Source organism: Sylvia atricapilla, chromosome 20, assembly GCF_009819655.1.
Source record: "Sylvia atricapilla isolate bSylAtr1 chromosome 20, bSylAtr1.pri, whole genome shotgun sequence".
NCBI classification, from domain to species: domain Eukaryota; kingdom Metazoa; phylum Chordata; class Aves; order Passeriformes; family Sylviidae; genus Sylvia; species Sylvia atricapilla.
Window position 1 is genome coordinate 7,185,293 of NC_089159.1, and position 236,615 is coordinate 7,421,907.

Consider the following 236,615-nt stretch of genomic DNA (forward strand, 5'->3'; position numbering starts at 1 on the left):
CTGGGACCAAGAATCGTCTTGGGCATCAAATGACAACAATACATATGATAATCAGAAAGTGCTCTAAACGTCAAACAGCAAATTCTGCCAGGAGTATGTATCAACCCATAGGTTCCATTTAAGCACATGGCTGATGCTGCTTTGATCTGTTCCTCAGGCTGACAGCACTTCTTCCTTGTAAATTTAAGAACTGGAGATGCCAAATGGTCTGTCTTTTGGTTATTCCCCAGTTAAAATATAATGATCAAGGAGGCTCCTGTAGCTGGGCTTGGCTGCAAGGGAGTAGTCAGGCTCGCTAATGGGGCATTTTGCCTCCTGGTGGACAGGTGAGGATGGAGAATAGGCTCCCTAAACTGGACTAAACCGAGTTTACAGAGTGGGCTACACAGCCAGCCACGGTCTTGAACATACAAATAAAGGGCTGCTTTCAGGTCCATAATTCATGTCTGCATTGATAGACAGGATTGCTAGAAGACTAAAGTTCTCAGAGTACTGTAGCAGTTCCCTCACCTGAGACTGCTGTTTCATTCTGGATTTCGATCAAGTCATGCAGGGATTACTGTCAAGAAATGATTATTTAAAGCAGATTACAAAGCATTCTTTTGTGTAATTTTCATATACCATCTAGATCTTCCAGGTATTTGAACAGCAAACACTTTTAAAAAATATTTACCACAGGTAAACAATGGAGTTGCTGTCTACAGTTCTCTAAAAGTCCAACATATCAGTTATTAGCTACAACAACCACAAATTGTGATAGTTCTCCAGCCTCTAGAAAGGTGTAATTTGCATGTGCAGTGTTTTTTAAGCAGCAGAATTTGAACGTGGAGGAGGAAGCTATAAGGCAGATGTATTGGGATTGAAAAGAGCAATTAGAGGGCAGGCTGTGGTCACAGCATCAGGGTTGGTACAAAAAACAGACTGGAAGCCTGTGGCCTTGTTCTTTCCTGTGCTGGCAGCACTGTGGTCAGCACCTGCTGCTTCAGCCCAGAGTAGCATTTAAAAGAAGTGGAGCTGTACATGGGCTGGTTTTGTACACATTTCCAAAACTGACTATTTAATACACTGCAAACATTTCCCTGGCTAACACAACTTATTATTACTACATGTTAGGGCTTTTATTGCATAATCTTGGCATCAGCTGCGAAAGACAACAGAGGGCTCCCAAAATGTATCTTACATGGAAAAACAAAAAAAAGATAGAAGAGGCAATTCCAGCAAAACATCTGTGATGACATATTCAGCCCATTATTTTGTCAACAGTGCAAGTATTTGGTGGCATAATAAAAAGGATACACTTTGCTTAGCAAAAACACTAAGGGATAACAGCCAAGTTAGATAGGGTACAATTAAAGGTTTGCTTAGCCCACGGGATTCCACTTCCAGAAAAATAAAAATAGAGCTGTTTTGATCCATCCTTCTAAATTCTAATTGTATATTCTTGTTTGGGGGTTGAAAAAAAACCACCTTTTTTTTTAAATTTATGTTTCATTCTCAAAAAGTTTTGTAAGTTAATCATAATAGCAACAGAATTCTGAATTGCAAAGGGGAAAAACCAAGCCCACCTGGGAGAAGAGATAACAGGAATTAATCATGTGCAAACTGCTCTGAGGAAAAAGTGCACAATCCACTTTAAAGCCTCATTTTAAATTACTCCTGTGCACTAATTTTCTGCTTCATTTTGTTAACATAATTGATGGTAGACTTCAACACATCTTGGAAATGCACTGCAATGAGCATATTTCCTTCTGATACATTTCTTCAAATAAATAGCAAAGAAATGACAGTTTATTACAGTGTATTTTTCACATGAAAGTTGACCTCCTCTATTTCAAGGTTTCCTACAGGCTATCCCATGAAATGGAGACTAAGAGAGGGCAGAGCACCTTGCAGCTGTTCCAATGACATATACCATAGATAAACTCTCAGTTCAGTTTTCCTGCAGGTAGGCAATCCCAAGGTTTTGCCATTTCCAGCATAAAATACAAAGAAAGAAACAGCATTGGATAAACCTCATTTCCTGGCAGAAATTGCTATAAGTTTCTCAGTTGGAAGTCATGCCTAACCCAAGGGAATTGCTGAACAGGCACCTGATTTACATTCGTGTAAATGAGTGCAGAACGCCTGTCGTAGATGTGTTTGTCATTTGCCTTCTCCTTCCCCCATCATATTATTCTTCAAAGAATGTAGGAGAGATTATGAAAGAGGATTCATCAAATTCTTTTGGATTCAGGTTTTAAAGCAGTCTGAGAAAATGGCACCGTGCACTCCCTGCTCATTAGTGCTTGTGTGCCTTTCCTGCAAAGCTGCTTCAAAGCAGCACAAGAAAGAAAGCCTGAAAATGTTTAAATTGAGTTTGTAATTAATTTCTTTTTATGTCTGAGATCCTCACATCTGGGTAACACAATCCTCCCTTCAGCTGGTAATGGACTTGAGACAATTCTGGACTTTGTGAACCCTGAATCTGAAGGTAACCTGTCATTGGCACCTGTGGATTCTCTCTCTATTTGTGCTCTTAATGTTCTCTATTGCTATTCATAGTCCTTTTCATTTTATTTTATTTTCAGTCATGTGATGCAATGTTCTAAGTTCAGTACAGAAGAGTCTGTTGGGCTGTGCCAAAGCCAAAAAGACAACCTACAGCAATTCTGATTGTGGAAAGACATAGCAACCTTTGGGATTATTGCTTAGCAACTGCAAACACACAGAGGAGTAAAACTCACAGCCCAGCTCCACAGCAGGTCTGAGAAATCCCTAATTCACTTCAAGATTTTTAATGGTTGAGAACAGATGGGCATATATTAAATCCCTGTTGGTTTGCAAAGCCACTTTGAATGCAGGAGGACTAAGATCTATTTTGATACCTGCTCCTAAGGTAAGAAAAACAATTCTTCAAAGCATCAGAAAGCCAAAAAGAAAATGTTTTTAAATTTTAATTGTATTGAAAAGATCTTGCATGAAAAGGGTATTGGGCTTTTTGTGATTGATGAGTTAAATATGCTATGAAACTCAGTAGGGAAAGGCAAAATTATTTCTGAGCAAGAGAAAGTCAAAGAGATTGGACTTTATTTTTGAAAGGACTTTTATAAGGCAACATCTCCAAAATATTTGCCTAAACAAACTTAAGTCCTGCCTTGCTTTATCCCACCCATCAAAATTCTCTAACAGAATTACAATGAAACCATAAGAATATTATTTATGAGCAGATTTGGGTTTTGTACAGAAAACACAGTGATAATCTTTTTGTACCTGCAGGTACAAAAGAAGGTCCAGCAAGAGTATTTTTCTCACAGCAAAAGAGCCAGGAAAGTGGCATCCTACTAAATAATGGAAAGCTTATCTTGCCTTCAGCTTGAACAAAGGCTTACAGGAAACTTTATATCACACTTCGAATTTCCTGGGTGTTTCTAGAGCTTGCCTCTGTGCTCCATGCTTGCTGTTATCTGGCTCCATTTGGGAATGCCACAGGCCCTGAGAGCTCTCAATATTATTGTAAAATCATGCTAATAGAATCATTAAGTTTGGAAAAGACCCCCAAGATCACTGAATCAAACATTTGACCAAACACCACGTTGTTAATGTGACCATGGCACTGACTGCCTCATCCAGTTGTTTCCTGAACACTTGCAGGGATGGTGTGACTCCATCCCTTCCAAAGCCTGGCCACCCTTTCAGTGGAGAAATTCTTCCTTATGGGCCAAATTCTCAACTAATGAAAATCAGCACTGAAGGTTCTGAGCCAATGGAGTCTTACCCATTGTGCATCTCTGTAATCCTCCACAAATCCCAAGTTTCATGTCCTGATTGTAGCATTCCTTTGTTGTTTATTTTTTTGTTTGTCCTTCCATACCCTCTTAGTCTTCTTCATCTGTACTGCATTAAAGCACTGGGCACAGTTCTCCATGCTCTGCTTCCATTCCTGGAGTTACGTGGATGCCATGGAATTGAGACAGAACAGTCACACTGGTTGTTTCATGTTTTGTTTTGGTCAGAGACATGGAGATCCTTTATAAACATTTACTAATCCTCAAAACCATCCTAACAAAAGGTTGAGAGCAGTGTAGAAAACATATTCATCATCTTTCAGAATCAGCCACCTCATAAAGCAGAGTGGAGTTGTCACTTTAACATTGCCCAGAAACTGCAGAAAGTTTCATAAAAGAAGTCTAAAAAAATAACATAAGTATTTAAAACTACAAGAACAGTTTATTTTGGCACCACAAAACCAGCTGATTTGGAATGTGACCAGAACATTTGGTTAACACCCTGCTTTGAACCAAGGAGTCTGGTTTTACAGCTTATTGAAAGGAACTCACCTAAGCAAGGAACAATTCCACAGGGTGGACAGGTTTCCTTTTCTACCACTGTAAATCCAGATCCTTCCCAGCTCATGTCCTTTGGTGGCAAAACCAACTACCAACCTAAAACCTTCTCTGTGGATCAGGTAGGTGCAGCTTGAGCCAGAAATCCATCCCATTCCCAACTGGAATGGACCTTTGGAAAAAATTTACTAGAAGATCCCAACAAGCCCACTGAGAAAACAAACCTAGAAATTTAATGCTGTGAAGCATCCCACCATTCAGGCAGTATTTGTACTCCAACAGTGTTAATGAACCAGAAGGTCAACATATTCATATTTAAATTTTTGTGCCAGGAGGGCTGTAGATCACATTTATGCATTTCCTGGAAGGCTGAACAGCTTCAGAACAGCTACAAATACTTAAACAGGAAGACCAATACATATCAAAAGCAGTGCTATTGCTATGGATACTGAAAGGCCTCAGTGAAAAGCACTTTTAAATAAAAACTTGAAGAGGGTAGTGTGGCAAAAAGTTCATAGTGGAGTTTCATCTCTAATTTGGAAGGATATTAGATTATTTTTAATATCATCCATCCCTTGCTGTTGTTTAACACTGAGCTGGGAGATTTGCAGCATGCTGCTGACTTTTTCATGCTTTGAATCAAGCAGTAGCTAGTCTTCTGCTCCATTCTGTGTGTGTAAATCCCATTCCGGATGCAGACAGTTATGCCTGGAGACATATAGGAACATTTTTCAAATTGTGCCTTGTGAGCACCTCAGTTTCTTCCTGACATTTCACAGAATGAACATTTAGAGCAGTGAAGTTCTTGAAATTGTAAAATCCTTTTACAGAGTGATCTACAACATAAAGTGCTTGAGAACAACTTAATCACAGAATTCATGGTATAGGTTTCTCCTTTCTGTAGAAACTGTTCTGACCCATGCATCTGTGTCCTGGTTTCTTTAACAAAATGTCCAGAGCAAAAAATAGTTGCCACAGTTGAAGTTAAGCAGTTTGTGGGACAAGTTCCCTCACTGTTCTTCACAGCCTCAGAAAAGCTGAAGCAGAGGAAGCATGTAGAGGAATCTTGCTCCTGGGTATCTGGAAATTTCCATTACTTGCTTCCTTTGTCTCATATCCACTGGATTTCCTGCAGGCAGGGAATGGACCTAAACAGAAATAATGTGCTGGGGGTAAGAACATTCCACTGGTTGGAACTGGGGGACAAGTTCCAAACACTGTTCACTGCTTGGTTTCTGAGTCTCTAAGTGACCTGGAATTAATCATTCCCCTTTTGTGTCTCAGTTTCTTCTGCCCTACGAAAGGAACACACTAATTTAGTTGCTCTGTCTCCAAGGGCCGTTGTGATACATAATTAATCTTTATAAATCATTTATTGATCTTTGAAGTAAAGGGTCTGTATATTTAAGAGTACAAAGCAGCGGTAACAGAATAAAAAAGGAACATAGAAAAAATATTAGTTAATGCCTAACAATATTCCTGTGTCACCTATTAGGGAACTGCAGCATCTTTTGGCATTATATAACAGATGATTTTTTTTTTTTTTCTGTGTCACAGTGATTGAGGTATGGCTGCTCAGCCAGAAGAATCAGCCCAATCTGCAGATCTGCAAGATCCTGAACTTGGACATAAGGATAGGACTGCAACAGAGATGGAAAGCAATCAGGGGGCTGATGAACTGCCATGTCCTAGTAATTACACTTCTTGGCAAGAGTGTTTTCATGAAAAGGTACAACAAAGGTGTCTGAGTCTGCAGGAGAAAAAGGTGAGGTTGGTTCGAGCACAAAAGGCAGAAGAAGCAAAGGTGAGGAGGAGAGAACCCGGGGACTCTCTGGCCAGAGAGTGGTACAGTGAGGAGCAGGAGACACTCAGCACTCGCATCTATCTGCTCGACAACCTCCTGCCTACATTGGTCCCAGGAGTAGAGAATTTGTTAATGGAAGTGGAAAGAGACCATGTGCTTGTATCAGACCAAGAACCAGCCAGATTTAACCCCATTAATTATCTTGGAGAATACCTGATGAGGCATAACCCTCAGTATAGTGTTCCTACAAAACCAGGCCCATACCTGAGAGAAATGAAAGTGGTTTCGGAGGAGCTCAAATCTTTGCAGCAAGGTACAACATCACAGAGGTGAGAGCACTGAGAGTGTGACTGGTCATAAGGCCAGAGCTGGTGTCTTAGTCTCTGTTTTACAAAAGGAATGGTGTCCCTGCAGCCTGGCTGGCAGAATCTTAGGCAAAACACACCTTGTAGAATGCAGTGCCAGGGATGGTGTTTGTCTCATAAAAACTTGAGGAGCAGGACAAATGCCAGAACATGGCACACAAAATGAAACACTAGTTATTCCTGTTTAAGGCAATATTCTGCCCTTCACAAGGACGTAATTCCTCCTTAGACTCTATCTTAATTACACATGAGCAATGCAAACTACTTCCAAACCGGTCTAGCTTAGTGACAGCAGCTCTTTGGGACAGGTGTTAGTATCAAAGCTCTGGAGACTCTTCAGATCATTTTTTCTCTAGTCTTCCAAACTTAATAAAAACATCACCTGTTTTCCTCCTTCAGGATGATTTCTCTTGAGCAAGCCAACCACATTGTCCTGGCACATTGTAGAAACTCCTTCTCCTGAGATTTTTATTTAGGCTTTCCTTTTATATTCTATTTTTCCTTTTAAAGTAGAAACTGTTTTTTTTATTTTTATTTCTAGGCTGTTTGCTTTAGTATAATACTTAATGATTTTTGGAATGGGGGTCCATGGCACCTTACAAAATGCTATGGTTAGAATGTGAGAGCATTAGATGAACAATAATGTTTTATTTTCATTGCTCTGTTCAGGAAAATGTAGATGTGAACTTTTCAGTTCACAGATGATCCAGAGGTGATTGTGATTAATGTCAAAATTACTCATTCACTACTAGATCACTTTATTCTCTAGCTGTGTTTGTAGAATAATGACTTCTGTTTGAATGACTCTCTATTTGCATAAATAGTGCATACTCCTTGAAAATTGGTTTCAGTGTCAGGAATTAGGGAAGTAAAATGTTGACATGTCTTATGCATAAACCTTAAGTGAAGATAATTGAAGTTCCCAGTATCATAATGCTTAAAAGGATATGTTAAGTCTCTCTATCTGAGGCTTCTGTCTCCACATTTCCATTAAACACACTGCTGAAGTTTGTAGGAACATGTCTGATGTGAATACAACAAAGGAATGTGAGAAGTGAATTTTATACAGCCACTGGTAAAAGAATTTCAGTTTTATTTTCTGTTGTTTAAATGTTGGTCCACTGAAACAAATGAGCTGGAGAAATATGTCTTGAGTGAGTTTTCACTCAAGGCTGTTCTGGGGGGATGTTTAGGACGTCAGCCTTGCCACAGCTTTGCTTTGGCAACAGTTTTATCATTTCTGTTGTTTTACAGAGGGCACCTGGACACATGACCATATCTCAGCTTTATTTTGAAAAAATAATTGAACTAAAATACATAAAAATTCCTGGTTGTTTTTTTTTTTTTTTTTTTTTTTTTTTTTTTTTTTTTTTAATTGGGGTTTCATTTGGTTCTGTGTTATGGGCTTATTTTCCCCTCCTAACATACTTTTGGCTTTCATTGTGAATTAGAGCTTGTTTGTGGAGAGGACAGATTTTCCTGTTGAATGCAAAGTGTTGGCTACCCATGACCTGTTATACTGACCTTGGCTGTTAAGCCCATCTTTACATTTGGAGACAGGTTCTCAATTTGTAGCTCTCAGAGCTGAGTCAAAGGAAGTGACTATCAAGACTTACAGAAATAAATATCTCCATAGACAGCATTGCCAGGGGGGTTCTGTAATCATGGCTATAGCAGGTTTTGCATATCCACTGGCAGTAGTATCATGGGATTTGCATTCACAGCAGCTCAGGATTTACATATTTGTGATGGCTGCATTGTGGGATTTGCATGGGATTCTTAAATCACCGCAACACGGGATTTTAACAACACCACACAGCAGTGAGACTACTCATGTGAGTCACTGGATTTCAAACAGGCCAGAATTGTTACAAGAGCAGTGCCAGTCTGTGCTCAACACCTCTGACATAAGTACCAGAAAGGTGAGGAAGAAATTCTGGCCCAAATGAAGGTCCTGGGAGCCTTGGCATTACCTTCAGGCAAAGCAGAATTCACCATATGTTCACATCTAACACTTACCTATCCTCAGTAAGCTCTCGGATTTCCTCCAGTTTCTCCTTAACTGCCACCTGACTGGGAGTCAAGGCAGGAGGGAGAACAGATGAGTGAAATTCTCTGTGCACGTGGACTCATACCTGCAACAGAGCCTTTGTCCAGGGCTGGGAGTCCTTCTGGCTGAGTCACCCATCCCTGTGTGGGAGGCAGGCAGCTCTGTTCCTGAGGAAACATGTTTGGTTCTGCAGGGAGAAGTCACCTCGCTGCCATCTCATCTTTTCTGGAAATGTCTGATCTGAAACAAGCTCACTTTGCAATGGGTGCCTGATGCTGTTATTCCTGTTTTGCCATTATTGTCTGAGGGACACCAGGCAGAGGATGCAGCTGCTCAGTTTTAGGACCCTAGAAATGAACACAAAACTGCAGCCCAGTGCAGGTGCAGCATAGAATGTATCTTGTGCTGGAAACTGCCCAAATTAATCACCAAAGCACCTTGGCAGCTCTAGGCACAGCCCAGGCTCTGCTTCCAGTTTGCAGACAGTTCCAGAGGAGGAGTTATCTCTACAAATGATCTGGTTTTATCTTTCTGCTGCAGCATACATTGGAGAAAAATCTGTTTGTCCACTTGGGTTGGTACCTGCTTCATTCCTTCTCTTCTCTGGCTCTGGGAAGGAGTCAGAAGATGGGAAAATATTTTACCCTTCCCCTGCTATCAAAGTGCCCGAGGCTGAGCTTCCTCAGCAGCACTTGTGCAACGCCCACCAATGATTAAGAAACCAAATGATTCGTTAAGAAACCTCTGTGATAAATGGCCATGAAGAGCAATGACTTTGTGATAAAACTGACTGTGATCAAAGTGTATTGCTGTGACATGTAAAACAGGTCTTTCTGTTCATTAAAGAACATATTCATGGGTTATAATTTGTAGGATGACCCCAAAGGAATGGAAGAGAGCAGGGACAGGATCAGCACATTTCACAGCATGTGAAACACAAGGGGAAGAAGGGAGCAGGAATCACTAGCTAAAATATAGTTTTTTGAGTTCTCAGGTACAAAAGAGGAGCAATTCTGCTTTCTCTGAGTAGCTACAGAGGGTGTGAAGGTCACGAGCAGCTGCCTCAGTGCAGAGAGATTCCAGCAGCCTCCACGAACAGGAGCTGTTCTCTCCATATGAACTGACCATTTGGCTTTAAGCATTTTGGCCTTCTGAAAGGAGATTTTTCCCATTTCATAAATTAACCAAGTCAAAATCAAAGCAGCTGACTTCAGGATCAATTTTATTCACTTCTTTTGTTGTGTGAAATGGAGCATTGGGAAAAACATGGCAGGGTGTTTAGAGAAGCAAAGAGAACAAAGGCAGGAAGAAAAGGAGCTGACTGGCAGTCCAAACCTGCAAACTCTATGTGTTTAAAATGATGGAAAGGCTGAGGTATTATCCCTGTCCTAAGGCAGTGAGGGCTCTGTTGTGTGAGGCTGCTTCAGAAATTTCATTGAACAGTGTTCTTTGCCAGTGAAGTGCTTGTGTGAAAAGGTACTTAGGTTTGGAGACAATGAAGACTGATGCAATTTTGTTGGTAAATCAACTGTAGCAAAATTATGCACCTGTCTCCCTGCTAGAACTGAAAGGAAATTGAAGGACATCTACACAATAAATGATTAATGTCATTATAAATGTGAAGGTAAAATGTGTTGCTGTTGAAATGACACACAAAACTAGGGGAGCTGCACAGATGATTTTCCATTAAACGTCCTCCATGTAGACAGGAATTTCAGCAAACAGTTGCCTCCTTTTGTTTTGTTCTTCAGGATAGGCTTATTCAATTTTAAGTATAAGTATGATGATATCTTTCTAATCCCTGTTGCCATGTTCTACAGGCTGGCCCAGTTGAAGGCTGAGGCAAAGAACAAACGTGAGGAAAGGGAGGAGATGGAAAGACAAAAGGCTGAGGAGACAGCAAGGAGAAAGGAGATGTTGGCAGCTCTGTTCAAGGAGTGGACAGTGGATGACATTGACAGGATCCCAGCAGCACTGGTAACTAGGGGAGGTCCTGCTGTGGGTGTTGCAGACAGGACAAAAAGGACATTTGTGCTAGTGCCATGTGCCCTGGTATGGCAGCACAGGGCACAAGATGGGTGATGGCTCTGCCACCACAGGATCAGGGGACACGGCGTTGTCCACAAATCTGACCTGTGTGTGAGACCCATGACTGGCCCATATGTCTGATTATTCTGGGTGATTTATTTTAGTAATTGTCTACTCTTGTCTCCATGACACAAGCCTTTGACCATTACCTTGGTTTCTAGGTTCAGAGTGCCTTGAGGTCTTTTCCAGATGTCACTGATTCTATTCCTGAAGATATGAGAAAAGGCAAGTTTTCAATGTGTCTCCCTCTAGTTTTATCGCTGTGATCTGAATTCTGATGTGAACTGTGAGCAAACAGCAAATGGATTTGATAACAGAGAAAGAATCTCCAAGGGTAGTTACATCAGGATATGAACCAGAAATCTTCAGATAGATTGGAAAGAGACTGAACCACCATGTGATTCATTAATATGAATTGAAAAGTGTGGAAAAAATGTTTAAAAAATCTTTCAGGAGATAGAAAGACCAGATGCAAACCTTTTCTACTTGCATCCCTTATTAGCCAGACATTGCCATGTGCTTATTGCTATTTTTAAAAGTCCCTGTACCAACCTCCTCCTTTTTGTGTTTGTCTCATGGGAGGTCTTGGAAATACTCCATGCTGGGAGATATGGAACAAAGGTGGGATCAGCAAAATTAAAGTCTGACAGTGTTGTTACCTGTTATAGTTTCAGGGGAATTGCTGAGGTTTACCTAATGCTCCACCCAAAAGCCCATCTCATCAAGCCATTCCCTTGGCCAGTCCCAGGCATCCAGTGACACACAACCATGGGCCTCTGTACCAGAGCACTCAGCTCAGAAAGATTTCCATAATTCCTGTCCACTTTATATAGCTCCCACTTGACCTCCCCAGATGACGATAATTGAATAGAACCAGGAACACTGAAGTGGCAACATAAGCCTGCTGCCAGCCCTTTGCATCGAGAGCCTGTAATGATCGTAAGTGATAACAAATGTGTCTTTGCTGATTTGGGATGATAAACAGGGCACTCCAGAGAGTGTTTCTGTTGCTGCTGGAGTCACCTCTGCCTGGAGCTCACCCTTGCTCGGCCCTGTGTGAATTGCAGAATTGTTCTTGTGAGTAATCATCCAATATTGGTAGGACGTTGTGTGACTGCCAAACACAGCCCCTGTGCTCCTGCTGTGGAGCTGTGGTTCCCCACTGCAAACAGACCCTGGGACATGAGATTGTGAAGGAATTTCCTGCTCAGATATTTGCTCTCTGGATTCTGGGGGTGCTTTCTGTACTATTTCCCTATTAGGCTCCAGTTCTTAATTTAATTCACTTAATAGCATTCAATGTACATTAACAGAACATTACAATCTGCTTTATAGTTTAATAAAGATAATGTACAGTTTAGGAACATATTAACCAACAAGAGATAAATGCATTCTATGATGAATTTTCTCATTATTCCTGATATATTTAGAAGAAAGAACAGAAAAATAATGCAAATAGAAATGTATGTTCTCAAAGAACTCATTCAGAGACTTATATAGATGTTTGATATCTCTTCTCAGTTCCATTATAGCAGCCCAGAAGCTGACCAAAACATACTTTTGAATATCATCATCAGTAAAAATATTCCCATATTCTTGAGAAAATTACTATGATTTTCAGATTCCTCTCTTGCAAAGCAAAATCCATGTCTCCAGAGTTCTAAGGCAGTTTTATCTGTTTGTTAAATCAAAAATCATTTCCTCCCTCACATAATTAGTTGTAAGTACTGTTAAAATCATCGCAATTTGCACCAACTTATGTCAAGAATAAACATGACTCTACAATTCTGAATAGCTAAATGGAGATTCTCAGCAAGAGAAATGCAAGCAGATTTAGATGGGTCTCTGTACAGTCACATGCTTCAGCTACTGTGGGATAACCTCAAATGAATGTCATCCAACATAAGAAGAAAGTTAATGTAACAGCACAATGTGCAAAAATATGTGTACAATATGCAAAATCACAACTGTTGCTTTCTCAACCAATATCCCTTAATTTTTTTACCAGCAATCTATGACAGAAGGCTGAAAATCATGAACACATTGGACAAAACAGTAAGCCTAGCTGAGATCACAAAGGTGAGAAATGAAATAAGAGCATTTGGTTCAGAATGTGGTGCCTATCACGAAGTGTCAGCATTTCCCTGGGGACAGCCCAGAGGAGTAAGTCAAGGGCTTTCCTTCTCCAACAGGTAATGGGCTGTATCTGGACATTTCACATTCCATCTCCATCCTCTGCTCTCACAACACTTCCATTCTGGCCAGCTGGAGGGAACTCTTCTGCTTTCCTCAGAGCTGCAGCCTGTGCTGCTCTTCGGGAAGTTACTCCTGGAGCAGTGGTTTTTAGGACACCCCTCGCTGTTCCTTTCTAGAATGTCAAAGCCCTGAATCACTTGTGAATTCAGACTTTGCTCGGCTGCTCACAGGAGATTTGGTGTCCCACTACTACCATTAGCCTGGGGTAATTAGTAACATCCTCACAATATTGTTATTTCTGACTAAGTTCCATTAACCAGGATGAACCAAACCGTGAAGCCCTGGGATGAGAAGCATTTGTCCTGAACTGTCACTGGTCTGAACCATAAACAAACTGCAACAAGTCTCATAAATATTCACAAAGCATAACCAAGTAGTTTTAAACTCAAAAGCTGTCAGTGGGAAACACCAGAAGTGTGGTTTTAACTCATCAAAATCATAAATGTAGTTGGAAGTTTCACCCCATTACTCTGCTGTTCCTCAAGCTGAAAACAACCAAACTGGTTCAAACTGTATTTATTGAAAGCTGTCCAGGCCAAGGCTTTGCCAGCAGTTTCTACCTGCGACAGAGCCAGATTTTATGGCTGGGTAATTAAACCTGTAAAAAGGAGTGTTTAGAATAGGAATAATGGCAGACCCTCATTGCAGCAGTGCTAGTGGGTGCTGTTATAATAATTAAAACCAGAGTATAAAGCAGCTGTGCAGAGACTAATTCCAAGCAACCACATGTGATTTTTTTTGTGCCTTCCTCCCTCTCAGGAGACTCACATGTTTGGTATTTTGCACAGAGATGCATTTTTATGGTAACTTGTTGAAGGTTTTTTTAAGCATGAAATGAGATATTTTTGAATTTAACCTCAGAATTATTGCATCTAATTAAGAAGACTATTGTGGATAATGAGAGCCCAGAGAATTGCTTTTGTCACTGCAATGAAGCATCAGTCCGTAACCCCTATGGTACATATATATAATCACTGAATGAATTCATGCTCCATTAGCATTAGAAAACTATTTAAAATATACTTTGTGTACTCTTTATTTTAACTCAATTAAAGATATGACAATCGAGCTCAGAAGCACAAAAGACATTGTCAGGCTGTCTGATTTGCCAGGAATGTTCTCTCAGAACACATTCTCTGATGCTTTTTCCAGTCCGGTTTTAATTGAATCAAACGATGAGGCTTTCATCCCTTCCCTTGGGAATGGTTCCATCATCAGGACAGGGCTGCTTCTAATCCTCAGCTACAATTTACCTTTGTTCACCCCTTTCCATCATCCACCAACCCCAGAAAAAGATGATCTTCCTCCATGCTGGTCATGGCCCTTTTCCATGTGGAAAGCATTGCTTTTAATGGACCTTAAAATTAAATAGCACTTTTTTTTTTTTTTTTTTTTTTTTCCCCTTCCTTGAATTCAGTGCAGCTTTGGGTTACTTAAAGCCTGTTAGAAACTCAGTGGAGAGACCTCACACATCATTGTTTTTCGGGTTTGGAGGTTTTTTCAGAAATGCAGAAGAGTGGCTGTTGTATTTTTTCATCCTTCATGACAACCTCATGGGGTCTGGTATATGAAAAGCATTTAAATCCCAGAGACCAGCCCTTAATAGTTTATTTCACAAGCCTTGTGCTCTAATACACAGAACCCCCAGCAGCCTGGCACAAAGCTATTGACACCAAGGGAAATTCTCACATTGCCTTTGCAGGGTCAGAATCAGGCTTTAAAGGTGAGATTATTTTCCATGATTGCATGTGGCTTTCTCCATTTCTAGAGAGATGAGTAGGAACAAGAAGAACAAATCTATTGTTTTTATGATAATGTGGTCACAAACTACACCAAGGTCTCTAGGTAGCAAGAAGGAGGCGTGCCAGCTTTCTTTGGAGAGGTGTCAAAATCTGTAGGTTAATAACAAATAAACGTATGTTAATTATGTGTACAGTAATTTACACATCAGCTAAGAAAGACTTAAGCCTGTGATGATGCCTCCTGCCCACATGGTGCTTGTAAACAGTGTCCTGTGAAGCTGTTAGACACAGTATTAGTGCAGGAGCCTTTGGATGTGTCATCAAGGTGACATCCAAAATAACAAGCTGCTTGTCCAACCTGCCTGATCCCAACAGCCTCACCTTTTAAGATTCCTCTGTCACAGAGCTCTGGGTTCCAATAACCCCAAGAAGCTGGTGGATACCCATAGCCCCAACTGTGCCACCTTCTCTTCAACCTACATCCTCTTTTAATGCTGAAATGAAGAAAAAACCCACGTTGCATTAGGAGCTCTTTTTTCCTACCAGCCACCCCTCAGGCCATTGGTTTTTTCTGATCTTCCTCTCTTTTCCACTTGTCCCATATATTTGGAAATTATGCAATATAGACATGAATAATAATAACATATATTAATATTTCAGCTGGTTATTGCCTGTGTGGCATTTCAACAAGTCCAGGATATTTTAGCACTTATGTCAGGTATCCATACTCTTAAAATGGGGTAATGGGAAACGTTCTGTGCTTTGGAAATTCCTCCTTTTAACTGTCTGGGTTTCCCTGTTAGTGAGGCTGGCTCCAGAAACCTGCTATAATAATTCAGCCCAGGCTCTGGGATTGTGGTTTGTTCTGATGGCCATTATTATTTATGTCATGCACACCACATTTTTAGAACCATATTGCTTTTGCTCATAAAAGCCACATGGCTATAAATCCAAAATGTTAAAGTGTCTCCAAGGTTGGAACGTAAAATCAATCTCAAGTCAGTAGTATTCCCAGTGACAGAGGAAGGGTGACAGCAGGCTCATTTTCAGAAGGATCTTCCATTTTTTGATTGTATCCAACTGCTCCTCTAAACACTGAAATTGTAGGCAATGCTCCTTTTGTGGCATTTGAGAGTTGAGTGACTGTCACTCCTGCAGAATGTAATGGCTCAAAATGCCTCCTTGGGAGTGAAGTCAAGAATAGTAAATGCTGCAGAAAACCATGGAGAACTTAAATCCTCCACAAGAAAATCGAGCTTAAATTGCAACACTTCACAGGAGGGATCTGATCCAGCATCTCTGCTTGGGCTTGATAAGTGACCTCTGGACCAGGAAGGGAACTGTTCAGGACACATTTCTGCAGTATCCCAGGCTTGTTTGGAGAATATTGTTTCTTCTGAAGGGGAGAATGAAGAGGGCACCAAGTCTGTGTTGTGTTGGCAGATTAAATTACAAAATGCTAAATATTTGATTGCACGCAACAGATTTTTAGGAGTTCAACTAAAGGTGAAAATGCTTGAAGAAAGCTAACTACATGCACTGCTGCTTTCTCTCCATAGCTTGTCCATTCCTACATTGAATATGTTTCAAGTGACAAGTTCCAAGAAATCATGGAATATCTCCATAAGTGTGCTGAGGACTTCCAAGAAGCAACAAAGCATGATACACGGAGGCAAATTTTTGTTGACCTCTTCCACACTTGTCATTATAGAAAGGTAAGCAAAGCAGCTCTCAGCCTAATTTCAATGTGGGCATGCTCCCAGTTTGGTATTTCTCTGGGTCACTGCTTGCTTTTTCTTTTTCTCAACTCTAGATTCTCTCTTTGTGCTTACTCAGCAGTATTTTAGAGAACAATAGCTGCTGCACTGTTGTCAAATTCATACTTCTTAGACACAGAAACATCCAATAGCCTATTAACTGATGGCTAATTAGAAACTGAATTACGTAAACTGATGACTTGGGACTGAAGTTTGGTGGTTCTGGAGAAGAAATTAACCATGGCCTTTAATTTTAAAAAATTACCTGCTTCAACAGCATGTTCAGAATACTTGAGTGTTAATTTATCTATTCAGCCACATTTCAGCAAAGCTAATCTGATGTAGATTGACTTTAACAAATGTGCACATTACTTCAATAATTACATATATTGCATTAATTATGTTGCATTACTCTGTAGATCTGAAGGGCTTCTATCAATAAATCTCATAGTTAAAATTTAAAATGCAAAATAATCCACCTTTACAGCCTCTCTGAGAACAGTACTGTGAACTTCAGCCACAGTTTATGGACAGGAAATTAAAATACAGTAAGTCAGTTACAGAGCTGGAAATGAAACTCAAAAGCCATAATTTGGTTTTCAGCAGCTTTAAACTCTATCTATCATTCTCTCAGTACACCTGCATCCCCATTAAAAAGCAAACAAAAAATGTGCTAGGCTCATTAGAAAACCAGTAAATAGTAAGAACTGAAGAATCAATGGCATAAAGTATTACTAAAAACTTGGGCTTCATCCAAAAAGTGTGGTACTTGTTATGAGTACCCTCAGTTTGACAGTTGCTGGCTAGTACAGAGCAAGCAGTTGCCCTAACCTTAGTTTTCTCCCCTACATAAATTTTATATTCCACCCAGCACTCCTCCAGCTATGCTTGCAGCGCCTACCCAAAGTGAACTGCGCTCTACAATGTCATGCTAATAATGTCATTACCGCCAAGAGAAAGGAATTACAGGGCTCGTTTCGACACCAATAGTGTGTTTTAGAGAATAGCAGGCAAGCTGCTCTTTCAGCGATAAAGGAAGAAATGTGTCTGCTTCCCAGCTAGGAGACATTTCACTTTCCTATGACTCTGTCAAGAAGGGCTGTGATGGATTCTCCTGGCTACAGGGATATATAAACCTGAGTCCTGGCTTTGCCACAGATTTCTGAAGGATCCCTTCTTTCTTGTAATGTTCTAAAGTGACTTTCTTCCTATTATTTCTGTGGCAGTAATCACCATCTCCATGCTGCTAATCCCAGTGGAATCTCAGAGGCAAAGAGCCAAAAATACTAACACAACAGGAGTGAGCAGCTATCAGCAATGACGCCACTGCTGCGGAAAAAAACCTGATCAGAGCAGAGAGTTGTTGTTTCCAGGCTCCGAGGTAGCCCTGCCCTGCAAATTGAGTTCACTTAAGTGTCATGTGGGCCACGCAGCTCTTTTAAACCTGGCCTGGTTTATTTTGTAAAGTTCTACTGTACCCACAGGGGAGATAAAAATGCAAAGTAACCCAAGGACTTCTACCACTTGAATGTGATCCATTACCTGTACAGCCCATTCTGCAAAGCACAGCAAAGCAGTTGTTTTAGTTCCTAATTTCCATTTGTTTGGTAGCAGGCAGTTATTCCAGTCTGCATGGTGAGTGTGGCTGGCTGCCTCAATGAGCTGCAATTAGGGCCAGGGAGCTGAGAAAGCAGTGTTTAAATTACAGTCAAATTAGAAGGTATCCACATGATCATTATTATGATTTCAAATGCATGCATCCAGAAGGATGGCAGCTCAGCAAGGACAGCCTGGACGATCCACTGCAGCAGAAACGTCCCAAGAGAATCTCAGAACACCCTCGGATCACTGCTATAATACCCCAAAAGGCAATGGCTCTGTGAATTTTTACCTTTTGTCTCTGTGCTCACTTCTATCAGTTTCTTTTATAACTATGCATTAATTTCCAGGGATGTTTTAAACATGAGATTTTTAAATGAAATTTAATTTAGTCAGAGATTAGTTTTCAAGCTAATGAAGTTTGAGACACTCCTGATTATCCTTCTTGCAGTACAGCAACAACAAAGTCTGCTTTCTCATGACCTTTTCTAAATGTCTGTTCTCCCCTCTTGCTCACTAACAAGCTCATTGTAGGGTTCAGGATACACACATCACATTTCCAGAAAAACAATCAAGTGGTTAAACACTGACCTATCCCTGATTAAATGGCAAGTCTGGTTTAGTCTGTGTTGCCAAAGGAATTACTCACAGGTCACAGAACATTGCTGAAAACAGCTGAGAATCATCACCTGCCAATATCTAGGTGACAAAAAAATTAGGTCAACATGTTTCAACTCCCGGGGCACTAAAGCTGCCCCGAGTTTTGGGCAGCTGTACAAACACAGATGGTTTTCTGTTGTGGAGAGGAGAGGCTGTACCTGTCCTGCTCACAAGGTGCTGCACGAAGGGCAGGTGGGCAGGAATCTGTCATCAGCCTCCGTAGTCACACACCAAGTGCAAAAAAAAGTCACCTTTTCTACTAAATTTGGAACTGGGAAAAATAGCACAGCTGGGGAGCGGAGTTGGAAACGGTTTCTTGTTGTAGTTCTCTCTTCTGTAGATGGCTGTACTGTGACATGTTCCTCCCAGGGTAAGTTGTAAGGAAAAGTGTCCTGAAATAACAGCAACGCCTGCTAAAATGGCAAATCTGTGTAAATTGGAAATGTTTAAATAAGTAAATAAACCCCTATTAATATTTTACAATTTCAGCTATTTTATCTATTTTTATATAAAAATAAAATTATTTGATCCAAATAACAAAAAAATCTTCAGGAATTTGAGTTATCTAAATCCTCCAATTACATTATTTTAATATGACAAAAAGGTACCCGAATCCCAAAACAACATCCTTATTCTCTTTTTAATAATACTTCATTCATCTAGTCCCATTTTAATGAAGTAAAATTATGCATTAGTACTGCAAAGTTCAGGGCAACCAGCAGATGATTGTGACACATAACAGCTGAGGAAATTTGAATGGAAAATTAAGTGTATGTAATGGAAATAACTGAATGGATGATCCACATATTCCACAGTGATCCAGGAACACCTTCAGAAATGTTGTGTGTTTGTGCATCTCCTAAACAGATCAGAGCACAATCTGATATATTCAACTGAAAGACAAATAACAAGAAGAAAGGTTTGCACAGGGGTGTGCAAGGTATCTATATGTTAATGTCAGAAAATACTGGGAATCAGGACCTACCAGAATTCTGTGATGACATTTGTTGTTCCAAACCCACCCATAGCTGAAATTCAACCCTGACTTCCAGCATTTTTTTACTAGAAGGAATTAAATTACCAGAGTCTGAAGCACTAAAATTGGACCAGATGGCTTCTTACATTTCAGTTCTGATCCTTTCTGCAGAACTGGCAAAACCCTTTTCCCTGTAGAGGAAGGTGCTGCAGTACCAGCAAATGTGATGTGTTCACTAAGTTCTAGCATTAACTTCACCAGTAGGTGAGATGTATATCTCTGGGTTGTTTCCATATCCTCTGTTTTTAACTATTGGTGCCAATAATTACAGTTTCAGGTTATAAACAATGCAGTCATCTTGAGATAATTGCCAGAAAAGAACAGCAAATTCTTCCTTTATTTCTTTAGTCAAAGGGCAGGCAAAGTTCACAAGGAATTAAAAGCCTGGTGAATTTTACATTTTGCAGTTTTTAATCTAAGAACAAAATGTGAAAAGGAAATCAATAATTCAGATGGAAAGCTATTCACTACAAATAATGAACTTAAGTAAATCTGTTTCCTAATTAACTACTTTATTTCATTAGTCGGAGGGAGATTACAGAGGTGGCAGGACTTAAATAATGACAACAGGAATACATCATAAAATGGAAAACTTGCAATCATTTAGGTTTGCTTTACTTTTTAAACCCCACAATTTCCTGATTGGAAATGACCCATTTCATTGCCTTTTCCTGGGTTTATCGTCTGTGTACACTCACCCTGAGCAACAAGGATTTAATAAACTCTGCACCTTCCTCTGCACTGGAACTGCTGATACCTCTCTCACCTCTGTGGTCAAATGTCTATGAATTTTTAAAGGAAATTAGGGAGGTTGTCATAATAGCTCAGATTTTTGGACTAATTATGTTTCCAGGCCAATACATCACACTTCAAAGGAGATGACAGGGCACAAAACCAAACTACAATGTGCAGTCACTAAGGTAACACAGCACAGCCCATAATATATGAAAATTCTTCCACGGTACTGTCAGGCAATCAATATCTGTCCTGAGAGTATGAAATGTTGAAGCTTTGATCTTCACATGAAGAACTCCTTTGGCAGAACAGTTACAATTATCTCACTGTAATTTGTCAAGGACATGGAAGAGGAAGAGCCTGCAAAGTAATATGTGTGGGGAGTTCCAGCTCAGCCCAGAAGAAAATTTTCCCTCTGTGAAATAAATTAACTTCTTTGAATTTGTAGTGATGTTCTGGTAATGGATAATTATCAGTCACAGGTAATTCTTGGCTAATGGTGCCTTTGTAGTACTGCAAATGTTGATGTAAGTCACAAGAACCACAGAAAAAATCCAATAATTGTAATCTTTTTGTCCAGGTTGGTGTCTTGGATAGACAAAAGATACTGGTCCTGCTGAGAGGTTTCTATGACAGGATCCCCAAGACTGATGCATTTTGGAACCCCAGAGAATGTGAGCACATGGGATATTTCAGTTGTGGTTAAAACATTGAGAGTCCACACAAGGCTGGATGGTTCAGATATGTTTTATAAGTGTGACTAGAAATGAACAAAGCCCAAAAAAAGGACCCAAATGAGTGTTGTGACCTACACACTATGATTTGCAAGCAAGTTTTGCAAACTGTGATGCAATGTTCAGAAGTGCTCCACCATCCAAAAGTTTTCCTTCCTACAAAATTCTGCAGTACTTTTTGGGAAATAGAATTAAAGAAAGACTCTTCCTGAAACAATTAGAAAGAAATATTAGAAGTTAATTTTGGTTTGCACTAAAATACCTCCAGAAAGAAAAAGAAAAAAAAATGCAGAGAATCATCTGCATAGAAGTAAAATATTTTAAAGATATTGGACATTAATTAATTGCTGAGATCAAATGCAAGGCAAATTACATCTCTTCTTCTTAGCGTAGAGAATGATGAAATATTTATTTCCAAGGAAAAGTGGTGTAATTCGTAGCCAGAAATGCAGATCTCTGTAGGCAAAGACATTATTCCAAAGTTTTGGGTTCCTGAGATGTGTCTTTGCAGAAGATACTTTCTGGTAGTTTGTATTTACTTGGCATTACCTTTTTTCTTTATATTTTCTTATGCAATATTTGACAACATAAAACCAGTGCAAACTATCAGCTTACACATATTTTTTTTCTGTTTTAGGGCCAATAATTGAGCTGCAAGATATTCATCTTATGGATTTCTGGGGAAGCCTTGGTGACCAGGAAGTTTGTGAGGAACTCAGTGAAAATGTGGTCTTGTCTCAAACAGAAATTTCTGAGGGAGAGATTTTAGGAAATGAACCTGTAGAGGATGATAAGCAAGGGACTGACAAAATAAGTACCAGTGCTACAGAAGGAGTTGTTGAAGAAATGGACATGAGTGAAGCTGAGACTGGAGGAATTTCCAAGGAGGAAAATGAAGCAGCAGAGCCAAGTGGTGCTGAAGTGAGCAAGGAAGGTGAGGATGCTGTGTCAGCAGTGAAAAGCACTGGCCTTGCAGCTACTGATTTGGAGGGAGATACCATCCACAGTGAGAAATCCACCTCCCATGAAGACACCAAAACTGAGAGGGAAGCTGAGCCTGGAACTGTAGACAGACAGGATGGAGCTCTCCCAGAATCAGCCTCTGTTGCAAACAGTCTCAGTACAGATGGAGAACCTGGATCTGGAAAGCCAGAGGAATCTGTCCTGGGTGGAGAGCCTGAGACAGAAACAAAACCAGAAGGAGATCATACCTCAGCTAGAGAAGCTGGATCAGAAGGGCAAGTTAGTCAAGAGGACAGTGGAGTTACAGCACCTGAAGCTACAAGCACAGCCCCAGGAGGCAGAGCCATGACAGACACGGATGTCACTGATTCCCAACAGGATGCTCCAGGTGCAGAGGCTGTGCAAGAAACCCCTGCAAGCAACGAGAGCCACTCTGACCAACAGACAAGCTCAGACACAAGACTGCAGGGTGAGGACCTTCTGCATGACCAGGGTAAAGTGTTCTCCTTTTTTTCTGACGGACCTGAATAATTTTTAATGTATATATTTGAATTGGTTTAACTATAGGGTGTTTTAAATCAATTTCAAAACTGTGTGAGTGATTTCTGAGTAGAGGAGACCATAAGCATCTTCTCAGCATGGTGTTTTCTGCCAAGGTTTCAGAGCTTATTCCTCTCACAGGATGGCAGGTGAGTCACTTTGCTGGTGATCTGTATTCAAGGCACTGAGCAGACACTTTAATTCGAGTAGGGGCTTTGTGAAGCAGCAGCATTTTTATAATAAGGAGAAACTTTATGTTCTGTTTCACTCTGTAATATTACTACAGCAAGACAGGAACCTGAGCACATTAATCTAGAAATTACTTAAATAACTTTTAGACTGTGACTGCCTATAGGGAGATGTGCTATGAGATCATCGACCAGGAACCTTTTATTTTAATCTCTCACTGTGTTTCCAAATGATGATCCTACTTCATTGTCTACAAAGGCCTTTCTTCTAGGAAGGCTGTGATCAGACAACTGTGTTTCAAAGAGGTATTTTCTTAAACATCCTAGAAGGGCCAACCTCCTTGCTAAGCACTCTGTGAACCCACTTGTGTCTCACAGTTTAGAACACTGCAAGAACTAGGTCTACATTGTCTGAGCAATCCAGTGACAGATTCATTATGTCAAGGGTTGTAAAGCTGATGGTACAGCCCTCTGATACCTACAGCTTTCTGTGGTAACTTCCAGTGCACAGCACTACCCTGTCCTTCAGTCAGTCCTTGGATGTGCATCCTGTTTGTCTGGGACAGCAGTCTCTCAATGAGGTCTTTGTCTCAGACAGCCCCCTGCTGAGTAACTGCAATTCCAGCTCACCTGTAGTCAGGGTTTGACCTGGCTCTAGGATGGCATCCATGCCAGACTGGATCTGCAGAGCTACTATTAGAACAGTATAAGCAGATTAAGGCCTTTACTCAGCATGGAGTCAGTCTGTATTCAGCCATAATTTCCCTGGATAGGAAGTGCAGGATTGAGGGCTGTGTTGATAGCTGCCACATGGTTGGCTTTAGGGCAGCATTTGGCTTCCTGTGACACACTGTGCTTTCTGCCTTTCAGACTCAGGTCCCAGCGTGGCAGAGATTCAGGATTCTTGTACTAAGAGTTCCTTTGCTGCAAGCTGCCTCACTCTGCCACAGTTTGTACAGCTCATGGACAATTTTGTTGGTGAAGACACTTCTCTGCCTGTTGTGAAGAGGCTTACTGCATTTATCAAAGGAGAATACAAACAGACAGAAGAGGAGAAAATGGAACAACTAGAAAAAGTAAATATTGATAAGTTTTGCTGATCCCATGTCCAAACAAAAACCAAGCAAATGCCCATAGACACTCAGCAAAGTGAGCTGTTAATCTGACGCTGGCAGAGCTGTCCACTTGCAGCCTTGCATCCTCTGTTCCTGCAGGAGACCTTTTACCCCTTTGTTTTCATACAGATGCTCCCTCCCTAGCCCTCAGCTCTGGAAGTGATGACAGACTCATCCTGTAAGAGGTTGTCTGTCTGTCCTAGAGCTGGACTCATTGAGACAACAGTTGATAGTTAATTGTGAAAGATCCCAAAACATTCCATTCTGCTTATTCACCTTCATAATAGCCAAGAACCTGATCTCTGACCTACTGCACTGGCATGTACATAGGAGATTGTGGATGTTTGGGGAGGATTTTAAAACAAGTGTCTTTGGGTTTGCTTTGTGCATGGCTGGACGTGAATGTGCACAGGCTTCTTTGTGTTTAAGTTACAAGGTGCTCTTGCCATGTGCTGAAAAAAAAATAATTCCCCTTCCTCATGCCCAGCATCAGGGTGCCTCATATCACTTCAGATCTGTTTTATGGTGCATTTCTCTAGCTGTGTTTTCCTCAGACCTCTTTCTGGTTTCCCTCTGTGCTGCTGACCTAATTTGAATGAGATATTGGATCTGACGGCTCCACAGTCCTCACTGAACACAGAACACACTGCCAGTATTTTGGCCTTTGAGAGAATTCCACTCCAGCCAGTTATCCCTCTATGCTGGGTTTAGAGGACAAATGGTAACATGTATTTGCTTGGAGCTCACACACTTCAGGGCAGCACCAGCAAAATAACAGTGTACAGAAATATGAACTGTCACATCTCAGGGTGTCACTGACAAGGCTGTGGTTAGCTCTTGCTGGGGAGACATTTGTGTTCTGGGGAACTTGCACTTACCTGAGCTGACCTCACCTTAAATCCAGCACAGGCTTCATTTGTCTACTGTGACATAACTCTCTGAAGTGCTGGTCCTGCCTGGTAAACTGAACTGTCACCTGTGTTTAGAGTTTCTAAGTTATCTCCCAGGTTTAACGATTCATCTCTAGGCCTGAGCCATGTATGTACAGAGTCAGCCCATAGGAATGATGTGATTGGTACAACCCCTGCAGAGTGTGTCCACACTCGTGTAGTGTCCCCATTTGTGTAGTGTCCAGCATCAGTATCCAGGAGTTACCAAACACCAACTGTTCCTCTGCTGCAGGTTCACCACATGTCTCACGTGGCTCAAAGGAAACAGCTTTTGGAGGCACTTTTTGAAAAGTGGGACAGCAATGCATGTGGGTCTCTGGAGCTGGAAGAGGTGGTTGCTGTTCTGAGCACATTTGAGGGAGGCATGGGAAAAGAGGCCCTGATGAATGGTAAGGAAAATTCTCTGTTCTGTGGGAGCAACACAGGAGGCTTTCAACCACAGGGCTAATGAGGTTGTTGCAAGTACCAGTTTGGTTTTGCAAGCAGTCATAAGCATACACAGTATGAGTGTAAAATGGAAAGGAACAGCTACCTAGACCTATTTGTTAATGCATTGCTACATCCTCTCCTCCTGTGCAAGATTCCCAGGCAGAGAAGTAGCCCAATGTTTAAATGACACTGGGATAAGTTGAAAAACTATTTCAGCTGTAACATGCAATGTATACATGTGATATGGCAGTGAAAAAACACGCACAAAGCCTGAGGACATGTTTGCACTTTCAGTCCAGTCCATCTGTGTTATCCAGTTATTTTTAACAGATATATTTTACTGTGTTTCCAGTAGGAATGTAACCTCACAGGAGAGAACAGCTTTCCTTATGGATCTCAAATAGCCTGTAGTTATCCACACTGTCACACAGCTCTCATGAATTACAGAGCAGCTTCGAGTATCACGTCTCTGTTGGTTCTTTCACTGCATAAACTTAGCAAATTTGGTTCTTCATAGAAAAGACTTGGGTCCTGCAGTAGTGCTGCAGGTTCACCTGAACCTGTCTGGCAGCCTCATGCATATTAACATGTGGGCATAAGGTGCTCTGAAACACTACTTTAGCAATTAAGAACATGTCTGCATGTGTGCTTGGGTGGAAAGGACTGGTTTTTTCATCTCCATGCTCATTTCCATGCTGCTTCATCTGCTGCAAATCACTAAAAGTGGCTCACTTTGGCAACCATCAAAATCTCTTTATCCTTTAGCTCACTGGAGGCAGCTGGTGGGGTGGGGAGCACACCAGCATTTCACAGTTAATCATCTCCAGGCTGTCCAGCCAGCAGAAACTGGCAGTTCACTGCTCTCTTGTATTCGAAGCATGCCAGAACATACCATGGAAATATGGAAGGACACAGTCCCATGAAGGGCTCATAAACTAAAGGACAAATAAATAGAAAGGGAGCATAGAAAAATCAATACCACCTACCAGCAAACATGAACTATTTCTAGCAGCCTCAAGCTGATCTCTCAAGGATGTGGAACAAGTAGGTTTGAGGGAAGGGTTCACAGACATTGCACTTCTCCTGGATGCTAACACAGAGTAAAAAGTAAATATAATTATTTGACTGTCCTTGCAAGTGAAAAGTGAGATAACATGAGATATAAAGGGGGAAATAATTCCTTTTGCTGTGACTCAGTAGTGAAGGAAGTGATCATACCACATTCAACTTCATGTGTATTTTTTTCTGCATCCCTTTCTTCAAAGTGAGGAGAAAGTGGAGGTAAAAATCGAAATATTTTATATGATCAAAAAATTCTCCATCCTAGTTCTGTCAAAAAATCTGAAATTAAATTAGAATAGTGAATGTTCCTTAGATGATGGGCTGGATAAGACAGCATTGAGCATCATGGCCCCACCACGACTGGGGCCAAATCACTACTCACTACTTCTTCAGCTAAAATCTGTGATAATGATGATAAAATGGTTTGGATTGGAAGAAATATGTAAAGATCATCTAGTCCAACACCCTGCCATGAACAAGGACATCTTCGAGTCCAACAGGAAAACAGGATGAAGAAAAACAGTGAAAACAGGATGCAGAAAAAATGATGGAAGCATCAGTGACAGACGCCGTGAAGCTCGGGCTCCCTGAGCCCGGCAGCGCCTGCACGTTCCTCAGGCTGTGCAAGAGCACCCCCGTGAGCCCAGAGCCGGGCTCGGCAGAGCCCGCGCCGCGCTGGGACAGCTCTGACGGACCGGCTGCGGAGTTCAGCAGCGCCAGGAGAGAAACCAGGGCTGTGCGGGATTCTTTTTCATGGGAGGGAACAGAGAGGCATCTAGAGAAAAGGATGCGTCCAGTCTGGAAACTGGAGATTACCTGCCAGTCACCACTTACATATAGGTGCTGAAAGAAACCTAGAAGGATGGGCTGGATGGACTCCACCCAAAGCCTGTTTAGGTCTTGATTCATGTTTTGCAAAACTGATTAATCAATTTTCCTTGTTTTATTTTCTTTTTTTTTTTTTTTTTTTTTTCCTACCAGCAAAGGAACAGCTTTGCTCCCAATACCCACACCTCAGTAGAGTGGGGAAATTATCCCCAAAGGCATTCCAGACTTTCCTTGAGTTAATTGCTTCCAAGTTCACTGGCAATGAGGATGAAGCTATTGATAACTTGGTGAGATTCCTGACCACAAGTGTGGAACAAAGTCACACCGAGAACTTGCAAAGCTCAGCCAGGAGGAAATGGCTGCAGGATATCCAGCAAGCAGCTGAGACCAGCGGAACAAGCATAGAGCCAGTGTACAAAGCAGTGATTAGGGCCCTGTCCCAGGTAGGCATCCTTGCTCTGCCAGTCTCACTTATGGAAGAACTGACTCAGGTCAGATCTGGAAATCCATAGCTGTAGTTTTGGAGCCTCTGAAATGAAACACACCAGAGTCAGTTTGGGACAAAGATGGTTAATTTGTAGTGGAAATAGTTTCATTTTTAATTCACTCACCATTAAAGTCCTCCTCAAATCCAAACTTTTTTCAGTGTAGCTGAAGTATCTTTGCAGTATTGTCTAGGTTTGTAAATGTGGCAACTCTGGCACTTGTTTGTTTTTCCCTAAAGGAATCTCCTATTGGAGAAGAAATCCATAGGACCTTTTCTTAGGCACAGATTATAGTTAGGGATTGCTTTTCTATTTACTTGCAACAGGAAAAAGGAAATCAGTTTCCCTTGCCAATCAAAAAATACCAAGTGTTTGTGCTTGTCACAGGGTGCACTGGGCAGACACGGCCACGTCATGGTGTTGGTGACACACAAACTCAGTGACCCAGAGCTGCATCTCAGCAAAAATTAAACAAGTGCTAAGTCCATTAAGTAAGTGCCAGTGGCTAATGTACAGAGTGTAATGGGGAACATTTGGTTGCTAGGACATGGAAGCCCATGGGGATAACAAGAGGATCAGTGCATATATTGCCCTTCTGGAAGAGAACTGGCTCTCCCCAGAGCAGGGACAGGTTTGCCTGCGATATGTGGCCTGTACTGCAGAAGATGCTCCCCATGTCCTAAACCAAGTGCTGCACAGAGACATGAAAGGAGTCAGGTAAGAAAAGCTGCAAATACCTGTTCTTTTTCCTCTAGACCGTTTAGAATGTATGGGGCAGTGTCTGGGATGTGCTGGAAAGTGAGGTTGATGGAGTATTCCAGAGAGGAAATCTCCCAAGAGACTGTTTTGGAATGATCCAATATCCTATACATGTCCTTATACTCCACATGGTCTGCTTAGAACTGCTCTGTTTCCTTGGGGAGATTAGCTCACAGTCTAATAAATCTCATCCTTTAGCAAATGTCTGTGGCATTGAGTCTACATTTTCTTCTTTAAAAGTTAATTCTGTTATGCCAGTTTATATCCACAGGATATTTCTGAGAACAATGCCTTTCCTTCCCTAGTGTTTATGGTATAAACAGCTTTCATGCTTCTTCACTTGCCATTTCCAAAAGCCAGATACATTTGTCTCTTTAAACATTGCTGCCTCTAACCTATTAAATGTAACTGCTGCTTGTTTCTGTATTCCTTCTCATTCCATTCATTAGCTGATGTTTTTAAAATGGCCTAAGGATGAAAAGTGCCTCTCTATTACCACTGCCTTTGGGATGCAAGTGGTAAATGTGGTATTGCTGAGTGTGGTCAGGGTATGGAGTTCACACCTTCCTTCTCTGATGCCAAAAAACAGGGAGAGATCAAAGCTGCAGTATTTACTGTTTCACTAAAGGTTTTCTGCTTCTCCTGACAAACCTCCTCATAAATTTTTATTTCAGCTTTGCAGTTATTGACCAGGGAAAGCCAATCTATGTTCCAAAAGTTCAGCTCCACGGAAACATTCACTTCTGGAACTCTGATCGCCCTGAGGAGGAGAGGGAAGGTTCACTGCTGGTGCTGCCCCTGTATGATGCTCATTGGAGAGTTTTTGGCATTCTAGGACTTGACACTCTTCGGGACCAGTGTCAGAAATCCATCTTCCTGACCCATGAGATCAGTTTCTACGAGGTGGGCACCATCATAAAGCAGTTTGTTACACCAACTTGCAAAAAACTTGTCAATTTTACATGTTTGTTCTGAGTAAATGTCAGATGTACAACTAAAAAAATATCTGTGGGTCCTCTTCTGCAGTATATGGTGAAAGTGGTGTAAGGAGTGCACCTTATCAGTATCATGCTGATTAGCATCTTATCTGAAATTTATTACAAGGTATCGCTTCATCAATAATTTATTTAATCTTCTCCTGGCTAGGATGTTAATTGACCCGGTGCAAAGTCCAAATGTAGCAGCTTTTATTTCCTGAAGCTCTCAATCTCATGTTTGAAACTGTTCATTTCTATAAAATGACATGAAACTTTACTTTTTACGTGGTGGAATTGTAATTGACAGCTGTCTGGATTGGGATCAGCCTCACTGTGGATGCATCATCTGGGCAGCAGGGAGCGCAGCAAGCCAGCCTTACCACCCCATATGGCTATTTCCAGTAAAAATCAGCTCTGTCTGGTTAAGGACTTGGCTGTGACCGAGTACTTCAGGGCATTATTTGATAAGGAACATTTCACAGTCACTTTTCCGCTTCACAGATTCTGATTAAAGCAATTTGTTAAAACATGAACATTTCCCCAGCTTTTTTTTTCTCCCAAATTGTGTGGAATTGTCTGACTCACTTGAGGGTTCTGCTTTCACAGGGAGTTTGCCATGCATTCAGCAAAGCCTACCACCACATCTGCATGCGGGAAAATGTCCTGCAAGTGGCTGTCACTGCTCTGGACTGGTTGTGTCCCAGGACACCCAGCATCCACGCTGTCACAACCTACCTGGTGGCACCTGACAAAGACAAGGTACTGCAAAGAAAAGGTCTGTAATCATTAGGGACTGAAAGGCTGCTTTAGAGAGGAAGTGCCATCTCCAGCTGCCTGTGTTTTTCCAGTGGTTTTATCATTAAAGCTGAAGTCTGCACAAGATTCATGTGCTTGCTTGTGCAACAAAAGGGCTACAAGTGCAGAGAGGGAAGATTCCCTCTGTAAAGGAGACCCCTCTTCATTGTTTTCATCCTCCCACAATTCAAGAGCACTGCTAGTATAACCCTTTCTCCATGTGAAAAGGACTATTCTCCTTACTTCAGTGCTCACTGCTGCATAGCAACCAACAGAGCAGAACCCCACATCCATCCATCCACAGCTTTGCTGTCTGGGACTTCCACTAAGGGAAATGCTTCTCTTTGGAGATCCTCTGCATGTCAAAATTATGGTATTTTATAGGGACAAGAGAATGTATCAGCTAATTTATTAGCTCTTTGTCCTGAACTTATGTCAGCAGCCAAGATGTAAATACAGCTCAGGAAGTGACTGGTTCCCAATTAGCCAGCTTGTAAAGGCAGCGCCGCTCCGTGCAGGTCATAGTCCAGTTTTTCAGCAGGGACTCAGGCCATGGGAAGTTTGTCACTTCATGTACCAGTGAGTTGAGAACACAAAAAGTATATGCAATATTTAGGACTGATCCTATGTCATCCCGAAGTCTGTATGATATCTGCTGCAGTCATAATTCAGCTGCTTCCTCTGATAAGCATGGTTTATGTTGGCAGTGTTCTGTTGTCATTTCAGGCTCAGCACTGTTCCCTTGTTAGCTGCCTGATAGCCAGGTCACTCACTCCCCTCTCAGCTTTCCATGTGTCAAGATACACTGACACAAACATGACATGAGAAAGGACTGCAAGAGGATGGGAAAAAGAATGGAAACCTCTAGGCCTGTGGGTGTTCCTCAGTGTGGAGCCTGGGTTGGATTAAATAGTCTGGCTGAGGGAGGTCCAGGGCACATTCTTCACCCATCTCTGGGAATAAAACTGAGCAGTGTTGGGAGATGTCTTTAAACAATCCTATTGCTCTTGAATGTACATGGGAGTTTCCTATAGGAAACCATTTCCTTCCTCTCCAAGCCTCAAAATATCCATTTCTTGGATGCAGCTAAGCCTTTCTTTTCTCTCTGGCAGAACCATGCACTGTACAAGGTGATCACTACAGATAACACAGGACAAAAAGAAATCCACAGCTCTCCTGTTGTTCTCCTCAGAGAGGAAAACATCCTCAGGTAGGCTCCAGCACCTGCAATGGGACTTGTCCCCTCTGCTCCTTGACTCTACCTGCATCAGACTCACCCCTGAGAGTCTCTGCAGCTCTCTCACTATCAAGGCTTCTGGTGTGTATGCACATGGCACTGAACTGTGAAGGGCTGAGGAGTATCTTCTCTTTGATTTTAGGCTGCAAAAAACTTTTGATTTAATGCTTACCAGCTGAACTGCCAAGGTTTGCAAGATTACGGCCTACACGGAACCATTTTGCTCTTTAGAATAATTTGTATTTTTTCCTGGCCGTATTAGTCTCATTTCCTTCAATTCTCTGTTTCCTTCCACTGCCAAGATCCTTGCAGGCTTGTCTTTTAAGCATATCATCCTTGTTGTCAAAGCTGCTTGAACAGCTATTTGCTGTTCCAGCAGCTGTTTTTACTTTTTATAAAACTGTCTGCAACAAACGTCAATGCAGTTAGAAACAGCAAACTGCTTTTAAAGCAAGATTTGTTAAATTCTCATGATTTTCAGCAATCACCTCAGCTAAGCAATATTGTGTTCCCAATGTCTTTTTTCCTTTGTGTTCATGCCTTGAATGATACTTAGAGCTGTGCAAATTTCAGTTCAAGGAAACAGACTATGATTTAGCAATGTAATACCTTTATTTTAACAAGAGATGAGTGGCATCTTAAATACACTAAGTAAATCACCAAAACAAACCAGGATGGTAAACCCTAGCACATTTCATTTCAGAGATTACCTGTTCAAGTGCAAAGACAGTTCAGAGGTCACTCTCATTTCTGTCTATGGAGAACACCACATTGCAGTACCTCTCCATGACCTATCAAGACAAACTCTCAGCATATTTGATATCAGCATCGGACAGCACAAGAAATTACCACCTCAGGAACAGAAAGACCTGCAGAAAATGCTAAAGATGGCCCAAGCTGCCTGCTCAGAGATCCTGCAGAGGTGTCTAGAGGAAACACAACCAACACAAGTGCTGGGTATTGTGCATGCAGATGTGAGATAGTTTTTTGGGGTGAAATTAGGAATCTCAGTAAAACTATACCGAAAGTATCATTCCTACAAGTATGGAAAGACAAATACAAATCCTTGTTATATATAAACTACTCCCGAGCAAGTCTCAGAGCTTAGCAGTGTAGAGTTAAATGGAATGGGCAGATTTTAACTCTGGCTCACAGGGTACTTGGTGCTGAAATCAAAGGTGTGAAGCAGAGACCTTGTTGCCCTCAGAAATCTAGCACATAGACTGTCAGTCAGTATGCAAGTCCTGAGTAGCAGATGTTTCTGAGCAGCTTCTTGAGAGGTTTGTTTTTGATTGCAGAGGCAGAACCTGTGACAAACATGAGGCATGCAGGGATTCTGTTCCACCGGTTCATGCTGCAGGAGCTGCGTGAGTGTGTCCAGAAACTCAGCACTGAGAGCTTTGCTGGAATAAAGAGCTGTGAAGAACCCCCAGCTCTGGTACACAACGTAGTTAAGGCTGTGCTGCTGCTTTTGCATCCAGACTGGAAAGGCTCAGAGGAGGTTGAGAGCTGGAGTCAGTGTAAACTGGTGAGAATTCAAACTGTTGAGAGTTTGTTTCCTATTCTTCCTCCTCCAAGAAGACGCAGTGGAATTTGCCAAGGGGGAAATGGCAGTGAAATAATTCATTGCCTATAGATTTCCTATATGTTTCTCATCTATCTTTCATTCTGTAAGCTTTTTACAAGCACCCTTTTTGTTCTCTGCATTGCAGAAACTTGATGACAATTTGATTCAGGAAATTTATTGCTTTGATCCAACTGCTTCATCTGTGCAAGGTCAAGCAGAGCTGCTGCTGGACCTCATCACTGGTAAATATTATAATCTCACTGTGAGGTTACCAGACACAGTTCAAAAATGAAACCATGTCAATGGCAGTGTTCAGCTGAGTGCTTTTAAGGGCCTTACTTCAGAAATTAACTTTGATTTCACAGTAAGTGAAACAACAGATAATGGGTCCTAAATATCTGCAGTCTTTTTTGGTCAATAGAAATTAACCTGTTAAATTTAGAGTCAAAATTCACTCCCTTCAGGAAAGGGGAGCAGATCAGCTTTGAAACCTTCCAGAACAAGTGATCTCATTGTAAACCTGATAAGTGTGAAGAATGAGGGTTCTTCTGGCAAGTAATATGTAAAGAGTTATGAAGAATGATGGCTCTTTTGGCAAGCAAATTTGCTCCAGGCCTCTGTGCCCTGCCCTAGGGACTGACCCAACTCCAAACAGGAACACACAGGGTGAGCCCTCCTCCTCGTAAACACCATCTGCCAAGTGCTTAATGTACTCACGGGCCATAGACAGGAGCTGTTTGTCAGTCTGTTTTTCTCTCTTTCAATGAACGTGAGCTTTTTTTGGTGCCAGAGCAGTCAAGAGGCTGTTATTATTATTTGCAATATCTCTGCAAGAGAAATTACTTGTTCTCATTGAGATCTCTCTTTTCAGGATCTAATACCAGTCTGAGAGGCCTGTTTAAAGCCAAACGTGGACAAGAGTTATTACTTTAGCTGGGGATATTTATCAACAGTACTCTGCCTGCTGATAAAGAGTAAACACTTGAGGCAGTCATAGTTCCTTTTCATGTGTTCTCCTCATATATATTAAACTAATTCACTGGAAAGAACAAAACAGGCCTAGAGCATCCAGCTTTCCTACAGCTAGGGACGCTGATGTAATTAGATTAAAGAATGTAGCTTTGGAAACTGCAGGTATGCTAGGAAAGGTTGGTTTCCCAGGATGGAACCTATTCTGAGAGACCAGTGTCAGATCAGGGGTGTGAATGCAGGTATAACTCACAGCTATGGGAATTCCGTTAAAATGACCATCAGGTCATGTCCATATGTTCATATAAAAGTGCTGGTTTAGCATTAAAATACAGCAGAGCTCTTTGTACAACAGGGCACTCACCATAAAATAAGATAAATTGTAGTGGACAGTCAGCACTTGATAGGTCACTGTCACAAGATAGCTGTGTGCTTTTCAAAGCATCACCATTCCTGGAATTACTGGATTCAGGGTACACTCTGCACACTGCTTACAGTTTTGACTTTCCCTGTTGTATTTACAGGTGGTTTTTTGTTCCAGGTGTCCCTCAAGCAGCAGTGTGGCAGCAGGACTCTGCTCCAGCCGAATACCTGCACCAGTGGCTTCACACCTGCCTGGCACTCATGGAGATCACAAAGAGCCAACACACTGAACAAAACCATCCTTAGCCCCTTTTGCCATCCAGTGTGCCTCCAATTAAATCTCTTAATTTCTCATCTAACCCTCGTGATTCTGGTGTTTCACATCTTTTATTAAATTAACTGCTGATTTTCTATTTTTTATGCATAGGCACTAGTATTGTTAAAATGGCTTAAATCTGTTCAGGATATTAGTTAAGATGATAGGGAGTCTGTTAAGGATTATCAAGAAAAAGCAATAGCAACATTAAAGGGAAGAATTTTGCCGGTATAGCTACTGAATTTGAAAGGCTTAATCCAAGTTTTACAGGTTTTTAAAACTAATTCTGATGGGAAAATGAGAGGCAGGGACATCTTTATGGTTCCCAAGTTACAATGCTCATAAATGATACAGCATTAATTTTCAAGGTCCAGTCTCTCTATAGGACCTTTTAGGAATAATTTTAAATAAGGATTGTTAATCAGCATTTTGTAACATTCTTCTGAACACGTTTCAGAAAAACCCAACACTATTAATATAACACAAAAAGCTTCCTATTGGGATAAAGCTTGAGATTACAACAACTGCACTGTCTGCGGTGAGATTTCATCTTTCCAATAACGTCCCTTTTGGCAGAATCACCTCTTTTAATAACATTTTGGGAAATTAAACTCCTCTTTCAGTCTTTAACGGCAAACAAGTGACAGGTCGGTGATGGCTCAGGGGGGACGAGCGTGGCTCCTCAGCGCCGGCCCGGGGAGCGGCGACCACCGGCGGCCCGGGGCGTCTCCATCTCAGGGCTTCTCCATCTCGGGGCTTCTCCCCCTCGGGGCTTCTCCCCCTCGGGGCTTCTCCATCTCAGGGCTTCTCCCCCTCAGGGCTTCTCCCTCTCAGGGGCCTTGCCCGCCATTGCCCCGAGGCGCTCCCGGCTGCTGGCGCTGCTCCCCTCACGGAGCGCCCGCCATCGCCTTTCCCTGATCGGCACTTTCGCCGCTCGACAACGAGCCGTTAAAAAAATCCCCCGCCGCCTCCAGCGCCCTCCTGCCGCCCTCCGCTTCCCTCCCGGAGCGGGACCGCGCCGCGGGGCGAGGGGTGACCGGGGCGGGCGGGGAAAGTGAGCGGGGAGGACTCGGCCGCGAGGAATCTGCGGACGGGGAGCGGCAGCGGCGGGCGGACAAGATGGCGGCGCTGGGCAAGCAGTGAGTGCCGGCAGGGCCGGGGCGGGCGGGGGAAATCGGGCCCGGTGCTGAGGGCAGGGGCGAGCGCTGGGAAACTCCTTCCCCGGGACTCGCTTGTCCCAGGTGTCCGCCGCGCGGCCTCGCTGTGTTGGCCTGACCTTAAAACTGTGTTTATTAAAAACGAGCAGAACTCAAACAGCGAGCTGGCGCTTAAGACTGCGGCGGTGTTTCCCCGGGGTGTTTTTCACTCTTACGGAGGAGAATCTCCTCAGTGTTCCCTCACACTTCCCACCCTCGAGTTCGGGCCCCGGCAGCCGGGGCTCCGGGTCGGCCTCCGCGGCCGCGTCAGGCGGAGCTGAGGGCGGGTTCGGGGCTCAGGGAAGCGAATAGTGGTCACTGGGGTGGTGTGGTACCCCCAGAACGGGGGTCACAGGGACAGTGTGGTACCCCCAGAATGGGGGTCAAAAGGGTGGTGTGGTACCCCCAGAACGGGGGTCACAAGGGTGGTGTGGTACCGCCCGAATGAGGGTCACAGGGGTGGTGTGGTACCCCCAGAATGAGGGTCACAGAGATGGTGTGTGGTACCCCCAGAATGCGGGACTGCCCCAGTCAGTTTTGCCATACACACTGTGCCGAGCTATTGGCTCGGTGATGGACCCAGGGAAAGGCAGGTGAGCAAGAAATCCCCGATTTAGAAGTTGCTCAGCACCAAAAGGAAGTGGGTTTCGCACAGAAATGGACTTTTGTCAGCAGAAGAGTTCTTTGTGTGTGGTTAGTCCATCTCAGCTCGACATAATCTGACTGTAAATCTTGTCCTTTGCTGTAGCATTTGTGGTTACGTTACCAGCAAAGCATGAAATTACAGCACTGCAAACGTAACCATGGAATAGTGCCTGGTATAGACTAAGATTAAATCTCTTGAGATGAAACAGTAATTTCTTACCTCTCTGAGAGAGAAAAATAAATTACTTGGAGAACACTGGACAAGAGGGACTTGTGTCCTGATTTTAGAAAATCATTACATCCAGAAACTTTGCATGGCAAAAGACAGCAATAGCTCTGGGAGAAGCTGGCAGGTGTGCTCTGCTGCAAAGGCTCACATATAACTTGGATACATTATGTTGATGCTAACTTTTCACTTCTCAAATGGTAAATGGCAGATTTTTGGTTTGGAACGTGCTATGTTGTAAGTGATGCTGAAGGTAACTTTTTTTTTCTTTTCTCTTCTAGATATGGGCTTATTATGCCCAAAAAGTTGCCGCAGAAAAATCTTGTTTCAAAGAAGCTCTCAGTGTTTGCAGATGAGTCAGATGAAGAGGTCAGTTCAACAATTTTCGTCTGAAATTTGCCCCGTATTCTGCAAATTTATTTGTGTCCAACCCTTAATGGCTGCATCAGGTTTTGGCAGTGTCATTAGGATATGTGTCATCATTTTGGATTTGGGTGCGAAATATGATCTGTATTTTCTTTAGTACACATTACATGGACGTGGTGTTTTTTTGTTACTTTCTGTCAACTCTTCCAGAAGTTCAGCACATGTGACAACCAGTTTGCCAGAGTTAACTGTAGCTTGGAAAGAGATTTGTTGGCTGTCATGGGTGAATGCCTGCAAATAGACCAGTAGTAATCAACAGGAGTCACTCAAATACTAACTTTAAAGTGTGGTAGTTATGTGTGTTTCATCCTTTAGTGAGCTAATTTCCACCCAAATTGATTTTATGGTGTTCACACTGGGAACAAAAGCAAAGCTGTACAACACAGAAGTTCTAAAGCAAGAGAAGATGTATGCTATTGCGTGAGAGTGTTCTTTTCTATAATTTTTAATTTCTTTTAAAGTAGTAGGTTCAAAATACTCGCTCTGTACCTGCCCCAGTAGAGGGCACTGTGTGCTGTGTAAATCCCACCTGGATGTGCTGCTGGAAGGACGGGAAGTGTCCAGGAACGGGCTGGGATATGGGCTGGAGCCCTTATAGAACCCTCAGCTACAAATATATTCTTTCCTCCCTGGAGCTTCACTCCATGCTTGCTTTTCTGTGTGGTCGAGAAAAAGAATGCTAATAAAACATCAAATAATTTTGGTCGGTTTCTGACTCACCAAAAAATTTACTCTTAAAATCTATTTTTATTTTGATGAACCAGCAGTTGTTAATTTTATGTCACAGAAAGCCTGAATTTAGCAATTTCCAGCCCCTGTGTACCTGGTTCCATTAAAAAATCTGGAATGTTGCTGTTGAAGGTGTGTGAGCTCCAGTTTTACAGGGCAGGAAAAGGCTGAGGACCTTTCTAGTGATGTCCACTCAACCCTCAACATGAAACTGCCTCAGTGCAGCTCACAGGAAACAGGACAGGAATGTGTTTTAAATCCCATCTCTGTCCTCACTTAGCTGTGATCCTCAGAGGTGCATCCCTCCACTGTGGCTGTACTGAGGGGTTTTCCTTTAGGTGCCACTGCTGGAGATGGTAATGGAGCCTTTCCCTGGTTAGATGGGATTTGGTGTCTTTCTCTGCATTAAGGGTCTGACCCCACATTTTCCAGATCCCAGGAATAAACCTCATTTAATCTGTTGTCATTAAATGTTACGTGGTAAATCTGGGAACCTTCCTTGGGGCTGCCTTGTATTTTTTCACATCCTCATTTTCTCTGAATATCTAAACATTAAAACAGAAGAATGCATGCTAATAATTCTAGTAAAAAATAATATATGATGCTGTCTGCCAACTTTGAGCTTAACAGCTCAAGTATCCTCCCTTTTGGAAGAGCTGACAGATTCACTGTCAGAGTCTGTTATAAAAGCTCTTAAAAGTTGTTGTGCTCGTCAGTATGGTACATACCCAGCAAAAAGTAATAATCTCATAACTGCCTTTATCAAAGAAGATTGTTTTTTTAAAAAAAAATCAGAATTACTTTATTAGTTCAGTAATGATTTCAGAGCTTTTCACGATAAGGAGCAGCATTTGGGAGGGGTTTCATTTCCTGTCTGCTGCCTTATCAGTCAGAACTACATCTCAAATGTCTGGAGATTATGTATTTTTAACTGAACTTTATTAAAGTTTGTGCTGGGAAATCAGCACACCTGACTTGTCTATGATTATATATTAGATATCAAACTTTTGCTCCCCTTTTTTTTAAACATTACTATGCATTTTTCACGCAGATTTTGCCTCTACCCTTGCTGAAGGAATTTGGATTATTTTCCTTGTGGTTAAGTACATTAATGGCTGTTAGTTGCTGACAATGGTCTTTGTGTTAGTTCATAAGAAACAGAGCATCTGGGATGGAAATTTTCTGGAAATACAATGTTGACTAGGAAAAAGTGGCTTGTCAGTCTGTGTGATGTTCATTCTTCCTTTTTGCCTTTAGTGTTTAGTTGAAATTATCTCTGTGGTACAGCAGATAAAATTTCTGTTTTGTGATTGCACCAGAATTACCCAGTGTATATTCCTGTACTGTACCAGTCTTTCAAAACTGATTTGTTAATACAGGATAAAAAAAATAACTGTACACAGACCTCAGTAGGTGCTGAACTCGGGAGGGAGATTGTGGAGCCAGCATGAACAGTTCTGTGAATGTACCAACTGGATTTGGTGGGTTTTTTAGTGACCACTTGAAAGATAAATGGAGTGTTTAAACAGGCAGAAGCTGAAAATAAGCAACAAACTCTTACCTTCGTGTAGGCTCAGATTTTTGGTTTTGCTTATGCATCTTTTCATTCCCTTTGCAACTTTTCAAAGGAAGAGCCTGAGTAAAAGGATTTGCTGAGTAATTGAGCTGGTGCTGACCAGAGTTTATGCAACAGTTTTCATGCAAAGTAAAAGTGTAAGTGTAGAGTAAAGGGGCTCCTAGAAAAGAGTTTTCTGAGAAGGAGGACGCAGAAAAGAGTAGCTCAAGATGATGTATGTAAATCAAGAATAATTGAGAGAAGTAAGGTGATGATGCTATTTCTCATAATATGAGCAGTAGGTTCCATTATAGAATTACCAAATAACTGGTTTAATCTAAACAAAAGGAAGTTGTGTAGTTGAGGTGTGGAACTCCTTGCCACAGGATACTGTGGCATAGCTAGGAATATAAATGGATTCAGAAATGGATTGTAAATTAAGGGATGCTCTTGATTTCAAACAATGGTTCAGGTGCATCCTCTGGTTCAGGAAGTCCTTGATTTGGTTTCTGGAAACTAGGATGGAGTGCTGAGAAAAGCTGATTCTGTGTACATGACTTGTTTTTCATGTTTATTCTCTTGATCTTCTGCTAGTAGCCATGACTCATATTGCGTGTGAACCAAGAGGAATCTGTTGCCTGATGTGATTTCTGGTTTTTTTTAGCTCCATGAGGACTGGCGTCTCATGTGCAGGTTGTACTTGGATTGTACAGTTCTCTGTGAGGGTGGGCCATAAGGATTCACTCCTAAATCCATGTACCTGAGGGTGCAAGTAGCTAATTTTAGAGTGAGAAGGAACTAAGAAATTGAGAGAACCATGAGAAATGTTAGCAGATTGGGGTAATTAATTGCCCTTTTTTTTTTTTTTTTTTTTTTTTTTTTTTTTTTTTTTTTTTTTAATAAACCTTTTAGTTGTGTACAAGCTGTCTTCCATGGTCTGGTAGCAGTGATAGACTGGAGAGCCTCATTTCTCAGAGTTCCTTGATTTGCATGGATTCTGTGTCCCTTCACAGCATAGGGTTAAAAGGTTTTCTCTCCTTCCAGAAAATATTGAATTATAAGCTTTGTGCTTCAGAAGAATGGCTTGACTGGAGGGAGGGAAAAAGTATGAGACAGATTGCTAAGCTTATAGGGTCTTTAATAAATGGACAGTTGATAAGTAAAACAATACAAAGGGACGGAAAGTTCTCATCTATCAGAGCTCACAGCACAACAGGAAATTGTCCACCATAAACCACTGGGGACGGTGTTTGTTTTCTGTAAACTCACTGCCAGTGTGGAGAAATGGCAGATGGACCTCTTTACCATCATATGTCCAATAATAATGAGGGTTATGTATTAATTTAGTGTTTACCTGATCTTTGTAGATCAATGCATTTATTCCATGTACACAGACAAGGAAAACATTCTAAATAGAGTTTCAAATATTTCAGTGGGATAGAGCTTATTCTTTGCAGAATCTGTTTTGTTTTCTCTCTGGAATAGTGCAAGGGAGATTCTTCTTTGTTGAGGTGCCCTTCTGTTAAACCAGTGTAAAAGTTTCCCACAGAGGAAACCTTCAGGGTGACCCTCAATATGTCAAACAAAGGACCATCTTCTTTCCCAAGAACCAGGAGGAAATTGAGGTTTTCTATGTAATGCTGATTGTGTGTTCTATGCTAATTTAAAATGGCTGCTTATGGTTTATACTGACTCATTTATGGCCTTTTCAAAAGAAGATGTACGTCATAAAATTAGGTACAGAGTGCTGTAAACTATTTCAGAACATCGGTTCTTCAGAACTTTAGAGTTCTTCAGTGTTGAAGGCAGAGGTAAACTCAAAACTAATGAAGCCAGGTTCTTGTAGATTTTAAACTAAATAATCCACTATCTGCTTCCCCCAGTCAATCAACCAACCAACCAGCTACCTAAATAAATAAGAGACTGTATCCAGTTCTAGTGCAAATAATCAGCAAGCTGCAGCAGACAGGGTGTAGACCCTGATAGCACAGTCAGCTCTGTGCATTGCTCATGTCTGCCAGGCTCAGCTCCTTAAAGCCTGGGCTTTAAAGCTCCTTAAAGCTCCTTACCTGGTTGTCTGCACCTGGGTTATAGAAAGCAGCTGCTTTTCAGTGGTGGGCACAGAAGATAGAGGTGATCACTGTCTGTACGTGTTCCTTAGTCCCATCCTGGGTGGGTGACAGAGGCCCCAAAGATACCAGCTGTTCCTGTGCTCTTGGTGAAAATGCCAGCTGGGTAAAGGGACAGAAATGGATGAGAGTTTGTGATTTTAGTCTTTCCCAGTGCCCAGGAGGAGCTGGGTGCTCAGCACAGGGCCAGTGTCTGCTCACACAGCACTGCCCACGGGCCAAATCAAGCAGGAACCTCTGAGGAGGGAAGAGAGACAGAGTGCACAGAGTCACGTATCATTAAACTCCATCCCTGCACAACTTCCCTGTTTCTGAAATTAACCAGTGAAAAAAAAATATTTGCACTATTTACAGTCTGTCCTGTAGAAAATTGTGGAAAAGCACTTGGTGTTTTTCCTTGTTGACACATCTGTTAAAGTTTTAATAGGATAATAAAGAGGGGTCACAGCATGTTATTTTATTTTAAACATCAAATGAATTTAAAAGCCTTCATGTTCAGGGGATCTGTTTGAATTTAGATAGTGCTAATTCTGTTTGATTTCAGAAGATCTTAGTTCCTGCTGCAAAGCTCCCTGCTACTTGGTTTTCATTTTTTAATTTTATTAAGAACAAATTACAGAATCTCTTTGCCTTTTAAGATGCGCCACAGAGCGTGTATTAGTCAAAGTTGCAAAACTTGACAAGCTGCCAAAATGCAAAAGGTTTTTTCCTTCCTATTTCTTCTTTTTAAGATTAAGAGATATTTAATTACATAAACAAGGATACAAGTCCTGCCATTATAGTGGATCTGTTTAATAAACACTATTATCTGTTGGTTGAGAAAAGATAGATATGTAGTTTAGGTCAAAACTAATTAAAAGAAGAAAAGTAAATAAAATGCAAAGCTTTTTTGTAAGAGACAGTATGATTAGAAAACATTTTCAGTAGGGATCTGTTTCTTCTTAGGAAAGACTAGTATTGCTATTTTCTAGCATGTTAATCTTGAGAAATTAAACAGTAACATTTGAAGTACATGCTGTTTAGCTGTGTTCTAATTTTTGAAAATACACAACTAATGATACAAGTGAGACTTGAAATAAATACCAAATTCTTACAGATTTTTGTATTTAACTATGAATACAGTTTTTCTTTTTTCATGTGATTTTCAGTATCTCTGCTTGTGACTGGTACATCTCTGATGGATGTGCAGGAAGAATTCAGTATTTTCTGAATCACACCTGTCTGTAATTGGACTACTATATGGTTGTTTGGTAGAATGATAGAAAAATAATATTATCTGTGTCAATGTAATTAATTTTGTTTCTGCAATGTGTCCTTTTTACAGCCAACTGTTGGGGAAAGTCTTCAAAAAGAAGCATTGAAAAAGCAAGCAATGAAACAGGTAAGGGACTATTTTTAATTTACTCTCTGTGTTCTGACGGGTAATTTATACCATAGATCTGTTTAAATTACAACATAGGAATCAAATATTTGAAAATAGTAAAGATTTCATTATTATTATTATTTTGATATCTTTTCTTCTCCTTCCTGTTTTTGTTTTAGACTAAATTGGAGATTCAGAAGGCTTTAGAAGAAGATGCTACAGTATATGAATATGACAGTATTTATGATGAAATGCAGCAGAAGAAGAAAGAAAGCAGTGCCAGAATGTTAGCTGGAAATGGTGACAAAAGGGTCAGTACCTGAGAATGTATCCTGTCTGTCCAACTCTGTCTGCTTGGGGTAACTGTGACTGGTAAACTTGTAAACTTCAAACCACTGCTGAATTACCCTGACAAATGATACTTTCCTTGTTACTTATTCTAGTTCCTTTGAAGGCTCTGGTCAGGTTCTGGGGATGAAAGGAAGCCTCCCACTCCTGAAAAGAAGGGCAAGGCTGTTAAAGTTAGGAAGACACAGGGATGAAAATCAAAAAACCATTCATTTTCATTTAGAGTAAAAATCCTCCTAGTCAAAGATGGGATGACTGTTTTGATTAAATACAGCAACCTCTCTTGGTACTGGGAAATGTGCTGTGCTAGGGGTCTGAAAGGAATGGCAGTTTGTTTTGGGTAGCTATCAGTCAGAGAGAGAGCACATTAGAGCAGCTCCTGACAATTTTCTTCCATTACCAACTTAATTCAACGTCTCCATCAATCCCAATTTGTGTTTTCTCAGCCACCACAATTACCTCTCAGCATGGTAACTTTCTTCCCTTCTACCTCAGCCCAGATACATCCACAACATCCTCAAAGCAGCTGAGATTAGAAAGAAGGAACAGGAAAGGCGAATGGAGAGAAAAATTCAGAAAGAGCGTGAAATGGAAGGAGGAGAGTTTGCAGACAAAGAGGCTTTTGTGACTTCAGCCTATAAGAAGAAGCTGCAAGAAAGAGCTGAGGAGGAGGAGAGAGAAAGAAGAGAATCAGCTCTCGAGGGTGAGATTCATAGTGAAACAATGGTCCTGAAAAAAAAGTAGGACCTTGTACATGATTCACAATATATTTGTCTGGTGGTCTCTATGTGAGGCTTGAGATAATTAAAATCAAAGAGGACCAGATTAGCAGATCCTGCATCAGATCAACCTTGGTCTTTTATACTTTCCTTTGCATGTGTTACACAGACGGAACAGAGGACGTTCCTCTGGTTGTGTGTCAGTACTATTTGGGTTGATACTTTAATTTTTGAGGGAGGATCAGTTGTTGAAGGAAGACTTGTAAGCCTGGGGTACAGTGATGTTTCCAGTCCTTACCACAGACATTCTGGTCAGGATCAGGAGCAGATGTAAAGCACAGAATGTAGGATCATTAGATGAATTGGGCTGGAGTGGACCTGTGAAGGTCACCTGTTCCAGGCATCTGCTCCAAGTGTGGTCTGCTGTGAGGCCAGATCTGGTTACTCTAAGCTTTTTCCACTTTGGATTTGAAAACCTCCAGGATGGAAATTGCAGTTTTGGTGGCGTGTACTGGTTTTGAGTTGTGCGTGGTGAGTATTTGTGGCACAGTAAATCCAACCTCCCTTTCTTTCTCTCAGCATACCTGGATGTGACCAAACAGAGGGATCTCAGTGGATTCTACAGACATCTTTTAAACCAGCGTGTGGGGGAAGAAGAGATGCCTAAATGCAGCTTCCGTGAAGCCAGGTAGGATGTGATTCCAACAGAGTTTCAGGTCTAAAATCCAGCATCTGGCTTTTTGTGATTCCATACTCACTGGAAGATTAGACAAAGAGCACTAATGCAGTGGTAAGGCAAACTGGTAATTTCATACAGCTGATGAACTGAATTATTTGGTAAATAACTAATGATCATCAGTGACACAGAAAATGAAACAAGCAGGACAGGGATGCTGTCTGAAAAGTATCAAGAGGACAGTTATGATTGTAATCCTGCTTGGTATTATTCTGACCTACGTTTTCTTTGGTTTACATAATATTTAGCAATCTGTATTAAGTTACACATTTTGAATCACGAGGAAGACCAGAGGTAAAATAGTGAGCATAGCAGTAAGTCATGGGAAATGAATATGCTATGAATTTCCTATAAAGAATGTGAGTCTCTTTATTTCATACTTACTCCACATTTAGTTGCATAAAAACTAAATTGTGTGTTAATGCTGTGGTAGAAGGAAATGAATCAAATATATAGGAAATCCAGTGGGAGTATTTTGAAATCTGAATATGTGAACATTCCAAAGCAATGAGACGAGACTGAATTATTTAGGTGTTTAAAATGGTAACATTCTGCCATATGGATAAATGTGATGAAGGGGATATTTCTTGTATGCAGCAATTGATCATTTGAGACAATTAATTTAGGTTAAACCTCATTTGATAGAGGTTTAAAGCATGGATATCACTGATTAAGTGTTTGCTATCACAAAGAAAATGCAGCTTTCATCAAGAGATCTTCTAGATCTGAGATTGGATTGTTAGAAAGTAAATTCTTAGCCTAAGTGAAGAAAGTGATCACTGAAGTTACTCAGCTACCTGAAGTAAGAGAGTTCTCCATGAAGTCTTCAGGGTGATGTGATTTTGTACTTTGTAAAGAGCATTTGAAATGATGATTTTTTTAATCTTGCAAATTAAGGAACTTTGCTTTAGTGGCACATAAAATTAATTCAGGGGAAACAAATTGTCCTGTAGATAGTGTTCCCAGCAAGGCATTCAAATAATCTCAGGTGTATATTTTAGTTTTATTCTTTTTCATGGTGATGCAGCAGGATGCAGAGAAAAAAGCTCCATTTTTAGATCTCAGAAGTGTCCCTAAAGTGTTCCACCTTTGAGTTGGATTACTAAGTAAATTACCAAACTTTTCAATTTAATTTTTAGTTGTTGTTCATAGGCTATCCATGCCTTCAGGCATTTAGCAGACATAAAATCTCACTGGTGGTGTCCTGACTCAGGAGATTGCCCCACAGGCTGTTCCTGGAGCTTGGTGATTAAATGCAACAGACATGGTTTGTGTGAGTGAACAGGGATTTCCTCATCAGCCAGAAGAGAATGACAAAGCATAACCCCTCCATGAGTCAGCATTTTGCATTTAAGAATATTTGAGCTGTTAAAAGTTACTACTTTCTGTCTAGTCACAAGTGAGATCTTCAGAAATACTGGATCAAAACAAACCAAACATGTTCTCTGTCAACAAAACTCACAACCTGCTTCTTCTCTGGATAATTATTTGATGTGAATAGAGGACCAAACACATAAGAAAACCTGTAACTTGCCAGCAGGCTCACACAGGAACACAAATCAATGGTTTTTTTTCCTTAGATGGAGGCTGCACATACTTTACCATAGTCATCTTTTAGATAAATTCCTCAGCTCACATTCACCAGTGAACCAGATGTGGATACTTTGTGTGCTGGATTCCTGGAACCTGAGCCACAGACAGATTTGCTTTCTAAGACTTCTCAGCAGCATCTTTTGCCTAAGTACTGACCAGAAGACAGTTTACAGAAAAGTCCAAGATTTCAGGATTTTTAATGTTGTTTCTCTTTTCTAATGTAAAAAATGTAGGATAAAGGAAGAAAAACCTGACAGTCAGGATGAACCCAACGAAAGGAACAAATCTCCATTGGAAAGACAAAGAGAGAAGCCGTCTAAGAAAGAAAATAATCCAGATGCTGATACCGACCTAGGAACTGATAGTAGTGATGATGACAAGAGACACAAGCATAGTAAAGTAAATTTGAAAAAGAAGAAAAGAAGGGAGAACTCAGTGAGCAGTGAAGAGGAGGTTAAACATCACAAAAGCCAGAGGCATTCCAGGTCACCAAGCTCATCCAGTGTGGAGGAAGAGCCACGCAACAAAGCCCAATCAAGCCATCAGAGAGGAGAGAGCAGGCCGAGCAAAAGGGGAGGTGATGAACAGTACAGGGAAAAGGATTATGAGAGAAGTAGGACCCACGAAAAGGATCACCAGAGGGACAGGGAAGAGCGACACAGGCATGGGGATCACACTAGTAGAGATCACTACAGAAGGAGGGAAGATCAAGATGATAAACAAAGGGGGAAGGAAAGAAAAGAGAGGGAGGGACATGGCAGAGAATGGAAGAGGGCAAAGGAGAGAGAGGAGAAGGGCTCAGAGAAGGAACGAGAGAAAGAAAGAACAAGAAATGATAAAGACAGATATAATGACAGAGAGAAAGACAGAGGAGAGAAATACAGAGAAAGGGAAGATCATGCAAAGGACAGGAGAGAGAAATATGGCAGTGATGAAAAGAAATACCGAGAGAGGAGGGAAAGTACTCCTACATCTTTAGAAAAAGATGGAGAGAGTGGTCTAGGAAAAGAGAGAAAGGGAAAAGACAGAGAGGTGGATGAGAAGGGAAGCTCCAGCTCTGGAATGTCTGAGCAGAAACGTAAAGCTGGAGAAGGGGAGAAAGATGAGAAAGAAAAAGCACAGAAAGCACCTGAGAGCCTGAGCAAATTTGCCAAAAGGAGCAACGAGGAGACGGTGATGTCAGCACGGGACCGGTACCTGGCCCGGCAGATGGCCCGGGTCAGCACCAAACCTTACATCGAGAAAGAGGAGGACTGATGGCCCTGGCATGGGCACAAACGCCTGGGCTGGCAGCTAGGAGGAAAGGCCACTGCTGTGCAGGCTCTTGGACAGGAAAGATTATCCTACCTGTTAATTCCTGGCTTTCCTTTGAGAAGTTGTGTGTCCCTTAAGAGAATAACTTTTGGAATGGCTCAGTGGGTCTCTTGACACGCACCTTTAGTCTGTCTGTACAGCTGAAATGTTCAATGTGGCTGACTGTCCTGCCCTTCAGTACCATGTCCTTGGTACCTGAAGATTTTGGGCAGGCCTGGGAGTGTTAGACAATGTAAGGTGAGAATGCATCCCTCTGCTCCTTTCAGCAGCCAAAACAGTGAGCTCTGCTGAAACAAAGGTGTTCTCAGCCCATAGGAGGACTCACTGTCCACTACTGCTCTCAAAAATGGGAAGCAAACCTGTAAAAGTGGGTGAAAAGGCAAGAAAACCAGCCTGAATGATGACCTAGGAGGTTTCTGTATGTAGAGTGGAGTTTTGTAAAGATATATGCATATTGAGGTATGGATTTTGTATTATGTGTGGGTTCTGATGTACAGAAACAGTTAATAAAGTGTAAGATAAGTATGTGTGGGGGTTTTTTCATGTGTAGGTTATTTTACTACGTCTTTTTTGCATGGAATAAGGTAGATGAGTCTGTTTTCATGTATTGCAGTTGTATCTGCTTGTTAATTGATATTTTAGATTTGTCAGTCTTCTGTTCAAAGGTTCATAGTCAAGAAAAAATTATCTTTCAACTTGGTAAGTAGGATATCTGACAGTGGTCATAGCTTTTAGAATATATTTTCAACACTTTTTAAATTGTTTCTTTCACTTTGTTTTTGTTCAGAGTTTATCATTTTTATGTTAGAGTAAGGAGAACTTATATATTTAAAAAAAGGTTTTGAGATTGGTGTTTTCCTGATAATTTGTTCAGCAGACTGAGCAATGGGACAAAGCCTGAGTAAAATTAAATGCAAGTGCTGCCACTTTTTAAAGGCTTGGAATGAGTTTTATGTCAGCTAATCAAGTAGTTAAGCACATCCTCCAGTGTGGAGCAGTTTGGTTTTGCTATTCTGTGTAAACAACTGTAATGAGCTTTGGTTCTTCTGTTGGAATGGAACGAAAATGTTTAGCAGTGGGCCAGGGTTCAAGCACTGAAGGAAATCCTCTGCTCTTTGTCAGAGGCCTTGTTGGCATTGTAAGATGGACTAGATATTCTGCTGTTCCTTAGAATTGAGATTTTTATCTTTGCTCTTCCTAGAAGAGAGAGGCATAAGAGACATCTGCAGATGGTTTATGAATATTAAATTTATTACAGTAACAGTTTACAGTACAAGGCACATACTGATGACTTACAATCAGCTTGCAACACTTGTAACTAAACAGCTGCATAAATTAATACAAGTGCATCATGTACAAGTTGGAGGGAATACTTAGTTCTGTACAGCTAAAACTCCAGTTAATTCTCTTTAAAAGGCAAAGATAGTCCTAATTTACCTGTTCATTACTTCCTTTTCACTGCTCAGAACAGAGGGTAGGATATACTCATGGTAGATGAATGGAAGGTGAGCTGAAGAGAAGGATTTTTTTTGCCTCAAAACACTGTATCTGCAGTGCAGCTCATTTGGTATCAATATAAGTAGTTTTTATACAAAACCAGTGTTTAAGGTATGGCTACTTGCTGAGCTACCTGATAAATATTTGTTACTTTACTTGTTTTCAGATGGGTATGTAAAAGGAAAAAAAACCCTACTTGTATAAATAAATCAAATTCTCAGTATTTCATCCACTCAGCTAAATAGAAATACTAAAAAATGAACTTACCATAGTAAGATATTCAAACTAGTACACCATGTAACAAAAAAGTAATGAGGACTAAACTGCCTTTCAAGTTCAGCATTTATAGAATGAAAACATGGATGTATTTTATCTTTGTATTATTCAGGAATAATAATTTTTAATCTACATTGCTTTTTGTATCTTCAAATAATTCTCAGAGTTTTCATTCTCTCTCAGTATCTCAGGAGTCAGCGCACATTGTTCTTATGTTTCAGCTGTTGCAGAGCTTGTGTTACTGTCAGGGCTTCCTGGCTGACTTAATTCACTAGAAAATGTGATATTTCTTGGGAGATCTCTCTGAAACCTGCCAGGGAGCCAATGTCTGTCCTATGTCAGTGTCTTAAAAATTGCAGGGTTTTTTTTTGTTGTTGGCTGAACACCTGTCTGAAGAGGGAGGAAATGGAGTAGGGTTTCTCCATTATTTCCCACTCTTTGCTGTTGGATACACACAAATACCTCATTCATCTTTCTTTGATATTTCATGTGTATTTTTTTTTTGGTTAATGAACTCAGAAAATTAAGTTTTTGGAAGTAGGTTTCAAATACACTTGAGGCATTAGCTACAAAACTTTCCCATGAGTAACTGTCCAGTAAGACAGATCTATTATGTTTTTCTAGTGGCAGTTAAAGAACGTATTCCCTTTTCAAAAATAGTTCAGGAGTCTAGTTCTGAAAGAACAGTCCTTGTCCCTCTTAAACGATTTCCTCATTGGAAACTGGGATTGGGATTTAGATGAACTCAAAAGTCATTATACAGAGTGGAAGTGGAAGAGGCCTTTCTCCAGGTCCACAAAGGGGGAACACTGATGGAAATGTTTTCAGAAGGCAAACAGAGCATCCCTGCTTTCCTCTCACCTGGCAATGGCTTCATACCCAGGTGAACTCCAACAGGTTCCTTAATGCCCCTTGCTCTGGCTGCACAGGCAACCTTGGCAACTTTAGCAAAGGGACACAAAAGAGACTTTTATCCTCTTATTTTATTTTACTTTGATAATAATCTATGTGCCAGAGTAAAAGTACAATGCAAGTTGGTACATGAATGATGCCTGCTTGTGTTTGCACTTCCACTGCAGCAGAACTCGTGTGCTCCAAGGGCCAGGGCAGGTACATTTGGGGAGCACGTGTGTGCAGGTCATGTCAAGAGCTTAGTATGGACATGGGGGTTAATCAGTGTGCCAGTGCCTTGAAATTTAATATAGATTGTTCTCATGAGAATCAATCCTGCTGAACTCTACTCAGCTTCCTGCTAAGAAAAAAAAATTCCTCCCTTTTCTGCTTCAGCTTGAAACCCAATTCAGTCCCATTAGAATATGAACTGCTAAGCTTTCAAAGTAGGTTTGGATGGTTGTAAATGTACCTTTGTCAGCCAGCCAAAAGGATTAGTCTAAAGTTTACCTCTGTACTTGGAAAGAGGAGGAAATACCCAGAGGCTCCAGCAAATTTTAGGTGTGAAATTAACTGTAAAAAAATGGAAGTGAAGCAGAGAAAGAGATCTTTAAGCTTGCACGTTTTGGCATCAGAACTCAGAAAGATTCACTGTTGGTCTGTAGTTTCTGTAGGTCTGCCAGGATAATGATTGGTTATGGAAACAGTACAGTAGGTACTGGCAACTTAAGTGCTTGTCAAGTAACTCATGATGAGTTTTTGTGGCTTGATTGGGTCTAAAGGAAAGTGAAGCCTCAAACACCACAAAAAAAGTTTTTGTAAATTTTTTTTTTTATGCAAGAAACATTAGAAATTGTTACCACCTACAAACCAGAGGAAATTAAAAGAAGGCCAACGCTACCAGCTGTGTGTGCTGCTCAGCATTTTTCCTCTCCCTCTGTCTTCTACTCCACCACAAACCTAAGGAACTTCCTTTTTTCGTTTTCCTAGTTTATACAAACCCCTGCGTTACTCGAGTAATGTATGGCTATCAGAAATATTTGTGCATTTTCCCATGTAGTTGAAGCAAGTAGAGAACCTTAGAAGCGAATACGACATTGCCCGGGTACGAACGATCACACGGAGGGAGGAGATACGGGAGCACTGCCACACACTGGGGGTCTACACCTAATCCTGCCTTGCCTTGCTCGTCCTGGAGGGGCTGCTGCAGGCCCTCGGTGCCACTCCCGGAGCAGGGATGTTCCCTCGTGTTCCAGAGTGAGCGCTCGGTTCAGCCTGCTTGGAAGTGCACAGTAGATGTCATTGGATTGCTTGGATAAACGTGCTGGAGGCGTCACCTCTCCAATGGTGCCTCCGTGGAAAACTCCGTTGGTTGTCTCAGCTGGAAAGGCGGTTCTTCGGGGGGAGAGGGTGGGGAAAGTGACATTTGGGGCTCCTCTTCCCTCCCCCAGAACCAGGTCAGCTTATATTGCGTTCATGCGGATGTCTCCAAAGGGAATTTCTGTAGCTGTTTCTGGAGTAATGCTTTTCAGAATACGCTGTTGGAAGGAAATCAGTATTAGAAATTGATTGATTTTAGAGGCAATACACAGCATGCCAGCCATTTAGAAAGAGATTAATAATAAAGTATGACTTTGAGCTACACCTCTTGAACTACTTAAGAGTGTTTCTGGCCTCTTAGCACAATGAAAATGGAAAGTGCTATAGAAGTACACAGCAGGATTTTAAAAATTATTTATAACATAATTGAAATTAAAGATGGGCAGATGTCATATTAATGCTTTAGGACTTTGCAGTTTACTTGGATACATTGAGCCAACTAAACATATTCTTTATGAACTGATACTCATTTGAACTTAAAAGAAATTTCAGTATTGTCATTATAGATTTATGGTAGAGACATCTTACTAAATGTGTGAGAGAAAAACAAGCTTTTCTTACAGATACACACAAGGAAACCAGCCTTGCACTGCCTTATTTGCTTGGCTGGGGCATTTTGAGTGTCTGGAGTGAATTTTAGGAAGACTCTCTAGTTCATCAGAGCTTAAAAAAATACTTGATATATTTTATAAGAATTTTTCGGCAGCCTCAATAAGAACTGGGGAGATTTGTGAGAATGGGAAGGAGACAATTCAGGAACAGAACAGCCAGTCATGATATTTTTAGGAACCACCTCCTTCCTAACAGTCAAACAGAAGCAACAGAGCATCAAAGATACCTCCTTCAGTGTCCCTGGGGTGATGACCAGGCGATAGACCATGTAGATGGGAATGAAGATGATGGAGGAGGTTCCTATGCAGTAACCCACAACTGTGGTCCAGTAAGGATAATCATAATCAAAAAGCCTCAGCTCAGGAGGGTGGGACAGAAAGCTGCAAGTGACAAACTGAAAGAGAAAAAGGGGAAAGTGTGAATATGTGGATTTTGATGGCATACACTTTGGAAAACTGTGTTCCAGCATAGCAGAGAAATGAATAGAAAATGAGTAGGACTCAAGATTAAAAATATGTTGACACTGAAAACAATCCTAAATTACATGAGTGGAGATTTAAAACAAATCAACAACATATCACAAAACAAAGACCAAAAGGATCCTTCCCAAAGCAGATGCTCTCCACACTACACTGCTCTCTGTCAGAACACGAAAAAGAAAAAACATCAGCTCAGTTACTGCTGTTGGATCATGTTCCTGAGCATCATTCATGACTGAAAAATTCCTTAGGAAACAACAAATACTTTTAGTTGAATATGGAATAATATTTGTGACTGTCCTGGGAAGGATCTCTGACTGTTTGTTCCAGAGTATCATCAGAAACTCAGGATTAACCAGCAAAACTTCTGTACAGAAATGACATCCTACATCCTGAGCTTTCCTTATTTTAGGTGAGTTTCCTCAGGGAATGCAAATAGCTCTGCCTGGTAACCACATGCCCAGAGCTCTGTGCTTCTCTGATTATTTTGCTGGTTTAGGATTACAAAGAGGACAGGGGTATAAAAATTACTGTGCTGTGACATTTTTATTCATAGACTTCTCTTTCTAGGGGTAATAAAATGAAAGTCGGTTAATTATACCTTGATCATTACAAGAGTTTTGGATTCACACTGTAGTTTTGGATTCACTTAAATCTAGATTCTGTGCTTCATAAACTCCTTCTTGACCTGCTCTGCTCCCACTAAGGCCAGCCAGAATAAAAGGTAGCATGAACTAATTTTGAATCAGGAAATGAACACTTTATGTTCAAATGCTATTAATAATGCTGCCAAGCCAAACATTGGGACAGTATTTCCAATTCTGAATAATAGATTTATAATGGTTGTAATTAACTGCTATAAATTTTAAGTGGAATATTCTGAAGTTGTCCATCAGCAGTTGCTGAGACAGTGTATTTACTTATCTTGGTTTTCCTCCTCTGACAGTATTTTTCATCAACTTTTATTGCTTCATTTTGCTGAGGTAAACATAAATCACCAAAACAAAGTAAATTTGTTTAGCAGAGGACAGGGGGAGAGTTATTCAGAACCCAGACTTATTCAGCTAATTCAACTACAAAAAACCTTAAAACTGTGATTTAGTAACAAGATCTTGCAGCACTGTATTGAGTTTCTCACTAATTGAGCCTTTTTGGTTTAACAAAAATTGTTACTAAAGAACTTCACAAGAGAATTCTGAGTTCAGCTTTTAGAAATCTAAGGAGCTGCATTGTTCAGTGGTGATTTTCTTGTGCTGGAGAGAAAAAGCTCTAAAGAAAACTCACCAGAAGGAAGAGGGGACTAATTGCAACCCAGCAAACTCTCCAGTACCAGCCTGGGGCAGAGCCCAGCATTTCTTTCACATCATTGCAAAACTGGGTGATGCCTGTGGAGACAAGTGAGAGGACAGGGAGGATGGCAGATTAAGTTTTTCTTAGATACTCCACACATTTTTATGCCCAGCAAATAAATTCAGAATCTATCCCAGAAGACCATTTTGTTCCTGTAACTGTTAATTTCACTAAATCCTTAATTATTCTGAATTACACCTCCTGTTACTTTTAGATGCCTGTGTACTTCTGTCAAAGAGCAATTAATACTAATTCTCACTGCTTTTAGTTGTCAGTGAGTTTGTAAAAAGCTTCTGTAAACTCTTTTCTGCAGACATGGTTGGTCTTGTCTGCAGAGTCTCAGGCAATGCTGAGCTGCAGGAGCTCAGGAGCTTGGGTCAGGGGTGTTTGGAGGTACCACAGACTCAGGACTGAGGCAATGCTGAGCTGCAGGAGCTCAGGAGCTTGGGTCAGGGGTGTTTGGAGGTACCATAGAACCAGGACACAGCCACTGCCTCCAGGAACACGACGGTCAGGACAGCTGGACCCGTGGCGTATTCTTCAAACAGCTTCACCACATACGCTCCTCCCTGGAAAGGAGATCAAACTGTCAGTGTCCCCAGGATCCAGAGATGGCAACCCTGCCCTGCTGTGCTTGGTGCTGCCTGTGGCTGGAGCAGAACCTTCACAAGTGGGAAATTCACCCATTCCTGTCACTTTGGGGCTGTTTCTGCCAGGGAAACCTCAGTGAGCTGCTCACTCTCTGTGGACACCCCTCACCTTAGGGGCTGCCAGGCAGAGAAGTTAAAATCTGCTGGCATTTCTGGCTGGATTTTAGTGAACAAAGGGGATTTTACAGGATGGCTTTTTGCATGCCCTCTTCTTTCTCCGCCAGGGATCATAGCTGCTGCATAGAAAATAAGTAAAGCATTCCTTTGCTTTCTTTCCATTTGGGATCTAGAACCATGAAAGAGGCGACCTCTTGTAGAGGAACTCGGCATCCTTTTACAGCAAACACTTCACATAAGAAGGAAGTTACACATAAATGAGCAGGTGGAGTGAAACATGACAGGAAAGCCAAGTATTTCTTTCTTTTTCCCTTATGATCATTACACTCATTATTCAAAAATCGCTCGTTGTGAGAATGAAATCTACAAGCCCCATGGGAACTATTTGATGTGACTAATGATGATTTCTGCCTTGAAACAATGAGGAAGATCCAGGAAATCCATTACTAGAATATTTTTTTAATTCAGAATACTTTTTACACATTGTGAAGATTATAATAACTATTCATGTTATTTTTAAACATGGAGCTTTTGGGAACAAGAAACAAACCACATAAAAAATGTGGCTGGTTGTCTGATGACTGATGAGCAGCATCATTTATGATGTGTAGCACATCATGAGTTGCAGTAGGATCATTTTGCAACATATTTCCTTATGAAATACCATTCACATTTATTCCAAGTAATAGATTTCTAATGCATAAAGAAAACAGGCTGGAGGTTCAATCTGATTTCTTGAAACTCTCTTCAAAAAATTACTACCCTCTCCAAGGTGTCATTGGCAGGAAAGTGCCAGCAAGGGAGGCTGGAGGTGGCAGAAATACTCACAAATGTCAGGGTTGCCAGAGACCCCAAAAAGCAAACAATGGTCAGACCAAGGACAAACAATTCCCTGCGTTTGCCCCAGACATGTGGGAATTCATCCAGGACTCCAGTAATCACTCCCTCCAGTCCTGCAAACTGAAAAGCATGGAAAAATCACTGGAAAATAGAGGGCAGTGTTACCTCCTCAAAAGTATGTTTGAGTGCTTAAAGGAGCATTACAGCATTGAAATGTTGGGGCTCTGTTCTGCTGTGGAGTTGGGGTTTTTAGACAAGTCTTTCCTCCTAATTTCTTTTAACTCTTTAGGGTGGGTATTTAGTGTTCAAGTATCTGTGGGAATGCACTGTCATCCAAAGGCAGTCCTGTGCAGGCACCAGGATGTGGAGAAATGAGAGGTGGTTCAGTAGGACCAAGACTGAAATCAGCTGAGTTCAGTGCTGCTGGAAGGAGCTGGTTCTCCACCTGTAAAACCAGACTCACATGACAATTTTTTAGTGTATCTCCAGTTCCCACCTTTTAAATCCAATTTGTGTGAAAAAAACCTCCAGATTTTCATAATTGTTTTGTAAGTTTACAAGCAAGAAACGAACCTGGAAGGCTGCATTCAACCAGGAGTGTAGAAATCAAGTGCTTTGCTTATATTTCAAGGTCTTATTAATTGTCACAGCATGACAGTGACACATCACTTGATTATATTTAAACCTATTCAGATAAAAATTGGAGTATCTGTCTTACAGAAGGTGCTGCAAACCCCTCAGTGCCAGTGCAGTGTCTGTAATTCTGTTTCTGTGGAGCCTGAGGGGGTCAGGCTGTGCCCCGAGGGTCTCCCCTACTGGCTACTCACCGTGCTGTCCAACCCCAGCGTGAGCAGCATCAGGAAGAAGATGATGGCAAAGAAGGTGGAAGCTGGCATGTTTGCAATGGCCTCTGCGTAGGTGATGAAGAGCAGGCTGGGTCCTGGAGCAGAGAGTTGGCATCACTGTTAGCCAGTGCTGCTGAGGGAAGGGCAGGCTGTGCACAGCATCTCCCAGGGGAAAATTCCTCCCCCCAGGCTGCTGTGCCATGTGCAGTGACCACCACATCTGTGAAACTGCAATTCTGGCTTTTATTTGTAGTGTTTATGGGCTAGATTTTTTAGCTGCACTGTATAACAGTGCCCAATAAAGTCAGCATCCTGAATAATATACAAAATATTTCTCGTCACTTGGGCTGCTCTCGATCTAGAAGTACATATACAAATATATTCTATCTTAGAAGCAGTTTGAGATGTGTATGAAATGTTAACCTACCAGTGTCTTTGGCAACCTCTGACACGTCTTCATTCCTCATCTCAGCCATGTATCCCAGCACGGTGAAGATGACAAACCCAGACACGAAGCTGGTCAGGCAGTTCACAGTGCTGGTGACCAGAGCATCTCTGCAACAAAAGACCTAACTCTCATCAGGGAATCTGCACCTGCTAGAAAGGCTTTAAACCTCTTGGTCTACAATCTACACAATCCTAGAAAAGCCAGGGGAGTACAAGGGGGAAAAAAAAGCAGCAGATATGAAAGGAAGGGTAAAAAACCCCAATAACCCATGACTACTTTTTTTCTCAAACCCGTACAGATGCCGTAACATCAGTCTGCCGCTGGATTGAATACTGACATCTTGATGTTTTAAAAGAATAGGAATTACTACGTGAATATTAAAGAATTGAGACTTTTATTTTAGAAGTTAGAAATAGAATTTTTTTTCAGGTAACAAGTAAAAACCATAAATTACCTTCCTGTTCAAGACTATGAAGTTATTCTCTAACTAACTACAGAGATTAAATAACTACAATGTGATGGTTTGGCAGAGGTTTAGTCCATTTTGTTGTGGCAGGTTGCTGCATTTTAGACCTCTTGCTGTAATTAGTAAAAATCATCTTACTTTAAGCTAGGCAACAGAGGAGAAATGCTTTAGATTGCAGGTCCTCTGTTACACTTACTTCTGGTTTCTATGTACACAGGTCTGACAATTTAGTGCCTTTCACCCTGTTTCTTTCTCATATATATACCCACAGTTATATTTTTTAACTCGATTTTACTTATAGAATAAGGTAGAACTCACTGGTAGCAATTGTTGTGGAATTTGTTGTAGCTGGCATAAGCCAACAGCACCCCAAAACCTGGTCCCAGGGAGAAAAAAATCTGAGCTGCTGCATCTACCCAAACCTGAAAAATATTGAAAGCAAGAAAAACATTACATCAAACAGATTGAATGAGTTTGGCACATTCAGAATATCACTTAGGTCTACAAAAGAGTCTTTAATTGGTCTGCCTATGTCCTAGTCCTGGTCTAACAGACGCTCTGTTGAGAGAGATGTTGAAACATGAATGTTTGTTGTAGAACTGTTGTGGCTGTTGCACTTCTGACAGCATCTTCGATTAATTCAGTGAATTGTCTGTAATCAATTTAAAACAAGTTTTGCAGTGTACAGAGAACTTTCTACCCATGCTTTTGAAGTCTTCCAAATCTTCCTCCAAACTCTGTGTGCTGTAGAATAGTCCTGTGTTTGGCAATGTGTCCTCCAGGCTATGTGGACTTCTCCTGGATTTATGGATATCCATTTGACTGTGTGGATGCAGTTCTGGTTCTTGGGGCTCAATTCAGCTTTGTTGTGACAGATGCAAGTGTGATGATCTTGCTGTGAAAAGCGTGTTGTACTTGAAAAGTGGCCTCAGCCCTAATGAGTAATGTTCTAAAGTACAATATCAGCTCTCTTTCTGAAGGTGAAAGTCCTCATTCATTTATTCTCTTTTGATTGAAACATGGAGTTCATTACAACTCATTTCTAATATTCTCTCCCATCGTGTGAGGCCATCCTGTATCACCCAGACAGAGCTCTGTCATCACCCAGCACACAGATTGCAATCTGCTGTCCTCACTCCAGATACATCCAATACAATATCAATGGCCTTTATTGCTTTTTCAGAAGATGTGGTTCCTTATTGGAGATGCTGCTTTATCAGAGACTGGTGTCTTTTCATTTCCTCTTCATTCAAAACTCTCCATATCAGCTGGGCAGCAGCAGACTTGCAAACACTGGAATTTTTTAATCTTCTTGTTTGTAGCATTTATTGCTTTGGGGTTTTTTCCATCACCCTCCTCACCAGACACTTTCATAGGCAGTGAAGTGAGCACAGCCTTGAGCTTGATGGATTCGTTGTCATCCACAGAGTTCAAGGCTGGATCAGATACTGGAGGGCCTGGGGTTTGTTGGTTAGCTCAGTTTGTCCTCATTCCTGCTTTCCTTTCAGATTTTGGTGGTGTATGCAGGCCTGACTGATCTATTCCTCCTCCACAGGCACTTGCATGAGTTTACTGGGTTTAGTTGATGTCCGTGGGCTCATCTGCCAAAGCTTGTTACAGGATGGAGATAGAGGTTTCTGCTCCAGTAACCTGCACTATTTAAAGAGAGGCAGCTGTGGACATTGGAGGGCTGTACTCATCCCCTTAAGCCAAAAAACTGCAGCTGTACCACTTGTTAGGTTTAATAAATTCAGTTTGCTCAGTGTGACTCTCACAGGAGAAGGATTTTTTTCCAGTGTTGGAGCACTCACAGCTTCTCACTCAGTGTCAGTCCTGGTGGAAAAATGTTTGGTCACTTGTTTTCTTCTAATCACATCACTCATTCTGTTCAACCACTGTATGGGAGCTCTGCCTTTAGTTCAAGCTAAATTGAGGGTGGACTCTAATCTTTAAAATTCTTTATAATTATGGACAGGATGTTGACTCAGGCTCTCAAATCCATGCTAAAACATCTATTCAGTCATGCTTTATGTATCTGTGGTGATACACACATGGATAGGCTGAAAGCAAATCTCTAATAATCTTTTACAAAGTTTTTTACCTCAGTGGCCAGGAGTTTCTGCCAGTCAGGTTTCAAGTAGTAGAGGACACCTCTCCAAGCCCCAGGCAAAGTTGCACCTCTCACGAGCAGGATGAAGAGGATGATGTAAGGGAACGTGGCAGTCACCCAAACCACCTGTGAGGGAACATGGTGAGAGCGTTTGCCACGGGTAGAAAGTTAACAGGGATAATAAGAATTAGTTAATCATATTATATCTCTTAGCATTTATAGCATCTTCACATGAGCTTCTCTGCAGATCTGTAAACAGGCAGTTTGCACATCTGTCCCCTGTCTCTGACAGGGTTGTTCCTGCCCAGAGAACAGTGGTGTCGCTTACTTTTGTTCTTTATTTCTCGGATAAGAGTAGCAGTCACTGTACAGCGAGTGCTCCCCAAATACATCAGCCCAAAATCCCTGTCATGGCAACAACCTGAGCTGATCCCCTGACAGTTAATTGGCTCAGGCAGAACTGCCTCAAGACAAGTTGACGTGTGCTGCTTTTGCATTCACCTTGCCAGATGTTTTGACCCCTTTCCAGATGCTGAAGTACACGATGGTGAAGATTAACAACAAGCAGAGAGTCAGTTGCCAGCTAATGCCCCCCAGGTCATCCAGCCCATTGGACCTGTGCACCTGCAGAACCTGACGACTGCAAGAGGAAAGAAAAACACAGTAGAGATGCTTTTTAAACAAATGCTTATATTAAACATGCATTTAACAGTCCCATAGTGTGGTCTGAGCTTTACAAGGAATCTTGAGATCTCGATAAGCAGCCTTCAAAGTCATGACATTTAGGATTCATTTTATTTTAATTAAAAGTTCTATTAATGGTACGCCAGTGGAGATAAGTGACAGCAGACATTAACTGGGAAGCTGCTAAAAAACAAAGCACTCCTCATACACCCTCAGCTTACAGCCCACCTACAAGAATCCAGTGATTTGAAGAGGGTGCCATCCACAATCAGCCCTGCTGCCCTCCCAGGAGAATCTTGCTGGTGTCCCAGCAGTCTGGGGCTACCACCACCATCCTCACTTACATGCACTTACGTATAAAATTCTTCTGCAGGAGAAATGGAGTGCAGGGACCAGCTGACATTGTCCTTGCTGAAGTAGTTGGTGCAGTTTCCTGTGTTCCAGGGATTTGTGCAGCTGGTCCAGGGCAGCTCCGCCGTGAAGGAGGAGATGAGGTAGTAGAAAGCCCAAGCCATGATGGTGTTGTAGTAGGAGGCTACGTAGAGATCTATGATACAGATGGCAAAGCCAATTCCTGGAGAGGCAGGAAATAATTGCATTCAATCAGTGTGAATTTCAGGCAAAAAAAAAGAGAAAGGGAATTGGTTATCACATCAGCTACCATTAGTAACTGTCTTAGGCAGCTCTGCAGGGGGAACACACTTCCTCCCAAGTGTTTAGAACACTGGCATTTCTTGTGACTTCAGGAATACTCTGATTCCAGCAAAACATCCTTAATGAAGACAGAATATGCTTATAAAGAGATATTTTCTATGCGTCCCTAAATTTCTGCAATTCATTAGCCTCTCTCTAAGGAATTTGAGTTGCATACTGTATGTGTATACACACACGTGCAGGTGTACCTGGAGTTTTAGGAAAGCTTTCTTTGTAAAGCCAAAATCTTGTGTAGAACAAGTCTTACTTCCATTTATGAGATTTTCTTTCCCCTGAAATATCACCTTTATAGCAAAATTTCCCAGTTATTCAGAAAGTTCCATTTCTCTTGGTTACCTTTGAATATAGGACATATTTTTCTCCAAATGGAAATACAGCCATTCCTGTGGTACTGTCCTAGTGCTAATTCCATATAGAAGAGAGGAATCCCTCCAAAGATGGCCATGATTGTGTAAGGAATGAGGAATGCTCCTGCAAGAGAGAAAGCAGATGATTGTAACTCTCAACAGACCTCTCCTCCAACAGTACCAGCATTCCATAAACAGGAGTTCTTTTTATCCCACAGGGAAAATGCATATCCCCTCCCTGGCCAACACACCACTGAATTACTGTGGGATTTCTCTTAAGTGTAACTAGTCAGCAGTGTGAACAAGAATAAGCACTCAGGCCAAACTCCTCACATTTTTGCAACACTGGATTCACCAAGACTCCACTGACTCTCATAGCTGTGAGATAGGTTACAGATAAAATTAGTAATTTCTCCAATAAAATGCCTTTGTTACATCAGAGAGGCAAAAGTCCTTTCTAAGATCTCCTCGATTAGATTTTAGATTTATATTTTGTCTCTTATGTCAGTGAGTCAAAGACCCAGCTTTCCTCATGAGTTGGTTTAGACATGTTGGTTTATCAGATTTTAAAATGCTCTTTGGGAAAGGGAAAGGTGTTGGAGTGGGTCTGCACCTACCTGGTTCTCACCTTCTAGTTGTGCTGTGCTAAACAGGCTTTCTGTCATTATCTTATCCCAATATTTAGGTTTTTCAGTGAATGAGTTCTCCTTGGTCATTTGTTATACATGATATTTTAAAAGCCCCTAAATCATCCATTTCTAAACCAAGAAATTCAGCATTAAGGAACAATGAACAGGAGTGGGCACTGACCTCCTCCATTTTGATAGCAGATATAAGGAAATCTCCACACATTTCCCAGATCCACTGCATATCCAATGACGGAGAGGAGAAAGTCAATTTTTTTACTCCAGGTCTCTCTGTCCTCCAGCTCCATCAGCTGCTGCTGAGCTTCAGCCCCACAGGTGGTGGATGTGGTGGTGGTGGTGGTGGTGGTGGCTGCTGGGGCTGTGCCCTGGGCATCCTCCACCTCTCCATTGCAGGGAACTGAGCTCTGGACCCCTGAATAACCATTGGAGATCTGAGCTGCCTCCCCTTTGTCCCCCTGGCTGGGGTGGACTTTGTTGCCATCCTCCACCAGCCGCAGGGCAGATTTAGGGGTCCTGACCAGAAGTCCATTCTCTTTACAATCTTCTCCTTTGCTACAGTCTGAGACATCCTTCTTGGAAGTCAGGGGCTCTGTCTCATTGCTTGTGGCCTTTTTTTCCATTTTTTTCTGAGATTTGTTCCAGTCACTGGCAGACAGGCAGCACCACAGGGTCCCTTCGGGGTTTGTCTTCCCACACCTTTATTCCCAGCACTTTTAGAATTCCTCTTCCATACTTAAATCCATCAGATTGAGGGCACAAGCACCATCTAAGACACCAAAAAGAGTTGAAAATCCATTACAAGCCTTACTGGTGCTGGTAATTTTCAAGTTACAGCCAGCAGATTCTGTGATTAAAATACAGAGGTAATTAACCATCACAGCATGCAACGTGAATCACGGAGCAGATAATCTAGGATTTTGTCCAGAGAAAAGCAGGAAGAAATCATCCTCTGGCAGCAGAACCTGGTGTACCTGGATCACGCCCTCTCAGGAGGATCTGCTGGACTTTGTGCATTGCTGGACACCTCACACCCAGTCCCAGTCCTGCTGCTATCACCTTCTGCTCTGCACACTGCTGGACTCCCAGTTTGCAAACTGAGGGCAGAGCTTAGTGGCACTTTTATTTTCATTTTCCTAAGTTCATCCTGCGGCTCATCCACTCATCTTGTGGCAATTTCTAGATTCACCAGGTATGAAGGGAAAAGAATTCATTAAATAAATATGAGATAACCATGGATTTAAAAATCATGTTTCATGATCACCTTTCTTCAGAAATCCCACAGTGTCTGGTCTGTTTAGCAGCAGATGTAGAAGGCTTAAATGAAACTTCAGAAAAATATTTAAATCTCAGTGGTTTTGCATCAACCTACTTTTGATGCTCAGTCAACACTAGTAACAAGGAGAAGAGGTCATAAACTTCAATTTGATTCCTCTCATTAAGAGATAACCTGTGAGTCTAAAGGACAGAATTTGTCCCTGGCTTTATCTGACTCCCTGGGCAAATAAAAGCATCTTCCATTCTGTTTGGATCTGCTGACACCACGGCTCCAGCCCTGAGAAGGGTGGTGGGCACTACTCCTGTGCTCCTGCCCACTGCCATCAAAAAAATCCAGGCCCTGGGGAGATCCCTGGCCCGTCTGCCCTCTTCGTATGTGCTAAAAACAGAATAAAAGGGAAATAAACCATCCTGAAATAAAGTATAACACAATTAACTTTTCCTGCAGAACAATGATAACAGAGAAGGAGCTGTGATTCTGTGAGCAGGTCATGTTTTGTCTCCTGCTGATCTGCTCAGGTAATGTCAACACCCAGCTGCCTTTAGCCAGCAAAACCTTGGAACAGGAGCTGATGTCCTCTGCTGTAAATTCCCCAGGGCAGTAACCCTGTTTTATTGCTAGCAAAGAGTCACACAATCTACAGCATGCCAAGATTAAATTATTACAATTACACCTGATTTTTCATTTTCAAAACATTTTATCATGGTAGTAACTGTTCTAGTCACATCCTACCAGAAAAAATAAGCCTTATTTCATTTTTGACTGCAGGAAAAACTAAAGCAGAGAAGGGATATGATTTGCTTATTTCTAGAATTTGCTGATTATCAGAGCTATTAAAATTGAAGTTTTTCCCAGCTTTCCACCTTTTGCAAAGACAGTTTGTTAAACCTTTTCTAAACATTTCTCAGTGCAAGCAGAAAGAGAAGCAAAGTTATTGAGCTGCAGAACAAACAGGAGGATGGTTTTGAGATAAAAGTCACTTGAAAATGTTGCTTATAACTTTCAGAAATCTTTAGATCTCCAGGCTTACATTCTGCCTCTACCCAAATAATCTCTTTTTTCTCATACAGCATGCAGTGCATCATTAATGTGAATTCTTACATGAGCAAGGGCTTCGCTGCCGTTAATTAAACGTCCACAAATATCAAAATATCTTCAGAGTTCCAGAGAAAAACACCAGGGCAAAGAACAGGAGGTTCTCTTTTACCTGCAGGACTATAAAATCTGAATGCCTTTGGAGTCCAAACCCTTCCAAATGTCCCAAAAGAGGTTGTGGAGATGGAAGCAGCCCTGGTGGCCACACAGAAATCCAAGGGAAGGCCACAGCCAATCCTCCCCTTGTATAGGGCATGGTAAATACCAGGTGGGAATATGGCAAAGTAACCTGAGCCCTTCTGGACTTTACACCTCTCACCCATAAATGGGAACGCAGTAAAGGATGTTGGTTTTACTGCATTGTCTCATGGGACTGATTTTTCCATACCTGAGCCTTAAACTCTCACTGTGTTTGTAGAATACTTTATTTCTGCACATTTTTCAGTGCTCTCTTTACTGGGGGGAGGTCAAAGAGTGTATTGTTGATTTCCAAAATCTATGACAACCAGAATCATTGTCCATCCAGACCTAAACTCCTCCTGTTCTTCTGCATACCACAGAACAAAAAAAAACCAAAAAAACCCACTTATAAAAAATCACATTATTTGAAATACTTTGGTAGAATTTTCAGTAGTTTGAGCCTCAAATATGCAAAATTACATGTGAATTTTCAGGGGCTTCAGCTGAAATCTGAACAGTTTCTTTCTGAACAAGAATTACAGCTCGTCAGCCATCCTGGGAAACCTCTGGAATGATGAAGTCCACGGTTACACAGTGGAGTTCACAGGGGCATAGTTGGCACATGCAAACAAAACAGTTCCAGATTATTTCATTACACCATAAAAAAAAAAACAAACTTTGAGAGAACGTACATTTTTCTTTGCTTTGCTACAAATCAAGAAAAAAAATAAAAATTGAAGGCACTGTGAGCACTACAAAAATTATAAAGAGCTGCAGAGAGAGCTCTTGGGGTTGGGAAATTTGCTGGGACACCAGGGAAGATATCTAGGGGAAAATGACCCCAATAGTGAAGAATTTTGCCTACCTCAGCCTCCACTTCTTCTCTGCACAGATTCCTAAATTCAGGTGCCTGAATGCTGACAGCAGTGATCTCAGAAATAACACTTTATTACCTGTTTTCAATGCGGGCTGTCACAAAGGTTGCTGTTACATAACTGCACCTTGGCTCCTTATCACCCCTAATTAGCTGCCAGGAGAAAAAGGGGGAGATAAAAAAGGGAAGGAGACAGAGGCTCTGTGCTTTGGTTTCCTTTTGATCTGTGTTTGGCAGACGTGACTTTGCTCCTCTGGGAGGCCCTGGTGCCCTGAGCTGGGGCTGTTCTGCAGGGCAGCTCCATCCAGGAGCACGTGGAAGGTGCCAGCCCTGGGAATGTCACCCTCCCTGAGCAAAGGGTGACTAAAGAGGAGTGACCCTGGACTCCTCCACAGCTATTCCAGCTTGGTTGAAAACATTTGGATGGATAATTGAAGCCATGTGTTTCCACACGCTTGGCCGCAGCCACCAACGCGGTTCACATCAGCCAAACATTAATTAAATTCTATTTATCTATCTCCCACACGGAGATGGAACTCGAACCAACACTGCAGATGTAAAATCCCCGCATATTCCTTGATGCACAGATCCGGCTCTTTCGCCTGTTGCCGAGCAATCCTCGAGGAGCATCCCTGGCCCGGAGCCCCATTCCTCCCGCTCCAGTGATGGAGCAGCTCCCGTTCATTCCTGGAGGCTCGCAGTGACCTCTCCTGGCAGTGCGGGAATCCCTCGCCTTTCCTCTGCCACGGAGTAAACAGCTCTTCCCAGCACCACCACAACGGGGTTTTCTTGCTCTCGGCACTTTTTAGAGGAGGGATGCTGCCAGGGAGGCGAATCCCGAGTCAAGGGAGACTGCTGAGTTTGAGGTGGGGCTGCAGCGCCTTCCCCACCCCCGGTGCCTCCCGTCTGAACTCTCACAGTCACAGAATTTGTAGGTGTGTATAAATTCCACCTCACACAGACGATGCTCTTATTCCACGCGCTAACTCCGTGGAAGTGGGGATGCAGCACTCGCTGGGCTGCAGGAAAACTCGGGTCCCACCTCCCATCCCACCGCTCCTCCATCCCCCTGCCTCCAGCCCGGCACATGCCGCCACTTGCAGGGAAGTTGAACCCCAAGGAGAAGACTCGGCCCAGGGTGTTGGCAAACAGAATCAAACGCTGGGATGACTCCTGTTAACTTGACCTAAATCTCACATTTATCACCAAGAATTTAAGATGGCTAAAGTTACAGCTGCCTGACTCACAGGACACCTTGCAGCTCACCCAGGCAGTTTGTGCATAAATGGAAGGAGTCCAAGGACATTACTTTTATCTCGAATATCAAAGTGAGACGTTTGTATGACAAGATAGGACTCACTCACCCCGGGCAGGACAGGGCTGGACCTGTTCTCACCTCTGAGCCACAAATGAACCAGAGAGGTTTCATTATTTTCCTCTGAGTTTGCAGAGCTCAGGAGCAACCCTTAAATCAAAGTATCACAGAAGAGATGTCCCCATACCGTGAGGACTTGTTAAAAAAGAAAGATTTTAGCCAATTAAATCGCATTGCTCTCAATTACAATGAATTTTACCTGCTGTGTGTATCATGCACAAGTCATATTTAGGTTCATAATGCTAAAAATAGTTAGTGCATTTTGATGTTGAATGTGTTAATTTTTTACTGACTTGTTTGAAAAATGAGGACCCAGAATGTCCTTTCCTGTTAGCTCATTAGCAAGTGTGACAGTTTGTATTTCAGATTTCAAAACCTGATAATCATAAATACTTGGGAGCCACAGATTTGGGACATTAGGTGTAAAGCAGATCTAAACTGATATCTAGATCATCCCTCCACAACAGAAAATTAATTTATTCAGGAGATTTTTTAAAGAAATTCTTTTCTAGTTGAAGAGAATCAAAAAATTTGATTTTGAAAAAGAGTGGTCAAACCCCAGTGAAATTAATGGTCCAGTGAATCGTAACAGGTTTGATCCCAGTGCCAGTGATTTTAAATGTTACAAAAGCTGGGTACAGCACTGTGACCTGGGAGTATTTTAAGAGGAAACTTTGAGCATGCAGGTGACAAAATGGACCCTTTGTGTGGATGTTTGTGGGGCTCCAAGGGCACCCTCAGATTCCTGCTAAAGCAGAGTGAACGCAGTGAGTCCTGCTGGTGGGACAGTGGCACTCCTGGGAGAGTCAAAGGCTGCTTCCCAAAGAGTGGCACAAGGAGAGGTTAACTCCTGTATTCCCAGGTAAGGCTAAACATGGGTGAGATGGGAAAAGAGTGAGCAGTGTGGGGGAAATAGAAACCTGCACTGGGAGCTTTATGTCACATCCCTGTCCATGTCTCAGTCTGAAATTAAAAAGGCATCAGGAAAGAGAAAATTTTACCTTTATAATTCTGTTGAGACATCAGCCACTGTAGTGTAGTGAGAGTGCCAAACTGGTGTCAGTCATTTAAAGATCAGGGAGGAAGGGAAATGCATTTTTTTAGCTCAGAGTGTCTGTGTGTAGTGCAAGGAAACAGATAAGCCTGGAGGGGATGATATTGCTTTTGTATTCTTCCTCCAGTTATTTATATAAACTTGAAGGAAGGGTCATAACACAGCAAACATCACTAAATAAATGGAGCATCATCCCTGGGTAACAGATTATGTTTCTCTGAAGGGGATTTGTTAATGACTATCTCCAAATTACAGCCCTGAATTCAGGCTCCAAGTTCTGCTCAAGTTCTTTATGAAACATTTATCCCACAGGCAGGGCTCATTGTATTTTTATCAGTTCTACAAGATCCAGAGCTGCAAACACATAGGTTGGGAAAAGAGTTCAAACATGAGCATCAGGAAGGAGATCAGGACACAGAATTAGTATTTCTTTAGGTTGTTACTAATGAAAACTCAGTAATTTATATTTCCATGAAGGAAAGCAGGAAAGAACTTAAACACACTGCACATTTCCATGTCTGGGAATAATTTTGGGTTGTTATTACATTCTACTTTTGGGACGGTTTTTCTTAATTTAACCATCTGAAATTCATCATGCCCTGTCCAATTAGAAAATGGTCACAACAGTCACTTGCTATATGAGAAGTTTGCAATGTATTCTCCAAGAAAATTACGGTAAATTCATCATCAAAATCACCAGAAGATGCAGCCCAAGTGTTTGCGCCCTTCCTTGGTAAATGTCTGACAAACCACATTAAAAAAATGCCACAACATTTTCAAGAATCCAAATCCATTAAATGCCTGATCTCTTTTCCCCCCAGGCTTTCTTAACATACCAAAACATGTTTTCCTTGCCTATTTATATATTCAGTTGCATTGCATTCCTTAATTAAACTCTATATTTCTTAGCAAACTAACCCAGCAAACCAGTTGGTTTCAGTAAACATGATTGATTATAAATACATAGGACATGCTCTTCAGATTTATTACTTGCAATAAATCTGTCCCATTGAGTTCAATAATTTACTGTGCTGGAACCATTTACCTTTTAAAATATAATTTAATATGGTTAACAAAGCTCACTTCACCCTTTCAAAATAAATAACAGCCAAAATTGTGTAATTTTTTTTCTTATTTTTCCTTTGGATTCTGCTGCTTTCCTTCATTTTCCCTTATAGTTTAATGCTTTTTTTTTTTTTTTTTTTTTTAAGCTTTAAATAACTTTACATCTGTAATGCAGTTACGTGGGCTGCCAAAACTCTTTAAGTTTAGATTGTCAGAACATGTTCTGCTGCAGGCATTTGACTCCCGACATTCATAACTGCTGGACAAGTGCCTGAACGTGACAGAGCAGAGCATGGAACAGCAGGAAAGAAATAAAAGGCACAAAAAGTTTTACAAACCCGAGGAAAACTAGAACTAAATTCAATGTATCTTTTTTTGCCCCCAAAGCTTTGCTAGATGGACAATGTTTTAGAAATTGTCAAAGACCTTAAATCTGATTTAAAAACAAACAAAACCCGGAGCAGAGATTTTTAGCCTGTCATTCTCATTTCAGATTTTAGAACCGAAGTGGAAAGAGGCAACGAGGAGGGAAAGTTAATGAAACTCCCAGCATTTGCTGCTGTAGGGGGGCAGCTCTGAGGAGCAGCTGTCTCTGTGTCTGTCTGAATTTCATAAAAGTGCTTCAGACACCGCTGTGCAAAAACAAAATTATAAAGTACCTGTGTTTGGGGTCGGTCCGAAGCGCTGCCCTTGGAGAGATCCACGCTCGAGTCCCCTTCACCCACATTTACCTCAGCCTGGGGAGCTCAGCCTCTGGGCAGCTCAGCATCCTGGGCAGCTTTTTGTACACCAGTCCCCCTCACATGGTCTGATTTCCAGATAATCTGCTGCCAAAGAGCTCTTTAAGAATTTTTGCGTCACTTTAGGTCGAATAAACTTTGTGTTTCACCAGGGCTGCAGCTCAGTTTTCCTCCTAGAGGTGGGTGGCTACATTTGCCTGCTCTGATCTGTCCGGGCGAGCAGGATCCAATGAAGGCAGAGGCAGAAGGAAGAGGAGCTTCCCTGGGAAGGGACAGCTTTGCTGGATGTTGTGATAAATACAGACAACAGGATGGGGATGAGGATGGACACAACGAAGTTTTGAGGGAGTCACTGAATTATGTATTTATAGGTGACTCTGTATCTCCTGTACAGGAGGATAGGAAGGAGTGGGATATTATCACAAGAAAAGGGCTTGAAAAGAATCATTTCATGGCAATAATGCTGAATAGTTGCATTATTTTAATAAAGAAATGAGGTTTAGTTTTGTTCTAAAGCTTGAAGCAGAAATTCTTGACAAGCGTTTTGCTGCTTCAATAAACTCAACAAGTAATTTCCTTTCTTCCTACCACTACAAATACCTCACTCCACTTGGAACACGTGTTTTTTTTTTTTTTCTCCAGTGTTTTTCATCCACGATTTCTTCATTCCTGCACTTCACAACTTGTTTATAAAAAGTTCATAAATCACAGGTCAATGCCATAGTTTAGGTGGCAGATTTGGGGAAAAAAAAAAGTGGAAAAGCAGAATAGGGACAAGTAAGAGTAGCTGATTGTTGGAGCAGCAGCTGTGAGCAGTTGCCAGTTTTCAGAGACTCCTTCCAAACAACTGAAAAGAAAATAAACTGGAAACTGAAGAGCTGTAATTTGCATTTTCCTCTGCTGTCCCTGGTCCCGGGCAGAGCCGCAGCCGGGCAGGGCGAGGCACCTGCACCATCTCAAGGAGAGCTCCGGCATTGCAGTTACACACGCGGGGGACAGACACGTCCTGAAATCGCTTTCGTTTCCCATTAACTCCCCCGGGCACTGTGTTAAGGCTGTTTTGTCAAGGCTTTTTTTCCTTCACTTGCTTTAGAAATTCATGGATCTTTTAAGCGCAAATAGCAATATCCACCTCCTATTTGCCGGGCTGGATTTCCCTCCTGTGCCCTGCTTTCTGAAATAATCGGGATTGGACGTGCTCACCTCCACTTGGCTGCAGGCAGAAAAACCCCCACCAGTTTGTGATACTCCTCCAGAGCCTTCCCTCTGTTTTGTCCCGTCCCAGACGGTTTGTAAGGCCAAATCCTGCCAAGCCTCCCCCACTAAACCTTTCTGGAGGTCACAGCACAGTGTTTTAGTGTGCAAATATCCAGCTGTGGATCAGACCCTGTGCTCTGGAGAGCATTTTTCCTTTCCGGGGAGAATGGATGGCACGAGGAATCTTTTACTTCCCAAACAGATTTCCAGCTCATTACTTCTGGGAGTATTGGGACAGACAGAGACACTCTGAGCTAAATAAATTCTCCCAATTCTGGGAGACTGGAAGGGGTTTTCCAACATCTTTTTCTATTCTGTTACAAGAAAAAAAAATTCTCTACTGAGAGCTTCTCTGCTCATTACATAATTATATCTTGGGTTTTAAAAGATTTTAGAGGGATTGTGACTTTTTTCTGAGGTTTTTCTCCATCTCAGTCTGCTTAGATTAGGTTCTTTTATGCCTTATCCAGACCTTTTGGTTCAGGTGTTTTTTTCATCATCTCCTGCAGCAGTTACTGGGTTTTGGTTTTCTTGTGTTGGGGTGTTTTTTTTGTTTTCAATTTCTTGCCAAACAGTCTGGAGCCTTTGGGACATAATGGAAATAACAAACTGGAGATTTCAGGCAAAACCCCTTAACCTTCGTAAGTGAAAATCTTTCAAGGGCTGTACTGAGCCAGCTCCAGAATCTCATGAAATCTGGGCATTGGTGGGTGAAATTCTCATGATTTAGGGAAAGTTTGAAGAAAAGAGAAAGAAAGTGGACTTTACACAAGACACACAGATAAAGCAGCTGCAGATTCCAGCACAAGGATGGGAACCATCACTCAAATGACCTCACAAAAGTAGTACCAACTGTACTGTGATATCAGTGATGGCTCTGCAAGTGCCTCTGATTCACTGCCAATAAAATGATTGCAACAATTTTACAAATAACACAAACCAAACAAATCCTGCAATATTTGTTTGTCCCCGTCTTCCCTTAGTTAGCAATCAGACTACATTTAGAAGCTATTACAATTGGCTTTGGGATAAAAGAAATTCTGATTGCCCTTCCCTGCTATTTTCCACCCTGTGCTGGGATGCACATCTGGGAGTTGGATGACTTTTGGAGAGGTTTTTTTATTTCCACTCCAACTGTTTTAAGAGCACATTCCAATGGGGAAATCTGATTCCTAGAATCCACGCTCCACCACTACACATAACCTCTCCTCAGTTCCAATTCATTAGGAATTGTTGTTATTTTCTGCCACTTGAGTAAATCTGAGAGAGTTGACTTTCATAATATCATCTGTCAATATTTGGCACCTGTCAAGGGAACTCTCTTTGAATTCTCACATGAAAACTGCACGGTTTTGTTGACAAACTGGAAAAGGAAACTATTCAGTCAGCTGGTTCCCCAGCAGTCTAAAGGTAAGGCTTGTTTTTTATTCTAACCAACTAATCTTTTTAGCAGCTGTATGTTATTTTTTCCATAGTCTGGATTTACAGTTCATGGAGCTTTCTTTGCTGAGTGACAACAAAGCAGCAAGCCAGGCTTATTCCCACATTATTTACATTCCATCCCTTGGAAAATATAGTTTTTTTATCATCTCTGAAGCACTTCCTGCGAACTGACAGGGGTTAAGTGGCTTGTTCCTCCAGCACACACTCTGGAGAAGTGCTGGAACAGTTCATTGGGACAATCCCTGGCTGTGAAATGTCTCCCACACACCTGGGGAGAGGCTGAGGCTCTCCTTGGACCCAGATGTGGCTTGTGCAGTGCAGGACCCTGAGAACTTCCTCAGGCTCAGGAGGGAGCACATGGCAGCTCCATCATCATTCCTGTCCTTATCCCAGGGCTGCTGATCTCATCAGTGAGCTTTCCCTCAGGACAGAAGGGCAGAGTGACCCAGTAAAAGTGACCTCAGCAGGGAATCAGTTCATGGGGCATCATTGCATCCACAGATTTTACCCACATCTCAAACTGTAAGGTGTTTATGGATAAGAAGAGCCCGCAGGTACCAATCCTTACCAATGTTTCCATGGCTGTTCTCCCACAGGCAGAGGAACAGGCTTCACTTGGCACCAGCACAAACCTCAGGACACTTTATTCAGCTGCCCCCAGAGGAAAAACCACAGCTCTCACCTTGGCATCTGCATGCCTCCCCTCCCCTTCCCAATTCCACCTTGGAAAGAACTTTAAAAATTGCAGGGCATGAAGGCAGAAGGGCTGCTGCCAGATTGGCTTCATTCCCCTGAACGTGTTTCAGCCATGTGGATTTTCTGCGCTTAGTTGAAGGAAAGGGAAAAAAAAAAACCCACAATACTATTGTATAAAGTGTACAGGGAAATATCTGGGCAAGAACTGGGGAGATAAGCACAGGCTGGACAATACTTTAAAATACTGAAACCAGCAAAAACTGGCTTGGAATCAGTTTTGAGTTTATCCTCATGAGTGCTACCACCAGCAACAAAAATGTTAGTTAAACTCTAGAGGAAAAGTTAATTCTCCTTGGCTGATGTAATATTCATAGATAGGACAGAGGAAACAGAAGAACTGGTGTTAAAGTCATAAGTAGAAAGATCTTGAAGGACTAAAATTACTGATCTTTTGGAAGAGGAAAAAGCCCCCAAAACAACACATGCATTAGTCATAATGAAAATATTGTGCATAGCACAGCTTTCCAAGAGATCTGGCTGCGTGTCAGAGCCACCAAGGACTACAAGAACTGTTTCCTTGCCTTCACTCAAGTGACACCACGAAGTGGAGGCTGTGCACGAGACCCCAAAAGGGTCCCTGGAGAATCATCTGCTCCATCCCCCTGCCCAAAGGAGGATCAGCTCCTCCAGTGCCATTTCTGTACCCATTTCTGTTAAAAGTCTGTGATGGAAGCTCCACACCCTCAGTGCAGCTCACCAACATCTTCCCATTCCACCAGCTCCACGCACCTCTTTAAAAAAAAAAAGAAACCAGAATTGTCCCAGTCACTTGAGAAAGTGTTTATTCAAAAGCTTCATAGCACCATCTTGTTTTTGAAAACAACCAAATAAAATGCAGCAATTAAAACGTTGGTTTTTCTGTTGAGCATGACACTAACTCCACCTGTGAACATATTTATGGTTGTTCTTGCTAAAATAACTGAAAAATAGCGCTCCTGTGCACACAGACATAGCACTGGCCCTTGGGGGGGTTATCCAGTCCCAGCTCAATAATGGAAGAGTAAAACCAAGTGGAACTGGATACCTCAAGGAAACCATTTCCCTTCCCCATTTCTGCTGGAAGAGAAAAGTTTCCAAAGGTCATTTTTAGCAGTTCCAATTCATACGTCCCCTCCAAAACTTCAGCAAAACTAAAAATGTAAATATATAAAATACTTTTGGGGGAGTTGTTTTATGGGACAAGTAAGACCATAATTGCTTAATTATCTCAATATGTTTACTCTAACTATCACCTAACTATTAATTAACTAAAGGGCCTTTAATACCCATTTTTTCCTAGGGAAAACACCAGTCAAGATAATTTCACTACATTACTACGCTGATTCGCATTAAAAATTTAAAGTAAAATCAAACTGGCGTGGACAGCACTCGTCACCTGCTTTCATTTTGAGGTTTTGGTTTTTTTTTTCCTTTTCCCTTTTGGGTTTTGGAGCAGCCTGTCTGAGAGCTTGGATCAGTGGAGCGCTATTTCCCAAGGATCCTTAACTTACATTTCAGGAATAGGGACCGAGGGCTCGGTCTCATTGTTTGGCTATGGCTTCCGACCACTGGAATTCTCTATTGCAGCTACTTCTGATGGCCACGAGGAGGCAAATGCTCCGTGTTTCACTTGGCCAAAGCCCCCATGGGGTCCCAGGCTGGCAGGACAATGGGCTCCTGCTGCATCACGGCCAGGATCTCCTCGGGCACGTGCTTCTTGTCCACCACCACCTCGTACACGTACTCGGAGAACCAGTCATCGGTCATGATCAGGTAACCTGGGGGGGAAAACAGCATCACAGCATTGCAGGAGAGCAGCCACAGACAAGCCTCACCCAGGAATGATGCACTCAACAGGGCCTGGGCATGCTGGTTATCTCTTCAAACACACCAAAAAATATCTCGAGGAAGTTAACATACAGGATGTACTTTGTGTGCATTGAAAGGTCAGCCAAGAAGCCCACCAGGAAAAACAAGAGCCAGAATATCCATAGTTTATGTTTGCTCTGTTAAAATGGGCATTGGTAATACTCAAGGGAATTACAAAGCCTTTAATAAGGCAGAATGTAAAATTATTTGAATCGATTTGAGGCTTTAGAAGTTTTCAGGTGAATATCAACCTGTTCTAGGAAAACTTGCTTGGTTTAGTTTCTGCAGTAAGAGGCAGCCACTGCTTTCCTCAAAGCCATTTAAATCACACTTAGGCTGAGGCAAATCCTCATTGTCTCCCTTAATGTGAAAATGTCAGTGAACACCCTTTGAACTGGGAGTGAGGGAAGTCACTCTAGAGGTTTTAGCAGAGAGCTACTGCTGGAAACAAGCAATTCCAAGTGAACTGGGAAGAAGAGTGGCTGTGAAAAAGGAAGCATTTAGGAGACAGATGAAAAGGCTTTATGTAATAAAGTTCCATGCATCCTTATATTGTATCATCACACAATCAAATGAAACAAGAAAATGCCCAAAGAATATGGACAATAAATGCATCTATCTCCCCCATCTTGTTTCTAAAGCAAGAGATCAGATAATCCCATAAATTAAAACCCCTATCAACTGTAACCCGAGCTAGAAGCCATTTTGGAAACACTGCCAAAGGGAGCTGCCTTGATTATCCTCTCCTCAGGATATGAGTTCTTGGGACACACAAAAACCTCTCCCTCCCAAGAGCCAAGGAGTAATTGCACCCTGGGAGGATTAATGAACTCTGCCTCTGACATCCTGTCCCTCGTGGCCGATTGGGATCGCGGCGTCTGAGCGCGGAGGAAGCGCCGAGCACGACTCCAGGACATGCAAATAACTCTGGTTTGGGGAGGCCTGGGCAGGACACACACGTCCTACACACACCTGGGAAGCCCCTGAGAGGCCCCAAAGGGCCCTGGAGAGACCACATTGTGCTTGTGCTGTAAGCCCTGCCCGGGGAGAGCAGATGAACAGAGCCTCAGTCACAGGGCACTTCTGGGATGAGGGATGCACAGAGTGCCTGCAGTTAAATCCCTGAAATGCCTTCTGCAGCAGAGCAACAGCCAATACAAGACATGAAAAGCCCAAAGGGAGCTGACTTCTAGCTGGAGATGCATCCTAAAAAAAGCTCCTTTCATGCCAAAACAAGCAGATGGATCCCTCTGCACAGTGTGATTTAGTATTCCCCTCTTCCTTGCTTTTAAAAAAAGATATCCGATGGGATAAGCTGGGTTCAAAGTTAGGTGATAACGTCCTGTGTGTCTCCAGAACAAAAGACTACTCAGAATAATTTAACTTGCCTGTGTGGCTGAAAAACAGTCAATAAAACAGAAAGGAAATATTTGATTGGGAAGTGACTTTTTTACCCCAGAAAACAAACAATGTTTGTCAGCAGCTGTGTTCATTCCTTGAAGAAAACCACACAGGGTTCCAGAAACACTTATACAACAGATATAAATGTAATTACTAAATATTGAGGAGAGGAAAAGCTGGGCTGGTTCACAGGGGTTCCCTTTCTCTAGGACAAGCAATACCACAAGATTTCAGTTCTGTCCACTCTGGAGTGTGAACATATAACTGACTCCATCCCATAATTCCCAAACCTGGACTCCCAATCTTTCACCATTCCTGTCAGGGGAAACAGGTGGTACCCTGGACTGTACTTGGAAAAACAGGGAACCCCACATGACAAAAGACTGCTCTTTCCTCACAAAAAAAAAAATCATTTGTTTGCTCATTATTTAATGACTCAAGTCCAGTCCCTGGGGTTTTGTTACTGGGGGCTGGACCCTCAATCCCCTGTCCAAGAAATCCTGGGAGTTGGGGTTACTCGTGTTCCCCACACCCAGCTGGGCTGTGCCAAGTTCAGCATCATTCTTGGCTGACTCTGCACTGATGTGGACTCTGGTTTCTTGTGCTGGACTTACCCAAGCACAGCTTCCCAATTCCTTAACAAGGCAGATAAGATAAAAATCTTAAATCTTATCACAGTGAGAGACAGACTCAGTGGCACTGCAAGACAGCTCAGACAAACTCTGAGTCCTCATCCTCCTACACTGGACACTGAAGAGTGGAAAATCAAGGCAGGAAGGAGAAGAAACCCCACCAAGTTGAATCACAGTCCCTGAAGGGATTTAAATGATGTGTAGAAGTGACATTTGGACGCATGGTTCAGTGGGGACTTGGCAGTGCTGGGTGAACAGTTGGACCTTAAAAGGGCTTTTCCAACCAAAATGGTTCTGTGACTCTCAGTCACTTCTCCCAGTGTTTGGGAAGGAGCCCTGGAGGATGTGCCCAATTGCCTTTTTGCTCCAGAGCAGCTCATTTGGTCATACCCAAGAAAATCATTCAGGGATTCAGCTCCCTGAAAAAACTCAGTCTGAAATAGAGTCAAGCTTCCTGCTTCTGGTGGGATTTTCTCTCAAGGCACTTTTCCAGGCAACTCCCTGAGCAAAAGCATAGTCAGGGAGCAAGAGTTTCCAGAGGCCATGGTGTCCCCCAGTAAAAAGCAGATAAGGGACAGTGACTCACCCTGCAAAGTCCACACATGCTATAGGAACAAAACAGGGTAGAGTTTATTCAAGTTGCTCTGGGCTCCCATTTTATTTCAAAGGAGCAACCAGCTCCTCTTACAGGCTCTAGAACTAACTCCTGAGAAGTGAGCAGGGATTTGGATTTGGGCCCAGCCCAGCAAGCACCACTTGTAGCAGTGTCAGGGCTTAGCTGCTGCCCTGTGCCTTTGATGTTACCTCAAGTATTGATTTGGCTTCTTTACTTAATCCAACATCCCAAAGAAGATTTCACTACTGTCATATTGCTGAGCCTTGAAGGCTGAATGTCAACAGTTTCCTTGTTTTGTCAACTGTGAAGATTTTTATTGGAATACTTTGCTGTGAATGGATACAGTTAACTCGGAACAGAAACAACAAGACCAAGAGGCCACGACATTAAGACACTTTTCCAAGAGTATTCTGTGTTTTCCTCTAAGTTGTTCATGTTATTGAAAAGCTTATAAATAAGACCACATCCTAAAACAGAGTTCTCCAAAAATAAGTCTATTCCCAGAAGAAAACCAAGACATCCTGGGAAAGTTCTGTCACACCAAATCTTACAAGCACAACATTTGGGATTAATGTGCAGGAGAAAAATGTGGCCAGCAGTGACTCTTATTCCTGAGGACACAGAGTCTGGCCTGGCACAGTCACCACTGAGGCTGTGCCCACATCTGGCCTGTCTCACTCAGGAGATGACAAAAACCATGGAATTCTCCTCCACCCCACATAAGAAAAGCTGCCTGGCCTTGGCAGGGCAAAGCAGAGATGCTCTCACACCTCCAGCCTCACTCACCAAGGGCTGGGGAACTCAGAGCTGCCCATGAGACCAGCAGAGAAACACCCAGTGCTCATTGCCAGTTTCCATGAGCAGGGAAGCCACTGGAACAATTTCCTAAACCAGCTCTGAGCCGTGATTCAGGGTTGTGTTCACACTGCTGCTGCCAGGCGCCACACCAGGCTGGCACGGGGCCCTGGCACAGCCCTCAGAGCCTCCCCAAAGTGTCCCAGGAGGGCAGCAGGGACAGCAACAACAGGAAAACAAGTTCATGGAGAACCCTCAGCACAGGCAGAAGCACAGTGAGGACTGGATTTTGTGTCCCAGTGCCTGTCACACCAGGGAGGAGCACAGGAGAGGGGCTGCATGTCACAGCTTTGGCACAGCTTCCAAAAGGCAACCAGAATTATGATTTTTAAATTTTTCTTTTCCCAGCCAGCTGTTGGTGTTCAAACAGTTTGCACTGTGTTTTTCAGCACAAACTGGGACCAGCCATGCCCTCACTTCCTCATCTACAAAATCAGCAAGAAAAGCCTTGCAGTGACTGATAAACAGTACTTGAAGAGAAAACAAAACCCACTTCAGTTTCACACATGGCTCAGGAAGGTTTTTCAGTACCACCAGCCACAGGCAGCATGAGCCCCGTGTGCAGTGCACAGATTAAAGCTTGGCTGTTACCAAATGCTTTAGCACATTTAAAACCAGCACTGAAGCAGTTATTTCTCCTTTTGTACTAGAAAGAAAAATAATTCCTCTACAGTTCAGTCCTTGGAAGTGATCCTAATTCATTGATACAGCCAAACTTTTATCCATGGTCCCTTTCTGAACAGACTGCTTCCAGACCCACAGGACTTCCTGGTGTCTCACAGGACAAGTGCCACCACGTTTTTGGACTCATGCTACCAGATTTTCCACACTTGTGTCCTGCAGCAAAGGATCATGAGCAACAAAACAGCCAAGGTTCTGACCAGTGTGACAGAGGGAGAGCAAACTCCTGCAGCTGCTGGGGTTTTTGGCAGGGATAATAGCTGGGAATTTACTTGGGATCAACAGCAAACTGATATCAAGGCTTAAGAGTATCAGCAGCCTCCCTGCAATAAACTGAACAACCTTAACAAAAACTGATAAGGCAGGAATAAAGTTTGATAAAATATGACCTTTTGATGAAGTCTATCAGTATCTTCCCATGCCTTCATACACAAACCAGTCTGGTTATTGGATTGTCCCTCCCACATCTTTATTTCCAAACATTCAGTTTTCTGCTCTCATGACTATAAATTACCTTTATTGCCACGGTCTTCACCCCAGGAGTTTTCCACTCTCCATTTTTCAAATGCATCTTCTTGCCCATCCTGTGCCAAAACAAGCCCATGACATTCGGTGGTGAAGGAGAGGCCACATCTGAGCTGGCAACCCCCTCCCCATCCAAATTCAGCACCAGAAAAACAGAATTCCACTCCTGAGTCCCAATGATTTCTTGCTAATGGCTGGAGAAATGCCATTTTATAAAATATTCATCTACCTACTTAGATAAAATATGAGGAAATGTGTTGAAGAAGAGTCTGCAATCAATATTTATCAGGAAGCTGAAATTTAACTAAATTCTAGTTTGGACTTAACTGATTGACAGGATTTAAGCTGCTGTCCCTGTCCCCCATCAAGGTGTGGAGGAAATTAAATACAGGATGCACAGTTTGCCTGAACTGGGAATCAGGGAAAAGGAACTGTCAGAATTCAGAACAGCATTGGCAAGAGTAAACCCTTGAAGAATCCATCTGAAGGACACAGCTTCAAGTCTGGTGCTGTGCAATTAAAATATTTTAATACAAAAAACTACCCTGAAAAGCAGTCCATTTTTAATATTGAATGGAATATTGTTGTAATGCTTCTGTTCTCCCTTGAAAAGAGAGAACAGTCCTTAAGATGGGACACTCAGGAGCTCCCAGACCAAGGATGTCAACTCTGGATGCTCTCAGAAACTGGGAGGAGCACATTCACATACAGTTACTTTTTAACCAAAAGGTGCACATCTATTTTTCATGTGGTAAAACTGTAATATGATTTAAAAAAAGAAAATCTTCAAAGCCATTTTATAACAAAGTAAGTAAATCCAAAATATTGCATTTTACAACACAGTTTCTCAAAACCCCTTCAGATTAAGGTTTTTAAGAAGTACCAGCTACAAAGTTTTCCTTGGTTTTTAGATTTATTATTTAGATTTATTATTATTTAGATTTATTTCCTTGGTTTTTAGATATTTAGAGAAGTGTTTGTGCAGTCTGATACACGACAGAAGCGTTAAAAGCTCAGAATGCAGAAAACAGGAAAAAATTATATTGAGTTGTAAAAAGTAACTTGGAACATTCGTATGACTCAGCAGTTCCATCTCAAGTCTCAAAACTCCACAGCTCAGGCAAACTTGTTCAGTGCTGTGCAAGCTGTTATTTCTCAAGCCAAGGTCAAGCTGGACAGGAAGAGATCACTTCAAAGGAACTTTAATAATGACAACTTCTGGAAATAAATGGAAACATCAACTTTGCAGATAACCCCGAGTTGTAAGTTTTGCATGCTTCTTTTTACTTCATTATGTGCTTTGTTATGGTGCCAGGAGCAGATCTGGCTGTGGATTCACCTCATCTCTGCTGTTTGCCACAGAGCTATGCTGGACACCATTTCCCTTCCCTAATTAGAGGTCAGGGAGATCACAAGCCAGGGAGGTTAATTTTGCTGCAAAGTGCCTCCTACCAGCATTTTAATAGGATGGCCCTTTTCAGGCTCTAAACCAGACTGGACTAACCATGCAGTGGTTGTCCAATCCAAGTTTGTGGGTAAAAAGGAAAAGTCCCTTGATGTGTCTAAAATTCTTCCCTCCTTGTTAAATATTTATAGCTCTGAACACTCAGACACAAACAACACAAAGAGAATAAACAACCAGGGGGTTGTGGCACACTCTGAGTGAGCCCAGGACACAAAGAGGCTGCCAGGATATTCCAGCACATCCCTGTCAGCACCAGAACTCCAGGAGGGAGACTCTACCTTCTCAGTGACAGCAGTCAGGACCATGGCATGGGTCATCAGGGACTCCCCAAAGATCAGTCGTTCTGCTTTGTTCATGTTCTTGATGGAGACACCAAACACCAGCTCATGATTAAATCTAGCAGAAAGGCAAATGAGCCACATGAGAAAGTCAGAACTCTCCCTGCATCCTCAGTCAGGGAATCAGGAGACTGCCCTGTGCCAGGAGCCACTGCACGGGCATACGAGTTCAACCAATTTTAATGTCAGAATAAATGCAAAACCTGATCCCTTTAGGAGTTTCTCTCACCATATATTAGACATTTAAATACGAATATTTAACAACTACTCATACTGCATCTTTAAAGGATTCAGATTAAACTAACAAGAAAAAAAAATTCTGCTGCTGCTGAATTACTAAAATATACTCTTTGGGGGTATATATCCAAAGTATGTACTAATCAGTTCAATGAGCAGCTAAAGGGCTGTTCGTGTTCTCACTGAGTATCCCAGATGACATTCTGGTTTGATTCTCTACTCACATATTCAGGTCGTTGATTCCCAGCTTGCTATAAAAGTGCTTTGCCACATCACAGCCAAACCACACAGCCTGCAAAGAGAAGGAAGGGTCATGTCTGGGCCAAATCCCAGGAGTTTGACATGGCACAGGCTGCACTGTGCCATCCATGAAGAGAAACCAAACCCACCTCGCCATCCTTAATTGATGCTGCAGCCAATTTCTTCAGGACCTCCACAGGCTGGTTGTTGTAGAGAGTTTTCCTCCCTCCAGCCATGTTGCCCAGGTACTCCACAGTGTAGAGCCTGTTGTAGGGATTCTGGGGTCGAGGATCGTTCACTAGACAAATCTGCCAAAAACCAAGATGTCATAAAATAAGGCGCAACACAAGTGAAATCCTTGAAGATTGAATCTAGAAGGATTTCAGGGAATAGCTTCTGACCCAGCCAGCTGTCTGCCCGATTAGCAAACAAGCCACTTGGCTGAAATAAGAGGTTTTTTAAGGTTGTGTTTGTTGGGGTTTTTTTTGTTTTGTTTCACAAGTTTGCCTCGTAACTGTGACAGAGCAGCTCTGTGCGTTACTCCTTCTCTAATGTCTGCCTTATGACATATTACAACTGATTAGATCATTGCATATTTTATCATTACAAAACCATCGTGGACTGCAACACGAGATCCCAGATAATTGAAGGGTAGAGCACAAACAGCACAGCAGGGAGAATAAACACACTGACTTGGGCAAGCAGTGCCCATCCCTGGTGCTGCACCTACAGGAGGGTCAGACACTGGCAACAGTGCAAAATAAATGGTTTAGCACCAAAAAAAAAAAAAGGGGCCTTGGGAAGTTTTCAGCATCCCCAACCTTGTCCTCCATGTTGAAGTAAGGCTTGACATGCTCGTTGTAGAACTGCACCGGGGTCATGGGGCCATACTTGTGGTAGTTCTTCTCCTTGTCCCGGAACTCCCAGCAGAAAGTCTCCGGAGGGCTGCCCAGGCAAGTGCTCACTATTCTGAATACCTGCCCAAAGAAACAAACAGCTCTGAGCCTGCTGGAACATGCAGTTGGGCCTCTCCTACACCAGCAATGCCACTGGAGCATGGATTTCCCCACATGAAAACCAGATGGAGAAATGGGATCTTAACGGTCACTTCTGAACACGTGAATAGACACACACACGCACATCACTGATCTGCATTCAGCTCCTGAAATCTCCGTGTTTCAGCAGTTCAAAACCAATCTGAAAGGCCTCAGGAAAATCAACAGAGCTTCTTTCACCACTCTCACGCTCCAGGTTCTCAGGTAAACCACCAGACAAAAGAGAAGCTTACAAATTCCAGGTTTTCCTAGGAATGCAGCAGCCCAAAGCAAAAAACAGGACACTCCCCAGCCTCGTTAAAACACTTTTTAAGTAATTCTGAAGCTCCTCCAACACTGCCAGAGAAACTTTATCAAATTGATTCTCAAAAAGCTTGATCATTCAGCATCACCTGTTCCACCAGGTGGTTTTCCCCATGCAGAGATAAACCAGACCCTTCAACATGGGCATTTTAACCCAGTGTTTCCCCTATACTAATTCATTTTCAACTGTAATGTTCGTTTGGCTTTAAAAGATGGGCCTTTGCTTACTTTCAAAACCCCAGAGAATAATCTTCACATCTGTTTTAATACATTTAACAACATCTCTGTTCATGGCTGAGCTGGGAGGTTATGCAATTTAATTCCAGCTCCCTGCCTGCTGCCTGTGACATGCTTTGCAGCTGGCAGCTATCTTTGGATTTTTAGCACAAAAACTTGACCAGATTTCAAGCCATCAGCCTCCCTGTAAATCAGAACATAGAGCTGCATCTCAGAACCACTACTGTACTTCCTCACAGGGCTTATCAGAAAATGTGCCAACACTGGCAGTGTAACCACATGAGTGTCTGTAGAGATACAGAGCAGGACCTGCCACAGGTACTCTGGGGACGGGGAATTTAATCACAGTTAATCACGTTTGAATCTGTTTTATTTCAGCTGACATTGATCTTCAGCTCTGTCCATTGTCCTGAGCACAAGTTTCTTCCTCGCAAGGAACCATCAGGTTATTTAAAATGAGAGGAGAGGGAGTCAAATCTCAGCCACACCTTCTGCAGTGGGATCCAGCTCCTGTGGTCTGTGCCAGCTTTCCCAGCCTGGCAGTCTTCACACTTACACAGCAGAGTAGACACAATACCTTCCCCAAAGCTGACTGAACTCTTTCTGGAGCTGGTGCTAAGGTTCCATAAGAACTGGTTTTATGTTAATGTGCTCTTTGTGCTGGCAGCAAAATGCTCCTGCTAAATAAAGGTGTTCTTGCTCCAAGCAATTTAAGAAAACAAGTGAAAAGATTAATTACAGGTTGAAACAAGGGTGTGGGCATAAGGCTTCTACTGCAGGAACTCACACATTTCTCAGTAAATATGGTAAAGAGCAAATATAAACCCCTGAACTACTATAAATATTTAATTTTGCACAGACTGCACAAAAGGTACCATTTGCTGTGGCTACACCCACATTACCTCAGATAACCACAAGAGCTGAGAGATGAGGCCATGAACACAAAATAAGCAAGAAAAATGCCTAAAAGGAGAGCAGCAACTAAATGGGCTCCAGCCAGAGGAAGGAAAAAAGATGGAGAGAGATTTCTCCATCATTTCTCTTTCTCCAGAGGCACTGAAGCCTGAAATGACCTCCCTCAATTGTTTTGCCACCACACCCAACATAGGCCCTCTTTTCATATCTCACAAGCTTCCCCTGCCAATAAATAAAATAAGCCTATTTAAACTAAAAGGTGACTTACATTCCCCTAGTGACAACTAGAAGCAAGATATGGCTAAGACAGAGTGGCTTGTGCTAAGCCCCAAAATGAATGAGGAGGGGAAAAGGAGGACACTCCTGATAAGGAAGAGTCTACAAAGGAGAAGAGTAAAGGAAGAAAAATTCTGTCTCGTGAACTGCACTGATTTCAGCTTCTGACCTGCTGTGCACTGGTTTGATAAGAATGTTTATACAGTTCTGGAGTGAATATTTAATCCTGTGTTCCACAACAATTGCCCCATTTCAGCTGAAGTGCTGCTCCCAGTGGGAGCAAACCAAGATTTGCTATGCAAATAGAACCTCCCAGAACAAAACCAAGCTCTGCTTTGCCACAGAAATGCAGAGACAATACCCCTCATACACATCTCAACACATGCAAACCACATTTATTACTGCAGGGGAAAAATGCTGTGTTAGCCTCAGATAATTAAGCACAACCTTTTACAAAACAGACAAAACTGCAATCTGCTAAGAACCTTTCATGTCAGTTCCAGGATCTCTTGTCAGAGGGCAAGAGGCTCTAAATAAATGAAGAAACATTTAGCAGTGAACTGTGTGTCCCTGCCCTAAGAATGACCATCTCTAGGAAGCTTTTGATGTCTGCTGCAGAATCCCCCAAGGGCTTTTGGACACTCACTGAATGTAAATTACATTAATTCATCTTTGAACCAAGAGTAGATTGGCAACATTCTGGGGTAGGCTCAAAGCACAGCATTCTTAAGGCATGAATTTCACAACAGTTTTGATGAAACCCAAGAACACAAGTCAGTTTTCTTCTTTTAACCTAACCTTAAAATCAGATAAAAAGAAGCTACAGAATTTTACATGAAGTGCAAAGATGAATTTCCAAAAGCCCAAACACATTAATCAATATGGAACAAATGCAGAGATAGCCCAAGGTAGGTTCTGCCTAACAGGGATGTTCAGTGGATTGCAGAAAAAGCTAACACACACCACCAAAACATTTAATTTCTTGACTAATCTAAAGATATACATTGGGTCACTTGGCATTGTATGTTTGAGAAATAAATTAAATACACTTTTTTTTAAAGTGCATGGACTCAGTCTAAAACACTGAAACAGCCTCAAGTTTAAGTTATTTTTGGCAGTTTAAGAATCAAGTATGAGCGGCACAGAATGAGAAAAATGATGTGGGTTGTGTGAGCAGGAGGAGGTTCAGGCACTGCAGTGATGGAGTCAATTCAGAGCCAAAACCGTGCTGCAGCTCATTCCTCTGCTGCCCCCAGGATCAGCTCTCAGCTGGACTCAGCCCTGTGCAGACACCTCCCTTTTGTGGTTCTTTTCTGCTCTCTTGTGGGGAAACCTTGCACAACACTTGTGCTACAAGATTTGCATTCAAAGCCATCAGAATGCAAATTTCAACCTCTCCTGGCTTTTTTAAGAGCCTGACAGGCCACTGTTTTGATCTCTCAAGAGAAAAATGCTGCTTTTCCTACAGCAAGGGGCAGATGTTTGTAAAATATCGTTATTCTGAAACCTCTGAATTCAAAATATTTGTCTGGAAGGATTAGAAAAATTCAGAGTGAGGTAAGCAACGAGCCACTGCAAAACCAATTCACTTGAACAGCTCCAAGAACACTTTGTTAATCAACAAGAGGCACTTCTTTTGGCTGATCCAACAGCTGCACAACAAAAGTAAGGAATCTCATCCATTCCAGCCCTGTGTTCCAAGATTCATGTCACACCAGTTTATTTACCTCTTCTATCATCATGTCCATGGCAGCACAAATTTCTCCTTTGCTTCCTCCACTTTCCACCATGTTTCTTAGCCTCAAACAGTATTCTCTCATCTGTTTAAAGAGAAAGTTACTTTGTTATCAAGGGTAGGAAAGGTGTCACCTGATTATTTTCAGGACTTCCTATCTGCTTGTTTCAAGCACCTATTTTACTCTTCATAACGTTTTCAAAACGGAAATACACTTCAGAAGCTTCATTAGAGACTGATTAATTTAAAAATAACAAGATAATTGAATGCAGTTAGAGTAAAACATCACCAAAGAATTAACAAATAGTCACAGTTCAATCACCATTTCCAACCACTGGTGTGATGCTTGCAGCCATTAAGTTTGATTTCTCTCAGTCCCATAAGTGATGCCACAACATCCACACACATCAGCACCTCTGTGACTCACAGAACACACTTTCCTCATACTGTCACATTCATTTTGCAACTCTAATGCATAATTGATCTCCTGGCTGATGAAAAGAAAGGGGCATTTCCCCACTGCATGCACAGCTGCACTCAGAGCAGCACAAGCTTCCCATTAGTGTCACCATCCATAAGGCCAGGAATGGTGATGGGGATCCCTCAGGACCAGCTGCTTTGCCATGCTCAGGATTAGAACAACATTAACAACATTTAAAATGTCCAAGCTCATTCCACCACGTATTTTGCATTTTTTATGTGGATTTCAGCAGTTTTCCCTGAGCATGCAGCATGCAAACTGTAAAAAATGTAGCAAACTGTAAAAAATGTTTTAATTGACTTTTTCATCTAGCTACCTACACCAGCATCTTCCCAGGCTAATCCATTTCTGCAGTTCAGGGAGTGAGTTAACACCTTCCTTCAGACAAAGCTGTGCACTTGTACACTGAAAGCTGATTTTTAGCATGCAGTGTTTTTAAAATACTTTTTTTCCCCTCCATCTTTTTCACCACATTTGGCAGTCATCTCTAGAAACCTTGGCACAGAGGGAGATGAGATACTGAAAGGGTGGAAAAGAGACACCCAGACACCATCTGCTGGTTTTGCAGAAACAGATTTAAGCAGCCACATCAAGAAATCTTTGGAAATCTAAGGATTAGGAATAACTGCTACTAAAACCACAAAAGGTACTTTTAAGCCACTTGAAACCTGACAATGAACATCTCCCATGATCTCACCTTCCTGCTCCATGTTTCAAGATAAACATCAGAACTGCTGAGACTTTAGGCTGCTGGTTGGTAAATAATTTTAAGTTGCTGAGATGTACTTAACACTTTGGTCAATAAGGATAAGGTGGTTAGGAACATTTGGAGCAGGTTCATGCCCATCCCCTCCCCTAAGTTTTATCATCTAAATCAGTTTTACCTTATGATTCAAGATCTCATTCATCCTTCTGGTAGCCTCTGTGGTGTGAGACTCTGGGAAGTATTTCTTGGGGACAACACCATACTTCTCTAAAAGAAATAAAACTACAGGTTAACAATTGGCTTTCTCACATAATAGATGCTCCTACTGCTCATACCCATATGAAAGATAAAGAGAGTTTGGGTTTGTGCAGAGATTATAAGAGAAAGGCTCTTATTTAAAGGTTACAAGTACTCAAAAGTTTACATTTTAATTTGTGACTGAATGTTGACCTCTGATCTGCATTCCACAGGGATCCCAGAATGTGGAATCCCTGAACTACTCAGTATTATTTAACTCAGCATTTGAAAGTTCTGAATTAATTAGTGCTTTAGGAAGTCCTGGTCGCCAGGAAAAAAAAAAAAAACAAAACTAAAAGCTTGATTACTTGAAAATTAATCTCCTGAAATACTTTCTAAAGAACTGGGCCTCCCATGAATCACTCCATGTAAATTATCTAAGGTTAAAACTGACTTCCCAGTCTCCTTTCCTCCTCAACATTTATTATAAAACACCAGCAGCAGCAGCTCAGTGGCTTCCTACATTACAGTACCACTCACAGATCTCACCATGCAAGGCTCTGGATGTAACAGCAGCAGCCAAAATCTCTGCCCTGATTAAGTATTTATAGCACTGGGTTGAGGAAAAAAGGAACCCCCAGGCTTCAAAGAAACAAATTCCTTTTGTGATTCTAAATTTGTATTATTGGCTTGTTGATGTACAAAGCTGTCACATTGTTTCACAACACAAATGCGAGCAAGTGCTGGTGTAATTAAGTATCTCCATCAGGGTAGGATCCTGTTCCTGCTGGAGCACTGTAAGACCAGCACTGCCACATTCCACATCAATTCCTTCTCACTGATCTTTATACCAACTTCAGGCTGCAATTCCAAGTAGTTCTGCTCCTGCTTTGCAGACACACCTCGGTCCAGTAGGGGCTTTTTCCTTAACATGGGTCCTAAAGATTGTAGACATGGCTATAAATAAATGAGGTTAGGTTGATGACTGGAGGAAAAGGGGATTGAACCTTTTTATTAAATGTAAAGTCATGGCTATCTAATTTTTTGTTGATCTTTTGAATTTTTATCATCAACAGGACTAAGCAAAAGTGATGCCAGACAAGATTTAAGCCAAATATTTACAATCTGGCCCAAAAAAAGTCTTTGATTAACGAAAAAATAAATACAGTGGTTAATGGCATTGTGTGCCTTAGCCAATTCCCAGGTCTCAAGCTCAATTTCTTATTCTATTCCATTCCCCATTTCTCAAACCAGGCTGCAGTTCCAGAAGGACTCCTTGTGACCACTTCTCTCACCAATGATGTTGACCAGCATATCCCACTGTCCACCATCATTTGTGGGGTTGGAGAGCAGGAATTGCACCAGCCTTCCTTCCACTGGCTCCTTTTTCTGAGCTGTTTCCACAAAGGCATTTAAAAAGTAGTAACAACGCTCAACCTGAAACACACAGATAAAAAAACCCCTTCTAAGTCTGACATATTATGCATTAATTAATTGTTGAGTATTCAGTTCTTTGCAAGTAGAGAAGAGATGAAGCAGCTTTCTGCTCATCCAATGACATCCTCATTTTCCCCTCCAGCATTCCAGGGGCTACCCTATAAAATTCTTTGTTAGGCCAAATATTTAGGAGTGACTTCAGACAGAGCTTGAGGGTAGAGGAACAGGAAATGGGAAGCAGAAGTTATGCAATGAAGCCTGGCCCAAACTAGTACTAGATTTGCTTAATTTCCCTTTAGGGGGAGAAGCAGGCACACAGCTCACCCATCAGGTCACAAGCACAACTGAAACCTCAGAGCTACAAGTAACTTCTGAAATATATAGAACTCTTGAAAAAACCTCAAAACTTCTACTATTCCAAAACTTCAACATCTTGACAACTTTCTTCTCAAGCTCAAAGTCCCACTTTGCTTGACCCCCTGCACTTAAAACATATTTTTATAGAACTTTTGAAGTTTCTTCTCATGCACACTAAAACAATGGAGCCTAAAAGAAGCTCTGTCCCAACACTAACAGCTGATTGCATAAGCAACCCTACAACAACCTACACGACTGTACCTTATCCCAGAAAAAGAGATAGGACTGGCTGAACTCAAACTCTTCAATGTTGTATTTCTTCATGAAAGGAAGACGCATTGCGTTGAGGCAGGAAAAGATCCAGCATCTCCCTGAGAGATCAAAGGAACACGAATTAAACTGGAACGCCTGTGCTCAAGAGCTGCACAACAATTCCTTTTACCACGAGATTCATGACACAGTTCTGCCTCGAGCCTTTGGCTGGGCGTCCACACCACCAAAAAGCTCTGAAGGTGTTCTGAAATCTTTTATTGCAAGCACATCTCTCAATTACACCACGCAGAAGGGAAAAGAGGCAAACGCTGCAAGTCTAACGTCTGCTATTAACTCAGGAGGATGCTGCAGGAATTCGACTTTGCTCCGAAGCACGGACAAAGGGCTCTGGAGCAGCGGCGGCTCCCAGGAGCACAATCAGTGTGACGAGTCAGCCCCCAAACACCGTCCCCGGCCCCTTACCGGAGTTCTTCTGGTTGGTGACGGGCTTGCCCTCGGCGGGCACGGCGTGCTGGAACACCTGCACCGTGTCCTGCACCACCTGCCGCTGCAGGCACACCTCCAGCGGGTCGTTGCATGTCGCCACGTTCTGGGCCAGCAGGAACTGCGGCTCGGCCCGCAGCCGCCGAGTGAAGGCGACGGCCTTCTCCGTGCTCAGCCCTGCGGGACAGCGGGACAGCGGGGCACGGTCACCGCCGGGCCAGGGTCACCTCAGCATCCCCCCAGCGCCCCGGTAACACACAGCCCCCATCCCATCCACCGCGGAGGTAACGGTGAGCCTCCCGTCACTGCCTACAATGGGCACCTTATCCCTGCCCATAGCCCCGGTAATTCCCCTCCGCCCAACCTATTGCAGAGGTAACCATGAGTCTCCTACCCCCCGGTCTACACACCCCCGGTAATGGCCGGTAACCCCCTCTCTACCCGGTAATTTCCGCCCCCCCGACCCGCTGCTAAGATACCGATGAACACCCCCCCAACCCTCCACGGACAAGAGCCCCCCTTCCCCATTTCCCTTCCCCGGTCACCGCCGCCCCATCGCTGAGGTACCGCTGTACCCCCTCCGCCCGTGCCCGCCCCTCACGGACGGGCCCCCTCACCGCGGGCGTTCATGGCGGCACCGGCAGCACGATCCCGGCGCGGGCCCGAGGCGGAAGCGGCTCTTATAGCGCCGGCACCGGAAGCCGGAAGAGGGGCCCGGGGCCGCGGCCGGGGGCGAGGGGGGGAGCGGCGACGGCGGGGCGGACGGCGAGTGGCGAAGGACACGTTTAGTGCGGGGGCGGCCCCTCACAGAGACCCCTCACACTGGCGCCTCACACCGATCCCTGACAGCGACCCCCCTCACACAGACCCCTCACAGCGACCCCTCTCACCGGCCCCTCACACAGATCCCCTCACAGCGACCCCTCACCGCCACCCCTCACGCAACCCCGGCTCCAGAACATTCCACACCGCCTGGAGTCCGCGGCCTCCCCCGTGTCAGTGCTGGGGGCTGTTTGTGGCCCACACTGGTGTCAGTGCTGAGGCTGTTTGTGGCCCACACTGGTGCCAGTGCTGGGGGCTGTTTGTGGCCCACACTGGTGTCAGTGCTGGGGCTGTTTGTGGCCCACACTGGTGTCAGTGCTGAGGCTGTTTGTGGCACAGGCTCGGCCCTGCAGGGCTGGTGTCACCCCTGGGTGAGTGACACCCATCCGGAGCGCCCCCATCCCGCTGTCCCCAGCTCCATCCGCGCGATGTCACCCCCTGTGCTGTGGCAGCTTCACAGGAGGGTTCAGGGCAGCTCTCCACAGCCCGTGTTGTCGAGGCCAAGTGCCCAGGAACATGAGGTGGCACCGCTGTAGCGCCTTGAGGGACCTCCCTGAGCACTGGTGAGTCAAGGACACGCTCTGGATCACACTCCAGCTGCAGAATCTTCCTTCCTCTTGAGAAAATGGGCGCTCCTCTGAGAAAAGCGCTGGTGCATCACTGTCTCAGATTGATTTACAGCACACAGTGTTTATTGACAGTATTAGTAATGGGCTATTCCAAGGCACGATGAGGCCTGAACAGCTTGCCAGGACCTTGAGGAAAGTGCTGGAGCGGCACATTTGTTGGGGGGAAGGGATGGATGGAGATGTTTTCCACTCATCGTGGCGCTGGAGCGACCACAGTGGAACTTTGCTGTGTGCCATCGAGCTGCCCCAAGCCCTGGGGTCTGCCTCAGCCATGGAGGCAGGAGATACAGCAGCAGTGCTGAGTGCCAGGCAGCTTTTGCCCTGGCAAGAGAAGCTGAGATGCCCACAGGGTGATTGGGAAGGGGCAGGGAGTTAGGTGGCCACCACCCCAATGCCCTGTGGAATGGCACTGCTGGACAGAAAACAGCTGTCAGACCAACACCTCGCTTCGTTTGTGTGCATCAGCATCACAGTCCAGTAGAGATTCTCCTGTAGACTGATCCACAGCCCACATGCCTGACTGCATGTGCATTCCTTGCTGGAATAAGCATGGAGGGCAAGAGCTTGCATCGTGTCATGCAGCCCATCTGCCTCAATGGTGCTCCAAGGAAGGGTTCCCAGTGACCAGTTCTAACAGTTCTGACCTTCTAAGCAGCAGGTTAGAATGAACAGATGCAAAGAACCACTTATATTTTGAAAAAAAAAATATAAACTTGATCCCAAAAATAACTGTTTCAGTGCTTTATCTCAGCATCTCACACAAGGGCTTTGGATGACCACTAGAAATGATGTTTTCTGGGTGTTCTTTACCTGCAGCAAAATGGACAGAAGAAACAAAAAATCATCTCCTAGGGGAAAAAAATAAAACCCACAAGTAAGTCAAATTCATCTGGGCTGTGTTCAGCTCCAGAAAGCTGTCAGCAGGATGAGGATATGACATTAAGGTTTTTTTTCCCTTCCAGTGGTTACACACGGGGGTATCCAGAGCCCTGGGATGGCCAGGGAAGGGCAGCATTTGTGTGTGTCCTGTCATGTTCCCAGGGATGCCTCTCTTTTAGGACAGGAGGTGTGGGCTGGTGTTCACCAGCCAGAGCAAGAGCTGGATGGGTTTATCATGCTGAGTGAACAGGTTCTGCCAATTTAAAAGAAGGAATTAATTTGGAATAAGTGTGAATAAGCAGTCAAATACTTACAGAGTTGTTTCTCTTGGTTTCTTGAAGCACTGAAAAGAAAAAAAACAGTCCTGTTATCTTTCACATTTCTTGGCCATGAGGATATTGTTACAAACATTGCAAGTAAGTAATGCCTTCCACATTAAATATCTAATACTTGATTTATCTACTGGTAATTCTAAAGCAGGAGGTAGTTTGTAGCATTTTTCTAACAGTGAAAAGCAACATTATGAAATAGAAAAGGTAGACAAAAACCAGGCACTGCAGCAAACAATACCATTTTTTCCTAAGAAACTAGAGCTTTCCATACCTTAAATAATTTATCTCTTCGAGCCACAATTCCAAAAAATATTGTCAGTGTAACCACCACAACAGCAGCAATAACAGCCTCCGTGGGAAAAACAGGTTTTTTATCTGTCAGGAAAGAAGAGGTTGGATATGTGAGAAATCAGTGCAGTGACATAACCCAGAACATTTCACAGGGCTGTGGAAAGACATTCCTTTTCCCACAGCTGAGTTAACTGTTGCTCTCTCTGCTGTCTGCAGACTGACTCTGTGTGTTAGTCCCCTGGAGAGAAGGATGCTGAGCCTGTATTTTCCTGAACTGAAGAAGAACTGAAACATCAGTTCCTGAAGAAGATCCTCCCAGGCACTGTTGTGCTCAGAAGTAAGGCTGTCCAGAAATAGCACTGACACAGGTAACATTGCTTCCCTCTCTGTGTCCAGGAATGAAAGGGACCTGGACAGAGGTGATCTAGTGTCACCTGTCTGAGCCCTGAGCACCCAGCCCCTGTAATCATCTCTGGAGCACAACTTCTCTTGCCTTAAGCAGCTCCTTGGGCATGACAGCATCCTGTGGTCAGAATAAGATGTTTCAAGTAAGACCTGAGGTGCTTTAAACCACACTTGAGTGTGCCCTGTTAACATGGGAAGAGCAGCAGTGGGATGAGCCTGCCCCGGGTCACACTTGCCAAATGCTTTTGAACAGGTAGAGCAGGAGAGGCCCTTCCTGGTGCTGTTGCACAGGTGCAGAGAGAGCTCCTTGCTGTTGCTGTGCCCTCAGAAATCCATGCAGGGAATTTACCACACTCCACTCACACTTCATTATACAAGTGGATTGTTGTTATAAAAGACATCAGAGAGTTGTTTGTAAAGGTTATTATTCAGCAGCAGCCTTGTTACCTTCCACTATGAGGTGGAAATCCCTTGTCCGCTTTCCCAAGGGTGAATCCACCACACAGGTGTAGGTCCCGTTGTCAGACTTCTGCACTTTTCTGATGGAGAGCTGAAAAATCTCACTGGTCTGGAACAGCTCATGATGACTTTGCTGCAGGGTCAAGGTGTGGTTGTCCTTATACCAGGTGCTCTGGCCTTGAGGGTTGGATTTGGAGTTGCAGGTCAGGGTGGCATCTTTTTCTTCTTCCACGTGGAGGGTCTCCTCTCCGCTCAGCCGGGGAGGAACTGTTCACAGGAATGGCAGTTCAACGGGTCATTATTAATGCTGCTCATAGAATCACAGAACCATTTGGGTTGGAAAAGCCTTCTCAAATTGAGTCCAGCCATTAACCCAGCACTGCCAGGGCCACCATAAAACCATGTCCCCATGTGCCACATCTATATGTCTTTTAAATCCCTGCAGGGATGGTGGCCCCACTGCTGCCCTGGGCAGCCTGTGCCAGGACTTGATGACCCTTTCAGTAAGGGAATTTTCCTTAAAACCCAATCTAAGCCTCCTCTGGCACAACTTGAGGTTGTTTCCTCTTATCACTTGTTACTTGGGAGAAGAGACTGACCCCATCTTGCTCCAACCTCGTAGAATGCCCACATTTAAGTGGGCAAAATAAGCTCCCTTCACACATCCCTCGTGCTCCTTGTTCAGTGTTCTAACACATCACAGCATTGCAGCCTTTCCTGATCCTTGGGAATGAGGAGGGCAGTCAGTGGTGGAAACTGTCACTCCACTGTTTCCTCTGCCCTGACTTGTGTCCTTGGGAAATAATCTAGGTGGAGGCAGGGACATATCCAGAGTACCTTTCTTAAGGGCCCACCCACTCCTATAAAAGAGTCAGAGCCTTAGATCAGGCCATAAGCACCACTGTGGGAAGGGAGTGTCTTATCACGTGAATTATCTCCTCCTAAACACATTTTTTCTCGATGAAGACAGCGGACAAGGGTGCAAAACACCACCCAGACAGAGCTGCTCAGCCCACAGCTCCATCCCACCCCAGCCATTCCACGCAGGAATCCACCACGACCACTCACACTGGATATCCAGGATCACAGACACCTGCACAGACTTGTCCCGTGCCAGCCTGCACGTGAAGGTGACCCCGTTGTCGGACTCGTTGACCGGGGATATGCAGATGTTGCTGACGTTCACTTTGTTGCCCTCGCTGAGCCCCACCTGCCCGTCCCCGCGGTACCACAGCAGCTCCTCTGCCTGGCTGCTGTTGTGGACGAGGCACGACAGGGAGATGGCAGGGCCCAGCTCTGCAGACAGGGTGAAGTCAGCAGCCTGGTTATTTACAGACAGCTCCAAACCTGCAGAAGAAGGAGGACAAGGACATTTCAGCATCCTAAGCCATACTCTTCCCACAAAAGCTGCCCTGTTCACTTCTCCATGCCTCAGCTTTGGAGGAGGGATGAGGCTTTCAGGTTTCAATCAAACCAGGTGAAACTTTCAGGTTTCAAATTTCCAGGTGGAATGTTAGTTTTTGAGACAAGAAAGAGCTGTCTTCATCTCAAAGGTCCTTCCACATTTATATAAAATAAAAACCAGGGTTTGCAGCTGACTGCCAGAACGCCAATGCCTGACCTGTGACAACAAAATGTCTGAAGCCAGGAGTGACCATGTCACACCCAGCAAAAGGTCGTTCCCATCCCATCACCCTTCTGCTGTCAATCACTGCTGCAGCACCACTGTGCTTAATGTGTGATTCTCTTTCTCAGTCAGAGCAGGAAGCCCTTGGGAGCATAAATGATTTAATCAGGCCCTCAGCTGAATCCTGGCTGTTGCAGAGCTGCAGTTTGTCAAAGGTACAAACCTCAGGACATACTAAATGAACAACCAATGTGGGAAATAAATTATTGTAATGGGATGAGATTTGCTACTGCAGCCTGGGCCATAATTAATTAAAAATATAGCTCAAATTATAAAGGCAGTAAGGTCCTGTGAATATAAAGGAGTCTGAAGGTCCCTGTCTGAAGGTGTTCCCAAGTGGCCAAACCTATCCCACTTCTCACTGCTTAGAGCAGGTTTGGAAACTGTGGCTTCATCATCCCTGCTGCAATAATGCTGGAAAACACTGCTGTTTACCCATTCCCTTCTCTGCTACACTCAAATCAGAGGCAAATTTTCTAACAGCCCTCTCTGGATGACCTCCAGAACACTCAAAAGCTGAGATGCTGCTGCGGCACATCACCCAGCCCTGGGCAGTTCCAATAGCTGGTGTGATGGAGCTTGGACAAAGCCGAGATGGATTTTTTTCCATTGCTTACCTGTGGCTACACATGCCAAGAAGGAAATAGCACAGACGGCTCCGTAGGGGGCGGCGAGGCTGCGTCTCTGCACCATCTCGGAGCAGAGCTGGCTCTGTTGAGAGAGAGTCACAGCACTGCAGCCTCCGCTCAGGGCTCGCAGGGGTTAATCCCTGCTGCCATCTGACACCCCGGGGAGAGCCCTCACAGTGGGGACAGGGTCACCAGGGAATAAACTGAGGCCGTTGTTGCAAGGTATTTTCCAGTTCAGAGCAGATTCCAGGGGGGTTTATGTCTCTAATGTCCATTACATGAGTTTGTTGTGTCCGATCACCTGTCAGTCAGGGGAACCCATCTCTGGATCAGGTAGCACTGGACTTACCTTGGGAAGAGTCTCTGGAGAGGCTGCTTCTGCTGGGAAATGCACACTTCTTTCCCCTCCTTATTTATAGGGTCTGAATTTTAATATTTTATGGTTGTTCAGTAAGAAGTGAGTCCATAAAATGGGTTCAAGGCCTCGTTCAATTCCTGGATTTCTGAGCTCCCACAACACTGAAGTATTTGCTGGGCTCTGCTGGCTGTTTTATGAGATTTGCTGAGGCAATGAGTAACTAATGAGAGAATTCCTGAATCAGCCATAAAGACTTTCAGCCAAAAAAAAAACCTTTTATACCTTTTTTTTCAGCTTTCTGAGTGTTCACACCACTGTTTGAAGCCACAGGGATTTTGTCCTAGATTATCCTAGAGCAGGAGTAGACTCTGATTTGTCCCTTTCTGCCCAAAACTCCATTGCCATGTCCTCCTTTGAGTGGAAAATGAGAAAATCCACTGATTCAGACTTTGAACTGCGTGTTGGCAGAGGAGAGAGCAGACACTGTCCTGCTCACCAGTGTGTTACCCCCAGGCTGCTCTTGTGCCTAGCTCAGCCCTGGGCCTCCCCAGCACAGAGAAGGGGGTCTGTCCCAGCTGTCCCCTCTGCTGGGACAGCTCTGCTCGGGCTGTGTGTGTCCAGGGCACAGCTGAAGCACTTGGCTATGTGGAAATCTGTCTGAGATTGCTGTTTGCACCTCAGCAGGGTGATGGTGACGTGGTTGCAAAGCACGGGGTCCTCACAGCCTTCCAACGTGTTGCCACTGCTGCCAGTGTCCCTGCAGGCACATCACTCATCAGGAATGGGCTCAGCAGAGCCATAAAGTGCATTTCATGAGCAGGAGGAGCCTGGGTGTCTTCTTGGCCTGTGGACGCCGTGTCCCAGTTCAGTGGCACAGAGGTGGGCAGGGAGGGCTCCTGCTCTGGGGCTGCTGCCTGCACACGCAGCACAGGAGCACACAGCACTGGTTATTTGTGGGGCTGTTGCAAACAAGGGTCATCTTTGAGTGTTTCTTAATAGAATTCTTTCTGTGTTTATGGGTTTACCCTTAAAACCAACAGGGAATTGGTTTTAAGAAAAGTCTGTGTGTACAAAAGTCCGTTGAAGAGAGAGTTCTCAGTTCCCCTTCTAGAAAACTGTCCTGTCCTTGTAGAATTCAACTAAATGTTGGCTTAGGATTCAGTACAAACTTCAGTCCAAATGCTCTTCCTAGGAATAAAGTGATCTTTGTGGTTTGGAATTAAGCTGAGTTGAAATAGAGAGGGATTCAAAGGACGGGCTGGGAAATGGCTCATGTGCTCCCACCAAAGGCAGGGAAGTGGAGGGAAGTCTGTGCTCCCTCTGGTCACTGCACTGCACTGATTGACACTCTGGAAAAGCAGGAGATGTTTGGAATAACTGAGTATGTTATAGGATGAAAGAGTGGAGTTTGGGAGTATTTATTTAATGTAGAAATTACAGTAAGGGAAAAGATTGTCAGTCAACAGCTGTTCTGGGGGGGGGGCTTTGTTATGATGTGAGGCCCAGCACCAACTGGGACCTGGGTCAGATTCTGTCCCAGCAGGTCCGTGACAGGCAGCGAGGTGAGCTGAGGTTCATCTGCAGCAATGGCAGTGTCCTCTCTTGAAATGGGCCCGGGATCTGCTGAAGGAAGAGGGACTAGAAAATCAAGGTGTTACCTGGCCAGAGGCACTGGAGGCAGCTGTTTAGACCAGGTAAGAATTACTTTCGCAATGGCTTTTTACACTTTTCTTTTCATACAGGGTGTAATTTAATCTTGTGGGTGTCTAATTACTGAGGTCTAGAGTTCTGTGGGTTGCGTTCTCCACCTTTCCATTACGTTTTGGAGGGACGTAAACCTCATGTTCCAGAATGTAAAGCAGTCACTAATGACTCAGACTGGGAGGAACATCTTCAGGGAGGCAAGAACTCCGTAACTCTCCACAGCAAAGGATCCAACCCTCACATTTGAGGTACTTGGGTCTGCACTGCCAAGGCTGGATTAGACAGACCATGGGCTGGAGTCAGTAATCCACCACACCGGTTCCTGCTTGTCATCCTCACAAACCCAGAATAAGACTGTTAAATATGACCCTGAACAGCCTCAAAGGAATTAATTAATAAGCACCAGTCTATTCCTGGGTGTAATCCAAGCCTTAGAAACCCGAGAAGAGAAGATGTAGAACATGATAGAGATTGAGCAGAAGTTGTTTTTTTTTTTTTCCATCGGATGTCTTAACCTCCAACTCCAAACTTCCCATCAGTTTGTGTTCTGTGTGGATCTCCTCAGTGCCTGCAGGAGCAGGGAGCACAATTCCTAATCCTCCACACTCTCACTGGCAGATGAGATCTTGATCTATACTCAGCAGAGTTGTGAAGGCTGGTGGTTGCTCCTGGAGTCAGGGGCATGGCAGGATCTGCACAGACGTGTGGAAACCCAGGATTGTATCTATGGTTTTGTCAAGCAAACAAAGGCTGTAACGTGGCTGTAATCCTGCTCCAGAAAACTTGTTTCTGCAATAGTGCCTGAGGCTCTGCTCTTAGGCTGCTCCTGTCTTCCTACTCCTTGTGGTTCCCCACTTCTAATCTCTTCTTAATATGTGGTGCTACGTATTTTGCAATATTTCCATTGTTGGAGGATGACTGTAACACCCAACTCCAGTGCCTCTCCTTGCCAAATAACTGGGCTGGAAAGTGAGGCTGTCAGGGAATGCTGCTTGAACTTATTCAGCACTCCTGTTCCCTCCCACAAAACTTATTTTTCCCAAGTATAAACATTATGATGTGATGTGCCCTGATTTCTCCCAGGCTAGACCTAACATATTTCTCACTGGTGAAATGGACAGATTTCAAGTATTTTTTTTCCTAAATTCTTTAATAAATCTATTTTCTAACAATCCTTATATAAAGGTTCACATGCTGTGCCATTGAACACAGAGGAATGCTGAATGAACTTTACCCTTGGGAAGGAATAAGAACAGTTACAGAAGCACTAAACCAGCGAATATTGGGAATTTTTTTAATAAACTCAAATGAAAAATAGACATTAATGAAGAAGCAGGTCCTGGGATGAATAAAGCGGAAGAGAAGCCCTCAGGAAGGTGAGGCTCCAGCACAAGTGTTGGACGTGGATGCCACCTGCTGGGTACACACCCAGGGACGCTGGCAGGGAGCAAAGTCACCTGGGAGTGCTGGAAACCGGATGAGATCCCTGTGATCACCTTGGCAGGAGCTCAGAGGCAGCAAATCCTGTAGAAAGCTGAAGCCACACTCATGACTGGGGAGGATGCTAAACCTGGTGCCTGTTTCATTCCGATGGCCGGTACAGGACATTCCCAAGCAGAATTCCCAGAGCTGCTTCTCTTTCAAGACTGTATTCTGCTGTGGCTGCTCTACAGCCTGGACATCAGATATTTTTGTCTACCTAGGAACTGTCATCACCAGTGGGATTTCTTGAAAGTGCTCTGCTGGAAAACCAAGTGGTGATTTGATCCTGTGAAGTGCTGCCAAACAATATTAGCAGTTTTAACTTCCCTGCTGTGGGGTCATCCCTCGTTCCCTCTGTGAGGAATCTGCAAGGACTGAGCTGCTCCTTTTTTCCAGTTCATGGGGGACTAATTGCTGCTGATCTTCAGGGGGAAATCACATTCCTGCTCCGTAGTTGGAAGCACTGTGGAGTGTGGTGAGGCAAAAGCCACAGCTCCTGAGTAACCACCGTTTTGAGTGCCACAGCACTGGCATAGGGCAGAGATGAGGAGGAGGAGGGAGAGGAGGAGGAAAGGGAAGAGGAAGAGGAGGAGGCAGGTCAGTCCCCAACTTTTGTATTTGTTCACTCAGGGATGTGAAAGTCAGAGCTCTCCTGGGCTGGCCCAAGGAAATGTGAAGGGTTTGTTGTTACTGGCTGCTGATCAAGCGAGCTTGTGACTCATCAGCCTTTGCCACATGCTGCTTTTACAATTGGCCTGCTGGAGTTCCAGACAACTGGGCTTTTATCAGCTAAAAAGGGAAATGAGCTCAGTTACTCTGGGCAAATCCAGAGCAATTCATTTGTAGACCGAGGACTTAAAGCTATATAATGGTGATCACTTCCAAGACAGCCAAATTCTCTCTTGATATTCCTTCTCCCTTTTGGTTTAAGAACACCCTGATGACCAAGTTCTTTTGGCTTTTCCAGGCTAATTTTATCTGGGGTATCTTTTTGATGGATAACCCCTGTTTCTTGCTTGTTCCTCTCCTAATGGTTGTGCAGAACAGATGAGCCCCAAGAAGGAGAAACCAATTTACTCTCCCTTTCCTCGGGGCCTTTCTGATGCTGTACCATGCTTGGCTCACACACGAGTTTGCATCATCAGATCTCTTACGCAAAGGATTCCGAAATGCCGTTGAGATGAAGGAGTCATATGACTGATGGTTCCCCTGAAAATCAGTTTTATGTGCTAGACTTGGGGTTTGTGTCTCCCAACAGGAAATGCCAGAGCTGGGAAGCAGATGTGTATATGAGATTCCACTGAAAAGTTAAACAGGAATTGATAAGAATCTGCTGTTGAAGATGGACACTTTCATTGTTTTATGGATTGCAAAGTGATTTTTGCAGAAGGTCTTCTGCCTCTAGTCTTTATCATCTCACCTGCCTCACAAAGGGAATTTGATTGGAGGAAACCCCAGAGTACTGTTTAGATCTCTTCTGAGGCTCATGGCTCTGAGCGCACTGCAAACATCACACGGTTAGAATGTCTTCAATGCCCAGAGGTCCGATCTGAGCAGGCGGCTCGCTCAGGGTTGGGGAAGACGGAGGCACCAGGAGCAACACCTTGTGCCCTGTGACCCACAGCTTGTCACCGTGCCCAGGCAAAAGCCACCCTGTCCTTCCTCTCCAAGTCCTGTTTTGTGTTCCGGCTTTATCCGCTGGAGAGGTGGGCCGTGTCGTGACCCCTCCAAGGCACCGGGGCATTGCCCTGTGCTGCTGTTTGTCTCCCTCTGCGCAACAACTCCGTGTTGAGTTATTCGCCTTTCCCGCAGCGGTGAGCGCCGTGGAACAGCTCATACAGGGGCGTTCGTGAGGGCAAACAGCGAACGCGGAGAGCCAAAGGCCGCGCTGTCAGGGGAGAGGACGGAATCCCCTGCCCGGGGAGCCCCAGTGACTCCGCTCCGCTCCCGCTGAACCCGCGCCGGGGCCCGCAGGGGGCGCCGCGCCGCACGGTAACCCCCACCCGTGACGTAACGGCTCCGTCGCCTCTCATTGGTCACTCACCGCCTCACCCTCGCGGCTCCTCCTACAAGGCCGCCGCTGATTGGCGAATGCGGTGCAGGTCCCGCCCCCCGGGGCAACGCCACCGCCCCCCACCCGGCCGGGACCCGGAGCGGCGCGGCCGGAGCGGGGCGTGCGCGGGGCCATGGCGAGCGAGGCGCGGGGGCTTCGGGTGATGCCGCGGCTGCTGCCGCTCCTCTGTGTGCTGCTGCTGCCGCTGCCTTCGCTGCAGAACCCGGCCCGCGCCCCCCACATCAAGAAAGCGGAGGCGGCGGCGGCGGCGCCCGGCGAGGCGCTGCGGTACCTGCACTCGGCCGAGCTGGGCGAGGCGCTGCGGGCGCTGGCGGCCGCGGCTCCCCCGGGCCTGGTGCGGCTCTTCAGCATCGGGCAGTCGGTGGAGAAGCGGCCGCTGTGGGTGCTGCGCCTCACGGCCGGGCTGGGCCCCGAGCGCCCCGACGAGCCGCCCGGCGGCGCGGCCCTGCCCGGGCGGCCGCAGGTGAAGCTGGTGGGGAACATGCACGGAGACGAGCCGCTGGCGCGGCCGCTGCTGCTGCGCCTGGCCTGGGAGCTGCTGCTGGGCTGGGCCGGCGGCGACGAGCGCATCGTCCGCCTGCTCAACACCACCGACCTGTACCTGCTGCCCAGCCTCAACCCCGACGGCTTCGAGCGCGCCCAGGAAGGCGACTGCGGCGGCGGCCGCGCCGAGGGCGGGCGGGAGAACAGCCGCGGCCGCGACCTCAACCGCAGCTTCCCCGACCAGTTCGGGGACGCCGAGCCCAACCTGGAGCCCGTGCCCGAGGTGCAGGCGCTCATCGACTGGATGCGCCGCAACAGGTGAGTGCTGCCCGGTCCCTTCTGTCCGCCGCGCCGCTCCGGGCAGTGGGAAACACTCGGATGGACTCTCCGAGGATGTCAGCCAGCTTCCAGCCCTTCCCGGTGCTTCCCAGCCAGGCCTAGGGGGAAGGAGAATTTCCACACCTGTTTGTCCCCAGCCTGCCTCCCTGCGTCGGTCCTTCATCGCTGCCGGGACCATCCTGCGCTGGGGAGAGCATTTGGTGGCCCCAGTTTTTGTACAGCTGCCAGGGAGCTACACCAGCCCCGCGGGGCACAGCCTGTGCCCTGTACGCACCCAGATGTTCTGGCCTCCGTGGCCATCTGCATGTCTCCCATCTCCCCCAGTTTGTGGCTGGAAACTTCTCACCTGCTCCGCTGCGAGCTTGTCAGTGGGTCTTGCTCTTAGGGCCAATAATGCTTACTCCACAAGCTGTGCGGTACTGGAAATATTTGGTGTCTGGTTCAGTGTCTGTGGTTAAGTGTCTGTGTACGACCACGTTAAGAAAGTTGTGTTGGACAGGGCTTGTTCCCCTCATCTTTGTGTTCCATGGAAAATTCCCTGGATTTATCAAGAATTCTCTGTGCAGCAGCATTTCCAAAGCCAGGCCCTGTTTCTACAGCCACCTTCCTCTGGTGTTGAGTTGAAGCACGTGGGGCTGAGCCTGGAGCATCCATGCTGACCCATTTGGCTCTCCTCATCCTAAGAGGAAGCTGCTGTGTCTGGAGTGGGGCAGCCCAGGAGGGGAGATGGTGCCTTTAAAGCCCAGCTCTGGTGTGGGGGTCTGGGGCAACCCCAGAAAGAGCAGTGGCTAATCTGGGCACGGATTCTTCATTTGCCACGTGTTCCTCAGAGAACTCAGTGAGGTCCAGACTACAAAGGTCAATGCAACCAAGCGTGGGAAACTGCAGAGAAAGCAGCAATGCTGTGGCCTTCTTCCCAAAATAGGGACAGAAGGAGATAGAGAGGGGGTGACAGTGTACTCTGGGGCTGTTGGATGACTCCAACCAACACACAAAACGTTCAGCATCATACAATGTTTGCTTATGTTTAGGAAACAAGATTTGAATGAACAAATGATCTTTATTAAAACTTGGTGGATGGCAGTGCCCATGGGGTTCATGCTGCAGAGGAATTTCAAGAACTTCACCAGTAACCTGCTTGTCCTAAGAATCATTTAGGTCAGTTCTGGTGCAGCACTTTGCACTAAAATCCCTCCAGAGTTGGTTCAGCTCAAAATTAGTTACTAGGGAAACTCATGTGCATTCTTTATATATTTTTGAAAGCACCTTAAGCTTTTTTTATTTTTTCTCTTAGTATGTGAGGTGGGGTTTGCTATCAGCTAGGGTGAAACAGGAAGAATGTGGTGTTTTGTGTGTCCCTCTGCCTGGCAGCACCAGTTAATACTGGTGTAATTGTTAGACTAACATAACTGCTGATAGAAAAATGAATGGGTAAACAGAACTGTTTGATTAAAAAGGGAGATAGAGGGTGTAATGCAATTTGTGTGCACTATTTTAAGCAAGGTAGAGGTATTGGTCACATTGCCTCTGCTTGGAAACCAAATCTCATTGAGCAAATGCACAGGAGGGTTCTTTTTCCCCTCAGTGCTGTGTTTGGTAGGAAGAGAACAGAAAGATTACCTTTGGGATTCATTAAAATGCTTGTGCTGCCTGTGATCAAACTGAAAGGGCATATGGGGCATGCCCTGCTATATTTTCTGACCTGGGATTTTAACAGCTGTTTCTCACATTGAGATTTTATTTGTGAGTTAATTCTGTTGCACATACCAGCTGTACTCAGAGCTTGACAAGAGTTATGTACATTGCTTTGTCTGTCACTGCGTTTGAGGTCTTGGTCTTAGGCTGCAGAAAAAAACCCTGTTCCATTCCCAGAACTGATTCCACTTCCAGTAGGTGCATTTTGCCTCATTAATCCCAAACAGAGTTTGGGAGCTCTGGAGAGTGTGGTTTGGGTGGGAAAGCAGCAGAATAACTGGTTGGGTGGCTGTAGCCAACTTCCTGTTGAAACATTTCCAGGCTGACTTTTTCTCCCTTTCCTTCCCAACGCCAGGTTCCTGCTCTCTGGCAATCTCCACGGTGGCTCTGTGGTGGCAAGCTACCCCTACGATGACTCTCCCACACACAGGCCCACAGGAGTCTACAGTAAATCAGCTGATGATGAAGTCTTCAAATATTTGGCAAAAGCTTACGCTTCACATCACCCCATCATGAGGACTGGCAAACCCAACTGCCCTGGAGAGGAGGGAGAGACCTTCCCAGATGGCATCACAAATGGTGCCCAGTGGTATGATGTGGAAGGTAAGCTGTGCTCACCTGAGAGCTCACATCCAGGCCAGTAGTGATTATCACAGAGGAAAGGACTGGGGGTTAAGTGATATTTTTAGCTTTGAATGTGTTTTGACAGCTTAAAATGAATAGAGGTGGCATCATGAGAACACCAGCTGACAAGTAACAGCTTGGGAGGTGTTTGTAGGGAAGAGATCACAGCAAATTGAAGAGTTCTTCCTGACCCTCTTAGGTGGTGCAGAGTTGTCCTGCACGTGGGAGGCTTCATTTGCCAAATGAGCTCTTGTACGTCTCCTGACAGTTGCTAAATTTTGAGACAGGAAAGAGGAAATGATTGTTAAAGGTATTAAATCAATGCCAATGTTCTGTGAGGTCTTTTAACCTCTGAACTTGTAATTGTGTGATTATAGAATAGCCTGCTGTAGAACTATGTAAAATTTAGATACGTGTTCTGAGCTAACCAAGGAGTTCTTGCTGAAAGTGGGGTTTGCAGCTTTTCCATGGACTGCTGTATTCATTGAGCTGTGTGGAGGTGACAGCCTGCATGACCTGTTCTTATACACCAGTGTGGGAGATCAAGGTGGCATCTGAATTTTGCCCTGCAGGAGCCTCTTGGAGAGCTCTTGATCCCTCCATTAGGCAGCTGCTCATGGAAGTGAGCTGAATAGGAGCAAATTACCTCCTGGTGGCACCACCCTGGTGTGCAGGTGGAGGTTACTAGCCAGGCTCAGCCATGCAGCTGGTTGCTCTGTGTGTGTTGGTCTGGTTGTAAATTTAAATAACAATTTATATGAGGAGGAGCTCTCCTGGAAACTCTCAGAGAGCTCCCAAGTTTGCCTCGTTGCTGTGGGTCTTGGTGGATGTTGTGCAGCCACGGCCTCGCCAGGCAGGGCAGGAACTTCTGTGGTGAGAACACAACAAAAAAGTTGCAGAAATGATCTCAAGAAGTTATGTTGGTTTGCTGCTCTGCTTTTTTCCCCCTTCTGCTGTGGCTGAGGGATGATGGCTTAAGTGCTGAGCAAGCAGTGACCGCCAGTGTTGTTTATCCTGCAGAGCTTACAGCTTAATGATTTCTGGTAAGGCAGTGTCTGTCTGGCACATGGGCTTTGCAGCAGAGTCCTGTGTTAATCCTGCATCCAGCTTGCTTGGGAAGGCTGGAGAGGAATCCATTATAGGGTCTGAACACATCATCTGTGAGCTGGAAGAGGAAGGCTTGATTTTTAGCAGTGGCTGAATCATCCCTCAGGATTTCACTGGGCAAATAAGATGTCGTGTTCAAACAAGATGTGGTTTGATCTCTTTCTCTACCAGCTGTCTCCTTCCCCAGGTAAGAGCCCTTCTGAGCACACCAGCCCTGGTGTTTGCTGGCTCAAGGTTCATTCTGCTGCTGTGAGAAGTCCAGCAGGAGGAAAGTTTGTGTAATGTGGTGACTTGGCTTGTGAGGGAACAGGATATCCTGGATGATCTGTGCTGCCTTGTGGTGGCTGTTGTTACCGGCAAACAGCTCAGTTGGGAAGTTCCTTAACTGCAGCTCTGAGGTCTTCTGTCCTTGTCATGGAGTGGGGTGGGTGTGCTCTGAAGGAGGAGTTATTCCAGAGCTTTGAGCCTGTGTTTCCCTGACTCCAAAGTGCAGCATTTTTCACTAAGGGGATGAGTTTTTCATCCTCCTGCTGGGCTGTGAGGCAGCTGGTTGGTGGCTGTGGCACCAGAGTGTGAGCCTTGCAGGCTGCCTTTGCTCTGAAAGCAGGACAAGGAAATGGCATCATTTTCCTTTCACAGGAAGTAAAAGGTGTGAACTGCAGACCAGATTTCTCTGTGCTGCCATCACTGTGGTTTACATCTGTGTAATAGCCTTCAGCACCCACTCTCTGCAGAAATAAACCCTTTCTGTGTGGCAAGCCACAGTTTCGGGCTCAGTGCTGATGGCTGTAGGCGACTCATGGGCAGAGATTGCAGGGAGGATGCACTGACATGGACTCTGAGAGGGGAATATTGCTGAGGGTGACAGCAGCACTTCCCCAGAGCCAAGGAATTCATATAACATGTAACCCAGGGAGAGCATGGGTGAACTGACCAGTACCATGCATGTAATTCGATGTTGTGTCAATTCACCCCTTTGGGATTGTAGGTTTTAGTGGTTATTTTTAGTAGTGAAGGAAGAGCAGGCAGAGTCAGTTGTAAGTGGTGTGACAGCAGCAGCAAAACCATCAGAGAGGCTGTTTTGAGTCATCTGAGTTGCTCAGCTCTGTGCCAAGAACTGCTGAGGCTCATGCTTGGATCAGGAGGCCTTTCCCAGGGACTGCAGAGTTGAAATGTGTGGTGAAATGAGGCTGGGGAAATCCCAGTCCCTGAGCTGAGCTCTAGAGGTAGATCACCAGAGCTCATGGTTCTGTGAGCGCTGTGGGGAACGTGCTCAAGGCCTCCAGATCAGGCTGTGCCAGGAGAGACTCCTGCGGCCTCCAGGTGAACTAAAGCCAGGAAAAACAAAGAAATGAGAACATAGTGTTTCAACAGGTGGAAATTTTCCTGCCACATTTTATCATGTGAAATCAAACATGGTGGAGAGCAAACTGCCACGGGATTCATTGTCCCGGAGTTAGCAGTTTAATTTTCTGCTGGTGCCAGACTCCATTAAATCCCATTTGAGTTTGCAAACAGCCTGTTACATGTGTCAGATCGAGGTGGCAACTACAAACCATGAGAGTAATTGCTAAGGTCAAGTGTGCACAGAGGAAGATGGATCTCTGCCAGACAGCTGAATTTGGCTCCTGCATTCCAGCTGCTGTAGATAAGCACATTGGTGGCTGAGATGCTTTTTAGAGGCTGTCTCTGGTGTGCATGCTCTTTCTTTTTAACCTTTGAGGGTTTTAACTATCAAGTGGCTGGTACAGATCAAGGGAATACATTCAGAGTTGGGCTGGGGTATGGAGAGCAGTTGAGAAACCACTCATGTTTTCTGCGGGCAGGATGTGCTTTGCTTTTGTGTTCTTAAGAGATGCAGATCAGAAACTAAATTCAGCATGAGCATATTTTGTGGGCGGCCTTGGAAGGTTTGTTTTTGTGTGCAGTCCCTTCCTAAAAGATATTTTCTTGCTAGTTTGACTCTCTGATGTCCAAGTGTTTGAGATATTTCTGGTGTCTACTGAGAGGCACTTCTCAGGTAAGAAGTGGATTTTGGTTACCTGTGTGCTTAGTGTGAATTTTTGGTTGTGGTTACCAGTCACACTGAGCTTCCAATCAGCTTTTAGTGGCATCCAGCTCAGTGCAGTTAAAATAAGTGCTGAGAACAGTGGCATCACTGTGGTGGCCTCTGTTTCCTGGGCATGGCAGAAGGCACTTGCACAGAGTGAGCTCTTGTAGAAGCTCTCAGCCATGTCTTTCTGGGGATATGCACAGTTTGCTGCACTTCTGTGCTTGTATTTTCATAGAAGTCTTGCTGCAGTTCTTATTCTTCTTGAGAGAAGTATTGGCTTGGTGGTTTGAATGTTTCAAGGCCTCTTTTCACGTCTGGCGTGAACTGCTGGGCAGTGCTGTGCCCAAGAGGTGGAGCTCTTGGGAGGACTCTGCCCTTCTCTTTGAGAAAAGGCTGCTGGGCTCGGCTGCTCTGGGTCATGCAGCTGATGCAGTTGGAGGCCCAAACCTCACCTCCTCTGAGTTTTAATGATTGCAGGCTAATGGACCAGAACATTCCTCTGTCTGCTTGGTGCTGCTGCTGGTGCTCACTCAGTCTCATGCTATGAGATAATCGGTTCTGAGCAGAGTCAGCAACTTGTGCCACATATTGAATTGTCTCCAGCTTGCTTGGTGCCATCTGCTCTCTCTGCAGAGCAGACAGGACTGTTTTTCTGCTTTAACTTAGCTGCAGTTTCCTTATCTGCTGATGTCTGTTCCAGTGAGAGCTGGAATTAGTTTTCTGCATAGTGCAGTTTGAAAATAGAGTCCTTCTTGGCTGGCCTGGCAGGCTTCTCCTGGCACGTGGAGTATTTATGGTATCTGGATCCTCAGGCTTGACTCTAGAGAGCTGCATTCTCCTGGTTTGAGCTTGGCAGGGAGCAGAGGCCCCCCTGTCAGTGTTGGTGCTGCAGGAGGCCTGGGATCCCTGCCTGAAGCACAGTCCTGATGCTCAGGGTGTGGGGCAGAGCAGGAGAGAGGTTTGTTCTGAGCGTTTCTGTGGCCTGCTGCCAGCCAGGGGCTGACTTGCTGTGACACTGAGCTGCTCACTGATTAAAGAGGAATGGTGCTTCATAGAGAGGCTGAAACTTTTCACGGTGTGAGCTAAAAGACTCCCCATGATTAAAATGCTGAAGTAAATCCAACAGGTTATCCCAGATATTACCCAAACAGAGTAGAAGCACTGTAGTCTGGCAGTTTTCTACCTTGGGTGTGTATTTTCTGCTCTGCTCCATGAATGTAGTGCCCTGCTAATGGCAGGCTGAGGGCTCCGCATAGTCAGGGGAGGCTGTGCAGATGGTATGTGGGAAAATACGTAATTCCACATGCTGCAAAAATAACTGTCCTGCTCTGCAACAGAGCCATGTGAAGGCCAAATATGTGCAGTGGATACAATCCAAATTTTCAAGAATGCAGTGGACTACTTTCTCCAAGAGACAGTTTTACCAGAATAGATGTAGCAAGCTCTAATTTAGTCCGTTGCTGCTCTATTATGGGTGAGCATCTGTCCTAAATTTGCTTGAATGGCAGATGAAGCACTAAATATGTTTCATAATGGCTCTGGTTTACATTTTGGATGTTTTCAAATGCATTAACATCCTGCTAGGAGCAGATGGTTATGGGCTGGCAGACCGTTTTGCTCGGCGTGGTGTTTACTGGCAAGAGAGCAGCCTGCTGTGCATGGCAGTTCTGAGCCTGGTAACAGGAGCTGAATGAAGCTGAGGGTGGATCAGACTCACAGCCCTTGTTTCTCTAACCCCTTGAACTGAGTTGGAGAGTTAGAAAGTCCTCCAGCACGTTGTGGCCCTCTGTGCTGGACAGAAGAGTCTCTTTCCTGTTTTGATGTCAGCCCGTGCACGAGCTGCAGTGCTCTCCTCCTGACTGCAAGTGACATTTGATTTAATTGCAATGGAAGCTCCATGTTCCCTTAGCAGCACATTCCCAGGAGAACTGAGAGGAACTGGGACGTCTGTTGTTGTACCATCCCACACATCTTCCCAGGGGCCTGTTCTAAATCTAACTTTATGCTCTCAGACCATCCCTGCTCTACCCAGCTGCAGTGGGGCTGTTGAATTCAGAGCAGTGAACCCTGACCTTTTGGGCCACCGCCTCTGGTAGAAGCCTCCTCTGCTTGCTCAAGTGCTGCTGTTTTCCCCCTGTTCCTGACCAGGCATTAACACAGCCCTTGCCAATGCCAGGCAGTGCATTTTTATCAGGATATTGATCCATTCTGGCTGGTTAATTGGCTGTGAGGGTCCCTCCCTTCAAGGGGCTTGTGAATGATTGGGAAACTGCTCAAAGTAAATGAGGTCTATTGGCACAGCACTAATGCAGCACTTCAGTGGGCCAAGCAAAGGATGGGTGCACAAAATCTGTGTTTTTGACAGACCTTTCTGCTGGTGCTCTGCAGACTGGTGCCACAATATCTGCCACAGCTCTCTGCTTTCCTTCTCCTGGACTTGACATCTGCCTCCCGTAGAGAAAATGCCTTGCTGTTCTCTGAAAGTCAGCTAAATTCCCTCAGCTCATCCAGAAGAGACTCTGGGCCCCTGTGTCCAGGTGACCCTGGTGGGAGTCATTCTGGTGGTGTGGAAGTCTCTGGGCTCTGGTTGCAGGTGCTGCTGTACAGGTGGGGATGGAGCTGTTTAGGAAGTGGTGGCCAAGGCTGTGACACACCAGTCTGCCAGTGTTATGATTAAATAAGTTGGTGTAAGCCAGAAGACTTTGTCAGCATGCAAAAAACAGAGTGGTGTGTCTTCTTTACTGACACAACTGCCTGATTGGGTGGTGGGAGCAATCCCATGTGGTCATCTGGCTACTGTCATGTGGTGGGGTTTAGCAGGGTGATTCTGAAGCTTGTTTCACAGATGCGTGGTGGTTTTGGAATGTCCTTTTTACTCTTGAAAGCTCCCAGAAATCTTTACATGGGTGAACATTTGCAGTCTTCAGCAGCATGCTCAAGTCTGGGCTCCAAATCACAAGTGTTGATACCTGCAGCCCTCAAGTCCTGCTGGTACAATTCAGTCCTGTTTGAGGAACAGCTTTGCTTGCTGAGGGTTTGATGTAAACTTCAGCAAATGGGGTCAGGACAAGGTGACCTTTTTGATTCATAGCAGTGCCTGTGGTTTCTCTGAAGGGCAAGAACAGCAAGATGAGCTTAATGCTGGGAAACAGCTCTGTGCTCTCCTGTTTCCGGGTTCTCACCAAGGTTTGGCTGGTTTAGCACTAAGCTAACTGTCTGCAGCATCCTTACATTAATTTGAAACTGCTGCCTTACAGAGGAAGGGTAGGAAGAGGCTAGTGACTTGGCCAAAACCAAGTTTCTCAGACAGGTGGACCTTTCTCAGATGCAGATGTTTGGGTAAGGAAAGAGCAGCTGAGGAAGTAGAGAAGGGGAAGCATTGTTCTCATCCTGTCTAGAGTTTTGCTAAGAGGAGAGAACAGTTGTCCTTGAAACGGATTCCAGTGTGCAGATTTGAGCTGCCAGCTCCCAAGATGATAGTCTGGTGTTCTTTTCTGTCAAAGGCCTCAAACTCATTTTGAGTGAAGTAACCTCTCTTGCAGGCAGACCTCTCAAATCTTGAGGTAGCTTAGAATGCTCAGGGAAGGACTTGGCAGCTGGAATGTTCAGAGTCTGGTGTGCCTGCCTTGGCACACTGGGTTTGTCATGTCTGGAGATGTAAAATGAACCTGTATGAATCCCCAAGAGCTGTGCTGATGAGTTCAGCTGATGGAGCAGTGAGACAAGAGGACTGTCACTTTGAGCTGGCTGTGGCTGATTTGAATGGCCCAGTGTTCCACTTACAGCATAGGCTGTCACGATAATGTGACCTGACTTTTCTCCTTGGGCTGCTCACTGTGGAGCTGGGACAGCATCCTGAGGAGATGCTGTGTGGGGCTGAAGGACAAGGAGAAATAACATCCTTTGGCTGGGATGTGTGTGCATTGCTCTTGGGACATCTCTGCCTCCTTTTTTCAGGTGGGATGCAGGATTACAACTACGTGTGGGCCAACTGCTTTGAGATCACATTGGAGCTGTCCTGCTGCAAATACCCACCGACTTCTGAGCTTCCAAAGGAGTGGGAGAACAACCGGGAATCTCTCCTGGCTTTCATTGAGAAGGTAGTGAGGGCTGGGCTGGGTGTGGGGGTGGCAGCTTTGAAACCTGTGCCTCCATGGTGGGCTGGGAGCACCGTGTTCAGGTGCCCTTGTGACTTTGTTTGCTGCGTGAGGTGACGCAGATGCTGCAGCTGATGTTTGGAAGTCGGTGGCTACAAAGCTGCTGTGTTTCTCTGTGGTTCTGCCACAGCTCCCACGTGCAGTGCAGTGTTAGAGGGACTGATTGCTGCAGCTCTCCCTAAGTCATGCAGTTCATGGCTGGTCTCAGTCCCATGAATCTCCAGTGATATTCACAAGCATCAACACTGCTGAGACCCTGGCTTGCAGAGCCCTGTGCCAGGCTGTCTCCAAATGCTGGTATGAGTTGAGTTGGTGGCAGTTTAGGCTGGGATCAGAGGCAGCTGAACTTGGCCTGTAACCCTGCTATGCTCATATTGCAGTTTGCCCATGTTGATGAAATAGAGTGTTTGTTAGGGAGGGTCAATTCTGAGATCCTGCTGCCTTCCCAGTCCATGCTGGGATTCCTGTTCTTGCTGTCTGGCTGAGCACTGAGTCCTGAGCCCTTGGATGCCTTTGTCTGACAGCTGCCCTGCTCTGCTGCTTTTGGGGAAGGGTGAGGGCTTATTGCTGCCTTAGGGCACAGTTCCCCTGATGTTGCCCGCCTTCATCCAGGCCCTTGCTTTGTTTTCCTCAGGTCCACATTGGTGTGAAGGGCTTTGTGAGGGATGCAGTCACAGGAGCTGGCCTGGACAACGCCACCATTGCTGTTGCCGGTATCGCTCATAACATCACAGCAGGGAAATTCGGTGATTACCACCGGCTGCTGGTGCCTGGGACCTACAACGTGACTGCTTTTGTGACGGGGTAATGTCTCTGTGCCAGCCTGTGCCCACACTGCCGACTGCTCCTGTTCCTTCTCTTGATTTCCCCCCCTCAAAACACCTTGTGTATTTAAGGGGCTTGGCTGGAAGCTGCAGCAGTAAATGGCTCCAGCCCAGAGCTGCAGCTGTGTTTACTCCTGCAGCAGGATGCTGTTGAGTGCACAGTATTTCTGTCAGCTTCTGTTTGACTGCTTGTATCAAATTGCATCTTACTTTTGTGCAAAGGGAGGAAGTAGAGTAGGGTCACCCCAGGAGGAGTTTGTGTTGTCCTAAGCCTGGGTGTGAATGTGTAACTTGCCCTATGGCTAGTTCTGTGATATGCCTGGGACTTCTTCCCTGCTGAGCCTGTGAACTCTAGCAAGGACAGCAGTAGAGCTGGGTTTGGTAGCAGTGGGATGAATCCCATCAGCTTGGTCTCTGGGAATCTCTCAGTCATTAACGTCCCAGTGCATTGGGCTGGGGGGAGTAGGCTGGATTGATGGAGGGTCTGCAGGGAGTTTTGGCTTCTGCTCTGCAGAGCCTTCTTGCTGAAGGCAGTTGTTTTTTCCACAGTTACACACCCGTGACCAAAGAGAACATCGAGGTGAAGGAGGGAGATGCAACAGAAGTGAACTTCTCCTTGCAGCCAACTGTGATGCCACCAGCTCCTAATGTCACACAGCTCACGGCAGCGCCTGTCCCTGTCACTGCCATCACCCCCACCCCCGTGCAGGCTGAGGCCCCAAATCCAACCTCTGCCCATCAACCCATCCAGCCCGTGGACTTCCGCCACCACCACTTCTCGGACATGGAGATCTTCCTGCGGCGCTACGCCAACGAGTATCCCAACATCACCCGCCTCTACTCCGTGGGCAAGTCCGTGGAGCTGCGCGAGCTCTACGTCATGGAGATCTCCGACAACCCCGGTGTCCACGAGCCAGGTGATATGGGAGATCATTCTGAGCAGGGCACTAATGCATGTGGCAGGCCTTTTACACTGGGAGAGGCAGAGCAAAAAGGAGTGTAGAGCTGGCACCTCTCAAGAGAGACTGAGCTGCGCCTTGTAGTATCCTTTATAGAAAGTGCAGTGGGTGGCACTGTGTTAGAGCATTGCTGGGACATCTGTGCTGGTCATGGAGCTCTAGGGAAGAAGGACCAAGAGGCTTCCTTGAGACATTGTTCTTGTTGGGGTTTTGGGTGCAGAAGTGTGAGTTTTAGGTAAATGCCCTTCAGCAAAGCCTGAAAGAGGAATCCTCAGGGTGGTGAGGTGTCTCCAGGCTGTAACATAGTGGTTATAATTGTTTCTGTGGTGTAACCATGTGTCTGCAGGCGAGCCAGAGTTCAAGTACATCGGTAACATGCACGGGAATGAAGTTGTGGGGCGAGAGCTTCTCCTGAACCTCATCGAGTACCTCTGCAAGAACTTTGGCACAGATCCTGAAGTGACTGACTTGGTCCAGAGTACACGGATCCACATCATGCCATCCATGAACCCTGATGGCTATGAGAGGTCCCAGGAAGGTATTGCTGTCTGTGCCAAAATCTGTGGGATTCCTTGCTCTTAGAACAAGCCTTTGGGTTCATGGAATCCCTGGGAAATCTGGAAGCCTTGCTGGAACAGGAGTGCTCTCCACACAGAGAGGCTGTGAAGGGACTTGGTGTATGCTGTGGAATGAGTGGGTGGACCCTGATTGATGGATGCTGGAAGCTGTTGGGGAGAGCTCTTATATTTCAGCAGTGCTATGAGCTGCCCCCATTTGGGTCCCCTGATGGTTTGTGGCTAATCCAGGGCTTTTATTAAAAAAAGGCAGTTATTTCTTTGACACAGCTCTTGCTTGCTGTGCCTTGGTCCATTCTCTTAGTAAATGTGGAGTGGGAGCCAGGCTGTCTGCAGAGCACTTGTCCAAGGATAACATAGACTTTTATCATGAGGTTGAAACTGGCAAAAACATCATTCAAGGAAGTCTTAGAACTACGTGGCTCTTGCAGATTGGCAGAGCAGAGACTGTCCAGAATCACCTTCTGGAAGCAGAGCTCTGCTTGGGTTTAACAAAGAACTTGTCTGGCTGGTTTGAGAAGGTGAGCTCTGAGGTTTCTGTGGTCGTGACATCCGGCTGCAGAGATTGTTCATGGTTCAGTGCCTTCCTGCTTGTCTGACTGCCCTGAGAGCCTGAGCAAACACCCACTGAAAGGGCCCCCAGGCACTGCTGCACAGAGCAGTGCTCCACTTGCTGAGGAGGGCCTGGATGCCCTTTTCTGGGTGCAAGGGGCCAGCACTGCTGTGCTCTCTGCTCTCTTCACCAACTGCTACTTGTAAACTCTGTAATAAGAGGTTGAAACCTTTTCACAGGGCATGAGCTTGAACGTGTGTTTTATTTTCAGGAGACAAAGGAGGTACCGTTGGCAGAAACAACAGCAACAACTACGACCTGAACAGGAACTTTCCAGATCAGTTTGTCCACGTGACAGACCCTCCACAGCCAGAAACTCGTGCTGTCATGGCCTGGCTTCAGTCTTACCCCTTTGTGCTCTCAGCAAACCTGCACGGAGGTACCACATCCAAACCAAGCTCCTTCCTCTGTGCTGGGCTTTGTGGGATGGGAGTTAGCAGGGATGTCTCCACAGTGTTCTAGGTGTGCACTGGGGAGGTCTGGTCCCGCAAGATGGAGCTGAAACTGGAAACAGAGGGTGAAAACCGTGTGTCCCCAAATGTGTTTGTAGGGAGTTGAGGCAGCTGCTCGGGAGATCCCAGCCACTTCTCTGAAGGGAGCATCTGAGAGATGGGGATGGACTCTCTTGCCAGCAATTGCTCAGCAGATGGTCTGGGAATGGGATGCAGAGCTGTGGCTGTTAAAGGTTTCATAGCATTTATAGAGTGAATGCAGTCCTGAGGGTTCCCTGCCTTGAATCGCATGGCGGAACTATGAAATTTGCAGTAATTTAATTATCCTTTTGGAGTGTTCTAAATTAAATCTCTGTGTATTATAGCTTACTCCCTAGACAGTTTGTCTGCTGGCTTGTAGCTGTGGTAACTCGCAGGTGGATGCTTTCTTGCCAGCACGTTTGGTTTGTAGTGCAGAAGTGTCATGTGTGGGTGTGAGTGGGCTGGCAGGTCTCCAGCTGCAGTGGTGTCTGGGGTTTCATGGTGTTATTAGTACAACTTCCTTGGGGAAACTTTCAGCTATAAACTCCAGAAAGCTGAAAAACTGCATCATTTGGGTGGAAAGCACCATGCACGTTCTAGGAAATTCTTCCCCTTGCTTCCACTTCTCTGTGAAAGCAATTATTATGTGGTTGTGTTCAGCCCTCCTTCATGTAAGAGCCATAGCTTTGATGTTGTTGTGGCTTTGGTTCTCCTTCCCAGCTAGGTGTGGTGATATCTCTTCCTGTGCTTCTGTCTCTTCTATCCACTGGGCCTGATGCTTTGTTTAATGCCAAGTCTTGAGAAATAGAAGGCTTGGCACTTGCTGGAGAAAAAATTTCCATTGTTATGCTGAGGGATCACTGGGAAAGCACACAAGTCTGAGCCAAAGCTTGCTTTGCCTGCAGGTTCCCTGGTGGTTAATTACCCCTTTGATGACGATGAACAAGGAATAGCCATATACAGTAAATCCCCAGATGATGCTGTGTTCCAGAAGCTGGCACTTGCCTACTCCAAGGTAAAGCTCTAACAGGAAAATGGGCACATCCTGCTAGGGTGACTCCTGGGAAACTCCTCTTCAGCTTCCAGGGAACCTCCTGAGCAGCTGGGTGCAGGCACTGTGAGTGAGCCCCTGGTGTTGCAGGCACAGCAGGAGGGTCCTACAGGAGGCTCCCATTCCATGCTCTGTCTGCTGGCAGCGAGGGAGGGAGGGTCCTACAGCAGGCTCCCATTCCATCCTCTGTCCAGGCACTTTTAAGGGTGGTGAAAAATGCTGCTCATGGGCTGGGAGGAGAGCAAGGATATCTATGCTGAGGTTGGGTGTGGATGCAGTCAGTGCTGCAGTGATAGACACACGTCTGTGTTTGGTAACCCTGAATGTGTGACTAAGGGTACAACAGGAGTGCCCGTGGCTGTGGAGTGCAGGCTCATCTTCACATGTTGCATCTTGTTTTATAGGAAAATGCAAAGATGTACCAGGGAAGCCCTTGTAAGGATATGTACCCCACTGAGTACTTCCCACATGGCATCACTAATGGGGCTCACTGGTACAATGTTCCAGGTAAGGCATACCTTAAATCTCCTGCACTGTTTGTCTTCATGTTAATGCATGTGCAGCTTAAATAATTCAGTCTGATCAGTCAGGAATTCTGCACTGGTCAGCTCAGATTAATGGGACTCAGGTTTCCTTTATAACCTCTTAAATAATGTACCCAGATAAAGCTATTCCTGGGGGAAGGAATTTATAGTGTAGTTTCTCTGGCTATTAGCAAAACAGTTTCATAAAATTTTACAGCACTTTATTAGCATGAAAGGTATTTATAAGGAGGAGGGTTATTTGTCTGCTCTTTTGGCATCCCTTTGAAGCTTGAATTCTGCCCTGTGTAAAAGCCTTTTCTTTTCAGGTTTCAACTTCATCTTTCTTTACTATCTGATTTTTTTTTTTTTTTGAGCTGTGGTACTTCAGAAGTAAAAACTCCTTACATTTTTGTTGTAGGTGGGATGCAAGACTGGAATTACTTACATACAAACTGCTTTGAAGTGACCATTGAGTTGGGCTGTGTGAAATACCCAAAAGCAGAGGAGCTGCCAAAGTACTGGGCACAGAACCGACGCTCACTGCTGCAGTTCATGAAACAGGTGAGGTGCTTTCACCTCAGGCAAGGTCAGTTCCCTCTGGGGTTTGCTTTAGACAAGCCAGAATGGACAGGGTGATCTGGCCAACTTCCTGGCCATGCTGGGCACCTCCTCTGTGGAAATCTCCCCCATCAGAACCTGTCTCAACTTTTCAACCAAAAATCTGTATGGAAATAGCATCCAGAGGATGCAGGTGGGGGTTTTTATGTACCACTACCTTGGATTTCTTGAGGCTGGAATGTCCCTTATGTTCTGTTCCTATCTGAGTGGGGCTGGTGCTGCTCACCTGGAGTGTGCAAACAAAGGTGTGGAGCAGAGAGTGCTGTGCTGACACCCTGAGCTAAACAATTGCTCATTGTACTCATCAGGTGATCTTTGTCCACACCAGCTGCTGGCCACTCCAACCTGAACCCTTTTGGAACATCTTGCTCCTCTGGGAATGCTGAAAATGCGAGGGGTGGGAGGTAGAGCGAGGGCTGGCACTCAGCAGAGCTCCTCTGTGCAGGTTCACCAGGGTGTCTGGGGCTTTGTGCTGGATGCTGTGGACAACAGGGGCATCCTCAACGCCACCATCAGCGTGGCTGACATCAACCACCCGGTGACCACCTACAAGGATGGGGACTTCTGGCGCCTCCTGGTCCCAGGGATGTACAGGATCACAGCGTCTGCCCGAGGGTGAGCAAGCCCCAGCACGAGGAGAAAACAGCCGCAGGACTGACTTTCCATTTAGGAATATTCCATCACCTCTGCCTGCCTACAGCACACGTAGGCATGGGTGTTTCTCCTGCTCTCTGGCCTGTGCAGAGATAGCAGTGTGAGACTACTGTGGTGTCAGACTGCTCACCGGCACTGGTGTACAATCCCAGTTTTCCTTGTTAGGAGTGGATAACTTGGTGTCTTTAGGGAAAATTCTTTTCCTGGCAGCTGCCCACAGAAGTGACTTGATTTATGCTGTCAATATTCTGTGTTAAAGCAGCCTGACTTATTGTCTTGCCAGTCTGCCATGTGACCCTGCAACACCTGAGCCAAAAGCAGCTCAATGCCATGTTCAGCCCTGAGCTGTTCCCTGTCCTGCCAAACCCACATCCCTTTGAGCTGTTCTTGCTCATCATTTCTATCCCTCTCACTGTTGGTAGGGGAGCAGTAGCAGTCCCATGGGGGTGTGAAGTCAGGAACAGGGCTGGATTGTTGTCCAAGGTTTCAAATGCTTGATGTTTTCTTATACCTTCTTTTCCCTGGGCAGGTATGATCCACTCACTAAGCTGGTGGAAGTTGACAGCAAAGGTGGGGTGCAGGTCAACTTCACTCTTTCACGGACAGACAGCAAAGTGGAAGAGGGGAAGGTGCTAGTCTTGAACACCCCAGACACCAGCAACCCCAACGAGAAGGAGTTTGAGACCCTGATCAAAGATCTCTCTGCCGAGAATGGTCTGGAGCGGCTCCTGCTCACCTCCTCCAGGGATGTGGCTCCGTACAGATACCGGCCCTACAAGGACCTCTCCGAGTTCCTGCGAGGCCTCTACCTCAACTACCCACACATCACAAATCTCACCAGGTGAAAAGAAAGCAGCAGCCTGGGCTAGGGATGTTGTGAAGTTGTTAGTCATGTACACTGTGCAGAGATGGGGAGCTCATCCATCCCTTCCCTGTGCTCTCTGAGATGGAGAGAGCCCCATGTGTAAGGACATGGTAGCAGAGCAATGTCTGCAGGGGCTCATAGGTGCATCCATGTGCTTTTTCCTGACTTAGTTCCCCAGGGATGCTTGGGACTGGCAATATTCCCAGCACTGATATCCCAGACTTCTGTAAATCTCTCTGCTCCTTACTATTTTGTCTGTTCTTTAAATCCTTTCTGACATCCACTCTGATGAAGAGTCCCCAGCAAAAATGACCATATTTGACTTACAAATTTCAGATGGCCTTTTTTTCGTTGTCTGCCTCCAGATTTTATTTCAGTAGTGCTAGACACTTTTGTGTGAGCTTGCTCTGGGCCAAGGTCTGTGCCCTCCTGCAGAAGACCAGCTGCTGCCATTCTCTGCTTTCCTTTGTGATCTGTAGCTCTTACCCTCTGTCAGCTTTAGAAAGCACAAATCCCTTTGTCCCAGGGCCTCATTTGCTTGTTGTAACCAGGCACAATGTGCTCATATGCTGTCCCTGCTGGTGCCAAGGCTGCTTTGCTGATCTGTAGCCTCTATTGTCCCTGCAGTTGCATCAGCCCTGAGCCTGTTCCCTGCTTTCCCTGCACTCACTTTGCCAACTTAACGGCATGGCTGTAGCAACAGTTCCTGCATTACTGGAAACAGGCCTCTTTTGTCCTGCTTTATAAGTGGTGTCCAGATGTATCCTGCTCTGAAGGGAAAAAAGAAACAAAACAAAAGCTGCCACTGGCAGCACAGAGGATCCAGCAACTCCACTTTTATCATGATCTCATAGGCTTTATGGAGACATTGGATATTCTGTGCATCCGAACCTGGGTACACCCTTACCCAGACACTGGTGTTCAAACTGATGTTCAGAGTGAACTCTGTTCAGTGCTACTGCAAAACTACCTCCCTGATCTGGTTGTGTTTCTCTTGCCTCTGCAGCCTCCCGCTGGAGGCTGGCAGCAATTTGTTTCCACAGTGGGATTTCTCCATGAGGTCAGGCTGGAGTTGCAGCTCTCTTACTGTGCTGACGCTCCCATTTCCCATCTCTTGGCAGTTTGGGTCAGAGTGTGGAGTTCCGCCAGATCTGGTCCCTTGAAATCTCCAACAAGCCCAATGAGTCTGAGCCTGAGGAGCCCAAGATCCGCTTTGTTGCTGGGATTCATGGAAATGCTCCTGTTGGGACAGAGCTGCTGCTGACACTGGCAGAATTTCTTTGCATGAACTACAAGAAGAATGCTGCTGTTACAAAGGTGAGAGGCAAATCCCAAGACCTCTTTGGAGCCTTCCAGCTGTAGCCTGAGCTGACAGTGTTCCCTGTGGGAGACTCCTTCTGCCAAAACTGACTTGAGTCTTGGGGTGATTCCATGTGTAATGGGGTTGTGTGTGATCCACAGGAAAAGAACCTCAGACTGCAGCTCCTAGGTTAAGATCCAGGGAGATGAACCCTACTAATTGCACTTTGTGCTGTGTCTCCTTTTGCTCAGCTGATTGACCGGACACGGATTGTGATTGTGCCTTCCCTGAACCCAGATGGACGCGAGATCGCGCAGGAGAGAGGCTGCACCTCCAAGACAGGCCAGACCAACGCTCATGGCAGAGATCTGGACACAGATTTCACAAGTAAAACAGCTGCCCCATGGTTGGGTGGAGTTACTGGGTTACAGGGTCTGCCTGTAAAGAAGGCAGTGCTCCAGGCAGCACAGCTGCTGGGAAGCTTCCAGAGTTCGGATCCTCTTTACAGACAGCAATTAGAAGTCTCTTATGTGTAAGAGACAAAGCAGAGTTATTTAGGAATAGGAGAGGTCAGATAATACCTGATTATTTTTTACTCTTAATGGATTTCTTTCATTTCTGAAAAAATGCCCTCTGTTCATGCTCCCCAGAAAGAGTCTCCTTTTTTCATGCTCTTCTGGTTTCCATGTAACTGTATCCAGAGCACTGTATCAGCCCACCCTTCCTGAGGAGAAAATGTTCTCTGCTCAAGTTTGGCTGGGATCATCCTAACTCCTTCCTTAAGAAAATGTCAATTCTGTGACATTGTTGTGAGCAAACACACGTGAAATACCTTCTGCAACACAAAAGGAAATAGCTTGGGGAAACTGTGATGCTGTACAATTTGTTTAGTTTTGCAGATGAATCCTCCCCGTGGGTATTATGGACTGGGGGCTTTACTTGATCAGTCAGGTGCATCTGCTGAGATCTAACAGAGGCCTTTTCATACCTTCAGCAGACCTAATTTCAGACATAAAGTATGTACTTCTGGCCTCTCAGAAAGCAGAAGAAACCGTTCTTAGTTCCCTTATCTATTTGTTCTAATTTACAGGCAATTACACCCGGTACTCAGCAGCAGGAGAGCCTGAGACCAAAGCCATCATGGAGAACTTGATACTGAAGCAGGATTTCAGCCTCTCTGTTGCTCTGGATGGAGGATCTCTGCTTGTCACTTACCCCTATGACAAGCCAACACAGTCAGGTGTGCCCACCTGCCTGGTTCCCCTCAGGCTGTCTCTGCAGAGGTTCATATGACCACATGCTGTAAAGGCTTTTTGTGCTTGTGGTGTTCTGTAGCCTCCTTTGTGTTCAGCCTTTTTGTGTGGAGTTGACAGTCTGTAAGTAAATCTATAAAACCTCACAGGGTTCAGCTAGGGATCAGAACATTTACAATTTCTATGCCTGCAGCAGTATTTCAACCTTTCCTCTGCCAGAACCAGTATAAAGTCTGCTTTTGATTCTGCCCCTTACTGTTAGAGGAAATACGAATGCTCCTGAAACAATATGTGTCTCTGTTTAGTACAGGATTGTGGGGTTAAAATGGAAATCTGCCCCATTCTGCAGGGAACAGGAGTTTCATGCTCAAAGTCTCCCTTTTCCTGTTGCAGTGGAGAACAAAGAAACCCTAAAGCATTTGGCATCTCTGTATGCAAACAACCACCCAGTGATGCATTTGGGCCAGCCAGGCTGTCCAAATAAGTCAGGTATGTTTGGTTGAATCCTTTAACCCCCTGTCAGCTTGTGACAGACTGCTGGGCCAGCTCTGGCTGACAGCTGTGGTTTTGCTCTCACAGATGAGAATATTCCTGGTGGAGTGATGCGTGGCTCAGAATGGCACAGTCACCTGGGAAGTATGAAGGTACTGCTGCATGGCACAGGGCTTTTCATCCCTGCTAAACAAGCAACAAAAAGCATATTTGTCCTGGTGTCTGGGCAAAGCTTCCCCCTCCTCCAGCTGCATTTTGCAAAGCTTTTTTAAATACATCTTTCCTGGTAACTGTGGTTTTGTTTTTTGCAGGATTTCAGCCTGACATTTGGTCTTTGTCCTGAGATCACTGTTTATACCGGCTGCTGCTACTTCCCCAGTGCTGGACAGCTTCCTGGCCTGTGGGCAGACCACAGGAAATCTCTCCTTAGCATGCTTGTGGAGGTGAGCTACTGTCTGTGGGAGGAAATTCTGGCAGGGAGTGAAGTGGTGGGGAGGGGGAGAGGAAGAGAACAGCATGGAGAGTCTTTGTGGCTTTGTAATTACAGATGTTCATGATTTAGGCTGTATGAGGAATGGATTGAGCACAGGCAGCAAGTGACCAGGGTACTTGTTGACACAAGACTTAAACATCTGTGTTGTGTTGTCTTGCACTGTTATTTATTGTGAGGGTCAGGGGTGGAGAGTGGGCTGCATTTTAGAGGGAAAATAAGTCTCATTTTAGTTACAAAAGCTTGGATCTGAACATCAGTGTTTGAAATGCTTCGTTTCAGGTCCATAAGGGAGTGCATGGCATTGTCCAAGACAAGAGTGGCAGGGCAATTTCTAAAGCTACCATTGTTCTTAATGAAGGCTTGAGGGTCTACACTAGAGAAGGTGGCCATTTCCATGTGCTCCTGGCTCCAGGTTTTCACAGCATTGATGCAATAGCCAACGGGTACCAGCAGAAACATGTCAAGGTATGTGAATGTCCATGTTGGAGATGTTCCTCCGTTCCCTGTCACATAAAATCTTCCTTGTTTGGGCTCTGCCTGGTTGTGCCTGTGTTTAGCTGCTGATTAGGTGCCATCAGGAGCTGTTTTCTGCCTTGACAGAATGGATAGAGAACAAATTTCTGGCACAGCAGGCTGGTTTTGGGAGTACCTTTTCTTTCCATGGCACTTTTCTTTGACCAGGGCAGGACCAGGCAGATGACAAGTGTCTCTCTTGTCTGGATCCCCAAGCTCTGAGATGATCTAACCTCTCATGTCTTTCTGCAGGTTTTTGTACGTGATGATGCACCCAGCTCTGTGTTCATAGTATTTGACACAGAAAACAGGATTTTTGGACTGCCAAGAGAGCTGGTTATAACTGTGGCAGGTATAGTGATATTTTTTATCAAAGCTTTTGTTTTCTGTACCAGTTCATGCTGGCACAGACCCTGCACTGAAATGGGAAAGCAGCCTGCAGGCTTAAGCCATCTCCTGCTTTCCCTTCTGAGCAAGCTCTTGTCCTTGCAAACTCATCCAACAGCCCTTGGCTCTGCTTGGGAGGAGGGAGGGAGGAAGTGTAGAGTGTTTTGCAGGGATTTGGAGGGTCCAGAATGTGCTTTGACATGCCTGGAATGGGGAGAGCTTGTGTGCATAGATCTTGCTTCTTCAAGGCTTTTTTAGGTGTTGTGACATCAGGTAAGCAGGAGGAGATTATTTTCTCAAAGTGGCAGCTGCTGGGGCGGGGTGTGTGGGAGCTTAGACCCAGAGGTCTGTAGTGGAGCTTGGTGATAGTCTCCTAGATTTCAAACACAGAAAATGGAGTGTCCTGTTCTGAGAGGAGCTCTCCTGTCCCCCTTGGCCTAGGAGGAAGGAGCAGGGTCACAATGAAGTGAGGAAAGTGGTTGTGACTGCAGGAGGGAGGAGAGATGCTGGCAAGCCCAGGAGCCTCTGGTGTGGGCCAACCTGGCATTAACTTTGGTGTCCTCTCTCTGATAGGTGCCAGCATGTCTGCCCTGGTGCTCACTGCCTGTATCATCTGGTGTGTGTGCTCCATCAAATCCAACAGACACAAGGATGGCTTCCACCGCCTCCGGCAGCACCACGACGACTACGAGGACGAAATCCGCATGATGTCCACTGGCTCCAAGAAATCCCTCCTGAGCCACGAATTCCAGGATGAAACAGACACTGAAGAAGAAACACTGTACTCCAGCAAACACTGACACCTCCAGGGCAGGAAAGGAGGTTTCCCATGGACCAGACCTGGTGGTGGGGGGCGATCCCTGTGGGTCAGTTTTGAAATGTTAGCTTCAGGATGTGTCCTCCTGAGGTGTGGGTGGCTCCCAGCTTCCCTCTGTCTGCTCTGTTCCTGTGTACAGGCACCTGCTGGGTGTTGGAGGCTGTTTCTGAGATAGGGACATGGTTTGTTACATTTTTGGGTCAAGATCTGGAGGTTTATATGATGTGGTTTGAAAGGCAGCTTTAACAAGGTGGTCAGCAGAGCTCTTGGCATTTCCCCAGCATCTCAGCACAGGGAGCAGATGGTGGGGAAGTGCCCCAAGACCTGCATGGGGTCATGATCACAACACTCCAAAAAAGGTTTCTCTACCTGTTTTGATTTCATATTTTCCACTACATGCTTGGGGGAAGCCAGATCCTTCACATGACTCCACATTCTGCAGAGCAGCCCTCAAAAAAAGCAAAAAAAAGTCTTTGATTCTCAGCTGTTCCCTTGGAGCTTTTCCTGCTGTGACCTGCAGTGGTTGTGGAGCATCTCTAATGTGTCACTACTTTCAGGGAGTGAGTTGGCCTCTTGAAGGCTGAGGGTGATGACATCTGATGTGAGCTGGAGAAAGCTTCAGTGAACTCTGACAGAGCTCCACTGCCTGCCAGCTCTGCCATGCTGCTGTTCCTCACTTCTGGGGAGCAAAGAAACTTTGTCCCCATCACCCTGGTTGTGTTTTCCTTGTGTCATAGGCTTGGCTTTGGGGTCTCATGTTCACGTTCCAATAGCTCAGTGCCAGAAAGAGCAGCTGGAAGGTTGTTCTAAGCAAATGGATTCACTGATCTGTAGAAATCCTGATCAATTTTGCTCAAATCCACCACTATTTGGAAAAACAGTGAAATCTGACCACTGCTTTATATTTGAGCATTACTGAAGCAGCAGGGGAGAGGTCATGGGAGTATCCATGGCCCAACTTCGATGCTAAATTCTGAAGAAAACCTGCACCATTTGCCACTGTCCACCTAGTACCATTGAATCACTGAGCTGTGGTGATGGCAGGCAGCAAATTTCCTGCTGTCTTGGCTCTGCTCTGCTCCTGCAGCATCCCTGGAATGTGGAGCAGGAGCTCCACCTGTGTGTGTGGCTGCAGCTGTGGTGCAGGGAGTCAGGAAGGGCTGAACTGTGCTGAGGGAGAAGGGAAAAGCAGCAAAATTCTGTTGTGTAGCACTTGGCAGGAGGTTGGAAAGAGGAGCTGCAGCACACATCCCCAAGATGTGGGATTTGTGGGGAATAGAAGGGATGTCCAGAAGGAAAGAGTGGTTGAAACGTTTGATTTCCAAAGCCTTTATGTATCTCTGATGTTCCTGGGCTTTCTGCAGAAGCAGAAGGCTGGAGTTAGAACAGGCACTTATTTTCTTGCTGCTCATTTTCTTTTTTAATTCTTGTCCCACTGACCTGATTTCTGGGGTGCAGGAGCCTTAGGCCTCGAGCTTGCCCTGAGGGCTCTGTCCTCCAGAGGCCTGGGGATGTCCACTGGTGAAAACCTGCAGGTGGTGTCTGTGGGTGGAGGGGTTGAACCCAAAAATCGGATGGGGTCTGCTCTGCAGGGCTCTGACCTGGTTTGTGGGGGAACAGCCCCACTGAAGTCTCGGGCAATGTCACCTGGGGCAGAAGCTGTTCCTCACCCCTACCTGTGGAAATGCCCTTCCAGAACAACGTGGCTGCAGCTGTGCTGCCAAGGCCATCATCTCATCTGGTTCTGTGCAGGGACAGAGAGAACCCTCAGGCACCAGTGCACATCTTCCCTGTTCTGCGGGGAATTCTGTTGCAGGAAACACAAGGTGTGGCTGGGCACAGGGAGATGAGGCTGAGCATTCCCCCTGCTCCTGTCCCACATCTGCTGTGAAAAAACTGCTCTGGTTGCCTTGTGCAGGAGCCATGAACATCTCTGTGCCCGTTACCAGTTCATTGTGCTGAGTAAGGAATGGGGTTTGATCCCTTTTTGTCCTTTTTCCAGTGTAATGGGCTGCAGGACACCAGCACACACAGTAGCATTAATCCTGCCTCATCTCTGAACTGTTCCTCCTTTAACAAGAGACACACAGTAGGTTTTATTTAAAGTCGAGTTTGCAAATGGCTCTTAGAGCTGTATTTGGGTTTTGTTTGCTCTGGCAGCAGGTAATGGACAGAGCTGGCCCCGCTTTGTCCCTGTAGCAATAAGTCCTGTTAGGAACTGGCCCTTTCCCTCAGAGTGCATTTCGGAATTAGCTGTGGGAGTAGGCGTGTATATTTAAGGTGAGTGGATTTGAGATGTTTTGCAAACGTGTGAGACTTTCCTACAGAGCAGGACCAAGGAGGTGCCCGGCTCTGGCTCCAGATGCGTGCCTGGAGCCCGGCGAGCGCTGGGGCTGTTCCTGGGCGCTTTGGGAAGGCAGGAGCGGCTCCCCGCGCCCCCGCTCCGTCCGTGTGTCCGTCCAGCCGTGCCCCGGGCCGAGAGGAGCCGGTCCCCGCGGGCGCCGTCCCTGTCGCTGTCGCTCCGTGCACTTGTGCCTTCAAATAAATGTACATTTTCAAAGGGACTTGAATCGCCGATTCCTGGCAGCGGGAGGGGAGGGGGCGGCGCGGGGCTGGGCCTGGCTCTGCCCTCAGCCGCCGCCGCCTGTTTTTTACCTGTATACCGAGATCAATAATCTGTATAAAACTATTTTGATGTCCACGTGCGTTCTCTCGTTCTTTTTACAACGGGGAGCGGGAGGAGGATGGGGATAGGGGTCAGGGCTGGAGGAGCGGCACTGGGATGGGGGAGTGGGATTAGGATCGGGGTCGGGGATGGGGGACCGGGCATGGGAATCCGGGCTGGAGGAGCGGGATGGAGATTGGGATCGGAGTTCGAGGAGCGGGGTCGGGGCTGCGGGATCGGGACTCGGACCGCCCCGGCAGCGCCGCTTGCCCTCCCGTCCGCTGGGCGGCGCTGCCGGCGGCGGCCCGCCCGTCCCGGCCTGCCCCGCTCCCCGCGGCCGCTCTGCCCCGCCCGGCCCGCGCTGACGTTGGACAACAAAGATGGCGGCGGGGAGCAGCAACTACTGGGAAGGCGAGTGGGGCGGGGGGCGGCGGGCGCGGGGCGGCTGCGGGGCGCCCCCGGGACACGGCCCGGGCACGGCACGGCGGCACCGCCACCGGAGCCCCTCTGTTCTCAGCCGGAGGGCCGGCGGGCGCGGGCGGGGCCAGCCCGTCAGCCATGAGGCGCCGGTGCCTGCTGAATGAACCCCGCGGCCCCGCCGGACCCTCCCGGCGCTGCGGCTGAGGGGCTGAGGGTGTCCAGCCGCGCTCTCCCGTCGGCGTGGGGCGCTCCCCCTGCCGTGAGGGCCCGCTCTCCCCTGTGGGTTCCTCATCCCGTGAGAGGGGGACCCCCGGAGGTTTGGGGTCCCCGTGCGGCTCGGTGACTGTCCCCCGCCCCTGCAGATCTCCGGAAGCAGGCGAGGCAACTGGAGAACGAGCTGGACCTGAAGCTGGTCTCCTTCAGCAAGCTCTGCACCAGCTACAGCAGCACCCGAGACGGAAGACGCGACAGGTATAGGTACTAGCCCGTTTCTTTATGTTTTAAACGCTGCCTGTGCTGCTTGGTGCGGTTTTATCGTTTGCTGAGTGCTGGTCCCACCTGTGGCTCTCGACGCTTGGCTTCTTGGGGAGCTTTCAGCGCTTCTCGCTGCCGGTGTTGCTCTTGATGTGATGTTGATGTGTGAGTCACGCTGTGGGTGACAGTTCGCTGGGGAAAAGCTGGATTTAAACTTCGCTCTGTGTGGGATCAGTGAGTTTTTTAGTGCTCGATATGCTGGCTTAATTCCGAGTTTTTCTTGTATTAAACTTACAGGGGGTTTTCAGGGACTTTGGTATTAGGGGAGTTTAACTTTACACCTCCCAGGTGGGCTGGTGTGCTGTTTGTAATCCCAGTTTTAAGGGAACTGGAGCACTGGGCTGCTGTGCAGGGAACAAGCCCGCTCTTCAAACCAGTGGCTGTTTCTTGCTGTCTTTCTGCTGAGGTGAGTAATAATCACAGAACCACAGAACAGCTTGGATTGGAAGGGACCTCCAAGATCATCTTGTTCATCAACCCCTCTGCCATGGACAGTGTTAATGAGGATAATAAGAGCTGCACATATGTTTTTAGATGTGTGTGTATATACAGGGGTGGTTTCTGTTTGCTTTAGTCACATTTTTCTTTGACTGAAGAATTAATGTGATAAATCTTTTCAATTCTGTCTTGTGAGCCAGAGGTGAGCTCTTCTCTGCAGTTCCACAGCAGGAATTACCAACCTCTCTGTACATTTGCAACCTTGTCTTTGCTTATGAACTGTATCAGTTGTGAGTGTTGTTGTGTTAGTTATGTGTGTTGATATTTTTCTATTTTATTTAATTTAATAACTGAATCCCTTTTGTACCTCTCTCTCAATTTACAGTTCTGGAAGCCTGAGAGCCCCTCAGCAATGATCATGTTACTCTTGAAAAACACAAGTTTCACTTTTGTTTCTGCCTCACTGCTTTTATTTGCTGTGTAATCTATTTGTTTTCATTGTTTTTGCTGTCCTGTGCCAAACTTAATTCTCTTACTCAAGTTCAGGCAGGTTACCAGAGCCATGAGTAGTCTCTGAGGAGTGTTAGTTGCCATAATTCTGCAGGCTGGTGTGAGATGTGGCTTTTCCTTTATTAGCAAATAAAGAAGATGTGTGAAATAATTGTGATAAATGGTGGGGCCTGTGTTGCTCTGTAGGACTGTGATTGCTTAACAGGTCAGAGGGGTGTCCTAACACTGTGTCACTAAGGTGTGATTATGTTGCTGGAATAACATGTTAAGAGTGCAGTGCTAGTAAATAAATAAATCGGGCTTAAAAGTTGTGGGGAGGAGGACACTGGTACCAGACAGGTATGTGATGTCAGGCATTTCTTCCCTGAGAGGTTTTATTTCCTGCAGGTGATAGTGTGTCATCTGTTCAGATAAGAGTTAAAGGCGTGCAGAATAAGAAAATGCAATTTTTCAGAGCTTATTCTATCTCTAGCAAACGTGGGTATAGTGGAGCTTTCCAGCCCCTGTCACTGGTGTTTCATTAGTTCTGGCGTTCATGAAATGATGCAACTTTTCAGTAACTGCTCCTCCTCTCCTCCTTAGCTCTGACACAACTCCTCTATTAAATGGATCAAGCCAGGACAGAATGTTTGAGACCATGGCTGTGGAGATTGAGCAACTTCTGGGAAAGGTAACTCCAGTTACTTCGGGTTTGCTTCAGCATTTAGGCAATATCACAATCCAGATTTCTGTGATGGAAACTAGGAAATCCAAGTATGGGTTTGTGACTAGCTGGCTCCTTCAGCTTGTGCACTGTGTTTTTCTTGCAAGAATAATCCGTTTCACGTTTTCTGGGGTGTTTTTCCCTGCTGCAGCTGACTGGGATAAATGACAAGATGGCAGAGTACACCAACAGCGCGGGCGTGCCGTCGCTGAACGCGGCGCTGATGCACACGCTGCAGCGCCACAGGGACATCCTGCAGGTAACTGAGGGGCCTCCTCCCTGCCTTTATGTCCTTTCTTTGGCTAAAATAATTATTATTGTCTATGCTGGTAGCACAGCATGCTGGAGTGTCTCACCAGGAGGGGAGAATGCCGCTGATTCCACCTCGCTTTCCTTCTCTCCAGGCACCCGCTGAACTCTGAGTTGAAAAAAGAAGTGTTTTTTATGTCTTATTGGTGACTAGAACTTAGCTGAGAAAGAACAATAAAGGGTCCTGCTTTATGTGGGTGGGTTTTATATAGCAAAAGGGGAAATGTAATGAATTACCCTGTCTGTGTAGTTTGTCACGTAACAATGTGCAAGGGAACATCACACTTCAGAAAACATGATTGTAAAAGCTCCTAAGTTTCTCAAGGGAGATGAAGGAAATGTGATGTTTAAAGGTGCCAGTCAGTGCTATAAATTAACCATGTTTTCATGGTATGGTACTGTTAAAATGCATATTTTATTTGGCTGGTCATGTACAGTTTGATTTCTGTTTGGTATCTGTGCTGTCCATACATAGTGGGAAGAACAGTAGCATTTTTATGAATGGTTACAGTGGTTTTGGTACCTACCACCTGCCAGTTAGATTGGGTTTTAAGAAATACCACCTGCCTGAAATGGTTTAAAATGTAAAATTGCAACTTAAAAATTAAAAGTCATCTTTGTTGTTCAGAAAAGATTTTTTTTTAATCTGGTGTAACAACCAAATAAACTCAAGAACATCTTCACCACGCCAAAGAAGTAGATTTTATTAGGGCTTCTGATGGGAAATTTCAAAACAAACTAAATCATCAGAAAGGTGAGGATATCTGAAACTGGGAGAAGGAATTACAGTGGATTTCCCTCCAGAACTGTAGCTGCAGCCATCAAATTTAGCAACTACTCTAAGAACAGTGAGTTTTTAGTATACTTTGGATTGACTTCCAGCATATTTGCTGTTAAATTCCTAAGTTGGTCTTTGTATTAGAGAACAGTTGTCAATTTTAAAGGTGGCTGGGTCTCCTGTGGGTGTATTGTGTTGCTCAGTTGACCTCGGGACCCTAATTCTGGGATAACTGTTCATTGTTACAGGACTACACACACGAATTCCACAAAACCAAAGCAAACTTCTTGGCAATACGAGAAAGGGAGAATCTGTTGGGATCAGTACGGAAAGACATCGAGTAAGTTGTGTCTGCTCCAGCAAAGGTGTGGGGCTGTCCTCAGAGGGAGAAGGTGGAGAGAATGCTTGGCATAGCACATGTCTGTGCTCTGAATAAAGCAGGAGGAGCTCCTTGAATTCACAATTCTCATTGAGGTTCTGTTCTGTTGGATTTTAGGTCGTACAAAAGCGGGTCTGGGGTGAACAACAGAAGAACAGAACTGTTCCTGAAGGAGCACGAGCACCTTCGGAAGTAGGTGTTGTTTCTTCTTGTTTGCTTGTGTTGGAGGTGCCTGACTTTTCGGGGGGGGCTGAAACATTTGAATTTCATGCAGCTGATTAAACATTTATTGTGCTGAGTGTGAACTGTGTGGGGTGGATAATAGTCATGGTAGTGTCAGTGATTTGGGCTTTAGGATCTTGTCAGGGACAGTTTTGTGTTGTTTTCAGGGGCTTTTGCAAGTCACTTATGACTCAGACCTCCTCATCCCAAGGGAGTAGATGCATTTCACTCTGACAGGGGTAAAGTTTAAGAAACAAAACAGAAACTCCCATTATTTGGCTGGGTTTCCCTCTTTTTTTTTTTTTTTTTTTTTTTTGGTCAGTCAGACAGAGAAAAACCTTTTCTCCTTTTTGTCTCTATTGAGTGTGGACAAAAAGCGGTGGAAAAGATTAATTCCAAAATTACCTACACAGTTAAATATTTGCAAATTGATTCTAGGTTAGCAGATAACAAGCCAAACAGAAAGCACTTTGTGGTTATTCCTGTTGCAGAGAGGGCATTAAGTTCTGAGTAGCTACATTTTGTGTCCTTGTACAGCAAAAAACAGCACAGGTGAGAGCAAACAACTGGAGGGTTTGTGGTTTTTAGAGAGTCAGGAGGTAGCTCTGCTCTTCCTGCCTCTCTCCTTGCCTGGAGTTGTGCTAAACCTCAGGCTCACACGAGAGGGCAGTCTTGCATTTAAAAAACCAAATAAATAAATAATTACGTGTGGCTTTCTTATATTTCAACTTACAGCCAGAAAGGCACAAAAAACTTCCACATGAAATTAAAACAATTTTTTTTTTCAGTTGTGGTTTATCACCACTTCATCTTTAGTGTCTTTAAAACTTAAAAATTAAGTTGTTTGAAAGCTTGAATTACAACTTTTGTTAGGCATGATTTACAAACAGAATGTTTAAATATTTCTGGAATTGTAAAATACCCTTCTAAGAAACTGATATTGCCCTGAGCTCATTATTTTGAAGTTTGCAAAAATTAAGAGTGGAAAACTTACAGCATTTTGTAAACATTATCTGGCAGATGTCTTCAGAATTTGAGCCTAGCATTTACTCAGGCTGTTGAGTTACTTGACTGTTTGGTTTCTACAATATGCTAAACTCTGCAGTATGTTGATAGGATTAAAATGCATGAAAAATAAAGTTAAGGCAGTTTTAGAAATAGTTTAAAACCATCTGGGTGGTGTTTGAAAATATTAAGACTTGAAAAAAAACCACCACAACACTGAGGAAAAGAAAACCAGAAATAAATGTGTGTAGGGGATCTTTAGTAAACAGGGCCAAAACTAATCATGGAATACTCTGCAAGGTGGAGATAACTGTAAGGACTGTGAAGAAATCCAGTGTAAAAGGAGTAGACAACATTGGCAAGAAATCAAAGCTTACAAAACTTTTGAATTGAGAATCAGTAAGCTCAGAAAAAGATAGTGGCAGAGGAAGTTATTAGAGAGTTTCAACATATTTGCCTTCAGAGAAAGCAGTTAATGAGCTATTCATGCCAAAAAGCCATAAAAGCTAAGAAAAGGTCCCAAGAAATCACCAGGAGCTGGCAGATTACACCGAACATGCTCTTAGGATAAACTGACAAGCTTTGTGTGAGTCATGATGCTGAATATTTGTAGTGCAGTAAATCCTGGTGCCAGACTAATTGACAGAAGTAGATGATGAATATATTTACACAGAGACAGTGGAGTTAAAATCCAAATGTTTTCAGTGCAGTGAGATCTATGAGAAGAGCTTGAAAAACAGACATGGGAATATAAACTCTACAATGCATTATTATATTCTCCAAAGAGTGTAATAATGCCACGGGAATTACATATTCTTATCAGATATTGGAGCATTCATTTGGTCTTGACCCTGCTTAATTTATCATATTAAGTACTTTGACCTATTACATATTTATTGGATGATCTGATAACAGAATGTGTGAACTTCTGCCCCACTGCTGAGTGCCAGACTCTTCTGTCAGCCTTTTCCTTTATGCACAACCATGTGAGACAGGATAAACACAAACTAGGTTTTTCTCTGGACTGTTTTTTCTCATGAATGCTGTTTAAAAAGCTGCAGGGTGGGATTATTTGTGGGATATCTCACTGGGGAACAAGAGGAGAGACAGGAAACTCTCCTGCTTTTTGCCTAAATCGGCCTCTTTCTTTTTTTTTTTTTTTTTTTTTTTATGTCACACTGTGAACACCACGAGGATGATCCTCTTAATGTTACACATGTAGGTAATCCTAAAAAAAGGCGAGGAAATGAAAAACCTGTGAGTAGCAGATGCTGATGAGTAAAAGGTTCCAACACACATTAGGCACAAAGGAAATGGCAAAAAGCGCTGCTCCAACCCTGCCTGTGCCTGGCTTTCCATTAAGCCCTGAGGATCCTGGATCCATTTGGCCACCCTTTGCCAGGGTGGGGCTGGCTGCTGTGTCAGTGCTGCTGGCAGCAGTGGGGATTTCCACCTTGGAATCTCAGTGGAGCTGGGGCAGCCCTTGGGCAGGGGGCACAGGGGGCTCCTGTCTACCTCACCCCACAGCAGGCAGAGTGAGACAAAACACATCGTGTTCTTCTCCCTTCAAAAGCCTCACTGCTGCTCAGTCCATTTGATAAATCAGCTCTTTATTGGGAAAGGAGATTTGTCTAGAAGTTCTGCTGGCTGTGGATAGGAGGGATGAAGTTTCCAAGTCACTCAGTTTTCTGTCTGAGTTCTGTAAAGGTAATTCAAGAATAGCTTTATCAACTGCTGGAGAGATGAACAGTAACACCTAATTTGTTAAATAAAAAAATTTACCCCTGTTAATTAAAATAAGGTTGGCAGGCAGATGTTGGTAAATATTGATCCCTGTTAATATTTTTACCTAATACCTCAGAGTTCTTGGCATTATAGATGCTTAAAGAAATACCCAATCTAGCATGGTTATGTTTGCTGAAAGGAAATTTTTGAAATCTTGTTTTCTTGGGTCTGTGCCATTCCCTAAAGGTATTTCATCTTCTCTGTTTGTTTGCTTTTGGCCAGGGGTATAGACAAATCATCCTTTTTCTTCTAATGCTGTTTTCTATCTAAAGAAAACAATTTTGATGAATAGATGTAGCTTAGCATTTTAAAAACTGCTCTGAAAAGTGCTGCCTTGGAGGAAACGATTCTGTCAACTTAGAGTCTGCCCTGGGAAATTCTACAGTTATTGATGAGTTATAGTCTAAGTCAGCAAAGAAGGAACTAATGTCCTTGATTAAATTTGCAATATTGTGTGTGTATGCAAGGGAGGATCTCCCTTGTGTTGTAGGTGAGTGATGCCAGGGGGTACTGATGAGTTTCTGTAAAAATTGATGAAATCTTCAGAAGTTTAGATTGAAATTACAGATGTCATTACGTAGGATGAATTCCTTGTAAAGCGAGGTGAAAACACACCAATTCTGTCATTGTGGGGCAACTCTGTGATTGTTACTTTATTACTCAGCTCCAGCACTCAAAAATTAGTCATTTATCTCTTTCTAAAAGAAGTGGCTGGTGGTGAAGCAGGTGCCTGTGTTTTTAATTGTTGTCAGGTGACTGCATGTTTCTGCTGAGTGTTGCTATGCAGCCTGTGAATCTGTCCAATAATTTTTTTTAAAAACCCTGTTAGTTGGAGTCTTGTGTATGAGTGATGCAGGTAGATGAGATGAACCTGCTGCAAGTGTTCAGACACCCCTTTGTGTCTTAAAATGTTTAAAAGTGGCACAGAGAGGGTCAGGGTGCCAGAGTAGGGGGTAAGAAACTTTTTCTGAAGGAGGAGAAATAGGAGAGCAAAACAAATCAGAGGAACGTGTGCTGCATGGGAAAGAGAAAAGAGGAGTAAGAGAAGTGAGCAAAAGAAATAACAGGAACCTGCAGCAGTTGTGTAATGGTGCTAATTAATAATACATACCTGAGATGATGAGGAGAAAGTAGTGTGCAGTGCTTCATGTATGTGGAGAGCTCTGGAGTACTGAACACTCTTATTGCTTTCATTATGGCATTTTGTTATCAGCAGAACTATTTCAAATTTCCTGCTGTTGTTTGGGCAGAAATGGGCACATTCAGTAGAGAATAATCACCAGGAAACCTGCTTCCAAACTTTGTTGGTGATACAGGCAAGATCTTAATGGAGGGAGTGACTGACTGCTTTTCCTCCAAATATTATTTTTCCTCCAAATAGTGTCTTTCCTCACCAATTTTCACTTCAGCACTGATTTGCAGGGAGAAATCAGCTCATCGAGATGCACAGACACCTTGCAGGGTTTTTGATTACAAGTGACTTGATCTTTTGGGAGAAAGCTGCCAGTTTTTTGCCTTAACAGAATTCCTTTTTCTTTTGTTGTCCCTGTTCTCTGTTCTGCATGCCCTGGTTTCCATTCACTGTGCTGCTGCTCAGGTTCCTGTGGATTTCAGTTGAACTTCAGGGTTGGATTAAGACCAGAGAACTGTGGTTGCCTCCCTTCCCATCCCCTCCTTAATTTCCAGTTGCAGAGGACACACAAATACCTGGGCAGTGACTGTTCCAGCTGACACAATTCACCACTGCATCTCCCTCATCTTCTCTTGGAAACAGAAAGAATGCAGGAAAACCAGCTAATTCAACAATTCCTTTTCCCATCCCAAGGTGCTTGGGGAAGCAGCAGGGAGGGAGGAATGTGATGAGCTCTTCCCTGGGTGCCTGCTGCCTGCCTGCTCTGCAGCCTCAGAACTGCTGAGCTCCACTTTAGTCAGGCCCAGTAAGGGCTTTTTTTTTTTTTTTTTTTTTAATTACCAAACTTGCTTCTTAATTAAACTTATTTTTGTTCACGTCAGAGCAGAATGCGGCAATCTTGTGGTTCCATTCCCTTAATTTGAATGCAGATTTTAACTGAAGCAGCACTTGGGAATGGATAATCTTTGCTCTGGAGCAGTTATGACAAAACAAAAACCAAACCCAAACAGCTCTGCCCTGGGAGGGCAGGGGAGTTCTGCATGGCTCTGCTTTGGAGGGTTTTCACTGGAGCTGGTGCTCTTTGGTGCTGTGCAGTGCTGGAGAAGGGCTGCAGCACTTTGCCCACTGAACTGGAAGTTACAGTGCAAGCAGGGATTGGGGAATGTAGGTTAAAACATCTCTCTGCTGGCCATTAATTGCAAGAGCTCTGGCAGTGGTGCACCGATGTTTTCCCAAACACCATTGGCTTGTTTCCTTTGTTGCTGGAATAAGGAAGTTTGAGAAATTGCTGCATTAAAAGTGTGTGCCAGTGCTGGGATGGCTGTGGTAATCACCTCACTGCCTTACCACAGAATAACTCAGACTTTTGGGGCAGGGCTCTGTGCTCTGTCTGAGCAGCAGCACAAAGAAAACACTTTTCAAAGAAGGGATTTGAGCAAAGGAGGATTTTTTGGTGTTGCAAAGGCTTACTTAAGGATGCACAACAGCTTGTCCTGTAATCCTGTTTCAAAATACAATTCTGGTCTGTCTCTCTGCTCTGTCTCCTTTTCTATTGCTGCAGTTTTCTTGATTGCATCAGTGATTCTTTCCTTTAGCCTTATCTCTCTGTCTGGGCTTGAGTGGGTTTTATCTCCAGGGCTGCTGGCAGAACCTCTGTCTCCTGAAGACTGGTGGCAGAGGGACACAAGGCCACTCTGGAAGTGGCTGGATCAGCTTCTCCTGTCCCAGTCCCAGACTGAATATGACACTTGGGCACATCATCTACTCGGCTGCAGCACCAGACTGAGGATAATGTGCTGTTTTCTTATTTTAATAGTAAATAATGTTCAGAGAGGGAGACAATTCATGTCTTCTGGGAAAGGAGAAGTTTCACTATATGTAATTATATGACTGTATGAGCAAGTTCTTGAAGTAGTTTAATGAGGATTTGGGGAGGTTCAAAGCTTCCAGGCAATGAGGAAAGATGCTCTCTGGGGTATTACTATTATTTATAAATAACTTAATAAAAGATCATGAAAATCAGCCAAGCAATTCATGATTTAAGAGGTTTTTCCCTCTAAAAATAGTTTGGGCTTCATTAGGGTAAAATCAACTATTTCTTTTAATCTTCCTGTGCTGTATTTAGGCCTGAAACAAAACCCCTCCCCAAACCACTAAACCAAAGCTTCTATGTCTCAATATTTATTTGCCTGCTTACCTAACAGTTGGATTGCTTTAACAATACTATAATCAATAATTTCCCTGACACTGATGACTGTTGTGACATTTTTACATCTCAATATGTCTAAAATTATGGGAACACCAAATAAAAAAAAAAAAAAAAAACATCAAACCCACCACATACAGCACAAAACTTAATTTGGCAATTTCCTCTGTAACTTCCAGTACAAAACTGAATTATCCAGGTGACAAAGGAGGCAGCCACATTAACATAAAGAGCTTCAAGCTCGTTGTTTGCTTTTCATCTGTGTAAAAAGTGAAGGTTTATGGATGGAATTCCATGTACCCCAGGGAAAGTGGCTATGGAAACTCTTGTAGGTTTTTATGAATGTCTGCAGAAGCTAAAGGGCAAACTCTCCCAGAGTGAAAGATTACCCAAATATATAATGGAAAAAAAGACTGAGACAAAAATTCTGCTCTGGTTCTTGATTCTGAGCTTCCCCTTAGAAACAGCACTTTGGGAAAGGGAAGGATATAAAGCCACATTTCAAACTTCAGGGCTCTGTGGTTTCTTCTGAAGTTTTTTGCTCCTTTCAGAAATAAACAAGTCGCTAATGCATGTTTTATTTGTTTTTTGCTTTCCTTTCAACACTGTTTCTTAACTAGGACAGCTTCCCCCCTCCAAGGTCTGTATTGAAATTAGGGCTTTCACGAGTCCTGAAATCCTTCCTGCATGGGCTGGTTCTGAAAAGCAGGTGCAGCTTTTCAACAGAACCAACAATTGTAGAGTTTTATCGAATTCCTTTTGTGCAATCTGAGAATCACTTTTATTATTCTAATGCAGCATGTCATTTTTTTTGTCAGTGTGGCTGTGCACTTCATTATCCTTTAGGACTAATAGTGCTTGCTCATTATTTGCTATTGGATCCTCCAGTAAAAACAAGCTGTTGAACTCAATTTGATGTGTATGGATATGTTAAATAGTGATTATTTCCATTTTCTCATCTATAGAGTGTATCTCTGGAAAGTTACCACACTACTGCATAAATGTCATTCTTGAGTTTTATTGAATTTCAGCCTCTCCTAATGCATTGGAATTAGGTTCTCCTCATTCTTGGCTTCTGAATGGTTGCTGTGCTAATATCTTCGTGTTCTATCAAATCCATGATGCTAAGCAGAACTATATCCAAATTACCCTTAAAGCACCCCTATTTTATCCTAATAATAGAGTTCTGTTTAGGAGTTTTCAAGGACCTTAGTTCTGTTGTGATTTGAAAGATGCAGAGTGTTTTCCTCTCACTTGAGAGACTTGTTTATATCAAGTATAGTTGCACTTCTCGAAGACTGCATCTTGTTCAGTCTCAGATAAAAAGCTCTGAGAACACTGGGAAATTGGGTCAGAAGAAAAATGTTGAGATCTTTACCCATTAATGAATTGCATCCTGGATCTGGCTTGTGGATGGTTTAAATGCAGTGTGCACTTTTACATTTTGAACCACAAGTGTTTGTTATGTTGCATAGTTGACTATGCAGCTTTAAGTATCATTTTCTGCAACAGGCAGAAATTAATTAACAGGCAGGTAGAGAACTGTAAATCAGGTACCTCAGCCAAGTCTTGCATGAAAGCCACAGAGCTTCTCCCAAAAAACCCTCAAAACCACAGCAGGTGAAAATGCAGTTAGGGCACAGAACACGTGTCTGTCAGCGTGGATTTTAGGGTTTCATACTACATTAAAGTTGGGTTGTCATGCTTGGGATAACTCTCATTTAATTTCTGTGTTAGCTAGACTGGAAATTAAAAAGATATCAATTATGAAGTTATTTATGTGATGGGGCTCTTGCAGAAGACATTCCCCCTTGTGCTCTCCTGGTTACTTAGGAGCATGTGAGTAGTAGAACAGTTCTTTAGCTTTGCCAAGCTTTAGTCAAAAAACACTGAGCTAGAAAAGTGATACAATCTATTTTGTTACAGCACAGATTACAAACAGCTTGTGTTTGTTGTAAGCTGAGCATCTCCTGTCTGTGTGTGTGCCCAACAAATCAGCCTTGACAGGTTATCCTGGGAGAGCTCCAGTTTAGTCAGGTCGGTGTCAGATATCAGAGCCTGTGTTGCTTGATTTTTGAGGGTTTTTCCCTTTGGCTGAAGGTCCCATCCAAATTCCCTGTTTTAAACCAGGGGCAGTAATGCAGGCAGCCCTGCCCCTGGCTGCTGGCAGTGCGTGCAGATGTAAAATTTGAGGAAATGCCGATGGAGTCCATTAGGAAGTTACTGGAATTGTTCTGACAGTTGTGGTTGCTGATAATGACTTACAGTAAAGCCTGCCCTCCTCGGTTGATTTCACTTCGTTCCTATGGGTAATATGGAGCAATTACATGGGAGGGTCAATCTCTCCAGGAACTTTTCCCAAGGAGGCTTCATAACGTGGTACCATCCTGGCCCTGGGTTTGTGCTCAACCAGCTGCTGGCCCTTCATGTGGACACTAGGAGCTGTTCTCATTTTTTTAAAGTTTTTTTACCTGCCTTCTTTGGGTAAACTGAGCACTGCAGGTTATTGAGAAGCTCTTATTCCCTTATAGATGTGCTGTAAGGGAAGCAGTATTGCTGCTGCTCACCCTCTTGGGGCTCTCAGGCACTTTCCCAGTCGTCTACATGCCAAAGAGCTTTCTTGGCTAACTCCTCTTGTAAAGAAACAGTTCTTCCACTCTGATAATTCCCAGACAAGCTCCATGGAGTTCAGCAGGCTATACCCTTTGGAAATCCAGGAGAAACAGCTGTTGGTGCTGTCACACCTGTGAAGGTGGATCCCTGTTTTAAGGGAGAAGTTCCCTTGGTGCTTGTTTGCCTCTTTTAAACTGAATTAGAGCAACTAATCTTTTTATTGGTTACCTTGCACATGTAGATGTGTTTACAGGTGTTAGCTGCAAAGAAAGTGCTTTTCTTAGTGTATCTAAAGTCCAAATTGCTGGAATTGATGAGCTGTTGAGGTATTTACTTAGTGATGTAGCTAGAAGTCAAATTTTTAACTGAATTTGTGTTACAGGATTGCAGTTGGAGGGAGGAGGTTTCACCAGATTATTTTCCTGGAAATCCTTTGGCAGATTCTTCCCTGCAGTGAAAGAGATGCCTTCTGTGTATTTTTTTTTCTCATGTAGAATTTCTTTCCATCTGGAAAGAAATTCAGCACCAGACAATGTTGGTTTACTCTTGCCTAGAGCAATGGATTCTGTTCCAGTGCCTCTCATTCTAGATTTAACAAATTGCTGGCATTGATGAAAAGCAGCATGATATTGTGCTTTTTTTCTTTTCCAGTTTTGCAACTGTTCCTCATTCTTACTGAAAGGGGTTTCTGAGGTGTGCAAAAATAAGCTTACTGAGGTGTTCAGAATTTGTAGATGTGATGATGATGAGCAGATTTATACATTGAATAATGCTCACATTTGTGCTGGGTTTTGTGTTTGATTGTTGCCTTCTGCAGCAGACAATGTGACAAAATTGCATTTCCTTAGAATCCAGATTTGTGCTTGAATTAACACTCAAAGAAAACCAACAAAAAAGAGCAGTTTGGGTCAGTATTTGAACCTTTCTTTGCTTTCAGAGTGGTTTCTGTGGGGAAACTGTTCATCCCTGAAAATACCTGTTTTGCCTCATGTCTTTGTTTTTGGCCAGCCAGCTTTTCTCATGCTGGAAGTGGAAGATATGTGCTTCTTAATCAAGTATATTTGTCTTAATAGACAATAGACTTCTACACCAATTCATGCCTTTTTTAGCTACTTTGCAATTAAATTGAATCAAACTTGGGACAAGTCTTATAAAATCTGGAATATCTTGTATCACAGGGAGGCAAAAAACCAAAAAACGTTCAGCTTTACATTCTTCTTACGTTTTTAAAGAGCTTAATGATCATGAATTTTTAATATGATAAGGAATGTTGATGGCAAGCAGAACAAATGAGTTGGAGATTGGGGGGTTTTGTGTGTGAGTGCACAGCGTTTTTTCATTATTATGACGATGGAAATAACTGAGTGTATAAATCAGGTTTGCCTCGTAGCTGTATATTTGTTTTAGAGTGTGTTTTGCATTCCTGGAAGCTCCACATTGCCTGGTGATCCAGGACTGTGAAAATATGTAAGGTTTATTGGAGGCAGTTTGAGAGAGCAGAGAGCAGAGCAGTTAGAGAAAGAACAAAGGAAAATTATTATTTCTGTAGTTATTCATTATGAAAGAAAAAAATAGTTTTCAAGTGCTACATTAGTTTATTCTACAGGGTTTTCCCTATCCCTTCTAAATTATTCTATGTGATAATATTGCCCTTAATTTCATCTGAAGGGTTTAAAGTGTGTTGTGAGATGAGTTGGGTGCAGGTGAGTTTTACTGCTTTGCCCTGCTCCTCTGACTTGGTTTGGGTATCAGCAACAAAATCTATAAATGTGAGAGAAGCCCAGTCCTCAGCTAAGTATTCATCTATATTAATGAATTTTGTTTAAGTACAGACACAGAGATTTGCCTTACAAACAGCCTAAAATGTTTTCTTTTAGTTGTAAAAGCCTGATGTGATGAGCAGGACTCTTTTCTATCTGGGAGGCATATTTCACTTAATTTCTGCTTCAGGTTAATTTACCTGTCTGCATATTTAAGAGACAAGCTGTGCCATCTTCTGCAGAGAGCAGTTGCACAGAGGCCTGGTTATTTCATATGCATGGCTGCTGCTGCTGGGTTTGTGCCATTCCTTACAGGAGGTGATTGCCTCAGCAGCTTCCAGCCTTTTTTTTTTTTTTTTTTTTTTTTTTTTTTTTTTTTTTTAATAGTATTTTTAAATGGCTTTGTCTGTCTGGACAGGTGAAAATGCAGAGTTTATTGAAACAGATAGCAAGTCAGATGAATACTGCCCAGAACCATCTTCTGCTTGGGTATTCATAAGGAAATGTGCACTGGATTTGTTGTCTGCTTGGACAGCAGAAGAACAAAGTCGATAGATTTTAATTTAAGAGCTTCTTTTTGTAGTGTTTCGAATATGTAAGTTAAGCACAATTGCCTCGTTCAATGTTATTTTTTTACTCTGGCAAATGATTGAAATGAACATTATTTTTAATTGTGAGAACAGCTTCTATTTGTGGAGAACAGGTTATTAATAGTCAGAGATCTGCTAACTTCCCTTGTATCTCTGGGCCCTGTTGTACTTTGTGTTCCCGATCTTCCTTAAATCTGACTTATTTTTATGGTTATGAGCTGTAAAATGAATGAAACAGATGCTTCTGTTTGGGTGTCACTGTGAGTGAACTTTACAATCTGTATTTGCCAAGGAATCCAGATCTGTACATCAGAATCTTTGAAATGTTCCTGCTCAAACTGACTGCCTTTACCAGAATGTCAGGGGATGTCACAGCCATTTCCTGGGAGGTTTGTTCACCTTGCAAGGAGAGATGAGTTTGGAAATCCTCTCAAGAGCTGATTCTTCTTGGGGTGGGGAGAACACACTGGAAGTTGTGCTAATAAATCTGTGCTTCCTTTAGTCTGCCCTCACCTACACATCCTCATTCTGAAGAAAATTCCTGTGTATCTCGTCCTTTTAAATATTTAGGGTGACTCCTCAGTGAAATGTTGATCTTGAGGCTTCAGGTGCCTGGTAAATGCCCCATGTTGGCATTTGCAGCTCATGCCTGTGTGTTTTGGTGTTCAGAACTGGTTTATACATTTTTATGACCTTCTGTCATCATTTTACAGGTAGCCACATGCCCAGAATTTATTTTTGTGCATGTATAAACGTACATATGCATATAAAAACCAAGCAGAGTAATGTAATCTGAAGCTTTTAAATAACTTTTTGTGTTTATGTGTCTAAGTAATAAAACTGCCCATCTACAGCTTCCTCTCTGTCATAAAAAGCTGTGAGTGTCCCTGCTGCAAACTGGCAAGCCTAATTTTGCTGCTCTAAAAGCCTTGGAGGACATCCTAGTTCACTTGAGGTCTGTAAAAGTGTTCAGCTTCTCTGTCATCTTCAGTTCATCAACATAAAAATTCTATAATTTCATCAGTTAAATGGATGAAGAGCCGGTACTGATTTTTCTAAGGCAAGTTTTTCAATAGGGCTGTTCTAACATTTTCTCCCACAGAATTTTTTTTAAAGTGTAACCTGTTTCCAGCAAGGTTTTTAATACCTTTTCATTGATAATTTTTTTTTAAATTGAACCATTTCTAAAATGATTCATTCTTGTGCACTGCTCTTGCTTTTGAGGCTGTTTTCTAATGGTGTTGCAGTTTATTCTTATTATGCCCTGCCCACATAACACACTTGTCTGTTAGAGACTATCTATGAAAGGCACATTCTCAGCTGGATTGTGTGTCTCTTGGAGACTCAGCGATTACAGAAGTCTTTAATGTGTTGCTTTCCTGTTCTGCCTGCCTTGGGGACACTGGGAGATGCTGTGACACTGCTCTGTGTGCACAGCTAGGGTGTTTCCCCTTCTCTGTGCCAGTGTAATAAACACCACACACTGAATAAAACTGGTTTTATTTGCTTAAACCAACGTGCTCACAACTGATGTGAGTCTTAGAGAGCACAGCTCTCTTTGCTGCCCCAATCGAGTCCCTGACAGCTTAAAATTGAGCAAAACATATTTAGTTCTCTGTTCTGTGTCTGTATTTCAAGCCATGGACAGCCTGAAATAGCAACCTGCGTGTTTTCACTCCTCTTCACAGACAAATAAAGTCATTCTGTTTGCCTCTCCCCCCCTTCCCCGAGCAGGTCGCACACGCGTGCGCTCGCTGCCCCGCGCTCCTTCCCCTGCACCTCCAGCTGGAGCTGTGGGGGGATCTCCAGAATTCCTGTGGGAAGGAGAAAAGTTCTAAATCAGGCAGCTCGGGCTGAGTCAGAGGCAGAGCTGTGCTGCTCCGGGGGCTGGCGAAACACTTGGAATGAGGAGGGTGGAGGATGGAGATGGCCGTGCCCTATTGGCATCTTTGAGTTTGGAAGCAGAAAATTCTGATTTATTACTGAAAGCAGTAGCCAGTACAACATAAAACTGCTTTTCTGTCAGGCTGATTTCCTCCTCAAACTTTTTTTTTTTTTTTTTTTTTTTTTTAGTTATTCTTCAAGGATTTGTAAGAATCCATGGGATAAAGGGAGCAGTTGTAGGGTTGCATTGTTGTTTCTGCACTGTGGGGAGTGGGAATGATGCAGTCACCTCTTCCACATCAGGGTTACATTGGAGATATTGATTGCTGTAACAAGAGGTGTTTCTCTGGCATTTCACAACTGGCTGCCAAGCAGTGATTAAAAACCCTGTGTGAAAGTTGAGTACAGAAAAAGAGAAATTGCTGCAGTCCTCCAAGGATCATGTTACTGTCCTTAATGGTGCGTGTCGGGTTTTTAAATGAAATGTCCTCTCTGGTGCTGTGCTTGAAGCTGCCCCTTTTTTTCCCAGGCATGCTGCACAAAACTGGATCGATGTGTGGCGGGCAGGGCAGGGCCATGTGTCACCCAGGGCTTTCTCTGACACGTGGTGTATATTGTGTTCCCAGCAGTTCAGGTCTCATCCAGCTGGTGTTGCCACAGAAGGAATTTGCCAAATGTTTGGGGAGCTAATCCTGAGCAGGGTTCTGAGATGGACCCAAGTCTCAGCTTCTTAGTCATTAATGACATTTTTTGAAGGGGTGGGTAGGATTAAAAAGCAATAAAATTACCTACTCCTTTCCCTAATACTCCTTTCCAAACAGTCCTCCATAAATCACGGTGCCAGTTCTCCTTTTCTTGTCTCCTCAGTGTTTTATGTGTTCTCCTGAGCAGCTGCTCCTGCTACACTGAGGAAATGCTGCTCTAGAGGATATTCCAGTGCATCTTCTCCAAAGTCTATATAAACCAAACATATGTAGTAGCAGAATGTGACAACATCCAGAAATAAAACATTCTAAGGGTGAATTTATTAGGATGATGATGGGGGATCATTGATTAGTGATCTAAAGTAGTACTTAGTGCTTGTTACTTTTTTTAACTTGTTTTTTTTTTTTTCTTTTGTCTTTCAGCTCAGATCGACTGATAGAAGAAACAATAAGGTAGGAATGAATGTAAAAATTTTCATTATTTTCCGTACAATCAGCATTTCTATTAAATTGTGTCTAAATATATCAGTCACTATATTTATACAGTAACTGTATTGTTTCCAGCTCCTTGGCAGTATTACAGTGAATTGCTGGTGGGTTTGGTTTTTTTCTTTTTCTGTTCAATATTGACATAAGAATGTTGCTTCAGTATTTTATTCACCCTAGCTTAGAAAATTTGGGTTTCTGCTCAAAGGTGAATCACCTTTGGAGCAGAGCAAATCTCAGGCTGAGCTGTTGAGGGCTATTCCAGTAGTTGTTTCTTCTCACAGTGACACTCATGTAAAACCTGATTTCTGTGATCTTTCAATGTATTCGGAATATTCAGTACCCAGTGTGAAGCTGATATAGGTAAGGCTTTTGCCTCAACTGCTTGAGAGGTTGTTGCTGTTGTACATTTATTTTTTTTCTTATTCTTACATTGTTTGAGTCCTTAAATGATACCTTCTCTAACTGATCTAGACATTTTAGAACTGTAACAACATAAATTTTATTATCTGTGCCCTTTCCAAGCCAATTTTTTGCAGACCAATAACTCAAACTATAATAATGCCGGATTTAATGGTTTTAAATTTTAGATTATTGCTTTAAAACAGAACAGGAGAGGAAAAAGGAAGAAAGCAAGTAAGATATGCTTTCAGACAATGCATGTACTGACATAAGTGACCAAGAAGAGTAATTAGGTGCAGCAAGGCTGTGTCCATTAAGGGCTGGCTGCCTTAAGTACACACAGTGGGCTCAGGATAATTAACATGAAGGAAGAATGTGTTAAACCACATCAGTGTGCAGTGATGAACCAGAGGTGACCAGTGCAATAATACCTGAAAATGTGGGTAATGTGGGTGCAGTTTTTCACCACAGCCTCACAGAAATGTTTCTCCAACTTAGTCATGTAATACAAAACAACTTGTATTTGTTTTGGGTTCTAGTCCTTTCCTCACTAAAAACCTTTAGTTTATTGCTATGCTTGTAACCCTACTTTTCCATCTCAAAAATGCTCAGTGTTTGGTGAATTTCTTCTTTGATGCCACTCCAAGTAAGCAGAGCATTAAGCAGCATATGGTGATTTATTACTCTTAATATCCTGCAAAATTACTTGTAATTACTTGTAATTATGTCATTGGCCTGGCTTCTTGATTCCCTGTCATCAGAGGAGCTCAGAGCTCTCAACCTGCACCATTTGTTATCTGTAGTAAGTTCTTGCTTGAGTTGTTGCCAAGAAAGTTCTGCAGTTTTTGGGTACAAAAAGAACTTGTTTAGTAACTACATGGAGTAAGAAATGTAATTCCTCTTATATCTGAGTTGAATTCTGCCTCTGTTAAAAACCAGGGTGAATTTTTTATTGAACTGGTTTTTTTTTTCCTGTGGTCCCCAGTTATGGCAAGTGTTTGGGTGTGACATTCATTAATTGATGGTAAATCCTGCTGCCTTCTAAGTGAATTTCCCAGATGGAAGTTTACCCAGCTCACCAATTGTTTTATCTATTGTAACCCAAATAAAAGAGGGAATTGTGCAAAAGAAGCTGGCTGAGGACAGATTCCTTGAGATGTAATTAGCTTATTCTGGCTACTGCTCTGTCTTCAAGGTTTACATCTGCTGCAGTTCATTACTCATTTTTTAATTAAGCAAGTCAGGAAATCGCGTTTTATTTCCTTCACACTTCTATTTCCTCGGGGTTTGTTACTAAGCACTGATCCTAAACACTGGAAAGCACATTTTTATGTGTGCAGAGGCTTTTGTTGACAAGCTACTGCCACTAATTGAGAACTCTTGCTCTGATTTTCTGTCAGGAAGAGAGGTGAGGAGTCTGACTCTTCCTCTGCCTGGTCCTCCACGGAGCAAACATCCGTGCCAGGGAATAAATGGGCACCTGAGCTGAAATGATTCAGTAACTACAGCAGTGAGCAGGGCTGTCACTCCAGATGTGTCGTTATTACTAAACTTTTTATCAATTTTTAAATGAATTACGTGCCATGGGTTCTTACTGCAGCATATTTCTCTCCCGAAGCGAGTGGGATGTGATACTTTGTACTGCAGTTCTTTTGGAACAGCGTTCCCTTCTCTTGGCCAGATTTAAAAATAAGCAGAGATTTTGCTTAATATGTTTGGAGTTCTCAGGTTTTCATTTTCAAACATTATCACTTCTCCAAAATAGCAGACCATTTATTTCTTGTTTTCTAACAACTTGTGTTTTTATGTTGGCTCAGTTGGAATATTTTTTATCGTTTTGCCTGTTCAGTGTGACAAGTTCTTAGGATTTTGTTGTAATTCTGTTTCTGAGGCCTGATCTATCAGTGTTTGTATATTAACAGATTGGACTGAAGCCAGACCAAAGCCATAGATTTAATTTTTAAAAAATAATCTCCTTGTATGTTTGGGCTGTCTCTTTAGGTAATAATTAGTATTTAATAGAAGGGAAAAACTCATCTGCATTGAGTGTTGACTTTTCAGAATGGAAAGGCATGAGCTATGTTTTGAGAATTCTCTGATTTCACAGCCACCTTGCCACAGTGTCCAGACAAAATCACTTGTACTCCTGGGGAAATGTTTCTTCTGTTTTCACCTTAGGCTTCATCAAAAGGAACAATACTCTTTAAAGGAATGTGCCAGGTTGTGCGTGTAGGTATGCATTGATACACGCACATATGTGTATATTTAGAGATACAAATATAGAAATGTATCTCCAGACAAAGAACAAGTGATGCAATCAGAATTTTTACCAATTTAAACCTAGAGCTTTCATTTCTATGCACAGTCACAGAGTCCATTCCCTAATCATAGCCCTTGTCATGAATTTCAATGAGCAAGTATGATTCATGGCATGCAAAATGAAGCAGAAGTTCCAGTAATACGTGAATTATTTGATTTTTAATAACACAACTTCTTTCTTTAGAGTTTTGTTTTAGTTCTCCAGGAGTGTAGATTTGACGATGTGTCTCAATGGGTGAAGCCAGGAGTTGATGCTTTGGTACATTTCCCTCAGTGACATTGGATGGATGTGGCTGCAGTGTGGAGTGAAATAACGACAACTTAAACTCTTAAATAAGCAAAGTCAAAACTCTTTGCTTCCAAGTCAGGCAGCATTGAAAGTGTTTCTCTTCATGTTAGACTTGTCCATCTGGGATAATGCCTGGAAGTGTTTATTACCCTGGGGTTTTTATGCCAGTGAAAACAGCAAACTAAGTACAAATATCAGTTGGGTTTGCTTTGGAGGGAACTTTGGCCACTCACGTACCCACAGCACTGCTGAACAATCAAGGGCAAACTTGGAATGTGGCAGAAATTTTGAGGGAAATATGGCTGCAAGCACAGGAATTTGAGATACTCCTGCTGCTCTGGGGAAGAGATAGGTGGGTGTTTTATGGCTCTGACCTTGGGCTTAGCTGGGAGATATTTCCACAGTAGCGCAGCAATGCTGAACATTGTACTTGAGCAGGGCTTTAATATTAAATATAGAGAGCAGGCCAGATACCATCTGGTTTTAGAAACTTGGTTTACACCCAGCTCTGGTAGTTCCAGCCAGTGCAGCACTGAGAATAATTCCTGCTGGTTTCCAAGTGAAATGTTAAATCGGGGTCATCTCCATTCCAGTAAGAAACGTTTCATCTTTTGATGGGAAGCGTCGCGCCCGAGTTCCGGAACATCAGAACTAGGTCGTGGAGATCTGGGGAGCTCGTGGTGGGGAGTGACTAAATGGGGCCAATATCGTGAATGGGAAGAATGTGATTAATTTTTTAAAATCTGCATTTTGTCAGTGAGGCAATGGCAGCAGCAAGTCAATGAACATATGTCAGGGATGGGAATGAAACCAAAACTGTCTGATGGAGGATATGAGGAAGCTGCAATGCTCAAGATACAAGACCAGTCTCTGGACTGGTCCCCAGGAACTCTGTTTTCTGCTGCTTCTTAAATTTAATAATCTCCTTTACAGATCTAAAGGCTTAGCTAAACCAGCTCAGGGTCTGAATAATCAAATTATACGTGAACAACATTGCTTTTTGCTTGAATTTTGATTTGTTAATAGTAGCTGGAATCCAGTTAAAGTCTTGTTCATGAATATCACAATTACATTTCATTACTAGACCGTATCATATTAAAAATGGTAATTACCCCATTTTTTTTCCTTCAGAGCTCTCCAATAAAACCCAGCCCTTTGAGCTAAATTCTTGAAAATACTGGAGTAAAAAAAATTTTTAATTGGTTTCAGTCTCTTAACCCTTTGCATCCTTCCTTTTTATATGAAAGGGACAGTTTCACTCCCCAGATGTTAAAGCAGGAACCTTGTGTTCTGTGAATAATTATTTCTAAAGGCATTTTGGAGGTGGCTCAGGAGCACTTTATATACTGGCAATCATCTTGTGTTTTCACTTCTGTAAATGAATGGATGTTTTAATGAGTCATTGGATGCATCTTACAAAAATATGGGACTTAATTCAGGAGTGCTTTGAGAGACACTGTATTAAAAACTCATCTGGACAAATATCAAGTCAATGTGAGGGTGGGAGATAGGAATCTGTAGGTTACTGAACAAACTTCCCTGTGTGTAGATAGGAAATATTTTTTTTTCTTTTGACTTGATTCTTAATAATTCAGAATTCCCTGGGTGCTCTTCTTAACAGCAAAATTTTAGTCGTTTTGTGAGTCTGTTGTATTTTACTTTAAAGGATTAAAATACCTGCACTGAAAAATTGTATGTTTGTAGCAGGTAAAAGCAGCATTTCACATTTTCCTGAAATTACAGCTTTAGCTTCCTTTTCCATTTTTCCAATTTATCTGTTGTGTTGTTCCACTTAACTTTTACTCCTCCAGAACATTTCCCCTCCGCATTTCAGGCTCACAGACTCATCCAAGAACTTGTTTTAATCATTGTTATTCCTGTAGATGAAGTCAACAGCAGTAGAGGTGACTTTTTTTGAGTTATTATGCAGCCTTGTTGTATTTATGTCCTGCCTTATGTGTTTTTGAAACACATGCCAGCAAGGAGAGCAGTATTTGCCATATTTTTCTTTCTCAGGCACTGTGTCTTCCGAGCCCAAACTTTGTCAGCCGAGCAATTCTTTATAATCTTCATTTAATATCTTCTGTTTGAGAGCAGAGTTGCTTCTTTTCTGACCTCCAAAATGTGTTGAATTTGAAATGGGAATTTCTGTTTTGTGTTTGCCTGTATTGGTAAAGAAACAAAGAATATGAAAACTTGTATACCATGGGGGATATTCTTAATTAGGACCAGATCTCAGAAATGGATTTTTTTTGTGCTGTGGTGGAAGCATCATTTGGGATGAAACAATCTTCTAAATTTAAAGCTTAAACCATGAGAGCATAATTCTTATGTTGCTTATAAGGTAATACCAGTTTGCATTGGGGCTGGAGGAGAAATGTCAAACTCTGCCTGTTTCAAGAAATCTCAGTGTTTCACACTGTTAACAGTTCATCTAAAACTGAAATAGTTTAACAGTAAGAGATTAATGGAAAAATTGTGATTTCATTCATGTTGCTTCACCCCATTCATTGTCCTCTGAAGAAGCGTTGCCTGCTTGTTCTCCTCTTGTGTGAGCTGTGGATTATTCTTAGCTCCAACAACTTGATCCTCCTTTTTTCCCCAGCATTGCCATGGCAACAAAAGAAAATATGACTTCGCAGAGAGGGATGTTGAAGTCAATACAAAGCAAGATGAATACCTTGGCAAGTATCCTTTTTGCCTAAAAAATGGTGCTGCCTATGCCTAAGAAGAGTTGTGGTACAATTTTTTACTCTTGTCATTTGAGGGATCAGCAGTGTCAGTGGTTCTGTGACCTGTACTGTCACCAGTGACAAACAGACCAAGTTTTTATCAGTCTCTCCTGATAACCTGACTGAAGCATCTTAATGGTCATTGTGGTGGATAAGTTTGTTTTGGTCAAATTTGGACACTTCAGGTAAATTAACAGAATTTAATCATCAGGTAGAGCTCTGCAACAGCATTTCATGGCCTTCCCTGCTGCATGTTTTTGAAGAAGTAGAGTTTCATTTCAGGTCCTGCTTTTTGCTTTCGAAAAAGCTGAAGCTTGGTTCATCACTGCTTGCTGTCCTTTACAGCTAAGAGTAGTCAGGGCCTGAGTAACCACTTGTCTGTCACATTCCTGCAGATGTTAATTAAGATTTTGGCTTGTTGGTTTCTGTGCATATTGTGTGTCAGGGCTAAAGACTGTGCCACGTTGTCAAGTCAGGCATGTTTGTGGTTTTCCCACTCATTCCTTCTTTTCTGTCCATGGACAGCATCAGCACTGTTTGATCAGACACATGACAGCCTGGAAAGATGCATCTTGGTAACCCAGAAATTTCATTACAGTTCTTAGCAATTGGGAAGAACATTTTAATAAAATTTCAGCTTTGGCCTTAAAAAGATTCTCGATTCCAGAGACTTGAAGCTCTGAAGCTGATTGTCTTGCTGGCAGTTGTATTTTGTGCATTAAGAGGTAGATTTACACCCTCGTGGTTTTACAGGGCTTGCACAGTGTGTGGGTCATGCAGTGTGCAGGATTTTCTCAGTCAAATGCTTTTGGTTGTTCTCTTCACCAGTAACAGAACCCACTGAAGAAATTCCACAGATGTTTTATATAACCACCCCCTTTTTTTTTTTTTTTCATTCTCATTTAAACACAATTAGTAGAAGTAACTAAGCCTCACATACCGGAGATTAAAATGCTGGTAATTGAGGTGATCAGGTGGTGAATTCTGTGTGAATGTGAGCTCTGGGCTGTTCCCTTTTCTCTGCTGGTCTGCAATCAGTGAAGTGCAGCTATAATCCTGCTCCCTGTCCATCAGGGCTTACTGCCCCAGCTTCCTCCAGCTTGGGAGTAGTTGCAGTGTTGGCATTTCCCCATCCAGGCTTTGAGGCTTGTTGGGAATTGTTTTTTGGCTGCTATGACCTTGACTCAGACCCCTCCAAGACCGTTTCCCAGCAGTGAACAACCTGATCCAAAGGATCAACCTCCGGAAGCGACGGGATTCCCTCATTTTGGGCGGCGTCATCGGCGTCTGCACCATCCTGCTGCTCCTCTACGCCTTCCATTGATGGATGTTTCCCCCCCTGGACTCTGCTAAAACTCATCACCACCTTCCCTCCTCCCAGCCAAGGAAAAGTGAGTGGGGGGAAGCGTCAGACTTCCACAGCCTGCTCGTGGCTGGGGCTGTCAGCATGATGTCTGGAGCTTCTGATGGTAGACTGTGACACTGGGCTTGGGCTGAAGCTGCGGTGTTTTCTCCTCCCCTGCTGTTCACCTTCCTTTGGGTTAAATTTGGTGGGATTTGTTTGTCTTTAATTCCTTTTCTCACTGCAAGGTAAGTGCCCATGGGATGCTTAACCAGAACTGGGGGAGCAGTTCCCAGTGCTCAGCAGTGCTGAGGAGGTTTGGTGCTGGCTGGGGAGTGGGAAAGGATTAAGTTTGCCTTGGGTGGAAGCTCAGCAGGAAGGCTTTTCCCTCTAATCCCAGCCCAGTACTGAATTTCACCCTGAGAGATGAATATTGCAGCTTTAAGCCTTCAGGTTGCTTTACTACTAAATACATGTTCTGTAATTCTTTTTAACTCCTGGTTCAGATTCTAGTTATTTCTGCATAATTCATGCTGTGAAAACTGTGCTTCACACAAATTCCTCAGAGTTAACAAAAAAAAACCACAAAGGGGAGGGGGTTCTGTTCACTTTTTGAACAGAATATGAATAAAGTACCCTCTGAGGGAGATCATAAGATTTCTTGTGGCTTTAAAGGGACTGACAAAGTCCCCCTGTGTAAAAAGGGAGCACAGTGTCCCAGCAGCTGTTTACTCAACTGTTCAGTCATCTGAAAAGTGACCAAACATGAGTTCACCTGAAGGAACCTTTTGGGTGCAAATACTTTGATTTTGGCTGGCATCATAAATATCTTTATAAAGACACAATAAGCAGTTTACAAAGCCTATACTGTAATTTAGGTGAAGTTACGCCGATAGTGCAGCAAGAAGGACATGATCTAAACTGTTGATTGGAAATGAAAATGATGATGGTTGTAGCTGAGGCGAAGGTGTCTGTGAGCAGAGGTTTTGGACATAACTCCTCCTAGCAAAGAGCTGAATGTATGAGTAGTGAAACAAGTGTTATTTACATTATCTGCGGGGGGGAAAAACACTTTTTTTTTGGTCAGGACAGGCAAGAAGAACCCTGTTGTTTGTCTGTAAACAAAGCTGACATCTGCAGTGGCTTTGATACTGCAGCTTCCCAGATTACAGATTTTTCTGCTCTTTCAACAGCACTTTTCCATCTGTCATATCATAACCCAATAAATTCAAGCCTTGGCACTGAAATACCTTGCTAAGAACTTGATTAACTCTTTTCACAATCCACTTACAGTGCTCCTAACAGATTCCATGTATTCCATCACCCACAAATGTCACACAGTCAGTCCCCAGGTTCTCCTCTGTAACAGAGTCCAGTGGGATGGACACAATTTTTTACTTCATTTTATAGTGTCTGTGAATTGGAGGGAATAGAGACTTGTGTAGTGTGCAAACCCACACTGTTACACCCAAAATGTCTGGATTTAAAGGCTTCTTTGCAGACTTAATAACCCTGTGCTAAAAAGTCAACAAGGGCTCCTAATCAGCCATCCTCCCGCTGGGATTTGGAAGCATTTGGAATTAATACATGTAAAACTGTGGGGTTTGTATTTGAAATAAAGGGTGAGTATTTGGTTGATTTGGGAACGTTCCCATTTGGAGAGGAAGTGTTTATTAAGGGGGTTTATGAAAATGCTTGATGGATAAAGGAGGGTTATTAATGGATCTGCGTGTTGGGAGATTAAACTTCTTCTCCCTGTTGCCTTTTCTTTGATTCTTCCTCCACCCTGAGGGACCCTGATCAGCACTTGTGCATCTGTTTAGGATTTGTAGGATTTGGTTGCTCTATAGTTGGCAATATAAGATCTGCAGTACAGTAAATAAATTCATTTATTTAATCTTATAACAAGTCTTTTTATTGGACTTAACTGATTATTTGGTGCATATATTTAATCTTATTGTGAAAAAGCTGCTATGGAAAATATGTAGATTATAATAAATATGTAAACCTAATTGATTTTTCATGTTATGAAGATGTTATGGAGGAACTGATATATTTTAGTATAAAAATAATGGAAATATGCTGAATTATCTCTGATAAAGCTTTACTGGAAACGGTTTCAGTGTTGGCAGCCCCTCCATGGATTTTGTTTGTGCTGGTTTTGAGTCAGTTTTGTGTTGAAAAATACATTTAATTATCTTTGGAGTTTTCCCTTCATCATCATCTGGCAGAGTGAGCGGGTGTTGTGCTGTGCTCCCTGGAGGGGTGTGTTTGCATCTGGCCAGGGAAAGGCTTCCAAATTCAGGAGAATCAGCCTCATAATTCATCTCTAACAGCCTGGACCTGTGGTCAGAGCAATGGACTGGCAAATGAACACAGTGGATTTGTAGCATTCTGCCTCAAATCCCCAAATACAGGTTTGTGTGTCTCCCGTTGCTAAATGTGTTTTCTCAGAGTTTTTCCTCCTGTGTGGTTCCTCCTGCTCTGAGGAGAAAAGAATTCTCATTCCTGCAATTCCTGCCAAAGTGGCGTTTCCCTAACTCAACCCAACAGAAGTGTGCTGAGAAAATCATTGCTGAGCACTGAAATGAAGGGGGGAAATCCATGATATTTCTACAGAACGTGTTTCACACACACACACACAAACGCTTTTTCAGTTTCTGCTTCATTCTTCCTAGCAGAAAAGCAGCTTCTTCAAACCTGGTCAGGCACTGGAACACAAAGCATCGTGTTGGTAATGTTCATGCCACACTTCACATGGGTGGGAATATTTTTATCCCTGTTCTTTAGACTATTTTTTACCTGTTCATCTGATCTTCAGTCTCTGGTGGCTGCAGCAGAGCAATGGCATTTGGGCAGCACCCAGAACTGTGTCCACAGCTATAGCTTTTCCCCAGGGCACTGCCAGGGCTTTTCACCTTCCTGGGCAGCATTTTTTTTCTTAACCAGTATTGATTTCAGGAGTTCTGCGTATCAAAGTGAGGTTTAAATTCCTGCTGGATTCATGACACTGAGTAATCAACTAGAATTTTCATTTGTACTTTAGAAGTCCTTTCGTTTCGTTGTCCTAAGATTAATGTGAGAAGAGTCAGTTCCTTGCTGGATGTTGGAAATGAAAGAGCAAAAGTGGATTTTTAGGTGATGTGAAAGTGTCAGGTGAATTGTTCACTGCTTGTCCTCTAAGGCTGTGTCCCCTGAGGTGCTGCTTTCCCAAAACTGCTGCACAGGGAGCCCAGGCTGCTCCACCACTTCTGATGGTTCAGCTCATTTCGTCCCGACTAAATGAGAGTTTTAACTCTCTAAATGTAGCAACCTGTTTCCCAAGATCACTTGAGGTTTAACCTTTTTTCCTGTTTTTACTGGTTTTGTCCCAGAGCTTTCATTTGAGACGGGAAGGAGAAGGTACCAGCTGTCAGTGCTGAAGGAGGAAATGGTTCTGAAACTCCTTAGAATTGGAATATGGAATGTGCAGGACAGGAGAGTGCAGGGAGACACTCTGAGCCACATCCAGGTCACATCTGCAGGTCCCCTCTGTGCCCTGCCCCTCTCCTGTCACTGCACATTTAAACCAGTGATGATTTTAGTTCTGAGTACAGAAGCAGCTGTTGGTCTGTGTGGTACTGAGTGAGGAAAGCAGTTAAATAAACACTCTACACACAAAACAAAGCCCTTTCTCACAGAACATCCCAGACTTTGTAAATGAGTTTCTGATTGCACTTTCTGATTTTTTTTTTCTTTTCATACACGGTCTTGAAACTTCTATTGTAACTGTAATTATTTTTGTTCTCACCTATTGTGCATTCTCTGTATGTATTAAAAAAAAAAAAGGCTTTGATATGTAATTTAATAATAAATTAGAATTCTAAGCAAGTGCTTGGTTCTTTCTCCTCTTGACAATCTTTGCCTACTTAAACTTCAGGGAAGATGCAAAGATAATTCACCTCACCCCTTTGGAATTGTCCCTGGACATACAAATCTGTGTGTTCTCAGGTTTTATATCAAATATCAGATGTGATGGAACATTCCCTGAATGGTTTGAGGGGATGTTTTCCTCCTGCCTGCATTTGCAGTCCTGGACTCACCAACCTGGGAGGGGGCTGATGATACTCGTGGTGGTTTTCCCTGCTGTTCTTCACCAAGTGGAACAGGGATGGTTTTCTTTAGAGGTGTTAAGAAGGAAGATCTCTCTCTGAGAATTTCTGTCTTCAGGACAGACAGGACTCTGTTACCCTGTGGTTTTCCAGCACCACTGTGGTGTGGTCGTGCCTGAGGGATCCACCTATGCCTGGTGCTTTTGCAATCAATGCTGAATCTTTCAGTGCCACTCCAAATTTGTATTCTCAGAGCAGCAGAGCTGCCTGGAGTTGTGATACCTGTCTGTGCATGAGGCTGGGAGGGAAGAGAGGGATTTCTCCTTGCAGAGCTGTCGTGCTGTGCCTGTAAACGCTGCTTTTAAACAGAGACACATCTCTTTATCCTTAATGCCTACTAAATATTCAGGAATGACCAGATGCTCCCCCAAGGGAAGGCTTTGAATGTATGTCTCAAGCTAAAGGAGAAACTTCAAAAAATACTTTTGAAAATGGAAAGGCAGTTCTGGTTTCAGATAGTGGGAAGTGCAGTGAGTTTTTCCAGTTGCGGCGCTGGTAATAAGTGGTGCATAAAATTCCATCTTCGTTTGGATTAGAAAATAAATTATTAATGGCACTGAATCCTTTTTTCCAGCTCCCTGTACAGTCAATAATTCATAGTGGCACAGGCATAGGATATATATTTTTAACCATCCGCCTCCCAGAGTACTGTTGTTCATATTGAGAAGTGCTGTCCTTCCTGACAGGCTCGGCGCAGTGGGTGTTCCTGCATTATGGATGAGCCGTGCTCTGCTCCCTCAGCCCCGGTGCCATTCCACGGGCAGATTTCCTGCCGAAAGGGAGCCCGAGCTCTCCATTAGGAATTCACACTGAGACACACGAGTGTGCCTTTGTTTCCTCCCTTCCGCCGAACGTGGGCGGCGTACAGCGCCCTGAACTCGATTTTTGAGTGTTTTAATAGAAAACCTCCATGTTTACAGTGGGTATTCCCGTTTCCTGAATTCCAGCCTTTTATCCACCATCTCCAGGTAGAAAAGCTGCCGTGCCTTGGCAGCTGGGCTGTGCTCATTAAGCACTGGAAGCCTGCTGTCGCCTTCATCTTCCCCTTCTTGCCAAGCTGTCGGGCCGCTGGAGCGTGTGCTGCAGCTCTTCCCTTGCTCCATCCTCGCCTGTCGCAGCCCTTCCCGTGTTCTTTGTTCCTAATGGGACCCTGAGGCTTTGCTAACCCAGATTCCAGAGCGCTGCCAGTGAGGCAGGAGGAGCTTGGCTGTAAATCAGAGCCTCTGCACCCCTGAAACAGCATTTGCCATTCTCTCATTGCGGGTTATTTTCTGGTTGCCTTGATTTTGGCACCCCGTGGCCCATCTGCCAGACAGTGGTGTGATTTTTGAGAGGTCTCCTGCCATCGTGGCTGTGCAGATCTTGCATCTTGTCTTGCTTTGTCTGCTCACTGCTCTGCCCATCCAGTTCTCCTCCCTTCCTTCCTGAGCGTTTGGCTTCACGTCGACATTTCAAACACATGGATTTATTTTTGGTTTTGTAATTTTCGTTTCTTTCTTAAAAACCAATCCTTTGAAGTCCAGAAGGGTTGTCCAAGGTGATTGAAGCTTATCAATCAAAGCCAAACATGAAGGAAATTCACTGATAACCATTGAGGTGCAGGAGCACAGCGTGGGGCTCTCCCACAAGTGCTGTAAACAGGGAGGATTTCAATGTTCTGTTTCTTTTCTTATCTCCCTTGCCCATACCCATCCGCCTGATGCAGAGTTCTTGAAAGTGGGGACAATATTCTTCATCTTTTGTCTTTCTAAAGCCGCTCTGAAAATAGAAGCTCCTCTCTGCAGGTTGCAAAGCCCCATTGAGCTGCCAGCTGTACAGTGGAAACTTCCCCAAGATGTTTGTGGTGCCTGTGCCTGGGCATGTCATCTGCTACAGAGCCCTCTGGCTCCAGACCTGTGCTGAGCTGGCTTCTTCCAGGGTGAGATGCTGCTGAAACTTCAGATTTTTAAAGGGAGCCTTTTCTAAAGACTCTGCAGGACGCTCAGGAATGTTGCAGGTGTAAAAAGAAATTGTGAGTAGCTGGGAAAGTGCTGATCAGGTGGCCCTGGCAGATCCAGCTCTAACACACAAACCACAGTTTATTACATTAAAAAGGAACTGGAGATTGGTGGGATTCTTTGAGTGTCCCCCACTTTCAGTGTCAGGGGCTTGGTCAGCCTCATGTGGGACAACACCCAAGTGCAGGAGGGGGATTATGTGGATATTTCCCTGCTGTGCTATAAATTCAGTTCCCTCTAGGTCAGGCATGTATCACCAATGCTAAATTTACTTCAAAATATTACTGAGGTGGGGAAGTTTGTGACCCAGGTCTATAAAAGCATGCACTGCTTATGTAAAGAAACAAGTTTGGAAAGAGGCAGGAGGGGGCTCAGGCTCCAGCAGGGACCATTCCTGGTGTGTGCCTGCCCTCTGCATAAATAGGTCTTTGTGCTGGGGGGCAACTGCAGCTCCAGGCCATGTGTTCCTTACAGCAGGATCTGCTGGCCAACTCTTCCTGTGTTTCCCAACATTTCATTAAATGTAAATAATTTCCAAGCCTATGCTCTGGCTTAGATGAGATTGTTTTAAAATAAAAACCAACAAAGATTGTGGGATGATCAGTTCTTGTAATAGTTCAGGGTGACTTCATATCGAGTCGTGCCACTCTGGGAGGGCAAAGGAGGGATTCTGCCATGAGCATTCTGGTGTTTTGATCCTTTTCATTTATTCAGGTATGTGTGTGTTTGGTCTTGGAGAACCTGAGCTCCTGGAGTCAGCTTTGCCATGGCAGGCAGGCGAGTGTTGGCCATAATGCACCACCAGCCGCATCCTCAGGTCTAACCACAGCCACATCCCTGGGGAATGAGTCTCTCCCACTCTTCCTCAGGAAATTCTATTCCTTAACTCAGCAGCCAAGTTCCTCCTGCAGTTGTGGTGCCCCTGGGAGGTGAATGCTGATGGTCTGGGAGTTGTGGGCAGGGGAAGAAGAGCTGTTAACTCATTTTTTAGGACAAATCAGCTTAAACCACCCTGTTTTGCAGTCAAACATCGAGGTGAAAATAGAGTATTGCTTTAAAGACAGGAGGTCCTTTTGTTTTACTGCTGTTTGCTGTGTACCTGGGCCAGCTGCTCCAGACCGGTGAGGAATTACAGCTCAGGGTGTGAGGGACTGGGTTATTTTCCTGCCCATCTGGAGCTGATGAAATGATCCATCTGCACTGATCCTTGCTGGGAAGGAGGATAAAACACGGGTTTTATGAAATTGTACCTGAGATCAAATAATTGGAAGAAAACGCTTTGGAATCCGCAGCCTGTAATTAAACATTTCCAGCAGGCAGCGAGGTGCAGCAAGCTCAGCAGAAGGAGGCATTTTGCTGGGAAGTCTTTGCTTTGTTTCACGCTGTGTGCTATTAAAGCAAACAACTTCACAAGCTTCAGAAGCATTGGCAGCTCTTGACCAAGAATAGCATCTCACATCACAGCTAAGCTGGAAACAATGAGGGGCAGCAGTTGTCAGTTGGGTTTTTTTAGCCCATAAACGAGGTAGCTGAGCTCATGGAGAAATCCCCATTTCCCTATTTTAGGTGTTCTAAGATGTTTCATCTTCTGAAGGATCCAGCAATAACCACCATAAGGCAAAAGTCCTCATTTAGAGCAGATCTGCTGGTGCAATTCCCACTTACCTGGGCACGCCGGGCTCTCCTCCAACACAGAAATCCTAAATCCTCACCACCTAACCCAAGCTTGTGCAAAGTCTACCAAACATGTCTTGTCTGACTGAAAAATGACTCTGAGATGTGATAGAAACCTCCACCACGTGGGATCACGTGGAATCCCCATCCCTGGAAGCGTTCAAAGGCACACGGATGTGGCACCTGTGGTTTGGTGGTGAGCCTGGCAGTGCTGGGTTGGGTGATCTCAGAGGGATTTTCCAGCCCCACTGATCCCATGCTGAGCTGTGCTCCTGGTGCAAGGTCTCTGTGGGGATGGGAGCTGTGGCTGTGTTGCTCCCACTGCATTTGCAGGGGAGCCGTGACAGCTTTGGACTGGATGCAATGTGCAGAGCTGCAGAACACCTCCTGCCTGCAAAGGGGAGGCTGGAGCTGGGTAGGAAAACAGGAAGATGGAGCCTTTCAGCACCCTCACAAAGACAAATTCATTTTTTCCGTGCTCTTTTGTTGCTGTCTACCAGGAGTGTGTTTGGTGAGCTGCTATAAATTTTGAGGATGTTCACAATACAACCACCTTTCATCTTTTTAAAATCTCTGCAGCTAAGAAGCTGTTCTGTGAGCAGGAAGAATTTGGGGTGCAATCTGTTCCTTTTGGCCCCGTGCTGGGGGCTGCATCTCTGCCAGAGCCAGGATGTTCACATGCTACTCATCACAGAGTCTGCCCCTCTGCAGCCCTGAGCTCTGCTGTGGCTGCTGAGCCCAGGGCTCCATCACCTCCCAAATGACTTCCTGAGAGGCTTTGAGAGAGCCCAAGGAATCCCTGAGCTGCTCATTCTCAGCAGCAGCCAGCATTTGGAGCCAGAGACAAAATGGAAATGCTCTCCCTGTGTTTTTAACTCCTAGCTCCTCACTGGAGCAAACCAGTTCAACAAACCTCATGGAAAGCAGGTGAGGAAACTGGTGGCCAACTTTCTGTCCTTTGCCTGAACCCCAAACTCATGCAAATTCATCACTGAGGACAAACACTGGGAGATGAAGGGAGAGCCCATCGTGCTCAGCTCAGAGAATGTATGCAACGTGGAAATTGGATGTGAACCTCTTGCTGTTCCTGTGTGAATCCATTATACATGAGCCCATCAGAGCAGGGTATTAATAAAACAGGAGCTAAAGAACTTGGCACTGCCTTGTCTTCAGTGAAACATCAGAGCCCGGGCTGGCCTTTGAAGTCTGGGATTGCATCTGGTGACATGGTCAGGATGCTCCAGGGGGAATCTCACCACTGAAGGGGAATCTCTCCATGGCGTGGGGGTTTTTATGTGATTCAAATCCTCCTCCTCCTCCAGGACAAAGCCATTGCTTTTTTAAAAACTTCTGCTCAGACTTCTGGCTTATGGAATTCTTCAGTCAAAGCACAAAGAAGGCTGAAGATGGTTTGAAGCAGCCTCAGACATCCTGTGCTGGGATGCGAACAGCACCTGTTCCTTCAAAATTTTCCCCACCAAGACCCCTCTGAGCCTTTTGTTGCACACAGGTACCACCAACCCCCTTTGCTTTGCTGAATCATGGACAGTGAGTTACACTGGGCTTTCTAAACATCTGCATTTTCTGTCTCCATCAGGACAAATAAACGTGGCTCTTCAGACCTGCCCTGTAATCCCAGCTGTGCTGCCAAAGCCCTTGTGCAGACAGTGATGCCTCTGGCTCTGCTGGGTGAGCAGAGGCAGTGGGGAGATGCTGTGGCTGACTAACAGAGGCTTTGTGCAAACCCCAGCCTTGGTGTAAAATGGGAGTAGCTGAAGTGTGGTGTCAGCCTGGACCTGCAGGGCTGTGAGTAATTAACCCTGGCTGATGGCTCTTAGAGGTTTGAGCAGCTGCTCTCTGAGCCCTGGGGTGTGAAGCTGAACATCAAGAGCACTGATTTAGGTGCTGTTACAAGGGGAGGATGTTTAGGAGTAAGAACCAGCAGATCTAATTAGACTTGCAGTTTTCAAAGCAACGGGGAATGGATGCACCAAAGAAATGGGCTTAATTTGTTAAAAATGCCCCAGTGAGCTGCAGAGCTGGGGAGGGGGAAAATGCAGTGTAAGAGAAGGGCTGTGGGGTGAACAGAGAGGCTGAGCACAGTGCTGGTGGGTGGAAGGAGCAGCTCTGTCTCTCTGGGCAATGCTTCGTGCCTGATCCACAGAAAGCCTTAGGGACAAATCCACTGTTGAGCCTGACTTTTGAGGGCTGGGCTTTGTGTTGTGGGCAGCAGCTGATCCAGAAGAGCTAATTCCTGTTCCTTGGATTCGTGTCTGAGTTGCTCATGAGGATAGCAGTTCTGTTTTTCATGAGCTCACAAACATTTAATCTCCATCCTCTCTGGCTTTGGGTACCTGTGGGGTTTTACTGTTGATTCATTTCTCAATGCCCCAAAACCTTACAGCTTGCATCGTGAAGAAAGTGCAAGAGGTGTTTGTCAGAGTGAAGATGACAGGCCAAGGATTGTCTCAGCAGAGGGATTTGGGTTTGCATCACAGAGGTGGGTCTGTTCACCCCTCTGGCTGTAACCCCTTCCTGAAGGTGCCCACAGCAAGTCCAGCAGCTGGATCTGCTGCGCTGCAGCATTTCCTGATGAGTTTTTGGGTGGCTCTGTCAGGGAGGAGAATCCTAGACCCCTCATGCTGGACCTGCCCCTGCCTGAGGGAATCCCAGCAGGATCTGCTCCAGGCAGGGCCATTAAGTCCATTTGTTGCTGAATCACGCTGCAGAATTTACCTCCTGTCTTCTTCCACCACAGACATGGATGGAAGTGGAAGTGCTGTGTCTGAAACCAGGGGCCTCATTTTTCATCCTTGTCCTTGGTGGTGGCACTGCCTCCTTGGCTGGAAGAGGGCAGGAGCTGTCCTGGGGAAGCTGTGGGACTGTGCCACCTCCTGCAAGTCCTGCCCTGCACTGGAGCCTGCACAGACTGAGGGTTTGCTGTGTGGGACAAACAGTTCATCCCGCAGGCTTGGCAGGTCTCTCGGGCTGGGCAGGGAGCTGTGCTGCCATTCCCAGAGGATGCCAGGGGTGTGCAGTGAGAGGAGAGCTCTGGGATTCAGCTGAATGAAGGGGTTGTGCACCTCAGCTTCAGTGAGGAGCAGTCACCTGAACTGACCAATTAACACAAATGAACCCTGCTGGTGAGCCCGGGTGGGTGTGACAGTCAGCAGCCTTCCAGTCTGCTTGGAACAACTACTGGGGAGACTCCTGGGAAGTGTTTTTGGTAAAAACCAGCACAAGGCTGTTCTGTCTGCACCTCTCCCTGCTCTGACTTGTGCTTTTCTTTACTCTTTGCCTGTACATATTATTTGCAACCCACTGCACCCAAAATACCAACTGGTTGCTCTCAGAGTGTGAAGCAATCGCTGAATGAGTAATTTGGATAACTTTTTTTTTCTCATTTAGACAGAAGAAACCAGTTCAGCTTTGACCATGCATGTTACATTTTAATTTTTTTTTCTCATGCCAAGAAATACAAAGAAAGTATATAAGATATACCATACCATCCTGCAGAAAAAGAAACATTTGTCAGCAAAGAGAAGCACCCAGCTGCAATTCCTGGTGTGTTCATGCTGTGTGTGAGCTGTGGCTCTCCCAGTGGGGGGATGGACCCTGCACTTCCAAGCCAAGGATCAAGTCCTGGCACCTTCTAACAAGGGCTCCCAGGTGGTATCAGGGTTGCCTTGGTGAATCCTGCACACGTTCCCTTTCTGATGTTTCTTATCCTGGATGGGTATTTATAGGTTGGAGTTTTGCTACCTACTGGTGTCAGCAAATGCTTTACAAATATTCCCACTTTGAAAAGGCTGCTTTCCCCCCACACCCCTTTGGCTTGTGCCCAAACGGGGAAGTTTTTCAGTCCAAACCTAACTGTTTGTTTTGTTGGGGGTTTTTTTGCCAAAATTAAAGGCTGTATACTGAAAGGAAAACGAGCTTAAATCTGAATTATTTCAGCTTGACACTGCAACCTGGCCGCGGTTCTGTGGCAAGTAACAAAGCGACGGGGCAAGGGTGGGGCCAGCCCAGTGGGTGCCTTTCTGCAGCCTCTCCCTGGGCTCAGAATGAACAGAAACGGAGATTTCATTTTATATCAAAGGCAGGATCTGCTCTGCCTTGTCTACATGGAGAAATCTGTGTGGAGAAGGTCGGGTCAGAGGTTCCCTGCCCTCTCTAACCCCTCCCAGCAGAGCCCAGAGCTCAGATCTCATCGCAGCAAGACGTGTCCTGGTTAAAGGAGAGGCAGAGGGTGGGAGGAACGAGCTGTGGGACTCGGGAATGCTCCGGGGCTGGGGATGCTGAGGGGCCAGCAAAGAGCAGGGAGAGAAGGCATGAACTGGAACAGGGTGAAACACCTGCCAGACAAAAAAGCAAAAAAACCATCCTTAACACGGCAAATTTTGAGATCCTTTGGTGGCTTTTCTCTGCTCTGGTGGTGCTCAGGTCCCTTTGGTGTGTGCAGGGAGCACTCAGTGTGGGGCTGTGACCCACTGACCTTTCCTGACCCTCGGCCGCTGCATCCCAGCAGGAGCTGCTACAAAACCCAAGTTTGTTGCAGGCTCAGCTCAAGGCTTCAATCCAGCTTTGATGCAGCCAGCAGCTCTCCTGTGGGACCCCCCAAAGTCCAGCCCTGCCCCAAATCCTGGCAAAGAAGCCACAGCAATGCCAGAGAGGTGCCACCAGCCCTGTGCTTGCTTCCTGTGCATTTCCATCCCACCAGGACCTCACACTTGTCGATCCTAACTCCTACTCCAGCTCACATTTAGAGACAATTCCCACCTTCTCCATCCCTTCAGCGAGCTCTCCTCCTACCAGCTCAGCTCCCCTGTCAGGTAGGGCTGGATTGTCACCGTGCTCTCACCTTTCCTTCACCAGGGGGGAGAAGCTGAGGCCAGCCTGGGGATTTCGTGACTGTTTTAGCTGCAAACACAGAGAATTCTGGCGTGTGTCAGCTCAGAGGAGGCTGCAGCAGGTGGCAGAGAGCTGGGGGATAAGAAGCAGGGCTGCTTGGTGGGGCTGGAGAGGAAAAGGCTCATGGCACAGTTTTTGTGGGTGCCCTCCTGTGTGCTAAAAGCCAAGTCAAGGAGAGTTCCCTGGTGGGTGTAAAGGGGTGACAGTGCCTGGTGGCCTCAGGGTGAAGTTCTGCCACCATCAACCTCCCTGTAACAGCACAGGTGAGGTGTGTCCTGAGGGCTGGGGGCTCTGCCACCTCCTCCTTCACAAATATTATCGAATTCCACCCAAAAAGATCCAAAGAGGGAGCTGGGCTGGGATAAAACCATGGGGGATGAAGAGAGCAAAGGGGCAAAACCACTGCAAAACAGGCTGCAAATTGTGTGGGGAAGTTGATGGGGCAGCAGGGGGAAGGGACTTTCTGCATGTCCCTGGAGAGTTTATTCCTCCAGCACTGCAGAGGCAGGTTACAAGCAGAGCAAATACTTTGTCAGGGATAACTGTAGAGGCTTTCCTATGGATTTAAATGGAGGATAAGGGGGCGAAAAAAGCTGAGTTCAAGGGTGCAGTACAATTATTCCTCTCCTATTCAGGGAGATTTTAGAATGAAAGGGACTCAAGGGTCTTAATTCTTCTCTTCTGTTATACCTAACAGTGAGGTGAGAAGCATCACCTGAGCTGTCCAATGAGACGGGGCAAAACCAAATCATGACCCTGGGGTTTTGGGGGAAAATCTTCTGCCTTCTGCTGCATCCAGGGGAATGCTCTGGGCTGCCCTGGCCTGGGACTTCTCCTGGCAAGGACCACTGCAGCTGCCTCCTCCTTCCTCTGGCTGCAGGAATCCCATTCAGAACTACAGTGGGGTATAGTTTGTTTAGATCCCACTGGAAAAAAAAAAAACAAAACACCAGATTCCGAGGAAATCTGTGCTCATGCAGGGTCTGTTAAGGAGGAGGAAGAAAAGGGGGTTGATTTGGGAGCTGCTCAGTGCCTGAGCATTTGCCATCCCTGCAATTAGAGCAGTAATGTGAACCCACCTCGTGGGGGGTGGCAGGGTTTAATCCTTTGGATGCAGAGAAGCACTTTAGATGAAAGGCTTTATATAATGATAAAAGAGCATTTAAAATCTTACTTAATAAACGCTCTCAAGTCCTATAACTCCCTCCAGCACTTTTCCCTGAAAAAGGGCCCTTCCTGCTCAGGGTGGAGCTTCCTGGGCTCTTCCCATCAGCTGAATTCCAGCAGCTCCAAGGGCAAAGGGCAGGAGATGCAGAGACAGGCTGCACTGCCCTTATGTAGCTCAAAAAAAACCCAACCCAGCAAGCAGCTTTTGGATCCAAGAGTTAAAGAATAAAATATTTGGGGAATTTGATGGGATTTCAACAGCCATAAGATGGAAGTTTGAACATCCAAGGGAGGGTTTCTAAAGGGCTCAGGAGGAAAAGATGTAGTGCCTGCACAGAGGATGGAGGAGGGAGCTCCCACCCAGAAATGCTCAGCAGTCCCTGTCTGCTGAGCTCACAGAAGATAAATTGCAAAAGAAAAGTTGCAGATTTGGTCCATTTTAGATGCCAGCAGTTTGTGATGGAGTGCTGGCAAAGGGGTGGATGGGAATGGAGCCCGAGAAAGTGCTGGAGTGATGTGCTCTTGCTGTGAGTCCCTGGAATCCCTTTTAGTGGAGAGAAGAATGTTGACAGCGTGTCTGGGGGATTTGGCTTTCTCACCCCCCGGATCCGAACAACCTCTAGAGGAAAAAAACACTTGAAAAAGGAGCAATCAAAAAGGTGACAGGAGGATTTTCACAGAGGTGCCTGTGGCTTTGCACATTAGCTACTACAGAGTAACTACAGCATGGATTTACACTTCACCCCTACTCTGTGCTAACCCCATGTGCCCACTCTGAGCCTGGGAAATGAGTTAGTGCCAAGCAGTCACCATGTTGTGAACTTTCTTTTGGTGGATTCTCCATGTAGACAAGCCCTGGGAAGCATTGAATTTGGCCTAAATTTGGGGTGTTTTTCAGGAGATGGGTGTTAGGGAGCAGAAGTGCCCTGAAGGACAACATTTCTCAGTCAGTCCATGACTTTTTAGGTCACGGGTTGTCAGCTGGAGACAACAGAAAGGCCGGGCAGTGCAGCTCTTGGTCATGTGTCCCCAAAGTTTGGATCAAAGAGACTCAGGGAGCCAATGGACGTGGCCAGAAGTCACAAAGCCTGACTAAAACAACAGGCAATGGAGCTTTGCATAGTCTGGGTGGGTGGGTAGAGGGCCAACCCCAGGAAATCCCCACAGCAAAGAGGGGTGAGAGGGGAGGAGAAGGGCTGGGGCTGGATGGAGCCTCGAGGGAGGTGTGGGGATTGGGGCCCACGGGGATGGGCCAAGGGAGCTGTGGGGTGTGGAAGACGTGGCAGGGCCTCTGGTACCTACAGACAGGGTGGGAGGAGCAGAGTCTGTTTTCTTGTTAGGTTAAATACAAAACATTAGAAAATAATACAACGACTCGCGGGACTGACCCCAGGCAGCTCCGGGGACACCGGAGATTTTCAGAGCTGCAGAAGAACTGTGTGAGGGGTGCACAGGAGAGGAGCAGGAGCCTAAAACTCCTTCATGCCCCTGAAAATCTCCTGGAAGGCCCTAAACTGAAGCCCCAGAGGGTCAGGGGGTTGAGCACAGGCAGTGGTGGGGTTGGATCACACTGAAGGCTCTGTGTGATGGACGTGCCGTGGCATCGGGGTGTGAGTGGGTAGAACAAGCTCCCCATGCCCTGGTGCTGCTGCTGGGCATTAACCAGGCTCTTGTCTCGGTGCCAGGGGTGCTGACCTCCCTTTGGATGCACAGAGAGATGTGTGGGTTCACAGGGAACGCCTGATTTTGCCTTCCAGTAAAAAGCCCACCATGGGATGGGGGTGAGGAGGAGCCTGGGGTTCTCATGCAGCAACATCCTGCTCTGCCAGCTCTGAGATCTGCCCTAAGTGATAAAAGAGCTCGTAGGAACAGACATGGAGAACATTCCCAAAGGCATGCAAATGGTCATTGTCTTTTTTTTTTCTTTTTTTTTTTTCTTTTTTTTTCATCAAAAATACAAAAGCACCCACCACATCCTCCAGCTTTGGCAGCTGCGTTTCGTTCGGAGCAGAGCCGTGGTCCTGCTGCAGCTCTGCTCTCCCTCCTCTTCCGTGGAACAGCTCTCAGCTCCTGATGGCAGTTTGAGCTTTGTTTCGTTGTTTTTGTTCTGTTTTGTTTTGTTTTCCTTGTAGAGACAGAGAATTGGACGATTTAAAAACCAACGACCCCCCCAAAAATCCAGTGACTCGTGCTGAAATTCTCAGGAGGACTCCTCAGAACATCCCCTTCTCGCCTCCTATTTTCCTCCCAAAGCCAGCTTCGTCCTGGAGACTCTCTCCTCCTCTTGCACTTTAGTTGTCTCCCCACTCCGTGAGTTCTGCTGGAGGGGAATGAGGTAGTGGCTTTCCCCCTTCTCCTCTCCGTGTGGCCTCTCCCATTCCTCCTCAGGGTGATTTTTATCCCATCCCTGGCACAGGCTCATTCCCAAGAGGCGGTGAGTTGAAGCATGCGTTCCTTCCGACGGCGCTCCAGAGCAGACTGTCTAGGGCTGCCCACCTACACTGTGACAATTTTTTTTTGTTTTGTTTTGTTGCAAGGCTGAAAGTAAAAACCCCAAAAGGAAAGTTGTCTTCCTCCTCTTCAAGGTATTTGCATGCTGAAACGTCTTCTAGGAACCTGGAAAAGAAAAGAGCGGCTTAGGGCAGCTTCCAGCAGCCAACAGATGTTTCCCTCATGCTCCTGGCTTGGCCTTTGGGTGTTTCTGAGGTCCCTGTTTGCCTGATCGTGCTGGTTTGGCAGGTAGGGTTGTGTTGGGGAGGTTCCCAAGACATTTTGGGATTGTATTTCTGGGCAGGTTGATTTTGTGTCCTGAAACCTTTCTGTTTTTACAGCACTCCTCTCTTCTAAACCCAGCCACAGGCTTTGCCAGGGCAGGGCCTTTCACCAGGGAGACTTGGTGTGGTCACCAGGGCACTTTGGACAGCACAGGGAGGGCTTTCCATGCTGGTCATTTGGGCAATGTATGTTTCTACTGGAAGGAGCCCATTCTCTGAGGTGATCTTTATGTGTGTGTGTGCAGCTGGTGATGGCCAAACCAAGCTGGAGTCGCTTCCCACTGCACTTAGGCTGGGAGTGAGGCAGGAGTGGGCTGAGGGCAGGTCTATCCTATCCCCTGGCCTGGAGCTGGGAGCCAGGTGAGGTCCCTGCTGGGGCTGGGCTGAGGGAAGGAGGAGGCAAGGGTTACCTTTGACGCTGAGTGAAATGTAGAGCACGATGATGATGGTCCCCAGCACGATGGAGACGATGCTGAGCAGCCTGGCCATGCGTCCCAGCCGCCGGGCGCCGTCCGTGTCCCCTTGCTGGCCACTGTTCCTCGACTGCAGAGACACAAAAACAGTCCCTTGAGAGAGGCAGCACCTCTAGGGGTGACTCCCTGGCTGCAGAGCCCCCAAACTGAGCCCCGTTTCCTTTCCTGCTGCTTTAATTGGCAATCTCTTGATTCCCGAGCGAAAAATGCTGGAAGTGAGGATTCCTGGTGAGGGAGAAGCATTCCCACAGCTGAGGGAAGGGCCTCCTGATCCTGCTGGAAAGGGTGAGCTGGGCGTCCTGCCCTTGGCTGGGGGAGCACCCAGCACTTAGCAGAAGGGCAGCTGTGAGAGGAGCTGTGGTGGAATTACTCACCGTGCGTCAGCATTTGCTGCCAGCCCGGCTCCTGGGATCAAAAAGCCTCCCCAAATTCATGCAGTGCCCTTCTGCTGCCCACAAAAACCCCATTGGGAAGAGGGTTTGGAGGGAGGAAAAGTGGGGAAGGGATTTGAAAGTCCCTGGCTGGGAAAGCTTGGAGTGAGGGGAAAGAGAAGCAAGGTGGGATAGGAGGAGAAGGGAGCCCAGCATCCTTGATTCAGAGGAGGAGTTGGGCAAAACCCCCCTAAACTTCACTGGGAATAGGGGTTTGTTGATGATTTAACTGCTTTGAAGCAGATATTCCTCCTTTAGGGTTGCTTTTATGTATTTAACACTTTAACATGGGTTAAAGGCTTCTTCCCCTGGCCCATCCATCTCCAGCCATGCTGCCTTGGAGGAGAAGAGGAGGATCTGGGGCAAGCTGTGGGGCCAGCAGCTCCCACAGCCCTGTGCTGTGTGACAGCTCCTCCCTTTGGAGCATGGCTGCTAAAACTGGGGAAATTCTCAGTTTAAAAAAACGAGTGTACTAGTTAAAAAGAGTAAAGGTAGAGGTGGATGAAAGCAATCCCAGTTCCCTTTGAAAAAATATTTATCTCAGAACTAGCTGTGATGGAAAGGATCCCCTGCCTCATGTTAAAAAAAAAATAAAATATTAAGAGCAGGGAGGCCTAGTCCAGCTCCAGCAATAATCATGAAAGATCACAGAGAATCTGAACAAATACTGGATGTTACTGCCCCATTTCCCATTCATCCTGCTTTAATTCCATTGCCTCTTGGCAGCACCGTGCCCAAACCATCCCCAGCCCAGGCTGTGCATGGGCAGCTGCTCTGTAGGAAAAAAAATGCAGCTTTGGAGGTTTCCATGAGCTCGTTTGGGTTTGTGTGGCCCCAGAAATAACACAGCAGAGCCTCAAACAGGCAGGTGGCTGCTTCCACTGCCCTCCTGCTCCTCTCAGGAGCAGCCCTGGGCTTCAGTGTCCCCACCAGTGACACCAGGAGAGCTCAGGACCTTGTTCCTCCCAGTCTCACCAGCAGGTTTGCCAGACCCGCTCTGAGAGCGATGGGATGCAGCCAAGAGTTATTTTCATCCCAGAACAGGAGGTGACAAAATGAAGCTTCATGGGTTGGTGGTGAGAGATGGGGAGGGATGCAGGAGCCCAGGGATCGACAGGATCCCTGCCCTGCTCACTGACAGCTCCAGCGCTGGGGATTTGGGTTTTCAGGCTCTGGTTTTTGTAACAAGTGTAATATTTTGGCAGGGTGTGGGTTAGATCGCAGTGAAATACGCAGTTTTAGCTGTCTCCTAGGCAAAATATATAGGCTAAGGGAATCTATATATTTATCACTCCAGCTTCTGGAAATGTTTACTGCTCATTTATCCCCAACAATTATGAGAAACACCTCAGCATTGGCATGTGGTGTTTAGTAAGAATTTGGTACTGCACATATATTATTCATCGGTGTGGAAGGGTTTGATTACAGCTCTCTAGTATCACTAATCCCGTGTTTTGCTTTCCACACAGAAACATTTACATCTTGTTTATTAATCGAGGCTCACCAAGGCAGAACATCTCCAAAAGGCTCGAGGGCTCTGGGGGAGTGAGTCACTGTGTGAGTGCCAAGGGACTCCCTGCTACAGCCCAGAGCTGGAAAATCTGCAGGACCTGGGGAGTGGGGGCTGTTCTGCAGCACCCGTGGGCCAGGTAAGGCTGGCTGACTCAGGAGTTATTAATTTTACCTGTTTCACACTGCTATCTGTTCCAGTCACTGCTCCAAACGTTTGGAGCTTTTTTTCCCCCTAAGTGGCCTTGTTGCAAATAAAGTCAATTACTTCCCTGTGCTAGTCCCAGGGATGGAGAAGACAAATCATCACATCCTCTTTCCTGCAATCTTTCCCAATTTATGAACTGGCTTTGGATGCTCTCTGCTGCCGTCCACCAATTACTCAGAATAAATCATTAATCCTTGACACTTGGTGTTTTCGTTGAAGGAAACATTCCAAAGGAGGTATAAATCAACTCCAGAGTGAGACAGATGGCTGTGGCACTTAAAATGGGTGAGGACAATCTGACTTCTCCCACATCTTTTAGGAATGACAGAACTTCTTTTGGACACCAAGTGCTGTGCAGAACTGCCCTTGATGTTACTATGTGATGGTTCTGGCTGGATTTTTTCATTTCCTTTCATTTGTTTGGGGTTTTGTGCTCTGGGATGTGGCTGCCCTGCTTCTTCCCCCGAAGTGGCTGCACTTTGGTGGGGAGAGGAAAGGATTCACAGCAGGAATACAGGGTGGGTGTGTGGTACCCAGCCCTGCCCTGCACTCCCAAGAGATGGATCCCATGGGATGGACACATCCTTGGCCACCACCAGTCCCACTCTCGCTCTTGGGGAGTGACCTGAACCCTTTAGAACAGCCAGATCATCACTTGGTGAGGAAAACACATGCAAGAGTCCATGGAGAAGCCTCCAGGTAATTCATTTCCATGAAACCAGCATTAACAGGAACAGGCTGGAGGGGCTAGAGCAGGGTTTTTTCCACCTCTGGCCATAGGCTCTGCTGGGATCTGAGAGCAGCTTTTGAAAAATGATTTATGAGACACTAAACTACAAAGCATTAATTTACTTTCCTCTCTGGACGCTGCTTATTACCCAAGAAGAAAAAGCTTTCATGTGCAAAAGCTTTGACTCAGGAAAGAAAAGCACAATTGCAGAGCTAAAAGAATGTCAGCACAGTTGTGGAAAGGTCCTCCTCTTTCCCCAGGCGATGGGAATCACAAAAACCTGGTTCCTGCTCAGATCTGTGCATGACCAGGCACACCTGGGCCTTTCTCTGAGGGGAGATCTGAGCCCGGGGAAGCCTTGGGGGTCACTGGGAGCTCAATTCCTCCCTGCTGTAGGCAGGTGAAACATCAACCCGGGCCCTGAGAGCTGCTGCTGCTGCCAGGAGCACCCAGCCAGAGGCTTCCTGGGAGGGAGGATGGAGCACTCCTCATCCTGCTCTGTGGAGGTCCCTGGCTGGCAGGTGGGTGTGTGGGTGAGGTGATGGTGAAGGCAGGGCCAGGACTGGAAAGGGCTGAAATTAGTTAATTAAACCACAGGACAGAAAGTGCAGGGGTGACTGTGCAGGGGCCAGAGGATGTGCACTGGCTACTGATGTGCTGTGTGTGCCATTAGCCTTGTCCTGGAGAACAAGCTCAGCTGAATGCCCCTTCTGCCTCCCCTTCCCCAGCTCTGGATGAGCCCTGGTCAGTGCTGCCAGTGGCCTTGGAAGCAGAGGGCAGCCCGATAACATTTTCTGCCTCCCTGGTCCTGCCTCCCCTGGGGTGTGACAGTCCCCCCTGTGCCTGGCAGGCTGAACCAGCTCCTGCTCTTTCCCCACTGTTCACTCTCCTCCGCGGGGCTCTTGTGGCCCAAGGCACATCCCAAGCACCCTGGAGGCTCTGGCGCCTGCAAGGGACAGTGTGAGGATCTGTTTTGCATGAAGGCTAATGTGGCTGGAAAATCCCCGTGAGAGACCTTGTTTATTACCATGGATATGCAATACCCAGCTGCTTTCCCTCTCCTTGCAGTGCAAAGCCAAACAAGGCTGGCTGGCTTCCCTGTGTGCTGCCTAAACAGGCTGTGCCACACAACTGTACTACGCAGATGACAGCTGGCACTGGCAGAAACGATGATTCCTCCTCAAAATGGAAATTGGTCTCCCTAGAGGGCTTTTTGTGGCAAGTGCCCGTGCCTGCCTTCAAGTTGTTGGTGGTTTTTTTTGGGGGGAAGTGGTGGCAGCAGGTGCCCCTCCGTGTATTTCTGTGTGGTAAGCAGGTAATGGAGCTGATTTTCAAAGAGATTTGCCTTTGTTGCAAATCAAAGGCATAGAAGGTGCTGGGTGTGTACAAGAGAGCAGCATCTGCTGGAGAAGGGGGTGGCTCTGCTTGTAGGGCTGTGCTGACTGAGCCACCTGTACCCGAGATGGGTGGGAGGCCGGGCTGGCTTTATTCTCCTCTGCTGGTGTATTTACTGAGGCGTGGGGGATGTTTAATGGGGAAATTTTGCTTCTCCAGGGCGACTACAAGAGCTGCAGGTGCAGCCCGTCCCTTTGAAGTGCCTGAGGCCAGGCACCAGCCTCCAGCCAGCGTCTCCCCAGTGCTGCAGGGCTGGGCTAGGAGGGGAGAAGGGAGATCCCTTGTCAATGCTTCGCCTCGCAGCTCCTTCCCGGGGAAGCCCCGCGAGTGGTTCTGGACCGCTGCCTGGCAGGGACCGCGCTTCCCGGAGCCACGGCGCTTCCCGGAGCCCTGCCCTGCAATCCCACCCCCCTCTCCATCTCCATCCCGCCGCCTCCCCGCATCTCCATCTCCATCCCGCCGCCTCCTTTCCCATCTCCATCTCCATCTTCATCTCCATCCCGCCGCCTCTCCGTGCGCTGCCCCGGGCTCGGCGCCGCTCCCCGCCCGCCTCCGCCCGCCCGCGCCCCCCGGACCCGCACCGGAGCGCGCTGCGGGAGCGGAGCGGGGCGGCACAGCCCGGCCGAGCGCTGCGGGAGCGGAGCGGGGCGGCACAGCCCGGCCGAGCGCTGCGGGAGCGGAGCGGGCTCCTCCCGGCCCGGGCCGGCGGTGCAGCACCGCGGACAGCTCCGCGGCGGCCGTCGGGGCGGCGGCGGGGGGAGCCGGCGGCGAACCGGGCGGGTCCGTGCGCCCGGCGGGTCCCGCACTCACCATGATGGAGAAGACGAGGGCCACGATGTTGATGGGCCAGACGGGGCAGAAGCAGGAGAAGATGGCGAGCACCAGGTAGTCCCGCGGGCGGCCCTGCTCCGGGGCCGCCGTGCTGGTGGCCGTGGACGAGGCTCTGCCCAGGCTCAGCCGGGACGGCGACAGCGGCGGCGCCTCCAGGTGCCCGACCGACACCGACTTGTAGCCGAGCCCGTGCCCGTTGCGCTCCGTCTCGCCGGGCAAAGCCGCCGTGAAGGATTTGGAGCCGCGGAGGCCCTTCTCCTCCCGGCCCTCTGTCGCCGACAGCAGCTTCTCCGTCTCCTGGAAGCGGGTGGGCAGCACCGTGCCCGAGCCCGGGCCCGCGCCCCCGGGCGCGGAGCCGGTGCTGGCCATGGCCCGGCGGAGCGGGCTCCGGCAGCGCCCCGCCGCCGCCGCTCTGCGCTCGGGGCCCGCCGCCCCGCGGGAGGCCGAGCCGGAGGAGGGGCCAGCCCGGCTCGGCCCCCGAGGCAGGATGGGGGCCGCGGACCGCCCCCGGGGTGTCCCCGGTCCCCCCTCTCCTCACCCCTTACCGCGCCCGGCCTCCGCCCGACCCGCTGCGTGCGGCGCCGCGGCCCCCGGGGATGGTGGCGGGGATGCGGCGGGGCGGAGCGGAGCGATGGGAGAGCCGGGGAGTCCCCGCCGCCCTCAGCCCGGCCCAGCCCAAGGCTCTGTCCCGCCCCACCGACCCCCCGCTCTTCCCGGGGGCTCCGCTCCGCTGCAGCCGTACGTGAGAGCCCAGCCCCGAGCGGGCTCCGCCCGTGCCGACGGGGCTCGGGGCCGCCTCCGGCCGCGGGGCTGCGGGGGATGCCGAGGGCAGCGCTGTGCGGGGCACACGCAGCCCTGCTGTGCCTGCTGTCCCTGCTGTCCCTGCTGTCCCTGCTGTCCCTGCTGTCCCTGCTGGCTGCCAGCCTTGCCCCAGGCGGGGGGGACATGCGACACGGAGCAGACCCACGAGCCGCTCGCGGCTGCGGAGAGGGGCTGGAGCTGCCCCGGGTCTGGGCAGGGCTGCCCGGAGGGCGGCGGGGTCTGGGCGGTGTGTGGGTGCCCTCTGGCACCTGTGGCTCCAGCCGCTCTGGAAAGCATCGGCCCCGGGCACAGGGATGGGGGAGGCTCTGGGCACGCTGTGCCCTCGCTGGGTGGATGACCGTGGTGACACCACAGCTGGGGACAGGGACACCAGAGCGGTGACATACCGCGTCCCTGCCTAGGATCTGTAAGGCAGAAAGGGTGTTGGTGCAGTGTGAGTTACATCTTCTCCATCCTTGGGAAGCGGGGATGATGTGAGGGGCAGGAGGGAAGACTAAACCCTCAGAGCCTGGATGCCCGGAAAAGATGGATGTTCCCCACCCATTGTGCATTATGCTTCAGTTCCAAATTTGCCAGAGGTTTCCCTGGCAGTGAGTGCCATCTACGGGGCACACCCAGCACCTTCTGCCTCCCCGAAGAGCCTTCAGCCAGCTGGGACCTGCTGCCCAGCCCTGCCCGGAGCTTTTCCCCATCCTGCAGCCTCCAAACAGAATTAGGAGCCGCAGTTTGTGATCGTGAATCTGAGAGCAGAGGGGTGACCCTGCTCGGGAGGGTCTCACGGGGGTTTGCCTCCCTTCCACTCCTGCCTCTGTGACCATCTGTTTCCATCTGCCTCCCTTCGGCCGACCACCAAAGCCGGTGTGGGAAAACACGGAGATGCAAATTCGGGAGGAGGAGGGAGGGTTCCTGACTGAGTCAGGGTGTCACTGAAACACTCTTCGAATGCTGCTGTTGCTGGGCTCTCCCTCCCCGTGTGAGGGCTGCTGACAGGGCAGGGCAGAGCCGTGCACTGCCCCAGGGAGAGCCAGAGCAGGGAGAGCCACCCAGAGCAAGGATGCTGTAGGGAGAAGTAGGATTCCCTCAGAGGATGTGGCTGCAGGCCTTCCTCTGGCAAAGAACACCTGTCGGAGGCTGCAGCCAGGATCCAGCCTCACACCATCAGCACTTTAAAGAGGCTCCTTTGCTGAGCAAAGAGCTCTCTCTCCTGGCTGCCATCAGTTTTCCTCTGCTCCTGGACCAGCTCCCTTGTCCCACCAGAGATCAAGGAAACAGGAGGAGATCCCGGCACTCAACAGCAGGAGGTTGGGATGGTTATCCCCAGGCAGGGAGAGAGCTCAGACTGCCACTGGAATGTTGGTAGCCCTGGGGTGGGAGCAGCGGGGCTGGAGGAGCTTTGCAGGGCTCAGCACTGCGGGAATCACAATTTGTCCTGTCCAAAAGTCTGCCAGCTGTGGTGTGTGTGGCCGTAAATCCCTGCCTGATTCCTGCAGCAATTCCAGTTTGCCGAGCCTTGGGCAGGAGGGAGCCCTCGCAGCTGATCCAAGCTCTCTAAGCCAGAGAGAAGGGACAAAAGGGACCTTTTCAGTAAAATTCCCCCTTCCTCCCCTCCACGGGACTGGCTGGGATCGCGCCATTGGCCTGTCCCAACAGAGCCACTTCCCTGGGATCAGAAGGAAACCGCAATCGGATGGGTGGGTTTTATGAAAGCCGACATCTGTCTCCCCTCCCGGCCTAGCAAATCTGCCAGGCACAAACGTCTGTACCAATGAGCTTAGCGTCCAAAGTCCCAGGGCAGTAACCTTTCCCTGCTCCTGCTCCCCTCCTTCACCGGCGGGAGCCAGAGCCACCCGCCAGCCAGGGGCTTTAGCGTCATCCCCACGGCCCATCTGTCCAGCCCACACATATTAACAGCCACTGCCCTGCTGCTGGGTTTGGAACTCGTGTTTTCTCGCAGAGCAAGCAAGAGAGAATAAATAACAGCGGCGATCAGCAGCAGTGAGACCCCGCGACAGCAAACACGGAGCTGACACTTCCAGAGGACTTCCCACCTCCCGCAGTTTTCCCGCAGAGGGGAGACACGCAGCAGGGTCCTGTACAGCGTGTCGGGGGCTCTCCGAGCTCGCCAGCATCGCGGCTGAGCTCCACGTCCTGCAGCGCTTCTCTCCCTCCCCCAGCAGTCCCTTCCCGCTCCCCACATCTGTCCCACGGCTCCGATACCTCCGGGACCACCGTCCTGCCACCCCAGGCCGGCAGGTCAGTGGATGGGGAGGCACTGCTGGTGTCCCCAGCCCTGGCAGTAGCCCAGCTGCCAGGGGACAGCCCCGGCCGGGGTTTCCTGCGGGCTGCCCGTGAATCGGTGCTGGCGGAGCGCGGGGATCCCGCCGCCGTGCCAGGCGGGGCTCGGCGCCGGCCGCTTCTCCTTCGGGCTCTCGGGGTGATGGAGCTGCCTCTGAGGGGAAAACCCAGCGCAGAGAGGGGACGGAGGGCACCGTGTCCCTGCAGACCCGGGCTCCCAGGGCAGCTGGGGGCGGCTGCCCTTCAGCCCCGGTTCCTGCGCAGGGCCCCCGGCCCGGGCGCGGCACTCGGAGTGGGCGCAGGGCCAGCAGCGCCCGGCGCCGTGCAGGGACAGCGACAGAGCCGTGATCCTGTTGATGGCCCGCCGGAGGGTCGCGATTTTAGAAAGCCTTTTGCCGCCGAGGTCGTGCTTGAGGGCCAGCCGCAGGGCGTTGAAGGCTTGGTTGTAGTCCAGAATCCTCTTACGCTCTCTGACGTTGGCAGCCATCCTCCTGGCCTTGGAGCGCGCTGGCCTGCTCCTCTTCCTCACCTTCGTCCCTTCTGTGTCCCCCGGGCTGGAGTCTGCTTCCCCGCCTCGGGACACCCACAAACCCTGCCTGTAGCACGCCTGGGGCGCGTCCCCCGCTTCCAGCTCCTCCTCGGAGCTGTCGGGCTCTGGCCCCGCGCCTTTCCCCAGGGCAGCTCCGGACATGGCAGCGGCAGGGCGAGCGGGAGAGGCGCTGCTGCGATCCTGCCTCCCGGGAGGTGTGGGTGACACTCCTCCAGGGACGGGCAGCCGCCCCTAAAAACCTTCAGCAGGGCTCGTCACGTGGCTGCCGCGACCCTCCTCACCTGCCGCAGGTGAGAGAGCCCTGCCTGGTCCCTGCTCTGAGCGTCAGGCACCGGTGCCACCCTGGGGTGCCCACAGCTGGTGGTGGGATGCTCACAGGCCCCCGGGGAAAGCACCTCCACCAAGCACACGTTGTTGCAGGGGTTGTTTGGTGTCTGCTGAGAATTTGGGCACTGCAGGAGCTCCCCCGCGCTGCTCTGCCCTCTCCTCTGCTGGCCAGGCTGGTGGCTCACCCCGGGACAGGCCATCCCAGGGCTCGCCGTGGGGCTGTGAGGCAGAGCCCCGTGGGGCATCACCACCCTGGCTCCTCCTTCCCCCTGCTTATGGATCCTGCAGCACCTCTGTTATTTCTCAGCTAAAGGGAACAGAAGCACCAAGTTGTGCCATTGCTGAGGAAAGCAGCAAGTCCTGTGCTTGGGTACAGGAGAAGACATAGTCCCAGTGAGCTGAGAGCACCCGTGGGGACAGGGGAGGTGGGTGCCTGAGCAGGAGCAGACCCCGGCAGCGCAGGAATGTGCAGGGCTTGGCACGCCTCTGCCCTGCGGAGCAAGAAGCAGGAATGTGGCAGGGGGGATTTGGGCAGGTGATAAAAGAGCTAAAGTGCTACCTGCCTGCAGAGCCTTCCTGTCCCTTCCCAGCAGCCTGGGGGCAGAGCTGTCTGGGCTGGCGCTCCCGGGCCTGCCCGGCACTTAACTTGGGGAAGAGGATGCTGAAAGCAGCTCCTTGTTTCCTGCATCCCCGAGCTGGTGGGATGAGAGGCTGGCCAGGTGCAGCAGGTCCGGAGGCCATGGGCAGGGCCAGGTCCCCAACCTCTGAGCACTGAGGGACAGCCACGTGTGATCGCCCATCATCTCATTAGCGAGCAGCTGCTAAATGCCTTCCTGTGCGAGGGGTAATGCTTTGAGAAACGGCCCGGGAGTGCTTCTGACTAATTGTTGGGGTGTCTGGTGCAAAAACAGAGCCCTGGGAGAATGTGTCCACCCCCTTAATCCATCCCTTCCTATCTGGTCATCCCAGCTCATGTCTGATCAACAGCCACTATTAGTGGGGGGTTATTTGTCTATTGCCCTTCTCCTCTCCTGGCTCTTTGAAGCTGGAGCTAATTTAGGTGCCTTTGCTCCAGGAACCCAATAAATCAGGAGGCAGAGCCTCGGGGACAGCGGAGGATGAGGCAGCAGGACTTCAAAGGGAGGTGAAGCTTGCAGATATCTTCGAGCACTCACCTGTGCTCACTATGAGCCTCTTGTTCTCCCCAGCATCTCTCTCACCTCCCAGTCTTCCTCTGCCGGGGATGGAGGCTCCCTGACCACTGACTTACCCAGCGAGTCAGCTTTGGAACGCTTGAATGCCAGCAGCACACAGATGTCACACCCACTTAGGGACGTGTCTGTCTAAAACCCAGCTAAGCAGGACAGATCCCTGCCACGGGGATGTCCTTGCTGGTGTTGGAGGTCAGGAGGTGCAGTTCAGAGCAGACACAGAGGTGCCTGAGCTGGGTACAGAGGCAGTCCCAAAGCTGTCCCCATCCTGCCCACAGCCCCTGGGAGATCCTTGGGAAGCACTGCCAGGCGTTCTGGGTCTCTGGGCAGCCCTGGCTGCAGGGATCCAGCCCCAGCTCTAGGAAGCAGTCAGGGCCAGACCATAAATCACGGGGCGACTGATGGCACCTGTAATTAGCACATCCCGCTGGGCCATCCCCACCTCATCCTGGGCGCTTCCGACCGACGTGCCCATTACAGGTTGGGAGGTCAGCAGGAACGCCCACCCAGGCCCTGCTCCCCCGGTCCCTGCTGATTTATCACTCTCTCCTGGAGAGATTTATGGGCTGAGATGGGGAGCCAGAAACGTGTTGTGAGGCTCTGCTGGGCCCATCTGCCTGACAGATGATGAAAGAGCCGTAATTATCTGTCGCCACACATATATCAGGCCATTCACGGCACTCCCCAGCCTCCAAGAAGGGGTTTGGCCCGCGGGGACTCCCCACCTCCCAGCCTGTGTCACTCTGCACTGGAGCACTGCTGTGTGCTGGGCACCTGCCCGTTGTCACAGCTCTCACAGGTCCCACAGCCCAAAGGTGTGCTTTGGGTGTGCACCCCTAACACTGCCGCTGAGCCAGGCCTGAGCTCCTGCAGAGAGCCCAGAACTGGCTGCCACATCCACGCAAACTGCTGATGCTTCCAGGTGAGAGCTGCTGGAGCCACCTTGAGCACAGCCCTCACTGGAGGGCAAACCCTGGCGGAGTGAAGAGGCGGCTGGCACGGCCCGGGGGGGCTGCCCAGCTCCATCCATCCCCCTTGGGAAGGCTGCCCCAGGAGGATGGATGTGCCCGAGCAAAGCAAGGGAGCCTGCGGCAGGGAAGGGTGAGAGGCTGGGGGCTGGCAGGGAGGGAGGTGCCCGTTCCTGGTGACGAGGGGAAGGAGGAGGAGGCGACTCTTGCGACACAGCCCGGGCCCGCGGGTAAATAAATATAGGGCGCTTTGTTCCTGCTGGGCCACAAGCGACACGGGCTGGTGAGTCATCCATGCCCAGGCAGCCACCCTGCAGGGCACAGGAGGAGGCAAGGACACGCACTGAGAGGCCTGGAGGTGCCTGCGGGTGAGATCCCTGCTCCAGCACCTCGCACAGCACCAGGGAACAGCCCTGCCCTGGGCACAGGTTGGAAAGCCACATCCCGTGCAGCGGGAGTGAGCCATGGGCACGTGGTTAAACACAGCGCGTGTGGCAGGCAGTGGGCTAAAGGCTTACCTCGGCCTTCACAGAATCCCCAAGTCATTCTGCTTGGAAAAGCCCTCTGAACAAATCCAGTCGTTAACCCAGCACTGCCTTGTTACCACTAAACCACTAAGTGCCACATCCATGTTTATTGAGCATTTCCATCAGTTTCCTGAGCAGCCTGTTCCAATGTCTGACCATCCTTTCAGTGAAGACATTTTCCCAAATACCCAATTTAAGCCTTGAGGCCATTTCCTCTTGTCCTGTCCCTTGTTCCTCGGGAGCAGAGACAAACCCCCAGCAGGTTACACACTCCTTTCAGGGAACTGCAGGCATTCGCTGCCCACCGCAGGAGCCTGTGCCTGCTGCTCCATGTGCCCGGAATGGATCACCCGTCCTGATGAGGGATGGCAGAATTCCACTGGCCAGAGGATGAGGATGGCACACAGAGCTCTGCAGTGAAGGCCCGGGCACGTGGCAGCTGTGCAAGGTACAGGAGCCACCCCACGGCCCAGGAGCCTTCAAGGCTCGGTTGTTCCCGGCTCGGGGATCTCCTGGAGTGCGTGGGATGGATTCTGGCACGCGTTATCATGTTGTTACTGCCCTGAGCTGCCGGCACCGGGCATTCCCTCGCCCACATCCCCTTGCCCGCAGCTCCTCTGGGAGACTGGAGAGGGCAGTGGGAGTCTGTGAGCTGCGGGGGCGCAACACCCGCACCCCGCTGGTGTCCCCATCCCATCCCGTCCCTCCGCCGTGTCCCGGGGATGTCCCTCCGCCGTTCCCGCCGCGGGCCGCAGCCGGGGCCGAGGCGGGGGGCGGTGGCAGCGCTGCCCCCGCCCCGGCGGGGCCGTGCCGTGCCGAGCCAGGCGGGGCGGGCCGGGGGCGGGCACCGACGTCAGGCCCCGCGGCGGCGGCGGGGGGCGGAAGGCGGCGGTGCCGGGGGTAGGGGAGGGGGAAAAAGCCGGCTTCGGGGCGGGGGGATGGCGGCGGGCGAGGCGGCCCGGGCGGACTTCGCGCGGCACTGGCAGGCGCAGTTCCCGGGGGAGCCGGAGCCCCGCATGGAGCTGGGCTCGGTGCGGGCCATGGAGCGGGAGCTGGAGCGCTGCCGCCGCCACCTGCGCCGCCTGCAGCGGGCGCTGGCCGAGGAGCGCTTCAAGGTGGGCTACCTGGAGGCGGCGCTGGCCCGGGCCCCGCCGCCGCCCGCCGCCCCCCGGCCGCCCGGCAGCTCCCCGGAGGGCGGCAGCGCCGGCAGCTCCGACGCGGAGGACGCTTCCTCGGCAGGTGGGTGAGGAGGAGCCGTCCCCACGCCGCGCCCCAGGGGACGAGGGTGTCCCCAGCCCCTGCCCCCAGTCGAGGACATCCCCGGCCCTGGCGCTGCCTGTCCTGCTCTCCCGTGGCCCCCCGTGCCATCCCGAGCCCCCCGTTGCCATCCTCGCCACACGGCTGCTGCGGTCCCGTGCTGTGACTCGGCATGGGACCCCCGGAGTGTCCCCATCACGCAGCCGGGAGCATCCCATGCCGAAACGTAGTAGAGAATGGCCGAAGCCTTTTTGCCATCGCCATGGAACAGCTCGTGCCGTCCCCCGCCCTTGTGCGGTCCCTGACCAACCACTAAGGTCACCCCGAGTCCCCGTGTCCTCCCTGTGCCGCTGCCAGGGACGTCTCATGCCAAGGCCCCGTCCTCGGGTGTGTGAGGACGGTGGCTGGCCGGTCCCCTGCAGCTGGCTCGTGGTGATGGGCCAGTGGCCCAAGAGCCACCCCTGAGGCTGGGACACTGCAGAGGAGTCACTTCCCCCCGCCGTGACCTGGCTGACGGGAGCACCTCAGCTCAGGTGACACCCTGTGACCTCCTGCGGGGAAGTCCTGCAGGCTCTAAAGCAGAAACACGCCGGGGTGGTGACATGTCCCCGGGCGTTTTTCTAGGTGGATTGAGGACAATGTTATTTCGCAAGCGGCTGGCTGTGTGGTGGCACTGAAGGCACAGCCAGCTAGCGCTGTCAGCCGTCACACTGTCCTACTTCCAGCGGCCTGGAAGTTGTTATTGCATCAGCATTAAACCCGGTTCAAACACAGTCCTGGCAGCTAGGGAATGTCACTTTTAATGCTGCTAATTCTGCAGCTGACTTGAGTTAATTTTGTTCTTGCTCAATTGTTTGAGGTGGTGGTTTTCCCCCAAGGCTGTATCGTGCTGGTTTAAGATTGCCTGGAGAGCAAGTGCTCTGATGTCAAATTATGCTTAATATTTAGTTCATTTATATTTATTGCATTAGCCTGCAGTGCTGGAGGAAGTTTCCATTTCACCCTCCTGAGCTGCCTGGAGGTGAAATGTCCAAAGAACGTGGCTGCTCTCAGTGTTGTCACCGTGCTGTGCCGGGCTGTAAGTGTGAGTGTTTGTCCCCAGTCAGCCGTGGGAGCCTGTGCCCAGCCCTGCGGCCTGGAGCGAGGGCATTGGGAATGCTGCCTTCAAAGGGCTGCTCCAAGCCCCTCTCCAGCTCCCAGCAGCAGGCACGGGCTGTGGCTCTTGGAGTGCTGCTCTGTGGCTGAAGTGGCCCGAGTGCATCAGAGCGACCAAGCGCAAATCCTTCTGATTTACGCTCAGACCTGCGTTTTGTTTATATCTGGGTTATGTTCCTGGAGGTTTCCAAAGCCAGGATGGTGCAAAGCTGCTCTCAGCTTGGTGGGTGATGTTAAAGGGGCTTCTCTGAAGCACAGCACAAGCCCCTGAGGGTCCTGGCTTCATAACTTGGAGGGGTCCAGCCCTGCACCACCCTTTGAGACCTTTGCAGCTCCTGGGGGTGAGTGTTTTGGCAGAACTTTGAAGCCCAAGGTTACATCTGCTGTGGTTGAATGTGGCCTCTTCCTCCTCATCTTCTTCCTCCTCCCCTAAATGTGTCTTCCTCAGGGTCAGCAGCTCCAGCACTCATCAGAGGAGGAAGCATGGCTGGCTCCTTGCCCCGTGACATGGCTGGGCTCTGCCCTCCCCAGCCCTGTCCTGAGCCTTTCCCAGGCATCAGCATTTTCTTTGTTGGGTGTTAGAAGGGCCCCTGTGTGCACTGACTGTGCTGACATTTAAGAGCAGAATTTGAGAGTGCAGTAAGAGGTGTGCAGTCATTGCCTGGATCCCCCTTTCACAGATAGTTGGTTAACCTGGTACTTCTGTTGTTTTCTTCTCACTTCTCTATGTTTCAGATGTAATTGAAAATTCCTGATTCTGGTGCTGTTTGCTTTTCCTGCCAGCACTCTGCTGGTGTGTAACCCGGTTAGTGCTGCTCTGCCTGGGCCCCTCAGTATTTTTATGTGAATTTTGGAGCTTAGTGGTGCTGTGGCTGTGGCTGAACACAGTCAGTCCCCAGCGGGATCGGCCTTGGGGAGCACCCTCTGCACAGCAAGTGAAAGAGTGTTGAATATCATCTTCATGAGAATTACCAGGGAAATGCAGTGTTTTCCTTTAAGTAGCTTGTGATAAATCTGATTTAAAGCGAGGCAATCTGCACCATGCCCCTGTCTGCGGCTATCGCACGAGAGCGGGTGCGTGTGACAGCCAGATCCATGATCCTGGCATCCGAGATAACGCCCGTGCCAGCTCACCCGGGACCAACAAAATCCCAGCCTCAGCGAGCAGATGGCTCAAAACGAAGCGTGGAAAGGACTGAAATTCCCCTCGTCTTGGCCGTCACCTGTCCCTGTGGCCAAACACGCAGCTGGCCCCGCAGCTGAGTATGCGCGGTGCCGGGGTGCCGCTTCCATCTCCTCCCATCTGCCATGGAAGGGATGGAGGGCTGTGGGTTGGTGCCAGCCAGGAGAGGGTGAGCTGAGCAGGAGATGGTGCTGGTGGCCCAGAGGAGGACGTGGTGATGCTTGGCGGAGATGCTTTGTGCCCGGCAGCCAGGTAGCGCAGCAGTGGGACCAACTCGGTGCTCGGTTTCCTCGCTTTGTCCTTGGGAAGCGCAGAAAGAGGCTGGCTTTGCCACGGAGCTGAAGCTTCTCTGGAAGGCTGTGGGGTTTGGGAGCCTCTGACCTGCCCTGTGCAGCGCCCTGCACCCCAGAAATGTGAGCTCTGGGGTGGGGAGCCACTGGCATAGCTGGAATAGTCCATGATGGCGTGGGTTGGATCTGGTTACAGCAGGATGTGGCGGCTGCAGGATGTGCTGTAAGTGAATCCCCAGCCCTGTCTTTAGCTGGAATTACAGTTTCTCTCACGGAAAGGTTCTGGAGTCACGTGGGCTCTTCTCCTCACTCGGCTGCACTGCCTTCACTGGTACCTTGGGAAATGGGAAGGGAGCTGCTGGCAGCAGTGGGTCCTGCCTCAGAGGGCGGTGAGCACAGAAAGGCGGCGGTGTCAGGGTGTGCAGCAGGAGGGCTGAAATGGGGAAAGGACCCTGGGGCATCTGGAGTTCCTGGGGCATTGGTCACCTCGCTCCTGCATGCCCAGATGAGGGCTGGATTGGCATGGGTGTCATACTGGGGGCTCCTGGCATGATTTGAGTAAAGTCAGGGTTTGTTTTTGCTGCTCCATCCCTGCTTTCAGCTTGTGCTGCTGCTGCAGAAGTAGCACTTCTGTCTGTCCCAGAAAAACTCCCTGCAGCTATGGAGGTGATGGGGCAGCTCTGTCCTGCTGTCCCAAGCTGCACTTAGAACCTGCTGGTTCCTCGTCCCTTTCTTGGAATATTCTGTAGAAGCGGAACGGAAAATGGTGAGCAAAGTCCAGAGTTTGTCCTGGAGCATCTCTTTCTGCATGGAGTGGGTCATGGTGTGGAGGAGGGGAAGGAATGGTGATTCCACAGCCCAGGGAGATTGAAATGTTGCATGGTCTGTGCATCTATCTCTCTTCCTTCAGCACCAGGATGGGATCTTGGCGCTGAAGCAGGGAGGTGCAGTGGGGACAGCTGTGTCTCCCAAGAGCCCACCTGTCACCTCTGTGTCCTTATATTTCATTTTGAATTTTTTACTTCGTTATATTTCTCCATTGTTATAACGTGCTTGTTTGGCTCTGAAGAGGCTGCAGGTTCCTCCTCTGGCCAGGGCAGAGTCTCAGTATTTAATTTCAACTGCTCAGGCGAGGACAAAACCGCAGCGTGTGTGTGTGCATGGGCCTGCTGGGGACCTTTGAACTGTCTCCATCTGCTCTGGGGCCCGACAGCACTTGGGGAGGTGATTTCTCTCCACTCAAACCCCCCTGATGGCATTGTGACAGCAGCCCCTGAGTGATGTGAGGCTGCTGCCTGAGATGGGGACTGCAGGGTTAACTCTGGGACAGGTTGTCACTGTTAGAGACGATCATAAGTAAATGCAAAGTTTATGAGGCTGGAAAGCCTTTGAGTAGAAGAGTTGGAGTTTAAAGCTTTAAGTGAGAGCACTCAGTGCTGCTTGTTTGAGTTTGCCCTTTGATGGGCAAATAGTGAAGGGCTTGTAAAGGAGCTGCAAGAGCAGAGGGGAAACCTGTGATCAGCTCTGACTGTGGGCAGCACCATGGCAGCAGCTGCATCTCCTGGGTGGGGCAACAGCCCTTCCAGATGCCAGGGCCCTGCAGACAAGCAGGATGGGTGCACAGAGGGCTGAGTGTCCCTGTCTGTCTCACTGGGCAGGGGTAGTCCCCTGGCATGGCAGTGCTGCTGCTCTCATTAGCACAGAGATGCCAACATCCCTCCTGGAGGAGGTGGATCTTCATGTAGCATCCCTGTGTTCTGTCAGCTGGGCACAGTCCCATTGGATGGGTTTTGGCCCCCAAAATCTGGGGCAGAGCCGATGCTGAGCTCCTCCAGCTCGGCAGCATTCAGGGCTGGGCGCTGGTGCTGGGCTGCACCTTCCCTCTAGAAGGGGAGGAGGGGACGGAGTTTGCCCTTCAGTGCCAGCAGTGCCAGGGGCTGTGCCCACCATGAGGACGGGCACTTCAGCACAGAGCTGGCCCCCAGGCTCACAGTGGCTGCTCGTGGGTGATCAGTAGCCCTAGGTAGAAGCAATGGCAGCAGCAGGGCAGGCAAGAAACCCTCATTAGGTGGCTGGATAGAGGCAGAAATGCCCTGCGGGGCCTGAATACATTTGCATTGTAAGGCTATTGAAATCTGCTTGGGGTTTGTTTTCTTTCTGTTTCCCTGGGAAGACACTTCTGTGCAGCGGGGCTCTTTGTTCCTCGGGTTCCTCCTCCCCTCCTGCCCAGCCACGCCGCCGGTTGGGATCCCAGTGGATGGCTCTGCTCTGTCTTCTGCTGGATGCTGTCTGCTGTGGCCAACCCTGCAGCAGCGATCACAGGGAGAAGCTTTCCTCTGTGCTGGCAGGGATTTCATATTCTCTTGGGTTAAAGAAAGGAGCCTGGGCTATCCAGGGCAGCTCACTAAGTGTCCCTCCATCCCAGAAAGTGGCACCTATGCCCTCTTGGATTTTCCTCCCGCTGAGGTCACCTGGAGCAGTGGCCGGGAGCCAGCCCGAGGGAACACACAGAACTCGCCCCATTCCCCAGAGACATTTTTGGGCAGGCTTGGCTTTCCCACCCCAAATGACTTTATCAGTGTTTGCTAAGCAGGATAATTGGCGTGTGTAGATCAGTAGCAGCAGCACTTCTTGGCTCCCTTGGCTGTAGCCGGAGCGGAGCCTGGCCAGCCTAAGCAGAATCCCAGAGGACTCCTGCAGATCTGCCTCCAGATAAGTCCCAGCTGTAAAGTTCAGGGATTTTCTGGCAATGGGGAGACCTTTGTGCTGGGACAGGGCTTTCTGCCGTGGATGGTTTTTGTTCCATGGGTGATTTTTGTTCCGAGGCTGTGAACCAACACCTCCTCCTCCTATTCCACAGCTCCTGTGCTGGGGAGCAAACCTGGCCCAGCCACCTCAGCACCAGGCTGGGGGAGAGGAGCAGCTGGGGCTGTGGCAGATACAGCCAAAGCTGCCTCCTTGCAAGAGAACCACGATGCAATAGCTGGCCCAAGCCTTCACCTGAAGTACAGGGCTTTTTCTGACCAGCCACCACCTTTCATTCCTTCTCCATCTGGTATTTTGAGAGGCCAGAAGCAGTGTTGCTGTGGCTGGGTCTCTGTCCTCCTGCCCATGCTTGGCTCTGGCACCCTACTTGGCACTGCCCTGAGGGCAGGATGCTCCAGGTGACTGCCCTGTTCTCCTGGCACCTCTCAAGTGTGCCCCAGTGAGTGCAGCTTGGGCCTGATGAGGCACAGGCCTCAGGGGTTTGATTCCACAGGGGAGTGATACTGGAAGAGAAGTTTAGTGCTGGACTGAGGACCTGCTGTGCTCCTTGGCAGGGAGGCTGGAAACATTTTCATTTATTCCTCTCTTCCCTGTCTGCAACCTCTGGCAAGGGGAGAGGGAACCAGCAAGGAAGAGCCTGGACCTCCTGAGAGCCCAGCAGAGCAGGCACTGGAGGAGCTGGGGAAGCCAGGCTCTCCTCTGGCATCTCCCACCTCAGCCCCAGACTCTGCAGCCCATGGCTCCAGCACACACAGGCTTTTCCCTCTCCCAAACCAAAGCACTCTGGCTGCTCTTTCAGTCCTTAGCTTCTTTAGCCACTTGAATGCTGCTCCTCCCAGCCTCACTCTCCCATTCCACTCTTGCTGTGGGAAAACTGCCCCCAGTGTTGGAGATGCAGGTGGCTGTGGAGCTGTTGTCTGGTTGCTGCCAGCCCTGGGTGCCCATCACCAGCCCTGGGTGCCCATCACCAGCCCTGGGTGCCTGCCACCAGCTCTGGGCAAGCACTTGGGGCTCCTGCAGCTCCTGTGGCTGCGACTGGAGGACTCTTGCACAAGAGCCCAGAAATAGCGATGCGTGGGCTGGCGGGCAGGGGCTGGGCAGATGCCAGGCAGACAGCCAGACACCAGGCAGGCTGTGCAGGGCTGGCTGGTGGTGGGGAGGGATGGTGGAACTCGGCTCCTGCCTCAGGGATGCTCCCAGCTGGAGCTGGGGGCGGGTGGCGTGGGTTGGGAACACGGTTGGCAGCATCTCCTCACCCAGGACTGGGCTCTGTCACCGAGGGCTGATGGGTGCCAGGGTGTGGGTGGGTGCTCCCCCCCAGCCACGGGGAGAGGGAGGAAGGTTCAGCCGCCTTTGCAGGTTTTGAGGTTTTATTGTTGTTGTTGTTGTTGTTTTTGCGAAGGTGAAAAGGGTGTGAAAACCGAACTAAAAATACAGGCCAGCAGTTTGCTGGGGCTGGTTGGTATGGGCTGTGCCAGGCCAGCTGCCCAGGTTAGTGGTGCAGCACAGGGTGGCCCCGGTTTGCCCTGCCCAGGATGCTCACCCAGCTGTGGGGCACTTGCCTGCCTGCTCCTCCTGGCCGTGGCACTGCCAGGACGTGCTGTGTGGTGTCAGGCTGGGGGTGGCCATCCTGGGGATGGCTCCAGGAGGTCTGGCAGCTCATCCAAGTGCTCAGCTCATGCCCTGTGTCGGATAAAGAGGCGGATGTGCAAAGTGGGCGCGGAGAGGCTGGTGCCGTGGGCGGGAGTGGCCAGGAAGTGTATCTGGCTGGGGGGAAAACGTGGAAAAGCCCCTCCCTGCCTGTATGCAAGGAGCTGTGCATGGAAAACCAGCTGCCTGCTGCCCCCGCGGCTCTGCAGCCATGGTGCTGAGGATGAGCAGCTGCACCTTGTGCTGGTGCTGCTGCGGGGCTCCCCAAGACACCAGCGGAGTGTGGTTTCCTGCCATGAACAAGGCTGATGCTCTCAGCTGAACCACTGTCACCTTCCTGGCAGGGCCCCGTCACCCTCGGGCTCTGAGGGGCTGGGGGGTGCAGGGGTGTGCGGTGTGGAGGAAACTCTCCATCCATTGAGGGACAAAGCGAGGACATGCTCAGCTTGAGCCAAAGCAGCAGTGAACGGGGGAGTTGGTGGGGGATGGACAGCAGCAAAGACTGTCACATCGTGGCCACCCTTGGGCACTGCCTGTGCTCATGTTTTGGGGACGAGGGGAGTCTCAGCCCCCCAGAGTACCTGAGATGGGGCAGGGGAAGGGAGATGGCAGCTGCAGGGCTGCACCCTGTGCCCCTGACTGAGCACAGTGACTCAGCCCGTGGGTGCAGGAGGCTCTGGATGTCCTCGCCCTGCCAGGGCTGGACGCAGCCCCCAGGCAGGCAGGGCTGTGCTGGGAGCACCAGTGGCTCCTCATCCTGGATGCCAGGTGCCAAGGGCTCCCCGTGCTCCCCCAAAATGCTACATCCGAGCCCGTCATGGACAGCCCTGGCAGCGGGAATCAGGCGGTGGCAATGCCCTGGCAGGGTCCCCTCAGGTCTCCCACCCACGTCCTGGCACTGACGCTCTGATGGCTCTACCTTCCCTGTGTGGCCAGCAGAGCATTCTCCCTCCTGCCTGGCTGCCATCTGGCCCCGGAGCCCGGCCCCGCGGGCAGGACGCGGCCGAGGGCGCTGGCAGGGCACGGGACGGGGCAGCGGTGCGGGCACAGCCCGAACCAGGACACTCTTTGCACTTGAACGCTTGGCTGGCGCCCTGACATATTGGGGTTGATGACTCTGGCACTTCGTATTTCCTTTGGCTACATGCAGCTGGGGAGGGCGGTTTAACCCCTGCGTGCCCACGTTCTGCTCCGCCTGCCCCAGTTGTGTGGGGCAGGGCTGCTCCCGGCTCCTGCAGGCCCTGGTTCCCAAAAACAGGGGGAGCGGGGTTGGGAAGAGCCTGTGCCCTTCAGCCGTACTGACTGGAGAGGCTGGGGAGGTTTTGCTGCGAAGTGGGCACAGCATCCCCAGGTCACAGCAAGGAGATCAGTCTGTGCTGGAAGGGGTGATGGAGCCAGCTCCCCCTTTCCTCCCGCTCTCCTTGGGGTGGCCGGGGGGGACAGCCGCATATGCTGCCGTGCCACCACCATCCCCTCCTTGTCCTCCTCCTCCTCCTCGGCGGTCCCCAGACCCCTGCGGAGGGTCGGCGTGGCTGCGTGCGGGGGGACGCCGAGCTCGGCTCCCCCCCGGCGAGGCAGGGGCGGGAGGCGGGACGCCGCTGCCATTGCCATTGCCATTGCCAGGCGGCACCTCCTTCCCCGGGCACCCTTGGCAGAAGCGCGGCCGTGTGCCCGGGCAGGCGGCCGTGGCCGGCTCTGCCATCCAGCCCCCGCCTGGGCCCGCGGCCCCCCGCCTCCCGCCCGCGCCCGCCGCCTTTGTTGTGAGATGAGAGCGGGCTGAGCGCCGGCACAGCCCCTCCGAGCATGGAGCCGCTGAGCCACCGCGGCCTGCCTCGCCTCTCCTGGATCGACACCCTCTACAGCAGTACGTGGCCTGGGCTGCCGGGGGGGCGAGGGGGGCGAGGGGCCGCCTGGCCCCTACCTGTTGTGTAACGCTGCGTCGCGCCGGGCAGGGATGCTGCGCCGGGAGCCTGGGCTGCGCGTCCCAGCCCAGCCCGGGCAGGGGGCTGGCGATGCTGGCAGCGGGTTGTGCTGCCCTCCGTGAGCGTCCCGCGTGTCCCGGTGGCGGCACGGCGCTGGCCGGGATCGGTCCGGCGTCCCCCAGGCTCGGGGGGCTGCGGGAGCGGGATGCGTGGCGGTGGCGGTGGCGGTGGCGGTGGCCCCGGCGCGGTGGGGCTCGCTGAGGCTGGAGCAGCTCATTCCCGACAGGCGGCACTGCCCGCGGGGGGCTTTGGGGATGGGGATGCTTTTTGGCCCCAGGTCTCGTTGCCGTCCCTGCTCGGCGGTGGGAAGGCTCCTCTCTCTCTCCCTCCCTCTCAGCCGTGATTTTCGCAGCGAGCTCCAGGCGCTGTGCCGGCGGTGCTGTGGCAACGCGGTGCCGGTACCGGGGGCTGGCAGCCGGCGGGGCCGGGGGCGTCCTGCAGCAGCCCGGGGGCTGCGGGTGTCCCCGATGCCGCGGACGGGCAGCAGCGAGGAGCGAGCCCCGCAGCCCTGGTCTCATGGCAGCTGTCTCAGCGGGACGTGGCCAGGGGATGAGGGGGCTCGGTCACAGGGTCCCCGGTGTTATTTTGGGGGCAGCGTTTGAGCTGCGTGGGCATCCCGGGGTGGGGTTGGAGGTGCAGGGTTGAGCTCGGAGCCTGGCGCCGGTGGGGCAGCGAGGTTTGGCACGGGTGCGTGGGAAGGTGGGATGCTCCGGAGCATGCTCCATGCACGGATCTGGCATCTGTCATGCCCTAGAGGGAGCAGGGGCCGCCAAGGGGCACGTTGTGTAGGGCCGAGCCGCCTCCCCCAAGTTTTCCAGCCTGAAGCCTCTGACGTCCACAGCCAGAGGCCACATCCAGCAGCAGCAGCCCCGGGGGCTGGGGTGGCTGTGCAGGTGTTTGGGCTGGAGCCCAGGGGCCACATCCAGCCCCAGCCTCTGCACTTTCCTTCCCAGCCACGGCATCTCTGCAAAGCCATGGCTCTGCCATCCTAAACCCTGCTCCAGCTGCCTTCCCCAAGGCGTGGGGGAGGCTGCTTGGCATGCCCATGTTTTGGGGGATGCAGGGCAGGGTAGTGATCACACTGGGTAGGGTAGTGATGGTGTGGAGGAGATGCCGTTGTGTTGAGCCACCCTTTAGCAGAGGCCCATGGAGGCAGGTCCGAGGCCAGCTCACACATCTGTGTTGTCATGGTGAATTTTCACCCAGGCACAGGGAAACCGTGGCGTTTCCCCAAAATCTCACAGGCTCTGTGTGGATGTTGGGCTTTTCTTGGAAGTGAGATGGAATGGGAGAGCATTGGTGTGTGCCCACACACTGACGGGGTGTGGGGAACAGCACGTGTCCAGCTGGAAATGCCACCCTGAGCTGCTGTGACTGTGCTCTATCCAGGCTGGGCAGGAGCCAGCTGCTGCCCTTGGCTGAGCTCTCTCCTGGGACCATGGTGCTGGCAGCAGCCTGGGTCTGCCTGGTAAGATATGTGGCAGAAAAAAAAACGTTTTCCTGGGGAAAATAATCCCTCATGGGGATGTGTTCCTGGCCCTGTCACCCTGCTGGGGCCATGTGCCAGCTCACAGGGCCTCTGCCCTGATGGGTGTCAGCATCCCTGGGTGCAGTGTGGGCTTGGATCCAGCTCAGGGCCCAGGGCAGTCAGTGGGATTGGGGCTACAAGGCTGTTTCAGGTCGGGGTGTCCTTGCCCCCCAGAGTTGCTCCCCTGGGCCAGGCTTCCTTCCTTCCTCCCCTCCATCTCCATGCCTGGGGTACAGCAGGAGGATTTCCACTGCTGCTAAAAATCAGGAGCAAAAATAGCACTGGGTTTTGGCACGGGCACAGAACAGGCTGCAGGGGCAATGCAGCTGTGGGGGAGGAGGAAGGGAGGTGCTGGGTTTGGGCTGCCTGGGTGCCACAAGCACCCCACAGGCAGAAAGACACAGGGGACAACCTCTCTGTGTCCCCTCACCTGTCAGTGTCTCCCTTTCCTTTCCTGGTTGCTTGGTGGTGCTTGGTCCCCTCCTTTGGGGGTGCTGGGGAGGTTCCTCTGCCCAGGCTCCCCAGGTGAGGCCCCTCAAATCCTGCACAGCTGTGGGTGGCACAGCTGGAGCTGTGGGGACATGGCTCTGTCCTGTGGGCAGCACAGAGTCCCTCTCCTTGAGTGCCTGCTGGGCACTGCCTGTAGATATCCCCCGGCCTGGCCTGGGACTGAGATGTAGATCTGCTCCAACTGGTAGCAACAGGAGCCAGGTCATTCCTGCATCCCTGCAGGCCAGTCCCTTCCCTCTCCATGCCACCTTCTTCCCTGCACTGCTGCAGGTGTCACCTCCCAGAGTCCCCAGCTGCGTCATTAACGCTGTGTTCCTCATTAGCTGGGTGCTGAGCCACCCAGGTGTGCCACCCTGCTGTGCCAGGACTGCCACAGTGACAGTGGCACTCTGGGTGTCCCTGTGGTTAAGCCTGGAGCTGCAGACCTTGGCCATGGTGGAGGGAAGGCAGTGCCACCTCATGACCTCTGAGCTGGTGGGGACCATCAGCTTTGGCGCCTCTCTGCTGCCTTGGCTCCCCCTTAGACCCCACCTGATGGGACAAGGTGCATGGGAGAGCACTTTGGGATGCTCTGGGGCATTCCCACCCTGGGGACAGTCCCTGGTTGTGGGGGCTTAGGGGAGCTGTGTGGAGTGGGTGTGTGGGGAGTCCCCATCATGAGGGACATCAGTGCTAGTGATCCTCATGCTGCTGTGCTCCTGGATGGTGCTGGAACCTGTCCAAGACAGGAGAGACCATAGACATCCCACCATGAGGAGGCAGGACAGGTTAGAGCCAGGGTTCCTTTTTTTCCTGGGAGCTGAGGACCAGGGGGTGTTATGGGTGGGGAGACCAATCCAGTCAGCTCCCGGGTTGGAGGTGGGCTCTGGTGGCCTGCTGAGGGAGGCTCCACAGCCTCTGAGGGATAGTTATCAGCTAATTGCTAAAGAAGTAAGGTCTGAGAGGGGCTGTGGTGTCCTGGCAGAGATGTCACAGCTCTCCTCCAACCCCCCTCGGGTGCAGGATGGGACTCCCCATCCCTCCCCACTGGCACTGGCAGGGCAGAGCAATGCTTTGCAGCGCTCTTTGATTTAAAGATTTATCCACTTTCCCTAGGAAGCAGGATGTAATATTAATGTGCTGAGTGGTGTTGGTGGGAGCCAGGGGAGTCCTTGTCCAGGATGGCCAGGGCCGTGGGGACATGGAGTGGCAGCGGTGTGGGGTTTGGTCTGGGGTGGCTGCCCTGAGCCCAGTGCACCCTGCTTTGGCCAGGTTATCACCTGGGGTCTTAGCTGGGGTCTCCCCAGTGTCTGTGCCCAGGAAGCTGTGGGGATGTGGCTTCCAGGGATCCGCGGGGCTGATGGATGGGAGCGAGGGGCTGCCATGGGATCGGGGTGGTGCTGGATGAGCCCCCCGCCTCTTGGGGAGCTGCCGAGGGGCTGCTGGCCTCAGGCATGGCGGGAGGTGCTGGCTGCACCCCCCGGCCGCCCCTGCCGCAGCCGGGCTCCCTTCCCCCTCCCCTTTGTCAGCATCTCGGGGCTGCTGCAGCCACCTCTTCCCGCCGCCACCGAGCCGCTGCCGTTCCCATGGTAACAGGTTAGGATGTACCCCGAGGCCCCACTGCAGACCCTGGAGCCCCCCCAGCCCTCCCACTTGGGGCTCTGTCTCCCCGAAATCCCCCTGGGCCATGGGGGATTGTGGGTCACCATGGGGCACCCCAAAACCGGTGCTGCTCTGGGATGGGGGGGCTCATCCTGCGCTGGGAGCGCAGCCCCCGTGGGTCCCCCGTCGGGGAGGCAATGGAGCCCTTCTGCCAGGGGACACATTGCCATCCTCCGAGGAGTGTGGGCATGGGCAGGGAGGACGGCGGCTGTGGCTGCCAGCCCAGCTCATCGTCTCTCCCCGGGGATGGCACAGGGATGGTGGCCGGCGGGGCACAGCCACTTGCATGGGGCTGGAGCGTCTGGCAGAGCAGCTGTCCCTGCGCAGACGAGGCCGTCGGCCTCTCGGTTCCGTTAATTATTCAAATATAGGGAAGTGTGTCGAGCAGAGGATGCCTGCGGGGCCGAGGATGCTCGGTGTGATGTGTGATGTCTTCTTGCCTGCTTGGCTGAGCGCGCAGCGAGGCTGGGCTGGGCTGTCCGTGGTCACCCCTGGGACGCGGGGTCAGCTGCCCACGGGTGACCACAGGCTGGGCTGGGTGGCCTCGGTGCCGCACGGTGACCCTGAGCCGTGCCCGGATGCTCACGGCCACCCTCTCTCACCCCGGCAGACTTCAACTATGGTGCGGACGAGTACGACGCCGAGGGCAACGAGGAGCCCAAGGCGCTGCCGGAGGGCTCGGAAACCATGCCCTACATCGATGAATCGCCCACCATGTCCCCCCAGCTCAGCGCCCGCGGCCAGGACAGCGGGGACGGGGTCTCGCCCACGCCCACCGATGGCCTCGGCACAGGGGTAGGTGCTGGGGGCGCGGGGGGTGGCTCGGGGCTCTGCGTGTCCGCGGTGTTTGTGCTCTGCTGCTGCCGTCACCTGGGGCACTGTGCCCGGTTTCCGCTGGCCGTGGCAGTCCGGGCGCCGGGGAGCAGCGGTTCGGGGGATGCCGTGTCCCTGTCCCGCCGTGTCCCTGTCCCGCCGTGTCCCTGTCCCGCCGTGTCCCTGTCCCGGCCGGGAGCGCTGGAAGCGGGCAGTTCTCAGGGTCCCAGCTCCAGAAGCCCTTGGGGACAGGGCGCAGCGGCTCCGCGGGCTGTCGGCTCCATCTAGTGGCACTCGGGGACCGGCCACCAGCAGGAGTGGGGACACAAGGTATCCCCCCCCTCGCTCTGGATAATTTAGATTATAACCCTTGCTGTTCGCAGCGCATCCTTGGGAAGCTTTTTGGTTTTCCAACAGAGGAGGAATGCCAGGAGAGCTGCGGGATGGGATCCAAATTAAAAAAAAAAAAAAAAAAAAAGGGCGGGATTTTTTTCCAAAATGAAAGTTTCCATGAAGCCCTGGAGCGGTGGGGTCCCGGCAGACGCATTGGCCCCTCGGGGTTAGTGCGGGGAGCCACCGCACGGCTCCAGGCTGGGGAATCCCCCGGCGCTGCCGCTGCCCGGGCTGGAAAAAGTGAAGTTTTATTTTTGTCATGGAAAGAGTTAAGCTTCTGACCCGGATGCTGAGGCAGAAGAGGGAGAGGTGTGGCTTCCTCCCCAGGGCAGCCCTGCGCAGCATCGTCGTCCCAAAACCCAGCGCCCCTGGGGAGGGAGAGGAGGGTGCTGCCCTCTGCCACCGCCTCCCGGGGCTGTCTCTAAACCACTCGAGTTCGGGGCTCCTTGTCCCCCCAGCACAGCCCTGACACGCCGGTGCTGGGACCCCGAGGCCAGCAGGGACAGCAGAGGGTGGCCCTGGGGAGCGGGGTGGGGGGAGATGTTGGCAGAGGGGAGTCCCTGAGGGCTGCTGGGGAACGCTGGGTCTGGGCACAGGCAGAGATATTGATTTTTGTGACCTACAGGACTGGGAAGTGTTGGAGCCCAGTGCCAGCTCTGCCTCCATCTCTTTATCTGGAGCTGCTTGTGCTGGCAGAGCAGCCTCCAACACCAGCCCACGAGGGGCACAGGCTTGTGCCCATGTGGCTGAGGGCACAGGGTGCCATGTTCACCCCTCACTCCTCCAGCGAGGCAGGACTCGTGTCTGTGCCTTTGAGAGGGCTGGAGGAGCTTCTGGTGAGGTGTCTTTATCTTTAAGCTCCTGGGGCGGCTGTAACCATGTCTGGGGACTGTGACTGCTGCGCGCAGATACATCTTAACCCTCCCCATCCCACCTGAGAAACACGAGGTCCTGGTGTGGAGTTAGTGTCCCAGCTCCTGCTTGGGTACTGCCAGGTTTGGCACTTGGGCACTGTCCATTCCCCTGGACAGGGACCATTCCCCACTCTGGGGACCTGGCAGGGTTGTGGTGCAAAAGCTGAGCTGTGGCATGGACACAGGGCTGGACACGGGCTCTGGAAAGTCCCTGTGTCTGTGTCTCTGCCCACATCTCACAGGAGGAGTTTGTTGCAGGCTCGGAGGGTGCAGGGAGAAGAGATGGCTCCTGTGGGCAGAGCACATGCAGCCACTGCTTCCCCTTTTGCTTCTGAGGAGCCTGTGGGAAACTACTGAAACAGCTCTTGCATTAGTATCCCCTCCTCCAGCCTGCTCTTGCCTTGTTTTCCAAGGCCCAGTGTCCCTTATAAGGATCACAGAGTGATCCACAGCGCCGGTGTCGCCGTGTCCTGGGGCTGCGGTCAGGCTGGGGCAGCGGTGAGGTGCTAACTGGTCCCCAAAGGATGTGTGGCAGATACGTGTGACCCACAGCTCAGCTCTGTGACACTGCCTCCAGGCCCCTGTGGGGCAGGGAGAGGCTTGGCACCGTCTGGGGGTGCACAGCCGTGTCCCCACGCTGCTGCCCTCCAAGCTCCCTTCTCGCTGCTGGCAATGGTCCCGCTCTGCCTTCCCACGGGACGCGGGGCTGCAGAGGGCTACAACAGAAGGGATGCTCTCCCACTGCCGCGGGTGGGAGCGCGGGGGGCCAGCCAGGGGACCCCTCCCCGCGCCTCCAGCTGGACACACGTTGGGAAAACCGGCCGGGGGAAGGCGGCTGCCTCTCTCCCCAGCCTTGACCACAGGCGGGCCGCGGCGGAGGAGCAGCCCCACCTCCATTGCCGAGAGAGCATTCATTTCCTGTAGGAGCAGGGCGGAGCGGGCGCTGGGCGCGGGCAGCGGCCCCTGCACCGCCCGCGGCCCCGGGGCCGAGCGGAGCCGGCCGGGAGCGGGGCTGGCCCTGGGCTCGCAGCGCTGCCCAGAGCACGGAGCTGCCGCCGCCGGCTCGGCAGCCGCGCCGGGAGAGCCCGGGCCGCCGGGGACGGGGGAGGCCGGAGCTGGGTCAGGCTGGAGCAGCACCGGGGATCCCATAATGGCTCCTTTCATCCCGCGCTGGTGGCCGGCGTCCAGAGCTGAGTCAGGCTGGGACGGCTCGGCCGCGTGAGTCCCCTTTGCCTGGAGCCTTGCGGGGTCCCCTCCGCGCCCCGCTGCGCGGCCGGCCATGGAGGAGGAAGAGGAGGCCATAGGGTACCTGGATAAAGTGCTGGAGGATGAAGATGACTCCGAGCCAGGAACCCCCACCAGCCCCGTGTCTCCGTTTTCGCCCGGCGAGAAGGTGGGCAGCGGGGGGACCCTGCCCCCGTGCTGGGCAGTGGGTGTGGGCACAAGGGGCATCTTGCTGGTGCTGGTGATGCCCAGGTGTTGGAACGGCTCCTGGGGTGATGTGGTGGGTGCTGGTGGGGGACAGAGCTGGGGGCAGCGGGAGCATCACCGTGGCCCCAGTACACCCCAGGACTGCCTGTGGCCAGGGGCAAGGGGCACGGGGCAGGGCTGTGCCAGGCACAAGGTGTGGAGGGCTCAGAGTGGGGTGACCACCCAGCTGTCCTTCCAGGGGTGAGCACAGCCACACGTGCTGTGGGGTGGGAGCTGCGTGGCTCAGCAGAGACAGCACTGGATGCTCAGGAAGGGGCGGGTTTTACACTCTGCCCCACTGCTCAGCCACCAGAAACTTCTAAACAGTCCCCAAACAGAGCTGGGGGGGCAGACCTGGGGACACCCCTGTGCTGGCAGGTGCAGCTCAGCATCTCATGCCCACCCTGCCAGGGTGCCTGGGTGCTGCAAGAGGCCTCTGACCCTGCCCTTGCTGGGGTCTCCTGCATGGGGCAGCCACGAGGCCCTGATTAAGAGTCACTGCTCTGGGTCACAGGGGTCCAGTTGACATTGTCCCCGTGGGGTGTGTGGGCCCCTTGTCCCCTGAGCTCCTGCGCAGGGCCCAGGCTGGGGGAAGCAGGAAAAGCCCGTGACTAATCTGTGGCAAAGAGCCCACGAGCTCCCAGTGAATAAAAGTGGCCCCCCCGCACACCCTCCTGCTGTGCTGGTCACCGTGGGACAGCCTTAATGGGACAGTCTGGCAGGGTGGACACTGGTTGTCACAGCAGCGCCCAGGGCCGGCTGATGGACACTAGAGAGGGGCAGAGATGCTGACCCTCAGCCGTGCCCACCTCAGGGTTGTGCCCCCCAGGTGTTTGGAGCTGACACCTCCCCTGGCACAACAGCCAGAGCTAGCGTGGGCAGAGGGGAGATGCCACCAATGTCCTCCCCAAACCATCATGAACGGCTGAGAGTGATGCCCCCATGGCTCTGCCTGGCCCCTGTCTGGGTGGCACAGCCTGGTCCTCAAGTGTGATTTTTAAGGAGAGAAGCCAAGGTGTGACATGGGATGGTCCAGGGTCTGGGGTGTCCCTGCCTGGGCACTGGCAGAGCCTCGCTGAGGGTCCCAGAGCCCCCCCAGCCCGGACATCTCCCTGCCATGAGGGTCACACCACAGGAGCATCAGTGCTGCAGCAGACCTGGGCGCTGGGACACGCCCCAGAGCCACTGGGCAGTGCCTACTGGGGTGGCACTTCCCGAGGGAAACCTCAGCCAAGGGGAAGGGTGGTGCCGCGTCACGTGGGAGCACCATCCAGCGCCAAGCATGATTTCACTGGGCGTCTCTGGACTCTGCCCTGGGAGAGTCCTGCCATGCCGTGCGCCATCCTGGAGCTCTGCCAGCGACGCTGGGCTCGTGGCCAGCCTGGAGCAGGGAGGGGAGAGAAGCCAGCACGGCTCGTGGCTTTCCCAGCCGGCTCCAGACGGGCTCTGCTGCCCAGCGGGCACATGCCCGCGCCTTGCCACGGAGCTTTCCTGACACTGGCAGGGATATGTGCCCACGTGGGGATGCCAGGAATGGTGGGATGAGGGGTCTCCTCCTCCTGTGCCACTTGCTGGCTCAGCCAGGCTCCTTGCTGTGTTCTGCAGGGCGAGCGGGACGCTGGCAAAGGCCTGGAGATGCGGAAGTTGGTGCTCTCTGGTTTCCTGGCCAGTGAGGAGATCTACATCAACCAGCTGGAGGCCCTCTTGTTGGTGAGCACAGCCTCCAGACTGGACAGTCCCTCCAGGAATGGATGGATGGATGGATGGATGGATGGATGGATGGATGGATGGATGGATGGATGGAGTCATTTCTTCCTGGGTGGCTTCCCCCAGACATGTCAGCCTGAGTGGGAGCAAAAGCTCCAGAAGCCACACCAGAGCCAGCTTTGCTCTGTCCTGTCCATCTCACCTTCCCCAGTGCCCATGTCCATGTTGGGGACATATTTATAGCCCTGCTTCCTCTTGTGGCCTTGCTGACCTTCATGGCGAGACGCTGTTGCACAACACGGGGTCACCACCACTGTGGGGAAATCCGAGGATGCAGGAGCCCAGAGTGCCCCTTAGTCCAGCTGCCAGCCTTGGTCCCTGTGTCCCAGGCAGCCCTCGCTGCCAGCTGAGATCCTCCTCATCTCCAGTGTTCTCCTCTTAGCCCTCATCTCAAACTCTCCCTTCTCTGGCAGCCCATGAAGCCACTGAAGGCCACGGCCACCACGTCGCAGCCCGTCCTCACGCTCCAGCAGATCGAGACGATTTTCTACAAGATCCAGGATATCTATGAGATCCACAAGGAGTTCTATGACAGCCTGTGCCCGAAGGTGCAGCAGTGGGACAGCAATGTCACCATGGGCCACCTCTTCCAGAAGCTGGTATGCATCTTCCTTGGGTCTTGCTCCACTTGGAAGCAGAGAAGGGCTGGAGTTGTGCTGAGTTTGGAGTTGTGCTGCCCACGAGGGCTGTGCCCGTGGATGCCATGACCATGCTGGGGAGAGGAGGAGAGGCCAGGTTGAAGGGCTGTAGCTTCAGCTTCTGCTGTCCAGGCACTTGATATCTCTCTGCTGGATTTTGGAGGTTTATGGAGGCACAGGCTGGGCAGGAGCTCCACCATCCTGCCCTGAGCAGGAGCCAAGCATGTGACCCCCAGCTGGCTGAGTGTCCTGCCAGGAGGGGACAACTCTGGGCAGTGTCACCTCAAAGGCTGCCTGACCCCTTGGGTGCTGTGGGGGGCTTCAGCACCCTGCTGGTGCCTGGCTAACCCCCACTCCCCACAGGCCAGCCAGCTGGGGGTCTACAAGGCCTTTGTGGATAACTACAAAATCGCATTGGAGACGGCAGAGAAGTGCAGCCAGAGCAACTACCAGTTCCAGAAGATCTCGGAGGTAAGCTGGGATGGGGCTGTGCCAATGGGACAGGGCTGTGCCCGGGCTGTCCCTGCACAGGACAGAGAACACTGTCCTCGTGGCTGAGCTGACCGTGTCTGCCCTGTGGAGATGCTCTCCTTGCCCTGGGGACTCACAGGGACTGTCCCCAAGGGCTGGGCCACTGGGGGCTGTGCTGGAGGGCCATGGTCTTTTGGGTGTTGCAGGAGGTTGTCCCCACCTCATGCAGGCTCAGGTTGGGCTGTGCAATCACCACCCCAGTCCAGTGCTGGTGGGTGCTGGGCACCTGTGGCTCATCTCCTGCTGCCTGCATCTCCATGCCTGGCTCCCCTACAGAAATGGGGACCTCCGTGGCTACAGCCTGGACCCCCTTATCCCGTCCATGTCCGTGGCATCACCACCATGTCCCAGCTGCTGGGCACAGCCAGAACTGCTCCCAGCCGGGCAGGAACCCACACTCCTTCACCCAGCACCCACCCGTGTGTGGCCTCCAGCACGGCCAGGCTGGGCCAGGGGGAGATATCAGGGTGCAGGAAGGATGGGGGGCACCCCATGACCTTGAACCCCCCTTCACCCCAGCCCCCCACGGGCTGCTCTGATGGGCCTTTCCCTCCCTAGGAGCTGAAGGTGAAGGGCCCCAAGGACTCGAAGGAGAGCCACACGTCCGTCACCATGGAGGGTACGGCGGGTTTGGGGAGGGGGACGCAGGTTTTTGTGTGTGTGTGTGTGGGTGAATTACCGAGCCCTTTGTGTGCACCTGGAGCCGGGGGAAGGATAAGGGGCGGAGGTCGCGGCTCTTTAGGATGCGGGGGGCGTGCGGCAGCCCCCAGCCCCTGGCCAGCGCTCCTCCCCGCCCGCGGCTGTGCCGGGAGCCGTGCGGAGGGGCCGGGGCTGTGCCGCAGCCGCCTGAGCGGCAGCGATGGCTGCGTGCACACGGGGCTGCCATGGAAATCCTCGTCATCGTCCGGCTCTGCTGTAACTGCACCTATGGTGAGGCGAGGGGGGCGGCGGCGATTTGGGGTGCCGGTGAAGGGGAGTGATGCCGCGGGGTCTGTGCCGGGATTGGGGGGGTGGAGGCTGCGTCGTGCTCTGCAGGCTGAAGTTGGGAGCGTCTTTGTTCCAGGCTCGATTGAATCATCTTGGCTCCGGCACACGCGGCCACGCGCTGGCTGTCCCCGCCGGGCAGGGGACAGGGGACAGGGGCAGGGGCTCCGGCCGGGGATGGGACACAAGGAGCTGGGGTGGGCAGCGGGATCCTGGGCTGGGGGACCCCCTCTGCCACGTGGGTGGTGATGGGTCCCCGTTTGTTCCCAGAATGGTGGGGCTGGAATGTCCATCTCTGCATGGCTGGGAGCAGAGGCACCGGGCATCCCTGCCTGCCGCTGCCCTGGGTCCCAGGCTGGCAGGACTGTGTGCACACAGAGACCCTTGCTCCTCTCTTGTGCTGGGACAACCCCTCCCAGGGCTCCCCGGAGCTTTGTGTGTGCCTGTGGTGATGGCAGCAGGAGGGACCATCCTTCCTGTGGGTCTGGGATGGTGGAAAAGGGGCACAGGGTGAGGGCTGAGCCCTCTGCCAGCCTCTGGCTGGTGTCTCTGCCCTGAAGAGCTCCTTAGTGCCTGGGTAGGAGTTGGAGGGGTTCCTCCAGTACAGTTCTTGGTACAAGATTAGGGCTCTACCTGGTCCTTGCTGCTTGCTGGTGCCTTATTAATCATAGAGGACATGGACCTTGCCATGCTCCTGGTGGCTGAGCCACAGAGAGGGACAGGATTGTCAGCCTTTCCCCATGGATTGTTGGCCTTTGCTCCCTGCCTGTCACCTTTATCCCAGAGCAGGGTTCTTGCTGGCTGTCACAGGAAGAAGGGCTCTTGTTTTACCCTCTGGCATGGAGCTGTGGGGGTGCAGCTTCTGGTTAAGGTTCAGCCTGGCATCGTCACCTCCTGAGCAGAGACACCCTGCTCACCCTGTCTCAGGACTGGGGCAGCACCCTCTGGGATAAAGGGGATGGGAACTCCCCACAACTCAGCCCAGGGTGAGGAGGTGGCACCTTTCCCCCCCCTGCCCAAAACCTGGCTGCTCTCAGCCCTGGCAGTTTGGGGAAGTGCTCCAAAGTGAAGGGAAAACCCAGAGACATCAGCTTGGCTGGAAGCAGCCTGGGGAGGCATGAATGTGGCCAGGCACAGGGAGCAGCACTGTGAGTGGGCTCTGTGCCTTTGGCTGCCCAGAGAGGTGGGGAGGAGGAGAAGGGTCTGTCTGCTTCTACTGAAATGTGCCTCTGAAGAGCCTCTGGGGCTGTTTCCTGCTGGGGGGGTGTGTGGCAGGAGAAAGGGGTTGTCTGTGCCCTGTGTGTGGGGCAGCTCTGCCCCCTGCCCTGGTGGGGCCTTATGTGCAGTCACGGGGGGCTGCAGGCAGGGACAGGGGGCAGTGGTGTTGGGCTGAAGCCTTGGACCTGGTGTTCTCTGTATGTGGGGGTTTTGCTGCTGCTGGAGCAGCCTGGGGCCCCCTTGGCACCCAGGGCTGGTGCAGAGAGGTGGGTACAGGGTGTCCCATGGGGTGGCAGAGCCCGGTGAGAGACAGGCTGAGCCAAAAGAGAAACTGAAAAAGCTGCTGAGGGTGACGAGCGGCTCTTCCGCCCCACGGCCACCGCACAGCAAGTGTGGTGCAGCCCTGCTGAGGAGGCGCTGCCCTCCAGAGGGCTGTCCCAGTCCTGTGCTGCCACAGCCGTGCTGGGACATCCTGTCCTGCAGTCACAGTGGTGCTCACCACCTGGCTGTGGTTCCTCCTGCCCCCAGCACAGCAGGACACGGGGCTGTGGCAGTGGTGGCTCCGGCACTACCATGGTGGTCCAGCTGTGCTGGCTCTCTGCAGACCAGATCCCCAGAAGTTTGCCCAGGGCTCTGTGCAGATCAGGGGGGGCTCTCTGAGCACCGGGGCTCCCCTCCTTGTCCCTGTGCTCTCTGTGACAGCTGGGAGAGGGGCCAGGGCTCCAGCCACAGGTGGCTGCTGACACTTTCTCTCTCCCCTCAGCGCTGCTGTACAAACCCATCGACCGGGTGACACGGAGCACCCTCGTCCTGCATGTGAGTGTGACACCACTCCCCGGGGATGGTGGTGGGCTCTGTCTCTGCTGCTCCTGGGGATCTGTGGGGAGTGGGGAGTGCTGATGAGGGGTCTCCAGGTTGGGTGCTTTGTAGCTGCTATCCTGTGCCTGTCTCCTTTCAGGACCTCCTCAAGCACACCCCAGCTGACCACCCTGACTACCCGCTGCTCCAGGACGCCCTCCGCATCTCCCAGAACTTCCTCTCCAGCATCAATGAGGACATTGACCCCCGGAGGACAGCAGTCACCACCCCCAAGGGCGAGGTGAGCCTGTGGGGAGGGCAGTGGCTGGGCACAGGGTGAGGGCTGAGCCCTCTGCCAGCCTCTGGCTGGTGTCCCTGCCCTGAAGAGCTCTTTAGTGCTTGGGTAGGAGTTGGAGAGGTTCCTCCAGTACAGTTCTAGGTACAAGATTAGGGCTCTGCCTGGTCCTTGCTGCTTGCTGGACCTTATTAAGCATAGAGGACATGGACCTTGCCATGCTCTTGGTGGCTGAGCCACAGAGAGGGACAGGATTGTCAGTCTTTCCCTGTGGATTGTTGGCCTTTGCTCCCTGCCTGTCCTCATGGCAGCCCCTCTGCCCCACAGACCCGGCAGCTTGTCAAGGATGGCTTCCTGGTGGAGCTGTCGGAGGGCTCGCGGAAGCTGCGGCACGTCTTCCTCTTCACCGACGTGCTGCTCTGTGCCAAGCTGAAGAAGACAGCAGTGGGGTAAGGAGGGCGCTGGGCACGGGGGGGAAAATGTGTCACAACCCCCCTGTCCCTCAGTGGGCTGGGATATGTGCCAGGGAGGGGCTCAGGCATCAGTCAGCACCCCTGCCCTGGCTGCAGGAAGCACCAGCAGTACGACTGTAAGTGGTACGTGCCCCTGGCCGACCTGGTGTTCCCCTCGCCGGAGGAGTCGGAGCACTGCCCGCAGGTCCACGTCATCCCCGACCACGAGCTGGAGGACATGAAGATGAAGATCTCTGCCATCAAGAGCGAGGTGCAGAAGGAGGTGAGAGAAGGGTGTGGGATTTGCTCTTGGGGCGGGTGCCTTGCTCTGGATCAGGGATGGGACCTGGGGGACAGGGGCACCTCTGAAAGGTCCTCCCTGCTCCCCGCCTGCAGAAAGCCAACAAGGGGCAGAGCCGCGCCATCGAGCGCCTCAAGAAGAAGATGTTTGAGAACGAATTCTGGCTGCTCCTCAACTCACCTGCCATTCCCTTCCGCATCCACAACCGCAACGGGAAGGTGAGGAGGGCGGGCTGGGGCCGGGCTCAGCCCTGCCTGCACACAGCCTGCCACATCTCCCTCTCTCTTACAGAGCTACCTCTTCCTGCTCTCCTCTGACTACGAGCGGTCTGAGTGGAGGGAGGCCATCCAGAGACTGCAGAAAAAGGGTAAGGGGCTGCTGAGACCCTCTTGGGGCTCCTGGACCCTGCAGAAGCCACAGGGAAGTCCCATAGGATCCCAGCCTGGTGCTCTCCAGTCTCTATGGCCAGCACTGGCTGTGTCCCTCTGAAGCTTCTGTCCTCTCCCAGACCTCCAGGCCTTCGTCCTGAGCTCAGTGGAGCTGCAGGTGCTCACAGGATCCTGCTTTAAGCTGCGCACTGTTCACAACATCCCCGTCACCAGCAACAAGGACGGTGAGTGACCTGCTGTGCTCGGGGTGATGAGCTCCGGCAGGAGCTGTGAGGTCCCTGAGCTGGAGCAGGGACTCTGCTATGCGGGGACAGCTTCCCACCAGGTGGCACTGCTGGAGCAGCGTCGGGCTCCCAGGCAGCACAATCCCGGCTGCATCACGGAACTGCTTTTGGGCTCTCTCCAGCTCCTGCCGTGGCCTGGGCAGACCACTGTGCCCAGGGTGACACCCAGCCAGCCCCACTGGGAACCTCCCCCAGGGCTGTCCAGCAGCAGGAGAGCTTGGGATATCTGTCAGTGGGGGATAGAGAACTTAGGGATGTCCCTCCAGGGGCTGGGGGACATTTGGGTGTCACTGCAGGCACCATGCTTGCTTTAGCCAAGGTGGCAAAGGCTGCCTTGGGGATGGCCAGCCCCAGGCCCTGACACAGCCTGTGCTCTCCTGCCACAGATGACGAGTCCCCAGGGCTTTACGGGTTCCTGCACGTCATTGTCCACTCTGCCAAGGGCTTCAAGCAGTCAGCCAGTAAGTGTGGGTGCCCACCCTGCTTGGAGGGGCTGGTGGGCTCAGAAGAGTTGGGGTCCAGCAGGTGGCCCTGCTCTGCCCACAGTGGTCCCCTGGGAAATGGTGAGGGTGGTCCTGGGGTTGCTGAGCAATATCTGCTCCTCCAGACCTCTACTGCACACTGGAGGTGGACTCCTTTGGCTACTTTGTCAGCAAAGCCAAGACCAGGGTGTTCCGGGACACCACAGAGCCACAGTGGAATGAGGTAAGGGAGGGTGGGATGCAGGGAAGGGTCTGTGCTCCCCATTTCCCTTCAACCCCAGTTTTGGAGCCACTCTGGGGTGCTGGGGTTGAGCCACCCTCCCTCCACACCCCAGGAGTTTGAGATTGAGCTGGAGGGCTCCCAGTCCCTGCGCATCCTCTGCTACGAGAAGTGCTATGACAAGACGAAACTCAACAAGGACAACAACGAAATTGTGGACAAGATCATGGGCAAGGGGCAGATCCAGGTATGCACTGGGGCTTTTGGGCATCCTCTCACCCAAAGGAGGACTCTTTAGGGTCTGGCCTCTGGGCTGGGAGGGTTGTCCTGGAGTGATGCCTGGGGTGGGCAGCTCTGCTTTTGGGAGCGGGGTGCAGTAATTGTGGGGTTGAAGGCAGTGAGATGGGTGGACATCCGGCATGGGGAGTGCTGGTCCTGGGGCACATTGGCTGCAGGAGAAGCTGGGACAAAGTGAGAGGGGCCTTTGTGGAGGTGGCAAAGGCAGACTTTCCCTGCAGAAATGCATCCAGCCCCAGCTGGCTGGAAGTGTTTCCGTTCTGCTGCTCTCTGTGCCGTGGCCCCGGGGGGCTGCAGGGAGGGGTTGGCAGCTGCCCTAAGGAGGGCTCTGCATGTGCAGCCCCCTGTCCCTCCTGTGTCCCCTCTGCCACCATCTGCCTTCCCTGTGCCTCCATCAGCTGCTGTTATGGCAACGGGGGTTTCCAGGGCAACGGCTGAGCCGCCTGTGATTGGAGGTGGTGAGGCAGGGAGGATGGCGGCCTGGGCTGCCCTGAGATGCTCCCAGGTGAGCAGCACCAGGAGGATGGAGTGGGGAGCAGGCAACCCCCAGACCTCACATTCCCCCTGCAGCCACCTTGGCCACGCTCCAGGGAAGCCCAGGGCAGGGGGACACAGTTCAGGCTGGGGGTGTCCCTGTGTTTTCCTGGCAGGCACTGCAGCCTGGCTGCCTTCCTGGCTGTGCTGGGGACAGGGTCACGCCTGGGACACAGCCCTCGACCCAGGGCCACTTCAAAGGGTTGCCTGCTCCATGGGAAAGCAGTTGAGGGCAGCTCCCAGGGGAGCAGCATGGAAATGCTGCTGGGAAGGGGATGCTGTGGGGAAACAGCACTGGAGGGGGCACAGGGTGGGAAGTGGGGGCTCAGCTTCACCAGAGGCTTGTTCATACCTGAAATCAGCCGTCTGTTGCCCTGGCCCCCAGGAAACAGTGGTGTGGGGGTGGCACTGGGCCAAGTGGGAAGGCCAGGGCAGGGAAGGGGCTCGGTGTCCCGCGGGGATCAGTCCAGCTGCGCTCTCGGAAATAGCCTGGATCAACAAACATGAGTCATGCTGGGAGATGCGGGGGTCGGGACAGGGACAGCACAGCTCGTACCCGCTGTGCAAAAGTTGTGGGGGAAGAAAGGGAAAGAGAGAAGGCCCTGGGGCTGCTTACCCAAAGGAGGATCTGGATGGATGGAAGAGTGTCAGGATTGGGGTGTCCTGCTATCACACAGAGCCACAGCTCAGCCTCTGCCCCAGGGGTAGGCTGGGTGACAGGGCAGGACAGCAATGAGCAGGATGGGCAGTGCTGCTCCTGTGGTTACGGGCTGTAATCAAACCCCAGAGCTGCCCCCCTGCCTTCTCCCTGGGATTCTCAGGCAGAGATGCTGCCCTGGATGTTCCTCACCCCGGCTGCTCCCTGGGTTCATCATGAGCTGCTGCTGGTTCCACATAGCAGCCCTGGCTGCTCAGTGGGAAGGTGTGGCTCCTGGTTGGCATTAACTCATACTTTGTTGTTACTAACCCCATTTTCTAAGACTGGAATATGCTGTGGTCAGGGTAGGGCTGCCCCGTTTGCCTTGTGTCCCCATGAGGGTCTCGTGTCCCCTGCACTGCAGGGCTCAGCCCTACTCTGAGCTGTCCCAGTTGCTCCCAGCAGCTGGGCTGTGTCTGCTGGGTGCTGGCAGAGGTGTGTGTGGTGCTGTGCCAGGATGGCAGACGGATGTTGTGGTGGGCAAAGCAGGCTGTGAGTGCTTGTGCCCACATTGCAGAGGACAGAGGCTGGATGTGGCCCCCATGCCCTGCAGGAGACAGGCAGTGGGTGCATGAGGGGGGCTCTCAGGACCCCCTTCCTCAGCCCGTTTGATGCACGGGGGGATGTGGCTGTTGAAGCCGAGCCTGTGTTGTCATAGGCACAGTGCCTGCTGTACCCTCAGGGAATAGCTGCCTGTCTGTCTGTCCCTGTCCCTGGGCTGGCAGAGGCTCTGGCAGGGGAGATTTGGGATGCTGGGGCACCCCCGACCTGCAGGGAGCCACAGTGACCCGTATGGACTCCAGGGGCTGCTGAGAGGTGGACTGGGGGGCAATGCAAGTCCCCCCAAACCTGCACCTCCCCGTGTCCCTGTCAGAAGCCTTAGGGAGGAACCCTTCCAGGGCTCCCCTGCCCCCATCGCCCCCTGGCAGTGGGGGTACCCAGAGAGGACATGGGGGTACCCAGCTGTCCCTAGGCGTGACAACAGACCGCAAAAAGCCTCCTGAGGACAGGAGAGGAGAGGAGAGCCAGCCTGGCTCCTGCGCGGAGCCGGGAATGCTGCAGCCGCCGGCGGCGGTGCCTCGGGTGCCGCGGCTGCCGCTGGGGCTGCGAGGCGATAACGGGAGAGGGATAACGGGAGAGGGATAACGGCGGATAACGACACAGGGATAACGGCGGATAACGGCGGCGGGGAACCCGGGCAGCCCCCCCCGAGCGGCGGCGGGCGGCAGGGCGAGAGTTAAACGCGTGGGGGCCGCCTTTGAGTCACTTCCTCGCAGGGGGAGGGAGGGTTTTGGGGCTGCCTCGGCAGGCTGGCTCACACCCTGAAGATGAGCCCTGCCCGCTGGCCGCCGCGCCGCCCCAGCAGGGCTGCCCCGGCCGGCCCCCGCTGAGCAATCCCCGCCGGCACAAGGGATGCGGGCGCTCTGCTGAGCCAACCGCGGGCACGCTCCCGGGCCGCCCTCGTGTCGCCTGGCCGGAGCCGAAGCTTGTCGTGGCGATGACGGAGGTGTCGGTGCAGCCGGAGGGCAGCCCCGGCCCCGGGGGCGAGCAGCAGCCCGAGCGCGGCGTGGAGGAGCCCGAGGGGAAGCGAGCCCCGAACACGGGCGCCCGGCTCTGGGGCAGGGTGCGCAGCAAACTGCTCCGGCAGAAGGTGCTCCGGGTGCGGGGGGCGGCTGCAGGGCTCTGGGGTGGCTCCGGCGGGCTCTGCTCCGCGTGGGGACGGTGGTTTTTTGGAGGGTGGTTTTGTGGGGTGAGGGGCTGTGTTGTTGTTTGTGTGGGGAGTGAGTTGCTGTGGGCTCTGTGCAGGGAGCAGGGAGGCTGTTTGGGTGCTTTGGGAGCTCTTAGATGCAGTTGGCAGCCTGTGAGATGTTTGTTTTGCTCCTTCCCCCTCTCTCTGTGTGCTGGCAGGCGCCGGGAGGCTGAGCTGTTTGCACCGGGGGGTCCTGCAGAGGCAGGGCAGGGAAGCCCCTGCCTGCCCCTGGAGCTTGCCCAGGAGGCAGCGATGCTTCAGGGCTGGCTGGGGCCGGGTTCCTGGGGTGCCACAGCACCCAGTGCCTGCGTCCCGCCTCTTGCTAGCCAGGTGGATCCAGGCTCTCCCAGCTTAGCTGTGTCGCAGCCACATCAGCCAGCGCTGCCCGTCTGCGGGAACACGGAGCGCAGGGATGCACAAGAGGCGACAGAGGAGGGGGACGGCACCCTTGCAGGCTGTCCCAAAAGCCCCACGGGGGACTCTGGGGGTTTCCCCTCGGTGGGGTCCCCCTGCCCAGGGAGCTGTGGCCGCGGGCAGGGGCTGCCCTGGGCCCGTGGGGGCTCGGTTTGGCGGCGGGGCCGCGTGTGACGCAGCGGCATTAACCTCGATTCCCTTGCGGCTCCGCACAGGGGATTAAGGGGCAGCCAGGGCTCAGTGGGGAGGCTGCCCGGCGGCTGTTGCTGGGTCAAAACATGACGAGGTTTCATTCCCCGTGCCCATTGTGGCTGCTGCTGGTTTCCCTGTCGGCTGCTGCCTGGGAGCCCTGGGGCTGCAGAGCAGGACGTGGCCCCCACAGGTCTGTGCAGGGTCCTGTGGGTGCTGCTCCTCAGGTCACTCTCAGTCGGGGCTGTGAATTAATGCTTTTTCGGGGGGGCTGTGCTTTGCTACTGACAGCGTTTGCTGGTGTGGGGGTTGCTCTGTCCTGTGGCATTGGGGGACTCAGGGACTGTCTGTTCCCTGGGGAGGGAGCTGCTGGCGTGGAGGTCTGGTGAGGGATCTGGTTCCAGGGCAGCCAGGCTGGGGAATCTCTGGGTGCCACGCTGATGGGAAGCAATGCTGGCTGTAGCAGTTCCTCTGGGATCCTGCTCCCCAGGGCCCTGGCAGAGATGAGCTCGCAGCCTGAGTCACCAGTTTGCTCCCGATTGCTTCACCCAAGGCTGATGCTTGGGTGACCTCATGGGTCTGAGATGTGAGGAAGGGACATGCCCAGCCTGACAGTCCCTGCCCCACCACAGCATCCTGGTGTTTGGGGCCCTGGGGAGCCACCATGAGGATTTGGAGCTCTGGGCACCCAACCCTGCCTGGGTCTGTCATAGTGCCACGACCTGGATGTGTCTTAAGGACAGAATTCCAGGACGTGGCCTCATCACCTCAAGTCTGGAGTTGTCCCGTGGACAAGACAAACAGTAGCAGGAGAGGGTCAGCAGCAGCAGGACCTCCCCAGAACACACAAAGTGCTGCAGGACTGCCCCACAACCCGGGGCCTTGTCCTACAAGCAAACAACTTTGGATAATTTGGGAAACCAGGGTGATGGCACATCCCTGTGGCAACAAACAGAGGGTGTTTCAGCTCACCGTGGATGAGAGCAGCACCACAGCGGATGCTGACCTGGGCATGGATACCACCATGGATGAGAGTCCCTGAGATGCAGGAGGGAGCAGCCTGGAGGTGTGCTGGTGACCTGGCTGAGAGGTTTCCCCTGACAAAGGTGGTGTTTGAAGCCATCCGATTTTCCAAAAAGGAGCTGACTTTTCATCCTACCATAATGCTGGCTCAGAGGCTGTTCCCCAGGGCTCCTAGCCCAGGGGTTCTCCACTGTCCTGGGATGTCCCTGCATCCTGCTGGAGCAAGGCAGCTCCCTTCAGAGGACAAGGAGGTGGTGGTGGGAGCTGGTTTGCCAGCACTGTGTGGGCAGGAGCTGCCTCTGGCTCTGTGGGTGGATGCTCCTGTCCATCCTCCCACGCCTGGGGATGAAGTGTTGGACGTGGCTTTGCTTAGTCTGGGCAGAGGCAGCGTCGTGTGCTGCTGCTGCTCCACGGGTTGCTGGCCAGGAGGGTTAGAGAGCACCAGGGCCAGGCCACAGGCAGTGCCCCAGCAGTGCACAGGGACCTGCCCTAGCTGTAAGAGGGCTCAGGCCCATGGTGCCAGCAGAACTACCCCAAATTTGGGCCCTGCTGGCTACTGTGGGATGATTGTGCCCATGCAGGGGGAAGGAGGAGCTGCAGGGAAGTGACTTGCTCAGGGTAAGATCTGCAGCACTGGCAGCAGCCAACCTGGTTTTTATTAAAGCTTCTTCAGAGCTTTGCTAAAGCCCTTCCAGATGTGAGCTGCCAGGGCCATCAGAGCCAGAGGGACCTGAGGGAAGGGGAAAGAAAAGCATCTATGGTGTCTGCAGTTAAAATCACATGGCAGAGCAGGGAGGCTCCTGACCTGGCTGGGTGATGAAGGGGCATCACTGCCATGAGTGGGGCAGGGATGTGTGGAGAAAGGGGTGAAAGCCCCTGGGCAGTGGCATTGGCTGTGGTGGCTGCATGGCAGCACTGGGGGAATGCAGCACTGTGGAGAAGAACAGAGGAGCTGGAGCAGCAGGACTGGGGTTGGCTGTGGTCTGGCTGCAGTCTCGTGATCCCAGTGTCCAGACGTGCTGCAGGGTCCCATGGGAGCCCAGGGCAGCTGCAGCCTTCCTTCTCCTCCTCCTGCTGCTCCTCAGCAGCCGCAGGGCTGGCACGGAGGAAGCAGCGTGGCACTCGCTGGGCCCTTCCATGTGCTGGGCTGGAGCACCAGGGAGAACTCTGTCAGGAGCCATTCCTGGGCCATGCTGGGGACAGCAGCATTTCTGCCTTGCTGGGGACCACAGTTTTCCTGTGGCTGAGGAGCTGCTCGAGCTCACAACACAGGACTGGCGATGTGGCAATGCCGCCGTGCTGGGCCTGTGCCAAGAGCCAGGGCAGCTCGAGCCTGTCCTTGGGACTGTGGGGTCTTGGGAAGGGACATGAGGAACCCCACAGTGCCCCCCCATCATGACATGCAGTGACGTTATGGGGAACAGCAGCTCTGTGGCTGGAGCAGCAGCTCTGGATGTCTTTACAGGGGATACCCAGAGCATCTCCTGACCCAGCAGCTGCAGGAAGCTCCTGTGTCCTTGCAGAGTGACCCCACGTGCCTGGTGCAAGTGTGGCCTGGCAGCTACATGTCCCCAGCCCTGGGAGCCTCCACCAGCTCCCATATCCCGTCCCCTTCCCCAAGGGGACATTAGTGCCGGGCTGCCCGCCATGTACATTACAGGGATCGATGGGGCTGGATCAATACCCACCAGCTGGAGACCAAAAAGCCCCAAAAGGCAACTGCACCCACCTCTGCCCAGCCTTGGGGCCTGGAATCCACCACGGCACGTGCCGAGGCCTTGGGAATGCCAGCACCTCTCACTGCACCCGGGTGCCGGGGCAGCGTCACCGAGTCCCCCGCTAGCCCCAAAGCCAGAAATAGCAGAGCCTGTCATTCCCAGGGGTTATAAATAGCCTTGGCTATGGGGAGATGTTGTTTTTCTGCATGGAAAACGCTGCCCTAGTTCTGTTTCATCAATCTGCCGCCAGAAATAGTCCTAATTTCTTGGAAGTTTCTTGCTTCTCGGGTGTGGGTTAAAGCACTGCCTTGCAGGGGCTCTGGGGAGAGGGCAGCAGAGGGGGGCTGAGCCCACCTGGCTTCAGGGCACAGCCAGTTCCCAGACCCCAAAGGGGAACCTCTCCATCTTCCAGTCCTGAGCAGCATCTTGCCCAGGAAAAGCATGTCCTGTGCCCTACACCATCTGCAGATTAGGGGTTTTGGGGGCCACCAGGTTGGGCTGACAGCAGGGCTGGCATGAGGCTGTGTCCGCACAGAACTCACAGACATTTCTCCCCACAGCTGGACCCACAGGCTGTGCAGACGAAAAACTGGCACATGGATGTGATTGAGATGAACGGGGTAAGTGGGGCCGGGGGACCCACAGCCCCTGGCTGGGAATGCAGCCCCTTCTTGCCTTCAGGCCAGCCAGGACTCACCCCCTGTCTCCCACAGATCAAGGTGGAATTCTCCATGAAGTTCACAAGCAGGGATATGAGCCTGAAGAGGACCCCGTCCAAAAAGCAGACTGGTGTCTTCGGGGTCAAAATCAGTGTGGTGACAAAGTAAATGCAGGGCTGTGGGGGCTGATGTGGGTCCCCGTGGGTGTGGGGTTGCACTGTGTCCCCTTGATCCCACCAACACTGGGGAACTTGGCCTTTGCTGCTGAGGACTTCCCCATTCCCTTTCTGTTCCCATCCTGCCCATCCTGCCCCTGGCCTGGGGTTTGCAGGGCTGGGCTGGCTGCCAGGGGTTCCCCTGGGAATCTCTGCTGACAGCTCTGCTTCCCGAGCCAGGCGCGAGCGCTCCAAGGTGCCTTACATCGTGCGCCAGTGCATCGAGGAGGTGGAGAAGAGGGGCATCGAAGAGGTCGGCATCTACAGGATCTCTGGAGTTGCCACTGACATTCAGGCGTTGAAAGCTGTCTTTGATGCAAGTGAGTGTCCTGGATGGGAGGGTTCCCAGGCGCTGAGACCCCCCCCAAGCCCTCTGCAAGCTCAGGGTTTGGTTATTGCACTGCACGTGTGCCAGATTGGCCACTCTGCACAGGCTGGGGGTGAGGAGGGGCAAAACCACTCAGAGATCCCAGCCCTGTTTGTGCCTCGATGCCTCTGAGCTGCTGCCGCTGCTGGCTGGCTCCTGGGAGACACTGAGTCAGGGAAACTTTGCAAATGGATTTGCAAATCGTTCAGTGTCCTGTTGCCCAGCCAGGCGGGAACCACTCGGCTTTTCCCAGCCTCAGCCTGGCTAATGGGGCTGTCAACCCAGCAGTGCTGTCCCTGCTCTCCAGCTGGCAGCTTGTCTGGATAGCTGGACTGACACAGAGGGTGGAGACCTGGAGGGCAAGGAGAGCAGGAGGCATCATCACATGTGGGTGCTCTCTGGACAGATAACAAGGACATCCTGGTGATGCTGAGTGACATGGACATCAATGCCATCGCTGGCACGCTGAAGCTGTACTTCCGTGAGCTGCCCGAGCCCCTCCTCACTGACAGACTCTACCCCGCCTTCATGGAGGGGATCGGTAAGGGCTCGGGGGTGGGAAGGGGTTGATGCACAAACGTGTCTCTCTTGGCATTGTTGGGATGGGAGACACCCAAGGGTCCTTCCCAGTTTGGCCTACTTGGTCCTGGCTGGTTTTGCTGGCCCAGGACAGCTCAGGGTGCTGCTCCCCAGTGCTCCCACACTGGCTGCTGGGAGGTATCTGGCTGTGGTGGGTCTTGCTGCTGCACCAGACCCTGTCTGAGCCCTTTCCCTCTTTGCCTCCAGCCCTCTCGGATCCTGCTGCCAAGGAGAACTGCATGATGCACCTTCTCCGCTCTCTGCCTGACCCCAACCTCATCACCTTCCTCTTCCTGCTGGAGCACTTGAAAAGGTAATGGCTCAGGGGCTGCCTGGGATGGGTGGGAGGTACAGGACGGGTTTGTCTCACTGCTTTGCTTGTGGGGATGGGACATAAACAGAGTTAGAGCTGCTGTTTGATTCTTGTGGTGCCTGCACAGCTGCAGGCTGATCCCAGACTAGAGGCAGATTGTGCTGTGCTGGTAGAGAGCAGAGCAGCAGCCAGGGCCAGCAACAGTAGCGTGGGGCAGGCAGGGAGTGGTCCTTTCCCAGCCCTTCCAAGAGGGTACAGCTTCAGCTGTGTCCCACCTGTCCCATCTCTCTGGGCTCTGGCATATTCCCCAGGCTGCCACTTGTTCAGACCCTTCTCTGATACCGGTGTTGGCTTTCCACCTGTAGGATGCTGGGGGGATCCTGGAGCTGTTCTGCCCCTCCAGAGCAGCCCCTTGTGTCTCAGGACCACTGGCCACGGTGCCAGCAGGGCCTGTGCTGTGCCTGGCCAGTGATCCAGGTCAGCTCTGCAGGGAGCACATGACCTCTGGAAACATGGAACACTTGGCTGCTGCAGCCGGTGTGCAGCTGGTTGGATGAACTCTGCGGGGAGCAGCTGGCTTCAGTACAGGACAGGAATCAATTGGGAGCTCTGCAGTGTCCCCCTTTAGCAGGAAAACAGCTCTGTGTCCCTTCCCACCCGTCCGGCAGTAGCCCTTGCAAAACAAGGTGCAATAATCCCTGTCACCTGTCAGCAGTGGGTGGCCAAGAGCCAAGCATAGCTCTGTAGAAATGTCTCAGAACTGCAGGTGACACCTCACGTCACCTGTTCCAGGGTGCGTGCAGCGGTGTTTGACAGGCTTTGTCTTGGCCCAGACGAGGTGCATCCAAGCCTGGGGATTCAGGGATTGGGGCTCTCTGGGGACCCAGAACCCATGGAAAGCACAGGGCTGTGGAAGGGCAACAGAGCAGAACACAGAGCCTGGCCAGAGCTTGGGACTGGGGCTCACGGCTCATGTTACTTGCATCATGAAGGGCTTTTTTTTTTTTGTTCCTCTGGTTTGGCTAAAACCAAACAGAAAAAGTGATTGATGCTGGGGGATGGAGAAGGAAAAATCCGTTTCCATCCTGAGAACCGGGCACAGCCAGTTCCCACATCTGCTCCCCTGGCCTGGGCTCAAGCGAGCAGCCTGTGCCGGGGAGCACAGCTGCCTCCTAACATGGCAATGTTGTGGTCCTGCTTCCCTCCATGCTGGCAGGGCTCCCACGGGGTTGTCGGGGCAGGGAGCCTCGAGGGGAGTGGGTGCAGGGGGCACGGGCTGGTGCAGAGCTCCCTTTACCCTGCAGGCAGGGGAAGGGTGGAGGCCCCACGGTGCAGGAGTCAGGGCTTGGTTGCTGCCACATCACACGCGGGGCTCCCGGCCAGGCCCGGCAGCTCAGGCAGAGGCCGTGAAGGGGGCAGAGCTCCCTGCCCTGCACCTGGGTTTTCTGAGGGCTACAAAGGGCAGTGGGAAGCTGGAGGTGCCTCACTGCTGCTGGGAGAAGGGAGAGCAGCCCTTGGCCCCCACGTCACCCCATGGGTCCCCACTCCTGAACGTTGTTAGGGGCTGACACTGCCTCTCTCCCTGTCCCCCTCAGGGTGGCTGAAAAGGAGCCTATCAACAAAATGTCTCTCCACAATCTGGCCACGGTCTTTGGGCCAACACTGCTGAGACCTTCAGAGGGGGAAAGCAAGGTGCACCTCACCTTGGCCTCCGACATCTGGTCCCACGATGTGATGGCCCAGGTAAGAGCTGGGTACTGGAGGGGCTCACCTGCCTGTCTGGGTGGATTTGTTACTTTTTGCTGGATGGGACAAGCTGGGAGGTGGGAGCTCTTCCCCTTTCTGTAGTAACACTCCCCATTTACCTTCTACAGGTCCAGGTCCTTCTCTACTACCTGCAGCATCCTCCCATCTCCTTCACGGAGCTCAAACGCAACACACTTTACTTCTCCACGGACGTGTAGCCTGCAGGCAAGAAGGCACCGGCTGCAAACACTCCAGCTCCCTGCTGGGGGACACGGACTGGATCACAGCCCCCAAGGGAGACCAGCCCAGACCCAGGACGGTGCTGCCTGCAGCTCCTGTACAATCACGTTCCAGCGGCCCGGCCCCACCAGGTGCCAGGGCCTCTCTGTAAACTAGTCGTGTCTTATGTCCCTTCTTGTGTTCAAGGATTGTTTTTATGTATATTTGCTCAGCGGAAGAGGTAGTGACTGACAAGGGCCGTGGACACAGGCTTCCCCCTTGACAAGTTTTCTCCTGGACTCCTTCCTGCCTGCTCACTCCTACCAGGCACCCCTCGCCTGAAGCCTGCAGTGCCCCACGAGTGCCTGTTTGCTGCCCAGCTCCCTGCCCACGCCTGCATGTGCAGCTCCAGCTCGCTCTGAGGCCGGGAGCTCACGGGCCTCCCTCCCCGGTGATGGTGATGACCAGCTCTGCTTTGGCTTCGCTGCCTGCGCAAACGTTGGACCCTGTGCCTGGATCTGCTCCGGCCCGAGCAAACCTGTGAGAGCAGAGGAGCAGGGTGTTGCTTCCTCCCTGCCACGGCTCTTCTGGGTGTTTTCAGGCCAGTTTCCTCTCCAGCCCCAGCCCCGTGCTTTGCCCGTGTGTGTGTGGCGTGGCGGTTCCTCCCCTCGCTGGATTTCACCTCTGAGTAGCGTTATGGGGTAACCCCTCACACAAGGCTGGAGCCAGAGGTGCTGTGCTGGTCTTGCTCCACAGCAGGCTGAAGGGATGGCCAGCCAGGCAGGTTTGCTTTCTGCACCATGGGCTGACCCCACGTCTGCTCTGGCACTGATGTGGTCCCAAATTTCCCCCAATTTGTATCTCTGCCATAGTGAGGCACTCACGCCCCTGCCACAAGCACTGCATGCACCCCATGGCAAACCTGCTGGGGCACTGGGATTCCTCCCATGGCCACGGGGACAAAGGAGATTCTTTTTTTCCCCCTCCTTGGCTGTCCCTGCTGCACTGGGCATGTGGCAGCACATGGCCCTGCCTCGGTTGGCAGCTTGGCTGCCAGAGGCAAGTGCTCTGCAGCAGCTGGATGGTCACCCAGCCTGGGAGCCAGCACAGAAGGATGGGAGGAGGAAAGCCTTTATGGCTCTCTTGTCTGAAGGCAGAAGTGTCTTTCTCCCAAAGTGGTTGCTGCTGGATTAGCCGTGCCCAGCCAGCTCAGGTCTGTTTGTTAGTAGCTCCAGTTCTTGACCCCTCCCAAGCCGATGGCTGGAGTTGTCACATCATGTCCCAGGGCAGGACAGGCTGCCCAAGTGCCCGGCTCCCGGGACGTCCCCCACATTCCCATGTAGGTGTTGGTACCTGTTGGGACACGAAACCTTTCGCTCTGTGAGCTGAGTCTGTGTTCTTGTGGGAAAAGCCCCCCCACGTCCCCGACTGCGCTGGCCCCGTGCTCTCCTGTGCCAAATGGAGATGGATGAGAAGTGACCAAGCGTGTTCCTGACAGCGGCGTTGCCTTTATCCTCCCAAATTATGGATTGTTCCAGGTAGAGCCCAGCCACCGATGCACCAGGTATGTCCTCAGCCACCTCCCTGGGGAAGGCAGCACCTGCCAGCCCTGCACCAGCAAAGCAACTAAGGAGGGGAGGTCTCAGTCCCCCTCCAAAGGGCTCACACTCCAGACCCTGCTCCTCTTGACTACCAGCTAAACAGAAGGGAAACAGCATTGCAGAAAATAACCAGGCGTCTCTCTTGGCCCTGGACCCAGTAAGGAGGCCGAGCTTTAGATCTGACTGCACAACGGATCCCTGTGTGTGTCTGATTTGTTACATGTGTCCAAGTCTCTGTCCACGACACTGTCATTCCAGATGGAGACTCTGTACAGCCAAATCTCCCCCCACGACAGTGGCTGGAGGCCCGGTCCCCACAGCCCAGCACAACAGGCTGTGGCTGTCCCCACGAGTGGCTTTTGCTTGTCCCTAACAGGAAGGAAAAGAGGGGGGTGGACTCTTGCAGCTACAGTTAGAATAGAACTGTTAATTAATATTTGACTTTCAAAAGTTGTTAAGGATATATTTTTGTTTGTGTTCTGTTTCAATTTCTGTAGATTACAAACTTTAAATGGCTGTAAAACCTCGTGAGGAGAAAAAAAAATGTTAATAAAAATGCAAAGCCCTGATATTTGCACAAAAGAAGCCCTGTGGTGTTGCTGTTTGCACTAACTGATCACCTTGGCATCACAACTTCTTTCTGTCGTGGAATCCTTGCTAGTTGCACTTCAAGCCAGTGGTATAAGCACAGGCATTGTGCCAGGCAATCTTTGAACAGAATTCTTATGGTTTGGGCTACATCCTTGCATTTTGGAGGAAAAAAACCTGGACTGTCTGGAGCCAGCCTGTTTAATCAGCCTCGAATTACTCAAGCTTAAAATTCAGCTGACTTGCACAGCTTCTGGCCTGAGGATACTGAACAAGCACAGCAAGGGACATCAGGAGATCTGGAAACCTCATCTGATAGATCACATGGTGCTGTTTCCCCACTTCTTTCCATGTGGGAATGGGAGCCAGTGTGCCTCCAAACTGACCACTGACCACTGTATCAGCCAAAACACACTGGCAATATTGCTCTTCCAGGTCAACAAGGGCTGTCACTGTTCTGGGATGTCAAACTGTGGCTGCAAAGGAGTGGGTGGGAGAATCCCTATTAGTTGTGTGCACTGTGTCTGAAACATCACTGCCTCAAAAAGATGAGACAGAGTGTTTGCCTTTACAGAGTGGCTCAATGAAGGTAAAAAATGACCCTCTGAGGTCTGAGAACACAGCTTGGTTAGAAGAGCAGGAGGGCAGATAGAACACCAATCAAAGAGGCAGCAGCGCCTTGAGCTGACAAACAGATGTTTTGGTTTCAGCACCAATGCTGGGCAGAAATAACACTTCAGTTCCCCTTGTGTAACACCGGGGCACCTGGAGGTGGCACAGGGACATGATGGGAAGCAGTCTGTGTGCTGAGTGAGTGCCCAGTTATCTGCCAAACATTGGTTTATTCTCACAACTCTGCTTTCTAAGTCTCACTGTTAAACTGCTGGAACTAATGGGGTGAGCCTGGGGCAGTTAAAGCAGTAGCAAGATTGTACTCCCACAGTGAGGTTAAATCAGGCTAGCCAAGTGGCTTCAGAGAATTATACTTCAGCAACAACCTCTTTTTTTCCCTTAAACTGTTTTGTTCATCTGCCAGTAACCACACAGCTCTAAGGCTAAGGATTCCTTTCTGCTTTTCCCTTTAAAACATGGTAAGGAAATCTGGCGCTCATCTCTGTACTTGAAATAAGACAAGTTGTACAGATGGTGGTTTGTCTTCAGATGGTATTTTAAGAAAAGCCTGGAACAAAGTTATTTCCCCACAGGATCTTACCTCTCCCCAACAGAGTAGCAAGCTGCAAACTGGTGACTGTTAAAACACTTGCAGCACCTTCAAATATGTGGTAACCTAAATCGGTGCATTTCTCTTCGAAGATTGTTCTCCTGCCTTCTTCTGATGCTAGCAACAGACTTAATCAAAATCAGCCCCAAAGGATCCAAAGAGCTCAGAGTCCAGGCATGTTTCCTGGAAACTGACAGTCAGCTGATCTGTCCTGGAGATGCTGCTCTGTGCCTGGCTCCATCCTCCCATTCTCCCACAAGCCTGCCTGGAGCAGCTCGCCAGGGCTGGCAGCCAGGTCGCTGTTAGTCACTCAGAAAGTGGCCAGCGCCACCCCGCTCGCAGTGGCCAGGACTCCAGAGGCAGTGGAAAGGTAATCCTGATGGTTGTGCCGTGATGCAGGCTCTCAGCAGCAGCCCTGGAACAGGGAGTGTTGCTCCCCAGGGACCCGGCTGTTACCGGAGGTAGTAATCGACCGCAGCGGAGAAAGCGGCGAATCCTCCGCAGCCGATCACCCCGGCCTTCAACCCAGCTGCAAGGCAAGGGTGGGAAACAATGGGACAAGGCAGGAAAAATATTCTTCTTCCCAGTAATTTGTGCTGCTCAAAGAGCTCACACCAGCAGGAACCTGGCAGTGGCCTCCCAGGGGACAGTGGCACTGCCTGAGGTACAAACCCCTCGGGGCCAGCAGGATTTGCTGTCTGGGTGCTGTGTCCTGAGGCTCACCCAGGGGACAGAGAACCCTCCAGTGGCCACTGCTGATTCTACTGTGCTCCATCTGAGCTCTTCAAGTGGCTTGGTGGGACTAGGGAGGGATAGGAAGTGCAGCCATTGCTCTGACAGCTCTAAGAGGATTAGGTCGAGGACAGACACAACTTAACAAGCTCAATTAGAAGCACTTTCAAAAGCTTTCATTTCATTTATGCTCAGTAAAACAGGACAGGTTTTTTTCTTAAGGAGAGTGAGAGAAGATTGATATTTCTGATGAGGAGAGCAGCTCTCTCCTACTTGGGGATTTTCCCAGATGTTACCACTAAAGGAAAGTCCCCAGTAGAGCTGCTGGACTAAAACCTCAGTGCTCCTTGTCGTTCACATGTAAGTAGAACTGTCTGTTTGAATTTGACACATGAGAAAGGAGAAAAGCATTTTACAGATGATACAAAAGAAGAGAGCAGAGTTCTTTAGTTCTAATTTCAAAGGAGAGTTGCAGAGACAGTGAAATGGTAGATGTGTAGAGCTCAGTTAACACAAGAGCTTCTGAGTTGTTCTGTGTGTATTTTTGGCTCTCTCCCATGACACCACAGAAGACTGTGGACAGCCACCACCAACTCCTGATTTTTCTTTCAAGTGAATTTTGTTGATTTTCCTCTCTGACGAACCCCTCCTTATCCCCACTTATTCTAGGAGCTGACAGTTCTGCCAGTCAGGAGCACACTCTCACACTGGCTCCGCCACAACCCCGGGCAAAGAGATTTGTAGTGTGTGTGTGTGTGTTGAACTGAGAACATCGTGTGCTGCATAACCAAATTCAATCTTATCACAGCTATCACAGAAACAGCTGCCAGCAGGCACCACCAACCTCTGAAGCCGATGGCTCCTCCCGTGATGCAGCCACTGATAACGCTGTTCTTCCAGTCAGACTTCCCACGATACTGTGGAATTAGAAATGAGAGTCAACAAGTAAATATGGCATAAACAGCCAGAGTCTGTGCTAGCAGCATGGAAGATTAAATGACCTTCCATCCCCTCCTCAGCTGAGGATGTTCTTCCCTCTGCTCTCAGCAGATGGCCCTGCACTCCCAAACTTGCAGGGCTGGGAAAGGGAGGAAGGAGCAGGTAACTGGGAGAGGTAAGACAAATCCATATGGTGCAATGCAGTGCTGTGGGAAGGATCCTCAGGAGAGCCAGCACAGCCCTCAGAACACAGCTCTGAGCCTAAAAGTGCAATAACTACATGAGAGCAGCCCTGAGCCTGGCCATGCAGCTGGTCCTTGGCACAGGTGACAGTCACAGCACCTGCTGACAAAGATGGACTATTTCCATAGCCAGGACATACTGGATTTTCACCAGTGCAGAGATCTCTTTGTTCTGCTCCATTGTGCAAGCAGATACTCTTTTATTCTAGATGAGTTAAGAAGTAATGGTTCCTTTCAATTAAAAGGCAGGACTCAAATTCGTAACAGGGTAATTTTCCTATTTATAAAAGCATATGATAGATTTACCACTGAGCTGCACCAAAGTAATTTCTGGCTGCAGGGGCCAGATGAAAACCGGCCTGTTACTCAAGAACTTTCATCCAATGATCCCTTTCTGCATATGGAATTTTTAGACACTCAAATTACCACGTTGCAGCTTACAGTTTGACATTTCACACAAGCACTTGTAGCTAGGGTTTTAAAAAGTAATGCCTGTGCTTGCCAATACATTCAGGACTTATACTGAAAAGCACTTTGCTATTGCAAAAGAGTTCCTCATTCTGTCAGAGAACAACATCTCTGAAGACAGATCTCAAAGCTGAAAAGCTTTGCTGACCAAGAAAGAACAAAGCAGCCTATTCCACTGCCCTATTGCAAAGAGGATGCATGTACTAATTTGGATCTAGTAAAAAGTTTTAAAGAGCACTAGAAAACATTTCTTAATGGTTGAGAAGCTCTTACTCACAGATTCTACCACGCATTCCGTGCAGGAGAACATGGCACCCACGATGGCAAAGTTCTTGGCATAGGAGATGCCTCGCTGCCCCATGTCCTTGAGCACCTCCTTAGCTGTGGGTGTGCGATAGGGATCCTTGGGATCAAACCCCACGTTGGTGTCAATGCCGGCTGTGAAGATACCAAACGCACCTCCCAGAACAAATCCTGTAAAAGATAAACACAATAAAATGAGCTCGGCTGGGCTGGAGCAGCACATTCCCCGCAGTCAATGAACCGGCTCTGCTCCTGCTGTCTGTGAGCGCTGCACTGTGACAGGAATCTCTTGGTACTGTGGACACTTGTGACAGCCTGTGCTGTGCTAAGGAAAGGCCATGAGCACCTGCACCTCTCCAAGGAAAGCAGACAGAGATCCATCCCTCCCTGGAACATGTGACAGGCACTGGAGGAGGCTTAGGAGAAAAATCAAAACACAAGGGCTGCAGCCTCGTCTCCACCCGCCCATTTCCCGACGCCACAGGAACCCCCGAACACCCCACAGCCGCCTGCCCCGTCCTTCCAGCCGCCGCACCTCCCACGCAAGCCAACGCCGCCTTGAAGGGGCAGCTCTCCATGACCCGCTCCACCATCTTCTGCTCCTCGCTCTTGGGCGGGCAGGGGATTCCGCCGAGGACAGAGGGGTCCCAGGCGCGGGGCTGCCGCTTGTCGCCCACGAGGTGCTGCAGCAGGAGGCTGTACTGCAGCGGCGGCGGCGGCGCCGGCTCTCCCGGGCCTGAGGGCGGCGGGGCCGCCATGATGGCCTTGCACACCCACAGGCGCCCGGCGCCGAGTCCGGGCCGGCTCGAGCCGCCGCGGCGGGGGCGCACGGGAATTGTAGTTCCTCAGCGGGGACAAGGCAGCCGCTCACTGTGGCTGTTTGACTACACTTCCCAGTCTGCCCCGCGCCGACGCCTTCGGGGAGAACTACCACTCCCGGCATGCTCCGCGGCGCGCCGCGGGGATTGGCCGTGGCGTTGGCCTGGGGACTACATTACCCGACGTGCCGCATGGCACCCCCCTGGCGGCCGGTGCGGCCGGTGCAGGTGAGGTGAGGGAGACGGAGCATCCCCGAGCGCGGCGGCGGCGGAGGAGGAGGCTGCAGGTGAGCCCGGGAAGGTGAGGGCAGCGCGGGGGGACTGACAGGGCTGGAGAGAACCGGCAGCTTCGCACCGAGCATCCCCGTGCTGGAGGAGCGCTGAGGTGCCGCAGTGCGGGACGCAGTCCCGGTGCCCTGGCTGAGGTGCGGGGAAGGGGGGGTGAGGTGTCGCGGTGTCGCCGCCGTGTCCCCTCATCCCGGCCCCGCGCCGGTGTCTGAGGGCAACAGGTCCCGCCCGGGACAGGCAGGCGGGCGCTGCCCGTGGCCGCCCCGTCCCGCCGGAGGCTCTGAGGGCTCCCGCGGGGCTCCGAGGGCGGCCGAGCCCGGCCGGGAGGGTCGTGCCCGCGGCCCCCGGGGGCTGCACGGCCCGAGGCTCCCGAGCCTGGTAAAGGTGTCCCCGCTGTGCCAGCACAGCCCCGGAGCTCGGTCTCCTCCGGCACAGAGCAGCGGTGTTACTTCAGGACATGTGTAGCTCGAAAGGGCTCTGAAAATATCCACAATATTCCCCTCACAAAATGCGGATTGGGCTCGTGTCAAACCGTGCACAGACCTGAGCTCTGGGGAGCTTGTTCTGTTTGGTGGTAAGGTGGGAAATATTCCTTTTCCTTCTGGCGAACAAGGTGCAGTGAGCATTAAAAAGAAATCTGTGTTCCTTGCTTGTATTGCTTTTTTCCCTCACCTGTTTTACTTTCTTGTTCTTGTGGACTAGAAACCAGTTTTCGTCTTCATGTGACAAGAGGTGTGCCTTGAAAATGCCTTTCTTCTTATTTGATATTTTTCTGTTTGAAGTTACCCATGGGTTTTAAAATCTGTGAGAAAGAGTTGGCTTGGTTTCAATAGGATGCATGGAATTATTGTATTTCAATAATTAGAAATTACTTGGAAAATTAAGTAAATGATGCATTGGTATGAAATCTTCCTGATATCCTGAAACACAACTTTTTAGAGGTCTCAAAGTAATAACTTTTCTTTTCTATTTTTATCCTTTTTTTCCTCTTATGTCTTTTTTTTTTTTTTTTTTTTTTTTTTTTTTTTTTTTTTTTTTTTTCCTGCTTATGTCTTAGTGTAGATAGGTTCAAATAACGATTTAAATGGATGGTTTCATCACTTCAAATACTTCATTAGGCGAAGTTCAACAACTTTCCTCTAAATCCCACTGCCCTCTACTGGCTGCACCAGCAGGGCCCACCTGCCCTCTGCTATTCCCTCTTCTTTTCGTTTGTCCTTGGGATTCTTTTAAATTTTTAAATTTTTCTTCTTTTTTTTGTTTGTTTGAGAGTATTTCCCCTCCTTTTTTTTAAGGTCAAAACGCGTGAAAAAGCACGTGGTTAAAATTGACTGCAGCAGGATCTTTACAGGGTAGGGGAAGTTGCTGGCAGGATGATCTCCCTAAGGAACCCTCAACTTAAGATTTCAATCTTCTTGATCCAAAATAACCTTGCTGGGCTGATGTCGAAGTCACACAGCAAAGCCTAATTTCCAAAGGCCTGAAGGGGAAAAAAAAAGATGGATGGGGAATTTCTGCACTGAGAGTTTATATGTGTAGCTGAAATATTGTTTTCACTTTCTTTCCCTTGAGTTTTAGAGAAAATGCTGGGTTACTATTTGTTTCTAAATAAAATACTGAAGCAAGAATCCTGTAAATATGATTCTATAAAATATATATATTTATGGATATTAGTATGTAAATAGATGTTATTCCCCCCCTTCTTCAGATATTAAATAGTTTTCTGCTGTTCCATGTTCTACATAGGAACAAATTCTGGTGCCAGAGTATTTGAATAACCTCATCTGCCTGAACAGATTTTTCGTGTGGGTGAAATCAGATGGAGGATTAAGGATTTGAGAGGGAATGTAAGAGTTCAACATATCTTTGATAAACAAGTTGTTCAAATGAAACTTTCAGCTGTTTCCTTTTTCCAAGCCTGTGAACCTTCATCTCTGCAGAGTGTGCAGCTGATGCATCTGAGCCTCTTCCTTCTCCCTGGCGGCTGTCCCTGAAGCCACTCTTTTATCCTGGGGATATTCAGTCCAGTGCAAGAGCTCAGGTTATTTTTATCCTTGCCTCGTCCCACGAAATGAAGCATTTTGAATTCGGGTGAGTGTGATGGCAGCAGCGGGTGCAGATGATCCTGAGCTTTTGTGCTGCTCCGAGGAACCCGGTGTCTGTTTCAGCAGAGGGCAGCACATGGTGACACTGAATAATCGCGTTTCACTTGACCTTTACAGTGACTCAGTGACTCCCACACTTCAGTGTTCTCCAGACAGGGTAAATCTTGGAAATAATGAGGGGGTTGTCAGAAATCCTGGTTTTGCATATGTCTTGGCTGTAGAGTTCCCAGGTTTTGAATAGACCCAAGCAGTGCTATTTAAAAATTAAAATAAGTTTTCACAGTCCTCAACTTTTATTTTGTCAAACTGCCAGTTCCAAAGTACTTTCTGAAGTTACTCAGCTGGGCAGGAACTGACTGAAGGTGGAAGTCAACAAGAATTAGATCAAATCCATTCACCTTCACTCATTCCTACCTGTGAGCACCTTTTTTCCCTTATCAGAACACTCATGATGTAGGGGTGAATGAGAAGAAGAGGAGATAAATTAATGGGTATTTTAATGAAAAAAGGAAAAGATTTTAATCACCACAAGCAGAAGAAAGTGGTTCTGCTTTGCAGGTGGTCACAGTGCTGATCTCACTTGTTGTGTACAAAGAGGTTTCCAGTGACTGCAAAAGGGAAGGTGCTGGGACCTGCTGGGCTTCACTTCCACCCATGGGATTCTCATGGGATTCTCATCTGTACATTAAATTTAATCTTTTCCTACTTCTCATTGATCTTGTAGATGCAGTGTTTTGGGTTTTTTTTTCTTTGGAAGACTTCAGGTTTGAAGGCACACTGGAGAAGTGAAGTGCTTTGTGAAATAGATCTAGTTTCAGTGAGGGAAAGCTGCTTCAACTTCTGTACTTTCCTTGGCTTTTGAGTTTAACAAATTTATTTGTTTGAGAGTGCAGCTGGGCTTTTTTTTTTTTTTCTTCTAAAGTTGCTTTAAGTGTTGGAGAATACTGTGTATTACCATAGCAAACAGCTAAAGTACTAAGAAAAAGGTTAGATTATAGGTAGGTGGCAGGTATATTGGAGTTAAAACTCAAAAAGTATCCTGACTCACTGATTTTCCAATTTTTTTTTTTTTTTTTTTTTTTTTGCTTTAGGTCTATATAAAATAGACTGCAGAGAGAGATCTTGGACTAAAATCTCCTTTTAGGATTAGCAGACTTGTTCCTTGTGACTGTGCTCTGTAACTCAGAGAGAAGGAACAGGATGTGGCTTTTCAAGATGAGTGTTTGATCCTGTCTGCTCTCCCCAGCGTTTTAGATCTCAGAATCTGCACCCCTTTTGAAAGTAATGTGGTTTCTTTGTGTTTTTTTTCCATTTCAGCAAGGTTACTCCTTCTCCTCTTCACAGTTTGCCCAATATTTTTGTTTTCACCTGTAAAATCTGACACACACTTGTGTGGTCTAAAAATGTTTCAGGCATCATCATCTCCCAGGGCTTTCAGCTGTTGCTATAGAAGCCTAAATTCTCTTTGAGAGACCTTTCCAATAGAAAGAAGTTGATACTGCAGGAAAGTTGTCATGGAAATATGCAGCAAAAAGAGAAAGGAAATCTCAGTTTGATGACTGTTACACAGGCTTAGCCAGCCTGGTGAAGTGGCTCCCTATCTGGAGATCTGCTTCTGCAGATTGGTTGTGTGCCAGTGGATTGGAAAGCTGTGGACTCAGACCTAAAGGAATAAATTAGTTAATATTTATATAACCAAACATACCTCTTGAACTCAGAGAGCTTTATCCAGATTTGAGTTTCCAGGTGATGGCAGACCAGGAGATTCTCAGCAGCCTGGCCCTAGTTAGGGATGGAGCTGTGGCACAGCTATTTCTTATATTTCTGGCAATGACCAGTCTGAAAGGATTTCTTGAAGCACCACGATTAAAATGAGGCTTTCAGAAGCGATTTTTAAATGACAAACTAAAAATAGTTTATTCTGCAAGCTTCAGTGCCGATTTGAATAGGAGCCCTTTGTGTCCAGCTCAATGATGGGATAAGCACATCCCTCCCCACAAATTTCTTATACCATCAGTAAGCCTGCTTGGCTCCCTGGTTGGCTTCAAGCTTTTTGTGCCTCTCTTACTAAAGCCTCCTGATATCTAATAAATGTGATTATGAGTGAGCTGCCTTTAAATATCTATTACCAGAGTCACCATGGTAACTGCTGTAAGAGTTTCTTGCTGGTAAAAGGTTTCCAGCTCCCTGAGATACAGCAGGGCAAAATGCTTAGGCTGTTGTTTTCACGGTTTGAATGAGATCAAAGAGGCCAAAATAACATATTCTTGATTTTTGATAGCAGTGGATGTTAGTGGAACTGAAAGGAATTAGCTTTATTCTGGAGCCTGTCCTCAGATCAGGGAATAGAGGAGGGTGCCACAGGCAGGGACAGCCCAGGCTTCCCTTGGACATCAGGCTCCTGCAGGACTGGGGAGATGTCACTCCCTCTGGCCTTTTCTTTCAAAACTGTCAGCAAGTGAACTAGTTAACCCTACTGAAGGATGCAAAATGGTGATATTCCAGCTGCCACAGGAGCAGGCAGGATTGCTGAGTGATTCAGTGTGGAGTAGAAAGAATTGAACTGGTGTGTGTGTTCTCTCTTCATTTCATGGTGTTCTCAAACTGCTCCATCTTCTTCTTGCCTTCAGCTGCTGTGTAGCAGGGCAGTGGTGTTAGTTGGGCAATATTCAGTGATGTCCCTGCTGTCCTGATTTCCAAATCTCCCTCTTCCCTTCTCTGACATCTGCTTTCTTTCCCGAGTTCCTGTTGTGTGGCCACTCAATCCTTTGCTCTGTCATGCCAGTTGTTTCTATAGGCTTCCATGTGACAGAGTCACTAAAGTCCCTCATGCAAACTGTCACCTCAGGGGGTTGTTTTGCTTTCATTTATTTATTTACTTAATGGTAAACAGGTCACAAACTCCATAGGGCACTTCTTCCTTTCCATGCAATCTGTTCTCTTGCTTCATTGCCCTTCTACTTGAATATCTGCTGGAGATTTGAAATTATCACTTGCTTTTATAGAAACACAGAAAACCGAGTACCTATTCCTGCTGCTTTCCCACTTCATTGCCTGTGCCTCCTGCTTTTGGCATTTAGGGTTTTGGGGGTTTTTTTTGGGAAAGGGAGGCTTCTGCTCTGGTAATGAGCTGTTTGGTGTGGCTGTGCTGCAGGAGAAAAGGAGACCTTGAGGAGAGGAGCAGTTTGCATCCACTTCGTGTGTGTGGGGACAACTGGCACAGCAGAGCCAGCCCGAGTGGCACTGAGCACGTTTGAGGAGAAGATTGTGCCTGCAGGATGAGCTCATGCTGGTGAACTGTTGATATTTGTCCTTACCTGCCTCATAGGCAGCGTGAGCCACATGCCAAGATCTTTTTTGCTGAGCTTAAAGATGCTTCTTATTCATTTTAGTTATTTGGTTTATTGAGTGCTGGATTTGCACCGAGGGTTTTAAATCTGAAGTGATTATGATCACTGACCAAGAGCTCCAAGGAAATAATTTCATAACGAGTCTTGAAAGCAGAACCTGGGTCTCAGACTGGAATTTGCCTGCATTATACCACTACTTCTTTCTTAGTGGTTCTTCTGTAGCATTGTGGTTAATGCTGGGAGGGTCTCAGCGTTTGGGCACGTCAAATTTCAGCTGCATGGTTCAATTTCTCAAGGCTGCCAAGCTGATTTAAAAGTTTAAGCAGTAGCAAACATGTTTGTTCATACAGGCTGTATAGAAGAAAGGAAGTGTTGAACTTTAATTTAAACTTTAATTTAGATTCTCCCTTTTCTCTCGATTTGATTCCATCAACCCCAAATTTCTGTGCTGAATCCCAGATTTCTGGGTGGCTCTGTATAATACTGCACATGTCTGTCAAAACTGCTGATTTATATGGGAGTTAAAATCGATGAGCCCTGTAGACCCTTGCTAATTTCTGATATTTATTCAGTAATTTAGGTACTTTCATCTCCTATTTCCTGTAAAATAGATGAGTTATTAAACTACTGCAATGCTCCACTGATTCTGATCGTCTGTGAAAGGTGCAGAGAGGAAACCTGAGGTGGGAACTCCAAGGCATTGCTGTGTGGGGAATCAGATCTTGCCAAGAGCCTTTTTTTTCTGCAATCTTGATGTGCATTAGGAGGCTTGTTCCTTCTCGTGCTTCCTGAGTTCCCCCTGTGGATTTGTCCTGGTTTGGTTCCTGCTGGTTCCCCGTGGGTCCGGGCTGATCCCACAGCTCCGGCTGTCGGCGCTTCCAGCGTGAATCCCTGGGAAACAAAGGAGATACCTCAGCTCTCTCATTTGCATCCCCCTGAAACGCACCGAGAAGTTCAAAGCGGTGGGACATTGCTCCAGAATCCCGTCGGGGTTTTTAGTTCCAAAGCAGCCTCCAGCACGCATCTTCTCCAGTGTTTCATTTTGCTGCGCAGTTTTGCATTGTCAGTGATTTAATGGAATGTTTTTCTGTTCCCGGCTCCTTGGAGGTTCTAACCTGTTGCAATTCCTCTCCCGTTAGGCGATAAAATGCCAGCTTTTCCAGCATGAGATCCCTCTGGGACAATAAGTAAAGGGAGCAAGTAGGGTTGTGCAGGATTTTGCCTGGGTAGGTAGTAACAACTTGCTGTGCTACTTGAATATGGTAATTCTCTATGAATTGTTAATGAGTGCCACATTATAACCTATATAGCAGAAAACTAACAGCGAGGAATAATAAAATAGAAAGTTATTCCCTTTCCCTGAAGTCTTTCTTGCTTTTAATCATTGAAATAAAAAAAAAAATCAAGTACTATAAAAGAACAGTATAAGTCTTATCGTCCTCTTTCAGGGAAGAGCACTCAGTATTGCCTTTTTTTGTATGTTTAGATTTATCTGTATTTTGAATAACAGGGTGACAACAGGAAAGCTGTCCTTGGTTGATGATGATGCCTAAGGAAGTAGAGACATTTGAAAGTTGCAGACAGTGATAAACTTTGCAAAATGTGTGCAAAGTGATCAGTGATTTTTATTTTAAGGGTATGAAATATGATGAGTGTTTCTTTGCTGCATAGATTTCCTTTCTCATTTTGCCTTTTTCTGTGCTTTTTCTGTGGGTTGGCTTCTTTTTTTTTTTTTTTTTTTTTTTTTTTTTAGATAAATGTGTGTTAACTCTTGAGTGTTCTTCTTGGAAATGACAAATACTGAAAAATGCTGGCGCATCTTACAGACTTACTTTTGAAACAGTCAGTTTCCTAATTCTATTTTTGACTGACTCAGTGGCTGTTCCCTTGGAAATTCTCAAGTTGTTGTCTAGTCTTCTGAAATTTTGGCAATAGGCACCAGAGGAAGCTGTTTTTCTTGTCTCCTATAGCACTCCATGTTCCATAAAACATTATCTGCCTTTTTTCACCCCAATTTAATTATTCTAGTCTCTTCCAGCAATGAGCATTTTCTCCACTTGTGGGTCAAACCTGGTAGCCACAGACTGAACCCCTCAGGTGCTGAGTAGGAACACAAAACTGTGAGTTGTCTCCTAAGAACAGGCAAGGAAAAAAATAAATCCCAGTTGTCCAAGCCAGCTCACACAGCTTGCTTGTGCTGGTGGAGCCTTTTTGGCAGCACTTGCAGGAGTTCCATCCACCCATTTGATCAGCAGCATCTTGTTGACTGAGCTGCAGTTGTTTTTGTCAAAATGGAAAGTGGTGCCCTGTGATTCACTCTGCAAACGTCCAACCAGCGGCCTGAACTTCCTGACATCTGCACTGCAACTGAGAAAATAAAGAAGTTTGGATCAGTTATGTCCAAAAGGGAAAAAAAAAAAGCGCAGAGTAAATGCTGTCCCAAAGCCATGGCCTGACTCCACTAATATCCACTGTCTGATGCAGACTTGCCTTTGTAATTGCTTTTGGTTTTCTAACTCCAGACAGCAACGTCCCGAGCCTTACAGCTGAATTAGAGACTTGCTTTAAAAAGACATTGTTATTGACATAATAGCCTTGTTTATGGAATTTCTCTCCTTTGTAATTAAGATTGTTTCGTGCACAAAAGCAGTTAAATATGGCATAAATATTTGTAAATGCAAAGGTATTTTAAACCTTGTTCCTTGTGTGAGCCTTTTTTTTCCACACTATGCATTTGCTTCTCAAATGAGCTGTGCCACTCAAATTCTGCCCTTTGCCCATTTTATTATATTCTCATCCGTATTTGTTCTTGTGGAATTGTGCCATTAATGAAGTTTGCAACTTAAAGCCTTTAAATTCCTCAAATACTGTATTTTAAAGGTGTATCAATGTAAAAAAACGGTGAGATTTGATCTTACTCTTTCATACCTTGTAGGGAAGTTGTGGGAGCAAGTGCATTGAGCAGAATGCAGGCAATATGTTCACTGTTATTTTGTCTGTCAACCCATTTTACCAGCTGGGTGAGAACCTGGCAGATACTTGAAAAAAGTTTATATTGCTACTTGAAATTGTTTTCTCAGCCTGGCTGTGTGAAAGTAATTGTGGTTAAGGCCCTGGCTTCCTTTGAGCCTGGCCAACTCATTTTAGCTGTTTTTTTCTGGGCTGTTTTTTCATTAAACAGAAAGGCAATTTATCAATTCAGAAAGTTTGATGCTGAATAATTCTTTGGTTTAAGTAAAGACATCAGGTAATTATAGCCATAAGGGCTACCAGAAAACCTCTAAATAAACAAATATTCTGTCTGGTCTTGTTGGGTTTGGGGAAATTCTCCACCTCCCTTCCAGGCTGTCTCCCCAAGCTGAAGTATGTAAATGTTGTGACTGTCTCCTTACAGCCAAGCATTTCATTTTTAGGTTTCGGTCAAGTTATATTTATCAAATGTATCCCAAAGATATTTCAGAGTGCAATACAGGAGCTCATCTTGCCTCCCCACTCCCTCATCTCACTCTATTTCTCTTGGCTGGAGGACAGGAAATCCTATCAGGCTGCCAACACCACTGTCCCTCTGAGCCCAGACAAACTCACCAGCAATGGCAGAGGGGCAGAACGCTGCATCCAAAAAGGGCTTGGTTTCTTCAGCCAAAGAAGCTTCTCAGCAAGGTGTCTGCACCTGATTCAGTCTCATTTGTGAGCTCAGGGCCCAGGTACCTGCAGCTGTTCAGCCTGAGCTGGTATTTTTGAGCTGCATCTGTTCTGTTGTGAAGGTGGTCCATGCTCAGAGCTGCAGTCCCTCCCCTGGGTACCCTCAGTGCCTAAGCCTGCATCATGTGTGGGGTCACTTCCTCAGGGAGGAGGAACACTGCATTCAGATCAAGTGTCTGCAGGAACTTCCTCCTGATCTGAGCTGTGAATAACCTCAAGAACTCTGAACTCTGTAAAAATACAGAATGGGTAAGTTCTACCAGTGGTCACACAGCTTGACCTTGGATATTGAACGGACTGTCAAAATGGGCTGGATAGAAGGATTGGTACATTGTGGGTGCTGCCAAAGTTGGAATAGCAACTGACTGAATTTAGGGACTTGGAACTAATAATGTCTGCTTGAGACCTGCCAAACACAGACATTTATTCTGTGCTAAATAAGTCAGGGTGTGCTCTTTTGTCTTGTTCTGGTATTTTAAGATAAGGCAAGAGCTCGTTACTCTTAAGAATATCAGAAAGTTGGATCTCAAATCCATAATCTTCAGAGGAGATTTGGCTTGGACTCAATCTGTTTTTCAAGTTTGGTTATTCTATGATAACAGTAGTAGTGCCAACATTGAGCTGAAACATAAATTTACTCTTGGCATAACATCAGCTTCCTTCAGGCCTCTGGCACCTTGAGTAAGGAAGGTTCAGTAAGGTTGGACTATTCAGATCCATTAACACTTTTCAAATATTATAAAGCTTCCATCTTTCTCTACTAGAAACATCTACTGTAGTATCAATATTACTTAAATACCGGGTTAACACTGTTGGGAGGGAGAATTCCTGATCTGTAGTCACAGGCTGAATGTCTTTGGTCAGAGACACCAGGGGGTGATCAGACCCTCTCTAGACAAAATTGGACAAAAAGCCCTGTTTTGAACACGTTAGCTTTCTGTTTGAAATTTCGATTTGATGTCTTTGCATCCCCTCTGTCTCCTTTATCTTGGTACTATCTCTGCTTGCTTTAACTCTGTTAAGACCTCTGGCCCTTTTCTTCCTGTTTTCAATCATGAAATTCTTTTCAAAACTCTTAAGGAAGAGAGACGTTCTCAAGCATTTGCTCACTCTTGTCCTTTATTAGCTCTCTTCTAAATAAAGAACAGATTGACCCCTCATGGGCAGCTCGAGTCACTCAGGACTGATCCTGGTTAGGTTTGTAAAAGCTTCTGTCTTAGTGCATCTTCATTCCCTACACCCACTTTTCTGCTTTGTTGAAGCAATGATGGAGGCAAGGGAAATGTCATAAGGTGTCCTGGCTGTGATTGCTGGCACTCTGGGGGATGTATTATTGTGGAATAGAAAAGCTTCTGAAAGCTGCTGCTGTGTTTTCCT

The 236,615-nt window shown here is 48.1% G+C and overlaps 11 protein-coding genes across 17 annotated transcripts; 5 read left to right on the forward strand and 6 right to left on the reverse strand.

The window, feature by feature from the left end:
- Nucleotides 1-5,862: 5,862 nt before the first annotated feature.
- On the forward strand, nucleotides 5,863-34,734 carry EFCAB5 (EF-hand calcium binding domain 5). The gene is made up of 18 exons (XM_066333419.1): nucleotides 5,863-6,455; nucleotides 10,362-10,518; nucleotides 10,791-10,854; nucleotides 12,638-12,708; nucleotides 16,187-16,342; nucleotides 20,995-21,088; nucleotides 21,786-22,580; nucleotides 23,710-23,915; nucleotides 25,137-25,293; nucleotides 27,377-27,666; nucleotides 28,253-28,425; nucleotides 29,142-29,370; nucleotides 30,051-30,203; nucleotides 31,352-31,449; nucleotides 32,180-32,433; nucleotides 32,775-33,004; nucleotides 33,189-33,285; nucleotides 34,554-34,734. The coding sequence occupies exons 1-18, from the start codon at nucleotides 5,890-5,892 to the stop codon at nucleotides 34,679-34,681; spliced, it is 3,918 nt and encodes a 1,305-aa protein (XP_066189516.1). The 5' UTR covers nucleotides 5,863-5,889; the 3' UTR covers nucleotides 34,682-34,734.
- A 973-nt stretch (nucleotides 34,735-35,707) lies between these two features.
- Nucleotides 35,708-48,196, forward strand: NSRP1 (nuclear speckle splicing regulatory protein 1). Its single transcript, XM_066333424.1, has 7 exons — nucleotides 35,708-35,830; nucleotides 37,040-37,127; nucleotides 42,922-42,978; nucleotides 43,140-43,271; nucleotides 43,804-44,011; nucleotides 44,607-44,715; nucleotides 46,590-48,196. The coding sequence occupies exons 1-7, from the start codon at nucleotides 35,811-35,813 to the stop codon at nucleotides 47,611-47,613; spliced, it is 1,638 nt and encodes a 545-aa protein (XP_066189521.1). The 5' UTR covers nucleotides 35,708-35,810; the 3' UTR covers nucleotides 47,614-48,196.
- Nucleotides 48,197-48,900: 704 nt separating this feature from the next.
- Nucleotides 48,901-69,906, reverse strand: SLC6A4 (solute carrier family 6 member 4). 3 transcript variants are annotated; one of them, XM_066333421.1, is made up of 15 exons: nucleotides 69,602-69,906; nucleotides 62,995-63,199; nucleotides 62,187-62,789; nucleotides 61,366-61,500; nucleotides 60,670-60,889; nucleotides 60,133-60,271; nucleotides 59,623-59,757; nucleotides 57,840-57,943; nucleotides 57,035-57,162; nucleotides 56,590-56,702; nucleotides 55,751-55,882; nucleotides 54,625-54,724; nucleotides 54,090-54,190; nucleotides 52,553-52,720; nucleotides 48,901-51,872 (listed from the first exon to the last, which is right to left on the reverse strand). In XM_066333421.1, the coding sequence occupies exons 3-15, from the start codon at nucleotides 62,641-62,643 to the stop codon at nucleotides 51,798-51,800; spliced, it is 2,007 nt and encodes a 668-aa protein (XP_066189518.1). In that variant the 5' UTR covers nucleotides 62,644-62,789; nucleotides 62,995-63,199; nucleotides 69,602-69,906; the 3' UTR covers nucleotides 48,901-51,797. The 3 variants fall into 3 exon arrangements, with proteins under 3 accessions (XP_066189518.1, XP_066189519.1, XP_066189517.1); XM_066333422.1 differs by lacking the exon at nucleotides 69,602-69,906 and adding an exon at nucleotides 64,783-64,960; XM_066333420.1 differs by lacking the exon at nucleotides 62,995-63,199.
- A 3,997-nt stretch (nucleotides 69,907-73,903) lies between these two features.
- Nucleotides 73,904-91,154, reverse strand: BLMH (bleomycin hydrolase). The gene is made up of 12 exons (XM_066333425.1): nucleotides 91,089-91,154; nucleotides 90,451-90,648; nucleotides 89,977-90,086; nucleotides 89,217-89,358; nucleotides 87,863-87,951; nucleotides 86,490-86,582; nucleotides 82,798-82,953; nucleotides 82,126-82,284; nucleotides 81,961-82,028; nucleotides 81,440-81,557; nucleotides 79,686-79,755; nucleotides 73,904-74,895 (listed from the first exon to the last, which is right to left on the reverse strand). Exons 1-12 carry the CDS (start codon nucleotides 91,099-91,101, stop codon nucleotides 74,744-74,746), a joined length of 1,368 nt encoding a protein of 455 aa, XP_066189522.1. The 5' UTR covers nucleotides 91,102-91,154; the 3' UTR covers nucleotides 73,904-74,743.
- A 1,957-nt stretch (nucleotides 91,155-93,111) lies between these two features.
- On the reverse strand, nucleotides 93,112-96,668 carry TMIGD1 (transmembrane and immunoglobulin domain containing 1). The gene is made up of 5 exons (XM_066333675.1): nucleotides 96,593-96,668; nucleotides 95,357-95,635; nucleotides 94,277-94,555; nucleotides 93,405-93,508; nucleotides 93,112-93,144 (listed from the first exon to the last, which is right to left on the reverse strand). The coding sequence occupies exons 1-5, from the start codon at nucleotides 96,666-96,668 to the stop codon at nucleotides 93,112-93,114; spliced, it is 771 nt and encodes a 256-aa protein (XP_066189772.1).
- A 5,642-nt stretch (nucleotides 96,669-102,310) lies between these two features.
- On the forward strand, nucleotides 102,311-127,792 carry CPD (carboxypeptidase D). The gene is made up of 21 exons (XM_066333426.1): nucleotides 102,311-103,023; nucleotides 105,095-105,342; nucleotides 112,481-112,623; nucleotides 113,315-113,484; nucleotides 114,054-114,421; nucleotides 114,810-115,001; nucleotides 115,863-116,030; nucleotides 117,030-117,139; nucleotides 117,580-117,682; nucleotides 118,118-118,260; nucleotides 118,763-118,932; nucleotides 119,501-119,812; nucleotides 120,958-121,153; nucleotides 121,388-121,523; nucleotides 122,227-122,376; nucleotides 122,783-122,878; nucleotides 122,969-123,033; nucleotides 123,193-123,324; nucleotides 123,654-123,839; nucleotides 124,140-124,239; nucleotides 124,848-127,792. The coding sequence occupies exons 1-21, from the start codon at nucleotides 102,335-102,337 to the stop codon at nucleotides 125,072-125,074; spliced, it is 4,104 nt and encodes a 1,367-aa protein (XP_066189523.1). The 5' UTR covers nucleotides 102,311-102,334; the 3' UTR covers nucleotides 125,075-127,792.
- A 317-nt stretch (nucleotides 127,793-128,109) lies between these two features.
- GOSR1 (golgi SNAP receptor complex member 1) lies at nucleotides 128,110-157,168 on the forward strand. Of its 2 annotated transcripts, none has more exons than XM_066333427.1 (9): nucleotides 128,110-128,167; nucleotides 128,539-128,653; nucleotides 130,241-130,328; nucleotides 130,513-130,620; nucleotides 131,697-131,788; nucleotides 131,945-132,019; nucleotides 146,152-146,181; nucleotides 151,830-151,912; nucleotides 153,156-157,168. In XM_066333427.1, exons 1-9 carry the CDS (start codon nucleotides 128,137-128,139, stop codon nucleotides 153,278-153,280), a joined length of 747 nt encoding a protein of 248 aa, XP_066189524.1. In that variant the 5' UTR covers nucleotides 128,110-128,136; the 3' UTR covers nucleotides 153,281-157,168. The 2 variants fall into 2 exon arrangements, with proteins under 2 accessions (XP_066189524.1, XP_066189525.1); XM_066333428.1 differs by having other exon boundaries at nucleotides 128,539-128,647.
- An 11,898-nt stretch (nucleotides 157,169-169,066) lies between these two features.
- TRARG1 (trafficking regulator of GLUT4 (SLC2A4) 1) lies at nucleotides 169,067-175,974 on the reverse strand. Its single transcript, XM_066333430.1, has 3 exons — nucleotides 175,529-175,974; nucleotides 170,383-170,515; nucleotides 169,067-169,814 (listed from the first exon to the last, which is right to left on the reverse strand). Exons 1-3 carry the CDS (start codon nucleotides 175,916-175,918, stop codon nucleotides 169,807-169,809), a joined length of 531 nt encoding a protein of 176 aa, XP_066189527.1. The 5' UTR covers nucleotides 175,919-175,974; the 3' UTR covers nucleotides 169,067-169,806.
- Nucleotides 175,975-178,625: 2,651 nt separating this feature from the next.
- Nucleotides 178,626-179,357, reverse strand: BHLHA9 (basic helix-loop-helix family member a9). Its single transcript, XM_066333429.1, has one exon. It carries the CDS (start codon nucleotides 179,355-179,357, stop codon nucleotides 178,626-178,628), a length of 732 nt encoding a protein of 243 aa, XP_066189526.1.
- Nucleotides 179,358-183,443: 4,086 nt separating this feature from the next.
- On the forward strand, nucleotides 183,444-221,066 carry ABR (ABR activator of RhoGEF and GTPase). 4 transcript variants are annotated; one of them, XM_066333440.1, is made up of 23 exons: nucleotides 183,444-183,488; nucleotides 196,822-197,006; nucleotides 201,407-201,511; nucleotides 201,982-202,167; nucleotides 202,570-202,677; nucleotides 203,296-203,356; nucleotides 205,703-205,755; nucleotides 205,898-206,038; nucleotides 206,360-206,481; nucleotides 206,602-206,767; nucleotides 206,881-207,003; nucleotides 207,077-207,152; nucleotides 207,294-207,398; nucleotides 207,845-207,919; nucleotides 208,066-208,163; nucleotides 208,276-208,407; nucleotides 215,343-215,402; nucleotides 215,496-215,605; nucleotides 215,837-215,976; nucleotides 216,430-216,564; nucleotides 216,810-216,915; nucleotides 218,511-218,658; nucleotides 218,790-221,066. In XM_066333440.1, exons 2-23 carry the CDS (start codon nucleotides 196,899-196,901, stop codon nucleotides 218,877-218,879), a joined length of 2,448 nt encoding a protein of 815 aa, XP_066189537.1. In that variant the 5' UTR covers nucleotides 183,444-183,488; nucleotides 196,822-196,898; the 3' UTR covers nucleotides 218,880-221,066. The 4 variants fall into 4 exon arrangements, with proteins under 4 accessions (XP_066189537.1, XP_066189538.1, XP_066189539.1 ...); XM_066333441.1 differs by lacking the exon at nucleotides 183,444-183,488 and adding an exon at nucleotides 192,297-192,414; XM_066333442.1 differs by lacking the exons at nucleotides 183,444-183,488; nucleotides 196,822-197,006 and adding an exon at nucleotides 199,424-199,724.
- Nucleotides 221,067-222,216: 1,150 nt separating this feature from the next.
- Nucleotides 222,217-225,854, reverse strand: TIMM22 (translocase of inner mitochondrial membrane 22). The gene is made up of 4 exons (XM_066333448.1): nucleotides 225,511-225,854; nucleotides 224,950-225,146; nucleotides 223,868-223,940; nucleotides 222,217-222,820 (listed from the first exon to the last, which is right to left on the reverse strand). The coding sequence occupies exons 1-4, from the start codon at nucleotides 225,731-225,733 to the stop codon at nucleotides 222,744-222,746; spliced, it is 570 nt and encodes a 189-aa protein (XP_066189545.1). The 5' UTR covers nucleotides 225,734-225,854; the 3' UTR covers nucleotides 222,217-222,743.
- Nucleotides 225,855-236,615: the final 10,761 nt, after the last annotated feature.

What these genes read in the sequence shown, in the direction of transcription:
- EFCAB5 (XM_066333419.1), top strand. Translation starts at nt 5,890, where the DNA reads ATGGCTGCTCAGCCAGAAGAATCAGCCCAATCTGCAGATCTGCAAGAT. An exon ending in ATGAGATCAGTTTCTACGAG is followed by an intron (nt 29,371 to 30,050) that starts GTGGGCACCATC and finishes CTGCTTTCACAG; the next exon opens with GGAGTTTGCCATGCATTCAG. An exon ending in TGGCACCTGACAAAGACAAG is followed by an intron (nt 30,204 to 31,351) that starts GTACTGCAAAGA and finishes TCTCTCTGGCAG; the next exon opens with AACCATGCACTGTACAAGGT.
- NSRP1 (XM_066333424.1), top strand. Translation starts at nt 35,811, where the DNA reads ATGGCGGCGCTGGGCAAGCA. An exon ending in CAGATGAGTCAGATGAAGAG is followed by an intron (nt 37,128 to 42,921) that starts GTCAGTTCAACA and finishes TCCTTTTTACAG; the next exon opens with CCAACTGTTGGGGAAAGTCT. An exon ending in AAAAGCAAGCAATGAAACAG is followed by an intron (nt 42,979 to 43,139) that starts GTAAGGGACTAT and finishes TTTTTGTTTTAG; the next exon opens with ACTAAATTGGAGATTCAGAA.
- SLC6A4 (XM_066333420.1), bottom strand. Translation starts at nt 62,643, where the DNA reads ATGGAAAAAAAGGCCACAAGCAATGAGACAGAGCCCCTGACTTCCAAG. An exon ending in AATATGTCCTATATTCAAAG is followed by an intron (nt 60,890 to 61,365) that starts GTAACCAAGAGA and finishes CTGCCTCTCCAG; the next exon opens with GAATTGGCTTTGCCATCTGT. An exon ending in TTAGTCCCCTCTTCCTTCTG is followed by an intron (nt 52,721 to 54,089) that starts GTGAGTTTTCTT and finishes TTTCTCTTTCAG; the next exon opens with TTTGTCACTTGCAGCTTTCT.
- BLMH (XM_066333425.1), bottom strand. An exon ending in ATCTCTTTTTCTGGGATAAG is followed by an intron (nt 89,359 to 89,976) that starts GTACAGTCGTGT and finishes TGTGTGTTTCAG; the next exon opens with GTTGAGCGTTGTTACTACTT. An exon ending in TGGACATGATGATAGAAGAG is followed by an intron (nt 82,954 to 86,489) that starts GTAAATAAACTG and finishes TTCTTTGGGCAG; the next exon opens with GTATTCAGAATAGTGAGCAC.
- TMIGD1 (XM_066333675.1), bottom strand. Translation starts at nt 96,668, where the DNA reads ATGGTGCAGAGACGCAGCCTCGCCGCCCCCTACGGAGCCGTCTGTGCT. An exon ending in CTTGGCATGTGTAGCCACAG is followed by an intron (nt 95,636 to 96,592) that starts GTAAGCAATGGA and finishes CTTCTTCTGCAG; the next exon opens with GTTTGGAGCTGTCTGTAAAT. An exon ending in TTTCCACCTCATAGTGGAAG is followed by an intron (nt 93,509 to 94,276) that starts GTAACAAGGCTG and finishes CTTTCCTGACAG; the next exon opens with ATAAAAAACCTGTTTTTCCC.
- CPD (XM_066333426.1), top strand. Translation starts at nt 102,335, where the DNA reads ATGGCGAGCGAGGCGCGGGGGCTTCGGGTGATGCCGCGGCTGCTGCCG. An exon ending in AGGCTGTCCAAATAAGTCAG is followed by an intron (nt 122,879 to 122,968) that starts GTATGTTTGGTT and finishes TTGCTCTCACAG; the next exon opens with ATGAGAATATTCCTGGTGGA. An exon ending in TCCTTAGCATGCTTGTGGAG is followed by an intron (nt 123,325 to 123,653) that starts GTGAGCTACTGT and finishes GCTTCGTTTCAG; the next exon opens with GTCCATAAGGGAGTGCATGG.
- GOSR1 (XM_066333427.1), top strand. Translation starts at nt 128,137, where the DNA reads ATGGCGGCGGGGAGCAGCAACTACTGGGAAG. An exon ending in TCAGTACGGAAAGACATCGA is followed by an intron (nt 131,789 to 131,944) that starts GTAAGTTGTGTC and finishes GTTGGATTTTAG; the next exon opens with GTCGTACAAAAGCGGGTCTG. An exon ending in CTGATAGAAGAAACAATAAG is followed by an intron (nt 146,182 to 151,829) that starts GTAGGAATGAAT and finishes TTTTTTCCCCAG; the next exon opens with CATTGCCATGGCAACAAAAG.
- TRARG1 (XM_066333430.1), bottom strand. Translation starts at nt 175,918, where the DNA reads ATGGCCAGCACCGGCTCCGCGCCCGGGGGCGCGGGCCCGGGCTCGGGC. An exon ending in CCCTCGTCTTCTCCATCATG is followed by an intron (nt 170,516 to 175,528) that starts GTGAGTGCGGGA and finishes GTGTCTCTGCAG; the next exon opens with TCGAGGAACAGTGGCCAGCA.
- BHLHA9 (XM_066333429.1), bottom strand. Translation starts at nt 179,357, where the DNA reads ATGTCCGGAGCTGCCCTGGGGAAAGGCGCGGGGCCAGAGCCCGACAGC.
- ABR (XM_066333441.1), top strand. Translation starts at nt 192,354, where the DNA reads ATGGAGCCGCTGAGCCACCGCGGCCTGCCTCGCCTCTCCTGGATCGAC. An exon ending in CCGATGGCCTCGGCACAGGG is followed by an intron (nt 197,007 to 201,406) that starts GTAGGTGCTGGG and finishes TGTGTTCTGCAG; the next exon opens with GGCGAGCGGGACGCTGGCAA. An exon ending in CAGAGCCACAGTGGAATGAG is followed by an intron (nt 208,164 to 208,275) that starts GTAAGGGAGGGT and finishes TCCACACCCCAG; the next exon opens with GAGTTTGAGATTGAGCTGGA.
- TIMM22 (XM_066333448.1), bottom strand. Translation starts at nt 225,733, where the DNA reads ATGGCGGCCCCGCCGCCCTCAGGCCCGGGAGAGCCGGCGCCGCCGCCG. An exon ending in GGCGTTGGCTTGCGTGGGAG is followed by an intron (nt 225,147 to 225,510) that starts GTGCGGCGGCTG and finishes TATCTTTTACAG; the next exon opens with GATTTGTTCTGGGAGGTGCG. An exon ending in AGGAGCCATCGGCTTCAGAG is followed by an intron (nt 222,821 to 223,867) that starts GTTGGTGGTGCC and finishes CTTGCCTTGCAG; the next exon opens with CTGGGTTGAAGGCCGGGGTG.